This window comes from Oncorhynchus nerka, linkage group LG20 (assembly GCF_034236695.1).
Source record: "Oncorhynchus nerka isolate Pitt River linkage group LG20, Oner_Uvic_2.0, whole genome shotgun sequence".
Lineage (NCBI taxonomy): Eukaryota > Metazoa > Chordata > Actinopteri > Salmoniformes > Salmonidae > Oncorhynchus > Oncorhynchus nerka.
In genome coordinates this window covers 32163608-32451965 of record NC_088415.1, presented here as the reverse complement: position 1 = coordinate 32451965, position 288358 = coordinate 32163608, and the positions used below count along the sequence as shown (strand labels likewise).

The following is a 288358-nucleotide window of genomic DNA, read 5'->3' as shown; positions in this document are numbered from 1 at the left end:
TGCACACAAATAAGAAAGTGAATACAAAGGTGGCAGAAAGCGCTCCATACTTTGACTTTTCTTTTAGTCTGTCGACTCAGGAATGAGGGACATTCTAAAAAATAAAAAAAACATCCAAAGCAAAAGCAATTTTACGGACGTACATCTACAACTATTTCACACAACAACAAAATAACGTTTGAATATTGTATACAAGTCTACTTGTGACAATCCACCAAATGACTGGGGTGTTGAAAGACAGCCGTGAAGTAAGTGTAAACAGAAGCATTGTGGTCCAAAGATGTTTAATCAACAGCAGCTACTGACTACGAGGGGTCTTAAAAGGGACGTATTGTGAGAGACAGACAATGTGTGTTGGTGTTACTTGGGCTGTTGCAATGAACTAGGACGTGATTTGGATTGGGCATTTACACTATAAGACTATACATTAGTATGCAAACAAAAGAAGATAATGTAATATACTTGCCTAGTTAAATAAAGGTTCAATAACAAATATACAATGAAAATATCTCATGTGAATACTCCCATGGGCAAAACCCATGGTGTCTGTTGGATGAATAGTAGGAATCGACAACAGACAGCAAAAACAACCAGGGAAAATCTGGAGTAGAATGGGTAATGCCAACAGTGATTTCCAGCTCAAAGAGGAATTGATATAGAATAATTCAACTATCCTCCAGGTGGCTAGCTGGAGTGAAGAGAATCTCCACTCTCTCTGTGAATTGGTTATTAAGACCAAACAGCATGGAGGCATCAACAGGCTGGACAACACAGAGGAATATTAATGGAACACAAAAGTGGAACATCAAACTTCCAATATCATATCTGACACAGTAGACAGAGCAAATATCCGTTATTCCCCTTCTAAAGCAGAGGAAAACAACTCTTGGTGAGAGAGGACAAACAAAAACATATAAGTCACCAAAGTGAAGTAAATGAATCCAAACAAAGTATATAATTGTTCTAATTTCCATAACCTCTGAAATGAACTTTTTATTCTCTCTTCTTTGTGTATGGCACGTTCATTCTCTCTGCTAGTAACTCCTGGCAGAACATTCAACGTTACATTTCCTCTTCTGGCTGCTATCAGGGCATTCAGCGTGAAATTAAAGGGAATGAATTCTGAGTCCAAAATAAATGTGCTCCTCTGATGAGGTTGGAGTTCGTCCAAGCCACTGAGATAAAATGCTTTTACACTTATTTCCCCATCTCCTGCTTATTATTGTTCAAGATTCATGACTCATTCTCTGTGGAAAGGGAACTCTGTGCCAAAAGGAGTTTACTGGAGGAAATCAGACTCATATTTTATTTCCAGTTTTTACACATTTCCTTTTTTTTTTATAGCAGTATAGCTCAGTCCCTAATTATCCAAGTCATCTTTGTCCATTGAAAATACAGATCTAGAGTAGTAGCACACATCCAGTAATTTGTTTCTTTCGTGATATCCTATGACGTTGTATAATGATAAAGACTATCCATTCCTGCCGTTTCAGTGTAGCTCACCTCAACAGAAGAAATCACATCTGTTTGCTAACTCTGTCATCATCTACAGTAAACTACAACAAATTTGGTGACATGTACAGTATGTTCTGACAATGATATAGATTTCCCTCTAGAAGAGGCAGATAGTCTTGCCAAGGCTCAGTGCAGTCAAAAACGAGATTTTACTGTGTTTTATATATATTTACACACTATGAGGTTGGAATAACACTGTGAAATTGTGAAAATGATCATGCCCTTTTAGTGTAAGAGCTGTTTAAAAAGACCACCTGAAATTCTGGCCTATTTTTGTGCGAGGGAGTTTTGGCCTTCCATGGTGACATCACCATGCGGTAAATTAGATAATAGGCCAATAAGAAAGAAAATTCCAAACTTCTCTGCCAATAACAGCTCAAATTCAGTTTACCCTCCCTACTCAAACCACTCCACAGTCCTAGCAAAATTCTTGCTTGATAAATTGCTCTTTGCTAAGAAGCTATTTAAATTTTTTTTTTTTACCATTTTAATAAAACAATAGCAATTCGATACTAAATTGTTATTCATAATCTATATATATTAAAAGAGCTGGGGAATTAAGTACACCGCATGGCATGCTGCTTCATTTGTACAGGTGCTGCTTATCCTAAAGCTCCCTGATATTCTACTCGTGTAACACGTATTACACTGTACTTATTTCTGTAGGAAACAGTGTGAAGTATTATTAGAATATTAATGAAATGTAGGGAACTTCATATAGAAAGGCTTGATCAATGCTCAATAGCCTACATGACCCAAGATTATCGATGGTCAATTTTCAAGAAATTGATTTCTTACACTGATTTCAACTCCTGAAAAGATCATGCTTGTATTTGAACGGATGATTACATGAACACTTGGCTACCCATATTAGTTTGGATGAAATTGTTCATTTCTGGATGCCCTTATGCCTTGTGTATGTATCCTGTTTTGTCTTCATCATACAAAATGGTCTCAACTTACAGCCCACTTACTGTAATTAATAGGGGTTGATCAATGGTCGGTCGGCCAAGTTCTGTGTTAGCTCTAGTTCTGCCAATCCTGCCATATTCATCATCCCCTGGTCTAATTGACTGATTAAACCCTAACAAGCATGCTGACTCACAAATGGCTAACTTGCGTGACACAGATGGGAAAGATTCAAGCTTTCTATTTCTCCACTCCTCCTTACAGTTATAACAAGGCGGTAGCAGGTATGCTGGCTGCAATATTGGATTGGATCGCGTGACATACTGCATGTCTTCCCACGTGCTGCTATTCTACGGCATGGAGCACGATAGTGTGGAATGACATGACCCTCTAACATGTCCTGCTGTGGCTCTACAGAGAAGTAATAGCTTTAACATGTTGTGATTCAGGGCAGGACTAGGTGGGCTAGACAGAGGTCAATAACAGTTTGTGGCAAGTATTGATTTCGCCGTAAACATGGTGACATTTAATTTCAGGGGTATCATATTTTTCTGATACAGGCACTAAAACTCCAGATGCAATTCATGTCAATGCAGGTGACCATCCCAATCCTTTCCTCTTACAAAGAAACACAGAGACCTGGGAATGAATAGCAAATTCATCAATTAATTGTTCCTTTGGTATTTTCAGGAAACCAGCGAGAACGATTGCATTTGTCGCCTGGCCCTCCATCCTGCCTCTGATGTACAGAATGGTGGTAATAAAATAACAATTTCCACAGAGGTCTCCCCAGACCAGCCACCACAGCTCTTCAGGTGTAGTTAAGGGGGCCACAAAAATCCTGCAGTAGCACTACAATCCAACTTCACCAGATACCAGAGATTCAAGAAGAGAATGTGGTTAGTCAACAACAGTAGCCTTTAAAACAGAAATAGTGTAACCTGCCGCTTAGAGGCGTTGGAGAGTGGAACGACAACTATAGGATAGTTAAGGGCAGACAGAGGTAGCACACAGGAGCTATGTATAACATGTCTTTATTCTCTTGAAGCAACCCCCATCTCCATCAGTTCACATGACAGACAGGAATTTATAGACACAGGTCAGGCATTACTGATGAACATCTGATTGTCATTGTTACAATAGCATACTGAAGAAATACAAAAACAAGGTCCAAGAGAGGTAAGCTAAGAAGTCACTGCAGGAACAATAGCCCACCTCTGCCCAGCAGACTGCACCATGGACACAGTAAACATGCTCAATAAAACAAGGCAAGCACAACAGAACACAGATCTATGCTGGGCCCAGAATACTTCTGCGTCAATCTGCACCTATTAGAACAGCCCCCAGCAAATCCACTCACATTACCTAGCCTGACCAGGAGCCTAAGCGGTTTGTCTAGGGGTAATTGCAATGACTAGAGGCGACCCTCTTTCGGCTTATGAAAGAATGCAGGTTTAGTAGGTATCGGTAGCATTGGAAATATCCTCACTCACCTCACACAGAGATCAGTGGTGTGAGAATAACCAATGCAAAGGCAATGATACAATCGCACAGCTAAATAAATTGATTGTTTCACCAATTGCGTGGCGCCTTTGGCGCCTTTGGCACATTAGGCAATGTTAGTAATGAGCTATTGAAGCTGTGACCTCGGGAGCAAACCCATTAATGGGTGAAGATGGATGGGTCACTAGTAGATTAATTACCAGTCATCAAAATCTGATTACTCCCAGATCTCTTACTCAGGGCTGTTAGAGGACTATTATTACCACACATGCAATAGCTTGAATAATTTCTCCCTGACTTCCCCATTATATGTCCATATTTGCAATAGGTAACACATCATTTGGCAGTGAACCTCTGCAAAGGCTTCAATAAAACTGTTTTTGGAAAGATAAGGCATTCTTCAATCATACACTAGGCTACAGAATAATGAAAAGTGAAGAGATATATCACTCTTTTTTTTATCCCAAACTATGAATCCTAGCACCCTCTCTGCTTGTCCATTGGAGTTGTTGGACTGACATTTGACTTTGCAGCTGCGTCATTGTTCATTTGAATTAAAAAACGATCTATTTGCTCACATTGTTTCCCCCCACTCCTCTGTGAAGTTCAACAACTTTACCTCTAGCCTATACAATACCTCTTAAATCAAATTTGGTGTGACGCTCTTTAAAGCGGCAGAGGGAGGGAGAGAGAAGCCGTTAATAATTTATGATCGCCTCAGCTTTTTAAAGCACTGGAGCGGTCCTGCTCCCCAGACATTTAATTTGTCTGAAAATCAGCAACTGTGCAGTCTGATTATTGCTCGTGTCTGCCAATGTGACTGCATGTAAAAGCCTTCCACGGCACCAAAAGAGAGTTTACAAGGATGTTCCATATATCAGTCAAACAATATGTAGGTAAGTATTGTTTTAATAGTCATCTTCTGATCCACCAGCCCCTTACTCACCATTTGGGTGAGGTTGTATTTAATAAGCTAAATCTCAGGATCTTCATGTGTGATCTAGGTGTTACAGATTGATGTTGACCAAAAAGGTCCAGTAGTGTTTCTTTTTATCAAGACACTCTCAGCACTGGTCAAATGTCAAGAGAAATAACTGAGGCAGATTAAATTCACTTTAGCAAAAAATCATGCTTATTGTGTTCTATGATACAGCAGAACACTTGTCAAAGCAATGGCAGCATTCAAAGAACTACAAACATCATAACTTGTCATATTCACACAGAAGGGATACAAGGCAAACGCATACAGCTACAAGGGGGCAACATGAATTTTGAGGAACTTCAATGCTTCCATCTAGTGATGACTCAAGATCATAACAGGTAGGCCTACTACACAATAGGTGAGATTGGGGTAAGTTGAGCCATTTTTTACATTCAGCATCTCTCTGTACAGGGAAATATATGATTATTTCCAAGATATCTACATATATTTCAGGATGTTGTGTATCCCTGGAAATAATCAGAATTAATCTAAAAATTACAGTTTTGAAAATATTGCTTGTCCAAAGAAAGTGGTATCTTGGCACAATTTACACCTGGTATGGGGTAAGTTGAGCTGCAGGACAGGATAAGTTAAACCACCTACACATTTCTGTACTGAATTAAATATTACCACTACTTTTTAAAACCATGTCTATCTTTCTTTCCCAAACACAATTCAACACCATACGTTTTATATTTTAATCATTTTAAGCATCATTTAACACAGGCTTAACAAACACTTTTACAAAATATATACTCTGGCCAGGCCCTGTTGTTACCTCATATGCCAGCCATAATTATTTGCATTATGCCTGGGAAGAAAACAATTCAATTTGCTCAACTTGCCATTGGCTCCAATTACCACATGGCCATTGAATCAACTTACCCCAAGGCAAACATTTAGACTATATTAGCCCGCACACCTGAAAGGAAGCGCTTTCATGCTAGGTTTAGGACCTCATATTGAAGCTTATTGAGACCACAAATGATGTACAGAACAATCTTAAAACAATCTACTTTGGTTTTAGATTCAAGCATCATGAAACCTCTTAACACAATAAATAATTTCGACTTGGTGAAAAGCAGTTTTTGGACCTAACTTGCCTACCACTTATTCCATGGTTCTTCCTTCATAGACTTCAGGTACTGATGACCTCTTCCTAAATATTTGATCATATTGTTAATTTTGTGTATGGTTTCATAGAAACAAGAGTGGCTCAACTTACCCTTCTCCCCTACACACAACCCAAGTCCTCTATAAGCTGATCTGTATCCCTTGTCCTAATAGGCTTGTTAAAGAGCACTGTCAAAATGTCCAATACACTCACCACCTACAAGAGCAAGCCAGTGAGTTCCTCCTGCTGGAGAGATGAATTTACAGAGCCTTCAAAAAGTATTCACACCCCTTCACCTTTTTCCTCGTTTTGTTGTGTTACAGCCTGAATTTAAAATTGATTAAATTGAGATTGGCCTACACACGATACCCCATAATGTCAAAGTTAAATTATGTTTTTCATTAAAAGTGTCTTGAGTCAATAAGTATTCAACCCCTTTGTTATGGCAAGCCTAAATAAGTTCAGGAGTAAACATTTGCTTAACAAGTCACATAATAAGTTGCATGGACTCACTTTGCGTACAATAATAGTGTCTAACATGATTTTTGAATGACTACCTCATCTCTGTACCCCACACATACAATTATCTGTAAGGTCCCTCAGCTGAGCAATGAATTCAAACACAGATTCAACCACAAAGCAGGGAGGTTTTCCAATACCTCGCGAAGAAGGGCACCTATTGGTAGATGAGTAAAACAAAAAAGCAGACACCCTTTGAGCATGGTGATGTTATTATTTATACTTTGGATGGTGTATCAACACACCCAGACACTACAAAGATACCAGGGTCCTTCCTACCTCAGTTGCAAGAGAGGAAGGAAACCGCTCAGGGATTTCATCATGAAGCCAATAGTGACTTTAAACAGTTACGTAGTTATTAAATGGCCGTGATAGAAAACTGAGGATGAATCAACAACATTGTAGTTACTACACAATACTAACCCAACTGACAGAGGGAAAATAAGAAAGCCTGTGCAGAAAAAAAATATTCCAAAACATGCATCCTGTCTGCAACAAGGCACTAAAGTAATACTGCACAAAATGTGGCAAAGCAATTGACCTTGTCCTGAATACAAAAAGTGTTATGTTTGGGGCAAATCCAATACAACTGTCACACCCTGACCTTAGAGAGCTTTTTATGTCTCTATTTTGGTTTGGTCAGGGTGTGATTTGGGTGGGCATTCTATGTTTTGTATTTCTTTGTTTTGGCCAGGTATGGTTCTCTATCAGGGACAGTTGACTATCGTTGTCTCTGATTGGGAACCATACTTAGGTAGCTTTTCCCCACCTATGCTTTGTGGGTAGTTATTTTCTGTTTAGTGTTTTCTGCCCCTGACAGGACTGTTTCGGTTTCGTTTATTCTCTTTGTTATTTTGTTAGAGTGTTCAGTTTTCAAATAAAAAGTAATGAACACTTACCACGCTGCGCTTTGGTCCAATTCCTCCTCTTCAGATGACAACACCTGTTACAACACATTACTGAGTATCACTCTCCATATTTTCAAGCATAGTGGTTGCTGCCTCATGTTATGGATATGCCTGTAATCGTTAAGGACTGGGGAGTTTTTCAGGATAAAAAAAGAAACGGAATGGAGCTAAGCAGAGGCAAAATTCTAGAGGAAAACCTGGTTCAGTCTACTTTCCACTAGACTCACCTTTCAGCAGGACAATAACCTAAACACGAGGCCAAATATACACTGGAGTTGCTTACCAGGAAGACAGTGAATGTTCCTGAGTGTTTGGGATGCTGGTTTTCTAGGCAGAGTTCCTCTGTCCAGTGTCTGTGTTCTTTTGGCCATCTTAATATTTTTTTTTATTGGCCAGTCTGAGATATGGCTTTTTCTTTGCAACTCTGCCTAGAAGGCCAGCATCCCGGAGTCACTTCTTCACTGTTGACGTTGAGACTGGTGTTTTGCTAGTACTATTTAATGAAGCTGCCAGTTGAGGACTTGTAAGGCGTCTGTTTCTCAAACAAGACACGCCAATGTACTTGTCCTCTTGCTCAGTTGTGCACTGGGGCCTCCCACTCCGCTTTCTATTCTGGTTAGAGCCAGTTTGCATTGTTCTGTGAAGGGAATAGTACACAGCTTTTGTATGAGATCTTCAGTTTCTTGGCAATTTCTCGCATGGAATAGCCTTCATTTCTCAGAACAAGAATAGACTGATGAGTTTCAGAAGAAAGAAAGGCCTGTAATCGAACCCACAAATGCTGACGCTCCAGATACTCAACTAGTCTAAAGGCCAGTTTTATTACTTCTTTAATCAAAACAAGTTTTCAGCTGTGCTAACATAATTGCAAAAGGGTTCTCTAATGATCAATTAGTCTTTTAAAATGTATAAATTTGGATTAGCTAACACAATGTACCATTGGAACACAGGAGTGAGTGATGGTTGCTGATAATGGGCCTCTGTACGCATATGTAGATATTCCATAGAAAACAATCTGTTTCCAGCTACAATAGTAATTTACAACATTAACAATGTCTACACTGTATTTCTGATCAATTTACTGTTATTTAATGGACAAAAAAAAGGTGATTTTCCTTTAAAAACAAGGATATTTCTCAGGGACCCCAAACCTTTGAACGGTGGTGTATACATTGGTCGTGTAAACATTTTTTTGCAGATGTTATAGCATGTGCAGCAAAATGCTCCTGTTTCTAGCTTAAGCTACAACTGTGCAGTAATACCTATCAATACAAAACAAGAAATTAAGAAATAGCATTTTAATATTAATTTACCAAAGGCAGAGAAATACAAAAAAGTGAGCTTTGTGCAAAAACAAAGACTTTGTGGAAGCTTCTGATGGCTGTGGAAGTGTTGTTGTAAGCCAGGCTTGCCTGCACCAGTTTGGTGCCGGTTGTGGTGGAGGTGAAAGAAACCTTTCTCTCAGTGGTCTGTCCTGGCTGCAGGAGGCACACCCTACGAGGAACAAAATAGTATTAGAGAATAAACCAGGATGTCACGATAAGATCTTTGAGCTCCCCTATCCTTCCACTGTTGCTAAGACCCTATAGATGGGTAAACTGACAACTTCACGAAAACGATGTGTCCGCTTCCATATGGCAGAAGTCAGCGTGTTCTAGTTAACCAGTTTTCTAGTAAGAATGACCAGAAACTGCCATGCGGAGAATCAGAAATGGCTCGTTTCCATCTTGTTTTTGATAATATGTCTTGTTTTGAGGTGTTCTGACTGATTTCATGTCAATGCAAATATGGCAAAAAGATTTGCTAGCTTGCTAACCAACAACTGCAACAATGTATTCGAGAGAGAGGTGCCCATTGTGCAAATGTATTTATGTTTTCAATAAACATTGGAGACGAAAAATAGCTTACATGTTCTCAACAATCCACCCCAACCCTGTCTGTTTTTTCTTATAGTTGCGCACACGTCGGTTTTGTTGCCAAACAACCACCCTGTCTATACCAGTACATATCTTTTGCATGTTGTCGTCTTACAGTCTGAGACAGGCATTACAACCTGTGTGACCTTTTCAGTGAGAGGTCAGATCTCATGATGCAACCACTTACATTCCGTTCCATGAAACTGACAATCAAGAAGAGCATACCTGGTGAATATCAAGACCACATTCTTTCCTCAAGCCACAGGAACAACAGGTTTTCCTTTGTCATTCAAACAAAGAAAGTGTTAAATGTGTTCCATATAGCTCAGCCAGAGCTTATTTGGTTTTAATCGGAATAGTTTAGAATATAATCAGTCTTTTGGTTTTCCGGTGGCGATCACTTACTTTGTCTGGTCTTTGCCCTCCAACAAGCCTGAGCCTTTCGCTGTCAGCACAGCACTGCTCAAGGGCATAGCGAAACCATTAGTGAAATAAATCAGGGCACAGTGCTCCTTCTTTTGCTGAATGTTATCCCCTCCAACGACCTGTGGAATAAAAGCACTTCAGGATCTCTGGGAGGTACGTCAGAGCCAGAGTTATCACAATAAAGACTAGATACATTGTTAGAGAGCAACCTGTACCTCTATAGAGATCTGTGGGGTGATGATGTTGAACTCTTCTGATGCTAGGACACGCTCTTTGGTCAGCTCATCCTTTATGACCACCGCCGCATTCAGCAAGCCCTCACCAACAAGCATGTTCTCATACTCAGAGTATGGGATCTGGTGATGAACCGACAGAACTGGAAGCACAGTAACAATGTAAGCAGTGTCGAGCATAGAGGGTGTCTAAATCGAAACAGATTACGAAATATTTATCTGGGAGGAGGGACAAGGGAAATGTTGTGACTCATTACCTGCTCATGGTGCAAAATTAAGCTGCTTATCGGCCTCCCAAAACGTGCCAATCTTCAGGGAAACCTCCAAACTCTGAACTGTTGCTACGGATAGAGAAAAGGCCAGGTGTGATAACAAACATCAACAACAACAAATGTCATGCATAACAAACAAATTAGAAAAAGATGATGGAAAAACTAAAACCAACCTCTTTCACATGTTGCATGAAAAAAAGACAAGTGCTGTCAGACCTTTGCATCTTGACAGCAGAATAATGTTTCTATAGTTGCGTGTGATTTCATGATGTTAGCGCAATCTTACTTTCATTACACTTGTAAGCACAGGTGAGGCTCTGGGGTCCATCAGAGCCCACGTTCTTAGTGAGGATGTGAGATCGGACCCTCGGCGTGTCCACACTCCTCCCCAACACTAGCCCATCCCTCACTATCACAGTGACAACGTCCGCATTGACCGACGCATATATGAATGGAGCGTCATACAAGGCGTCATAACGTCTCTTTCTGATTCCTTTCACTGGACACGGACCACAGCAGAATATTCCCACAGAGTGTTGCAGATGTTATCATTCTATTCACTTAAAGGCATGTCAGAACAATTGGCGGATCTGATCAATAGGCCCTCGGTTGAAAAGGCAAACATTTGACAATCAGATATTTCAGAGTCAAAGGTCAAAATGAAATTAAAACGGCACAGTCTTCAGTAGCTTTTATTTTAATGATCTAACAGAAAGTGATTATTGAAAAGAATGAGGTATTTGACCTCCACTTTTCTCCTGGGGAGTTGGATCCAATACCTGCCACCCATCAAACCCTGGGCCCAGGTCTGGTCGTGACATCCAGCATTCAACCCACACATGGAAGTTCCTGGAAATAGACACAGAAATCTATTTATTTATTTAGGACATAAACAATTGCACAAAATACTATAAATTGTTATGAAACCATCCAGATGACTGAGAGAAAACAAAGTGCTCTTTGTTGCAGATCCAAACATATGACATGTAGAGATATTGAACACCAACCATATGCTGTCCTTGGACATGTTGATTTCCCCCCCAGTGTTGGTGTAATATTCCTCGATGACCAGGCTTCCATTGGTGTCATGGGCGGAGTTAAAGATTGTGACAACTCTTGATGGGATCCCCAAAACTGTCATAACTGAAAAAAAGAAAGAAGCACAGAAAAGACAACTCAAGACAATGATATTTACTGTTGTATATTGCCACTGGAACGACCTCTAATTGTGAATCATTTTAAAATGGATTGTCAAATGTCAGTTACGTGTACACATGACTGAGGCAAAGACCCAGCACTGGCCGTACCGTACAGGGCTGAAATTGGATCGGCCCCAGAGCTTTAAGATGTCTGCGCTGCCCGTCCATTGCACCATATTTAAAGTTTCCTGACCAGTTCCCCTTCAAGACACCTCGATCCTCTTCACAATTGACCTGGTTATAAACAGTTATAAACAGACACTAAACAAAGAAAATAGGAGGGCATCACACAAAGTCATTGTGAGTGTGTGTCATAGACAGAGGGTGGTGTGGTGAGAACACACTCAGGTATTTTGAACATAACTGACTAGTATCTGCGGATATTTGAGGTCTTGTAACTATCAAAGTGCATAACAATTTACACACCACGGCACACACAACTCTGCTGATGTAGACAGGGTCTGTACGGAGGAGGTCATCTCCCTGCTTGTCTTTGCTGTCCTGTGGGCTGACCTGGAGGATGTTAAGGCAAATCTCCAGTATCCCCTGGGTATACTACATACAGGAGGAAGAGGAGATGGTGGGGATCGGGTTACTACTGTAGGTTCCTCAAGGAGACACAATGATTAACAATAAATGAAGGTTGCTTTTCTTTGCAGCTACTTACCTGGCCAAATGATCATGGTCTTGATATGACATTGTGAGGAGTGCCCATGTACAAAAATCCTAAGTCATTTTTAACGTACTCATCTCTCTGGTCTTCAAAAGGAATGTACACTGTATCATCTAAAAAATACAAAATCCCAGTAAATGATGATAACAGTAGTGGTCATCACCATCACATGAACCTACACTGAAGCCAGGGGTTGCACAGCACGACAAAGCTTCCTATGGCGAAGCTGCGTTGCCCATCAAGACACACAATGTGGACTTGGAGATCGTAGAGCCTTAGCAGGGGAACAGACATGGACAGTAACCGACTGAGAATGCCTCTCCCCTGGGTGGATATGGGCACTCCACCGAGAAATAGACTCATCCTTTGACAACATGACAGGGATTTCAACAGACAGCCCACCTATACAGCAGAACATTCAGAAAAGGTGAGAAATAGCCACAGGCAATAACCGGCAGAAAAAATATTTTCATCATATGTCCTGAACAGCTTTTAACAGAGAGGCGATAACAAATAACTGCTAGGAAAAGCGTAAAGAGTTCACATCAAATATTGGCCTGTAGCCTACCCAGCAGGGCAGTAAAGATGAGTGTCTTCATCTGTGGGTTGAACACTCTTCCATGTAACAGCATGGTGACTTTGAAAGGCCTCCCGCGCCGTACCACCAGGTGCCTGGAGCTCAGGCCCAGTGTCTGGTGGGCCGTGTGGTTGTCATAGACTTCCAGATTGACATGCTTCAGCCTCAGATCTGCTCATGGGAATAAACAGTGACACCAAGAAGATGAAGCACACAGACAAACCGTTTCTCTTATCAAACAGCATAGACATGTACACTCTGCATGAAATCACACTGCTGGAGGGCAATGTGAGAGGAGTATGGGACTGTATATTTGCAAGTGAAACAGAGTGTGTCCGTGTTTGTGGGAGAAAGATTATAGGCCACACTACACTGCACTTTTGATAGCTATTCCAAATCAAGACATCTTGTGACAAATGTCACATACTTCTCTGAAAACCTTTAGCTGCCTATAATTATAAAGAGCATTTAATGAATAACCTTCAGGCCTGTCGGAATAGTTTCTGGTGTAGTTAATTTATTAGCATCTCTCAATAAGAAGAGACAGTGATGTTACCTCAAATAACAGCTGATTAATTAAAAAATAAAAAAGTATGTATTTTTTTAAACAGTTGCTCAATCATACTGTTGCTGAATGGCTATGACAACATTGTGTGACAGGAATGCAGTACAGCCCTATTTAACAAGGAATTGTGTGTATCTGTCTGTGCTGTGTGCAATCGGAATCAAAGGACAGTAGTGTTGCTCCTACAATATGCCATTGCCAGCCCAATATCCTTGTAACAATTACATTGAATTGTAATCTCATGGATTTGTTATTTGTATATTGCCAAATGCTAATAGGTGAAATAAAAACAATGGCATAACAATGACATACAGAAAATATGACTAAATATTCAAAAGCATGGTTCCCTCATTGAAAAGAATTGAACAGACTCAAAAGAGAATTAAACACAAAGCATGGATTTATGAGGATACATTTGATAAAGCACAACACTATCAATATATGCATTTATTTATCTACTTTACACTAAAGTTTCTGAACATATGAGAAAGACAAGTAATATAGATGCACAGCAGGAAAATCAAAGGCAGAGTGTATTCAAGGTTTAAAGTAACTGTCCAGTGAAAATCTCACTTTTAAAAGTGAATGGCCTGTTAACTCAAACCTAAATAATGCCGTTGACTCGTCCTATACTCGTATTTGTGGCCAAAGCATAAATGGGAGAAAAAAAACACTTTAAAAAAAAACAACTTCAAACTTGTATCTCGAAGAGAACGTTTCAAAAATACTATGAGCTGGCCGAATCAGCAGCCGACTTGCATTGTTAATGACCGGTATGCATCCACACCATTCTGTTGGGGTACGCCTACACCAATCCAACACAGAAAAGCTGCTTTTTGACACTAATTTAGCATTTCTTGAAAGGAAAACCTTTTCACTTATATTGTAAGTAATAGGTCATATTTCATAGAAATTTGGAAACACTGGACAGTTAGTTTACAAATGCTTCAACATTTTGTAATTTCCACTTAAAAATGTCAGATGTGATTTGCCCTAATGAAAAATGTATCCTCTATAAAAAATGTTGATGAATTATAACCCACATTTCCTGTTGCCGCAGGATTATTTTCCTGTTGTGAGAAACTGATCAAACAGACCTGTTTGCTGCTGGTGTGTGTATCGCATGGTGAGCATGTCTTTAATTCCCCTCGTTGTTTGAAAGTTCCAGGGACAGACTGCTCATCCTAGAGTGAGAACCGGTCTGTGATGAGAGAGAACTATGTGCCAAGACACTGTAGGCAAATGAGACATGACCTGCTACAATCTTGGGAGGGGACAAGGGCAGGGGGCCAACATAGCATAGCAGAACATAAATTAACAGGTACTGCACATCCCCTCATACAGATAAACATCTTTATCAACTCTTAAGAGACATTGTTCCACTAGAAAATTAACAGTCAACCGATGATTGACTCATTGCTCAAGGCCTTGTGTTACTGATGTACATTTATGACAAGCCATATAGGAATGCTTGGAACGTAGTCTCATCAGTACCTCTGCTTTGCCTCACTGAACTTCAGTCATATTTTAGTTGACATACCTATTCTCTGCACAACTTGCATTTAACACATTTTGTAGGGTCAAATCAAAATGTTTTTATTCTTTAAAAAACTAAGTTGAGGCAAAGCACATGTTTGAAACCATTTGTTAGATTGTTACAAGTAATTACTTTTACCACGGAATTTGTGGCAACAATGTTAATCTTGTAACATTGTTATAAAACAAAGCACAGAACATTGTAATTTTGACTGCAGCTCAGTTTCCTTGTGTGTTGTTAGCACAGTGGCTGAATTTTCAAGAACAGTAGCCTGACTGCCCCCCAAAATAGTCATCCACAACATGCGGTTAAGAAATTCAAATCAAACACTCAACTTTACACACAGCATAACACCTGAATTCAATCCATCCACCAGACATCCTGATTGTTTTTTGGATGTTTTTATAAGGCACTACATGAGTCTTGCAGAAAAGAGTTGTGATGAGGTTCATGATAATGACAAAAAAACAAAATACCTCACATTAAAAAATGACTATTAGTTCAGCTGCCATTTCAAGAGAATCAAATTGAAGGCTGAGACAGTTCGACCATTAATGTGTGTGTGCCTTGTAATTAGCTTATGGGAGGGTTTGTAATAGGCACCCACAGGTCAGAGAAATAAATAACACCATGAGGGGAAATAAAACAATCTTGGGAATATAAACAGAGCATACCAAACATTAGGAACACCTTCCTAAATTTGCTTCAACCTGGATTCACCCATGTCACGGAAAGAGCAGGTGCTCTTAACTGTTTTGTGCACTCAGTGTATATCCTCCCATTACCATTTGCCAACATACTGCACGACTTTATAAAATGCATCTGAACTCCAACTCTTACTGTAAAAGTCACTGTTCCTTACACCTGAGACTATGGCTAAAATGTCTACTATAACAAATTCATTATTAGCATTACATGCTAATATTCCAGCTGATAATCACATCCATATCCCACAAATACACCTGCAAACCACTTAAAGAAAAAAAAGAAGCTGTACAAAAACATGATTTGTATATAAATACATTAAATAGCCAACTAAAACTAAATTATTTTGCTAAGCAACTTAAGTGCTAGTACAGTCTGTGCTGTACAATTCTGTATTTTAACCACTTGGGTATGCTTCTTTGTTCTGAGATGGTATGGGGTGTTCCCATAGAAACAGAACCTCATTCTAGTTCTTTGGGTTTTCCTTTCCACCACATTGTCAGAACTCCAGTGGGGTCAGGTCCCCAAAGTCACAGTCAAACAGTTCGCTGATGCCCTCGTGCTCCTCTAGACCAAAGTGGTAGTCTTGGCTCTGTGGAGGTGACAGGTTGATGAAGCCATCCAGTGGGTTCCCAAAGCACTCCCCACCGAGGAAGTCAGAGGACGGCAGGGGTGAAAGGTCAAAGTCCGGCAGCACTCCCAGGTTGGGGAACGGGTCGCCTTCCAGGAATGCTTCTGAAAGACAGAAGTAAAGGGAATGCACTTTTAGTGACCACAGCAAATAGCCATTGGGGAATGTTAATGTATTTCTTGGAGAAATCTCAGACATTCCTGAATCTCAGGGTGACAGTGTGACACTAGTGAGAGCAGCTTACCCGCTTCACGACATAATGGCAGAGGGGAGGAGTTCTGTTGGGACGCAGCTGTTGATGTAATTTCCTGTGTGGTGCTGCACTGTGGTTGTTCTGCATCCGGGGGCATTGTCTGGTCTGTGGCTTTAGTTGGGCTGATGCCTGTCACTGGGCTGCAGACACCAGAACTGTCCTCTGGACACAGGAAGATGTCGATGGGACCCTGAGTGCTCTTCAGGGAGACCTGATAGCCCTGCCAGAAGATGACAAAAGAATAACAGAATACAAATCAACAGTTGTGGTTGAAGTTTAAACCACATTTACTGGAATACAGTATTTGGTCCAGAAAAAGAGTCTTGAGCAAGCGTCCATTGTTATTTTACCCTCCCACATACCTCACTGGGCTCTGAGACTTGCATCTGGGTCTCTGGAGGGGCTCTGATGACCATCACCAGCTGGTCAGGAGAGTCAAAAGACTTCCGCAGATCCTGGCACATCACATAACCCAGCGTGCCATTATGTTAAAGAAAGCGGCCCTATAATGCATATTCAAACACGTAGAGTAAAAAAATCAAATGTAAAAGACAAAAGGATATTTCTTGTTCTGGGTATCCTCAGTGAGGAGTCTCAGCTGAAGGTTACACTTGGTAATGAGCTCGTCCAGTTTCTCCTCCGCCTGTGTGAAGTCAGAGACCTCTTTCTGTAGGTCCTGGTAACGGGAAACAGACGCTTCATCAATACGGTTCCCCCTGTGACCAACAGAATGACCTCATAGTTAGGATAATGGAAAAAAGTGTTTCTAATACAAATATCCTGTGGAATCACTGATGTATGCATAGACTCATATCTGTAGAGGCCAGCACAATAAGGATTGTAAGTGTAATCGATGTGAAATGGCTAGCTAGTTAGCAGTGGTGTGCGCTAATAGCGTTTCAATTGGTGACGTCACTTGCTCTGAGACATTGAAGAAGTTGTTCCCCTTGCTCTGCAAAAGCCGCAGCCAGAAAGACCAGAACACATATTGTCATACTGCATGTACAGTACAGGAGTTCAGACTTACAGCCATTGTATGTTGTTCTTTGATTTCTTGGAGATGAGCTGGATACCCTCCAGGACATTGGTGATGTCATAGATGCGTCTCTTCTGCACTTCCAGGACCTGCGAGGCCCAGTTGAGGTCCACCACCCCGTCAGGAGACTGGGCTAGCAGGTCCAAGAAGCGCTTGGTGGTCAGGTTCAGAGACGTGTCATAGCGAGACTTCTCTGTCGAAGGCTTTGGAACTGAGAGCGAAAGGGAGACAGGTAATAAATACAAGTATTTTCATTCCTTTGGCCAAAATTATAATAGTTATAACTGAACTATCATTAATAGTTATATTTAAGTTGTGAATGTAAAACAGGGTGCCTTGTACCTCTAGGAGGTGCTGGTGTGGATGTTGGTGCTCTCCCAAGAGAAGGGGGGCGAGAGGTGCTCACATATTGGTGATCACTGTCCAAGTCCAGCTTCCTCTTCACCTGAAACACAATTTATAAAAGGGGGGGGGGGGGGGAAATAAGGTCAAACGTTAGTATAGATGCACACAGATAATTATTTCTCACACACACTTTCTGTAGTCAGTGTACAGGGATAACCTTATCCTAGTCACACTCCGGCCAACACCCATATCAAAATGGTCAGTTAACTACCGGTGGTCGTCCCAGAGTTGGCCGTCGCTGGTCCTGGACCACATCTGCAGGGCCTTGGGGGTGGCGAACAGAAGGATCTCTCCAGTGTTGCTGGGGACTGCAGAGTTGAAGCCCACATTGCTGGGAGTGGAGATTATGACTATTTGGTGGTCCTCTGAGAGGCCAATACTCCCAGCATTCAGAAGAGACTCAAAGTCTACCAATAGATCCTCCGACGTCTGACCTGATAGGAGTGTTTCTGACATCGCACACACAACTGGGGTGTTCTAGTCCCCTAGATCGTGTTGGGGCAGAATTCAAGTCCAATGGCTTGGTATGGTAGTATTAGCACCTTTTGACATATGTCATCTCTAATGTATGTGCATAATAGTGTAAATGTATTGAAAGAGTTGGCTTTCAAATACTGAGGTTAAACATGTCTAATATTAATATATGCTGACAATAAAGCTTCAACAAAGCTGACTCATTCGAAAATGCATGGTCAAAGGTCAAATATAGGGCGTGATTCCTACAAATTATGATTCCTACAAATTAGCCAGCTATAAAATAACGTTGAGGTTTCTGACAGCTTCAGTCTAATATACAGTAGTTAGTCTGAAACCATACAATACAGCAACACTTATGGTATATTGATAGTTGGAAAAAGTGTAATAAACCAGCACCAAGGTCAGCTAGCGTGCTAACTTGCTACGAAGTTTTTCTAACTAACGTTAGGTATTTTCATCTTTCCAATGACTGCGGCGAGGCCACATATAGCAACTCCTTCCCTTTGTCCATTGTCGTTAGCTAGTTAGTTATTTACTGTAGCTAACGTTGATTTACATCAACGTTAGTTTGGAGCAAATTGTAAACATAATGATAATCATTTGCTTACTGTGTTGCTAGCGAACAGAGTTAATTGAATAATGTATCCAACGACCTAGAAAAGTTGAGTTAGTTAACTAGCTGGCTTGCTAGTATTGTTAGCCAAGAAATTGGGTTGTGTTCGCTTCAGGGTTAACTTTGAACACAACTCAAGTTTCATACGAAGCTCACAAGCAAAACATCAGCTACAAGTCAATAATCTAAATACTTATTACACTTCCTAACAAAATTGCACTACCCAGAACGTCTAGTTTCCCTTGGAAGAATAAATAACCTGATTTATATAATGCGTTCTTTCAAAATGATAAAATTTGGGCAAGTTAGCATGCTAGCGAGACACAGTACTAGCAAACTCAGTTCTTCACCCACTCGTTTTGGTCAACACACCCAGGAAGCAATACCGCAAAAATGAAATAATGACAAATATTCACCCCAAAAATCTACATATCCGATCAACGAATCATATGGATCATTTCAATGAACACCTTGACTATAATCCGTGCACAAAATGTATCATCTGAGCCCCAAATCAACTATGATATTTTGTGCTATTATCCCAGCTGATCAGAACAAGAGTTGAGGTTTACCCGCCAAATCCTTTAGCCGCGAAACTGGCATGTGCAGGAATATCACGATTTCAATTGGCTGAGTGAATGCGCCCCGCTAAAGTCAGACTTGTCATTGGTTCAATGAAGTGCCACTTTCTGTGATACCACGCGTTTCGTTGTTTTGAATGGGAAAAATATGTTTTTGTCAGATAAAATGTAAGAAAGTGTATATTAGACTATATCCTAACTCATTTGATTCACTTTATTATTTGGTAACTATTTTGTGATGCAAATCAAGAGTGGTGCAGGAGTTACCGCCGAGTTACCATAGCCATTAACATCTGACTTGGGATCAGCCTGTCCTACCCAATCCCAAAGTAAAAAGACAAGACAAATTCTGTTGGAACTGGTCCTGGAACAGCTGTTGGGAATCCGCCCACCTAACTTTGTCGGACACGCAGTCGTATTAATTGAGCGCCTACACACAGAAGAACTACAAGATGGCGCAGGCTATATTTGAAGTCCTGGAAGGTATCAATACATTTGATCAAATTCACACTTTTATTTTAGCAACATGCTAGTGGGTTTTAAGACAACGCTTTCTAGCAACAGTGCGGTTATTTTAAGTTATCTTGGAGGTGAAATTATGTCATTGTGGTATGATAAAGCCATTATAATCGATGCCAGACAGTTAGCAAGCTATTATTTCGTTGAGCGAATTTTTATAATCTTCCATGGATTCTTTAGATTTGCTTGTGGTAATGCATTGCTTTTCCCTTGGTTTGGTAATTCGTTGAGAATAAACAACTGCCACTTGAGATAGCAATCATTTACCACCACCAGAAAATGGCAGGAATCGGCAGTCTTGTAGTCGGAAAGAGCAGTGGCGCACCAGTCCTATCACGCATTTTGATTTGTTCATGTCGTACTGTGGTATATGCACCATGATTTGCACCGTTCTGACCCCCAGTTATATTATTCTGTTCCAGGGATGGACAACCAGACAGTTCTGGCTGTCCAGTCTCTGTTGGATGGCCAGGGAGGTGTGCCTGACCCAAACAGCCAGAACGTCTCCGGCTCATCTGCCATTCAGTCAATGGGTGTGCGCTTCTCTTCACTTCCCCTTTATCCTCTTGATCAGTGCATGACTGCATTGTGTTGGTCATAGAGAGGAACTACTCTAACACACATCAAACATGCATTCTGCATTTATTGCCATTGAAATACTGAAGTGTTGATATATCCCCAATTGTTCTCTACAGACGACGAAGACGTCTTTCTTTGTGGGAAGTGCAAGAAACAGTTCAATTCATTGCATGCCTTCATGACCCACAAGAGAGAGCATTGCCAGTCCAATGCCCCCTCCCTGTCTACAGTATCACTGGCATCTAGTAATGCCTACACCCCTGTGCCCTCCATTAGCTCTGTGCCACAGACCCCCGCCAACAGACAGGTGGGTACTGGCTTCTTTTTTATTGTTAGCTGAGATGTTTGTTATTAATTAGTCTCTTCCCAAAGTGGAGTGCCATGAGTGAGAAACTAGTTTCTCATCTCCTGTATGGGCCAGTGCGTCGTACCATAGCATCCTCTCTAGAACAATAATTAGCTTGCATTGTAAATGCTGGCTAATGCGGTCTTCCTTTTTTCTTTGTTTTGCCATCCACATCAGGTATCCACATACATTACAGTGCCTCCATCTCCTCTTACTCACACACTTGTCCAAGGCAATGTTTTAGTGAGTGATGATGTTCTGATGTCTGCCATCTCCGCCTTCACGTCCATTGACCAACCCATGGCAGCTTTGCAGCCCCCTATTCAGGTAAGTGGTGTTCATTGAATTAAGCTATTCTTCTGGCTGTATTCACTATAAACAGTTGAAGTTGGAAGTTTTACATACACCTTAGCCAAATACATTGAAACTCTGTTTTTCACAATTCCTGACATTTAATCTTAGTAAAAAATCCCTTTCTTAGGTCAGTTAAAATCACCACTTTACTTTAAGAATGTGAAATGTGAGAATAATAGTAGAGTGATTTATTTAAGCTTTTATTTCTTTCATCACATTCCCAGTGGGTCAGAAGTTTACATACGCTCAATTAGTATTTGGTAGCATTGCCTTTAAATTGTTTAACTTGGGTCAAATGTTTTGGGTAACCTTCCACTAGCTTCCCACAATAAGTTGGATGAATTTTGGCCCATTCCTCCTGACAGAGCTGGTGTAACTGAGTCAGGTTTGTAGGCCTCCTTGCACGCACACACTTTTTCAGTTCTGCCCACAAATGTTCTATGGGATTGAGGTCAGGTCTTTGTGATGGCCACTCCAATACCTTGACTTTTTTGTCCTTAAGCCATTTTGTTACAACTTTGGAAGTATGCTGGGGATCATTGTCCATTTGGAAGACCCATTTACAACCAAGCATTAACTTCCTGACCGATGTCTTGAGATGTTGCTTCAATATCCACATACTTTTCCATCCTCATGAAGCCATCTATTTTGTGAAGCACACCAGTCCCTCCTGCAGCAAAGCACCTCCACAACATGATGCCACCCCCGAGCTTCACGGTTGAGATGATGTTCTTCGGCTTGCAAGCCTCCCCCTTTTTCCTCCAAACATAACGATGGTCATTATGGCCAAACAGTTCTATTTTTGTTTCATCAGACCAGAGGACATTTCTCTAAAAAGTATGATCTTTGTCCCCATGTGCAGTTGCAATCCGTAGTCTGTCTTTTTTATGGCGGTTTTGGAGCAGTGGCTTCTTCCTTGCTGAGCGGCCTTTCAGGTTATGTCGATATAGGACTCGTTTTACTGTGGATATATAGATACTTTTGTACCTGTTTCTTCCAGCATCTTCACAAGGTCATTTGCTGTTGTTCTGGGATTGATTTGCACTTTTCACACCAAAGTACGTTCATCTCTAGGAGACAGAACACATCTCCTTCCTGAGCGGTATGACGGCTGCGTGGTCCCTTGGTGTTTATACTTGCGTACTATTGTTTGTACAGATGAACGTGGTACTGTCAGGCATTTGGAAATTGCTCCCAAGGATGAACAAGACTTGTGGAGGTCTTTTAATATTTTTTTCTGAGGTCTTGGATGATTTCTTTTGATTTTCCCATGATGTCAAGCAGAGGCACTGAGTTTGAAGGTAGGCCTTGAAATACATCCACAGGTACACCTCCAATAGGCTAATTGACATCATTTGAGTCAATCAGAAGCTTCTAAAGCCATGACATCCTTTTCTGGAATTTTCCAAGCTGTTTAAAGGCACAGTCAACTTAGTGTATGTAAACTTCTGACCCACTGGAATTGTGATACAGTAAATTATAAGTGAAATAATCTGTCTGTAAACAATTGTTGGAAAAATTGCTTGTGTCATGCACACAGTAGATATCCTAACCGACTTGCCAAAACTATAGTTTGTTAACAAGAAATTTGTGGAGTGGTTGAAAAATGAGTTTTAATGACTCCAACGTATGTAAACTTCCGACTTCAACTGTAAATCTGGTTTACTTTCCCTTCTCAGAGTAACCTGAGTATGCACACAGGTGCATCCTACCTCCAGCACCATCAGCAGTCCTCCCACTCTCTCCCACCTGGACAGTCTCAGCCTATGTCCTCCCAGGTGCTGTCCAGTATCAGCAACTCAGTGGTCCAGGTCTACAGCACTATGCCTCAAATGTCTGTGAGTGGTAGTGCAGAGATTCACACGCTGGGCTTGCAGCCGTTCCAATCTGTACAGGTGAGCTTTTACTAAGGCAATCTGTAATTTGCACAGAATGAGGAGGATGACAGACTTGTTTATTTACATGTCTGTACTCTGCAGTGTTTGGGCAACATCCTAAAGATGTTGGACCATTAGTTCACGTTCATGTGTTATACATGGCCAGGTTGCAGTTGTAAATGTGAACTTGTTCTCAACAGGCCTACCTGGTCAAATTAAGGTGAAATAATAAAAGAAAAGGTATTATTTCTGCCCCACAGGTCCCGAGTCAGTGTGTGGCGAGCCAGTCATTCAACACTCCTCCAGTATACAGTCCTGGGAAGCAAGGCACCAAGACCAAAACCTGCAGCATCAATGCAAACCTAACTGAGCTTGAAGAGTTTGACAAGGTGATCATTCCTAAACAACCAAGAAATGGCAAGAAGGGCCAGGATGGAGCAGCAGGTATGATTTTGAGAAACAAATGTCAATATACATATAGGTCTGTATCCTAAGAAATTCTTATTTATTTTTTATATGACATGTTTCTCATTATTGGCTAAATAGAATAATGTTGTCCGTTCTATGCATCGGCTTTTCAGCTGAACAAATGAAAGGAAAGTCCCAGAAGCTTAAGTGCAATTTCTGTGACAAAGTCTTCTCCAAAAACTTTGATCTCCAGCAGCATATCAGAAGGTGAGTTTCACCAATCAGCCCAAATAAAAAAGCACTATCCATATGCATTGAATCTACCCAGGATAAGAATATCACATGTTTTATATTATAATCTTGGATGTCTCCACAGTCACACAGGGGAGAAGCCTTTCCAGTGCATCGTATGCGGCCGGGCCTTTGCCCAGAAGTCTAATGTGAAGAAGCACATGCAGACACACAAAGTGTGGCCTTCGGGAGTGGCCAATTCAGTGTCCAGGCTGCCCATCACAGTCAAGGTGGTACCACTGTGTGCAGAGGAGGTCATAGAGCAACAGGAAGAACAGGAGGAACAACAACAGGAAGAGGAGGAGCAGCCAGGTAATCACCTCACTGTCTAATCATGATCAGTTCTCTATAGGCCACTAAAGACCTTTTAAGGATGACATAGTGGCAATAAGTAACGATTACCAAGATCCAAAGTCAATGAAATATGTAGTAATGTATAAGGGCTTAAGTATGTATTATGAATGTAGATTGTGTACTGAATGTGTGTCCAGAAGCCCCAGGTGAGCCCGAGGAGAGAGACTGTGACTCCCAGACTGATGTGGACAGCTTGGGAGATGGTGACTGCAAGCAGAAAGGCCAGCAGGCCCAGACCAAGCAGATTATCCTGATCGACAGCTCCTACCAGTGCCAGTTCTGTGCCGGCAAGTTCAGCACCTACTTCCAGCTCAAATCTCACATGACCCAGCACAAGGGGGAGCAGGTGAGTCCACATGGCCAGAGGGAAGGATCTACCTGGAACAATAATGAAGCATTCATGCACAAGCCTTATTATGCACAGGGGCAATCAGTGCTAATATTATTTGGCAAACTTTTTTTGTCCTCCGATGCACAGTTATTTAAATATTAATCTCTCCATATCCCAGTCTACTGTCCCCACTTGCTTCAAGATGTCCACCATTGTTGCTGTACCCAAGAAAGTGAAGGTAACTGAACTAAATGACTATCGCCCCGTAGCACTCACTTCTGTCATCGTGAGGTGCTTTGAGATGCTACCTGAGGACCATATCACCACCTTACCTGACACCCTAGAGCATATCGCCGCAACATATCCACGGACGACATAATCGCCATTGTGCTGCCCTATCCCACCCGGACAAGATAAATACTTATGTAAGAATGCTGTTAATCGACTACAGCTCAACCTTCAACACCATATTGGCCCTTCAAGCTCATCACTAAGCTCAGGTCTCTGGGTCTGAACCACTCCCTGTGCAACTGGATCCTGGAATTCCTGACGGGCTTATCTCAAGTGGTAAAGTTGGGCAACAACTCCTCCGCCACACTGATCCTCAACACGGGAGCCCCACCGGGTGTGCTTAGCCCCTTCTACCCTGTTCACCCATGACTGCGTGGCCACCCACGTCGCCAACTCAATCATCAAGTTTGCTGAGAACACAATAGTGGTAGGCCTGATTCCTAACAACGATGAGACAGCCTACAGGGAGGAGGTGAGAGCCCTGGCGGAGTGGTGCCAGGAAAATAACCTCTCTCTCAATGTCAACAAAATGAAGGAGCTGATCATGGACTACAGGAGACAGCAGAGCGAGCACATACCGATCCACATCCACGGGTCGCAGTGGAGAGGGTCAAAAGCTTCAGGTTCCTTGGCGTGCTGATAACCTGAAATGATCCCTTCACACAGACAGCGTAGAAGAATGTGCAACAATGCCTCTTCAACCTCAGAAGGCTGAAGAAATTTGGGCCCTCACAAACTTCTAGAGATGCGTCTTTGAAGCTATCCTGTCGGGCTGTATCACCGCCTGGTACGGCAATTGCATTGTCCTCAACCGCAGGGCTCTCCAGAGCGTGGTGCGGTTAGCTCAACGCATCACCGAGGGCACACTGCCTGCCCTCTAGGACCTCTACAGCACCGGTGTCACAGGAAGGCCAAGAAGATCATCAAGGACCTCAGCCACCCGAGCCACAGCTTGTTCACCCCACTACCATCTAGAAGGTGGAGACATTACAGGTGCATCAAAGCTGGGCCCAAGAGACTGAGAGAGGTCCTATCTCCAGGCCATTAGACTGCTAAAGAGTCACCACAAGCTGGCCTCCACCCAGTACCCGGTACTCAATGCTGCACCTTAAAAACTACTGACCAATGTACATAGTCATGAACACTGGTCATTTTTTAATAATGTTTACATACTGTATTGTAGTCATGGCTCATCCTATATAACTTATTTTAAAATATTTCTGGATTATGTGTAATTTTTTTATTGCTAGGTATTACTGCACTGTTGGAGCTTGAAATCTGCGATAACATCCGCAAATCTGTATACGCTTACCAGTAAACTTTGATTTGTGTCAGATGTCTTAGAAGGATGAGAACCGAGCTTCTAATGTTCCTTCCTGCTGTGTTTCAGGTATATAAGTGTGTGGTGAAGACCTGTTCCCAGACATTCCAGAAGCTGGATCTGTTCCTGGAGCACATCCGGACGCACCAGGAGCAGCTCACCTACCGCTGCCACCTGTGTGGCAAAGTGTTCCCCTCGCTGTTTGAGCTGGGGGTGCACCAGTACTCCCATTGCTTCTGTCCCCAGCAGAACCCACGCAAGGAGACTACTTTCTATAGGTCAGCTTCACCATCTCCACTCTTTTAATTAGGCCATCCTAATGCTTACAAAGTTCAGTCAGTGGCTTTGGTTAAACATTTTTATTTTCAGTGTGATCACAACTTCTCTCTGTGTTATGACCTTTAGTTTGACCCCAGGGTTAGTGGTTTCACAAGTGTTTCTATCACACTCAGGTGCATGAAATGCCAAAGCCGGTACGCCACACAAGAGGCCTTGGAGCAGCATTTATTAACTGCCTCCCATAACTTCCCCTGCCCACATTGCCAAAAGGTATGGTCTAGAAAAGATGGTTGTCATTCACTGCTAGGTTAGCATCTAATTTCCATGCAGTTACTCTAAAGAATGCATTTTGTCAGGTTTTTCCTTGTGAGAGGTATTTCCGACGACACCTGCCCACACATGGTATCGGAGGGAGGTTCAAATGTCAGATATGTAAAAAGTTCTTCAAAACCGAGCACTACCTCAAACTGCACACTCGTATCCACTCAGGTAAGGCATGCAGACACATTAGCCCATGATGCAAATAACTTTCACTCAATTCTCTTTGCTGTGCTTATGGCAACACTGTCATTTCATTGCAGGAGAAAAGCCATACAAATGTTCTGTTTGTGAGGCCATGTTCAACAGGAAGGACAAGGTGAAGAGGCACATGCTCATTCATGAGCCCTTTAAGAAATACAAATGTCCATTTAGGTAAGTGAGACTTCTGTTCCAACAGGTCATAAGTGAGGCAATTTGGAAAGCTGAGCCACAAAGGATTCCAACAAAAAGCTGGGGATACCTTTGACGTCAATGAAACTAAGCTCTGTTTTATTGGCGTATTCAAAGCATTGTTTTGTTCTTTCAGGACACATGTTGGCTGCACTAAAGAGTTTAACAGACCAGACAAGCTGAAGGCACACATATTGTCTCATTCTGGTGAGTGTTTCCTGTCTGTTGTGAATTATTAATAGTCACAGCTGTAAACATAATAAACCTTGTTGCCATTTTAAAGTTAAGGTTCAAAACAATAGAGCCATACCTTTTTCTGTCATCCCAAGGTATTAAGCCCTATAAATGTGGGTACTGCCAGAAAGCTTTCAGCAGAAGAGCCCACATGCTGGAGCACCAGCGCTCGCACACAGACAACTATCGTTTCCGCTGTGCCACCTGCAACAAGGGCTTCACGCGACAGAAGTACTACAGAGACCACAAGTGCCCCGTGGCGGAGAAGAGAGTGAAGAGGCAGGGACACAGGACAGAGGGGAACCAGGAGGCTGAGCATAGCAGGGAAGAGGTGGAAGAAGAGAGGATTGAGGACCCTCAGGCAGTGGAGTCAAGTGTTCCAGTTGAGGATCAGTCAGAGGGAGGCAGAGCAGGAGGAGCACTTTGGAGACTGCTGAGTGACACTGGCTGTTTACAGCAGAGCACCCATGTTTAGAGACAATGGATTGTGGAGTTACATTCAAGCCAAATCTTGATCTTGTCCTGAGACTACCTCTGCATGTGGAAGGGATTTGAATCTCACTATCTCCAATTAGTGTTTCTATACGTTTTATATTAAAACATTGAAGCTTGGCACTTTTTCCTGTTAGTGATTGTTATTCAGAACAGTGAGATGCCTCATCCGTGACCAGACATGTGATAATGTTTTCATCCTAATGAAAGCACTTTGACTGTACATGTGGCAAAAATACCTTTTTAAACACTCTATTGTGGACATTCCTGACTACCTTAGGCACTAATTATATTTTGTGAAACATTTTATGTAATGTATGAATCTTGAGGCATGCACTTGATGTTTATTGAATAAATTAAGCTGCATCTATTCAAAATGGATAGCCATGACTTTCACTCTACATGATTGGAACATTTATCATTTGAGCAGAAATCAAAACAGCATTTCACCATAAACCCCTTTTTATAAAAGGAAATTCATTTGTTATTAACAATTTACAACATGGTTTCATATACAGGGATAGCAGTTACGATACATCTGGAGACAAAAATAAAAGGGGCTGGCTTTTTATTTGCAATGCAACAAATGATTATTTACACATTTACTTCCATGGGATTTCCATTCATAATCTTCCAGGGAAAAAAAGATGTATTCCCATGCCTTTGCCACAGCCAGAAAAACATCTCCCATTACTATAAAAATCGATAAGTTTGTATGCTAAAAATCTCCCAGACTATTAAAAGCTACATGTATATCTAGTCTCCAATGTGGTTAAATCTCATATCACCGAAGACATCTCAAGGCAATATTCTAGACAAACATTTCAGAATACTTAAAAAAAAATGTTGATCATGTCACAATGCCCTATAAAACTAGGGCCATAGATTCTTGTACCATAAATATAGGGGCCAATATTGTCCCTTGCAATATTTTATTGATTCACAGATAAATGCTAAGGAGCTTTGAACAGAAGGACTTTCTATTTTGAAGCATGTGCAGTGCAACTTCTGGATCTGGCCATTGCCTGATCAGAGGTCTTCATTTTCCTCAAAGTCCGTGTTGGGATTGTCAGAAATAGTGGTGGGTCAATCAAAGGATGATGGGACCGATGCTTCTGATATCCCTGTCCCATATATGTTATTGATGGTAGGTTTCCAGCATTCATGCATGATGTGGGGGACATTCTGAGAGAAGGGAGCAGCTTACTGTTGTGGATCGATACTTTCAAATATTCTTCCAGTATTTTAGAGCAAGTTTTCTCCAACAGCACGCAGTGTTTCCCCTAGGATTTGTTTCAGCAGAGGTGGCAGAGTTTGGAGGGGTGGCGGTGAATGGGGTCTTCTTGGGGCATACATCTATACAGCCACATAAAATTTAAAAATGCAGGAGGTAGCGTTGGTGCGCCACTGCTAAATGCATATAGGGGAAACACTGGCAAGCACACACAAAAACACACTGGTCTTCAAGAGGCTCCCTGACAAACGAAGACCACACTCCTCTGTCTATTGAGCCGTTGCTGGATCACTCCTGCCCAAAGCCCTCAGTCTCTTCAATCGCAAACATCAATTTCTCCTTCAGCTGCTCGTAGCTTTTGTAAGGAGGCAGATCCAATCGATTGAAGCTAGAGAAGGGGAAGATAGAGGCAGGTTAGTTATCTGTCGAGTGAAGCATTTACTCTGTTTTGACTCTTCCATACAGTACTCACCAGGTGTGACTTCTGGGTAGCCAGTTCTCCTTTCCCACCTTCTCGATGCAGAACTTCTGCGGGCCATTGCTCCCTACAAAACCAAATATGTAAGTCACTAACCCATCTACTTAGAGGTAAAAATGGCAAAATGTTATGTTTCATGAACTTTTACCCTTACAGGTTAAATTCCTTACCCAATAGGTCTGCAAAGCCTCCGACAGGAAGCCGGCAGGTGCCTGTAACGAACTGGAGGAGCCTCATCCGCTTCTCATTGTCCATCTCTTTGATGAGCTGGAAGGCAAGTCCAAGAGGGTACAGTATGTTCATAGATGTTCTTTGCTACACGAATGTAATGATACTGAGATGTGGCACCTGACTGTAGCACTGGTGAGGAGAGATGTGTGTAACACTGACCTGCCAGAACCAGAGGACCTGCTTGCTGCTGCGTGCATAGTGTCTGTAGATGGTGTTCCTCTGCCAGTCTGCCAGGTCGATCTCCTGCATCCCACACAGCATGACCTGCAGGAAGTTGACAAGTAACAATTGGCTCACTGGTACATGTGAGTTGGAACAACAGCTGTCATCTTTACCAGAGTGAATATGGTGAATCTGGTGTAAATAAGTGTGCCAAACTAAGACTCGTACCTCAAGTTCTTTGGCATCAAAGTACTGCAGGTACTGTTGTGGGAGGACCTCGTTGAAGCCCTCAAAGAAGGCCTGGGTCTGCTCCTCCACACCTCTGGACAACCTCCACTCTGCTACAAGCCTTGGAGAAACACAGACGATCAAGGCACCACAGACCAAGAGGGGAGGGGAGGGGGTGTATATGTTGAGACAGACCTGATATACTCCTCCTTGTTCTCCTCAGTGACCAGGACCTCTCCTCCGTCCGGCTTGAGCTCATGAGTGGTGATTTCACCCAGAATCTCTTTGTCCACAGAGAAGTACATCTCCAGGCCACACTCCTCAATGTCGTTCTCCCTGAAGTGCACAACAGATGACAAAGACACGTATCAGTGGCGAAAATGGAAAACTCATGTTATCAAGAAAAATGGGGCCATGAAGTTAAGTGTGTTCATCACAGCCACCAAAACATTAAACAATATTTACTACAACCAAAGTTAATTTTAGTACAGCTTCCTCAGAAGACTCACTTAATCCAGATGAGAGAATTGTAGAATTCTGGGTCAATGGACTCTAGATCTTTCAGTGCCCATGGCTTGTTCAGCATGCGCTTGTAGAACGGTAGCGAAAAGCCTGTGTCAATGAACTTCCCGTGGAAAAGAGCCTGCGAAAAGAGATCAGGAGGTTAACATTTAAAAATGCAGAACTGCATCAGCAGATCTTTACACTCGCAAATGTCACACTGCAGTTGAAAAACATAGTGACTAAAAATAATCACCATGGCGATGAAGCGTCCGATGAATTTGAAGTACTTAAGGTGATCAGGGTTGATGTAGGAGGCAGGGTTGATCTGTAGGCAGTAGTTGTCCTTCCCAGCATACTCAAACAGGCAATACATGGGATTCAGCACCTCGTGAGACAGCAGGAAGAACCACTCCCTACAAAGAGAGAAATATATAATAGTTCATAACACTCATCACAATACAAAACCTCTCTGCAAGGATCCAGTTAACACCACAATTCAAAACTGGCTCAAATATCAACATGTAGACAAACACTTATCTAGGATGTTTTAAAAGGTAGTTAAAGTAGCTGAACCTTAGACCAGGGGGCACAGAAGGTTCCGTCACCACTACAATAACTTCGGTGGCGGCTCCTCTGAGGAGGACCATTTCATTAAAAAAGTGAAACAAAGATGCACTATGCAGAAATCGCTCCTCCATTTTCTGGTTGCTAAAATTCTTAAAAAGTTGACTTAGTCTCAGTTTGTGTGACAAAACAAGTATAGTGTAGAGCTTTCAAACTCAACTCTCATTGTTCCCCTCTAATCAGGGACTGATTTAGACCTGGGATACCAGGTGTGTGCAATTAATGATCACGTAGAACAGAAATCCAGCACCTCTGGACCTCGTAGGGTAAGAGTTGAGTACCCCTGGTGTAGAGAATAATTAAACAGCTGTGAAATATCTTTTCCATAACCAAAAATGTTGTATTGTCAGCTGTTTGAAGCTGGTGTACAAAACCAAAAGATGCAAAAACAAAGCTTCAAAACGGGAAGCATAGAAATAGCACACAGAACAGATCTACAGCTTCTTAGACATGTTTTCAATGAGAATTATAGATCTATAACTAACACGTATGTGAAGTTTGTCAGGTTGCCCAACAAGTTACATATTGCAGCTTTAAGTTATTTTCTAGACAAAAACTATAATAAATATATTCACGTCACCACATAACTGATTAAAACACAGTTTTGCAATGGTCTACAGTAGCCTCAACAGCAGTAGGGTAGCACCATGGTTTAGCCGGTGCTACCCCTGGCTACATTGATTTCAATACAAAACCTAAGAGGCTCATGGTTCTCACCCCCGTCCTATAGACTTACACAGTAACTATGATGACTTCCAGAGGACATCCCCCAACCTATCAGAACTCTTGCAGCATGAACTGACATGTCCATCTAATCAAAGGATCAGAGAATGAATCTACTACTGAAAGCATAAGCTACAGCTAGCTAGCACTGAAGCACATAACATGTGGACAAAAAAAGAATAGTGGAGCAGTTTTGAACAAATTAATTTCTTAAAAAGTTGAGGAGATATTTTGTAATATGTTATTTTAGTTGCACTTTCACTTACGCTAACTAATGCAGCTAATTTTGCCTACTCAACAACCTAACTCAAACAGAAAGGAATGGTATTCATGTTAGCTAGCTGGCTAAGGCTATCCAACACTTCAATTCAAGGTAAGCTTTCAGTTTTATACTGTAAATGTATTGCCACTGGAGCCCGCCGGTGTAACTGCAAAACTGCTTGCTGTATGTACACTACTGCGCGATAGTAAACCCGATCCATGTGTACAAACACATTAACTACTATAACTATATTGACAGCAAATATGGTGACGTCGATGTAGGTTGTGTGTAACGGTTATTGTATGAAGGTTTGGCTTGGAGTTTTTTTTTTTGTTGCATGGTGACAGACAGCTAGTGTTGTGCACTGAAGTCCACAAGTGAAGGGAAAATGTTTTAATGGCTGCTATGAAAGGGAACTGTGGGTGCTGGTGATTGGGTGTATTCATTCCGCCAATTCTGTTTCAAAACATTTCTTAAAAGAAGCAAACGGAACAAAAAGTGGATGGACTAGGGCTGTTACGGTGACCATATTACCGCCACACCAGCGGTCACGAGTCATGACAGCAGTCATATTCCACGTGACTTTTTAGTCACGTTAATTAGGCTTCTCCAAGCTCTGATGGTCATTAGTAGCCTACCAAACTTGCTAACTGCCTGGTACTCAGCACTCTATTGTCTCTCTAATCAATCTCACATCAATGAAAATGTTTCAGAAATGTAATCAAACACTTCATGAGAGCCTATGAGCTCATGTTGCACAACATTTCTATAGGCTATGCATTTGCGTGAGAATTGTGATGGCCTCTATTAAAAAGAGGAAGATCCCATCAGCTCTCTATAGGCTAGGCCTACTATATTTATTTCTCAACCGTCCTAATATTAAGCACATTGCTTCTCTTTACAACAGGATTATAGCCCACCTGCCAGGCATGAAAATGAACCCTGCCTGTTTCTAGACAGGTGCATGATAATGATCCATTCTAAATTAAAACAAATTTCACACATATACTAAATAATATATGTAAAGACAAGACTAAACAAGAATAGTCTGATGGGTGACAATATTAGCCAATCACTTGTGAATTATATTATCACTTGTGAATGATGCCCAGCTTGTGTGCAGTAAGGAAAGAAACAGCGCAAACCTTTTCAAATCATAGTTGCACACCTCTTGTAGCCTAGCCCATAGCTTATATGTTTTGATATGGTTTGCATCACAACTAAAGTGGCCAAATAACTTCATAAAATGAAGCACATTAATCCGCTTTACAATGGGTGTAGAGCCTAACTGGCATACACACGCAGTTTGTGAGTTTCAAGTTTGGAGAAGATAATTTCCCCCATAAAAATGCACTTTTATAATAATAATAACTGCATAATTGCATCTGCAGTCACTTTTGAGAATGGTGTTTTCCCACTAACTGATTGTATTTTGGAACATTGACACCTATAGCCTACTGCCATGTGCGCATTGCTGTGCTTATAATGTGAAGAAATAAACTAATAGTTTATCGACAAGTTAAACATTCTGATCGATTCTGTCTGCCTCATTGCTTGAAAAAGTTTTTGGGATGCTAGTGGTTGTATTAATTTCGGAACTATGTTTGGAATATTTATGTCTCGCACAGAATAGGTCATCTTCCGTGCGATAGGGGACAGTAGACTGATATAGGCTAGTGCTTCTGCTGTTCGTTAGGCCTACTCATCTTGTTGAACAGTGTGGACAGTTCTTCCAATATCTTCAATATGCGCCTCGGAATTGGATAAGGACGTACGCAGTTGCGTCCCCGATGTGTCCATCTTCACTTGTAGCCTGTGAGAAAGACCCAACCACATGACGGCATTGGCTAATAACAATTGAGCGACAGTATCTGAGAGAGCCATACGAGTGAGAGATGCTTCGGCACACGCAGCCGGGAGAAAGGAATTATAATATTCAGCCCAAGGGCACAACAGCCACACAAAGCGGATGCCGCCGGGAAATTCAAGGCATTATTAAGTAACTCTAAATGAAGCATATAGGAGGACCTGTTTCTTTGTTAACCGGTCAACACAGAATAGCCGTGCGCACTCCCTCAAATCATTTCGCAAAAATATTATTTATATTTTATTCCTCTTTGTTCAATTGTATTCTTCATACTATAAAATAATGCCAACGAATTCTAAGAAAATCTTGCCTGCCAAATGAAGTAGTGAAACCCACAGCCATATGGCATAGCCAGATCAGGGCCTAACATAAGGACAACTCAAGAGTATGCCATTCTGTTCCTCTGAAATAGACTACATTTTCTTCATATCATGTTTCTATAGACCCTTCCAAAATAAATAATGGATTTATTGTAATTGTGTAGTAGGCTATATATCATGGATTCATTTGACTTTTATAATGTAGAATGCACCTAATATCTGCATCAGTGGCTTGTAGGCTGTGTGTGGAAGCCAGGAGATGCTAAATGTGTTTATGTTAAGTAACGGTCAATTACCATGAGACTATCAGTTATTTGCTTGGCAATCACCGTCACCATGATTACTCCAGTTTGTCTCTCTACCGGTGCACCTACGTTGTAAACTTGAATTCGTAGGCTAGGTTATAGCAACCTCATGATGGGTATAGGGAAAATTCTAGTATCATGTAGTAGCCTAAACCTATCACTGTTACTTTGAACTGGGTGAATGGAAAATGAATGAGGCAGTCATCCAATATGCTGTAATAGAAATAAGGTCATGCTCATAAAAAAATAAAAAACAATGTCCTGACCTAATCTTAAACGACACAGAATGACTTATTATTTATTGGGGTGCAATAACTGCATGGGAGCACTTGAAAAGAGTACATTATAACTTTACCTTGCCACCCCTCCATAATCAAGACCTTCTTCCCCAGGGAATATGATCCATAGTCTCCTGCGGAGGTCCTGTGCATTGAAGCTCATTATCTACAATGGAGAGTCAAATTAATATGGACAACATAGGTCAGTGTCAACATGCTCATTTGGGAGGATGTTTACTCACTTGTTGGAACGAGTCCTCAAACAGGGTTTTGCGGGTGACAGTGATCTTGATGTGCTGAGGCATTGACAATTGCTGGACAAGAAGAGGAAATCATGTGATTTTGAAGCATGTGACCCCCCCACACACGTGCCAACAAAAATAGCAGGTCATTGTTCATTTAATTATGTCACTGTGCATTGGAATTCATGTTGTTCTGTTGACCATAAAAACAATGTCACTGTTTAACCACTCAAACTCAGAAGGCATGAGACCTACCTGGCACCAGAATCTGAAGTACTGGACTTTGGCTTTAAAGTCTCGAACATAAGTTATCTGGGGCCCATTTTCACTGTTGGAGAGAGAGAGAGGGAAGGAAAAGGCACATTCAGTCACGCATCATGGACCAAATACTGAACTTTGTCAGATTATCTGGCTTTTACTATAGTGTATTAGAACTACACAATAATGTCAAACCATAGACCCCAGACAGTCAGAAAATGTTATGTTTTCACTACTCTGCACAGACTAAACTGATAATGATAAATGTTTAAGCCAAAGCAGGTTACAGGTGAGACGACTGAAACAGCATTCCTGTGAAAGGCACCACAGGTTATTCCTGTTAGTTGGGGAATAGAGCACAGCCAGAGCATAGTCACTGTTAAACAGAGAGCAGTCATGTTGACAGTACACCAATATCATCACTCAGGTGTGGCTCATTAGAATACTGAAAGATACAGACAGTACATTATCTGTTCAGCCCATATTAGTCATCCTAATTTGACGGTTTGGGTACAGAAAGAAAGCGTTATTATTAGCAACAGTTCCATTACTGGAGTCAAACTAGTGCCTAGGAAACAGACCCGTGTTTGCTACATAGTCTAATTTTAGTCTAACATGATGCTTACATTTACATTTACATTTAAGTCATTTAGCAGACGCTCTTATCCAGAGCGACTTACAAATTGGTGCGTTTAGTCAGAGAGGTAGTCCAATGCTTTGATAAGTGACTGTAAAGTTGGTACGTACAGTGAAGATTTTCCAGTACGAGGGTCGATGTACGTAGTGGCTCTCCTGTTGTGGTCCACAAAGTATGGGATGCCGTCGACTGTAAACCTCATCTCCCAGCCCTCTGGAAGAGGCTTCTCATTCAGCAGCCTGAGGGAGAGAGAGTGTCAACATAAAACAGGGACATACAGTAGGATATAGATTTGCACAATGTCTGAATTTACACAATTCCAGTGTATGGGCATGTGTAGAGTACTAGATCCAGGGGCCGCGCTAATCTTACACGGTTCTAGGTGTTACAGGCTAGCACCCACTGACGTTAAAAGTAGCTGTTAGGATACATTGTACTAAGAGTAGTACAGATGAACTTCTCACCCCTGAGTGCGAGGGTCCTCCCACTGTGTAGTCCGTGTGGTGTGTTGAACAAAGTACACTCTCCCGTTGCTGTCAGTTCTTTTCTCTGAGAATGTCAATGGGATGAAACAGAACAGTTTAAGTACAATCCTCAATTCATTCAAAAGTCTAGAAAACAGATTCATCTGTGACCTTTTCATGTGAGATGTGAGGTAGTGAGATCTTACCCCATCCATGTGGCAGCGGGCCCAGGGGATCAAACTGCTTATTCTCAGTGGCTGGAACCTGATCCTGGAGCTTCAGTGCACAAGAGAAGAAAGATAATAATTACCAAACAAAGTTAAATCAACTGATAAAGAGTGGTTAAATATCCCCAACTGAAAAAGGATAAACTGTTTACAGTCCAATATGTAAAACAGAGTTAAGAGAAGCAAAATGTTTTAATAAAGCTGATTATATTGTCAAACTCTCTAACTGCTAGGTTAACTGCATGGACCATCTTAGAGAGAAGCTGATAAGGCTGACACCCAAATACTATAAAATATGGTGTGGGCACTACACTAAGGCCCAATGAATTACATTTAAGAGTTATAATATAATTTTCCGACAACAGCCCTGTATGGCTTGCCAGCTAGCTAAATGAAGCGAGGGGTGAGGTAAAGTGTCCCTCTAGTTCCTTTGTTCCAAATAGACTTCCTGTAATTACCCAATCCATTTGATGGCATTATCATTTCACACAGTGCAAAGGGCAGCTGACTGAGGTAGTTAGCACAATGACTGGAAGTCTATGGATACCCATAGACTTCATCATTGCACTAATGCTAGTTAGCATTGGCTTGCGAAACTCTCTCTTACTTCCTTCATACTGGACATAAAAATTGTATCCACGAGTTCATCTGACTCTGGGGAATTAAAGGGCCTCATTGCCAAAATCTCAAAGTATCCCATTAAACTCATCACCTGTTGAGTGTTTCACATCGGTTCAGTACTGTTATTGTAAGAGCTGAGCACTTGGCTTGACCAGTCAGAGTTCCCACTTACCCCATTCACTCCAAATATGAAGCGCTGGTTGAACTGCTGCATGGCACCCTGTAGCTGGTTGCGTTGGTGCTGCCACTGTTCATAGTTCCGCACCGTCTCCATAGTGGGCCGTTGCCATGTGGTAGTTCTGGTGATGTGGTCTACAAAGTAGACCCTGCCCATGGGGTCCACTCGCCGCTCCCACCTACATACAGGGCAAAGACGAACAGGGGAGACTATATAAAGAGCTTTGGCATTTAGTATCCTCTAGTAACAGACACACTATTCTCTGCTCGTCTTGTGAACTGGTGTAAATACGTGGATTGGAAAAAGACGCAGGATATGTAAAGGGGGAGTTACCCAGAAGGTAGAGGCTCAGGACGCTCCCACGCCGTCCTCTTTTCCACATGATCTACGAAATACAGCCTTCCGTTCTGATCCACCCTCTGCTCCCATCTTCACAGGAACATGTGATTCAAAGAAAATTAAAATATTTACAACATCAGTCAGCCAACTACAAAATTAAAAAATTCAAGTCACAGCAGGTAGGGTAGAGTTTAATTATAAAAGTGATGAGACTACGTAACCCAGGAGCAATAACAACAGGTCATTGCAGTCATGACAACAGCCAAAGCCACATTCTAATCTCTTAAGTTTAACAAAGCATAACAGGAAGATGATCCTGAGGGTGGAGTTGTATTGACACCACGAACCGATTAACAGTGTGTTTCTGCCTGCCAAATCACCATGGACGGTTTGACCCTTACCCAGGAGGCAATGGGCCTGCGGCGACAGCGGGGGCTCTGGGGGGGCCTGGGGTTACACTGTCTGCTTGGCTGGCTGCTATTGCTTGGCTCTGGTCATGTGTAGGGGGTGGGGCGTTGGGGTCTGGTACTGCAGGTGCACTGACTGGGGTATCTGAGCTGGGGCCATCGCTTTCTTCAGTTGGAATGGATCCATTAGAGGATGCTGCAGTGAACCAGTGAATGAGAAAAGAAAATGGAGTAAGTTTGAGAAAACAAAACCACCTAGTGTAATTTTCTGCCATTATCTGACAAACGCTTTAATAGTAGACATATAAAGCTAAATATTATACCAATAAATCCCCAGGAGCATTGCTGTTGGTCTGAAGATGGGTTATGAGTTTGACCGCCTCACCTGGAGAGGAGGTTGGTCTGCGCGGGGTGGGTGGAGGGGGTCGGGAGGGCCTGGGGGGGCGTAGAGGATTACCCCTGGAGCCCCCTGCTGACAGAGCGGGAGACCCTTTGCAAGACCCTGTGCCATTCACTGCGACCGCACAACCATTTGGGGAAGCTCTGTGCTCCAAACCATCCACAGAAGGAGAGCTGTCTCTATTCCGCCTGCCACAATATCAACTATTAACTTTGGAGCACTGACAAGACAGTGTCGATATACAAATATAAGCAAGAGTATCATTACCACAGTAACCATGAATAAATAATATGCTTACTTCACATCCCCGTTTTGTTGCGATTCCCCATTCGATGTACCTGAGATCCAGAAACACAGAGTTGGGAACTGGATGTACTGAGGGGAAGGTGGAGCTTATTTTCTGGGCAGGATGGGAAAACCCTAACTCTCCCTACAAATCAATACAGATAACACTGTGGATAACATCGCACAGAGCAGACTCACTTTGGGTGTTAGCCTCAGCAGCAGACGCAAACATCTCTGGGTCCACTTGCATGCCATCCAGACAGACAGACAGGTCCCCCACGACATCGGTCTGGTCTCTGTCTGCACTCAGCTGCAGCGTCTGCACCACCTCAGAGACTGGGGGGGAAAAAACATGGAACAAAAGCATTGGTTATGTAACAAAAGCCCTCCTTCCACTCAGCTCTTCGCCTGTCAAAAGCCGTTATCAGCCCTTTGAATCATCCTTATCTGCCACTTTACACCAGGACTCGAACGAGTTTGGGACATGAGGGACAGTACTGCATGGATAGTACACCACAAAGACTATGACCAATGTTTCTCTCTGTTATCACCTTATCAAATATACCTTCAACAAACTAGTGGATGGAAAAAGCGCGAAGAAGGACTTGATTACCAACAACGACGAGACAGCCTTCAGGGAAAATAACCTCACACTCAACGTCAACAAAACAAAGGAGATGATTGTGGACTTCAGGAAACAGCAGAGGGAGCACCCCCCTATCCACATCGAAGGGATAGCATTGGAGAAGGTGGAAAGTTAAGTTCCTCGGCGTACACATCAAAGACAAACTGAAATGGTCCACCCATATCCAGAAGGCCAAGTCAGTACAGGTGCATCAAAGCTGGGACCAAGAGACTGAAAAACAGCTCTATCTCAAGACCATCAGACCGCTAAACAGCAATCACTAACTCAGAGACTGCTGCCTACATTGAGACCCAATCAATGGCCACTTTAATAAATGGATCACTAATCACTTTAAACAATGCCACTTTAAATAATTGCACTTAATAATGTTTACTAATCTTACATTTACTCATATCACATGTACAGTGGGGAGAACAAGAATTTGATAACCTGCAAAATCGGCAGTGTTTCCTACTTACAAAGCATGTGGTGGTCTGTAATTTTTATCATAGGTACACTTCAACTATAACAAAAATCTAGAAAATCACATTGTATGATTTTTAAGTAATTCATTTGTATTTTATTGCATGACATAAGTATTTGATCACCTACCAACCAGTAAGAATTCTGGCTCTCACAGACCTGTTAGTTTTTCTTTAAGAAACCCTCCTGTTCTCCACTCATTAACTGTATTAACTGCACCTGTTTGAACTCGTTACCTGTATAAAAGACAACTGTCCACACACTCAATCAAACAGACTCCAACCTCTCCACAATGGTCAAGACCAGAGAGCTCTGTAAGGACATCAGGGATAAAATTGTAGACCTGCACAAGGCAGGGATGGGCTACAGGACAATAGGCAAGCAGCTTGATGAGAAGGCAACAACTGTTGGCACAATTATTCGAAAATGGAAGAAGTTCAAGATGAAGGTCAATCACCCTTGGATTTGTTGTAGATTCTGTCTTTCACAGTTGAAGTGTACCTATGATAAAAAAAATTTACCTCTACATGCTTTGTAAGTAGGAAAACCTGCGAAATCGGCAGTGTACCAAATACTTGTTCTCCCCACTGTATATACTGTATTTTATACCATCTATTGCACCTTGCCTATGTCGCTCGGCCATCGCTCATCCATATACAGTGGGGCAAAAAAGTATTGTCAGCCACCAATTGTGCAAGTTCTCCCACTTAAAAAGATAAGCCTGTAATTTTCATCATAGGTAGTACACTTACACTATGACAGACAAAATGAGAAGAAAAAAAAAATCCAGAAAATCACATTGTAGGATTTTTTTATGAATTTATTTGCATATTATGGTGGAAAATAAGTATTTGGTCACCTACAAACAAGCAAGATTTCTGGCTCTCACAGACCTGTAACTTCTTCTTTAAGAGGCTCCTCTGTCCTCCACTCGTTACCTGTATTAATGGCACTTGTTTGAACTTGTTATCAGTATAAAGACACCTGTTCTCAAACAGTCACACTCCAAACTCCACTATGGCCAAGACCATGGAGCTGTCAAAGGACACCAGAAACAAAATTGAAGACCTGCACCAGGCTGGGAAGACTGAATCTGCAATAGGTAAGCAGCTTGGTTTGAAGTAATCAACTGTGGGAGCAATTATTAGGAAATGGAAGACATACAAGACCACTGATAATCTCCCTAGATCTGGGGCTCCACGCAAGATCTCACCCCGTGGGGTCAAAATGATCATAAGAACAGTGAGCAAAAATCCCAGAACCACACGGGGGGGACCTAGTGAATGACCTGCAGAGAGCTGGGACCAAAGTAACAAAGCTTACCATCAGTAACACACTACGCCGCCAGGGGCTCAAATCCTGCAGTGCCAGACGTGTCCCCCTGCTTAAGCCAGTACATGTCCAGGCCCATCTGAAGTTTGCTAGAGAGCATTTGGATATTCCAGAAGAAGATTGGGAGAATGTCATATGGTCAGATGAAACCAAAATAGAACTTTTTGGTAAAAACTCAACTCGTCGTGTTTGGAGGACAAAGAATGCTGAGTTGCATCCAAAGAACACCATACCTACTGTGAAGCATGGGGGTGGAAACATCATGCTTTGGGGCTGTTTTTCTGCAAAGGGACCAGGATGACTGATCCGTGTAAAGGAAAGAATGAATGGGGCCATGTATCGTGAGATTTTAAGTGAAAACCTCCTTCCATCAGCAAGGGCATTGAAGATGAAACGTGCCTGGGTCTTTCAGCATGACAATGATCCCAAACACACCGCCCGGGCAACGAAGGAGTGGCTTCGTAAGAAGCGTTTCAAGGTCCTGGAGTGGCCTAGCCAGTCTCCAGATCTCAACCCCATAGAAAATCTTTGGAGGGAGTTGAAAGTCCATGTTGCCCAGCAACAGCCCCAAAACATCACTGCTCTAGAGGAGATCTGCATGGAGGAATGGGCCAAAATACCAGCAATAGTGTGTGAAAACCTTGTGAAGACTTACAGAAAACATTTGAGCTCTGTCATTGCCAACAAAGGGTATATTACAAAGTATTGAGATAAACTTTTGTTATTGACCAAATACTTATTTTCCACCATAATTTGCAAATAAATTCATTAAAAATCCTACAATGTGATTTTCTGGATTTTTTTTTCTTCTAATTTATTCTCTCATAGTGTAAGTGTACTACCTATGATGAAAATTACAGGCCTCATCTTTTTAAGTGGGAGAACATGCACAATTGGTGGCTGACTAAATACTTTTTTGCCCCCTTGTAGCTATATGTACATATTCTCATTCACCACTTTAGATTTGTGTGTATTACGTAGTTGTTGGGGGAATTGTTAGATTACTTGTTAAATATTACTGAACTGTCGGAACTAGAAGCACAAGCATTTTGCTACACTCGCAATACCATCTGCTAACCATGTGTATGTGACCAATAACCTTTGATTTGAAAATTGGCAGTGGACTGAACTCACTCTTTATGAGGGGAAAGTGGTGCCTGTGCCGTGTGTGTGAGAGATAACTAGCACACAGACACAGTACAGGCCTTCATCACATAGCCAAGCAAGGTATGCATAACATGATACAAGGAAGGCACTCACTTTTCATGTCGTTGGCTTTGAGTGTTTCGCTGACCTCGAGAGCTGCCATGCCTAACAATATGTCCGACTTCAAGGTCTGGTGACTCCATACTCGGAAGATTAGCTTGCTAAAAGGAGTGACAATTCTATTGACAAGATGAAAGACAGACAATGAATGACAGTTAAATCACTAAATATAGCAGATATTGTAGGTGAGAGGCAATATATGAAAGCGTCTAAGATGATTGTCTATGTTATTTTTCTACATTTCTTGTATTTTTTGTTGCCTTAAAGCACTTTGAGATTCTTTATGTAATGAATAGCGCTATAAAGGCTGAATATATTACTATTATGATTATTATTCCATTTTAAGAAATGTTTCAACAGTGTTAGCGGGGAGACTAGAAGCAAGTGTCCATGCCTACTCTAACAGCTGCTAGTTAGATCCTGAATGCTTGCAGGAAAACACAGTTGTGGAAGCCCATCAGCTTACTACACCATAGTATGACTGCTCTGAATACACCACACCAAGACATACTGAAACAGAAGAGTGGCCTACTCTAAATTAAGAAGGGCCAGTAGAGTAAGAGTCCAGAACTATATAATGAAGGGATTGATTTTGTGGATGTGTTGGCACTTGCAACTACTACAGGTAACTGCCAAAATAATGTAAACACTTGCGTAAATGAGGAACACAAAGTATATTGAAAGCAGGTGCTTCCTGCTTCCTGAGTTAATTAAGCAATGAACGTCCCATCATGCTTAGGGTCATGTATGAAAATGCTGGACAGGCCATTATTTTGGCAACCATTGGTACGTCCCCAGGAGGTGACATCCACAGGGCACGAGTGGTCACTGAATGGTTTGATGAGAATGAAAATGATGCAAACCATATGCCAGTCACCAGATCTCAACCCAATTGAACACTTACGGGAGATTCTGGATCGGTGCCCAGGACACCGTTTTCCACCACCATCAACAAAACACCAAATGATGGAATTTCTCGTGGAAGAATGGTGTGGCATTCCTCCAATAGAGTTCCAGACACTTGTAGAATTTATGTCGAGGTGCATTGTGGTGCCAAACATCCTATTAAGACACTGTTGGTGTTTCCTTTATATTGGCAGTTACCTGTATATCATGAGTGGATCCTCAGTAAACCCTGTACACTTGCCACTTGTGTAAAGAATTTGTACTCAAATTAAGAAGTTGTTCTCAACACTGACTGTCATCAAAAACACAACGGCAACTTACACTGTGAGCGGCTGCTTCCATTTGGGACTGTGGGTGTTGTTGCATTTCTCTGTCTTTTTGGACTGTCCATCAACGGCCACTTCAACATATGGACTGGGGCCAAACCAATTCTTCCTGTTTTCTTTCAGTTTTGCTGACAGCACTGAGGAGATGTAAAAAAAAAAAAAGTGTCAATTAGGGCAGAGCTAGAAGTTAAGACGGTCTGGTAGGAGTTAGTTTGATAGTACTTCGGGTCTATTATGTTTTTATAGAGTGTAGACAAAATAAACAGTCCACACCCTGAAAAACTTTTTTACTAAGGACTAAAACCTTATACTACAATACAAAACATGGCTATGCAACAGACTTCAAAACCAAAATAAAAAAGGGAAATATAAAATCAGACACTATACGTGCATCCTAATTCTCCAAATGTCACCTTTTAATTTCCATTCTGAAGAAATCCAAAATATGACACGACATAGACTACGTATTTTGAAAATTACAGAGATCATGAACAAACCCATAATTTGCAGTTGTGCCTTCATGGGGTAGCCATTCCCAGGGCCTGGTTTAGCAACGCTGGAGGCCATGACATAGGGCTGGCTACCTGCAACAAACAAACACACATTCAGTAAACCATTCATTCAAAGGTTCAAAGCACATTCCATACAATGCAAGTCATAGCTTTTCCATCCTTACTTCTAGAAATTATATTTTTGTTCAATGCATTGTGACAAATGCTTTACAATGTTATAGACATTGGGCTATCTAATCTTTACAGGCGTAATGGAACAAGAACATAAAATATCATGGTCAGCATTACATTAGATAACCACCCAGCGACTAAAACACATTGACCTCTTTTGAATGGTAATAACATGATATTGCTATAAAGCATAAAAGATTATGCTTGTACCAGGCATTAGCCAACTAGTCCTCGCTACAAGGTCAGAGTCTGGGTGTCCAACTTATCCAGCTGAGTTAAGAAAAAAGAACGAATAAATAATGAATATACAAAACAGTACCTAGATGTGTGATCGATACTATGATTCCTAACAACAAATAACTCTGCAGTCTGGGTTTACTTACACCTATTGACATCTACAGTGCATTCGAAAAGTATTCAGACCACATCCCCCTTTCCACATTTTGTTAAGTTACAGCCTTATTCTAAAATGACCCCCCCCCCCCCCCAATCTACACACAATACCCTATAATAAAAAGTGATTGTTTTTATGTTCGCAAACGTATTAAAATAACAAAAACACCTTATTTACATAAGTATTCACACCCTTTGCTATGAGACTAGAAATTGAGCTCAGGTGCATCCCTCTTCCACTGATCATCTTTGAGATGTTTCTACAACTTGATTAGAGAACACCTGTGGTAAATTCAAGTGATTTGACATGATTTGGAAAGGCACACATCTGTTTATATAAAAAGGTCCAACAGTTGACAGTGCATGACAGAGCAAAAACCAAGCCATGAGGTTGAAGGAATTGTTGGTAGAGCTCCGAGAGAGGATTGTCAAGGCACAGACCTGGGGAAGGTACCAAAAAATGTTTGCAGCATTTAAGGTCCCCAAGAACATGTTCTCCATCAATTTTAAAAGGAAGTTTTTAACCACCATGACTTCTCCGAGAGCTGGCCCCACAGCAAAACTGAGCAATCGGGGGAGAAGAGCCTTGGTCAGGGAGGTGACCAAGAACCCGATGGTCACTGACAGATCTCCAGAATTCCTCTGTGAAAATCTTCCAGAAGGACAACCATCTCTGCAGCACATCAACAAATCAGGCCAGAGGGATGCCACTCAGTAAAAGGTACATGACAGCCCGCTTGGAGTTGGCAAACGTCACCTAAAGGACTGTCAGACCATGAGAAACAAGATTCTCTGGTCTGATGAAACCAAGATTGAACCCGGACCTGAATGCCAAGCATCACGTCTGGAGAATACTTGGTACCATCCCTACGGTGAAGCATGGTTGTAGCAGCATCATGTTGTGGTGATGTTTTTCAGCGCCAGGGACTGGGAGACTAGACAGAATCGAGGGAAAGATGAACAGAACAAAGTACAGAGAGATCCTTGATGAAAACCTGCTCCAGAGCACTCAGGACCTCAGACTGGGGCGAAGGTTCACCTTCCAACAGGACAACGACCCTAAGCACACAGCCAAGACAACGCAGGAGTGGCTTCAGGACAAGTCTCTGAATGTTCTTGAGTGGCCCAGCCAGAGCCCGGACTTGAAACCGATCGAACATCTCTGGAAAGACCTGAAAACAGTTGTACAACAATACTCCCCCCATCCAACCTGACAGAGCTTGAGGGGATCTGCAGAGAAGAATGGGAGAAACTCCCCAAATACTGATGTGTCAAGCTTGTAGCGTCATACCCAAATAGACTCAAGGCTGTAATCGCTGCCAAAGGTGCTTCAACAAAGTACTGAGCACAAAATTCTCAAATGTCTAAAAACCTGTTTTTGCTTGGTCATTATAGGGTATTGTGTGTGTATATGTATTAGAGGTTGACCGATTATGATTTTTCAACGCCGATACAGATTATTGGAGTACCCCCCCCGGTACCGATTAATATATATATATATATATATATATTTGTAATAATGACAATTACAACAATACTGAATGAACACTTATTTTGACTTAATATAATACATCAATACAATTAATTTAGTCTCAAATAAATAATGAAACATGTTCAATTTGGTTTAAATAATGCAAAAACAAAGTGTTGGAGAAGAAAGTAAAAGTGCAATATGTGCCATGTAAAAAAGCTCATGTTTAAGTTCCTTGCTCAGAACAGATCAAAGCTGGGGGTTCCTTTTAACATGAGTCTTCAATATTCCCAGGTAAGAAGTTTTAAGTTGTAGTTATTATAGGACTATTTCTCTCTATACCATTTGTATTTCATATACCTTTGACTATTGGATGTTCTATTAGGTAATTTAGTTGTGCCAGGCTAATCTCATGAGTTGATAGGCTTGAAGTCATAAACAGCGCAATGCTTGAAACACAGCAAAGAGCTGCTGGCAAACGCAGGAAAGTGCTGTTTAAATGAATGCTTATGAGCCTGCTGCTGCCAACCACCGCTCAGTCAGACTGCTCTATCAAATCATAGACTTAATTATAATATCACACAGAAATACGAGCCTTAGGTCATTAATATGGTCAAATCCGGAAACTATAATTTCGAAAACATTACATTTATTCTTTCAGTGAAATACGGAACCGTTCTGTATTTTATCTAACGGGTGGCATCCCTAAGTCTAAATATTGCTGTTACATTGCACAACCTTCAATGTTATGTCATAATTATGTACAATTCTGGCAAATTAATTACAGTCTTAGTTAGGAAGAAATGGTCTTCACACAGTTCGCAACGAGCCAGGCAGCCCAAACTGCTGCATATACCCTGACTCTACTTGCACAGAACGCAAGAGAAGTAACACAATTTCCCTAGTTAAAAGAAATTCATGTTAGCAGGCAATACTAAATAAATATGCAGGTTTAAAAATATATATACTTGTGTATTGATTTTAAGAAAGGCATTCGTGTTTATGGTTAGGTACACATTGGTGCAATGACACAAATTCACGAATGGGCTTGTTAAATCACCCGTTTGGCGAAGTAGGCTGTGATTAAATGATAAATTAACAGGCACCGCATCAATTATACGCAACGCAGGACAAGCTAGATAAACTAGTAATATCATCAATCATGTGTAGTTAACTAGTGATTATGTTAAAATTTCTTGTGACTCCCCATTCCGGGTCCGGGAGCGTAATCATCGCCTGACACTAATTAGCATAACGCAATGGACATAAATCTTCCTAGAAAATCTTCCTATTCATGAAAATCACAAGTGAAATTACATTGGAACACAGCTTAGCCTTTTGTTAATCACCCTGTCTTCTCAGATTTTCAAAATATGCTTTACAGCCAAAGCTAGACAAGCATTTGTGTAAGTTTATCGATAGACTAGCATAGCATTATGCCTTGCTAGCAGCAGGCAACCTTGTCACAAAAATCAGAAAAGCAATCAAATTAAATCGTTTACCTTTGATGAACTTCGGATGTTTTCACTCATAAATATTCTAAATTAGCTCCATAATGTCAACAGAAATATGCCAAACGTTGTTTATAATCGATCCTCAAGGTGTTTTTCAAATATCTATTCGATAATATATCCGTCGGGAGAATTCGTTTTTCAGTAGGACCGATTGGAGTAATGGCTACCTCTGTATTTTACGCGAGAGTCACCCTGGGAGCCATCAGGTGACCACTTACGCAATGTAGCCGCCTACGGCTATTCTCCAACATAAATGCGTAAAACTACGTCACAATGCTGTAGACACCTTGGGGAATACGTAGAAAGCGTAAGCTGGTTGATAGCACATTCACAGCTCAATAGGGACTCATTGGAACGCAGCGCTTTCAAAATATGGGGCACTTCCGGATTGGATTTTTCTCAGGCTTTTGCCTGCAACATCAGTTCTGTTATACTCACAGACAATATCTTTACAGTTTTGGAAACGTTAGTGTTTTCTATCCAAAGCTGTCAATTATATGCATATTCTAGCATCTTGTCCTGACAAAATATCCCGTTTAAAATGGGAACGTTTTTTTCCCCAAAAATGAAAATACTGCCCCTAGAATCGCAACAGGATTTGTTAAGATTGATCGTTTTTTTTACAAGAGACGTTTAATGCTAGCTAGCACCTTACCTGGGCTCCTTGCTGCATTCGTATAACAGGTAGTCAGCCTGCCACACAGTCTCCTCGTGGAGTGCAATGTAATCGGCCATAATCAGTGTCCAAAAATGCAGATTGTTATGAAAACTTGAAAATCGGCCCTAATTAATTGACCGATTAATCGGTCGACCTCTAATATTCATGAGGGAAAAAATGATTGAATCCATTTAAGAATAAGGCTGCAACATAACCAAATATAAAAAAAGTCAAGGGGTCTGAATACTTTCTGAATGCACTGTATAATCATGCTTGCTCTCTGGAAAATGCCACAAGAGAACATTAAACGGGTGGAAATAGCACCAGGAAGCATAGCCTAGTCTTCTTTCCTACTTTGTGGTAACTTCACTGTGCTTCTGCATAATGTATGTTCCCCCGCCTACCTCCCCTGTGCAAATGAGAGAAAGAGCTCTGGATAAACTTTCACATTGACTGTACCCAGAGTTAATAATTTATCAGTACTGATTCTGTGGCCCACAGAGAAAGGATCTGTGTGTTACTCACAGTGATGGACTGCTTTGCAAGCCAGCTAAATGACTCACAACAAGTCAGGAGCTCATCAGATGAGACAAGGAAGAAAGATTCACCATCAGCCAATGACTGTGTTTCTGTGAAAGTGTCAGATATTCCATAAACTAATCAAACAGTGAATAAAATATGCTATTATTACACTTACCACAGAACTGACAAAAATCTACTGATATACACACAGGCATGTTTAACTGTTGTTTAAAAACATGGAATGGTTACAGAGCAACATTACAAAAGGAAGAGCTCTGAATCTTGAAGAAATTAACTTATAAATACTTTATTAACTTAATACTACTGTCTTACCCATCATAACACACAGTGCATTTGTGAGAGGTTAACTACATTTACCCAGCCCCACCCCTCAGCTCACAAAACAAAGTGGAAAGGTAAGGCTGGTGAAATGACAAGAGTATGCCGTTATTTACACAAATGTGACCAGATGACAGCAAGAGATCTCACGTCACCCCGCTCCTCCGCTCTCTCCACTGGCTTCCAGTTGAAGCTCGCATCCGCTACAAGACCATGGTGCTTGCCTACGGAGCTGTGAGGGGAACGGCACCTCAGTACCTCCAGGCTCTGATCAGGACCTACACCCAAACAAGGGCACTGCGTTCATCCACCTCTGGCCTGCTCGCCTCCCTACCACTGAGGAAGTACAGTTCCCGCGCAGCCCAGTCAAAACTGTTCGCTGCTCTGGCCCCCCAATGGTGGAACAAACTCCCTCACGACGCCAGGACAGCGGAGTCAATCACCACCTTCCGGAGACACCTGAAACCCCACCTCTTTCAGGAATACCTAGGATAGGATAAAGTAATCCTTCTCACCCCCCCTTAAAAGATTTAGATGCACTATTGTAAAGTGGCTGTTCCACTGGATGTCTTAAGGTGAACGCACCAATTTGTAAGTCGCTCTGGATAAGAGCGTCTGCTAAATGACTTAAATGTAAATGTAAATGTAAGAGATACCCAACTGCATCTTACTCAATAACAATATTAGGGCTGGATAGTATAAACACAGATAATAATGGCTGCATTTAGTTTGCCATCGTTAGGATGACGTTATCGGCAGGCGCATGACATTGTCAAAAGGCTTAGTGACGACCTGTTTGATTGACAAGGAAGGAGGCTAACGTTAGCTTAGCTAGCTGAGTAGCTAGCTCGGTCTCAAAATGAGTGAAATGACAACCTTGAAACTCCAAAATCTGATTGCCAACTAAATGTTATTTACATATGCGGCATTCAACTCCGGAATGCAGAGTTTGTATTCAATATCTTTGAAACGGTGTTGTTGTTTACGTGTTAAATGTCATCTGGCAACTGATCGCAAAAAAAGCTAGCTAGCTCGTGTCATGGCTGGCTAGCCCAGTGGAAGAGTGAGTTTGCAAAATATTGTGGTTGAGGACTTTCCACCTCGGTCCTTTCGCTTACCCGAATCCAAGGGCAGAAGAAGTTCAAGACGTGACGTTACAGGCAACTTTCCGCAATATCCCTGTCTGTTTTGGGTTCTTTTGCGGCTTCACTTCAAGAAAGAAACTTCCACCATCTTCGTAATCGTCTCACGTGACCAAAACCATCTCTATTCGAGGAGGACATAAAAACCAGCGAGAAATGATTAGAAACGTACAACGCGCCACCCGGAAAGACTGTCGACCAATCGCGTTCACGGTGTCATGCAGCGTCACGCGGTTGCTACGATAATCGTCAGGCAATCCCTTCTGAAAGTCAAGGTATGAGTCGAAAAACCTGTCTATTTTCCTGGACACTACGTAATGTCACGACTTCAAAGCTATACGATATTACAGAGAACACGTTCATTATCTCACATTTGGGAAAACATTTGTAATGTTGTACATGTTGTTCACGCTATTCATGCTGATGTTGGGTTTTTCAACTAGCGCCCAATTGACTCCCATTCTCTTCTTGAAGAACTGATCTCCTTGTCCGATAATCAACCAAAATGCACCTCGCGTCCCAATGACAACGCATGGGTAACACAATGGGAGTTATGTCGCATTCATGTGTCAGTCGGAACTAGAATATGTGGAAATGTCCGACTTCCTAACTGCTTGTAATTAGTTATCCACGTGCCGCGTTAAACACATCAGAAAGTCTGAAATGTTCGAGGACCAACTAGTATAGTATATAGAACGTGGCATTTATGCGATTCCAATGGAGTTCCCATCTAAAAAAATATATATATATATATATTTTTTTTTAAATTAACAACAAATCAATTCAGAAAGTACATGGGGGAACAGAAGTATATAAACATGATATACAAAGGGCAATTGGGCTAGGGGGTACAATTTCACAGTACACAAGGACCTCAAGGGACATACATACACTTATCATTCTAACAGCTGTTTTGTTAGTAAGAGTATTTGATTAAAATATAGTTACATTTCTTTTTGTAAGAAAATGTGGTGTTTTGTTTGTAAATTTACATTTGTGAATATTAAATTTGGCCAAAAGTTGAATGAAATTAATTACATAGAAATACGTATTATCAATAAATCCATTCCAATAAGGCATGACATAAGGTTTAGATACAACATCCTATTGAAACAAGGTTTGTATCGCTCTGTTGTTGAATGGACCAAAAGAGAAAAATCAGTCAATAGGGTTAATGGAAGGTAGGTTCGGAGGGTCAGGTCTTGACATGCTCCTGAATAATAAAGCAACAACTGGGGGAATGGCATCTAAAACAATTGCAAAATCTTTAAGTGTGATCTTGTAAAGTGATAAGAATTCCTTATAACTAAGTTTTTAAAAACACTGCATTTACAAGTTGGCTCATCAATAGGATATTATTTCGGAACCCATATTCTAAAAACAAAGAAGTATTTTTATACAACATATCCCGATTATTCCATATATAATATCTGTGTGGAGAAAAAGTATGCTTATAAGACAAGAAAACCAGCCCGAGTTTCACTGGAACTTTATCAATATTATAATATTATAAGAAGACAAAAACACACGTACCACCCTCGTCACACCCTGACTTAACCAAAATAATAAAGAAAACAAAGATTACTAAGGTCAGTACCCCCACCCCCCCCAAAGGTGCGGACACCCGGCCGCAAACCTAAACCTATATGGGAGGGTCTGGGTGGGCATCTAACCTCGGTGGCGGCTCTGGTTCTGGACGTCGCCCCCCTTCCCCACACTGAGTCCGCTCCTGTAACACAGACCCATCGTCGGAGGCTCTGGACTGCGGATCCTCGCCGATGGGCCCCGGGCTGGGGACCCTCGCTGCGTGGATCATCGCCGGATGTTCTGGACTGGGCACCGTTGCTGGAGAACCCGGACTGGGGACCGTTGCTGGAGACCCTGGGCTGGGGACCGTCGCTGGAGACCCCGGGCTGTGGCCCGTCGGAGGTGGTACCGGACTGTGGCCCGTCGGAGGTGGTTCCGGTCTGTGAACTGTCGCCGGACGCTCTGGACTGGGTACTGTAGCCGGGCGCTCTGGACTGGGTAATGTCGCCGGACGCTCTGGACTGGGTACTGTCGCCGGACGCTCTGGACTGGGTACTGTCGCCGGACGCTCTGGACTGGGTAATGTCGCCGGACGCCCTGGACTGGGTACTGTAGCCGGACGCTCTGGACTGGGTACTGTCGCCGGACGCTCTGGACTGCCGAGGCGCACTGTAGGCCTGGTGCGTGGTGCCGGCACTGATGGTACAGGGCTGGGGACACGCACCTCAGGGCGAGTGCGAGGAGCAGGAACAGGGCGTACTGGACCCTGGAGGCGCACTGGAGGCCTGGTGCGTGGTGCCAGAACTGGTGGTACCAGGTTGGGGACACGCACCTCAGGGCGAGTGCGGGGAGGAGGAACAGGATACACTGGACCGTGAAGACACATTGGAGATCCAGAACATAGAGCTGGCTCAATACATCCTGGCTGGATGCCCATTCTAGCCCGGCAAATGCGAGGAGCTGGAATAGAGCGCACCGGGCTAGAATAGCGCACTGGTGCCTGACCAGTTACACGCTCCCCATGGTAAGCACGAGGAGTTGGCTCAGTTCTCCTACCTGACTCAGCCAATCTCCTCGTGTCCCCCCCCATTTTTTTTTTATTGGGGCTGCCTCACGGGCTTCCGTGCTAGCCGTGTACCCTCATATCGTCGCTGTTCCTCTATTCTCCGGTTTTGATCCTCGTTGTTTCGCCGTTCCGCTTTCGCTGCCTCTAACTCCTCCTTAGGACGGCAATACTCCCCCGGCTGCGTCCAGGGTCCTGCTCCATCTAATATCTCCTCCCAGGTCCATCTCCCCATTAAGCGCTGTTCCTCCTTTTCACGCTGCTTGGTCCTGGTTTGGTGGGTTATTCTGTCACGTTCGTCGTAACGAGGAGACCAAGGCACAGAGGGATATGAATACATTCTTCTTTATTAAAACGAACACTAAACAAACTAACAAATAACAAAACGAACGTGAAGCTATATAACACAAGTGCTAACAGGCAACAACACATAGACAATAACCCACAAAACCAAAAATGGAAATGGCAACCTAAATAGGATCCCCAATCAGAGACAACAATAAATAGCTGCCTCTGATTGGGAACCAATTCAGGCCACCATAGACCTACATTTACCTAGACAAACCAAAACCCCATAGATATACAAAAAACACTAGACAAGACAAAACACACATACCACCCTCGTCACACCTTGACCTAACCAAAATAATAAAGAAAACAAAGATAACTAAGGTCAGGGCGTGACAATAAGTCAACAGCTTTTATTGACAATTACATGAAGTTGATGCAAAGAGTCAATATTTGCAGAGTTGACCCTTCTTTTTCAAGACCTCTGCAATCCACCCTGGCATGCTGTCAATTAACTTCTGAGCCACATCCTGACTGATGGCAGCCATTCTTGCATAATCAATGCTTGGAGTTTGTCAGAATTTGTGGGTTTTTGTTTGTCCACCCGCCTCTTGAGGATTGACCACAAGTTCTCAATGGGATTAAGGTCTGGGGACTTTCCTGGCCATGGACCCAAAATATCAATGTTTTGTTCCCCGAGCCACTAAGTTATCACTTTTGCCTTTTGGCTAGGTGCTCCATCCTGCTGGAAAATACATTGTTCATCACCAAACTGTTCCTGGATGGTTGGGAGAAGTTGCTCTCGGGAATGTGTTGGTATCATTCTTTATTCATGGCTGTGTTCTTAGGCAAAATTGTGAGTGAGCCCACTCCCTTGGCTGAGAAGCAACCTCACACATGAATAGTCTCAGGATGCTTTACTGTTGGCATGACACAGGACTGATGGTAGCGCTCACCTTGTCTTCTTCGGAAAAGCTTTTTTCCGGATGCCCCAAACAATAGGAGAGGGGATTCATCAGAGAAAATGACTTTACCCCAGTCCTCAGCAGTCCAGTCCCTGTGCCTTTTGCAGAATATTAGTCTGTCCCTGATGTTTTTCCTGGAGAGAAGTGACTTCTTTGCTGCCCTTCTTGACACCAGGGCATCCTCCAAAAGTCTTCGCCTCACTGTGAGGCAGTGAGGCTATTATTTGTGTCATTCTCACTATTTGTGTCATTCTCAACTTTTGGCCACGATTGTATATCATTTTCCTCCCTCATGATGCCATCTATTTTGTGAAGTGCACCAGTCCCTCCTGCAGCAAAGCAAAGCACCCCACAACATGATGTTGCCACCTCCATGCTTCATGGTTGGGATGGTGTTCTTCGGATTGCAAGCCTCCCCCTTTTCCTCCAAACATAACAATGGTCATTATGGCAAAACAGTTATATTTTTGTTTCATCTCTCCAAAAAGTACCATCATTGTCCCCATGTGCTGTTGCAAACCGTAGTCAGTTTTTTTTATGGCGGTTTTGGATCAGTGGCTTCTTCCTTGCTGAGCTGCCTTTCAGGTTATATCGATATAGGACTTGGTTTACTGTGGATATAGATACTTTTGTACCTGTTTCCTCCAGCATCTTCACAAGGTCCTTTGCTGTTGTTCTGGGATTGATTTGCACTTTTTGCACCAAAGTGCGTTCATCTCTAGGAGACAGAACGGGTCTCCTTCCTGAGAGGTGTGACGGCTGCGTGGTCACATGGTGTTTATACTTGCATACTATTGTTTGTACAGATGAACGTGGTACATTCAGGCTTTTGGAAATTGCTCCCAATGATGATCCAGACTTGTGGAGGTCTACAATTTTCTTTCTGAGGTCTTGGCTGATTTCTTTTGATTGTCCCATGGTGTCATGCTAAGAGGCACTGAGTTTGAAGGTAGGCTTTGAAATACATCCACAGGTACACCTCCAATTGACTCAAATGATATCAATTAGCATATCAGAAGCTTCTAAAGCCATTACATAATTTTCTGGAATTTTCCAAGCTGTTTAAAGGCACAGTCAACTTAGTGTATGTAAACTTCTGACCCACTGGAATTGTGATACAGTGAATTATATGTGAAATAATCTGTCTGTAAACAATTGTTGGAAAAATGACTTGTGTCATGCAAAGTAGATGTCCTAACCGACTTGCCAAAACTATAGTTTGTTAACAAGAAATGTGTGGTTTTAGGTTGGAGTTCTAATGACTCCAACCTAAGTGTGTGTACACTTCCGACTTCAACTGTACATATATTGTGGCAGACCAGGGGGTTTGGTCAAGACGTTTACATAGATCAGACACGGACAGAGTATGATTAGCTCGGTTTCAAGGGTGTTTATTAAATAATAAATCAAAAAGAAAAGAACAGGTCTCCCCCATGAGACCCTCTCCTGGGCGCCAGGTCTTCCTGTATGGTACACAAACTCAACTCCCTCGTCTTTGCTCGGGTAACCGTATCCAACCACCTGGAAGTCACCTCACTTCCCCTAGTCCTCCTTGTGTGCTGCCCTTCTGGCACCTTTATGGGCCTCGCACAGCTGGTGAGCAATCCGCCCCAATTAGTCCTGTCCAGAGAGCCTGTCAAGACCTGGCACGTCCAGCAGATGGAGCCACCGCCTCGTGATGTATACTCCATCTGTTAAATATATATATATAAATATAAAATCCAGTTTATTTAATCTATATATAATCGAGTTTATTTAATCTATATATAATCAAGTTTATTTAAACTAAATATGTTATCCAGTTTATTTTGTAACTCAATCAGTTCCATCTTCTCCTCGCCCGACAGGCCGGCTGGGGACCTCTGAGAAAGGGAGGTTATCTTAATGATCACATTTTCCTCCTCAGCTCTTCTGGTCTTAACAAGATTACTACCATATTTTCTAAGATATTTGGACACCTAAAATTTAAATAGCTACCAGTTCTTGCAAAAATATTTTTCTTCACAAGGCCTTTCCCAAAAGTGTGAGAGCAAATATTTAACCTCAAACTTAACTATATCATTATTTAATAACGAGCTATTTAGCTTCCAGTAGGATGCCCTACCAAGGTTAATATCAGGGGTAAATATTTTCATATCAATGTAAATGGCCCTATGGTCTGTGAGGGGAGTAGTATAAATATTTGTAGTAACACACTCACTATCAATACATTTGGATATAAGCCAAAAATCTATTCTGGATTGTCTGGAACCTGTTTTGTTACTCCAAGTGAATGATCTGTCGGCCGGAAACCTCTCTCTCCATATATCAGTAAGATCAAACTGTTCCATAAAAAGTATTAACCCGAACTCTGACTGGTTTGCCTACCTGGGGGCCATCTATCAGTTGAATTATCTATATTCATGTTAAAGTCCCCTTCTATCAATAATAACAAATTGGGAAATTTACATAACCAATTAAGCATGCGTTTCTCTACAGATTCAATCAACTCATCCTTCTCATGTTTGGTGTTGTACCCGTAGAAGTTTACAGTAAGGAGCTTAATGTCATTGTAACTGATCACAAGACGAATAAAGTGACTAAAGGGGTCACATTCCAAGTGTAGAGTATTACCACCAAAGGTATTTTTCATTGTAGTGACACCAGCGGAGCGTTCAGATCCATGGAAAAGCCAAATATCGTTGCCTCACTGTGACCTCCAGAAGTTGGCATAAGCAGAAATTGAGTGAGACTCTTGAAAACTGGAAAAATCGTTTCTAAATTGTTTCGCGCTTCACATTGTTTTGTAACCCCCTAGCATTAAGATAAACTATGGACAAAGACAAAACAACTAAGATAATATAAAAGTATAAGCTGTAGGATGAGACAAAAACGTAGGAACAGTGAATGTAAGTGATAAGGAACCGAGATCTGCACCATTTCTGTCAACTTAAAGTGAAAATAGCTTATACCATAAACTCTGAGCTAGTTGTTATCTGGCTTTCAAAATTCAACTCAACAGAAAATGTTGTTCAAGACCAAACCAAGGGTTCTCTGTAGGAAGAGAGACTAAAAACCCTCTTTAGTGTAATCAGGAACTATTCTGGGAAATAAACATGAAATACAAAATAAGTGCAAATGAAAACTGATCATAAAAAAAGAGTAAAACATGTTTTACATATTCACATTCCTAAGACCTTTTTCACTTGGAAATAATTATTAATAACTAAATAGAACAATAATATGTAAAGTCAGAGCAGACCTGTAATGCCACTTTAAATAAGGTGGGGCGCACGTCATAGGATAATCCTTTGGGGTTTCTCGCTGGGATGAAAGTCCATCCTCATAATTCAATTTCAATTTAAGGGGATTTTTTGGCATGGGAAACATATGTTTACATTGCCAAAGCAAGTGAAATAGATAATAAACAAAAATGAAATAAACAAGAAATGTACAGTAAACATTACACTCACAAAAGTTCCAAAATAATAGATATTTCAAATGTCACATTATGTCTATATACACTGTTGTAATAATGTGCAAATAGTTAGAGTACAAAAGGGAAAATGAATCAAAATAATTATAGGTTGTATTTACAATGGTGTTTGTTATTCACTGGTTGCCCTTTTATTGCGGCAAAAGGTCACAAATGTTGCTGCTGTGATTGCACACTGTGGTATTTCACCCAATAGATATGGGAGTTTATCAAAACCCTCTCTCCTCCGTGACCCAGAAACCGATAAGTGGCAGAGGAGTGTACCTCGGGACCACTTCCATTAGACCAGTAAGAATAAGCAAGACCTAGGCTTCCGGTCCAAACACTTAAAAGACACACCCTATCCCCTCAGTCCTTTTTAAAAATGGTTTATTAACAACAAATCAATACAGAATGTATTGATGTATTGGCTGAAAACACAATCATCGCGAGATGAATGACGAATTTCCGTGCAAGGGCGGTCCATTTAAAAATAATTCCTTTTTTATTAACAACAATTCAATACAGGAAGTACATGAGGGAACACAAGTATATATATGGATGATATTCAATGGACAATTGAGCTAGGGGGTACAATATCACATTACACAAGGACCTTAAGGGACATACAGTGGGGCCAAAAAGTATTTAGTCAGCCACCAATTGTGCAAGTTCTCCCACTTAAAAATATGAGAGAGGCCTGTAATTTTCATCATAGGTACACTTCAACTATGACAGACAAAATGATATATATATTTTTTTTAACTACTATTAATGTTACTTTGAAAGACTGATATTATGTTTTATTTTGATCCAAATTATATGGGCCCTGATTTAACTTTCATTGTTGATTTGTTTATTTTTCATGGAAGATTCTTTATCCATAAAATGAAGGGGGCGGTGAACAAACCCCTGATCACATTGTTTAAAATAGAATTGAAATATTATTATTATTACTATTATTATTATTATTTAGAAATTATCAGTAAGTGTAAAAACAAAAAAGCAATACAACTTTTTGACTAATTGAAAATGTATCTTGATTTGTAATACCACCGTCTGTTAGGTTTCTGTTTCTGATTTTTGTTTTATTGTTCATAATCATAATTAATAAATAAACTAATTAAATAACAAAATAAAATATATTTCTCTACACAGGCTAAGGCTACATGTGCGCCACCAAGTCAAAAACAGTAGGTAAAGTTCTGAGGCGGAAAGGGACCACATTATTAGGATGAGACACACAGGCTACTAACAGCTACACAACATACACTTAGTATTACTTTCTTAGCTACAGTATACATATCTCCCTGGCATATTACATAATTTCTGCAGCAGCATACTATATATTTTTGGACTCACCTTGTTGTGCTCAGGAAGGTGGCGCAGCGGTTCTTCTTGTGGGCATATTTTGTCATCAAAGTCTGGCATTCTCTGGATTTATGGTGTTTTCAAGACAACATCAAATCATGACGTCAGTGGCCTCCCGGGTGGTGCAGTGGTCTAAGGCACTGCATTGCAGTGTGTGCCATCAGAGACTCTGTGTTCAAGCCCAGGCTAGTCTAGTGACTTCTGTGGTGGGCCGGGCGCAGTGCATGCTAACCAGGTTGCCAGGTGCACGGTGTTTCCTCTGACACATTGGTGCGGCTGGCTTCCGGGTTGTATGCGCGCTGTGTTAAGAAGCAGTGCGGCTTGGTTGGGTTGTGTTTCGGAGGATGCATGGCTTTTGACCTCCGTCTCTCCCGAGCCCGTACAGGAGTTGTAGCGATGAGACAAGATAGTAACTACTAACAATTAGATACCATGAAATTGGGGAGAATTTTTCAGTGATCAGTGATCTTCAGGTCGGAGCTCTAGCTAGAGGCCCGAGTTGACCCTTCTTGGATGGGAACTTCTAATGTAAATGTAAATCTATGGCTTGAATTTTCTAGCTCTCCCCGTCGATTTTGCAGTGACGTAGTGTCCCCATGACTGACTGATGCAACTCACTGATGCAACTAGAACATTACCAACCTGCGCCACCCGGGAGGCTACGCTCCGTATTATCCGCTGGCTGCCCCACCACCACAGAAAGCATGTGACTTTATTAACAAAAATATTTTTATTGTACATTGTTTGCAAACTGATATGTGACACGTGTTAATGCCAAAATAACATGCTAAACAAGTGGGGCTCAAAACAGGTGGGGCTCTGAATGGTGGGTCACCACCGTGTCCGGCTAAGAAAGAATGGTTAAAGCACAACCCTGAGCATGTTTGTAGTTGTAGAGGATCTGAATGGGAGCAAAATCTACATAAGACTTATTCTCCTTCAGGGTCACGACTCCCACCGAAGGTGGCCCCCCTGCCTGTTCGGGCGAAGCTCGGCGGCCTACTAGCCGCCACCCTTTTTCCTTTTCGTTTCATTTTGTCTTATTGGTTGCACCTGTTTCGTTTCTTGATTTATGTCTATTTAAGCCTGTTAGGTCCACCTAGGTTTGTGCGGGATTGTTACTCTGTTGGTTGTGTTTGCGTGTTTGTTTTCTCCGGACTGTTTTGTCCTGTGTTTGGGCTGGTCTGTTTTATGCGCCCTGTATTTTGGCATGACCGTTTTGTGCTGGAGAATAAATATTACGATTTACCGAACCCTCTGCTCTCTGCGCCTGCATTCAACCCACCACTCCTAGTAAACTCTGACATTGTTTGTCCATGAGGCCCCTCAAGACAAATTTCATACAAATAAAATCACTCCATCTGTGTTTTCATTATTCTTGGGCATTTAAAAAAAAAATATGCAGGTCATCTGCCTTCAATTCAAAATCATCAAAAATCAACTGTGTGACCAGTAGTGCCCCTTTTTTGCGGTTTTGCCTGAGTGGCATATACCTGATCTCCATCTGTATGCCTGCCTGTTGTTGCCAACTGGAATGTCAATACTACGAATTTGGGATATCAGATCTCGCCTAACTGATTTACCATCTGAGGTAAGACAGTTCACTTGAAGGATAAGAATATCTGGATTGGCAGCCCACCCTGTTTGTCTGCCTAGCACTAAATAACATTTTCTACATGTACTCGATGCATCCCCCTTGTGAATAAATGCTGGAAAATGTCAGCAAAGGATTCTGTTGATAGACTAACTTTATAAACAGAAGCTGGAATGCCATTCTGCAAAAAACAGGTTTTTACATTTCTCACAGTTATCTATGTATTTGACATTGACAACAGTTTAAGGCCCAAATCATGGAGTCACGACATTAACTTATCAGTCAAATCTCGCAGATCATTACATCAATCTATTAACAAAGATGAAACAGTTGTATTGATCTCAGTCAAAACATTTCTCATCTCACCATGTTGGACGGTGTGGCCAGGAGTCTGACTTGTAGACTGAAGTAAAAGAGCAAAGTTATCTTTTATCTGAGTTTTACTGGTAATGATCTGGATGTCAATTTCTTTAAAGTTTTATTCACTGCCTGGAGATGGAAAAAAGGACTGTAAAGATGAGTATAGCCTACAGTTTAAGCTTGTTTGGTGGGATTTACGTATGTCTCATATAACCACACTCACTGAATCCTGGGGTGATCCTAGATCATTTTGTACAGTAGGTTCATTCCTGTTCTATGCTTCTGGATGTGTTTTGTGTAAACTCTGTGGATTTGGAAACTAGAAGTGCTCCTGAGTAGAATGGATGCCCCTTTTACTGGGACACAACATACAGATAACTTTGTATGGTGCAATATGTATGTCCTATATGAAACAACTATTGGATCTAAGTTGATGGGTCACTCTTTTGCAAAATGAGCAGTGAAGCTTCTCTGGGTGTAAGCTCCATGGATTTGGTAACTAGAAGTGGTCTTTTTACTGCAATACAATGTACAGGAAATTGTGTACTACAGTGCAGCATGTCCAATGTGAAAAACGCACCGAACATCATGCAATATGAATGGGCTAATTAACAATGGGATTTAATAGTGTTTTCTAAAGTTGATTAGGCTATTATAATGATAATATTATTATTATTGTTATTACTATTATTATTAATAGTATCATTATAAATAATATTTTGTCTCAGGTCGCCCTCGGCCTGTGCCGAGAGGGCAGAGTTCATTTGAGTGAGTGGTGAATGTGCTGCTAAAAAGGCAAATCCAGGAGGTAAATCCGGAGGACGCAGGCAAACATAACGAATCAAATCAAATCCAATTTGATGTCACATGCTTCATAGACCACATGTGTAGACTTAAAGCCAATTTATGCTTGATCTGCAATGTGGTCGGATGTTTAGAATGGAGAGTGTGTGACGCAAAGGCAGAGCCTCTGGAGACACGCAGAGACCAAATCGAAGGTTACGTATGTAACCACGGTCATGTGAGCTATTGGATCACTCCTATATGGTATCCTTCCACGCGGCAGGATACATTCCAAGTAAGAATTTCTGATAAGTCCTGTGTAGTGCTTGTGGCTGACCCCCATAAATAGCTGCCGAGGCGCAAATGTCATTGAGGGGAACTCCTCTGAGCAGTGCCCACGATGTAGCTACGCCTCTAGTAGAATGCGTCACTACATCAGACGGCAGAGGCCGGCTGGCCAGCCGATATGCTGTAGTAGTAGTGTCCACAATCCAGTGTGAGAGTCTGTATCGATAGGCTTTGGCCCAGAACTCTCTCACCATAACAAACAAATAGCCAATCAGACTGTCGTATTGCCTGTGTCTGTGTAATATAAGTGTCCAAGGCCCTGACCCTGGGCAGAGCACACTTGGGGAAAATAACACCCAATTCACCCACAGCCGTGGGGAGGAGCACATGCGGGCAAATGTAAGGGCTGGTTCACATGTCAAACAGGGCCTTCGGCAAGAGTGAGGAGTTAAGACGAAGGGTGACACTCCTCTTGTCTGGACCCATTCAGAAAAACATTCAGTGCTCACTAAAAGTGCATGAAGTTCACTCACCCTCTTAGTGGAGGTAATAGCCAACAGGAATGCTACATTCATAGATAGGTGCTTCAAAGTCATCGACTCTAGGGGTTCGAGAGCGGCTTAGCAAACGCTGACAGCACCACGTCAATGTTCCAGTTTGGTAACGAGCAAGCCATTGTTGGACACAGATGTCAAACTCCCTTCATAAATTTGGAGAGCAATGGGTAGCCAGCCATGGGTCCCTCTTGGCCATAGTCATGGAATGCCGAGATAGCAGCTAAATACACTCTCAATGTGGATGCCACTCGGCCCGTATTAAGCAGTGACTATGAAAACCGTAACTATGAAAACCATAAAACAGGTACAGAATATGCCGCACCACATTTGATATGACGCATTGGTGGAAGAAACCATGGCACTCCGCAACGTGTTCACCACGTTGTCCTGAAGTCCTAGACTGGTCCACTAACACCTCTCAGAGGCCAAGCCCGAAGATGGCAGTGTGAGTCCAAATGCCACAGTGTCCCCCCAGCCTGAAGAGAAGGTTGGACCTCAGTGGCAGCTGCCACGGGGTCCCCGAGAAGAAAGACGACAGGAGGCTAAACCCTGGTGATCTTGGCCAGCATGGAGCTATCAAGATGGCCCTGTCTAGCGTAGCTGTGATCAGGAGAAATGTTGGGAAAGCTTAAAGTGGTGTTGCCGGCCAATCGCGAGCGAAGGCGTCCAGACATATAGGATCCGACATTGAGAACCAGCTGGGGCAATGAGTGTTCTCCTGAAATGCAAACAGGTGTGCTCTCCCGAACCTGTCCCAAAGATGTAGCACCACCTGAGGGTGTAGACTCTAGTCCCCCCTGAGATAGATCACCTTCCTTGAGGAGGTCAGGTGACTCTTCTCCTCATTTAGGGTGAGGCCCACTCAAATGTGGTTCAACAGGGTCCTTGTGTCTGTTGTGGCCTGTTCCCTGGATGGTTCAAACTATTCAATCATCCAGGTAAGGCATTTACTCCTCCAGTTGAATATGCCACCACAGCAACAGACAAAGGACAAACGCCTGCGGGCCAGCTGAAATGCTGCAGTAACAGTGTCCACCATGCAATGTGAGAGTCTGGTCGGATAGGCCCTGGTCAAAAACTCCCTCACCATAGTTAACGAAAACTGATAAAGCTTTCATATTGCCTGCATCTGTGAAAATGGTCAATTGCCGTAGCCTGGCACAAGACACTGGGAGAAGCCCCTAGTTCACCCTCAACAGCGAGAGGGGCGTGTGTGAACAACTGTAATGGCCGGTTAACGTGTCTGTCAGACAGAACCTTTGGCCAGAATGAGGGGTTTGGATGTAGGTTGACACTCCTTCATCTGATCTCATTCGGAAACATTCAGTCAACCAGGGCGTCAACAATAGAAGACCCTGCAACATTTGATGAGCCAGAACTATAGCATTAACCAGCATCGGAGTTGGAGTTCATAGCCTTCCATCACTGTATTCAGTGCCTGTGGGGACTCAACTTGCCTCATAGTTTGGCCTTTGGGCGAAGGCCAGAAACGATCAATGCCAGCAGCAAGCACCTCAGGATGACTGCACAGTGCCATCCTTCTTAGATGCAGTCCGCTGCCTGTTGGCAGGGACACCCCACATTTATCAAAGCAAAAAGCTATATTGGAAATGATTGTTTCTCTTTGTGGGAAGAAGAGATGGGTAGTATACCCTGCAGTATAACAAAATAATATGTTATAATATGTAAATAATATGAGTTCCGCTAGCGACCCACCTCGACAACATTGGGTGAAATTGCAGAGCCGCCAAATTCAAACTACAGAAATATAAATATATAACATTCATATAAATAACAGTGTAATAATCAAAATAAAGCTTAACTTCTTGTTAATCCAGCCGCTGTGTCAGATTTCAAAAAGGCTTTACGGCGAAAGCACACTATGCGATTATCTGAGGACAGCGCCCCGCATACAAAAACATGAAAACCATTTTTCAACCAGGCAGGTGCAACACAAAAGTCAGAAATAGCTTACCTTTGAAGATCTTCATCTTTTTCCAATCCCAAATGTCTCAGTGACACAATGAATGGTCGTTTTGTTCGATAAATTCCTTCTTTATATCCCCAAAATGTCCATTTATTTGGCACATTTGATTCCGAAATACACCGGTTCCAACTCGCCCAACATGACTACAAAGTATCTAATTAGTTACCTGTAAACTTGGTCCAAACATTTCAAACATCACAGCACCTCCACGAAATGGCACGGGAGCTCTTGCTGTGTGCTCAGACCCGCTTAACATCACTGCGGGCAGAGCACATTCCCAGGGTCTTGAACCGGGCAGCAGAGAGGAGTCTGCATCCTGAGGTTGTGTTACAGCTGTGGGAAAGGTTTGGGAGAGCGCAGGTGGACCTGTTTGCATCTGTACAGATCAAATTAAATCAAGCATTATTCATACAGCACATTTCAGACATGGAATGCAACACAATGTGTTTCACAGAAAACAAAATAAAAAAACATTGAAAATAACTGAAATATTTAACACACAACAAACAGTAGGATTAAAAAAAGCATAACAGCAAAAACGGAATGACTAAAACGCACCCCAAGGAAAAGCAAAGCTAAAAAGATGTGTTTTAAGATCTCTGTTAAATATGTCCACTGTTTCAGCCCTCCTCAGGTTCTCTGGCAGGTTATTCCAGAGGCCCTGAGGGACCTACTGGGTACATAACGTAAAAGCATATCTGACATGTATTGGAGTGCACAGTTGTGGATGGATTTAAAAACCAAATGAATAATCTTAAAATGAATTCTAAAACTCACAGGCAGCCAGTGCAGAGACCTTAAAACCAATGTAACGGGTGTTCTTCGTCTGGTCTTGGTCAGTACCCGTGCTGCAGCATTCTGTATGTTTTGCAGTTGACCAATGGCTTTCCTGAGTAGACCAGACAGGAGAGCATTACAGTAGTCTTTCTGTATCAGCCTGAGAGAGAAACGGCTGCACCGTGGCAATGTTCCTCAGGTGGTAAAAAGCTAATTTGGTCACAATCCTAGTGTACGATTCGAAATTGAGTTCAGAATCTCAAAAAATACCTTGTTTTTTTTACCTGGTTTTTTATCTTTATTGCCCGTGATCTCAGCTTAGAGAGGAGAAGCCTCGTGAGGTGTTGGTCGGTCACATACTATGAAACAGTATTGATCGGTCACATGAATAAAACAACACGGTTATGAATGCATTAATTGTGCAAAATCATGGAAATATAACTTGTCTGTGTATAGCCATATATAAGACAACTGCTGGGTCTGCCCAGGGCGAGCTCCTGATTGACATGGTACATTGAGTTGGTTGGAACCTCTTCAGCACACTGACAATAAACAATGAGTCATTTAAGATTGACTTCAAGTGTCCCTGTGTAAGAATTTTTCCACAACAGCACATTTCATAAAACTTCTCAACAGGTCTTACTTGACTGACCTCCCACCCTCACTTACCATCAACCAATCATGTCAATGCAAAGGTATACGGAGCCCTCCACATTGCTGGAATATTTGAGACGTGCACAGTGGTACAGAGCACAATTTGGCCTCTGCGTGCCTCTGGAGGCTCCTTATTTGCGTCACACCAGCCAGCATAAACTGTCTCTTACTGACAATGAGGGAGAGGTTGTTGTTCTGACATCACACTGCCAGGTCTCTGACCGCACCATCTGTGGATCTGTTGGGGCAGTATACAAATTGGAGTGGATCCAAGGTGTCTGGCATGGCTACAGATGTGAGTGCTACGGGGCGATAGTCATTTAGACAGGTTACCTGTGACTATGGTGGTCTGCTTGAAACACAGAATGGGTGAGGGAGAGGTTGACCATTTTTGTGAAACAGTTGCCAGCTGTCAGGTAGCTCGTCTGGTAGACTCGTGTTACTGGGCAGCTCGTGGCTGGGTTTCCCTTTATAATCTTTGATAGCGTGCAAGCCCTGCTACATCCGACGAGCATCAGAGCCGGTGTAGTAGGATTCGATCTTGGTCCAGTATTGACTCTTTGCCTGTTTGATGGTTTGTCCGAGAGTGTAGCAGGATAAGCGTCCGGGTTAGTGTCTCGCTCCTTGAAAGCGGCAGCTCAAGCCTTTAGCTTAGTGCAGATGTTGCCTGTAATCCATGGCTTCTGATTGGGCTATGTACGTATGGTCACTGTTGCGACGACGTTGTCGATGCACTTATTAATGAAGCCGGTGACTGATGTGTTCAACTTCTCAATGCCATCAGATGAATCCCTGGAACATATTCCAGTCCAGAAGAGGTAGCGAGAGGTGTAATTCAGTCGAAAAATCGGACCCCCTCCAGCAGGTGCCATTTTCAGTATTTCACCCACCAAGCAAGGAGTTTTTGTAAGGAGGTCAATAAGAGAGTGTTGAATTTGGCAAAAAAATGAATGGCTTATTTGCTACATGAGGTTTATTTGATCGAATATACGTTTTGTAATGCATTGAGTTGGTTGTTACGAGTTTAATGATATAAGAAGGACACGTGACATCCTGTCACGCCCTGACCTGAGTATTCTTTGTTTTCTTTATTGTTTTGGTTAGGTCAGGGTGGGACATGGGTGATGTATGTGTTTTTGTACTGTCTAGGGGTTTTGTAGGTTTTTGGGGTTGGTTACTATCTAGGTGTTTATATATGTCTATGGTTGCCTAGATTGGTTCTCAATTAGAGGCAGGTGTGTATCGTTGTCTCTGTTTGGGAACCATATTTAGGCAGCCATCTTCTTTGGGTATTTTGTGGGTTATTGTCTATGTCTAGTTGCCTGTGTCTGCACTAGTATTATTATAGCTTCACGTTTGGTTTGTTGTTTAATATAGTTTGTTAAGTGGTCTTCGTCTTCATTAAAAGTATGTATTCATCTTACGCTGCGCCTTGGTCACCTCCGTACAACGAACGTGACACATCCCAGCAACTGAGAAAAAACACTTTATATCAGCGTTGTCTCGAGATGGCTATGCATATTCATGGCATGAGGCTAGTAGAATAGCATCTCTCTCCATTGAATACAAGCAGAAGACGTCAACAACCCTCATTGAATATTAAAAAAGGATTACAATAATGAGATGTATCCACTAATCCAAAGAAAGGATGGGTGGGAGCTAGCGAGCCCACTGTGCTGCTATGTAGACAACGACTCCCATTGTTAGGGCGGAGAGACGTATCTTGTCAGTATCCATAATCTTTCGTAAAACGGATTGCAATTTTACTGAATTAAAATCATCGGCAACTAGGAGCGCTGCAGCTTGCTATTTATAATTCCACTCGTTTGCAGAGGCAGGCGAGATTAGAACTCAGTCAGATCAAGAATATAAGCGTTCTGAGCTTTGATCAACGCTGGGAGCAATATTTAGATGTTGACCCAGAATTGATTTTCTTTATTATGTACAATATATGTATGGTTTTCTTTATTGTGTACATTGTAAATATTCTTGATCTGACTGAATTATATATACAGTACTAGTCAAATGTTTGGACATTGTAGAAAAATAATGAAGACATCAAAACTATGAATAACACATATAGAATCATGTAGTAACCAAAAAAAAGTCATATTTGAAATTCTTCAAAGTAGCCACCCTTTGCATTGATGACAGTCACGCCTTGACCTTAGTTCCATTTTTATGTCTCTATTTTGGTTTGGTCGGGGCGTGAGTTGGGGTGGGCATTCTATGTTGTTTTTCTATGTTTTCTTTTCTATGTGTTTGGCCTGGTATGGTTCCCAATCAGAGGCAGCTGTCTATCGTTGTCTCTGATTGAGAACCATACTTTTCCCACCTGGTGTTTGTGGGTAGTTGTTTCCTGTTTTGTGTTTTCACCTTTCAGGACTGTTTCGATTTTCATTTCTTACGTTCACTTTGTTATTTGGTATTTTCGTGTTCTGTTACAATAAATAATCATGGACACTTACCATGCTGCGTTTTGGTCCGATCCTTCCTACTCCTCATCTGATGAAGATGAAGATCGTTAAAGAACTACCCACCACCAACGGACCACGCAGCGTGGTAAGGAGGAGCAGAGGGTTTGGGACTCCTGGACTTGGGAGGAGATATTAGACGGTAAGGGACCCTGGAGTCAGGCTGGGGAATATCGGCGCCTGAAAGTTGAGGCGGCGAAAGCGGAGAGGCGGCGATATGAGGTAAGGCAGCGCAGCAGGCACGAGAGGCAGCCCCCAACTTTTTTGGGGGCACACGGGGAGATTGGCGGAGTCAGGTGATAGACCTGAGCCAACTCCCCGTGCTTACCGGAAGCAGCGTAGTAATTGGTCAGGCACCGTGTTATGCGGTGAAGCGCACAGTGTCGCCAGTGCGCGCTCATAGCCCCAAGCACTATAGGCCAGCCCCCCGCAAGTGCCATGCGAGAGTAGGCATCCAGCCAGGGCGGATTGTGCCAGCCCAGCGTGTTTGGTCTCCGGTGCACCGTTTCGGCACAGGGTATCCTTTGAGCCTAATGGAGAGGTGCGAGTGGTAAGCACCAGATCTCCTGTGCTTCCCCACACCCCGGTTCGACCTGTGCCTGCACTCTGGATGGGCCGGGCTAAAGTGGGAATTCAGCCTGGAGGAGTGGTGCCAAGGCTGCACACCAGAGCTCCAGTGCTCCCTCACAGCCTGGTTTATCCGGTGCCTCCTCTACGCACCAGGCCTCCGGTAGGTCTCCCCAGCCTGGTGGGTCCTGTGGCAGCCCCACGCACCAGGCTGTCTCTGCGTCTTCTCCTTCCAGAGTCTCCCTCCAGTCCGGACCCTCCAGAGTCTCCCTCCTGTCCGGAGCCGCCAGAGCCGCCCGTCAGTCCGGAGCCGCCAGAGCCGCCCGTCAGTCCGGAGCCGCAAGAGTCTCCCGCCTGTCCGGCGCCGCCAGAGTCGCCCTCCTATTCGGGGCCCGCTGCAAGGGTCCTCAGTCCGGGGTCGGCGGCAAGGGTCGCCGCTCCAGAGGCGCCACCTAATGGGGCCAGGACTAAGGTGGAGTGGGGTCCATGTCCCGCGACAGAGCCGCCACCGCAGATAGATGCCCACCCAGACGCTCCCCTATGGGTTTAGGTTTTGTGGCCGGAGTCCGCACCTTTGGGGGGGAGGGGGTACTGTCACGCCCTGACCTTAGTTCCATTTTTATGTCTCTATTTTGGTTTGGTCGGGGCGTGAGTTGGGGTGGGCATTCAATGTTGTTTTTCTGTTTTCTTTTCTATGTGTTTGGCATGGTATGGTTCCCAATCAGAGGCAGCTGTCTATCGTTGTCTCTGATTGAGAACCACACTTAGGTAGCCTTTTCCCACCTGGTGTTTGTGGGTAGTTGTTTCCTGTTTTGTGTTTTCACCTTTCAGGACTGTTTCGATTTTCATTTCTTACGTTCACTTTGTTATTTGGTATTTTCGTGTTCTGTTATAATAAATAATCATGGACACTTACCACACTGCGTTTTGGTGCGATCATTCCTACTCCTCATCCGATGAAGACGAAGATCATTACAGATGACAGCTTTGCACACTATTGGCATTCTCTCAACCAGCTTCACCTGGAATGCTTTTCCAGCTGTCTTGAAGTAGTTTCCACATACAGTATGCTGAGCACTTGTTGGCTGCTTTTCCTTCACTCTGCGGTACAACTCATCCCAAACCATCTCAATTGGTTTGTGGTCAGGTGATTATGGAGGCCAGGTCATCTGATGCAGCACTTCATCACTCTCCTTCTTTGTAAAATAGTCCTTACAAGCCTGGAGGTGTGTTGGGTCATTGTCCTGTTGAAATACAAATGATAGTCCCACTAAGCGCAAACCAGATGGGATGGCGTATGGCTGCAGAATGCCGTGGTAGTCATGCTGGTTAAGTGTGCCTTGAATTCTAAATAAATCACAGACAATGTCACCAGCAAAACATCGACACACCATCAAAACTCCTCCTCCATGCTTCATCCTGGACAACACCCTGTCGTTCTCAACTAACATCAAGGCGGTGGCCCGTTCCTGTAGGTTCATGCTCTACAACATCCGCAGAGTACGACCCTGCCTCACACAGGAAGCGGCGCAGGTCCTAATCCAGGCACTTGTCATCTCCCGTCTGGATTACTGCAACTCGCTGTTGGCTGGGCTCCCTGCCTGTGCCATTAAACCCCTACAACTCATCCAGAACGCCGCAGCCCGTCTGGTGTTCAACCTTCCCAAGTTCTCTCACGTCACCCCGCTCCTCCGCTCCCTCCACTGGCTTCCAGTTGAAGCTCGCATCCGCTACAAGACCATGGTGCTTGCCTACGGAGCTGTGAGGGGAACGGCACCTCAGTACCTCCAGGCTCTGATCAGGCCCTACACCCAAACAAGGGCACTGCGTTCATCCACCTCTGGCCTGCTCGCCTCCCTACCACTGAGGAAGTACAGTTCCCGCTCAGCCCAGTCAAAACTGTTCGCTGCTCTGGCCCCCCAATGGTGGAACAAACTCCCTCACGACGCCAGGACAGCGGAGTCAATCACCACCTTCCGGAGACACCTGAAACCCCACCTCTTTAAGGAATACCTAGGATAGGATAAAGTAATCCCTCTCACCCCCCCCCCCTGAAAAGATTTAGATGCACTACTGTTCCACTGGAGGTCATAAGGTGAATGCACCAATTTGTAAGTCGCTCTGGATAAGAGCGTCTGCTAAATGACTTAAATGTAAATGTAATGTAATGTTCATGGTGGGAACTACACATGTATAAATAATATACTCTGCATCTCACAAAGACACGGCAGTTGGAACCAAAAATATAATATTTGGACTCATAGACCAAAGTACAAATTTCCATCGGTCTAATGTCCATTGCTCGTGTTGCTTGGCCCAAGCAAGTCTCTTTTTCTTACTGGTGTCCTTTAGTAATGGTTTCTTTGCAGCAGTTCGACCATGAAGGCCTGATTCACACAGTCTCCTCTGAACAGTTGATATTGAGATGTGTCTGTCACTTGAACTCTGTGGAGCATTTATTTGTGCTGCAATTTCTGAGGCTGGTAACTCTAATGAACTTATCCTCTGCAGCAGAGGTAACGCTGGATCTTCCTTTCCTGTGGTGGTCCTCATGTTAGCCAGTTTCATCATAGTGCTTCATGTTTTTTTGTGACTGCACTTGAAAAAACTTTCAGTTCTTGAAGTTCTTGAAATGTTCCGTATTGACTGATCATCATGTCTTAATAAAGTAATGATGGACTGTTGTTTCACTTTGCTTATTTCAGCTGTTCTTGCCATAATATGGACTTGGTCTATGGCCAAATAGGGCTATCTTCTGTATACCACCCCTACCTTGTCAGAACACTACTGATTGGCTGAAACGCATTATGAAGGAAAGAAATTCCACAAATTAACTTTTAACAAGGAACACCTGTTAATTGAAATGCATTCCAGGTGACTACCTCATGAAGCTTGTTGAGAGAATGCCAAGAGTGTCCTTAAATGCACCACGGTGTCCTTAAATGTAGTTACGGCCATGGGTTTTAGACAGACTAGTCTAGAATATTAATTAATGTTGGATAGTTATTAGTAGCCAATCACTAGTTACCACAGACACAAAGTCTTAATTATGGCTAAACCCCGCCTATTTCTACAATGTATCTTCTTAAAATCTGATTTTAAACGTAACCCTAACCACTCTGTTAATCGTATGCTTAACCATAACCTTAAATTAACACCAAAAAGGCCTAGACAATTTGTACTCAGTGGCAGTGGTAACTAGTGACAACCAAGGCCTATGTTTATGTCATTGGGAACGCATGAAATTGTTACAAAAAATCACACCCTCCTCAGCAATGAATCATGCGTTTTATATTTAATTTGAATGAAGCAGCAGCTTGCTAGTCTAAAAGACTCATAACAGTCAGTTGCAGACGAACTCATTTACAGTGGTAGTACCAGTGTAAGCATTGCTTCAAAAAATTGAAACACTGATTCAATCATGGAAATAACCAATTAGGCTCTGAAATCCAAATTTCATTTTGATTATTAAAAAAAAACTAAAACCCCGCCCTCAACAATCGCCGCTATCAATTCAATGCTTTGGTGCGGACTGGACACAGTGCCTGAGACGTTTACACTGGCACATGTGAAGGTGGGAAAATTTTGGAAAGTAGAGAGCATCCAACAAATTCTGAAGGTATGTGTATTTTTGACATATTTTCCAAGAGGATGTCCATTATAGCTGCAAATGTTTTTGCTTTACACACTATAAGAGCTTTTTTTTGTTTTTGTTTTGTTGCAAGCTATGATATCTATGTTACTGTCATAGACGCGATTGCCTGTCATTAGCCTATGCATGCCCAGCGAAATAGAATTCCGTGTCATTTTAAGAAAATAAAAATGAATAGCCTATCAACTAAACAATATCAATTAGACAAATAAAATGCATTTGGTCATATGGGCACATTTTGGGCACTAATGCACGCGCAGTCTCCAAGTAACCCCGCCCCAAACAGGTTGCATGACAAACACGCCCTGGCCAGTTGGTTGCCTTGTTTGGAGAATTTGGAGGGTATAAATTTAAGTTTAAAAAAATCTAAATTGTGTGTACGCTCGTATGTGCCTGCGATCGTGGTTATTGCAACAAGTTGGCTTTCTAAGAACAAAGGATGGAAGTGAAGTTAAATTACGAATATCCTTGACTGTTGTGCCTTCACAATTACATACTGCACGTGACTGTTTTGTATCTCACTCAAATGTAACATTAAAGGCTTCACATCAAAGGCTATCAGTAAGTAAGCAACTTGAGGTGTTTCCAGGTCTGTTCTATTTGTGCATATTGTGTTGCTGGTTTTAATGGTTCTGTTCAGGAGTCCCAGCCCTCCAACATATCTTTGCCCTAGAACACACTGCCCCTGCCAGGCAGCTGTTGAGTGGTATGTGTTGTGCCTGCTACTTTAGTCCAAAACCCTTTTGCAATCATGCCAAGACCCTGTGCTGAACTAACTGCTTTTTCTGGGTAGTGGAAGTTAAGGGGACCAGGGGTTAATGTTATCTATGGATTATTTTGAGTAGCAGGATGGTATATAAACTGCTGGGGGGGAGGGCATGCATAAACCCTTTCAGTAATATAACCACAGGAGGTCTGAAACATGTCATACCTGCTCTGTCAGTGTTATGGATATCAGTACAGTGGGGGGATGGTGGCAAAATCTGGATCATAAAATAGGGATCATATTTTTGTATGTGTTGGAGTGGGTGCAGTATGTCCACCCAGTCCTACTGGCACCATGGCCGGTGGGAGAGTGTTTGTTTGGGGTATCACAGTGATGGGACAGTCTGTTGGGGAACTGTTGTGGACGGTCTGATCTCTCTCTGTCTCTGTCTCCCTCTCTGGCAAAACAGTATGGCATGGCTCCAAGCTTGGAAAACTATTTCTGGATCAGCTATGGGAAAAGTCCATAATCACTCACCAATAGACAGCTTTATGAAAAATCCTGGAAAACAGAAGTTGACTCTGAGATTTATGGAATCAGAGTAAAAGTAAAGAATACTCTACCTTCCGTATGTCATAGTAGACTTTTCACTGTGGTCCATACATTAGTTGAAGTTGGCCTACACACAGTATGTTGTTGACTTGTATAACATAACTGTTCTAGTTTTATCAAAGTCACGTTTCCTGGCAGTTATATGTTTAAAAAGAGTTAAATGATATTACTGACACCTAATGATGGAAGTTCAAAGTTGACTTCCCTCTAAAACCCTAGGCCTTTGTGTAGGTGTAGGCTAACAACAGCTTATTTTTAACCTGTGGTTGTTGGGCGAGGGGGGTGGAAGTGCCAGGACAACAGAGGAAGAGAGGCCTCCTCATACTTCATCCTTCCTGGGATTCTGAGAGGCTCTCCGCAGCCCTTTTGTAATACAAATAAACAGGCTTCTCCTCAGTGAGTTAGTCAGTGAGCTATGACAGCCTGACCTACAGTAAGCAAAAGAGGGGGGGAAATTAAGTGTAGAGGTTGTCCCTAAACTCAACTACCACCATTCTGTGGCAAGAAACAACAAATTGGCATCAGAGAGCCACCTTCAAATAATGTGCCTCTAAAGCAGGGTTTCGCTAACTCGGGTGCATGATTTGTTTTTTGCCCAAGCAGTACACAACTGATTCAAATAATCAAAGCTTGATGATAAGTTGGTTATTTGAATCCACTATGTAGTTCTAGGACAAAAACCAAAATGTGCAACCAGGGAGGGGGGTTGGGAAACCCTGCCCTAAAGGACAGAAAGATGCATTGCTCTCGGCGGTCATGGGGTCGTCAAAGGAGCTGGGAAATCCAAATAATTTTCATGAAATACGGAATGCATGATTAGCATCTCTTCAAGTCAAATGGTTAAAGATGCTTCTAACGTGTGGGTGGAGATTCAGTACCCAAGTAGTCATCAAGGTCTGTCTCAGAGGAATTAATACATCTGAATGAAAGTTAGAAAGAACAAAACTGGGAAAGGAAATGGCAAACTGCTCAGGGAAATGTTGGTGACTGTAGTAGTTAAGGTGAAGACTAACAGTGAAATGCTTACTTACGGGTCCTTAAAGATCAAATAGAAATAGTGACACAGAGAATAAATACACAGTGAATAACAATAATGAGTAAAAATAACATGGCTATGTACAGGGAGTACCAATACCGAGTCGATGTACAAGGTCATTGAGGTAGCTATTCACATATACTGTAGATAGGGGTAAATTGACTAGGCAAAAGGAAAGGTAATAGAGGAAGAGGCTCTAGGGTCTCTGGCATGATGGTGTTGATGTGAGACATGACTACATTTACATTTACATTTAGTCATTTAGCAGACGCTCTTATCCAGAGCGACTTACAAATTGGTGCGTTCACCTTAAGACATCCAGTGGAACAGCCACTTTACAATAGTGCATCTAAATCTTTTAAGGGGGTGAGAAGGATTACTTTATCCTATCCTAGGTATTCCTGAAAGAGGTGGGGTTTCAGGTGTCTCCGGAAGGTGGTGATTGACTCCGCTGTCCTGGCGTCGTGAGGGAGTTTGTTCCACCATTGGGGGGCCAGAGCAGCGAACAGTTTTGACTGGGCTGCGCGGGAACTGTACTTCCTCAGTGGTAGGGAGGCGAGCAGGCCAGAGGTGGATGAACGCAGTGCCCTTGTTTGGGTGTAGGGCCTGATCAGAGCCTGGAGGTACTGAGGTGCCGTTCCCCTCACAGCTCCGTAGGCAAGCACCATGGTCTTGTAGCGGATGCGAGCTTCAACTGGAAGCCAGTGGAGAGAGCGGAGGAGCGGGGTGATGTGAGAGAACTTGGGAAGGTTGAACACCAGACGGGCTGCGGCGTTCTGGATGAGTTATCATCTTAAATAAATAAATCATCTTGAAAGTCTATGGAAAGAATTGAAAATTGCTTTCTGGCAATGATCAACAACCAACTTGACAGAACAGGAAGGATTTTAAAAAGAATAATGAATATTCACATGAAGATCAGTCGCCTATTGGATGACATCACGACTTCCCATCAAGCCAACTCCTTGAAGGCCTTACAATGACATCACTCACTCCTTCAAGTTTACAGTTGTCTAAAAAAAAACTACTTTGCTCAAATCATTTATTTGTTTCCCTTTAGTGTGTTTATACTTTACTGTATTTATATATCACTTTACAACAAGAAAAGTTTTTTTAAGCACTGGAGGACGTCATGGACAATTCGGACAGTACAAAAACATAATCAAGTGTAGAATGCCCTTTTAAAACTCACACATTAGTTCAACAACTGCAGAGTTGTGCCCCTGTTTTATAAGATAGTACTCACTGTATTTACTGGTGTTAATCAGATCAATGTCCCTGTTTTATTAGATAGTACTCACTGTATTTACTGGTGATAATCAGATCAATGTCCCTGTTTTATAGATAGTACTCACTGTATTTACTGGTGATAATCAGATCAATGTCCCTGTTTTATTAGATAGTACTCACTGTATTTACTGGTGATAATCAGATCAATGTCCCTGTTTTATAAGATAGTACTCAGATCAATGTCTGTTTTATTTACTGGTGATAATCAGATCAATGTCCCTGTTTTATTAGATAGTACTCACTGTATTTACTGGTGATAATCAGATCAATGTCCCTGTTTTATTAGATAGTACTCACTGTATTTACTGGTGATAATCAGATCAATGTCCCTGTTTTATTAGATAATCAGATCAATGTCCCTGTTTTATTAGATAGTACTCACTGTATTTACTGGTGATAATCAGATCAATGTCCCTGTTTTATTAGATAGTACTCACTGTATTTACTGGTGATAATCAGATCAATGTCCCTGTTTTATTAGATAGGTACTGGTCTTAATCAGATCAATGTCCCTGTATTTACTGGTGATAATCAGATCAATGTCCCTGTTTTATTAGATAGTACTCACTGTATTTACTGGTGATAATCAGATCTCCAGACTTCTCTTCTTCGTCGTCCTCTAATGTGACAGTAATCTCCCCCTCTTCATCCTTCATTCCAAAAACGTCTTCATCTTCTAGCCTATCAAAGCACTCCATGGCTATAGATGTAAGTACTATGGGACGATAGTCATTTAGGCAGGTTACCTTGATGTTCTTGGGCACGGGGACTATGGTGGTCTGCTTGAAACAAGTTGGTATTATTCTAGATGTTCAATATGGTTCAAGACACACTCTAGTCACATCTGTACTTTTCCAGTGGCAGGCCTCTTTGGTAGAGAATGATGTAAGGAAGGGTGAACTTGAAAATATCCATACACTGAAATGGTACATTGATAAAGAGGTTAGCAAAGCGCTTCAGTGTTACATGTAACACAAGGATATTTAAAACAAGTTAAAGTACTTTGATTTGATGGTCCTATATCAAAGCTTAGAATAACTCTGAGTCCGCCTTAAAGAAGACTTGGACTGGAATGACAACTTCATGAATTTCCTTGAGTGGTTATGAAGAGCCTCCTGAGTGGTTATGAAGGGACAGTTTCTAGCAGTAATTACATTTTTATATAGTCATATCTTGAAACTGTTTGTCCTGGTCTGCAAATCAGTGAATAAATACATCTAAATAGTGTAGAGCATTCATTTTTGCTTAACTACAGGTATTATACGTACCAATTATATCTTGAATTCAGTGAACTACCTGGGATGCTGGTAGACCAATTATATTAATTCCTTAAAGCTAGAATCCTTAATTGAAACAATAAGAAAGCTGTCACCTCAAATTCATAGACACAGCTAAAGATGCAAGGAATGACCAATGATCGTAACCATAGCCATGTTGAGGCTATACAGTGTTTGTTCCCATTCACATTGTTTACAAACATTGGAGTAAAACAAGCTCATGTTTTAGGTTCTGATGGGGTATGACAGTTGAACTAAGCTGAGGCATTTAATTAAGTTTAGATTTTTTAAGAATCAATGGGCATACATATAATTTAAAAAAATGGATGCAGCAACCAAAGGATTCTATCTTTAGTACTGTCTTTTGTTTTGAGTTGACATTCTGCTTAAACTAGATTAGGGCTCAGGTTAAGGGGCCAATAGCCTCGCAAGGCGCCTGAGAGGTATACTGCTAAAGCTAGCCAGCTTCACTTAGCTTTCCATTCCAGCTCAGACTTTATCTATACTACAGTACGACGGTGGATATTGCTCGTTCACCTGCCGCTAACTCTAAGCAGGCTTGTAAACTGTGTGTAACTGTGTGTATGTCGCACATGGCTCGTCGAACGCCAAACTCTTCATTGAAACAATGCTGAAACATCAATCCGTGGACAAGTCAGTGCGACATTTTAATTTATGCCGAAATCAAAATGAAAAGTTCTTGCAAATTCAGAAGGCTATCGTGTGAAATATTGTTTTTGAAGTGCTGTCTTTATTTTATTCGTTTGGTGTGCTCTGCTGTTGTTGTCAATGGACAGGCACCTTTCCCCCCAACTATTTTATTAAGTCATACAAAAGTTTTACCGTGCGTGAAGTTTCAAATGTATTTGTCATTACTGAAGGTCTCTCGCTCTCATGAAAAATATCAAACTACTATTACTACAAACAAAAATTACGCTTCAACCACTTTTATTTACACTAATACCACAACTATCCCTATTACCACTACTAGCTATCATTTCTAGCTACTAACACTATTACTACTATTATCATCGTCCCTATATTTGTGATACAACTACCATCATTACCATTTGGGATAATAATCATGGAAATAATAATAGCGAGTGTTACTGCTTAATTAGGGAGGAGATTGTGGATCTGTCTCAGTCTGTACTTTCGTCACACGCGATACCTCAGACAGCACTGCTCCGATTTTGACTCAATTTGGATGAATTATGCGTCTTGCATAATAGATCCGGCATTTACAAAATGACACTGATTGGCCCAAGGGCGAGAGCTATAGTAATTAACTGAAATGTGTTAGTCACGCGCAATATCGCAATTGGCCCAGTGTCAGGCAATGAGTGGCAAATACATATCTGGCTGCAAGAGGAGCCAACACTCCTTCGTCAATGAGTATTTAACATTTTTCCTCTGGGTTTAATATATATATATTTTAAATAAATTGAGTATTTTCTTCAAAGAATGACTCTTTCTGAATAATATTTTTTTTAATGGCGGAGGAAGTCCCCTGTCGTGTATTGACTACATACACACACTCCTCTTTGGGTAGCCAAGTCTTTTTGTGTCTCTTTTTTCTATAGCCAATAAAGCCCCACAGTGTAAGTGTCATAAAACCTAGCGGTCAAACAGGGACATTTTTCTAATTTTTTTCCACCAGTAATTTTTCCCATAGGGAATTTTATAAGCACTTACAATTAGGTCTGTCTATGTGTAGGTTTACCCTGGCGTGACGTTTTGATAACCATGTAAATCTCTCTCGGACAAGGAGTCTTATCGATATATTCAGCTCTATTTACTCTCAGATTTGAAAATGCTAATTAGATTAAAAGTAGACATCATGCAAGACTACAAATCCCTGCAAGCTCCTGCATGTCATCTCTAGCTGACACCTTTGCTAACAGGTATTGTCAATTTAAAACTTGGACAAGACAGACATTAGAATCCAGAAATTCTTACATTTTCCTCGATTTGGCAGTCTCATCCAGATCATCATGTTCTTTGTGATAGTCACATTAGCAGCTAATTAGCTTTTAATTTTGAGGGGATAAATACAGACATGTATTGATCAAAGTCACCTTGTCCTAGAGATTTACAACGTTATCAGAACATCACACCAGGGTAAGCCTACACGAAAAAGCCCTTATTTGAAGTGTTTCTAAAATCTCCTATAGGAAAAATGAATGGTGGAAAAACAATTGGAATCATTTCCTTGTTTGACCCCTAGGTTTTATGGGTATTAGTACTCATTCTGTGGTACTGTATTTTTGGTCACTGAGTTTGTATCTGGTCATGTTGTTTCTGTTTTGTATTTCTGACAGGGTAGAGCGATTCTGCTCATTTATAATCTCTTTTTAGGGCCAAATAGCAATGTGGTATATCATTTGTTTTTGTTTCATTTTCCCAATATGTCTAATAGGAGGTTTTAATTTCTGTAACAATCTGATTGATTTCCCTGTGTGCGTCTCTCTCTCTCTCTCGTGTCATGTGACACTTGACATTTTTTATATAGTGAAACAAGTCTGATTAATTGATATCATCAGGATGTAATATCCTGCTCATTACTACTCAGTTCATGATAACAACCAGACTGTAATTACAGTTCTCATTTCAGTTTGTTTTCCTTGGCATAGGAGGCAAATAGCAGTTTTACAGACTGAAAGGGAATGGGAAGGTGCTTGATTGTGAAAGGGTGTTGTATAGCGTTGAATGAGAACACTACTGAGCACTTCTGACACCAGTGTCCATCCTGGGACTTTGGTCAGGTGACAAGCCATTGAAGAGATATAGAACCCTCTATATAGACTACACCAGCACACTGCCTGATGGAGAATGATGATGTAGTATATACAGCCTTATCCATAGATTTGGTTTTACCTTCAAACATAAATGGATGTCAAATTGATACATTTGTGAAGTGAAAACATCAGTTTTGTGCAGTTTGATTAAGTGATAGTTAGTTGTATTGTTAGCAAATGACAAAATCATATTACTACTACAAATTATTTAATTTAAAAAAATGTTTTTACTCAGTGTGTTTGTTTTCCTTGTATAGGAGGAAAATAGTAGTTTTACAGACAAAGGAAATGGGAACGTTGCTTGATTGTGAAAGGGTGTTGTATGAGAACACTATTGAACAAGTGTGACACCCGTGTCCCTCCTGGGACTTTGATCAGGTGACAAGCCATTGAAGAGAGTGGACCCTATATATAGACTACACCAGTGTATTGAGTTTCTGGGCCAACCGTGCGCCTCTGTGAATTGTCCTGCCATAGGGGTCAGCCATTGGGCTTGTGTTCTGCCTCTGTACCAGGTCTTACCCCCTCTCCCTCTCCCTCTCTCTCTTTCTGTATTCCTCTCTCTTTATCCCACACCCATGGTCACAGATAAAAGGTCAAAGACAATTTACAAGAGATCTAGAGCAGAGCTGCAGTAAGATGCTGTGGCTCCCTTCTTAGATTATGATCCACACCCATCTCTGTGTGACCATTGACAGTTATGACATTTCCAAAGAACCCGGGGTAAGGAGCGAGAGAGCTGGAAGTGTGTGACATCCTCCCTTACTAACAGTCTTCCCCCACAGCTCCAAAGCATTCCACATTCTATCCTCTCTTTTCCTCTGGTCTTTCTCTCCCTTTGCTCATGTTTTACACTCATAATTTTTTAATAACTCACAAAAAATATGTTTTCATATGTCTCTTAGTACTCAAAGATCAATACTTCTATGTTCCCGTTCCAGCTGGAATTTGACTGTGCTTTATAATTCAAAAGGTTTCTTTTTGCTGGGTTAGTGAATTAACATTTTGTAAGAAGAGTGTGGATTTCACGAGGGACAAGCTTTGTATACTTTTACATCAGATTTCAGCGATCTTCAAATAAACATCCTCGTCTTTCTTGGTATTATAAATATGCACGTTCCCTGAACATGAGCGGAACGGCTGTGACCTGTTTTGAGTGGACATCCTGTTCTGAGACCCTGCAATGTGTGTTCCGTCAGCACACACACATAAACAAACATGTATTTATGTTGTCTCATATAGTATGGCCAATTACTGTTGAGTGGTCCATTCAAAGGGAGCTATTGCTGCAAATAATTTCTACCATGAACCAGACCATAGAAGTATATCAGTTAGAAATGCAGCCGCTCCCCTCTACTATTTCCATGCTTGTGATTCCTCTCGTCATACAGTGCCTTGCAAAAGTATTCATCCCCCTTGGCGTTTTTCCTATTTTGTTGCATACAACCTGTAATTAGTTTCTTTAATTTGCATTTCATATAATGGACATACACAAAATAGTCCAAATTGGTGTGATGGAAAAAAGAACACGTATTCAAAAGAAATCAAAACGGAAGTGGTGCGTGCATTTCACCCCCTTTGCTATGAAGCCCCTAAATAAGATCTGGTGCAACCAATTACCTTCAGAAGTCACATAATTAGTTAGTTTGCACACAGGTGGACTTTATTTAAGTGTCACGTATGTATGCATGTATGCATGCAAAAAATCTGTTCTGAAAGGCCCCAGAGTCTGCAACACCACCAAGCAAGGGGCACCACCAAGCAAGTGGCACCATGGTAACCAAGGAGCTCGCCAAACAGGTTGGGGACATGGCTTATAATTTTTTTTCACACTTTGAACATCCCACAGAGCACCATTAAATCCATTATTAAAAAATTGAAAGAATATGGCACCACAACAAACCTGCCAAGAGAAGGCTGCCCACCAAATCTCACAGACCAGGCAATGGGGGCATTAATCAGAGAGGCAACAAAGAGACCAAAGATAACCCTGAAGGAGCTGCAAAAATCCACAGTGGAGATTGGAGTATCTGTCCATAGGACCACTTTTAGCTGTACACTCCACAGAGCTGGGCTTTACGGAAGAGTGGCCAGAAAAAAAGACATTGCTTAAAGAAAAAAATAAGCAAACACATTTGGTGTTCGCCATTTGGGAGACTCCCCAAACATTTGGAAGAAGGTACTCTGGTCAGATGAGACTAAAATGTAGTTTTTTGGCCATCAAGGAAAACGCTATGTCTGGCACAAACCCAACACCTCTCATCACTCTGAGGACAACATCCTCAAGGTGAACCGTGCTGGTAGCATTATGCTGTGGGGATGTTCTTCATCGGCAGGGACTGGGAAACTGGTAAGAATGGAAGGAATGATGGATGGTGTTAAATAAAGGGAAATCCTTGAGGGAAACCTGTTTCTTCAGTCTTCCAGAGATTTGAGACTGGGACAGAGGTTCACCTTCCAGCAGGACAATAACCCTAAGCTTACTTCTAAAGCAACACTCGAGTGGTTTAAGGGGAACATTTAAATGTCCTAGTCAAAGCCCAGACCTCAATCCAATTGAGAATCTGTGGTATTACTTAAAGATTGCTGTACACAAGCTGAACCCATCCAACTTCATGGAGCTGGAGCAGTTTTGCCTTGTAGAATGGGCAAAAATCCCAGTGGCTAGATAGGCCAAGCTTATAGGGACATACCCCAAGAGACTTGCAGCTGTAATTGCTGCAAAAGGTGGCTCTACAAAGTATTGACTTTGGGGCATGAATAGTTATGCACGCTCAAGTTTTCAGTTTTTTTGTTGTTGTCTTGTTTCACAAAGATTTTGCATCTTCAAAGTGGTAGGCACGTTGTGTAAATCAAATGATACAAACCCCACAAAAATCTATTTTAATTCCAGGTTGTAAGGCAACAAAATAGGACAAATTCCAAAGGGGGTGACTACTTTCACAAGCCACTGTAGTTCACCTATACCACTCTTTGTCCCATATAGAAAAATGTGGAGGATCCCAGCGCTATGGCTTCCGGTGCTTCTACTGGCCGTTGAGGTGAGAGACTCCTGAATATGTGTGTTTTTTTCTGATTAGAATCTATATAAAAGGGACTGTTAAACATCCAATAGGTATGCCACTGTGAAGATGTGGGGACCATGCTGGCATCTGAGGAGGTGCCCAACATCCCTTTGTCGACCACCGTGACCCGCAGCCAGATCCTCTCAGCTCAGTTTGAGTGCTACCTGAAGATCATCTATGACCCACCACGCAATGAAGCTGGTGAGGCACTACACACGTGCACACACTTACAATATAGCGGCGTGGTGCAGGTCAGGGGGGAAGGGAAGTGACTACCCTCAGGTCTGAAAGGAGGGGAAGTGGTCTTTGTGTCCAAGCTGCCCCTGTATCTCGACCTCACTAAATAAAGGCTTTTGAAATGTTGTTTTGCACTCTATTTCTGTACATACAACCTGGACACAGACTTCATTGTATTGTTCACTAGGACTGTTTTTTTTTAAATGACTTTTTTTTTGCACATGTAGCTGTTTCTCTATTTTAAATGCATTTATACTATTTTAAATGTAGTAAATCATTCATTTTGAAGAGACATTTTAAACATTTTAACAGGTCTCTGCTTTTTTTTAATCTGTTTTTCATTACTCTGCTTTCGCATGACATTCACAGGGAATAAGAGACCGTTTTCACTTTGTCGTAAATGCCTCAACACTGTATTTTATGGTGACAGATTTAGCCCTAGGTTTTTTAGACGTTTTAGAAGTTCTAATATCACTAACAATGTCAACTCTCTTTATATTATGTCCATGATATAATAAAATAGTTCAGAGATAACAAAGGCAATGAACCTAAACATTTGAAACATGAAACAGTTGCATTACTATAATATACTGTACACAGCTACTCTTCTGTTGTCGCCCCTTGCAGGCACATTCTGTAACCGCACGTGGGACGGCTGGCTGTGTTGGGATGACTCTGCACCTGGCACGGCCATGCAGCTCTGCCCTGTGTACTTCCAGGACTTTGACCCCTCGGGTAAACAGCCCAGCCACACATCTAACAATCACAATTAAACTGACTTGATATTTAATAATGATGCCTTGCCTGAAGTGTTTTTTGACACCCATCCTCTCCCTGTGTCCATTCAAACAGAGAAAGCGACCAAAGTGTGCAATTCGGACGGACAGTGGTTTCGTCACCCTGAGAGCAACCGTATTTGGTCCAATTACACCCAGTGTCAGATGTACACCAAGGATAAACTGACGGTATACTTCTAAGCCAACTTGTTTAGTAATTTTGACAGTGGCTTTGACAATTTTGTTAGTCAATTTAGTGATTGTTTTTAAGTTCATCTCTCTCTATTGTGTTCATTTAGTTAATACCTGTTAAACTCTGAGGGTTGTTTTGGGCCCACGGAGCTTAACTGCTACCCACTCTGTCAATTTCAGTCAGAAAATAGAAAGTGGCATATCTTTCGAAAGCTACAGCACTTGTATTTTTGGAAATCTAGCTCAAATCTTTACTGCTGGCGATATCATAAGAATCCTCCCATAGGCCATAAATCATGTGCTATGCTATGGTCATAGTAATAGAGTATGTAATTTAGGTCAAGTCACCAAAAGTGTAAAAACGTTGTATGAATGGAAAGAGTACACCCTGGTGGTCAGCATAAAGCAATACATTTCTTTTCCAGCCACATTTAATGTCATGACCTTGAATGCATCCTCCATATTCGCTGTTGATCTCTTGTTTCCAATGGGGAAAATGAATCGTAAAATAACTTTGAATTTCCTTCGCATGTCTGTTACATTTTTTTTTTAATGATAACTTTTGGGTCATTTTAAAATGTCAGGCTTGAAAATCCGTTCAGCCATTTTTGGACTGAGGTACTACCCAAACCAGATGCCTCTAGTTTCAAGTGGTCATGTCATGTGATCTTCTAGTGGACTAACTGGGAATCTGACATGAGTTGATTACATCAGTGAAAATGTTATGACTTCCGCTTTCTCCTTATACATTTCCTTCAGCCTGAATTAAAAATGGATGAAATTGTTTTCTCACACATTCAACACACAATACGCCATAATAACAATATGAAAACATGTCTTTAGAAATGTTTGCAAATTTGATTTCAAATGAAATACTGAAATATCTCAATAACATAAGTATTCACACCCCTGAGTCAATACATGTTAGAATCACCTTTGGCAGTGATAACAGCTGAGCCTTTCTGGGTAAGTCGAAGAGCTTTGCACACCTGGATTGCACAATATTTGCACATTATTATTTTTTAAATTCTTCAAGCTCTGTCAAGTTGGTTGTTGATCATTGCTAGACAGCCATTTTCAAGACTTGCCATAGATTTTCAAGACGATTTTAGTCAATTGTAACTAGGCCACAGCAACATTCAATATCCTCTTGGTGTATATTTGGCCTTGTGATTTAGGTGATTGTCTTGCTGAAAGGTACATTTGCCTACCAGTGTCTGTTTTAATGCAGACAACCAGGTTTTCCTCTAGGATTTTTCCTGTGCTTAGCACTCTTTATTTTATTTTCATCTTACAAAATACCCCAGCCCTTGCCTATGACAAGCATACCCATAACATGATGCTGCCATCACCATGCTTGAAAATATGAAGTGTTAGTGATTTGTTGTATTTGCCCCAAACATCACGCTTTGTATTCTGGGAATAAAGTGAATTTCTTATCCACATTTTTTTCAGTTTTACTTGAGTGCTATATTTCAAACAGGATGCATGTTTTGGCTTCCTCCTTTTCATTATTTTCATTAAGTTTAGTATTATGTAGTAACTACAATGTTGATACATCAGTTTTCTCTTATCACAGCCATTAAACTTTAAAAAAATATTTTTTAACTGTTTTAAATTGGCCTCACTATTGACCTCATGGTGAAATCCCTGAGTGGTTTCCGTCCTCTCCGGCAACTGAGTTAGGAAGGACGCCTGTATCTTTGTAGTGACTGGGTGTATTGATACATCATACAAAGTGTAACTAATAACTTCACCACTCTCAAAGATTCAATGCCTGCTTTTTAAATGTTTTACCCATCTAGCAATGGGTGCCCTTCTTTACAAGGCATTTAAAAACCTCCCAGGTCTTTGTGGTTGACTAAGTTTTAAATTCACTGCTCAACTGAGGGACCTATCTGTATTTGTGGGGTACAGCGATGAGGTAGTCATTCAAGTGTCCATGCAACTTATTATGTGAATTGTTAAGCACATTTTTACTCCTGAACTTATTTAGGCTTGCCATAACAAAGGGGTTGAATACTTATTGATTCAAGACATTTCCGCACTTGATTTTTCATTAATTTGTAAACATCATTCATGAATTTCTAAACAACAAAATTCTCCTTTGACATTATAGGGTTATGCCGTGTAGGCCAGTGACACAATCTCAATTTAATACATTTTATGTGGAAAAAGTCAAGGGGAGTGAATAACTTCTGAAGGCACTGTATGCATAGCATTCCTGTAAGAAGGCATGGCACGTTGCATCGGGCCTGCACTTTTAAAATGGCTGTCTTACTATAGGATTTTGCACATGTTTTGAGTGCCAGGAAAAATATATGACAAAAAATGTATCCTTTTGGAATGGTAATTGTGACATATTTTATTTCAAACCTAGACTTTCAAATCTCTTATTCCCTAACATGGGGACAATTATGGGAACGTTGTTGCTGTACACTTGTATCAGAATCCCACGGTTCTTACCATTTCTAACAATACTAGGCATGCGTTTCTTGGACTTCTTGAAGTCTAGATGAATGTAATGAAGGGATTTTACATGTTATGTGTCGTTTAGAAAATACCACCAGATGGTGTCTGAGTTTACCAGGTTAAAGAAGGGAATTAATGCTTCCCCTTCTTGCCCAGTTTGCGTTTAGCTTGTACTACTTGGCCATTGTGGGACATGGATTGTCTGTGGTATCTCTCATCATCTCACTCTGCATCTTCTCCTACTTCAAGTGAGTCATGCATTGTTTCATCTATGGACCCACCAGATAGACTGTGCTCTGAATGTCACTTTAGTGTACCTTTTCACTGTACACCCTCTAATCAAAGTGATTTTGTTTGTATTGCTCTTCCTACACCAGAGCCCTCTATTCTAAACATAGGTCTTTGGTTGTTCCCTACATTGCAAACATTAATTCACTTAGTCAAATGAAAGACTGAGCTTTCCTATGACCCTATACGAGCCAGTGTAGATACATTTACACACTTGTTTGTTTCCTAAGTGTGCCTCTCTCTGTTCTAATCCTCCCATTAGGAGTCTGAGCTGCCAGAGGATCTCCCTCCATAAGAACATGTTTCTGTCCTTTATCTTCAACTCCATCTGCACCGTCATCTGGCTCTCTGCTGTAGCCAACAACCAGCAGCTAGGGGCCAGCAACCCTGTAAGTACTGTGCACCTCTGCCATCAGGGTGAAGAGCTACTAGTTGAACTCTGTTGGTGAACATTTTGAGGTGCTACACTCCACAATGTGTGGAAATGAGTGCCAATGACCGCTTAAAGTTTAGCATTTTATAAAAACAACCTCTGTCCTGAGGCTTCTCCCTGTGTTGTTCTCTCTCAGATTGGATGCAAGATCCTGACAGTCCTGAACCAGTATACGTTTGGATCCAACTACTTCTGGATGCTGTGTGAGGGGATCTACCTGCACACTCTCATTATTGTGGCTGTGTTTGTGGGAGAGCAGAAGCTGGGCTGGTACTATGTCCTGGGTTGGGGTGAGTGACTACATCTTTATTTTTCACTTTTCAAATTGCTGTCCTGCTCTGCTGTCTGATATTCATTGTTGTTTGACCATCCTGATCCCCTAGCACATAATTTACTTACATTGACATTTTGATAATTTATCAGATGCCCGGGGTGCCGTGAGTTATGTAAGATAGTACATAGTCGAGGTAGGGTTTCAGAAGTTTTCGCAAGATAGGCAGGGACTCCTCTGTCCTGACTTAAGGGGGAAGCTGTTTCCACCATTGGGCTGCCAGGACAGAGAATAGCTTTGGCTGGGCTGAGCGGGAGCCACCCTCCCGTAGGGGTGGGAGGGCTAAGAGACCGGAGGTGGTGGAACGGTTGGGATGTAGTGTTTTGGCATAGCCTGAAGGTAAGGAGGTGCAGTTCCCCTTACATAATGTGCAATGAGTCTTCTATGCTTTCATATCTCTATCACATTGAGTGAATGATTGGTATCTAACACATGGAAACTGCGTGTTTGATTGACCATTTATTCAGTTCCAGCCATTACCATGAGTCCGTCCTCCCCAAATAAGGTGCCACCAGCCGCCTGTGCTTTATCAGTTCTTGAACCTCTCCTCCGGGATGCCCATTCGATCTATACCAGAGCTAGCACACCTGATTCAACTTGTCAACTAATCAAGCCCTTGAATAGGTAAATCAGGTGAGCTAGTTCAGAGCTACAACAAAATTGTGAAATGTCTGGGGGTCCCTGAGGAGAGCTCCATTTGTTATGTCATATCTATGAAGGCCTTATGGAAGCTCGACAGTCATGAAATCCTCCGTCTCTCTCCCAGGCTTCCCCATCATTCCTGCCATCACACATGCTGTGGCACGTGGGCTCTTCTATGATGACCGGTAATGTGTCACAACTCCCTCTGAATATAGTGCATATTAGTGGCATAGATTGACATTCTGCGCTTTATACTGCATTAGAACATTGTCAGTTACTGAAATCTCAGTTAAACTCAGAATCAGATGTTTCTGTCTCAGTTGAGCTCAGGTTTGTCTCTGTCTCCCAGATGCTGGATCAGTTCCGACACACACCTGCTCTACATCATCCATGGGCCTGTCCATGCTGCCCTGCTGGTGATTCTGCACTACCAAAACAAACATTTAGCAGAAATAGAAACCAAAGTGTTCTCAAACAGAATTATTATTTTTTTAATCTAGTATTGGGTTTGAATTGCAAGTACCCAATTGCTCATGGAAAACAATCGATTACTGAATGCAATCACTCAATTCACTCACTCTATTCCTCTTCCTCTTCTACGCTCTCTCTCCAGGTGAACCTGTTCTTCCTGCTCAATATAGTGCGTGTGTTGATCACCAAGCTGCAGGTGACCCACAGTGCAGAGTCTAATGCCTATATGAAGGTGGTGAGAGCCACTCTCATCCTGATCCCTCTGCTGGGAGCCCAGTTCATCCTGGTTCCCTGGAGGCCAGAGGGACGTAAGGCCAGGGCCATCTACGAGTTCATCATGAACATTTTTGCACATTTCCAGGTATAGATTGGATGGTGCTGCTCACAGTTCCATTCTATACAAACCTAAATCGATGTTTGGTAGCATAGACAGTGCCTTACAAAATGAATATATCTAGCCTATATACAGTATGTATGATGTGTTCAAAACATTGGTATAACCTTTCCACACTCAATATTCACTGAATTACTTTTATTTTATATAGGGACTCCTGGTCGCAATTATATTCTGCTTTTACAATGCAGAGGTAAGTGCCAGCATCTTAAATATGATTATTAAGCTCAGTATACCTATTACAATTTACATTTCTATTTAATAATATAATCATGATCATTCAGAAATTCTTATGTATTTACTGAAAATGTTCAAGCTAGCATTTATGTTGCTCTTAAACCACTCAGTGTCTGGTTCCATAGGTGCAGGCATGTCTTAGGAGGAAATGGGCACAGACCAAGCTGGTGTGGAAATGGACAGATTCCTACTCCCACTACAACACCAACTCCTCTGGGACCGAGATGAGTCGCGCTACAGTCAGCCTGGAGCTCACCGCCCCTGAGGAGGACACCATCATTAAACCAGGTGGCAGTGTGCACTACCGAGCCAATGGACAGAGCAACGGCAAGCGCTGCACCAACGGGGAGATGGACACGCCCAGGATCCTGGAGACCACGGACATCTGATAGCACTGCACTGTCACTTCCCATAGGCACCATCACCTGATGCTGTGACAAACAGGCTCGCGAAACTCACAGATTGGCCACAGACAATTGATCAATGCAGAAAATGGGGGCCATGACCTTTTGTGTCATTGTAAATTTTGGATCACACACGTGGTAAGAATACACACACAAATGTGTACAAGATACACATGCAAACACACAGACAAAAACCCATATACAGACATCTGATAATGGATGAGCAGCTTACAGGGTCCAGTTGAAACCACAGACAATTATTTGCCACCAGATGTATATACATTTCACTGTAGCTTTTCATTGTTGATGATTTTGGTCTTAGGCACAAGATATTATGGAACAATCCCAGTGATAAAATGACCCAATGGCAATTTTTGATATTGGCCTTCAGTGCCGATCAGTGTCTGCTGTAATCAATTCCTGTGGGCATATTGGACAGTATATACACTGGCAAGAAAGTATGTGAACCCTTTGAAAATACCTGGATTTCTGCATAAATTGGTCATAAAATTATCTGATCTTCATCTAGGTCACAGACAAAAGAGTCTGCTTAAACGAATAAAACAAACAATTATAGGTTTGTCTTTATTGAACACACCGTGTAAACATTCACAGTGCAGGGTGGGAAAAGTATGTGAACCCTTGGATTTAATAACTGGTTTACCCTCCTTTTGCAGCAATAACCTCAACCAAATGTTTTCTGTAGTTGCGGCTCAGATCTGCACAACAGTCAGGAGGACCATTCTTTACAAAACTGTTTCAGTTCAGCAATATTCTTGATGTCTGGTGTGAACTGCTCGAGGTCATGCCACAGCATCTCAATCGTGTTGAGGTCAGGACTTCTGTTGAAACCATTCTATTGTTGATTTACTTCTGTTTTGGGTCAATGTCCTGTTTCATCACCCAACTTCTTCTGTTGAGCTTCAATTGGGAGACAGCCTTACATTCTCTGGCAAAATGTCTTGATAAACTTGGGAATAAATTTTTCTGTCGACTATAGCAAGCTGTCCAGGCCCTGAGGCAGCAAAGCAGCCCAAAGCATAATGCTCCCTCCACCATACTTTACAGTTGGGATGAGGTTGATGTGCTGTGCCTTTTTTTCTCCACACAGTGTTGTGTGTTCCTTCCAAACAACTCAACTGTAGTTTCATCTGTCCACGGAATATTCTGTCAGTAGCGCTGTGGAACATCCAGGTGCACTTTCGCAAACTTCAGACTTGTAGCAATGGTTTTTTTGGACAGCAGTGGCTTCTTCCGTGGTGTCCTCCCATGAACACCATCCTTGTTTAGTGTTTTACGTATCGTAGACTCGTCAGAGATGTTAGCGTGTTCCAGAGATTTCTGTAAATCTTTAGCTGACACTCTAGGATTCTTCTTAACCTCATTGAGCATTCTGTGCTGTGCTCTTGCAGTCATCTTTGCAGGATGGCCACTCCTAGGGAGAGTAGCAACAGTTCTGAAATGTGTCTTACTGATGAACATCAAGGCTTTTAGAGATACTTTTGTAACCCTTTCCAGCTTTATGCAAGTCAACAATTCTTAATCTTAGGTCTTCTGAGATCTCTTTTGTTCGAGGCATGGTTCACATCAGGCAATGCTTCTTGTGAATAGCAAACTCAAATGTGGAGGTTTTTTATAGGGCAAGGCAGCTCTAACCAACATCTCCAATCTCGTCTCATTAATTGAACCCCAGGTTAGCTGACTCCAATTAGCTTTTGGAGAAGTCATTAGCCTAGGGGTTCACATACTTAATCCAACCTGAATGTTTAAATTATGTATTCAATATAGACAAGGACAAATACAATTTGTGTGTTATTAGACACTATGTATGTCTATTGTTAGGGTCACATACTTTCTCTTGGCACTGTAAGTGTTGGTATATTAGGAATTTCTGGTGTCGTTTAATAATTTTTTATTACTGACACTGCTAAGGCTATATTGTAAATGTTTGGATCAGTATTTTGTCACTTTAATGAAGTTGAACTTATTATTTAAATGTGTTACATAAGCTTGCCTTTTTTAGAAACATGAAATGACTGCTTAACTTGGCATAGTTCTGACTGCTGAATGTTAAGTTCTCTGAGGCAAGGAAGATGACTGTGTATAAGGAATACAACACAACGAGGAAAAGTGTGTGCTTTGAATCTCTAATAGTAGAACCTGTGATGAGGGAATGCCCTATGTCTGACACAACACTTTTTATCCAGTGTTACTTCCTTATGCTTTAGCGAATCTTGTATATTGAGTTGCTATACACAATCTTTGAAAAATCAAAGAGGATACATGTATTATACCGCTGAGCTGCAGTTGAACTTTGCATACTCTGTATGTGTGTAGTGGGGAGAATTTACTATGCAGTGTACATTCCACTTTAACTTCCAAATAAATTGTGTTCTAAGTGTAAAAAAATAATTTAATAAACATTTATCATTTTGGTTTGTGCTAGAGTTTTCTTGTCCATTGAATAATGGTTTTGGGGGTAGTTTTTTTACAATGTAGGTCTGATTCGCTCAATGTATTAAAATAAATAAGGAATGAAAAGCTTTTGTTAAAAACGGACACTCAATGACTTTAGTTAAACTTGCAAGTCGAAAGGGGATATTTCTTGCAAACCGTAAAGATTGCTATTAAAAATGGGCTGGTGTTTTTCCCAGACTCCTTTAATTTTAGGTGGATAAGGGCCTGTGTCAATCCTGTCTTGCTAGAAATTAAAGTTACTTTTTAGGGGCTGGTGTTACTTCTCTTTGTCTTAGGTTAGGTAGCTTTTTTTTAATGTGGAGAGAAGCCTAAAGTACATACTTGATCACATGAACCTTACAAATAATGCTGGCCTAAATTGGATGTAATGGCAATTCCTTATGATACACTATTGGTACAGGTTGAGAGCAGTTCATGAGGCGTCCACATAATGTAGGTAATTGACGTTCCAGACGTAGGTCTTTAGTTGGGTGATGTTCCCATTTATTGCAGATATTGAAGATGATGAACATAAGGCCTAAGGTGCAACGTGAAGAGTTGCACTCCATAATTGTTTGTGGGAATATTGTCACATCCTCTTCTGATCCTCTCCTCCGGCATACGACATCGCCAGAATACTAACGACCGGTCCTTAGATTCATCATTACACACACCTGGCACTCATCATTATGTACAGCTGTTCATGATTCACACCTGGACTTCATTACCGTCATCATTTCCTCCCCTTTATATGTCACTCCCTTATGTTTTCTCACCAGTTATTGTTCTTGTTTATCGGCATGTAGCCGATACATGGAATTGGAATTGTCTCGTTACTGGTTTCGCTGTTTTATAAAACGTTTCAGCTGCTTCCTGACTCACAGCTCCGTTATTACAAATATTCTCTGAAAGTCGATTTAAAAAAAAACAGCCTCTATTTAAATAAATTATCATCTGACTGATTGGTTTTGGTGTACAGTAGATTCTACCCATATATACAGTTGAAGTCGGAAGTTTACTTACACTTAGAATAACACTCGTTTTTCAACCACTCCACAAATTTCTTGTTAACAAACTATAGTTTTGGCAAGTCGGTTAGGACATCTACTTTGTGAATGGCACAAGCAATTTTCCAACAATTGTTTACAGACAGATTATTTCACTTATATTTCACTGTATCACAATTCCAGTGGGTCAGAAGTTTACATACACTAAGTTGACTGTGCCTTTAAACAGCTTGGAAAACTCCAGAAATTGATGTCATGGCTTTAGAAGCTTCTGATAGGCGAATTGACATCAATTGGAGGTGTACTAGTGGATGTATTTCAAGGCCTACCTTCAAACGCACTGCCTCTTTGCTTGACATCATGGGAAAATCAAAAGAAATCAGCCAAGACCTCAGAAAAAAAATTGTAGACCTCCACAAGTCTGGTTCATCCTTGGGAGCAATTTCCAAACGCCTGAAGGTACCACGCTCATCTGTACAAACAATAGTACGCAAGTATAAACACAATGGGACCACGCAGCCGTCCTACCGCTCAGGAAGAGATGAACGTACTTTGGTGAGAAAATTGCAAATCAATCCCAGAACAACAGCAAATGACCTTGTGAAGATGCTGGAGGAAACAGGTTCAAAAGTATCTATATCCACAGTAAAACAAGTCCTAATTCGACATAACATGAAAGTCTGCTCAGCAAGGAAAAAGCCACTGCTCCAAAACAGCCATAAAAAAAGCCAGACTACGGTTTGCAACTGCACATGGGGACAAAGATCGTACTTTGGAGAAATGTCCTCTGGTCTGATGAAATAAAAATATAGCTGTTTGGCTGTAATGAATATCGTTATGTTTGGAGGAAAAAGGGGGAAGCTTGCAAGCCGAAGAACACCATCCTAACCATGAAGCACGGGGGTGGCAACATCATGTTGTGGGGATGCTTTGCTGCAGGAGGGACTGGAGCACTTCACAAAATAGATGGCATCATGAGGAGTAAAATTATGTGGATATATTGAAGCAACATCTCAAGACATCAGTCAGGAAGTTAAAGCTTGGTCGAAAATGGGTCTTCCAAATGGACAATGACCCCAAGCATACTTCCAAAGTTGTGGCAAAATGGCTTAAGGACAACAAATTCAAGGTATTGGAGTGGCCATCACAAAGCCCTGACCTCAATCCTATAGAAAATTTGTGGGAGGAACTCAAAAAGCGTGTGCGAGCAAGAAGTCCTAAAAACCTGACTCCGTTACACCAGCTCTGTCAGGGGGAATGGGCCAATATTCACCCAACTTTTAGTGTGGGAAGCTTGTGGAAGGCTCCCCAAAACGTTTGACCAAAGTTAAACAATTTAAAGGCAATGCTACTAAATACTAATTGAGTGTATGTAAACTTCTGACCCACTGGGAATGTGATGAAAGAAATAAAAGCTGAAATAAATCACTCTCTCTACTATTATTCTGAAATTTCACATTCTTAAAATAAAGTGGTGATCCTAACTGACCTAAAACAGGGAATTTTTACTAGGATTAAATGTCAGAAATTGTGAAAACTGAGTTTAAATGTACTGTATGTAAACTTCCGACTTCAACTGCCTATATATATATGAATTACAAAGCTGTAAAACATTATCCTAAATATAACACTTCAACTTAGCAAATACCATTGGTTTAATAAAAGGATTTCAGCATGAAAACTCCTTTATATTTATATGCACTTTTATTTATTTTACTATGTCAATGTCTATTGTAAATGTGTTGGCACAAAACTGGTGGCAGTGTTGAAAAAAAGTAAATAGTTGGTTGAGTTGCAGAGTTAATTGTTCAGATGCTTTTTGAATTAGTTTGGCTATTTTCTCCTGATCCATATGGTCTAGAAACTCATGGATATTATGGACACAGACACAGTATATAAAAAAGTAAAACATTGTTTTTGTAATTACCAAAGTTACCATTTACTGACTGAATTCCTCTAACTTTGAAATACTGACTTCTTCTACATTGTGGCTAGATGGATAATTAAAAGATAGACTCAGCTCTGTGACAAATATATTTATAACTAAACCGAGAATTGATCTGTTTTCTATGGGAGCAAATGAAACATAATGGGCGTAACAAGCAAGGAGGTGGGCAGAGCTCAGCACAAGCTAGTGAGAGCCTATTGGCGTTATGGAACGCCTTCTCTGTAAAGTGTTTGTGAGCAATCACTCAAAATTCTCCCTTGCACTCATTTGCAAACGACACCACTGTTTTGAAACTGGCAAATGGTCAAGTCTACAAAACTTTGTGCACTCTGTTCATAAAATATTATAGTTTTGGGAACCGAAAACTGTATTGAGAATGGGCTTTTCTTCTACCAGAAAATCAGCAGAATGCCTGCCTGGCTCCATCTCGCTCCCTACTATCACACGGCCAGCCACTGGGCTTCATATCCTTGCCATATTTGGTGGGGAGAGGAAATTCCAACCGGATGCTTCAGATTTATACATCCGGTGACACATCAGGCTACTTGTTCCATCTGTGACGTAGGTGAGAAGTAAACAGCATAGTGGGTCAATTACAACAACTAAGAGCTGTGAAGCACAAGCCTAAACTTCACTGTTTTGGTCCTGTACCTACCACAGTGGGAGCGAAGACTTGCATCTTGCTCCTCGCAATGGGCTTGTTCAACATTGCCTCCGACAGTGCAGGTCGACTGCCGACTGACTGATCTACAAATCACCTTGTATCATAAATAACAAATTATTATTATTTGTAGTTCAGTCAGTCAGCCACAATATACCCATGATACATCACGGTTTTGATGCTCTCGAATATGGCTATCATCTGTGGTACTGCTATTATCTGTGGTGCTGCTCGCAGCAACGTAATTTAGCTGAGTCTACCTTTAATGTAGCAGCCGGTTAGGAGAATGATCCTTGCTATCCGGTATACTTGGGACTTCCCAACTCAGACACTACCCCATTGAAGTTGAAATGTAAAATGGTTCAAGTAAGGGTTAGGTTTAGGTTAACGGTAGGGGTTAAGGTTAGGGTTTAGGGTAGTGGCATCCCAAGGATCATGGATAGCACTAACCTTAGGATAATTAAAGTAGCAGGTTAGGATAATTAGGAAAAGGTTTAAGCTTAGCTGAAATGCTGTACTCCATCTAGCCACAACAGTAGAAGCCATCAGTGCAGAGAAACCATCAGTATCGCCACACCAGTAGTTTTGCAAACCTATGCAGGAATGAATCAATGCCGTTTGATCCACAGTCACACAGTGTTAGCTTTTAGAATTTTTGCACAGTGATATCAGCACTCTGTGTGTCTCAAAAGGACAAGGTCCTACTGAGATTTGAACTCAGATTGCTGGATCATTTCACCATAGGACGCTAATCATTTCACCATAGGACGGGATGAAAACAGTTAAATAGGATTTTGCTTAGTGTAAAGGATGATCGCAGGAATATGCTATTTTCTGAATTAAGTAAACTACTGAACTGCTTGACATTTTAATTCACCAGAAAAGTATTACCTCTCAAAGTACAAAGCAACGATGTACAGTAGCTCAATAGCTATGGTAAGCTATAGAATAGAATAGAATAGAATAGAATAGAATAAAACTTTATTGTCCATCCAGGATGGACATTTTTCTTTGGCATCACCTTCATTAAAAGAATCACATTACACAGACACATACATTCTCACATCATACATATTTAAACCAGTCATTCCATCATGTTGCATACACTAACAACATAGAGGACATTAATACATTCACTCACATCCGATCACTGTCTCAACTGCACTAGATAGATAAGTATATATACCGCTACAATTTACTTTGCATTTAGTAGTCCAACAGCACAAGGAACAAATTAATGTTTTAACACGTTCTTCTTGTCCGTGGGCATTCTGAAGCTCCGGCCAGAGGGAAGCCTCTCGAACTGAGGGTGTAGAGGGTGGGAGGGGTCACCAATGACAGCCAGTGCCTTCTTTATGGTTGACTTGTGGAACAGAATGCTCAAATGTGCCTGTGGTCGACCAATTACTTTGCTGGCTGTGTTTACCTCACGCTCAGATTACCGTACTGTCAGACTGTCATATTGAACGTGAGGATGCTCTCCACCAAACTGCTGTACACCCAGCTGTATGTGTATTTGCATTGTATTGAAAGCTGAACTAAAATCAATCAATAAAATGTGTGGATATGATTTTGCATGTTAAAGGTGACTAACCACCATGTTCACCAAAGTCAGGATAGCATCCTCAGTCCCTCTCTGTGCCTCATAGGCAAACTGTAATGGGTCCAGTTGATCTGCTATGGAAAGGGCAAAGTGCTTACTAACAACCCTTTCCATGCATTTGGCCACAGGTCGAAGGTCATTTGGGGATTTCTTAGGCACCGGTACAATGGCCAACACCTTCCAGGATTTTGGCACTGTACAGGTGCTCAGCAGGAGTTGAGACAGTCGTGTGAGAACTCCCTTGAGCTGGTCGGCACAAACCTTCAGTACTTTGCCTCGTAGTCTGGGCCCGGTGCTTTGTGTGGCTTAATATTTGACAAGCATGAGTCCACCTCGTTCTCTGTTATCTGGACAGGAGAGAATTTGGGGATACTCTCACATACTGGTTTACATTCGTCTTTAAATCAACAGTATCAAATCTTCCATAAAACAGTTTAGGTCGTTTACAAAGGATGAACAGTCTGCCATATTATTGTTCTCTCTTTCTCTTCCCATCATTACATTAAGCCCTTCCCATGTTTGTCTTGGATTTTCTGTACAGAACCTCTGCTCCACTTTATCCTTGAAGTCCTTTTTTGAATTCCATATTTTTGACCTGAATTCATTTTCATTCTCCTTTACAGCATCAGTATCAGGAACGCAAACTTCCTTTCATTGAGGCATATTTTCAAGTCTTGAGACACCCAGGGCTTGTTGTTGGGAAATACTCGGACAGTTTTTGTATTAATGACAGTATCCTCAAAGAACTGGATGTATGATGCAATGCTGTCTGTCAACTCGTGGGGATCTCTGCATGAGTCAAAGAACACCTCGCAGTCTGTGACATCAAAGCAATCCTTGAGCTCCTCCCTCCTCCCTACTGTCCAAACCCGAATGGATTTCTCTACAGGTTTTTTCACGTTTCACCTGGTGCCTGTATCTCCGGAGGAGATGGATAACGTTATGGTCTGATTTCCCCATGGGTGCTCTGCACTGCCTTATATGTGTCCTCTACGTTCACATAACACTGATCCAGGATGCGAGTTGGACAGGTGACGTACTGTTGCAGAGTTGGGAGGTGTGCGGAGAGGGAGAGAGTATTAAAATCCCCAAGCACAAATGCTGGCTGGTCAGTTGATCATGAAAGCGCAGCATTGAAACACACAAACTTAATCTCCACACAGACCATCCCCTGGCATGGCGCAGTGCTATATTATTAACACACTACCCCTCTGTTAAGAGGGGGGTGTTAGCGATGGGTGGAAACTCAGTATATTATTAGACAACGAGGACTCTGACAAAGCCCATGTCAACTTGTACAAGTCTGGAACAGTAATGGTACAGGGCAACCCCAAACAGTTTCAGCTGGACTTTCACATAATCAAAGAGAGAGCTCAGCAGGATAAGCTCTCATTTGAAAAATATACTCCCACCCCGAGCGTGTCAGACCAGACCTCTTCAATATCCAACGCCACAGACGAGCAACCCCACGCAGAAAGTCAACCTCCCAGCACAGAGTACTACTCCCTCCTTGAAATGAAGGATAAATTAACCCAGCTGGAGGTACGGCAGGTGGAGCTGGATCAGCATGTGAACACACTCCAGTCAGAACAAAAGAATAGTCCAGCTCAACAACACCCCCTCAACCAGCCCTGGAGAGCTGGAGGTGGAGAGAGACATATCTTCACTCTGGACTGTGGTGAGACAACATCAACTGGAGAAAGAGCAGGAGCAGTAGACGAACAGAGCACTAGAGGAGAAGGTGAAAGTGCTCAAGTAGAAGGTGAGAATGATGACGTGTGACAGAGAACAACCAATTAGAGAGCTGGCCACGCTCGCAGAGAAGCGTGAACAGCTCACCTCAGACCCTGACCAACGTCTCGACACCACAGCAGAACAGTCCACCCCAGACACTGACCATAGCCTTGACATGACAGCAGGACAGACAAATGAAGAACCTCAAGCCTTGGGGATCCAACCCCCTCTGAGCAGCCCCCCTGTCAGCCACCCTGATAGCGTGCCTGATAACCCCCCCCCCCCCCCCCACACCCACTGAGGACATACACAAGCCACAGATTGTAATACTTATGGACTCAAATGGGAAATATATACAAGAAAATACACTTTTTCCCAAACACACAGTGTCTAAACTCTGGTGTCCAAAAACCCAGCGCACCTTAGACCTCCTGTCTCAGGACAGAAGGTCGAGGGTCACCCAGAATCAACTAGGGTCACCCAGCCACATAATAATACACACAGCTACAAACGACCCGAGAACACAGGAAAGGCTGGCCACAGCACTCAAGGGAGTGATTGCAAAAGCTTATTTTACTTTCCCCAATGCACAAGTGGTTATCTCAAAATCACAGTCTACTTGAAAAGAGCAATACTCAATCATGACGCATCAAAGCCAAAGGAACTAAATAATAATAAGAAATGCTAGGGATGGAAGGAAAGTAGTTTGGAAACCTACAAAAAAACAATTAGGCAACAACAAATTGAATCCCTGGACAAAACGTTGCACTGTAATAGTGAAGGTGTAAACTTAGCGGTAGAAAACCTAAACAGTATTTTTGACCTCTCAGCTTCCCTATCAAATCAAAAAAATTCAAAATGAACACCAATGACAAATGGTTTGATGAAGAATGCAAAAACCTAAGAAAGAAATTGAGAAACCTAACCAACCAACAACAAAGGGACCCAGAAAATCAGAGCCTATGCCTTCACTATTATTATTTGACCCTGCTGGTCATCTATGAACATTTGAACATCTTGGCCATGTTCTGTTATAATCTCCACCCGGCACAGCCAGAAGAGGACTGGCCACCACTCATAGCTTGGTTCCTCTCTAGGTTTCTTCCTAGGTTCTGGCCTTTCTAGGGAGTTTTTCCTAGCCACCGTGCTTCTACACTTGCATTGCTTGCTGTTTTGGGTTTTCGGCTGGGTTTCTGTACAGCACTTTGTGACATCAGGTGATGTAAGAAGGGCTTTATAAATACATTTGATTGATTGATTGACTATGGTGAATCACTAAAAGAATACAGAAATACACTACGGAAAAAGAAGGAACAGCACATCAGAAATCAGCTCAATGTAATTGAAGAATTCATAGACTCTAATGACTTCTGGGAAAATTGGAAAACACCAAACAAACAACAATACAAAGAGTTATCAATCCAAAATGGAGATGTATGGGTAAACCACTTATGCAATCTTTTTGGCCCTATAACAAAGAACAAACAGCAAAGACATATACATGATCAAATACAAATCTTAGAATAAACTATTAAAGACTACCAGAACCCACTGGATTCTACAATGACATTGAATGAACTACAGGACAAAATACAAACCCTCCAACCCAAAAAGGCCTGTGGTGTTGATAGTATCGTCAATGAAATTATCAAATATACAGACCACAATTTCCAATTGGCTATACTTACACTCTTTAACATCATCCTTAGCTCTGGCATCTTCCCCAATATTTGGAACCAAGGACTGATCACCCCAATCTACATAAGTGGAGACAAATTTGATCCAAATAACTACTGTGGGATATGAGTCAACATCAACCTTGGGAAAATTCTCTGCATTAGCATTAACAGCAGACTCATACATTTCCTCAGTGAAAACAATGTACTGAGCAAATGTCAAATTGGCTTTTTACCAAATTACCGTACGACAGACCACATATTCACCCTGCACACCCTAATTGACAAACAAACCAAAACAAAGGCAACGTCTTCTCAAACAAAGGCAAAGTCTTCTTAATGATTTCAAAAAAGCTTTTGACTCAATTTGCCATAAGGGTCTGCTATACAAATGGATGGAAAATGGTGTATGGGGAAAAACATACAACATTATTAAACAACTTCTTCAGGATCGGTGTCCCTTCCACGGGATGGTTAAGCTAACGTAGGCTAATGCGATTAGCATAAGGTTGTAAGTAACAAGAACATTTCCCAGGACATAGACATATCTGATATTGGCAGAAAGCTTCAATTCTTGTTAATCTAACTGCACTGACCAATTTAAAGTAGCTATTACAGTGAAATAATACCATGCAATTGTTTGAGGAGAGTGCTCAATTTTGAACATGAAAAGTTATAAAATTAATTAGTCACATTTGGGCAGTCTTGATACAACGTTTTGAACTGAAATGCAATGGTTCATTGGATCAGTCTAAAACGTTGCACATACACTGATGCCATTTAGTGGCCAAAATCTAAATTGCAACTGGGCTGGAATAACACATTATGGCCTTTCTCTTGCATTTCAAAGATTATGGTACAAAAAAAACACCATAGAATGGTGTTTTTTTCTTTGTATGATCTTTTACCAGATCTATTGTGTTATATTCTACTACATTCCTTCCACATTTCCATAAACGTCCAAGTGTTTCCTTTCAAATGGTACCAATAATATATCCTTGCTTCAGGGCCTGAGCTACAAGCAGTTCGATTAGGGTATGTCATTTTAGGCAAAAATTGAAAGAAAGGGGGTAATCCTTATTAAGCCCCACCATATTCAACATATATATCAATGAATTGGTGAGGGCACTAGAACCGTCAGCAGCATATGGCCTCACACTACCTGAATCTTAAGTCAAATGTCTACTGTTTGCTGATGATCTGCTGCTTCTGTCTCCAACTGAGGAGGGCCTACAACAGCACCTAGACGTTCTGCACAGATTCTGCCAGACCTGGGCCCTGACAGTAAATCTCCTTATGACAAAAATTATGAAAAAGGTCCAGTTGCCAGGACTACAAATACAAATTTCACGTTGCCAAGAAGGGCCTTCTGTGCCATTAAAAGGAACATGAAATTCGACATACCAATTAGGATCTGGCAAAAAATACTTGAATCAGTTATAGAACCCATTGCCCTTTATGGTTGTAAGGTCTGGGGTCCACTCACCAGCCAAGAATTCACAAAATGGGTCAAACACCAAATTGAGACTCTGCATGCAGAATTCTGCAAAATATCCACGTGTACAACCTAAAACACCAAATAATGCACGCAGAGCAGAATTAGGCTGATACCCACAAATGATCAAAATCCAGAAAAGAGTTGTTAAATTCTACAACCACCTAAAAGGAAGTGGTTCCCAAACCTTCCATAACAAAGCCATCACCTACAGAGAGATGAAGCTGGAGAAGAGTCCCCGAAGCAAGTTGGTTCTGGTGCTATGTTCACAAACACAAACAGACCTCCAGGACAGAGCAAACTAGGATGCTATTTGGCCCTAAACAGAGAGTACACAGTGGCAGAATATCTGATCACTGTGACTGACCCAAACTTAAGGAAAGCTTTGACTATCAACAGACTCTATTGAGAAAGGCCGCCGTAGGCAGACCTGGCTCTCATGAGGTGAAAACTGAGCTGCACTTACTAACCTCATGCCAAATGTATGACCATATTAGGGACACATATTTCCCTCAGATGACACAGATCCACAAAGAATTTGAAAAACAAACCCAATTTTGATAAACTCCCATATCTATTGGGTGAAATGCCACAGTGTGCCATCACAGTAGCAATATTTGTGACCTGTTGCCACAAGAAAAGGGCAACCAGTGAAGCACAAACACCATTGTAAATACAACCCATACTTAGGTTTATTTATTTTCCTTTTTGTACTATTTGCACATGGTATGACATTTGAAATGTCTTTATTCTTTTGGAACTTTTGTTGAGTGCAATGTTTACTGTTCATTTGTATAGTTTATTTAATTTTTGTTAATTATCTACTTCACTTGCTTTGGCAATGTTAACATATGTTTCTCATGCCCTCATAAGCCCTTAAATTGAATTGAAATTGATATTAGAGGAGGAGATAAGAATCCCAGTGGGAACTGAATAATCACAGTCGATATAGACCCCTTTCTCTGTTTACAAACATTGCCGCACGAGGGTGATGAGCGCAAGATGGTGGTAGAACAAAGGGGGGTTCTTATAGAACGCCAGCAAAAAAAAAGCCTCTATTGTACAACTGAATGCCTTCAACTGAAATGTGTCTTCTGCATTGAACCCTCTGAATCAGAGAGGTGTGGGGGGCTGGCTTAATCGACATCCACGTCTTCGGCACCCAGTGAACAGTGGGTTAACTGGCTTGCTCAGGGGCAGAAAGACAGATTTTTACCTTGTCAGCTCGGGGATTCAATCCAGCAACCTTTCGGTTACAGGCCCAACGCTCTAACCACTATTACATGTTGCTTATGAGTGCATTTCACACTACTTTTGAATTATAAATGGATTTTAAGGCTCGTATGAATGGCCTGCTTGTCCTGCTTAATACAATGTTTGTGTCATCATCACAAATAAACTGTTTTATACTTAAAAAACACTTCAACTGCAAACAGTTAAACGTCTCTTTGGCAAGATTTTGCTACAGCCTATATCAATGAGTGTTAGCATTCTAGCTAACAACTGCTGCATTCAAAATAGTTCATTTGCAAAGATCACAACCAAATGTAATCTTAGAGTCTGATCAAGCAAGAATAAAAACATCATTGTAAGTGTATGACAACCCAAAAAAGTTATTTTGTTTTGAAGTAATACAAAATTCAAAAGGCACTCGCACATCTGCGTAGACACTGGTCCTGGACAAAACAGATGTTTTTATTTTGGTTTTATTTCCTGCAGTGTCTATTAATTATCCAAACACCGTTTTCCCACTCTACAGTATATTGCTATAGAATTTTCCCAAATACCTTTGTATACATCATTCTATGAATTTATGAAAACGTGAAAATGACCACATTAAATGCAAGATCCATGAACAACAAAGGCTTACTTCTGAATGACATCATCAGTGATACATGTCGAGACTTTCTCTGCCTCACTGAGTCTTGGCATCAGCCCAATGAATACATATCAAATCAAATGTTATTGGTCACGTACACATATTTTGCTAATTTTATCGTGGGTAAGTCGAAATACTTATGTACCTAGCTCCAACAGTGCAGTAATATCTAACAAAACAACACACACAAATACAAAAATAAATATAGAAGTATTAAAACAAGTAATGTCAGTCTGGAATTTACATTTATATGTATATGATGGTGTGTATGGAAATGATTGACAGTATATGAGTAGAAAAGATGTGTACAGCAGTAATTATATAGGATGAGCATTGAATAGAATACAGTTTTTATATTTGAAGTTGGTAAAACAGTATGTAAACATTGACCAATGTTCAATGAGTATGTACAATACCGTCTTGACAGAGATGGCCAGTTTACAGAGGAGTATAGAGTGCAGTGATGTGTCCTATAAGGAGCATTGGTGTCCAATCTGATGGCTGAATGGTAAGGAACATTTAGCCACCCGAGAGCACCCTTACCTGCCAATCTATAAATTACATGTCCGTAATCTAGCATTGGTAGGATGGTCATCTGAATCAAGGTTAATTTGGCATCTGGGGTGAGAGAGGAATGATTACAATAGAGGAAATCAAGTCTCTGGGGAGGGGCCAGCTGAGTATAAGACTATCATCCACATATAAATGGATGAGAGAGCTTCCTACTGCCTGAGCTATGTTGTTGACATAAATTGAGAAGAACGTAGGACCTAGGATCGATCCTTACAGTACTCCCTTGGTGACAGGCATTGGCTTTACAAAGTGGTCTCTTTGAGAGAGGTAGTCAGCAAACCAGGCCAAAGACCCCTCAGAGACACCAATGCTCCTTAGCCGACCCACAAGAATAGAATGGTCTACCCTGTCAAAAGCCTTGGCCAAGTCAATAGAAATAGAAGCACAACATTGCTTAGAATCAAGATCAGTGGTGACATCATTTAGAACCTTTAAGGTTGTAGTGACACATCCATAACCTGAGCGGAAACCAGATTGCATACCAAAGAGAATACTATAGACATCAAGAAATCCCGTCAGTTGATTATTGACAAGATTTTCCAACACTTTTAATAAACAGGGCAAGATAGAAATTGGCCTGTAACAGTTAGGATTAGCTTGATCTCCCCCTTTAAATCAAATATGCACTGTGGCTGCCTTCCAAGCACTGGGAACCTTCCCAGAGAGGAAAGACAGGCTCGGCGATGATAGGTGCTGGGAAGGATCTAAACCATCTGACCCAGATGTTGTTTTGGGGTCAAGTTAAAGGAGCTCTTTTAGCACCACAGATTCAGTGACTGCCTGCAGGGAGAAGCTGTGTACTGGGGCAGGGGAAAAAGAGGCAGGAGCATCAGGGCTAGTCGCATTAGAAGGGCTGGGATAGAGGAAGTATTGGACAGGCAAGGAGGCATGGCTGAGTAAAATAGGAATTCTGACTTTAGTGAAGTGGTGACTAAAACTTGTTGGGGATAGGGGGCAGTATTTTCTCTTTGGATGAACTGCGTACCCATAGTGAACTGCATCCTACTCTGTCCTAGATTGCTAATATATGCATATTATTATTACTATTGGATAGAAAACACTATGAAGTTTCTAAAACTGTTTGAATTATGTCTGTGAGTATAACAGAACTCATAGGGCAGGCAATCTTCCAAACAAGAAGTGAAATTCTGAATGTGGGTCAAATTTGACGTCATCGCTCCTTCCCTTCCAAATAAGATATGGATATGTTAGCACTTCCTACGCCTTCCACTAAATGTCCTCATTCAGTAGAACGTGGAATGGAGCCTCTGGTGTGAACTTTGACCGAATGGGAGGGGAAATAGTCACTGTTTTAGCAGAATGCAATTTCCCTGTGGCGCATTTGTCTGTTGATGTCACCGTTGTTCCATTTGGCTGCAGATGAAAATGTATGATCAGGTTGGAACGTTATTGGATATATATAAAAAATAACATCCTGAAGATTGATTCTCTACTTAGTTTGACCAGTTTATTCGACCTGGAATATATCTTTTTGAAATTTTCGTCCGAGTTCTCCTGGACCAGCGTCAGCTTTTGGGCACGTGAGCTGAAAGTGCTAGCAAATGCAGCTAATTGGACACTAGTATTGGACATTATGGAACAAAGCAACGATATATTGTGGAACTAGGACTCCTTGCACTGCATTCTGATGAAAGATCATCAAAGGTAAGGGAATATTTATGATGTAATTTTGTATTTCTGTTGACTCCAACATGGCGGAGAAATATATTTACGTCTGAGCGCTGTCTCAGATTATTGCATGGTAGGCTTGTTTCGTAACGTTTAAAAAAAATCTGACACAGCGGTTGCATTAAGAACCAGTGTATCTTTAATTATATGTAGAACATGTATCTTTAGTCAAAGTTTATGATGAGTATTTCTGTTATCTGGCGTAGCTTTCTATAATTCCTCCGGATATTTTGGAGGCATTTCTGAACATGGCGTCAATGTAAATCGTGATTTGTGGATATAAATATGCATATTATCGAACAAAACATAAATGTATTGTGTAACATGTCATATGAGTGTCATCTGATGAAGATTTTCAAAAGGTTAGTGATTCATTTTATCTCTAATCCTGCTTTTGTGAATCTATCTTTGGCTGGAAAAAATGGCTGTGTTTTCTTTTTTGATTTGGTGGTGGTCATAAATATATGTTGTGTTTTCGCTGTAAAACATTTTAAAACACTTTCATTTGCTGTATTGGACTTGTTAATGTGTGAAAGTTAAATATTTCTAAAGAATATTTTTGAATTTCCTGCGCCACCTTTTCAGCTGAATGGGGGGGGGGGAGTTCCCCTAGGAGATTGCCTTGCCATAACAGGTTTTAAAGAGCTCAGCTATACACTCCTTGTCAGTAACAACCACATCATAAACATTAAGGGACATGGGTAGCTGTGAGGAGGATTGTTTATTCTCCAGGTCGTTCACTGTTTTCCAGAATTTCTTGGGGTTAGACCCAAAGAGAGAGAACTGCTCCTTAAAGTAAAACACATTGGCCTTCCGTAGAGCCTGAGTGTGCTTATTTCTAATTTAGTCAGCCTGAGTATTTATGTGCCAAGCCTTTCGGAAAAACAAAGTAATATATGTGCCAAGCCTTTCGGAAAAACAAAGTAATATACACAAATGAAATATTTTATTATTTCATAGTAATTTCCTATTCTTCTATTGAGGTGGACCTGACAGAGACAATGGAATGTTTTGGCATGTTCACTTTCTATGTTTTTCTCTGTTCACTATTTTTGGCTTTGGAATTCCCATTAAAAAGCTCTAAAATCATTGTAACACCATTATTTCATAATACATTTGATGTTTTTTTTTAAAAGTAATCGAAACCGAAATCCGTGATTCTTTTTTAATAATCGAACAAAAACCATTTCCTACCTCAAAAAACACTAATCACTCAGCACTACCATACACTGGACATTGTCTGTACCACAAATGTGGATCTCTTCAAATTGAAAAGAAATGTGTCAGGGCTGTCCGACCATAAACTCATCACCCTTACCTACCCACACAGCCCAAGAAACGCTCCATTCAATTTAGGGGTCTGAAAACAATAAAACACTGCCCAGCTTACTGAATACATCTCCTACCTTAAAGCAACTGGGTGTCGTCTAGAACGACATTATAAGGAAACTGGGCTAACTGTACATGCACAGATGTATGAGCAACGTCAGCAAAAATACAAACAGGCCATAAAACCAGCTCGTACATCCTACTACTCCCAACTGATCAGCAACGGCAGTGGTAACTACCTGTGAGCAAGCTCCTCCAACCTGTGAACAATTCTGCTATCTCAGCCTCACCAGAACGGTTCAAACCCGGTGGTTGAGCTACCCAGTCCTACGCTCCCTGAGTCAAGGTTCTCCACCTTCACCACAGTCACTGCAGCTGAAGTAACCAAGCTGGTTAGGACAATGAGCCCCACGACTTGCTCACTTGACCCCATCCCCAACTCCCTTGTCAAGACTTGCTTACCTGCTCTGGAGCCTTTCTTCACAGAAATGATCAAGAAGTCCCTCATCACTGGATCTGTCTCTTCTCAGCTCAAACTGTCTGCAGTCACACCAATACTTACAAAACCGGGATCTGAATCTGACAACCACCAGAACTATAGGCCTATCTCCAACCTGCTCTTCCTGAGTAAGCTCCTCGTACGTGCTGTTTCTAGCCAACACCTAAACCATCTGGCCACGCAACCTACTTGAGCCTTTCCAGTCGGGTTTCAGAGCTAGACACAGCACTGAGACTGCCCTGGTGAGGGTCACCAATGACCTCCACATAAATGCTGACTCTGGGGCTGCCAGCATTCTCATACTGCTGGACCTCAGTGCAGCATTCGACACGGTCAGCCATGCCATACTGAAATTTGGGTCACGCGCAGCAACACTGCTTCTCCACTAGAAATCCCTGATCAAACTGCTGTGAAGAACTAGGATACCTCCTGCACTCGACTTGTTGTTTCGGCCTGTTGTTTCCAAAGTTGTATTTTGTTTTATTTTTATTTTGTTCATAAATGTTTGTGTCAACACCTTCTACCAACTAGCCAGCCAGCTAGCTAGCTAGGTTGCAATGGAGCCCGCTTAGCCTGGAATAGCTAATGACATTTTCCAGCTGTAGAAGCTGTGTTTATTACGCTCTTGTCCGGGTCAATATTGACAATCCGGAGTTCCAATGGGGCAATTGTTTGCTTGTGGAGGATTACAGGAATGTGCGAATTTATGGGGAAAACGCTTTCTCAACTCCTGTACCTGGACTTCGCTCGTGCCTGATAGATGTATCCCCGCCTTGTCATTTGTCCTTATCCGAATGCCCTGTGCTACCTGGAACTTGCATGCCAAAGAAGTCATCTCTATCTGCTTCTCCTCCTCCATCTTGTAGTGGATTAGACTGAGAACAGCAAGAGGATTGTTCCAATCAGCACTGGTCCCATGTCACAAGTCGTGGAAACCAAAGGCAGCAGCTTGCTGCAAAGCAGACTGGAGTGTCTTTGAGAGGTTTGGAGCAGATTGACACTAAGGAATAGCTTTGTTGCACTGGTACCTGATCTACCTGCGCCTTCATCGCTGGGACTGCTTTTGTCTGCGAAGGTTATGCTGACTCCAACTACACTGCCTCCAGCAGCGGCTTTGTCATTGAGTTCGACTCCTTTCTGTCTGGATCTGAGGGGGCATATCGCGGGGAGCAGAGGGTGTATGCTATCCTGCTTCTCATAAGCCGTTGTATTTGGCAGTTCAATGGTGAGTCTCTAGAAAAAAAACGTTGTGCTATCCAGGAGCATGAGTACAGGACATCAACAAGCTGCTCCCAACCATTATAAACCTGCATCAGGACATCAACAAGCTGCTCCCAAACATTATAAACCTGCATCAGGACATCAATAAGCTGCTCCCAAACATTATAAACCTGCATCAGGACATCAATAAGCTGCTCCCAAACATTATAAACCTGCATCAGGACATCAATAAGCTGCTCCCAAACATTATAAACCTGCATCAGGACATCAATAAGCTGCTCCCAAACATTATAAACCTGCATCAGGACATCAATAAGCTGCTCCCAAACATTATAAACCTGCATCAGGACATCAACAAGCTGCTCCCAACCATTATAAACCTGCATCAGGACATCAACAAGCTGCTCCCAAACATTATAAACCTGCATCAGGACATCAATAAGCTGCTCCCAAACATTATAAACCTGCATCAGGACATCAATAAGCTGCTCCCAAACATTATAAACCTGCATCAGGACATCAACAAGCTGTTCCCAAACATTATAAACCTGAATCAGGACATCAATAAGCTGCTCCCAAACATTATAAACCTGAATCAGGACATCAACAAGCTGTTCCCAAACATTATAAACCTGAATCAGGACATCAATAAGCTGCTCCCAAACATTATAAACCTGCATCAGGACATCAATAAGCTGCTCCCAAACATTATAAACCTGCATCAGGACATCAATAAGCTGCTCCCAAACATTATAAACCTGCATCAGGACATCAACAAGCTGCTCCCAAACATTATAAACCAGCATCAGGAAATTGAGTCTATCATAGTTCATGTGGGCTTCAATGATATTATGAAAGGCAGCTCAGAACAGCTGAAGATTGATTTTAAAGAACTGATTGGGTCATTGCTTGACACCAACAAACACCCCATAATCTCTGGCCCCCTACCCTCCCTAAATTGTGGCATTGAACGTTTCAGCACTTTTAGCCCTTCATAACTGGCTAGGAGACTATTACAGCTCTGTGGGTGTAACGTTTATTGACAATTTTGATACCTTCTGGAAACAAAGCTTGTTTTATAAGGAGGATGGGATCCACCCAAATAATTTGGGTTCCGAAATCCTTTCACAGCAGTATAAGGCTGCGTTGGGACAATGACTTATCAACGACCCAAGCACAGCTCAGTTAATCCCTACCATTGTGTCGCTGAGTTGTCATAATGCTTCAGCAAATGTATATTTTCCCAGGGACGTTGGAAGACACAATGTAAGTAACCTAATGTATGTCCCTATAACTGCCCTGCATGCCTGCTGATCTCACAGCTAATTGTATGTACTAATCATGTGCCATTGTGCAAACCATGGGCCTTAGCACTCAGGTGGTGTGCCCTAGTAGGAAGTCCAGTGTGTGCAGCTCACCCTGCACTAACATAAATAACATGAGCATGTCTACTTCTGCTAAGCTTCCCAGTAAAGCAATGAAAGCAATCAAGCATCCCAGAAAAATTCTAAAAAATAGCCCACGTTAACACCTTAAGAAACAAGGTTCATGAAATCAATCATTTCCTAGTAACACATGAGATTCATATTCTGACAATCTCTGAAACTCACTTAGATAATACATTTGATGATACAGTGGTAGAAATACATGGTTATAACATGTACTGTAGAGACAGAAATGTCAAAGGTGGAGGTGTTGCTGTTTATATTCAGAACCACATTCCTGTAAAGTTTAGAGATGATCTAATGATCTAATGTTAAAAACTGTTGAAGTAATATGGCAACAGGCTCATCTGCCTCACCAAAAGCCCATGCTGGTGGGAAACTGCTATAGACCACCAACTGCTAACAGTCCATATCTGGAGATGGTGTGAAATGCTTGACAATGTATGTGATCAACAGAGATATATTTTCTGGGTGATTTAAATATTGACTGGCTTTCATCAAGAAAAAGCTTCAAACTGTAACTAGTGCCTGCAACCTGGTTCCGGTTATCAGTCAACCTACCTGGGTAGTTACAAACAGCACAGGAATTAAATCATCAACATGTATTGATGGTGAGGGTGGTGAGGGTAGGCAACAACATCTTCACCCCGCTGATCCTCAACACTTGGGCCCCACAAGGGTGCGTTCTGAGCCCTCTCCTGTACTCCCTGTTCACCCACGACTGCGTGGCCACGCACACCTCCAACTCAATCATCAAGTTTGCGGACGACACAACAGTGGTAGGCTTGATTACCAACAACGATGAGACGGCCTACAGGGAGGAGGTGAGGGCCCTCGGAGTGTGGTGTCAGGAAAATAACCTCACACTCAACGTCAACAAAACTAAGGAGATGATTGTGGACTTCAGGAAACAGCAGAGGGAACACCCCCCTATCCACATCAATGGAACAGTAGTGGAGAGGGTAGTAATTTTTAAGTTCCTCGGCGTACACATCACAGATAAACTGAATTGGTCCACCCACACAGACAGCATCGTGAAGAAGGCGCAGCAGCGCCTCTTCAACCTCAGGAGGCTGAAGAAATTCGGCTTATCATCAAAAGCACTCACAAACTTCTACAGATGCACAATCGAGAGCATTCTGTCGGGCTGTATCACCGCCTGGTATGTCAACTGCTCCGCCCACAACCGTAAGGCTCTCCAGAGGGTAGTGAGGTCTGCACAACGCATCACCGGGGGCAAACTACCTGCCCTTCAGGACACCTACACCACCCGATGTCACAGGAAGGCCATAAAGATCATCAAGGACAGCAACCACCCGAGCCACTGCCTGTTCACCCCGCTATCATCCAGACGGCGAGGTCAGTACAGGTGCATCAAAGCTGGGACCGAGAGACTGAAAAACAGCTTCTATCTCAAGGCCGTCAGACTGTTAAACAGCCACCACTAACATTGAGTGGCTGCTGCCAACACACTGACTCAACTCCAGCCACTTTAATAATGGGAATTGATGGGAAAGGATGTAAAATATATCACTAGCCACTTTAAACAATGCTACCTAATATAATGTTCCCTACATTATTCATCTCATATGTATACGTATATACTGTACTCTATATCATCTACTGCATCCTTATGTAATACATGTATCACTAGCCACTTTAACTATGCCACTTTGTTTACATACTCATCTCATATGTATATACTGCACTCAATACCATCTACTGTATCTTGCCTATGCCGCTCTGTACCATCACTCATTCATATATCTTTATGTACATATTCTTTATCCCCTTACACTTGTGTCTATAAGGTAGTAGTTTTGGAATTGTTAGCTAGATTACTTGTTGGTTATTACTGCATTGTCGGAACTAGAAGCACAAGCATTTCGCTACACTCGCACTAACATCTGCTAACCATGTGTATGTGACAAATAAAATTTGATTTGATCACATCTTTACTAATTCTGCAGATATTTGATTTAAAGCAGTATCCAAATCCATAGGATGTAGTGATCACAATATAGTAGCCATATCTAGGAAAACCAAAGTTCCAAAGGCTGGGCCTAATATAGTGTATACATTTTGTAGTGATTCCTATGTTGTAAAGAGTATTTGTCTGTGGTGTGTAATGAGGCGCAACCAGACGCTGTACTTGACACATTTACTGAAATTGCTTATTCCAGTTACTAATAAGCATGCACCCATTAGGAAATGACCGTAAAAACTTACATCCCTGTGGATTTATGAGGAATTGAACAATTGTATGGTTGAAATGGATGAGGCAAAAGTAATGGTAAATAAGTCTGGCTGCACAACTGATTGGCAAACGTACTGAAAATTGAGAAATCATGTGACTAAATTTAATAAAAAGAAGAACAAACTATACTCTGAAACAAAGATATATGAGAATGAAAGAGTCTTTGGAGCTCCTTAAATGAAATTTGTCATTCATTGAATTCATTACAAAACCCATGGATATTGCCAATTACTTGAATGATTTTTTTCATTGGTAAGATTAGCTAATTTAAGCATGACATGCCAGCAACAAACTCTGACACAACACATTCAAGTATAACTGATCAAATTCTGAAAGACAAGCATTGTAATTTTGAATTCCGTAAAGTGAGTGCGGAAGAAGTGAAAATATTATTGTTGTCTATCAACAAAGACAGGCCACCAGGGTCTGACATCTTGGATGGAAAATTACTGAGGATAATAGTGGACGATATAATGCTATTTTACTGTAAACAAATCGACAGACTTTCAGCAGGCTTACAGGGAAGGACAGTCAACAAGCTCAGCACTTACAGAAATGACTGATGATTGGCTGAGAGAAAATGATGATAAAAAGATTGTGGGGGCTGTCTTGTTAGACTTCAGTGCAGCTTTTGACATTATCGATCATAGTCTGCTGCTGGAAAAACATATGTATAATGGCTTTACACCCCCTGCTTTATTGGGGATAAAAAGTTAGCTGTCAAACAGAACACAGAGGGTGTTCTTTAATGGAAGCCTCTCCAATATAATCCAGTTAGAATCAGGAATTCCCCAGGCAGCTGTCTAGGCCCCTTACTTTTTTCTATTTTTACTAATGACATGCCACTTGCCTTGAGTAAAGTCAGTGTGTCTATGTATGCGGATGACTCAACACTATACACGTCATCACTACAGCGAGTGAAATCACTGCAACACTCAACAAAGAGCTGGAGTTAGTTTCAGAATGGGTGACAAGGAATAAGTTAGTCGTAAATATTTCTAAAACTAAAAGCATTGAATTTAAGACAAATCATTGTCTAAACTCTAAACCTCAACTAAATCTTGTAATAAATAATGTAGAAATTGAGGAAGTTGAGATGACTAAACTGTTTGGAGTGACCCTGGATTGTAAAACCTTGTGTTCAAAACATGTTGATACAACAGTAGCTAAGATAGGGAGAAGTCTGTCTATAACAAAGTGTTGCTCTAGTACTACATAGAGCCATGACTACATAGAACTCTATTCCACATCAGGTAACTGATGCAAGCAGTAGAATCAGATTTAAAAAACAGATCAAAATACACCTTATGGAACAGTGGGGTCTGTGAAGAGACACACTCAGGTACAGACACAAATACACATGATAAGACACGCACTCTATACACACGTGCACATGGATGTTGTATTGTTAATATGTGATAGTGGAGTCCTGGCCTGTGAGGGAACACACTAAATGTATTGGATAAAGTTTTATGAAATGTAATGTCATGTAATATTTTAAATTGTGTATAACTGCCTTAATGTTGCTGGACCCCAGGAAGATTAGCTGCTGCCTTGGGGATCCTTAATCAATACAAATTCTGCTGCCTTGGGGATCCTTAATCAATCCAAATCCTGCTGCCTTGGGGATCCTCAATCAATCCAAATCCTGCTGCCTTGGGGATCCTTAATCAATACAAATCCTGCTGCCTTGGGGATCCTTAATCAATACAAATCCTGCTGCCTTGTGGATCCTTAATCAATACAAATCCTGCTGCCTTGGGGATCCTTAATCAATACAAATACAAATCCTGCTGCATCGCATGGAGAAGCTCCTGGGCCTGACAGACTCTATCCAGGACAGTTTCAGGTCCTATTTCACTGATCGCTACTAGTTTGTAGCCATCGGTCCTAGTAGGTCAGACACACTTGTGGACCAACAAGCGATCACTTGAAGCTCGGTCCTGGGGCCACTACTGTTTTGTATCTACATGCTGCCACTGGGTAACATCTTGAGGAAATACAGACTGGGCTTTCACTTTGATGCTGATGACACCCAGGTGTATGTCTCCACAAACACTGACACTGCCAATGTCACTGCACTCCTGGTCACCTGCCTGCAGGACATCAAAGCGTGGATGCAGTTGTGTTTCCTGCAGTTAGACTGCAAAAAGACACAAGTCGTCCTGATTGGCACTCGCACCATCATAAACAACGTCAGCAGCTACAACCTCAATATTAATGGTGTCAAGGTCCTCTCCTCCAGTGAGGTTCGCAACCTGGGTGTGATATTTGACAGCTCTCATTTGATGTCCACGTCAAGAGTGTGACCAAAGTCATGTTTTCTACGGAATATTGTGAGGTTGCTACCTATGCTATCACAACCTGCAGCTGTCCGACTGATCCACACCTTTATTTCATCCCGTCCAGACTATTCTAACTCCCTTTATGTTGGCGCATCTGCCAAGGGGCTAAACAGGCTACAATATGTCCGTAACTTTGCTGCATGTGTTCTCATCCAGACCTCCCCCAGCGACCACATGACTCCAGTGCTGTTCAACCTCCACTAGCTCCCCATATGCTCACGCATCGACTACAACTCTGGACCAAACAAAAAGGCAGAAACTGCTCATTTGGTCGAAAATGAGTTTACAAGTATCCTGCCTCTATTGTATTGTGTTTTGGAGAAAATGTGGGGTCATGTTAGCAGTAACTGCATAAAGGTACTGTGAAACCAAGGTAAATAAAATCATTTTTTCTCAGTTTCACGCTATGAGCAGTTACTGCCTTTTTGCTTGGTAGGGCAGTGAACCTGTCTGACCTCTGTCTACCCCCCTGCCCCACACGCACCCTTTGCTCCTCTAGGTCTGTCTCCCTTCAGCAGCCCCGCAGCAGACTAAAAACTATGGGTGACAGGGCTTTCAGTTGCGCTGCTTCGCGGCTGTGGAACACACTTCTAGACACAATTAGGGCTGCAGAATCTCTGTCCTCGTTGAAGGCACAGCTCAAGACTGTGCTATTCAGAAAAGCTTTCAAGGACCTGTGCCAATTCTGTTCTCCTGTCCTGGCGATTCCTGTATATAGCTTTAATTGTTATCTGTGTTCTATGTTCTGTGTTTTGGATTGTTTTTATTATTTTATATATTTTTGGGGCACCTTGGGTGTGAGAAAAGCTCTTTATAAATGAAATGAATGATTATTTATTAAAATAGGCCTACTGTTCACCTGTTTCTGTAATAAATCAAAAATAATACTACCACGAGCAGTGCAATGGATGCATGCCATTCATCATGGATAATTAACATTGGTTTCTGCAGGCGTATTTAACCAGTACAATGGCATAAATACTGTAAACCCAAAGCTTCATGTTTGAAGTGAGGTGTGAAAGTGATTGAATCCATTATTCATCATCCCTATTCCCTCTCAAGGAAATGTGTGCACACATAAGTGCCATTGCTCCTTTATTTGGCAAGCATTGCTGTAGACAATGTAAATATTATATCAGCTTTGAAGCAAACGTTAGCAATGGGAGAGAACAGAACTCAAACAGAAAACATCTAGTGTTTCCCTTATGGATTTATCTTAATAAATCATTTCCCCTTACATAAGGGAATTGTTTAAGGGTGTTGCATAGAGCCCCACAAATGTTTTAAGTAAGGGTATACTTAAGGGGTTTTATGGTAGTTTGAAGGCATGTATGCCTTGACTGAACAGCTCATTCACTGACTGAACAGCTCATCAAAGAGATTGCATTTATTTTGGGAGATTGCAAAATATTTATTCTACATTCAAGACAGGAGAAACAAATTGATTCAGAAGATAATGAAACACTTTTATTTTAGTTACTTGTTTTTTATTATAGCATGTCAAGCTAACTTACAGAGAAGCTAGCTAGCTAGCTTTGTAGCCATGTATTGTGCACAATTATGTATATATTGATTGTGCACCTTCTATTGTTTAGCTGAAGTAACAGAGCTAGCTGGTTGATGTTTTCCTTCTGCAAAACGGACAGAGGAAAGCAACATTCATCTCCACAAATGCTGTTTACATTGATATCCATACTGAATGAAGCACACAAGGGACCTCATGGACACCCTTATCTTTCTCACTTCATTTAAGTGGGAAATTCACCTTAAAATATTTAGTGTAACTGACTTTAAGTTAAGGAAACTTGAAGGAAAACGATAAGGGGAAAATGTACTTAAGTTGTTTTATGGAACCAGGCCCTGGGCATTATGAATGTATGTATACTTCTCTCCATAATGAGGCTGGCGTTATATGTAGTAAGTTAAGGTGACCACATTTCTGAAATTAAAACCAGTTCGGCAGTCAATATATTATTAAAATATCCAATGTTATTATCTATGAAATAAAAAAAGGGTGACAATTCCAGTTTCATGTATTTAGTCTAACTGGCACACTGAGAGAAAACAACTATACTACAGAAACACTACAGACAAGACAGAACTGTCCGATCTGAACAGCCATTCAGTGGTCCTGGTAGTCTGGGTAGACTTAAGAGCAGAAGAGAACATGAGCAAAACTGAAAAAACAGACAATAGTATATGTGAAATACTTAACAACATAATAAAGAAATAAGACGATGATGTGATTGGGAACTACATAATATACTTATACCAATCTAATCTGTATATTTCTCAGAAGAATGTATCTTCTTCAGGATTGCTCTGTCTTTGGCCAGCTTCTCCATGAACTCCTGGCAGGGGAGGTTAAAGTTTATCTTCACAATAAGCATGGCCTTGATGGTAGGAACAGTGAACTAATTTCTTGCTGCTGTCCATATATTTCATTTGGGAACACTCTCTCGACTGGTGCATTACTTCCAGGTAAGCACATGACAACAGACGCTAATCTAGCCAGGTTAGTGTGTGGGATGTCGTTCTGTTTGAAGTGGGTAACCACCGTGCTCCATCTCTGACTAAGCGGTGTCTCAGATGTTTTCCATTCTTCAAGCGATCCCCCCTTTAGGAACTCTTGCAGGCCAGTAACCTCGTCAAACAATGCATCCTCATTGATGGTCACATTGGGGCATTTTTCCTGCAGTGTGCCTGCTGCCTTCTGGATCTTGCCTTTTTAAAAGGAGACTATGTAAATATTTGAGATTATCTGTGTGCTTTCCCCAATGCTTGCAAGTAGTTCGCAGCCGTAGTGAAGAATGATTGGGATGTTTTGAGAAAGCTCTCTTTAGACATTGCTCCATTTTCCTCTAGCTCTCTCAGAAGTTCTCTGACCAAAACTGGAATGAAGTTGTCATCACATTTTGCAGTCAATTTTGCCTCAATGTTTCTCAGAATTGCAGCGGACTAGACAGCAGAGCGGTCCTGGCATTCAAGCATCTTGATCATGTCACTGAATATGGTCAAGTTTCCATGGACAAAGGCCAGCCAAAGCTCAGTCAGTGGATCTTCGAACATTGCTCACAGGACAACAGGGCATTTGTCTTCCGAAAGAAAAAAGGATTTCAATGGCACATACCCTTTCAGCACTCTTTCTAGAGCAGGGAGCATGGACAGCCAGTGAACATTGCTGTGTCCTAAAATGTTATGGTACTCCTGGCCAACAAACTCACAAAAGCTCTTCAGTCTTTCTACTCTGACGGTGAAAATATCCAAATATCTTTGTGAGCAGGTACTCAACATCAAGGGGAATCATATCCAAAGCTGTTCTGACCGTGTTATGAATGATGTGGGCAGGACAACCTAAGCCAATCACCCCCCGCTGCACAGCATTTTTAACTTTGGTATGGACATTGACCCTCCTCAGCCTATTCAGTCCTCAAAAGTTGGTATTTGTGTTGTTGGCAGAGAATGCCACGACTTGGTTTTGCAGGTTATACATGTATTTTTGGATGACCACCAGGACCTCAGCTGCAATCTCCTCTGCTGTTTCTGCTTTCAATTCAACAAAATCATGCAGTTTTGTTTCCACAGATGTGTTGCCACCATATATCTTACAATATCTGACTACTACTGGCAGCAGCTTTACATGTCCATGATTGGACTCATCAATGGACAGGGACACAAATTCAACCTGGTCTAGGTCCTGTGTTACCAAAGTAGTTGTCCATGGTGCTAACACATTACTCACTATGGCTTCACATTTTGTCCTAGCACATGTAAACTTCGGCTCATAAAGCTTTCGTGTCAGTTGTGCTGTGCAGTCCATAGATCAGTAACTATGATTGTGTTGCATAGTGTGGTATGCAAAGACACCCCCCTGCACAGCTAAATCATATTGTTCTTGGGAAGGCTCTACCTTCTTGAAGAATGTGGTGACAGAGGGCATACCAACACGGCCAATCAGAGATGCTTTATGCTTTTTTGTCTGTTGATGTTCTACAACTGCCGTTCTTCCCCGGCTGCCAATTGAAAAAGAGGAATTACAAAGGGTGCAGTTAACCATTCTATCGTCTTGACCTGAGCGTATAAATGGAAATTTTCTCATCATGTTGTCATTACAGTTTTTTCCAACTGCTTACACACAAAATATTTTCATGTCACACGATTTTTGAAACCTCTCACTCAAAGTGCAAAACTACACACCAAATATCCAAAACCATAAGCTATTTCTCAGCCTTTGACTCAGTTGTCAATTGCATAAAACACTTTTTTCAAAACACTACACACAATGCTCTACCTAAAACACAAACATCTAACAGGAAGTGACTTGCTTTCCTTTTCCAAACACAACCAATCAAAATGCTACACGTATTCACCAGGTCACACACACACTCCTCACATGTGCAAACACTAATAGCTTAACTGATCACTAACCAATCACTGCTTTACTGTAGTATAGGCCTATAAATAGGTCAAAGGTCAGATTACCGGTTTTGAACAATGGATACCAACAATGGACAGAGAGCAAGAGGAGTAGGAGGGAGAGGAAGAAGAGGACAAGGGCAAAGAAGAGAAGGAAGGAGAGCCATCTCTGATGAGATTAGGGCACAACTTGTTGATCATTCGATCAACCACGGTATGACCATGAGAGAGGCTGGACTGAGAGTCGTGAGAGACCATGAGAGAGGCGTCCATAATTCGAACCTTCAGAAATGAGAACAGGTATGCAACTATATAATGACTATTTTAGCATTACAGTAATGTACTGTAAAATACATATGACTGCATAGTATTGCATAAACATTTGTAACTCGAAGCCATCCATTTATTGCACTGTATTGAATGAATGAGGTTGGTTATTTGGTTGTACATTGTTTAGTTCCTATGCTGAATACATACTGTATTTGCATTCTGTACAGAGTGGAAAGGCAAAGACATCATGGAGGACGAGGACGCTTGTTTACAGATGTACAAGAGACTGCAATTATAAATATGGTTTTGGCCAACAAAGCAATTAGGATTCGAGAGATAAGAGAGCATATCTTGAATAATGACACCATATTTAACAACATCAATGCTGTAAGCCTGTCGACCATACAACGCATCCTCCAACGGCACCGAGTGACGAAACAACTTTACAAGGTGCCATTTGAGAGAAACTCTGACAGAGTCAAGAATATGCGACATGACTTTGTAGAGTTATGTATGCAACACTACTTCCAGTACTTCAGACATACCATATTTACTCATCTGTATATCCTTTTGTCTGTTACAGAGTATTGGAGCTGGATGCCCATGTAATTCGCCATGAATTTATTTATGTGGATGAGATTGGCTTCAACCTCACCAAAACCAGGCGCCGCGGAAGAAATGTAATAGGACAGAGGGCAATTACCAATGTCCCTGGACAGCGTGGGGGTAATATAACTGTGTGCTGCCATCACTCAAAACGGGGTCCTCCATCACAATGCCACACTGGGTCCGTACAACACTGGCCATATGCTCACTTTTCTGGATGCAATTTACACAATGCTTGTCTCTGATCCAGATCAGGAGCATGCTAGATTTGTGGTTTTATGGGACAATGTTAGTTTTCACCGGGCTGTTCTGGTCCAAAACTGGTTTGCCACCCATCCACAATTTGTAGTTTTGTACCTACCCCCATATTCACATTTTTCTAAATCCCATAGAGGAATTCTTCTCAGCCTGGCGCTGGAAAGTGTATGATCGCCAACCCTATGCCCGCAATGGAGGACGCATGTGGAGACATAGAGGTTGCCTCTATCCAAGGTTGGATACGCCATGCTAGGAGATACTTCCCTCAATGTTTGGCAAGAGAAAACGTATCTTGTGATGTGGACGAAGTATTGTGGCCAGACCCAGACCGGAGAAGAGACGAAGCGTAGCTGGTGACTGCCCAACAGTAATGTTTGGCCTAATACATATTTTCTGTTTCTACATTGCATTGGTGTTTAGTGTACTTGTTACCCCTCTCAGCAGATTACTTTCACTGTAGAACATTGTATTGAAATGTAGATATAAGCCTATGAAAGACCAAAGAGCTTTAGATTTAGAACAACATTGTTTACATGGTATATCCAATAATGTACTACTATGAAAGCAGTGTTTGCCATTTGATGCAAATGCTTCATTCTGACATGTGTTTATGGCATTTTGAATGCAGTGTTACATTTTGAAGGAGATGTGAGGCATTTTGCATTTTGTGTGTGCAGTTTTGGGAATTGTGTGTAGAGTTTTGAAGAAAAGGAGACAGTTTTGAAAACGTGTGTAAGCAGTTGGAAAAAACTGTAAAATGGCATTTACGTTTCTTGGAAAGAGATAATTCAAATATACTTTGGTTAACAGATTCCCATTGCTTGACTCATTTTTGTATTTAAAAAAAATGGTTTGCAACAATAAATTGGCAGGCTCTGAAATCATACTTTTCCTCCTCTATCCAGTCTTCTTCCTCTCCACTCTAACAGAAAACATTATGCTAATGTTATCCATGCAAATTTCGAAATATATTTTCACACTACTTATAATGCCAAATCATTAACATTGTAATCTACAAATAAATAATCTCAAATTGTGCATTAATTTAATATAATCATATTTTCAAATAGCCCGTCCACTGCATGTTTACATGTGAACGTTTTTTAACCTAGCTACCATGACAGTAGCTGGCTAACCTAGCAAGATAACTTAGTCAACAGGTTATGCTAGCTAACATTTGCTATTTTAAACATTTGCTATTTTAAATAATCTATCTATATAATAAATTGTGACATTACATCATTAGCTAGTATCTCAAACGAGTGTAACTTTGTTTGTTTGTGGGGATGTTGTGGATTCACTTGACACTTGCTAGCTTCTGGCCGAGTTTTCCACAGCAGTTTTCTCTAAAACTAACGCGAACAAGTAGTTCGAAGAAGAAGAGTGAGTGAAGCTGCTACATCGAGCATCCCCCTCTGCTGGACGAAACAAGCACAACGCGATTGAGACGTCAACCGGTAGGCTCTGCTGCCCGGTCTTGCCACGTATAATATTATTTCACTTGCAGTCTGTTTATAACGCACAGTTAAAAACGGGGACATTTCCGGGGACAGCTCCAGCCGGGGACAGGCCACCAAAAACGGATACGTCTGGTCACCCTATAAGTAGCTTGTTTGAAAATAATATCTAGCAGTTTTCATGTTTTGCTTTACTCAATCGTACGTCCTAAACTGTAGAGCAGTTACTGCCACCAGAGAGTGCTAGAGCGTTACAGATCTCAGCTTCCATACATAGCATGCTCTTGTCATCATGACAGGAATGATTGTCCACCTCCCCATACAGTACTACTTTGGGGCTTCTGCTGTCATGTGTATGAAGATGTACCAGCTGATGTGTGATCGTAGAAACCAGACTGTTTTGTCCATTTAGAGGGTTATAATAGCATCATTTTGTCCCTATATCCACATAAATTAGAAGATGAACATGTTTTTCTAAAATTGTGACGCAGACTGCCGGATGAGCACGGCTCTAAAGTGGACTAAGGATACAAATGACCTTGATGGATAAGGGCTTACCACCAGAGCCTTACTAGGTATCCCGTCATGAAAATCCTCTTATAGGAACAGCACCCGATGGTATGCGACTGCGCGTGTCCATACCACCCAAACACATATGACATCTTCCATCATCCAGGTCAACCACATGGAAGTAGCAACATGTGACCGGAAATCAATTACTACAATTACTACAGTCTTCATAACTTATTGGTCTTCACTATCTCCTGTGCATCAGGAATATAACTTTTTAGATGGAACATATTAACATGTAATATGCATCAAAACCTGGGACAATCCTTAATCCAGACTATCCCGTTTCAACTAAAACACTTATGTGTTAATCTCTTATTTTTCTAAATATTTTTTGGTAGGGGTGTGGGGGCACCTACAACAAGACCCTTTGCTAGTCTAGATTTCCAACCACAGTCACCAGGATGCTCGACATGAAGTGTGTATTGGTACTGTCCCCTCTCATCCATTTGATTAACCGGAACAGAGCTGTCCTGATCTGCCCCCACAGCCGACCCTTCGGGCTGTCCCTTACAAATCCCTCAGCCTCACAATAAGACAATCATACAAGGGCAAACTAATTCCACAATGGACCATAAGCAGACGACATAGAAAGACAGTTTTAGCAGGTGCAGGATGAATGGCTTTCTGTCAGAAAACTTCAGGTCTAAGGTATACATTTATTTGTAGTGAAGACTTGTATATCTATTGAACGTATTTAGACAAACACTTACTGTACATTAATCACATCAGTAAACTTCCAGTGATTAACAATATTCTTAGACATGGCAATGAGGCCTCACGAGTGGCACAGTGGTATAAGGCACTGCATCGCAGTGCTAGCTGTGCCACTAGAGATTCTGAGTTCGAGTCCAGGCTCTGTCGCAGCCGGCTGTGACCGGGAGACCCATGGGGCAGTGCACAATTGGCCCAGATGTCCTTGTCCCATCGCGCACTAGCGACTCCTGTGGCAGGCTGAGCACAGTGCACGCTCACACAGTTGCCAGGTGTACGGCGTTTCCTCCGAAACATTCGTGCGGTTGACTTCCTGGTTAAGTGGGCATTGTGTCAAGAAGCAGTGTGGCTTGGTTGGGTTGTGTTTCGGAGGACGCACGGCTCTCGACCTACGCCTCTCCCGAACAAGAAAGAAAGAACCATTTCACACGCAAGTAAAATAAAAAAAAATAAAAAAGGTTGTATGTACAGGAAACACATGGTATACACAGTCCAAATAAATGCTTACTTGCAGGTTTCTCCTCAACAATGCAACAACAATACAAAATAATATAAGATATGGCTCAGCAGAAAATATTAAACATTTTAGCATAAGTATAATACAGGAAGGTACAATTTATTATACAATATTTACACATGTATCAGGGAAGGGGGAATTGGGGGACAAGTACTTAAATTGTTCAGTATTTGCAATAGTAAATAAGAGTGTGGTAGCAGCAGTTGTGATGTGTGTGTGTGTGTGTGTAGCATGAATGCATGGGTGTTAGTGTGCGTGTGTGCGTGCGTGCGTGCAGGGAGGTTGTCAGAAGATGAGAAAGAGAGAGACACGGAGGAAGAAAAGCCAATGGCCATCTGGGGGAGGAAGGGGAGGGTAAAGGGAAAGCTAATCTGCAGGGTCTGTTACATAAGACCTACTGTAGTACTTGGGCACTGTAAATTATGGCAGAACTCTGGTAGATAGCAGTCATAAGGCAGCCACATCCAAAGGTCCCCCTGTGACACAACTAGCAATGGGCGACACACAATTAGTCAAACATCTACTCATCTCGGGCAAGAAGATAATAGCGTTGCCTGGAGAGTTTCACACAATGATTTATATTTACACACTAGATGACAGCACGTGGCTGTTGAAGCCACCGTGCCTCCATCTTAGCGCTCCCCACCATTGTACATTTTTGGGGGAAGCTATAGAAATGCATTTCTTAATGTCTATATTCATTTTTCCCACATTTTATTCTATTAGACACTTTATTGCATACTTTTAAATTATAGTATGTGAGCCAAACATGAAAATAAATAAATATCTAAAAACATTTTCCTTGAAGTTGTCACGTTCTGACCTTAGTTATTTTGTTATGTCTTTGTTTTAGTATGGTTGGGTGGGTTGTCTATGTTAGTTTTTCTATCATTTGCTATTTCTGTGTTTGGCCTGGTATGGTTCTCAATCAGAGGCAGCTGTCAATCGTTGTCCCTGATTGAGGACCATATTTAAGGAGCCTGTTTTCTATTGTGTTTTGTGGGTGATTGTTTTCTGTTGTGTGTCTGCACAAGCCAGAACTGTTTGCGGTCGTTTCTCTTTGGCATTTTTGTTATTACCGTGTTCATTTTAAATAAATATGGACACATACCACGCTGCACCTTGGTCCTCACCTTCTCCAGTGCCAATATGGCCGACTGGCAGCTTCAAAGCCTCTCAATGGCCAAAGCATAGCATAACCATCCCATATATGGTTATATACATCATTGGTTTCACAAGGCCTGTTTGCTCATTTTACAAACCACAATTTAAAGATTGAATGAGCCGACATTGCATCACCCTGGCTAAGGTGGTAGATGGTAGCAGGGTGACATGCTGTGGTGCCTCATCATTAGTCAACCCTGAGGAGAACATGGCTCACTGTATCATATAATCTCATGTGCATAAATCCGGCAGTTCAAAGAGCCAGCCATCTACAATAACAAACATAATGTCCTGCATCTAACTATGATACCATCTATGTGTTATTTCACCTGAAGCCTGGCTAACTACTGTTTAAACAAATGTTCTGTTCAACTGAGCCATATCAAACCATCCATTCAGGACATATTCAGATGTTCCATGATCACAGTTATGAGAGGCTATGGTGCCATGGTAACCAGAAACCATTTTTCTCAGTAGTTGGAGTGTTTCTGAAAGTGCAGCTGACAGGGTGAGGATATCCCACTCTTTTCCTGTTTCACAAATCTCACACTTTATTAACAAGGGATAAAGTTAGATTTACTAAACATTTGAACATGTACAGAGTTTGCACCTGTTGTTTTGAGAAGGATATAAAATTAATAAATACGGATTGAGTTACTGGGGTTCCGGGCGGGCAGGGCAATCCCATAACAAAATCAGGACACCCCTATGAGATATGCCCATTTCTTTCCACATGCCCATTACTCTCGGTGGCATAGGCCAAACCAAATACTGGCAGCTTCATTAACTAGTACTCACAAAACACCAGTCTCAACATCAACACTGAAGAGGCGACTCCGCGATGCTGACCTTCTTGGCAGAGGTCCTCTGTCCAGAGTCTGTGTTTTTTGCCCATCTAAATATTTTATTTTTATTGGCCAGTCTGAGATATGGCTTTTTCTTCGCAACTCTGCCTGGAAGGCCAATATCGCCTCTTCACTGTTGACGTTGAGACTGGTGTTTTGTGGGTACTATTTAATGAAGCTGCCAGTTGAGGACTTAATGAAGCTGCCAGTTGAGTTTCTTAAACTAGACACTCTAATGTACTTGTCCTCTTGCTCAGTTGTGCACCGGGGCCTCCCACTCCTCTTTCTATTCTGGTTAGAGACAGTTTGCTCTGTTCTGGGAAGAGAGTAGTACACAGCTTTGTTCGAGATCTTCAGTTTCTTGGTAATTTCTCACATGGAGTAGCCTTCATTTCTCAGAACAAGAACAGACTGACGAGTTTCAGAAGAAAGGCCTTTGTTTCTAGCCATTTTGAGCCTGTAATCGAACCCACAAATGCTGATGCTCCAGATACTCAACTAGTTTAAAGAAGGCCAGTTTAATTAATTATTTACCCAGGACAATAGTTTCCAGCTGTGTTAACATAATTGCAAAATGATCAGTTAGCATTTTAAATAATAAACTTGGATTAGCTAACACAACGTGCCATTGGAACACAGGAGTGATGGTTGCTGATAATGGGCCTCTGTACACCTATGTAGATATTCCTTAAACAATCTACTGTTTCCAGTTACAATAGTCATTAACAACATTAACACTGTATTTCTGATCAATTTGATGTTATGTTAATGGACAAAAAATGTGCTTTTCTTTAAAAAACAAGGACATTTTGAAGTGACCCCAAACTTTTGAATGATAGTGTATGTTGACATTCAATGTGCTGTTGACATTCAATGGTAGTGCAAAATGACATTCAATGTGCTGTCAATGTAAGAACATATGCAAACATACAGTAAATCAATATTTTCAAACATATATCAACATAAACATGTGCAAACATACAGTACATCAATCTCTATACCCAAGTGACAAGTAATCATGACGATCACATAAAGTCAAGTTTTTCATCAATTCAAAACAGCAGAGTATATTGTAAACAGTAGAGTCCAGTGGTGTAAAGTACTCAAGTAGTACTTTAAAGTAGTTTTACTTAAGTCGTTTTTTGGGGTATCTGTACTTTACCATTGATATTTTTGACAACTTTTACTCCACTTCATTCCTATAGAAAATAATGTACTTTTTACTGCATACACTTGCCCTGACAAGAAGATACTCTACAGGAATGACGGAGTCCATCCAAAGCATCTTGGCTCCTGGATTGAAAATGATCCAAGACCAGCTCAGTTAATCCCTGCCATTGTGACATTGAGTCGTCATAATGCTGCATCAAATGTACACGATCTTAGGGGAATTGGCAAACACAATGTAAGTAATTTAATTTATCTACCCCTAATTGCACCGAATACATATGTTAATCCTCCAGCTATTGTAAGGAGTAATCATGAGCCTATAAACCAGAGTTGCACTGTTAGCACTGAGGCGGTGTGAAATTGTAGGAAGACCACTTTATGCAGCTCACCCTCATCAGATCCAATGTAAATAACATGAGTAAGTCTACCTCTAATAAGCTTCCCAGTAAAACATTAAAAACAATCAAGCAACCCAGAAAAGTGCTAAAAACAGCCCGCATTAATATATGTTGCCTAAGAAACAAGGTTCATTAAGTCAATAACTTGCTTGTAACAGATGACATTCATATTCTGACTATCTCTGAAACTCACTTAGATAATACCTTTGATGATACAGTGGTAGCAATACATGGTTATAACATGTACCGAAAAGACAGAAATGCCAACGGAGACGGTCTTATATATATGTTGCGGTCTATATTCAGAACCACATTCCTGTAAAGCTTAGAGATGATCTAATGTTAAATACTGTTGAAGTAATATGGCTACAGGTTCATCTGCCTCACCTAAAGCCCATTCTTGTGGGAAGCTGCTACAGACTACCAAGTGCTAACAGTCAGTATCTGGATAGCATGTGTGAAATGCTTGATAATGTATGTGATATCAACAGAAAAGTATATTTTCTGGGTGATTTAAATATTGACTGGCTATCATCAAGCTGCCCACTCAGGAAAAAACTTCAAACTGTAAACAATGCCTGCAACCTGGGTCAGGTTGTCAGTCAACATACAAGATAGTTACAAACAGCACAGGAATTAAATCATTAACATGTATTGATCACATCTTTACTAATGATGCAGATATTTGATTTATATCAGTTTCCAAATCCATAGGATGTAGTGATCACAATATAATAGCCATATCTAGGAAAACCAAAGTTCCAAAGGCTGGGCCAAATATAGTGTATAAGAGGTAATACAATACGTTTTGTAGTGATTCATATGTTGATGATGTAAAGAATATTTGCTGGTGTGTGTTTTGTAATGAGGAGCAACCAGACGCTGCACTTGACGCATTTATGAAACTACTTATTCCAGTTACTAATAAGCATGCACCTGTTAAGACAATTACTGTAAAAACTGCGAAATCCCCTTGGATTGGTGAGGAATTGAAAAATTGTATGGTTGAGAGGGATGAGGCAAAAGGTATGGCAATTAAGTCTGGCAGCCCAACTGATTAGCAAACGTACTGCAAATTTAGAAATCATGTGACTAAACTAAATAAAAATAAACTACACAATGAAACAAAGATACATTATATAAAGAATGATAGTAAAAAGCTTTGGGGCACCTACAATGCTATTTCACAGTAAACAAATTGACAACAGAATTTCAGCACGCTTATAGGGAAGGACACTCAACAAGCACAGCACTTACACAAATGACTGATGATTGGCTGAGAGAAATTGATGATAAAATGATTGTAGGGGCTGTCTTGTTAAACTTCAGTGCAGATTTAGAAATTATCGATCATAGTCTGCTGCTGGAAAAACGTATGTTTTATTGTCACGACTTCCGCCGAAGTTGATGCCTCTCCTTGTTCGGGCGGCGTTCGGCGGTTGATGTCACCGGCTTTCTAGCCTCCACAGGTCTACATTTCTTTTTCCATTTGTTTTGTCTGTATTGTACACACTTGGTTCCCATTACGTTTGAATTATTTCCCTATTTAACCCTCTGGAGCCATCATGGTTTTGTGCGTGTTTATTGTTGTCAGTTGTCTCGTTTATGTGATTCTGGATTTTCGTTCTCCTTGTTGGAAGATTATATTTGAGTACTATTACTATTATTACTCATCTCTGTGTCTTGCGCCTGACTCCGCCTTACCCACATCACCTAGACTCTGACAGTTATGGCTTTACACACCCTGTTATAATGCGGATAAAGAGTTACTTGTCAAACAGAATACAGAGGGTGTTCTTCAATGGAATCCTCTCAAATATAATCCAGTTAGAATCAGGAATTCCCCGGGGTAGCTGTTTAAGCCCTTGCATTTTTCAATTTTTACTAATGACATGCCACTGACTTTGAGTAAAGCCAGAGTTTCTATGTATGCGGATTACTCAACGCTATACATGTCAGCTACTACAGCGACTGAAATGACTGCAATACTCAACAAAGATCTGCCGTTAGTTTCAGAGTGGGTGGCAAGGAATAAGTTAGCCCTTAATATTTCTAAAACTAAAAGTATTGTATTTGGAACAAAACACTCATTAAATCTTAAACCAAACTAAATTTTCTGATAAATTATGTAGAAATTGAGGAAGTTGAGATGACTAAACTGCTTGGAGTAACCCTAGATTGTAAACTGCCATGGTCAAAACATATTGATGCAGTAGTAGCTAAGATGGGGAGAAATCTGTCTATAATAAAGCAATGTTCTGCCTTAACAACACTATCAACAAGGCAGGTCCTACAGGCCCTAGTTTTGTCGCAGCTTGACTAGTGTTCAGTCGTGTGGTCAGGTGCCACAAATAAAGATCAGGGCAGCACGGCTAGCCGTTGGATGTATACAGAGAGCTAATATTAATAATATGCATGTCAATCTCTCCTGGCTGAAAGTGGAGGAGACATTGACCTCATCCCAACTTTTATTTATGAGAGATATTGACATGTTGAATGCACCAAGCTGTCTGTCTAAACTAATGGCACACAGCTTGGACACCCTTGCATACCCCACAAGACATGCCACAAGAGGTCTTTTCACAGTCTCCAAGTCCACTACAGACTATGGGAGGCACACAGTACTACATAGAGCCATGACTACATGGAACTCTATTCCACATCAAGTAACTGATGCAAGCAGTAAAATTAGATTTAAAAAACTGATAAAAAAACACCTTATGGAACATTCGGGGACTGTGAAGCAACACAAACGTTGGCACAGCCACACGCATACACACACACACACACACACACACACACACACACACACACACACACACACACACACACACACACACACACACACACACACACACACACACACACACACACGCACACACACACACACACACGATAACATACGCACACACACGATAACATACGCACTATACATACACATGGATTTAGTACTGTAGATATGTGGTAGTGGTGGAGTAAGGGCCTGAGGGCACACAGTGTGTTGTGAAATCTGTCAATATATTGTAATGTTTCTAAATGTCACGTTCTGACCTTTATTTCCTTTGTTTTGTCATTATTTAGTATGGTCAGGGCGTGAGTTGGGGTGGGCAGTCTATGTTTGTTTTTATATGATTTGGGGATTTCTATGTTTCGGCCTACTATGGTTCTCAATCAGAGGCAGGTGTCATTAGTTGTCTCTGATTGAGAACGATACTTAGGTAGCCTGGGTTTCACTGTTTGTTTGTGGGTGTTTGTTTCCGTGTATGTGTTTTTCACCACACGGTACTGTTTTGGTTTTCGTTAGTTTCACGTTTATTGTTTTTGTATCAGTTGTGTTCATGTTGAGGATTTCTTATTAAAGGAACCATGGACACTTACCATGTCGCATATTGGTCCTCCGATCCTTCTCACCTCTCCTCTTCAGACGAAGAGGAGGAAAACCTTTACAATAAAATTGTATAAAATGCCTTAATTTTGCTGGACCACAGGAAGAATAGCTGCTGCTTTGGCAAGAACTAATGGGGATCCATAATAAATACAAATACAAAAGTATAAACCCTTTTCCAATCCGCGACACACTGACGTCACGCACGGATGCAAGCAACTCTTGGTGGCAGTAAGAAAGCCATCGCCATCTGTGCCCATTCAACATAGCCTAGATTTACGTTATTACTTCGACACTAAATTACTTTTTGGGATTCTCACATACTTACAATGATGTTTTGATTCTTACCTGAACAGTTGCTGATATTATATTTGGCTGTGATCTTTGCAAATAACTATTTTGGATGCAGCAGTTGTAACGTTCATTGATTGGCTAGCTTTTGCTACAGCCTAAGAGCCACTTACTGGTTGAAGTTGAAGTGTTTAAGTAGAAGGCAGTTGATTTGCAATGATGAAACAAACATTATATTAAATCTGGGCCTTAACATCCATTTATAATCCAAAAGTAGTATGAAATGCACTCATAAGCAACATGTAAATCGAGGCATTTTTAAGGCATCTCCCCCTTGTCCTGCCACCAACTTGCACACAACACCCTTGCAAAGCAATGTGTGCAAACACAGAAAGGGGTCTATTGGATTCTTCACACACCACAGTAAGACATCCTGTTACACTAATTTGTCATGCTTTTCTTTATCCAATGAAAGAAAGCTTTGCTTTTACACTTACAAGACCATCACGCTTGATTAAGCTGTTTTGTATTTTAGTAATGTGTTGCATGCCTGTATTTCCTTAAACCTTTATTTTAGCAATACGTCATAAAATAATAATAATAACATTTTTGTCAGTAGGTACCCAACATAACAACAGGTGGTGGTTTGTTGGACACAGTAGCTCAGATAGAGCCTGTATGCAACTGTTAATTTACCTGTTTAATGTTTTCAAACATGGTCCTGTTTTATCATTTGCTGTGCTGATCAACGGACAGTTCATTAACTCTGTCAAAATAATGTGTAGCTTAGCCTCCCGAGTGGCGCAGCAGTCTAAGACACTGCATCGCAGTGCTAGAGGTGTCACTACAGATCCGGGTTCGATCCCAGGCTGTTTTGCAGCCGGCTGCGAACGGGTGACCCGTGAGGTAGCACACAATTGGCCCAGCGTCGTCCCGGACAGGGGAGGGTTTGGCTGGCTGGGATGTCCTTGTCCCATTGTGCGCTAATAACTCCTTGTGGCAGCCGGGCGCCTCAATGCTGACTTCGGTCGCCAGCTGTACAGTGAGTCCGTACGGGAGTTGAAGTGATGAGACAAGACTAACTAACAATTGGATATCACAAAAATCAGAAGTTTGGGGTCACTTAGAAATGTCCTTGTTTTTGAAAGAAAAGCACGTTTTTTTGTCGATTAAGACAACATCAAATTGATCAGAAGTACATTGTCGACATTGTTAATGTTGTTAATGACTATTGTAGCTGGAAATGGCAGATTGTTTATGGAATATCTACATACAGTAGGCGTACAGAGGCCCATTATCAGCAACCATCAATCATGTATTCCAATGGCACGTTGTGTTAGCCAATCCAAGTTTATAATTTTAAAATGCTAATTGATCATTAGAAAACCCTTTAGCAGGCCTCCCGGGTGGCACAGTGCTGGGTTCGTGCCCAGGCTCTGTCGTAACCGGCCGTGACCGGGAGGTCCGTGGGACGACGCACATTTGGCCTAGCGTCGTCCGGGTTAGGGAGGGCTTAGCCGGTAGGGATATCCTTGTCTCATCACGCACCAGCGACTCCTGTGGCGGGCCGGGCGCAGTGCACGCAAGGTTGCCAGGTGCACGGTGTTTCCTCCGACACATTGGTGCGGCTGGCTTCCGGGTTGGATGCGCGCTGTGTTAAGAAGCAGTGCGGCTTGGTTGGGTTGTTTATCGGAGGACGCATGATTTTCAACCTTCGTCTCTCCCGAGCCCGTACGGGAGTTGTAGCAATGAGACAAGATAGTAGCTACTAATCAATTGGATACCACGAAATTGGGGGGTAAAAAAACCAACCAAATTATGTTAGCACAGCTGAAAACTGTTGTTCTGATTAAAGAAGCAATAAAACTGTCCTTCTTTAAACTAGTTGAGTATCTGGAGCATCAGCATTTGTGGGTTCGATTACAGACTCAAAATAGCCAGAAACAAACAACTTTCTTCTGAAACTCATCAGTCTATTCTTGTTCTGAGAAATTAAGGCTCTTCCATGCGAGAAATTGCCAAGAAACTCAAGATCTCAAACAATGCTGTGTACTACTCTCTTCACAGAACAGCGCAAATTGGCTCAAACCAGAATAGAAAGAGGAGTGGGAGGCCCCGGTGCACAACTGACATAAGAGGACAAGTACATTAGAGTGTCTAGTTTGAGAAACAGACGCCTCACAAGTCCTCAACTGGCAGCTTCATTAAATAGTACCTGCAAAACACCAGTCTCAACGTCAACAGTGAAGAGGCGACTCCGGGATGCTGGCCTTCTTGGCAGAGTTGCAAAGAAAAAGCCATATCTCAGACTGGCCAATGAAAAGAAAAGATTAAGATGGGCAAAAGAACACAGACACTGGACAGAGGAACTCTGCCTAGAAGGCCAGCATCCCAGAGTCGCCTCTTCACTGTTGATGTTGAGACTGGTTGAGACTATTTTCCCTCATCAATATGCACACAATACCAATACCTGATAATGACAAAGAGAAAACTTTTCTTTTTTTTAATGTTTGAAAATGTATATATAAAAAAACTACCACATTTGCATAAGTATTCAGATCCTTTACTCAGTACTTTGTTGAAGCATCTTTGGCAGTGATTACAGCCTTGAGTCTATGACGCTACAAGCTTGGCACACCTGTATTTGGGGAGTTTCCCCCGTTCTTCTCTACAGAACCTCTCAAGCTCTGTCAGGTTGGATGGGGAGCGTCACTGCTCAACTACAGTGGGGCAAAAAAAGTATTTAGTCAACCACCAATTGTGCAAGTTCTCCCACTTAAAAAGATGAGAGAGACCTGTAATTTTCATCATAGGTAGTACACTTCAACTATGTCAGACAAAAAAAAAATTAAATCCAGAAAATCACATTGTAGGATTTTTAATTAATTTATTTGCAAATTATGGCGGAAAATAAGTATTTGGTCAATAACAAAAGTTTCTCAATACTTTGTTATATACCCTTTGTTGGCAATGACAGAGGTCAAACGTTTTCTGTAAGTTTTCTCAAGGTTTTCACACACTGTTGCTGGTATTTTGGCCCATTCCTCCATGCAGATCTCCTCTAGAGCAGTGATGTTTTGGGGCTGTTGCTGGGCAACACGGACTTTCAACTCCCTCCAAAGATTTTCTATGGGGTTGAGATCTGGAGACTGGCTAGGCCACTCCAGGACCTTGAAATGCTTCTTACGAAGCCACTCCTTCGTTGCCCGGGCGGTGTGTTTGGGATCATTGTCATGCTGAAAGACCTAGCCACGTTTCATCTTCAATGCCCTTGCTGATGGTAGGCTTTGTTACTTTGGTCCCAGCTCTCTGCAGGTCATTCACTAGGTCCCCCCGTGTGGTTCTGGGATTTTTGCTCACCATTCTTGTGATCATTTTGACCCCACGGGGTGAGATCTTGCGTGGAGCCCCAGATCGAGGGAGATTATCAGTGGTCTTGTATGTCTTCCATTTCCTAATAATTGCTCCCACAGTTGATTTCTTCAAACCAAGCTGCTTACCTATTGCAGATTCAGTCTTCCCAGCCCGGTGCAGGTCTACAATTGATGTGGATTTAAAAATTTTTTTATCCATTATAGAAGAAGGCTATAACAACAAAATGTGTAAAAAGTCCAGAGGTCTGAACACTTGCCGAATGCACTGTACAAAATGTCAATAGCAGTGCACTGTAAAGTCCACTATCCCTGTGAAGAGTATGGATTTAGGCTGCTTGAGTAGTTTTGAATCCTAAGCCACATGCCTACACAGTTAGTAGTACAATACCAACATAGCTACTGTAGTTGGTCAAAGCTGTGTGCTGGAAAACCTTGGTAGAGCATGGGTGGAATAGGCATTGTGGTGCTCATGTGAACTTCCTTTCTTTTTCACCTTCAGACCAATGCCTATTCTCTTTTTTGTTTTAAATGTCCGTGATTTTTACTCCAGAAGGTGATAATGCAACATCATTATACAATAATATAATACACCATAACACAGCAATAAAAGTTCAAAGTAAACAATAATGACAAACGGCAAAAGAGATAATGTAGTTGTTAGTATTTATTTAATATTAACAGCTTTTCCAGAGGAAAGTGGGGGGAAAAAACAACAGAAACCCATTTAAGCCAATATTGAGTAATCTGGCGATATTTTTCCTGATCTCTCAAGACAATCAATCAAGCTCCTGGAAAATATACAAATAATTAACATGTACCCATTAACAATTTAAGTGAAAATGTACCTGACAGTAGTTTACTGAAGAAAGGCCTAGTACTACATTACCTGTAAGCAAAAGTGAGTTATCACTAAATATACAATTTACAACCAAATGTACATTCAGATCTAGTCAACTTTGTAAATGCAGTTCACGGATGGTCACAATTGCTCTTGATAAGCTACAGGTTTATGTAGGCTTTTTTGTTCAAGCCCAGTTCACCAACACCTGATTCTACTATTCATGGTCTCGATGAATGAACAGAAAATAATGCCTAACACTGTGGATCATCAATGGCAATTCTGGTAACTGCAAAAAAGGACAAACTGTCGAGAAACAGCTGTAATATAGTCATGAGACAAGTACAGAACTTTTTTACACATCTGAAATTGGATAGGTGCTCTAAATCCTTCAATATTAAACTTCAGCTACAAATGTCCTAAGTAATGGTGTACACAGCTGTCCTACTCCAGTAACAGAGCACAAGTCCTCATTTATAAATACCAGTATAAATATGAAAACAGATGGGAGTACTCAGATTTGGAACAGAACATACATTTTAAGTATTGATAGTGTGCAAAGTACCATGTGTACTGCGTGCATTTGAATTGGTGTAAGCTGTTTGTCAGTTCCACATGGGCCAGCTTGCATTTCTCATTGACATGTGCATGCCCACGATCTGCCACTCTGCCGTAAAGCACTGTGTCCCTGGGCAGTACTGTTCGGATGGCGTGCATCTCACTGATGAGGGCAATGACCTCTTTCTTCCTTGAGAGTCTGAGAGCTGGTCTCTCCTCTGTTCTAGCAAGACTCAAGCAGTTGTACACACCACCATTGTCACTTGCCTGCCATTCCACAAACCCAAAGGCTATTTTAAGAGCCACCTAAGCAATGCAAATAAGCACTGTGTGTCAAAACTATACACTAAAGTGAGTGGTCAAAATGTATCCTCAGACAGGCAAACCCAGGACCTTCAGTTCCAAAGGCAGTGACACTAACTGTTACACTACAAACCTTGTTATAAACACAGCAACTTCACAGTATTTTAATGGGCAGTATGGGGATGACAGGAAGCTTTAATTGCAAAATTATTTTGTTCATTCACTCAATAGTGACTATACATTTGATCTTGTTATCTTAAAAAAATGTCTAAAACAGTTCATTTGTTGAAAACAGACTAATTTCATTACTTTTTCATTTAATTTTTTCTTTTGACTGCATGCTGCTGCAACCTGATCTCATAGCATTTCGTATCGTTTGGTATGTAATTTGAAGACACCCTGTTAGTATAATATGTTAGATTTCGTATGGTATGTATTCATTTGTGGATGCCCAGCATCCATTTCACATAATATGTTGCAAATTTCAATTCGTAAAATATGTTATGAATTGTCATTACGTATGATATCTTATGAATTCCAATTCGTTGTGGCTAATGCTAACGCTAGCTAGTTGGCTACGGTTAGTTGGTCTAGGCCCGGGGTTAGTAATTGACCATGATGAGATCGGAACACTCAACCTTTGGGTTGCTAGACATTCACATTATACACCCATCCTTCCACCCTGACCAAGCACCCTTGTTTTTGTCTTAAGTAACCTTCTGTCTTATGTAACCTTACCAAACGTACATACTGTATCATACTAATTTCAGTCTCCTGGATTTACATTTACTATGTCACATCTAGTGTATGAGACCAGGCTGTAACATGTGATCATCCTCGGAAAAAAATCTAAGGGAAGAGAACAAAAGAGAGCAAGGAAAGTAAAGAGATGATACAAATGAAAACATTTCAATCAAAGACAGTGGTGGAAAAAGTACCTAATTGTCAAACTTGACTAAAAGTAAAGATACCTTAATGGAAAATGAGTCAAATAAAAGTGAGTCACCCAGTAAAATACTACCTGATTAAAAGTCTAAAATAATTTGTTTTAAAATATACTTAAGTATCAAATTAAATGTATAAGCAAACAAGACGGCACGATTTTCTTGTTTTTATTATATTTGTGGCTAGCCAGGGGCACACTCAGACATAATTTACAAACAAAGCATTTGTGTTTAATGAGTCTGCCAGATCAGAGGTAGTAGGGATGACCAGGGATGTTCTCTTGATAAGTGTGTGAATTGGAACATTTGCCTGTCGTGCTAAGAATTGAAAATGTACTTTTGTATTTGTATTTATTATGGCTCCCCATTAGCTGCTACCAAAGCAGCAGCTACTCTTCCTGGGGTCCAGCAAAATTAAGGCAGTTTATACCATTTTAAAAACATTACAATACATTCACAGATTTCACAGCACACTGTGTGCCCTCAGGCCCCTACTCCACCACCAACACATACCTACAGTACTAAATCCGTGTGTGTGTGTGTGTGTGTGTGTGTGTGCCAATGGTTGTGTTGCTTCACAGTCCCCGAATGTTCCAAGGTGTTTTTTTATCTGTTTTTTAAATCTAATTTTACTGCTTCCGTCAGTTACTTGATGGAGAATAGAGTTCCATGTAGTCATGGCTCTATGTAGTACTAGACTTTCTGGACTTGGGGACTGTGAAGAGACCTCTTGACTGTGAAGAGATGTCTTGTAGGGTATGCATGGGTGTTTCCGAGCTATGTGCCAGTAGTTTAGACAGACAGCTTGGTGCATTCAACATGTCAATATCTCTCATAAATAAAAGTTGGGATGAAGTCAATCTCTCCTCCACTTTAAGCCAGGAGAGATTGACATGCATATTATTAATATTAGCTCTCTGTTTACATCCAAGGGCCATCCGTGCTGCCCTGTTCTGAGACAATTGCAATTTTCCAAAGTCCTTTTTTTGTGGCACCTTACCACACTACTGAACAGTAGTTAACCTGCGACAAAACCAGGGCCTGTAGGACTTGCCTTGTTGATAGTGTTGTTAAGAAGAAAGAGCATCACTTTATTATTGACAGACTTCTCCCCATCTTAGCTACTACTGCATCAATATGTTTTGACCATGACAGTTTACAATCCAGGGTTACTCCAAGCAGTTTAGTCATCTCAACTTCCTCAATTTCCTCATTATTTATCACAAAATGTAGTTGCGGTTTAGGGTTTGATGAGTGTTTTGTTCCAAATACAATGCTTTTAGTTTTAGAAATATTAAGGGTTAACTTATTCCTTGCCACCCACTCTGAAACTAACTGCAGATCTTTGTTGAGTATTGCAGTCATTTCAGTCGCTGTAGTAGCTGACGTGTATAGCGTTGAGTCATCCGCATACATAGAAACTCTGGCTTTATCATCAATTTCTCTCAGCCATTCATCAGTCATTTGTGTAAGTGCTGTGCTTGTTGAGTGTCCTTCCCTGTAAGCATGCTGAAATTCTGTTGTGAATTTGTTTACTGTGAAATAGCATTGTATCTGGTCAAACACATTTTTTTCCAGAAGTTTACTACGGGTTGGTAACAGGCTGATTGGTCGGCTATTTGAGCCAGTAAAGGGGGCTTTACTGTTCTTGGGTAGCGGAATGACTTTAGCTTCCCTCCAGGCCTGAGGGCACACGTTCTCTAGTAGGCTTAAATTAAAGATGTGGCAAATAGGAGTGGCAATATTGTCTGCTATTCTCCTCAGTAATTTTCCATTGTCAGACCCCAGTGGCTTGTCATTGTTGATAGACAACAATAAACAGCTGCCTCTGATTGGGAACCATACTAGGACAACAAAGAAATGGAAACATCGATTTGCCCACCCAAATCACACCCTAACCTAACCAAATTGAGTATTAAAAAATGCTCTCTAAGGTCAGGGCAAACTGTCTGCTAAATCTTTCACACCCGCGGCCCAACGATGGTACTGGACCTGAAATTATTGGCCGTTTTTTGGATTCTTTTAACGCTAAAATCAGTTCTTTAAAATCAAATTTCAAATGTTCCAAGCTTGCCTTCCTGATGTCGTTTGACCCCACATGGTCTACGACAGTGTGAGCTATACTTTACTTTGTATGCGATACAAATCACATTATTTTGGAAGCACCTTCTTTGAGTATGATTTAGGCTGTTTGAGAAGTTTGAAATCATAAGCAACCTGCCTACACATACTTTGAAGTACAATACCAACATAGCTAATGTAGTAGGTCCAAGCTGTGTGCTGGAAAACCTTGGTAGAGCATAGGTGGAATAGGCACTGTTGTGCTCATGTGAATTTCCTTTCTTTTTCACCTTCAGACCAATGCCTATTCTCTCTTAAAATGTATGCAGTGGCTGGCTGGATATATAGCCTTAAAAGTCAACTATGTCCGACTCCCAACCTATGTATTTACATTGCTGTGAATGTGTTTATTACCAGGATGATTTGGGTTGTATTATTTTTCTGTATACTTAATCTCAAAGGAAGTGTCTTATGTAGGTGTGCATCCTTTTCAGACAAAGCTGCTGCTTGTTAATGTTTCCTCAGGAGCTCAAGTAAGTGGAAATTGTCCATCAAACATTTCCCTTGTATTATGTCGGCTGGGAACCCTCCCAACTCGCCTACGGGCCTGTATAAAGTTGATTCAGATGTTGGAAATAAGGCGTAATGCAGCAAGAGGTTAGAATAAGTGTTGTGATTTATGAATAGGTCATTTATAGTGAGTATACAAAACCATGCTCTTTCCATGACATAGATTGACCAGGGGAATCCAGGTGAAAGCTATGATCCCTTAAAGATCTCACTTGTTAAATCCACTTCAAATCAGTGTAGATGAAGGGGAGGAAACAGATTGAAGAAGGATTTTTAATCCTTGAAACATGGATTGTGTATGTGTGCCATTCGGAGGGTGAAGAGGCAAGACAAAATATTTAAGTGCCTTTGAATGAAGTATGGTAACGCTGCTGGGGTTTTCGCGCTAAACAGTTTCACGTGTGTATTAAGAATAGTCCACCACCCAAAGACCATCCAGCCAACTTGACATAACAGTGGGAAGCATTGGAGTCAACATGGGCCATCATCCCTGTGGAATGCTTTTGACACCTTGTATAGTCCATGCCCCAATAAATTGAGGATGTTCTGAGAGCAAAGAGGGGTGCAATTCAATATTAAGAAGGTGTTCCTAATGTTTGGTATACTCAGTGTAATTGATGATGATTGTGGTAAATTATCACTTCTATAACGAATAGAGCCTCGATTCCACTTAATTTAAAGCTTACTACATTCACTCAAGACCAAGACTGCATTCACAAGCCTGGTCAGTGGCCTTTTATTTGCTTTTCCAGCTAGACTCACAGTGGCTTTGGGGCTTTTTAAGTAGGACAGTCTGGGATATGTGCCCCTGTGGTGATCACAGTAAAAGTAGAACAGTAATCATGGTGGACTGAAAATGGCAAAATTCCATTGTGCATCATCCTTTAAAGCTTTAATATGTCACTTTTTGGGCGACCTGACCAAATTCACATAGAAATGTGAGTTATAGATCTGTCATTCTCATTGAAAGCAAGTCTCAGTAGCGGTACATCTGTCCTACTGTATGTGTGCTATTTCTATGCTTCCCGTTGTTAAGGTTCGTCTTTGCATCTTTTACTTTCAGTTTTGTACACCATCTTCCAACATCTGAAAAAACAATATTTTGGGTTATCGAAAATATATTTCACAGCGGTTTAGATGGTACAATGACTTGCAACACTGTTTGTTTTGTCACAAACTGAAATTAGACAAACTATTAGAATTTTAGCAACCAGGAAATGGGGGAGCAATTTATGCATATTGCACCTCTAATACAAATTTCACTTGCCATCATGAGCACTGGGCAAATGGGAATTTCCACTGATGACTCCAGTGGAGTCCAGTGGGAGAGAGGGATGCCTTGTGTATGGAGGGGGTGTGAGCATGAGGTGTCTCCTGTTCCTCAGTTGCACTGGGATTACACAGCGGACACACCCCTGACCCAGGCACCAAGGCACACTCCCACATACATTGATACACCCATGAAACACAAACCCACAGTGATGGCCTAGATTCAGGCCTGTGCATGAGCATGCACATAAAGGCACAGGGAAAATATAACACATGCCACATATCCAGACAGATGTTCACATAGACATTCACACATAGCAAAATGGCGTTCATGCCAGATTCTCACACACACACACACACGTCATCTGCAAAAGTGCTTTGTGAGAATGAGAGTTCTGGTAGGTTATTTGAGAGACACCCAGGTCACAGAAAACTGCCCGAGTAGGGCCCATGTGGCCATACAACAACACTCCTTTCCAATGAGTGAGCTACTGTTCACAATATGACTTTGAGGAAACACTTGGTTCCTTTCTGACAAAAATAAATAATAGGTCTACCACTGGTCAAAAATGTGGGTCAGGTTTCAAGGTCTGACATGTCCCAGCTCAGCTCACAGCCCCACACATGATCACTGACAGACAAAGACGCCAGACTGTCCAGACTGTCTCCCAAGTTAAGCTCTAACTGGGCTGCGTACAGAATCAGTTCCCCTATAACCTGAGAGAGAGACAGAGAGATGCTTTGATTATATATCATTCATAACTTAGACACATTTTTGTATCCCAATTGTGAATGTCTCAATAGAATCATAGCTCGCTGTAGAAATTCAACAACATTCTCTACGTCCCTTTTCAGTCATCATAGACACATAATTCCAAAACTTCACAAATGCTGAATTGTTTACCTCGTCTTAGCTGGTTGACTCTGATGTCAGGACACACCCCCATGGTGCAGAGGCAGTTTTAACATGTGAATCTTGGTGGGGCAAACTTAACCTTTTTGCTTTTTTAGATGCATGCCAGTAAAGCCACTACACAACATTTAACAACACATTAGTTGCACTATAACGGTGACAAACGGTTCCCACAAACTGTTAGGGCCTACCTAAAGATGGCCCAACAGAAGAGCTTTCTTTTCAGCACCATAGAGTGAATCCTTACCACTGCTAAACCTGGTTATCAGCAGAGCCTTGTCTGGCAGTGAAACAATTCATTCAGCCTCATTTACTGCCTTTTTAAAAACTATAGCTGATATGACTGACTTGCTTAAACAAATGTGGTTACTACTGACTCCTTGTGGATTTGTTTAAGTCGATAAGAACCGCATTCTCCTTCAATAATAACGTATGCCAAAATTAGTTTTGAACCTTACACAATCAGTAAATTCATAATGTTTATTCTTATATCATTAACACTTAGCTGTAAGTATAAGCAAGTGCAAGCAAACAAGCTGCGACGAGGTAGGCCTTTTTGTTCAGCACTTTCAAAATGGACACCCACAGAAATTCAGATAGGTGTTAGTTCAGATAAATTTAGCAAGATGTTGAAGCCTTAACTTTGCTCTTCTTGAAGTCACCACACAGAGAGAGATGGAGGGAGGGAGAGGGAGAGGGAGAGGGAGAGACTGTTAGCCTACCATTTGAATAATTTTATTAGGCCTGTTTGGTCTAAAAAAGAAGGAAAATACAAACATTGGGATCCACTTTTATATACAATATACGCAAACAAATCAACCCTCGCAATATCAACTAGAAATGCATGGATCTATTACTGAACTTTGAGACTGTCACTGGCAAACATGGTTACAGACAGAACAACATCATATAGAATCTCCTCCTCATCAAGAAAGACACATGAGCTAATTATAAAACACAAAGTAAGCAAAACAATGAAATCATTCCAACATTGCCTTAAATGATTAATAAGATATTAATGAGATAGACCTCTATAAGCAATAGTACCTCTCAATTGTTAGAGGCCTATCTGTTGCATAAGGGAATGATGAGCAGATAACAGGCAATCCGTGACTTTGATTAAGACATTAATGAACGAGCTATAAGATGGATGTAATCAATATAACTATTTGTTCAGTACTTTTGAAATGTACAGCGACAGAATTCAGAACATGGGTCGTTCTTAAAGTATTCTCCCTGTATACCAAGTCAGAACTGTAGGATCAATAAAGGGGGAATATAAGCAAACAAAGAAAGCTCTTACAATATTAGATTATTACATTTATCTAAAACAGGCTATACTCTACATGTGCGCCACCAAGTCAGAACAGTAGGTTAAGTTATGAGGGGGAAAGTACAGATTTCCGATTGTTATGAAAACTTGAAATCGGCCCTAATTAATCGACCATTCCGATTAATCAGGTCGACCTCTACTCGACATCCATCACATGTGCAGTGCACTCTTCCATCACATATACAGCTGATTCTCAAAATTTTGCACACAAATGAGATGCTATTGAGCCCACACTACTACACTGTCTGAGCCAAGGACTACATGCTTTCTGGTAAGTTGTTTTATGACATACATGATTTTTTGTTAACTAGTAAATAGTAGTCTACAGCAAAGTGTGTTTAAATCATTTATAACTTGTTAACAATTTATGCTACTTAGTTTTAGCTACCATGTGGATTTTAGCTTGCTTGAGCCTGCTAACTGAGGAGTGTTAATTCACCTGTTTCCATACATGTTTAATTTTAAAACATTTATTTGACTAAGGAGTTGTTTTCTAATCTTTACAGGAGAACGCCACAGGCATTATCTGATGTGTGGAGACATGTCACTGCAGCTAACGTGGAAGGAAAAGCTGTGTACATTTGCAAATACTGTGCAAAATCTATTGTGAAGAATGCAACAAAGATGCAGATTCATCTGGCCACGTGCAAAAGTTCCCTCAGCGCTCACAAGAAGCAATCTGACAAAAATCCCTCTACTTCTATTCGAGGTGAAAATGATGAATCAGACACCTTATTGATAGCAACAGCTCATGGTCCTCCTGGAATCAGAAGTGTTTTGGACTCAATGGAGGAACATAGTCAGAGAAATGCTGATGAATGTCTTCCTCGAGCTGTGTATGCAACTGGTTCACCTCCGATGTTCACAGGCATTTGCAGAGATTTCTGAATGTTCTTTGCCCAGCATACACCCCTCCAACCAGACATGCTTTATCTACTAATTTGCTGGGTGTAGAGTTCAACAGAGTTCAAGTGAAGGTCAAGCAAATCATAGAGAAAGCAGACTGTATTGCACTCATCTCAGATGGGTGGTTGAAGGTTCGTAGGCAAGGAATAATTAACTACATCATCTCCACCCCTCAACCAGTATTCTACAAGAACACAGACACAAGGGACAGACACACTGGTCTCTACATTGCAGATGAGCTGAAGGCAGTCATCAATGACCTTGGTGCTTGCACTGGTGACAGACAATGCTGCAAACATGAAGGCTGCTTGGTCTAAAGTGGAGGAGTCCTACCCTCACATCACACCCATTAGCTGTGCAGCTCATGCATTGAAACTGCTCCTCAAGAACATCATGGCACTGAAAACAATGGATACACTCTACAAGAGAGCCAAGGAAATGGTTAGGTATTTGAAGAGTCATCAAGTTATAGCAGCAATCTACCTCACCAAGCAAAGTGAGAAGAATAAGAGCACCACATTGAAGCTGCCCAGCAACACCCGTTGGGGTGGTGTTGTCATCCTGTTTGACAGTCTCCTCGAGGGGAAGGAGTCTCTCCAAGAAATGGCCATATCACTGTCTATCGATATGGACAGCCCCATCAAGAGGATCCTCCTGGATTATGTATTTTGGAAGAGAGTGGTAAGCAGCCTGAAACCTATAGCAGTAGCCATTGCACGGATTGAGTGAGACAATGCCTGTGAAGACTTCTGCCTGAAGCCCATACACACCCTAGCATACATGTTGGACCCCAAGTATGCTGGCAAGAGCATCCTGTCTGGTGCAGAGATCAACAGGGCCTATGGTGTCATCACTACTGTGTCTCGCCTCCTTGGCCTGGATGAGGGCAAGGTTCTTGGCAGTCTGGCAAAGTACACTTCCAAGCAAGGGCTTTGGGATGGAGATGCAATATGACAGTCGTGCCAACATACTGTATCTCATCAGCCACCTGGTGGAAGGGACTTTGTGGATCTGATGCTCTTTCCCCTGTTGCCTCCATTATCCTCCAAATCCCACCAACATCAGCTGTCTCAGAGCTCACCTGGTCTTTGTTTGGGAACACACACATACCAAAGCACGCAACAGGCTGACCAATACAAGAGTTGAAAGAATTGGTGGCCATTCGGGCAAATTTGAGGCTTTTTGAGCCTGACAACGAGCCATCCTCAACCAGGTTGGAAAGTGACAGTGAAGATGTGCCCTCAGTGTCTGATGTTCAAGAGGTGGATAGGGAGAAGACATGGAAGCCTGAGAGGAAGACAACCAAAGCTTTAGTTTCTAGACATTCATTTTACAGATGTATGTTGAAAACGTTTTTGGGAGATGCGATGGATCATTGGGGATCATTCAATATTCCCTTTCTTTTGTTGTTCAGTGAAATTATCCCATGTGAAGAGTCAACTCATCTAATTAAAATTAAATTCTTAACAATTTTTATTTATTTATTGAAAGGATTTAATAATTTGCAATTATGTCTACTTATGATAAGGTAAAAGGGTTGTTTCTGTCTCCATATGAGATGTTAAATATATCCAATGCAAAAAACACCTACATTTACATGGATGTTTAATATTCATATTCATATTTTCCCGTTAATTCCTATATATTATTAATTAATTGCCACAGAAAGTTTCCACCTCTGAATTTTCCCCAAAATGTGCAACCCTACTTGTAACTCTAATGAACTTATCCTCTGCAGCAGAGGTAACTCTGTATCTTCCTTTCCTGTGGTGGTCCTCATGAGAGCCAGTTTCATCATAGCGTTTGAAAGTTCTTGAAATGTTCCATATTGACTGGCCTTCATGTCTTAAAGTAATGATGGAATGTCGTCTCTCTTTGCTTATTTGAGCTCTTCGTTGCCATAATATGGACTTGGTCTATTACCAAATATGCCTATGTTCTGTATACCACCCCTACCTTGTCACAATAGAACTGATTGTCTCAAATACATTAAGAAGAAAATAAATTACACAAATGAACTTTTAACAAGGGACACCTGTTAATTGAAATGCATTCCAGGTAACTACCTCATGAAGCTGGTTGAGAGAAAGCCAAGAGTGTGCAAAGCTGTCATCAAGGCAAAGGGTGGCTACTTTGAAGAATCTCAAATATAAAATACATTTAGATTTGTTTAACACTTTTTTGGTTACTACATGATTCCATGTGTTATTTAATAGTTTTGATGTCTTCGCTATTATTCTACAATGTAGAAAATAGTCAAAATAAAGATAATCCCTTGAATGAGTAGGTGTTCTAAAACTTTTGACCAGTAGTGTATAACGTGATTTGTCGTCATTTTACCTGTGGCCAATGACCTTAAGCCTTCTTGGATGGGCACTTCTAATGTAAATCTATGGCAGCACCCAAGGGGGCTTGAACTGCCTAGCTCTCCCTGTAGATTCTGCAGCGACGTAGTGTCCCCATGATTGACAGAACACTGAGCCAATCGCAGCGCAACTAGTGAAGATTACCAATGCCTATGCTCTGTATTCTCCGCTGGCTGCCCCTCCACCACAGAAAGCACTGAGCTAGGCTGAAACACCTGCATGTTGAAGCTACCTTACTCGAGGAAAAAAGAAAGAGACCATGTTGGTATGCGACTTTATTCCCTCAATAAATTAGTTGAATTGATATGTGACACAAATTAATGCCAAAATAACATGCAAAATAGGCCCCACCTGCCCTGAATGACGACTCACCACTGCTATGGCGTCATCTTCAATGAATTCAAATGAGTTCTATCAGAGATACTTTTGAGGAGAAACTCCATTGGAATAGTATTAATGCTCATTGTGTACGTTGCCCACAGTGCTGAGTGATTAGTGCTTTTGATGTCGTTTCGGATTCAGTTCGATTATGAAAAAATGATCACTTTTTATGATTTATTATTTTTAGAACATTAAATACATTATGAAATATAGCATTTTAATGGAAATACCAATAGCCAAAAATAGTGAGTGTCCACTTGCCAAAACATTGAAAATATTCCATTGTCTCTGTCAGGTCCACATTAGGTAGACATCAATACAAAAATAAGAAATTACTATGAAATAATCAAATATTTCAGTTGTGTATATTACTTCGTTTTTATTTAATGACTATACTGATTTTCATTCTTTAAAGTCACCTCATCTCTGTTCAGGCAGTGGCAGTCTGCCAGACAAACCTAACGCAAACTGGCCCTCACCAGACAAGGAAAGAGGGATGCTGGCCTTGTAGGCAGAGTTCCTCTGTCCAGTGTCTGTGTTCTTTTGCCCATCTTAATCTTTTCTTTTTTTGGCCAGTGTGAGATATGGCTTTTTCTTTGCAACTCTGCCAAGAAGGCCAGCTTCCCGGAGTCGCCTCTTCACTGTTGACATTGAGACGAGTTTTACGAGTACTATTTAATGAAGCTGCCAGTTGAGGACTTGTGAGGCGTCTGTTTCTCAAACTAGACACTCTAATGTACTTGTCCTCTTGCTCAGCTGTGCACAAGGGCCTCCCACTCCTCTTTCTATTCTGGTTAGAGACAGTTTGCTCTGTTCTGTGAAGGGAGTAGTACACAGCGTTGTACGAGATCTTCAGTTTCTTGGCTATTCCTCACATGGAATCGTCTTCATTTCTCAGAACAAGAATAGACTGACAAGTTTCAGAAGAAAGTTCTTTGTTTCTGGACATTTTGAACCTGTACTCGAACCCACAAATGCTGATACTCAACTAGTCTAAAGAAGGCCAGTTTTATTGCTTCTTTAATCAGAACAACAGTTTCCAGCTGTGCTAACATAATTGCAAAAGGGTTTTCTAATGATCAATTAGCCTTTTAAAATGATAAACTTGGAGTAGCTAACACAACGTGCCATTGGAACACAGGAGTGATGGTTGCTGATAATGGACCTCTGTACTCCTATGTAGATATTCCATTAAAAAAATCTGCCGTTTCTAGCTACAATAGTGATTTACAACATTAACAATGTCTACACTGCATTTCTGATCAATCTTATGTTATTTTACTGGACATTTTTTTGTGCTTTTCTTTCAAAAACAAGGACATTTCTAACTGACCCCAAACTTTTGAATGGTAGTGTATGTCTCAAGTTTTGAAGGAACGTGCAATTGGCATGCTGACTACAGAAATGTCCACCTGAACTGTTGCCAGAGAATTTAATGTTAATTTCTCTACCATAAGCCGCCTCCAACTTTGTTTTAGAGAGTTTGGCAGTACGTCCAACCGGCCTCACAACCACAGACCACGTGTAATCATGCCAGCCCAGGGGCTCAACATCCGGCTTCTTTACCTGTGGGATCATCTGAGACCAGCCACCTGGATAGCTGATGAAACTGATAAGTATTTCTGTCTGTAATAAAGCCCTTTTGTGGGGAACAAATGTATCTGATTGGCTTGGCCTGGCTCCCCAGTAGGTGGGCCTATGCCCTCCCATGGCTGCTCCCCTGCCCAGTCACGTGAAATCCATAGATTAGGGCCTAATGAATCTATTTAAATTGATTTCTTTCCTTATATGAACTGTAACTCAGAAAAATCTTTGACATTTTTGGATGATGGGTTTATATTTTTGTTCAGTATAGGTTTCATAATTGCTTAATGAAAATTGAACAGACTTCGGTCAATCAGTTGTCCATGCGCTGTCAACAGGTTTGCCAGGTATAGCTCAAATTTGGAGCTCAATTACCCGTGAAAACCCACCCACAAGGTTTGAAAACTAGAGAGGAGTTGCCACATCTATCAATTAAACCCTTTTTCCATAAGTTATTGAGTGAATTGAATCTGGCAGACATATCAGTGTGGATGACGGATCACCACCTCAAGCTGAACCTCGGCAAGACGGAGCTGCTCTTCCTCCCGGGGAAGGACTGCCCGTTCCATGATCTCGCCATCACGGTTGACAACTCCATTGTGTCCTCCTCCCAGAGCGCTAAGAACCTTGGCGTGATCCTGGACAACACCCTGTCGTTCTCAACTAACATCAAGGCGGTGGCCCGTTCTTGTAGGTTCATGCTCTACAACATCCGCAGAGTACGACCCTGCCTCACACAGGAAGCAGCGCAGGTCCTAATCCAGGCACTTGTCATCTCCCGTCTGGATTACTGCAACTCGCTGTTGGCTGGGCTCCCTGCCTGTGCCATTAAACCCCTACAACTCATCCAGAACGCCGCAGCCCGTCTGGTGTTCAACCTTCCCAAGTTCTCTCACGTCACCCCGCTCCTCCGCTCTCTCCACTGGCTTCCAGTTGAAGCTCGCATCCGCTACAAGACCATGGTGCTTGCCTACGGAGCTGTGAGGGGAACGGCACCTCAGTACCTCCAGGCTCTGATCAGGCCCTACACCCAAACAAGGGCACTGCGTTCATCCACCTCTGGCCTGCTCGCCTCCCTACCACTGAGGAAGTACAGTTCCCGCGCAGCCCAGTCAAAACTGTTCGCTGCTCTGGCCCCCCAATGGTGGAACAAACTCCCTCACGACGCCAGGACAGCGGAGTCAATCACCACCTTCCGGAGACACCTGAAACCCCACCTCTTTCAGGAATACCTAGGATAGGATAAAGTAATCCTTCTCACCCCCCCCCTTAAAATATTTAGATGCACTATTGTAAAGTGGCTGTTCCACTGGATGTCTTAAGGTGAACGCACCAATTTGTAAGTCGCTCTGGATAAGAGCGTCTGCTAAATGACTTAAATGTAAATGTAAATGAATTAAGAGGAACATCCACATAATTTATAGCATAGGCAAAGAAGCAAAATTCAGGTTTCCATCAAAATAACAATTATTGCAAGTTTAAGAATATGGTGCAAGAGAAAAGATACATCACCATTATTTTCCATTAATGTATGTCTATTTAACTTGTTTTGACTCTTATGATTAAGCAATTTTGCCTGGGAGGTGAGCTATATGGCCAATATATCAGGGCTAAGGGCTGTTCTTAGGACATAGCCCTTAGCTGTGGCTAATAACAGCCCTAAGCCGCGGAATATTGGCCATATACAGTTGAAGTCGGAAGTTTACATACACCTTAGCCAAATACATTTAAACTCAGTTTTTCACTATTCCTGACATTTAATCCTAGTAAAAATGCCCTGTCTTAGGTCAGTTAGGATCACCACTTTATTTTAAGAATATGAAATGTCAGAATAATAGTAGAGAATTATTTCTTTCAGCTTTTATTTCTTTCATCGCATTCCCAGTGGGTCAGAAGTTTATATACACTAAATTCTTAGTTGGTAGCATTGCCTTTAAATTGGTTAACTTGGGTCAAATGTTTTGGGTAGCCTTCCACAAGCTTCCCACAATAAGTTGGGTGAATTTTGGCCCATTCCTCCTGACAGAGCTGGTGTAACTGAATCAGGTTTGTAGGCCTGCTTGATCGCACACGCTTTCTCAGTTCTGCCCACAAATGTTCTATAAGATTGAGGTCATGGCTTTGTGATGGCCACTCCAATTTACATTTACATTTAAGTCATTTAGCAGACGCTCTTATCCAATACCTTGACTTTGTTGTCCATAAGCCATTTTGCCACAACTTTGGAAGTAAGCTTGGTATGCTTGATTGTCCATTTGGAAGACCCATTTGCGACCAAGCTTTAACTTCCTGACTGATGTCTTGAGATGTAGCTTCAATATATCCACATAATTTTTCATCCTCATGATGCCATCTATTTTGTGAAGTGGACCAGTCCCTCCTGCAGCAAAGCACCCCCACAACATGATGCTGCCACCCCCATGCTTCACGGTTGGGATGGTGTTCTTCGGATTGCAAGCATCCCCCTTTTTCCTCCAAACATAACGATGGTCATTATGGCCAAACAGTTCTATTTTTGCTTCATCAGACCAGAGGACATTTCTCTAAAAAGTATGATCTTTGCCCCTATGTGCAGTTGCAATCCGTAGTCTGGCGTTTTTATGGCGGTTTTGGAGCAGTGGCTTCTTCCTTGCTGAGCAGCCTTTCAGGTTATGTTGATATAGGCCTCATTTTACTGTGGATATAGATACTTTTTAGATACCTGTTTCCTCCAGAATCTTCACAAGGTCCTTTGCTATTGTTCTGGGATTGATTTGCACTTTTACATCAAATTCCGTTAATCTCTAGGAGACAGAACGTATCACCTTCCTGAGCGGTATGACGGCTGCATGGTCCCATGGTGTTTATACTTGGTACTATTGTTTGTACAGATGAACGTGGTACCTTCAGGCATTTGGAAATTGCTCCCAAGGATGAACCAGACTTGTGGAGGTCTACAATTTTCTTTCTGAGGTCTTGGCTGATTTCTTTAGATTTTCCCATGATGTCAAGCAAAGAGGCACCGAGATTGAAGGTAGGTCTTGAAATACATCCACAGGTACACCTCCAATTGACTCAAATGATGTCCTAACTGACTTGCCAAAACTATAGTTTGTTAACCAGAAATATGTGGAGTGGTTGAAAATCAAGTTTTAATGACTCCAACCTAAGTGTATGTAAACTTCTGACTTCAACTGTACCACAAACTCCTGAGATGCCTTACTGCTAATATAAACTGGTTACCAACTTAATTAGAATAGTAAAAAGTAATTTGTCATTCCCGTGGTACACAGTCTGATATACCATGGCTTTCAACCAAATTAGGGCACAAACAACACAGTTTATAATGGTAAATAAATCCTGTTTGCGCATGTGCACAACTATATTTAAATCTGACAGCAGAGTTTGAGTGATGAAAGTTGGACAGAGGATCTCAATCTCTGTGCAAGAAACACTTGAATGAACTTCAAAAACTGAATGTTAGTATATTTCTGGCAATGTACCAGATGTTAAGACTACGAACAGTTATAATGGACAATTTGCAAGATTTACTTGTTATTTGAATAGGCATATGCTACAGACTAAAATCTGGGTTTATAATTGCAATTTAACTTTGCCATGGTTTTCTGGGCTAGATGCAGAGAGCCTATAACCCCTGATAGGCCAACATCTAATTTCAGGTTAAAGTCCACAATGAAATTGACATTAAATGTGGAGAATGATATATTTGCGATAGAGCTGTAACCATGGTCACAATTGATTACTTTCAATTTAATTAACTAAACATGGCCATTAATAATTGCATAATTACACAAGGCTACAACAACAAACGGAGTTATATGCTGTTTATTAAATCGTTTGCCAGCTCCGGGTAGGCAACACAAGTGGCACAAATTGATTTGCAATGAATCTTCATTTCAACATATTTATTGCATCAAATGGTAGGCTACAGTAGCCTACAATAGCATAGAAATTAATAACCTACTTGATGGCCAACTGATGCAAATGTAGCCTATCATTTTCCACATTTAATGCAATTTCAATTGTGAACTTCTTCCCATAACAGAAGCACGCGAGGGTGTTCCATAACTTCCATTCCAAATTCTACATGCGCATCGCTCCAGACACTAGAACTGACCATGAGTAAAACACTAAGCTTGATACAATTATCCATTATTATTTATTTTATTTTTATTTCACCTTATTTAACCAGGTAGGCTAGTTGGTTAAGATAAAGCAAAGCAGCTCAACACATACAACATCAAAGAGTTACACATGGAATAAACAAACATACAATCAATAATACAGTAGAAAAATGTATATACAGCATGTGCAAATGAGGTAGGATAAGAGAGGTAAGGCAATAAATAGGCCATGGTGGCAAAGTAATTACAATATAGCAATTAAACGCTAGAATGGTAGGATGTGCAGAAGATGAATGTGCTAAGTAGAGATACTGGGGTGCCAAGGAGCAAGATAAATAAATGAATAAATACAGTATGGGGATGAGGTAGATTGGATGGGCTATTTAAAGATGAGCTATGTACAGGTGCAGTGATCTGTGAGCTGCTCTGACAGCTGTTGCTTAAAGATAGTGAGGGAGGTAAGAGTCTCCAGCTTCAGAGATGTTTGCAGTTCGTTCCAGTCATTGGCAGCAGAGAACTGGAAGGAGGGGCGGCCAAAGGAAGAAATGGCTTTGGGGGTGACCAATGAGATATACCTGCTGGAGCGCGTGCTACGGGTGGGTGCTGCTATGGTGACCAGTGAGCTGAGATAAGGCGGGGCTTTACCTAGCAGAGACTTGTAGATGAGTTGGAGCCAGTGGGTTTGGCGACAAGTATGAAGCGAGGGCCAGCCAACGAGATCATTCAGGTCGCAGTGGTGGGTAGTATATTGGGCTTTGGTGACAAAACGGATGGCACTGTGATAGACTGCATCCAATTTGTTGAGTAGAGTGTTGGAGGCTATTTTGTAAATGACATCGCCAAAGTCGAAGATCGGTAGGATGGTCAGTTTTACGAGGGTATGTTTGGCAGCATGAGTGAAGGATGCTTTGTTGCGAAATAGGAAGCTGATTATAGATTTAACTTTGGATTGCAGATTTTTGATGTAAGTCTGGAAGGATAGTTTACAGTCTAACCAGACACCTAGGTATTTGTAGTTGTCAGAACTACAAACCGTCCAGAGTAGTGATGCTGGATGGGCAGGCAGGTGCGGGCAGCGATCGGTTGAAGAGCATGCATTTAATTTTACTTGCATTTAAGAGCAGTTGGAGGCCACGGAAGGAGAGTTGTATGGCATTGAAGCTCATCTGGAGGTTAGTTAACACAGTCTCCAACGAAGGGCCAGATGTTTACAGAATGGTGTCGTCTGCATAGAGCTGGATCAAAAAATCACCAGCAGCGAGAGCGACATCATTGATGTATACAGAGAAGAGAGTCGGCTAGAGAATTGAACCCTGTGGCACCCCCATAGAGACTGCCAGAGGTCCGGACAACAGGCCCTCCGATTTGACATACTGAACTCTATCGGAGAAGTAGTTGGTGAACCAAGCGAGGCAATCATTTGAGAAACCAAGGCTGTTGAGTCTGCCAATAAGAATGTTGTGATTGACAGTCGAAAGCCTAGGCAGGTCAATGAATACGGCTGCACAGTAATGTCTCTTATCGATGATGGTTATGATATCGTTTAGGACCTTGAGCATGGCTGAGGTGCACCCATGACCAGCTCTGAAACCAGATTGCATAGCGGAGAAGGTACGGTGGGATTCGAAATGGTCCGTAATCTGTTTGTTAACTTGGCTTTCAAAGACCTTAGAAAGGCAGGGTAGAATAAATATAGGTCTGTATCAGTTTGGGTCTAGAGTGTCTCCCCCTTTGAAGAGGGGGATGACCGCGGCAGCTTTCCAATCTATGGGAATCTCAGACAATACGAAAGAGAGGTTGAACAGGCTAGTAATAGGGGTTGCAATAATTTCGGCAGATAATTTTTTTGAAAGAAAGGGTCCAGATTGTCTAGCCCGGCTGATTTGTAGGGGTCCAGATTTTGCCGCTCTTTCAGAACATCAGCTATCTGGATTTGGGTGAAGGAGAAGTGGGAGAGGTTTGGGCGAGTTGCTGTGGGGAGCACAGGGCTGTTGAGCGGGGTAGGGGTAACCAGGTGGAAAGCATGGCCAGCCGTAGAAAAGTGCTTATTGAAATTCTCAATTATTGTGGATTTATCGGTGGTGACAGTGTTTCCTAGCCTTAGTGGGCAGCTGGGAGGAGGTGCTCTTATTCTCCATGGACTTTACCGTGTCCCAGAACTGTTTTGAGTTTGTACTACAGGATGCAAATTTCTGTTTGAAAAAGCTAGCCTTCGCTTTCCTAACTGCTTGTGTATATTGGTTCCTAACTTCCCTAAAAAGTTGCATATCACGGGGGCTATTCGATGCTAATGCAGAACGCCACAGGATGTTTTTGTGCTGGTCAAGGGCAGACAGGTCTGGAGTGAACCAAAGGCTATATCTATTCCTAGTTCTAAATGTTTTGAATGGAGCATGCTTATTTAAGATGGTGAGGAAGGCACTTTTAAAGAATAACCAGGCATCCTCTACTGACAGGATGAGGTCAATGTCATTCCAGGATACCCGGCCAGGTCAATTGGAAAGGCCTGTTCACAGAAGTGTTTTAGGGAGCATTTGACAGTGATGAGGGGTGGTAATTTGACCGCAGACCCATTACGGATGCAGGCAGTGATCGATGCGATCTTGGTTGAAAACAGCAGAGGTGTATTTGGAGGGTGAGTTAGTTAGGATGATATCTATGAGGGTGCCCGTGTTTACAGATTTGGGCTTGTTCCTGGTAGGTTCATTGATAATTTGTGTGAGATTGAGGGCATCAAGCTTAGATTGTAGGAAGGCCGGGGTGTTAAGCATGTCCCAGTTTAGGTCATCTTGCAGCACGAGCTCAGAAGATAAATGGGGGGCAATCAATTCACATATGGTGTCCAGGGCACAGCTGGGGGCAGAGGGTGGTCTATAGCAAGCGGCAACGGTGAGAGACTTGTTTCTGGAAAGGTGCATTTTTAGAAGTAGAAGCTTGATTTGTTTTGGTACAGACCTGGATAGTAAGATAGAACTCTGCAGGCTAACACCGCCCCCTTTGGCAGTTCTATCTTTGCAAAAAATGGTATAGTTAGGGATGGAAATTTCAGGGTTTTTGGTGGTTTTCCTAAGCCAGGATTCAGACACGGCTAAGACATCCGGCTTGGCAGAATGTGCTAAAGCAGTGAATAAAGCAAACTTAGGGAGTAGGCTTCTAATGTTAACATGCATGAAACCAAGGCTTTTACGGTTACAGAAGTCAACAAATGAAAGCACCTGGGGATTAGTAGTGGAGCTAGGTACTGCAGGTCCTGGATTAACCTCTACATCACCAGAGGAACAGAGGAGAAGTAGGATAAGGGTACGTCTAAAGGCTATAAGAACTGGCCGTCTAGCACGTTCGGAACAGAGGGTAAAGGGAGCAGGTTTCTGGGCACGATAGCATAGATTCAAGGCATAATGTACAGACAAAGGTATGATAGGAAGAGAGTACATTGGAGGTTAACCTAGGCATTGAGTGATGAAGAGAGAGCTATAGTCTCTCGAGATGTTTAAACCAGGTGATGTCATTGCATATGTGGGAGGTGAAACAACATGGTTGGTTAAGGCATATTGAGCAGGGCTATAGGCTCTACAGTGAAATAAGACAGTAATCACTAACCAGGACAGTAATGGACAATGCATATTGATATTAGGGAGAGGCATGCGTAGCCAAGTGATCGTATGGGTCCAGTGAGTGGTTGGGCTGGCTGGGGACACGGCGATTCAGACAGTTAGCAGGCCGGTGCTAGCAAGCTAGCATAAGAGCCCTAGAGGCGATGGGGAAAAGTCTGTTTTTGCCTCCTCGTGCGGTGACGTCGATAGACCAGTCGTGGAATTAGTAGGGTTTCAAGTAGCAGAGGGGTCTAAGTCCAATTGGCAAAATGGGTATTGGTCCAAGAAACTGGCCGGTGGATCAGCTAACAGTTCAATATGCTATAGATAACTAGCAGGCAGCGGTTAGCAGAAGTCGACATTAGAATGCAGTTTACTTTAAACCACCTCTGAGCGAATTTACCTAAACCGCTCTAGTGCACCTAAAGTCCTTTTCCAATGCTTTGCCGACTTAATATAAGTTCTAGCACTTTAATATATATTTTATGGAAAATGGGTGTCTCCTTAACGATCAACCTAAATAGCCTACCTACAAATGGTAAAAGGTTGTCACTAACACATTTATTTATAAAGCCCTTTTTACATTAGTAGGTCACAACGTGCTATACTGAAAACCAGCCTAAAATCCCAAACAGCAAAGCAATGTACGGCTTGTGCTGCTCTGTCTCAGTAACTCAGCTGCCTCTCAATCAGTGCTCTCAACGTGCACACACACCCCTCCCTCTCCCTCCCCAGCATTCAGTCACCTACTCACTGCCTGATAGTCAGCATCAGCAGGTCACAGAGAATATTTTTTATTTATTTATTTTTAAAGAGAAAAGTCAAATTTAGAAGTAGCCCAAAAACCCGCTACGAAAACACTTTCACCAGCGACACCGTTTTCAAAGTACCTCAAGTCATAAAACCGCCAACATGGCAACCCTGGTCGTCAATGGGACGCGCGGTGCATTCTGGACAACATTAGCATGAATTTCGTGAACAAGAAGTACAACATCACACATATTTTCACTGTAATATCCTATCGTGACATTACGTACTTAAGAGGAAAATAGGCAGATGTATCGACTCATAACTCGTGCAGATGGTAGTCGAAACAAATGAGCAAGTCGGAAATTTCCGAGTTTCTTTGGTCCGCCTAGCACGTTAACGCAGCATCATACACTGCCTTTGGGAAGGTGTTGCGTGACGATAATTTAGCAACCTTGTGACGCACCATGACAACCGGAACGCGATTGGTCGACAGTCTGCAGGGTGGATCGTTATACGCATTGAATTACGAAGGAATTAGAATACTAGAATAAGTTATACGTTCCTCCATTCATTGCCCAATGGGATTTCCTTCTCCTTTCTCTAATATCGCGGGTTCTATTCGACCAGAAAAGTGAGCCTGTAATGCTCCTGTCCAATTAAAATAAGATACTATTCTTACGTTAGTTATGATTGGTTGCTGGCGGTGATATATGTATAGATGTGCATTTTCTGCTGAACTATGGGGCGGGACGAAGCAGAATGGTGTTTATTCAGGAATAGACTAAAGACGTGCCTCTTCGTACTGATTGATTACCGTGAGTTGTTTTACGAATGAGTTTACCATTTGGCCTTCATAACATGCACGTTTCAAATACATTTGATAACGAGGCGCTGGCTGAGCAATGTGTTTTTGTTGCGTTTGAGACTGAAATTATTGGGTCGCGTAACGCTGTACGCTTGAACAGCGCTCTTGCTAATGTTGACAGAACAATGTAGCTGTCATTTTAGTGCGATCAATTTGGTTATGTTAAATGGTGTATTCTAGCATTGTAATATAACTACTTAGCAAATATGGTTATTGATGGAATATCAGAGTAACGTTAGGTAACTTCTGTTATTATACATAAATGTTGCTTTGATTTATCGTATCCTACTCCTAGATAGCCGATTGACGTTAGCTTTGTGTAACGCATTGCCATTTCTTTCACAGTTAAACACCAGAAAAGTTTCCATTAAACGAAGATTACGTTCACCAGATAACGTTACCAAACCTTTAGAGAATTCTTGAACTGGCTTCAAGTTTCAGTCCCGATAACCAGCAAAGTAAAGAAGGGCGATATGCCACATCAGGTAAGAACATTGCTTTCAAGTTAGCTCGCCAGCTTGCATAAGGATAGCTAACGTTAGTTACTCAACTCGATTAATTCCCAGCAGAGACTGCAAGCCAGCCACAGCTAGCTTTGAAGCTAGGACCCTTGGTAGCGCATGAAAACCCTTCTGTATGTAGGGTTCTCAGTTGTTAGCTTCGCCCACCGTTGGCTGCGTGTGAACAACTTCTTCGTGTGGCTTTCTGGCAGACTAGACGCTAATTCTTCTTCTGTGGGTTTTTTGGCAGATTACAACCCCCAAAAGTGTATTACCTCCACCAACTGGACGGGGTTAACAAACCAAGGTAAAAAGAAAACCCATATGTGATAAGGAACCTAATTTAATCCACCCAAAATAAAGCAATTTTAAAAAAAGTCCCTTCAAATCTCTCACTTCTCAGGCTCTATGACTTACTTGAGGGTGGTACTGCTTGTGACAATACTGCATGCAACTCCTCGGCCGAGAAGTCTTTCAGTCCCAGGAACCGTTCCACTGCATCCACAATTTATATATATTTCCTGGACTTTCTCCACACCTTGGCAGTGCCATTAATCACCATAGCTTTAAAGGCCACAAAGTCCACCTTCTTAACCTTGAACATATCTGGAACCTGCTGTTGGAAGGGCAAACAGTGAAGGTTTGTCTTTGGACTCTTCAGGCGCACCATTCTAAACCTCAACCATTTTAACAGCCGCTGCATATGAAATGCTCTGGACAGCCCTGACTTTGGCCACCTCTTCTCTTTTACCCTTGTTGGGCATTCCAAAGCCATGGCTTCATGGTTCCCACCAGAATTGCAACATGTCACATTCATCATTTTTAAAATGCATGATATGATCTTTTCCACAACTTGGACATCTCTGCTTCTCCCTTCTGCAAAAACTTGAAACATGTCCAAAAGCGTTATAATGATCACACTACGTTGGTATTGGAACAAGTGCTCCGACTCTCCAGTAAATATTATTATAGTATTTTTTTTAACCTTTTATTTAACTAGGCAAGTCAGTTAAGAACAAATTCTTATTTTGAATGGCGGCCTAGGAACAGTGGGTTAACTACCTTGTCAGCACGGGGGTTCCGGTTACTAGTCCAACGCTCTAACCACTAGGCTACTCTGCCGCCCCATATAACCCAACTGCACTTGAGTAGGGAGAGACTCCATATTAAAAAAACAGAACAGATACTCTTAACTTTTTCTAGATTCATCTGACAAACATGAATAACTCCAGGAATATTTTCATGTCTGCAACATCAAACTCCCACGAAACGCCAGATATTACCCCCCTGAGGGGTGCCCTGTTCTGAAGAGACACACCGAACACATCAAACTTCTCAAATCGGGTGAGACGCAACACACTTCTGATACTCAGATTATTCATACCCCTTTACTTAGTCCACATTTTGTTATAGCCTGACTTCAACATGGTTAAAATATTTCTCCCCTATCTTCATGTAATGACAAAGTGAAAACATTATTTTTAAAAAACATTTTTGCACAATTATTGAAAATTAAATACAGAAATGTCTCATTTACATACTGTAAGTATTCACACCCTGAGTAAATGCATGGTAGAATGTCCTTTGGCAGAGATTACATCTGTGTCTTCTGGGTAAGTCTAAGAGCTTTGCAGACCTGGATTGTACAATATTTGCCCATTTATTAGTTTCAAAACTCTGTCACTCCGGAATGTTCATTGTCTTCTTGATAAGCAACTCCAGTGTAGATTTGGCCTGGTGTTTTTAGGTTCTTGTCCTGCTGAAAGGTGAAATCATCTCTGTGTCTGGTGGAACACAGACTAAACTGGGTTTTCCTCTAGGATTTAGCCTGTGATAAGCTCCATTCTGTTAATTGTATGGCCTGTAAAACGCAGCAGTCCTTAACTATTACAAGCATACCCATAGCAGGACAACTCAGGACAACAAGTGAATTACTTTGCCATATTTCTTGCAGTATTTAGTGCCTTGTTGCAAACATGATGCATGTTTGAAATGTTTTATTCTGTACAGGCTTGCTTTTTTTCACTCCGTCTATTACATTAGTATTGTGGAGTAACTACAATGTTTTCTCCTATCACAGCTATTAAACTCTTAACTGTTTTAAAGTCACCGTTGGCCTCATAGTGAAATCCTTAACTGTTTTCTTTCCTCTCCGGTAACTGAGTTAGGAAGGATGCCTGTATCTTTGTAGTGATGGGGCATATTGATACACCATCCAAACTGTAATTAATAACTTCACCACGCTCAAAGGGATATTCAATCTTTTTTATTGATTTTTTACCCATCTACCAATAGGTGCCCTTCTTTACAAGGCATTGAAAAACATCCCTGGGCTTTGTGGTTGAATCTGTCTGAAATTCACTGTTCGACTGAGGAACCTTACACATAATTGCATGTGTAGGGTACAGAGATGAGGCAGTCATTAAAAACAATCATGTTAAATACTTATTGCAAACAGTGAGTCCATGCAACTTTCTACTCCTGAACTTATTTAGGCTTGCCATAACAAAGGGTTTGAATACTTATTGACTCAACACATTTCAGCTTTACATCTTTATTTAATTTGTCAATTTCAAAAAACATAATTTCACTTTGACATTATGGGGTATTGTGTGATTATCCTTGATGTTTCTACAACTTGATTGTAGTCCACCTGTGGTAAATTCAATTGATTGGACATGATTTGGAAAGACACACCTGTCGAAATAAGGTTCCACAGTTGACAGTCCATGTCAGAGCAAAAACCGAGCAATGAGGTTGAAGGAATTGTCCGTAGAACTCCGAGACAGGATTGTGTCGAGGCACAGATCTGGGGAAGGGTACCATAACATTTTTGCAGCATTGAAGGTCCCGAAGAACACAGTGGCCTCCATCATTCTTAAATTGAATAAGTTTGGAACCTCCAAGACTCTTCCTAGAGCTGAGCCAAACTGAGTAATCAGGGAGAAGGGCCTTGGTTAGGGAGGTGACCAAGAACACAATGTTCACTCTGACCGAGCTCTAGAGTTCCACTGTGGCGATGAAGAATCTTTTTCAGAACGACAACCATCACTACAGCACACCACCAATCAGGCCTTTATGGTAGAGTGGCAAGATGGAAGCCACTCCTCAGGAAAATGCACATAACAGCCCACTTGGAGTTTGCTAAAAGGCACCTAAAGGACTCGCAGACCAGGAGAAACAAGATTCTCTGGTCTGATGAAACCAACATTTAACTCCTTGGCCTGAATGCAAAGCGTCACGTCTGGAAGAAACCAGGCACTGTCCCTACGGTGAAGCATGGTGGTGGCAGCATCATGCTGTGGGGGTGTTTTTTCAGGAGCAGGGTTTGGGAAACTAGTACGGATCGAGGAACAGATGAATGGAGCAAAGTACAGAGGTCCTTGATGAAAACCTGCTCAGGACCTCAGACAGGTGAAGGTTCACCTTCCAACAGAACAACGACCCTAAGCACACAGCCAAGAAAACTCATGAGTGGATTTGGCACAAGTCAAAATGTCCTTGAGTGGCCCAGCCAGAGCCTGGACTTGAACCTGAATGAAGATCTCTGGAGAGACCTGAAAAAAACGGAGAAACTCTCCAAATACAGGTGTGCAAAGCTTGTAGCGTCATACTGAAGGCTGTGATCGCTACCAAAGGCGCTTCAACAAAGTACTGAGTAAAGGTTCTGAATACCTATGTAATATTTGTTATTTTTTTTGTGCAAAAATATCTAAACTGGTTTTTGCTTGGTCATTAAGGGGTGTTGTGTATGTTGCTGAGGAATTTGTTTTAATTAATACATTTTAGGATAAGGCCTGTAATGTAACAAAATGTGGAAAAAGTCAAGGGGTCTGAATACTTTCTGAATGTACTGTACCTCTGCCAGCTAAGCCTTTGTAGTTAACATTTAATTGAGAAAACGAGTCATAAAGTATTTCCAGAAGCCCACGAAGCTTATCAAATCAACTGGCCACTAGTAATGGGCATTCTGTTTCTTTCTGTGAGATGCAATACATTTTTACCTTACCACATTATTAGATGGCATGCAAAAGAAAAAATGAAGACAATGAGTCTCTTCTCACTATATTGTTCCTGCGCTGAGGAATTACTATCTTGAGACAAATTATAAAAACAATCTGCAGATAATCAATGTCTGGAGCTCAAACCGCAGTAGTAAAAGTATGCATATCAGGGTGCTAAATGAAGGGGTCTTTTTACTATGTGATTTGGTTCCCGTCTTTCACCAAAAAGTTGTTAGTTCGAACGACCAATCACTACTGGCTACACACAGTCAGACAAACGTCTGCAACACACAGACCAAAAGGGGCAATATTGCTAGAAATGATTATCCAGATATTGTGTGAGGTTTGGCTTTTTAAGGCAATAGTGGCTAACCAGGGGTGGGACAAGGTACATTTTTGCATTGGTTAGATGGGAGATTACGGTGTCTGATCCTTAAGAGATTTGTTTATGACTCGTTTTGTTGGAACACATGAAAATTGCATGTACTTTCAGAATAGTTTGGTGGGCTACTCTTAGGTGGTCTGTGAGCTACTGGTAGCTCGTGATCAACCTGTTTGAGAGACCCCTGTTCTAGTGTGTTGGGGGTCAAAATGAAACTGGTTCTGGTGTTATATTTTGTATTCCATGTTTTCTAGAGAAGCTTCTCAGGAACACAGAACACTATTTCATGAGGATGGGACTTTATTTTGTGGGGTAAAATGACTACGGTACCTGTAGTTTAAATAATTATGCACATTCCTAATTCAAGTCCTGGACAGCCAGTCAGTTGATTAGTGACTCAATTTTCTGGACAGAAACTGATAAATGTAACTAAGGCTGGGAATGTCAATACAATCAAACTTAGCAAGGGCAATGATCACAAGGCAGTCATAACGTAGCTAATAGGCTAGCATATCTATGTAGCAAGCTGAGATCAGACCCTAACGTTAGCTAGCAAGGTGTAAGGAGGATGTCATGCCATTGGAGGAGTGGGTGAGTGACTGACTTTTTCCACTCATTGTTTTTTTGGTGGCTACAGCTAGAGATGCCCGTTTCATTTGGTTAGCAAGAACTTGAATGACTGTTACAGTTAGCATGTCTTTTGCGTTAGCAAATTCACTCTGGCTATGTACTCCGATTTCAGAGAACTCTGGTCTGAATGTGCCAAACCACAGAACTGATGCATTTAACGACCTGCTGTGTCAGTAAACCTAGGTTTAAAAAAAGTAATAGTTAAGAACGCTCTAGAAGCTTTGCTTCAGCAAGTAAAATGGCCAGAGTAAGGTGTTCTCTCATTTGTGACTGGAAGTAGCTTGCTAGCTAGCCAGTTTGTCTGGCTGCTTGGTTGGGACAAGCATGCAGAAGGACGAGGAGGCTACAATTCCCCATCGTTTATTGGTGCAATCTTGACGGCAAATTAGGTGAAAAAGTTTGGTTTGTCAAATGTTCCTCTTTTCTCCCCAATTTCGTGGTATTCAATTGTTAGTAGTTACTGTCTTGTCTAATCGCTGCAACTCCCATACGGACTTGGGAGAGGCGAAGGTCGAGAGCCATGCGTCCTCTGAAACACAACCCATCCAAGCCGCACTGCTTTTTCACACAGCGCGCATCCAACCCGTAAGCCAGCTGCACCAATGTGTCGGAGGAAACACCGTACACCTGGTCAGCGTGCACTGCGTCCGACCCGCCACCGGAGTCGCTAGTGTGCGATGAGACAAGGATTTCCCTGCCGGCCAAACCCTAGGCCAATTGTGCGCCGCCCCATGGGCCTCCCAGTCGCGGCCGGCTGCGACAGAGCCTGGGCTCTAACCCAGAATCTCTGGTGGCACAGCTAGCACTGCGATGCAATGCCTTAGACCACTGTGCCACCCGGGAGGCCTTGTCTAATGTTCCTTAATGAGAATTTAGCTCATCTTGCTCTAACATTAGTTAATCTTGTTGATATGCATAAACGTGGGAGAGAGAGCCTACCTTTTTCATGGTTGTTTTATTAATAGGACTGCAAAGTTCTCAAATATAAGAGGACTCCTGTGGTGACATATTTGCAGACATCCATTCAAGTGTATTTTGTGGCTTTTGGCGAATGCGTTCTAATGATCTAAAGTCGCACTAATGATCTAAAGTCGCACTGTTACAACTGCCTGTAAACACAGTCCAGTTCAAAGTGATCGAAAGTTATTCTTGAAAAGGTAGAAGTTAACAAATTAGCAACCGCATTCTCTTAGATAATACCTGCTGCAGCCGCTGCAAACTAGCCGACAACAAACGCTAGCTAGCAAGACCGCGGGAAAACAACTGCTCGCTATTGCGCAATCACCTGTTGGCCTTCAAGAAGGCAGACGTTTCATTTACATTTACATTTAAGTCATTTAGCAGACGCTCTTATCCAGAGCGACTTACAAATTGGTGCATTCACCTTATGACATCCAGTGGAACAGCCACTTTACAATAGTGCATCTAAATCTTTTAAGGGGGGGTGAGAAGGATTACTTTATCCTATCCTAGGTTTCCATACGTTTTTGTAAAAACGGTCCTATTCATTAAGTCAACATGATTGGTTGATTCCACTGTCACTCCAAAATGTTGCCCTAATAAAGTTGAATGGCAGATGCCTTTTTATCTAGCTTCTGATGTTCTAGCCAATGGCTGACTTAGCTAGCTAGATTGTATCTCCCCAGAGACGGCAAAGAAAAATCCTGACTGAAGAGAAAAAAAGATCCAATCTTCAGTTTTTGTTGGAAAGTAAAGGATTAAGTCAGAACATCGTTAAAGATAATATATATATTTTTTAAATGTATAAATCCTTAGCCCTTCTCTGAAGACATTGAAGGCCTGTTGTTCCCCACTGTTAGGGTTAGAGTGGCTCTTTTTTTCCACTAGTCTGAATGTCTAAAGAATCAATATGTTCTGAATTATGAACACAGAAATACTGGACATTTTGAAATGATTATTAATGCATACTGGTGTTGACTCCAATCAGAATCTCCAGTTAGAATCAGTGCAGGCTAAGTCTTCCCATAGACAGATGTGTGCATTCATTAGTTATGTAGTCGAGATGTTGTCAATATTCCTACAACGTTAACTACTGCAATAACAGCAATGATTTGTAATAGTATATCCAAAAGTCAACTTATGACACTAGAACCAAATTCTGCTCATCAGTTAAGCTTATTTATTTAATGCTAATTTGTTAAATTGGGTAAATAAAAAGGGCGAAGATTCAATATGACCTTCCACACCACTGTTTCCTCTGGAAAAATGTGAGTGGGGGGGGGGTCAGGAGGAGGTTGAAGGGGGGGGGGTCTCCTATAATTTAATTTTTGTGTAGAAGGACTGAGAAGCTCGGCTCTAGTGACTTTTTAAAAGGACATTCTACTCCAAAATAAAAGTATGGTGACAATGACACAAGTATGAAGTATGAGCCCAATAACACATTAGAAAAATTATTTGTTGAAATAATGGGGTTCCCTATCTGCATTTACCTCATAGGGCTAATCATTAGCCAGATTCCAAATGTGATCTTTTAACTAGTTATTATGCTATTGATTATTTTAGTCCCAATAAACACAGTGAATATAATGTAGGCCTAAGACGCCACTTGCTTCCCCCCCCCCAAAAAACACTTTCCCTGGTTGCCATTACTCTTTCTCAACTAAAAATGTTTCGTCACTCCAAAACAAATGTTTTTGAGGTAGATGGCGTTTTGACCGGTGTTACATTTAGCCCCACTCTCCCTTATGCACTCATTGTTGGAGCGGTGATGTGCTTAACCATGCAGATGCTAAGACAATGGTATTATTTTTTTTTTAAATGGTGCAGCATATTTAGGCGCATTTAGCACTCAAAAATGAGTGCAGCAGAAACCGTTTGCTCCACACACAATATAGGTAAATGCATTATTCAATACTGTGTATGTTACCTTGGCTAAGAGCCACGGCTCATGACAACTTAGTTGGCTAGTTTAGCGATCTATCAAGACGTGGGCGGATTGTAATCCTACTGCTATGACTGGATAGAGCGAGGTGAACCGCTCACTTTCACATATCTCCTGGCATGTTTTGGTCAGATCACTTTCTGCTGCTACTACAGTGTTTCTGAACATACTAGCTAGATATATACAATATTTGGCTACTATTCACTTGGATTTGTTTTGGAGAGGGACAATATATTGTGTAAATATCGGCTCGTCCGATTTATCGGTCGTTCTGTCCGGTGGCAGCCAACTTGTCGGGGGAGAAATGACAGCTTATAACACTGATATGGAGATTGTAACAACAACGATGTGTTCTATAGGCTTATTTGTAAAAAGTTAAGGACGGGGGGACATGACTGAAAATGGTGGCGTAGGTTCATAAAAATGTTCATATGACACTTCTATAATTTAATCCACAGATAACAAGGATTCCCCTTTTAAATCATAGATAATCTTTCCTCATTCATCTTTCAAGTACCCACTTTGGTTTGTATGCTCTTGAAAAACGATGAGTTGATGGGAGAGGCAGGACTTGGAGCACATCTCAAATTGAACCAAGTGGGATGTTTTTTCTCTTGAGTTGATGGTCGTGGGGCCGGAACATAATTGTAAATCATTTGTAGACTGCAAAATTGTCCGCAAGAAGCCCAAACAGATATAATATTTGACTAAAACTTAATAATTTCAAACCTTGCTTACATTTTGTATACAATCAGTCTCTTATGCGTGGGAACAGATTTCCATAACTCAAATCACGTGGAACTGATTTCCTGGTGTTTAGTCTTATGCCCAAAACTTGGGGACAAATAAATCCACCCACCGGTCAAATTCAGTTGTACGCTGTTGTGTGGCTTATGATTTGATTAGTGTTCCCCTTTGAGTGGCCATAATAGAACCCCATTCAGTCAAGTGTTCCTAGCTCATCGGAGTTATTTCCTAGGAGCTATAAAAAAAACATAGTAAGCTTAAGTTCAAAGTGTAGTACAAACTGTCAAGCAAAAATGTTTCAAACACTGTAAACATCTCCATGTTCAGCTATCTTGGCTATAGCTGAGCTACAGCAGTTCCCTGGTTCGTGTTGTACAGATTAGCTTTCTCTTGACCGCTCCTAGATGGTCAAGGCTTGAGAAATATTCCCATGTACATGCTTTGAAAACAGAACTGAAGGTGTATCATTCGTTGTGTTCCCTCTACCACACATTGGGGAAACAAATGGCATGCTGTACTGGCGTGTCCCTGACTCGCAGCGAGTGACACGGGAGATAATTTGACAAGATGAAAAACGTTTTTAAAAAAACGATGAGTAGAGACCCATGCCATTATTAGTTCTACATTATTACCCTTTGCCTCACTATCTTTTGCTATTTTTCTTGAAGATGGAGTTTAGGTATAAGTATTTCACTGTTGTTCAATCACTACACCCCAGTAGCCTTGCAGCCTTAGTGGTACCATTTCTTTAAAGATGCTAATGGTTTCCACAAGAGTGTAATTGCAATGGAACAACATAAGTGTAGGTATAATTCAGGCATTTAAGAAAAAGCGTGGAAGTTATAGCTTTGTGATTTAGGCCTAAGGGGCTTTGTAAGGAGTTGCCGTGTTTGTAACAGGCAGGCCACGTGGCTTGCTGTGGTGGATCTGGACACCTTGACACTGTCTGTCTCCAAGCACATTGACAGAAGCCACATGGCTGGTTAATCATGTGCTAGCATTCAATGCTGACAAAAAAAGTTTAAGTACTCCACAGAACAATTGAGCCTTCACTTTGTCCAGCTTGGCTTAGTGATAGTTGACTTGACATCTTGGATCTTTTTCTTCTTCTCTCACTATATACCTAAACTCAGCAAAGGAATGTCCTCTCACTGTCAACTGCATTTATTTTCAGCAAACTTAACGTGTAAATATTTGTATGAACATAAGATTCAACAACTGAAACATCCTAAACTGAACGAGTTCCACAGACATGGGACTAACAGAAATTGAATGTGTCCCTGAACAAAGGGGGGGCTCAAAAGTAACTGTCAGTATCTGGTGTGGCCGCCAGCTGCATTAAGTACTGCAGTGCATCTCCTCCTCATGGACTGCACCAGATTTGCCAGTTCTTGCTGTAAGATGTTACCCCACTCTTCCACCAAGGCACCTGCAAGTTCCCGGACATTTCTGGGGGGAATGGCCCTAGCCCTCACCTTCCGATCCAACAGGTCCCAGACATGCTCAATGGGTTTGAGATCCAAGCTCTAAACTGGCCAAACACCGACATTCCTGTCTTGCAGGAAATCACGCACAGAACGAGTAGTATGGCTGGTGGCATTGTCATGCTGGAGGGTCATGTCAGGATGAGCTTGCAGGAAGGGTATCACATGAGGGAGGATGATGTCTTCCCTGTAACGCACAGCGTTGAGATTGCCTGCAATGACAACAAGCTCAGTCCAGTGATGCTGTGACATACCGCCCCAGACCATGACGGACCCTCCACCTCCAAATCGATCCCGCTCCAGAGTACAGGCCTCGGTGTAACACGCATTCCTTCCATCACCCCTGGTGAGACAAAACCACGACTCGTCAGTGAAGAGCACTTTTTGCCAGTCCTGTCTGGCCCAGCGACGGTGGGTTTGTGCCCATAGGTGACGTTGTTGCCTGTGAGGACCTGCCTACAAGCCCTCAGTCCAGCCTCTCTCAGCCTATTGTGGACAGTCTGAGCACTGATGGAGGGATTATGTGTTCCTGGTGTAACTCGGGCAGTTGTTGCCATCCTGTACCTATCCCGCAGGTGTGATGTTCGGATATACCAATCCTGTGCAGGTGTTACACGTGGTCTGCCACTGTGAGGACGATCAGCTGTCCGTCCTGTCTCCCTGTAGCGCTGTCTTAAGCGTCTCACAGTACGGACTTTGCAATTTATTTCCCTAGCCACATCTGCAGTCCTCATGCCTCCATGCAGCATGTCTAAGGCATGTTCACGCAGATGACCAGGGACCCTGGGCATCTTTCTTTTCGTGTTTTTCCAGAGTCAGTAGAAAGGCCTCTTGGTGTCCTAAGTTTTCATAACTGTGGCCTTAATTGCCTACCGTCTGTAAGCTGTTAGTGTCTTAACGACGGTTCCACAGGTGCATGTTCATTAATTATTTATGGTTCATTGAGCAAGCATGGGAAAGTGTTTAAACCCTTTACAATGAAGATCTGTGATGTTAATTCGGAAAAATCCAAATATCTTTGAAAGACGAGGTCCTGGAAAGGTCTGACAAGGTCTTTTTTTGCTGAGTTTATTCGATTTCACTCACTCGCCCTCGGCCCGGTAACGCTCCTTCCTTCCCCTCATTTTTGTAGATAACTCAGCCTGCTCTCTTTTACCATCAGATGTGCCCCAGCCTTCAATCTGTAAGTCTTTGCTTTTGATCTGCAGTTATGTTGTTGGTTGACCAGGCTAAAAGCTAGTTTGCTCAATAGCTAACGTTAGCTGCCTAGCTCGCTGGCTTGGTAAGATCACTGCATATAGCGAACATTCTTTGGTAACTGGTTAGATGGCGTTACGTATTTCCAAAACATTGGTTTACTTTAATGCAGCTCTAGCTAGGTATTGATTGCAACTGGCTGACTCCTGCAGTGCTAACGTAATGTTAGCAGGCTGGTAGTGCTAACGTTAGAAGGGTAGATGGCCACCTTGCATGTTGATTTGTTATAATACATTTGAAGTATTTGCTTGTAAGTTGGAAATGGGAGGGATTTGGTTTAATTTGAAGGTATACATTTGAAGTTATTTCAGTTTATAATATAGGGAATAGGCTGGCTTGTCGGGCCCTCCATGTTACATCGCACCCGTAAAAAACACATTTTCTAACGTGACTTAGGCTTTCTTTTGAATTCTGAGGTTTTATGTAGTGGCTCGAATATTTGGTGTAACTTTGCAAGGGGGACTTTTGATGTGTGTAGTAATGGATGAGGTTACATTTATGCTACCTACCCTTTTTAATATTTTTACTGCAACAACAACAATTTCTGGTAGTGCTACTACTGCTCATTAAGCCGTAATGGGCAGTGCTGATGTGTAAAGTGTGTCTTTGTGGTCTGCAATGCAGGTGTTTCCCCTGCGCAGTGCTTTTGAAAAGGCCTCTTGGTTTAGCTTACTCTGACCGGTTGTCATCTCTCTGAGGCCCAGTGCTTGGGGGCTATCCACTGCCCCTCCCTCCGCTTCCTCTCTCTCCCTTCTCTCTCCTCAGCTACTGCTGCAGCTCGTGGATCAGGGAGGGACTGGGTGTAAACCGAGCCCAATGGATGGGATTGGTTGAGAGACCACAAGCCCCCCATTGTAGCCCCCTCCCCTTCCTGTTTGTGTCCTATTCATCTGCTGTCATGCGCACCCTAGCCCCCTCCCCACTGCCACTGCTGCACAGAAGAGCTGCAGACTCCTTTGGAGCCTACAGAACACAGGGGTAAGCCAATGGGACAGGACCGAGCACGTTTGGTGTTTCCTTCCTCTCCGGTCTCCTCTCCTCCCTCCTTTTTTGAATGGTTCTGTTTTTCATTTTGTCGTTTGTCTCAAATGGAGGTGTGCAATATGAGGTAGCTTGTGAAAACATTCTCACTCTTATTTATATTTGTATTTATTTATTTATTGCAAGTTCATTACTTACATTGTCAAAGTATATATACTAAATAAATGGTGGGACCAACAGCAATAATAGTAGTAGGATTACCATTAACCGCAACTACAACAACTATATTGATGAGAATAACAATGCATCAAAGCAAGTAGTAGACCAGTCTCAACATGACTGAGAAGATGCATGACATGGTATGAACATGTTCAATTTGGTTTAAATAATGCAAAAACAAAGTGTTGGAGAAGAAAGTAAAAGTGCAATATGTGCCATGTTAGAAAGCTAACGTTTAAGTTCCTTGCTCAGAACATGAGAACATATGAAAGCTGGTGGTTCCTTTTAACATGTGTCTTCAATATTCCCAGGTAAGAAGTTTTAGGTTGTAGTTATTATAGGACTATTTCTCTATACCATTTGTATTTCATTAACCTTTGCCTATTGGGTGTTCTAATAAGTACTTTAGTATTGCCAGCCAAATCTCGGGAGTTGATAGGCTTGAAGTCATAAACAGCACAATGCTTGAAACACAGCAAAGAGCTGCTGGCAAACGCAATAAAGTGCTGTTTGACTGGATGCTTATGAGCCTGCTGCTGCCTACCACCACTCAGTCAGACTGCTCTATCAAATCAGACTTAATTATAACATAATAACACACACAAATACGAGCCATATGTCATTAATATGGTCAATTCCGGAAACTATCATCTTGAAAACAAGACGTTTATTCTTTCAGTGAAATACAGAACCGTTCCGTATTTTATCTAACGGGTGACATCCATAAGACTAAATATTGCTGTTACATTGCACAACCTTCAATGTCATGTCATAATTATGTTAAACTCTGGTATGTTAGTTCGCAACGAGGTTGGCAGCCCAAACTGTTGCATATACCCTGACTCTGCGTGCAATGGACGCAAGAGAAGTGACACACTTTCCCTAGTTTAATATTGCCTGCGAACATGAATTTCTTAACTAAATATGCGGGTCTAAAAAAATCTACTTCTGTGTATTGATTTTAAGAAAGGCATTGATGTTTATGGTTAGGTTTTTCGCAAATGCGCTTTTGTTTAATCATCCCCCGTTTGTTGAAGTTGGCTGTCTTGTTAGGAAGAAATGGTCTTCACACAGTTCGCAACGAGCCAGGCGGCCCAAACTGCTGCATATACCCCGACTCTGTTGCACAGAATGCAAGAGAAGTGACACAATTTCCCTAGTTAAAAGAAAGGAATGTTAGCAGGCAATATTAACTAAATATGCAGGTTTAAAAAAATATATACTTGTGTATTGATTTTAACTTCTTGCGTCGAGCAATCCCGTATCCGGGAGCGTAATCATAGCCTCAAGCTCATTACCATAACGCAACTTTAACTATTCATGAAAATCCCAAATGAAATGAAATAAATATATTGGCTCACAAGCTTATTAGCCTTTTGTTAACAACACTTTAATCTCAGATTTTCAAAATATGCTTTTCAACCATAGCTACACAAGCATTTGTGTAAGAGTATTGATAGCTAGCATAGCATTAAGCCTAGCATTCAGCAGGCAACATTTTCACAAAAACAAGAAAAGCATTTAAATAAAATCATTTACCTTTTGAAGAACTTCGGATGTTTTCAAGACTCTCAGTTAGATAGCAAATGTTCAGTTTTTCCAAAAAGATTATTTGTGTAGGAGAAATCGCTCCGTTTTGTTCATCACGTTTGGCTAAGAAAACCCCCCCCGAAAATTCAGTCATTACAACGCCGAACCTTTTTCCAAATTAACTCCATAATATCGACAGAAACATGGCAAACGTTGTTTAGAATCAATCCTCAAGGTGTTTTTCACATATCTATTCGATGATAAGTCATTCGTGGCAGTTGGGTTTCTTCTCGGAAGCAAATGGAAAAATACACGCAGCTGGAGATTACGCAATAATTGCAACGGAGGACACCAAGCGAGCACCTGGTAAATGTAGTCTCTTATGGTCAATCTTCCAATGATATGCCTACAAATATGTCACAATGCTGCAGACACCTTGGGGAAACGACAGAAAGTGTAGGCTCATTCCTTGCGCTTTCACAGCCATATAAGGAGACATTGGAACACAGCGCCTTCAAAATCTGGGGCATTTCCTGTTTGAAATTTCATCTTGGTTTCGCCTGTAGCATCAGTTCTGTGGCACTCACAGATATCTTTGCCGTTTTGGAGAAGTCAGTGTTTTCTTTCCAAAGCTGTCAATTCTATGCATAGTCGAGCATCTTTTCGTGACAAAATATCTTGTTTAAAACGGGAACGTTTTTTTATCCAAAAATTAAGAGTGCCCCCTATATCGAAGAAGTTAAGAGAGGCTTTGATGTTTATGGTTGGGTACAAATTGGTGTAACGACAGTGCTTTTTTTTCGAATGCGTTTGTTAAATCACCTGTTTGGCGTAGTAGGCTGTGATTCAATGATAATTGAACAGGTACCGCATTGATTATATGCAACGCAGGATAAGCTAGATAAACTAGTAATATCATCAACCATGTGTAGTTAACTAGTGATTATGTTAAGATTGATAGTTTTTTCTAAGAGATGTTTAATGCTAGCTAGCACCTTACCTTGGCTCCTTGCTGCACTCGCATAACATGTAGTCGGCCTGCGTCGCAGTCTCCTCGTGGAGTGCAATGTAATTGGCCGTGATCGGTGTCAAAAAATGCTGATTACTGATTGTTATGAAAACTTGAAATCGGCCCTAATTAATCGGCCATTCCGATTAAGCGGTTGACCTCTAATTTAGTCCTAGAAACGTTTAGTTTTTGGTGTGTTCTATTAGAATTTATATTTGTCATCCTGATTTCCTGACCTTTTTTGGATTATAATTTATTTATTTTTAGATTAACGGTCAGAACCCAGGTCTGACGGAACCTCTGCAGATGATCTAGGTGCTGCTGCAACTCCTCCTTAGTGGGAGACGGTAGCACCAGGTCATCTGAATACAGCAGACACTTGATTTCAGTGTTGAGTAGGGTGAGACCAGGTGCTGAAGATTCTTCTGATGTTTTTGCCAATTCATTAATGTAGTTATTAAATAGTGTTGGACTTATTGGGCAGCCATGTTTCACCCCACGTCCTTGAGAGAAGTCTGTTTGCTTGTTGCCAATTTTAACCGCACATTTGTTTTTAGTGTACAAGGATTTAATAACATGTTTTCCCTCCAATACCACTTTCTATTAGTTTATTAAAAAAATACCTTTCTGCCAAATTGAATCAAATGCTTTCTTGAAATCTACAAAACACAAGTAGATTTTGACTTTGTTTTGGTTTACTTGTTTGTCAATTAGTGTGGACGGTGTAAAAGTGGTCTGTTGTACGATAATGTTTTGAATTCCAATCTGGCTTCTGCTCAGGATGTTGTTCGTTAAGGAAATGATGTAGTCTGCTATTTATAATACTGCAGAGAATTTTCCCCAAGTTGCTGTTAATGCAAATTCCTCTAATTATTTGGGTCAAATTTCTCTCCATTTCTATAGATTGGTGTGATTGATCCTTGGTTCCAAATATCGGAAAATACCTGCAGTGAGGATAATGTTGAAGAGTTTGAGTATATCCAATTTTAATTTGTGGTCTGTATATTTCATATTTTAATTTGAAATACCATCAGCACCACAGGCCTTTTTGGGTTGAGTGTGCATTGTCTTTCCAATAATTATTTTGTAATTGGGGTATCCACAGGATCTTGATAGTCTTTGACTGCTGATTCAGGGATTTGTAATTTTTCTTGAAATCTTTTTGTTCTGGGCTCTTTGTTATATTGCTGTAGAGGTTTGCAAAGTGATTTCTCCACATATCCCCGTTTTAGATTCCTCCTGATGAGGTTTGTTTAACCAGTTGGATTTAGGGGGCGCAATTTGAATTTTTGGATGAAAAACTTTCCCGTTTTAAACAAGATATTTTGTCACGAAAAGATGCTTGACTATGCATATAATTGACAGCTTTGGAAAGAAGACACTCTGACGTTTCCAAAACTGCAAAGATATTGTCTGTGAGTGCCGCAGAATTGATGTTACAGGCGAAACCCAGAAAAAAATCCAACCAGGAGGTGCCGCATTTTTTGACACCACCTCATGCCAATGACTCCTTATATGGCTGTGAATGAGCTACGAATGAGCTTACGTTTTCATATATGGCATGTGGTCACATGGTGTCTCCCGCAGAAAACCTTGCGTTCACAAAAATACTTCAGCGAGCAGTCCTTTCTAATCGACCTGGCTCTTTAAAAGTGCTTTCCTCCCCATCTTAAATAAGCATGCCCCATTCAAAAAAATGTAGAACTAAGAACAGATTCAACCCCTGTTTCACTCCTGACTTGACTGCCCTTGACCAGCACAAAAACATCCTGTGGCGTACTGCATTAGCATCGACTAGCCCCCGCCATATGCAACTTTTCAGGGAAGTCAGGAACCAGTATACACAGTCAGGAAAGCAAAGGCTAGCTTTATCAAACAAATGTGCATCATGTAGCACAAATTCAAGTAAGTCCATTGAGTATTAGATCACCTCCTCCCAGCTGCCCACTGCACTGAGGCTAGGAAACACTGTCACCACCGATTTTAAAACTACGATAATTAAGAATTTCAAAAGCACTTTTCTACAGCCTGCCATGCTCTCCTCCTGGCTACCCCTACCCCGGCCAACAGCTCTGCAGCCCCCGCAGCAACCTGCCCAAGCCCCCCCCGCTTCTCCTTCACCCAAATCCAGATAGCTGATGGTCTGAAAGAGCTGCAAAATATGGACCCTCTCTTTAGAAAATTATCCGCTGCAATTGTTGCAACCCCTATTACTAGCCTGTTCAACCTCTTTCGTATAGTCTGAGATCCATAAAGACTGGAAAGCTGTTGCGGTCATCCCCTTCTTCAAAGGGGGTGACACTCTAGACCCAAACTGTTACAGACCTATATCCATCCTGTCCTGCCTTTCTAAAGTCTTCGAAAGCCAAGTTAACAAACAGATCACTGACCATTTTGAATCCCACCGTACCTTCTCCATTACGCAATCTGGTTTCCGATCTGTACATGGGTGCACCTCAGCTACGCTCAAGGTCCTAAACGATATCATAACTGCCATCGATAAAAGACAGTACTGTGCAGCTGTCTTCATCGACCTGGCCAAGGCTTTCGACTTTGTCAAACATCGCATTCTTATTGGCAGACTTGACAGCCTTTGTTTCTCAAATGACTGCCTCGCCTGGTTCACCAACTACTTCTCAGAGTTCAGTGTGTCAAATCGTAGTGCCTGTTGTCCAGACCTCTGGCAGTCTCTATGGGGGTGCCACAGGGTTCAATTCTCGTGCCGACTCGCTTCTCTGTATATATTAATGATGTCGCTCTTGACTTTAAGGGCACAATTGTCTATAGGAAGTATCTGATTTTCCAAGACTTAAATACATAGTTTGCATAGCGATTCCTGCCTTAGCATTTACTGGTAGATATCATAAATTAGTACTTCTCCTCCTACCCCTTCTGCTGTCGGTTTTCGCTCCACGCAAGAACCAGCTGCTTGAAAGCTGAGCATGCTCTCTTCCTGACAGATTATTTATAGGTTAAATGTGTGCAGCGCACGTGTGATAAATAATTAACATAACGAATAACTTCAGTAATCCATTTTAAAAAAAAAAACATTATTACAAACGGGCCATTGGTGGGGATGAGGCCTGACAGACACCGACCGGGCATTCCCATGCCGTTGTTGCCTATTCAGAAAGTTGGTTGATTTTTGGTCAGTTGCTGTTTTGAATAAATCATGATAAAATAATGGAAACCAATTGCGACCAATTACAAATGTGTGCCGCACTGCCAAGTCAAGCGGTTGCAAATGCGACTTTTTGTTGCAGTATCAAACCCTGTGTGCTGCTTTTGCGTTAACAGACCATCAGTCAGACGCTTTGTTTCTGAGGGTGTCCTTTTACTGAAGGAGGGAGCAACACTAGGCCAATACCAAATAAAAGTGAGGTAATGATTTTCGGAACTGCCCCTCTCGTTCTTTTCCCCATATGGACTTGGTTGTTGTATTTCCTCCCTCAGTCGGTAACATGTGGGAGAGACTTCCTGGCTGAGGAATACAGAGTGAGAAACCTCCAGCTCCACCCTGGACTGGAGGGACAATGTAGCTGTGTGTGCCTTGTCAATTATCTCCATAAGGCCTTGTTTACACTTCCGTTCAATAGAGGTGGTGTACCAGATTTTGAGATTCGATAATTCAGCTTGACTGTTGAAATATATTTTGTACTGTGACATGTTGGATATGGATAAATCTGATTTAATGCTTCTGTTATAATTCTCAGTGATGGAGAACTTTGGCTCAGTGGCAGGCAGCAGTGTTAGCCCCCAGGCCCTGTGGTCAGATCTACCTGTGTGTGTAGTTTGGGGCCTGGATTTGTAGAGCAGATGGCAGCTTTCCCTGCAGGTACCACCCACACTGTACACTACTGCTGGCTCTGGCTGTGTGGGAGGTATTTATCTGCTATACTAATCAAGTGTGGTAAGTGCAGTGAGTGGGTCTTGAATTAGTGGCGTTAATGTGCTCCCCCCCACTTTTCCTCTTCCCAGTTCTCCTATAAATCTGCATGTGAGCTGGCATGTTGGCGTCTCGACTTGCTCGCACTTGCTGTTAGTTCCTAGAACAGGCTGTAGATTTGTGGCTTTTTTATTTAACAGATGTAAGGAGCGATGGATGAGTAATTTCCTCCGTTACACGTGAGCCTGTTTTCTACGTTACACGTGAGCCTGTTTTCTACTTCTTTTTTGTCATTGATTGACACCATGGTTGATCAATGAGGGCACCATTCAATGTACTATGCATACAGCAAATAATTCTATTTAGAAGAGAGAAGATTCGTATTTATCTTTTTTTTAGTTTATTGAATCGTTTAGCTAAGCTGTGTGATAACAAAAGATCCTCTAGACTACCACTCCTTCAGTAAACCAGGCAGAGAGAACCGGTTTTTCTGGTTGATCGTCACCGCTGCTGGGGGTTCCTGCTCAGCCCAAGCCGTGTTACAGCTACATACTTATCTGTCTAGATGGAGGGTGTCATCATAGTGCTCCCACAATCATTACAGTGGTGATACTTAAGGTGATGTTGGGACGGCAGGTACCCTAGTGATTAGAGCGTTGGGCCAGTAACTGAAAGGTTGCTAGATCGATTCCCTGAGCTGTCAAGGTAAAAATCTGTCGTTCTTACCCTGACTAAGGCACTTAACCCACTGTTCCTAACCAGTCATTGTAAATAAGAATGTGTTCTTAGCTGACTTGCCTAGTAAAATAAAGGTTAAACATGTTTTGCCATCATTACTCTCATCTCAGCAACAGCATTGGCAGCAATTGATGGGATTAATTATCCCGGCCTTCACACGGTGTCTGAGTCAGGTGAAAGAATCAGGAGGCAGGAATCTGCTGTGTGTGGTGTGTACCCATCGTCCATGTTTGCGCCGTACTTATGTTTGTTGTATTTGGGTACCCAAATATGGCTGTGCCTGAAGCTGCTCTTCTGTCCTCAATGACCTTCCCAGTGTCTGTTTATTCAGATATATGGAGGAAAAACCTAAACCTTCTGACTGTTCCTTGGTGTTGCATAGCTACCCGTTGGACTGACAGTGGCACTAAAAAGTATGTGAACCCTTTAGAATTACCTGAATTTCTGCATAAATTGGTCATAAAATTTGATCTGATCTTAATCTAAGCCACAACAATAGACAGTCTGCTTAAACTAATAAAACAAACAATTCAACGTTTTCATGTCTTTATTGAACGCACCATGTAAACGTTCAGTGTAGGGTGGAAAAAGTATGTGACTTGCATTTAATAACTGGTTGACCCTCCTTTTGGCACCATTGAACTCAACCCAATGTTTTCTGTAGTTGCGGATCAGACCTGCACAACGGTCAGGAGGAATTTTGGACCATTCGTCTTTACAAAACTGTTTCAGTTCAGCAATATTCTTAGGATGTCTGGTGTGAACCGCTAAATCGGGTTGAGGTCAGGACTCTGACTGGGCCACTCCAGAATGCTTATTTTCTTCTGCTGAAGCCATTCTGTTGTTGATTTTACTGCTGTGTTTTGGGTTGTCCTGTTGCATCACCCATCTTCTGTTGAGCTTCAATTGGCAGACAAATAGCCTTACATTCTCCTGCAAAATGAATTTTAAAAAGCCCCAAAAATGATGCTCCCTCCACCATACTTTACAGTTGGGACAAGGTTTTGATGTTTGTGTGCTGTGCATTTATTTTTCTCCACACATGGTGTTGTGTATTCCTTCCAAACAACTCAACCGTAGTTTCATCTGTCCACAGAATATTTTGCCAGAAGCGCTGTGTAACATCCTGGTGCTCTTTTGTGAACTTCAGACTTGCAGCAATGTTTGTTTTTTTTGGACAGCAGTGCCTTCTTCCGTTGTGTCCTCCCATGAACACCATTCTTGTTTAGTGTTTAATGTAACATAGACTCGTCAGCAGTGATGTTAGGATGTTCCAGATATTTCTGTGTCTTTACCTGACACTCTAGGATTCTTCTTAACCTCATTGAGAGTTCTGTGCTGTCCTCTTGCAGTCATCATTGCAGGACGGCCACTCCTAGGGAGAGTAGCAACAGTGCTGAACTTTCTCCATTTATAGACAATTTGTCTTTCCGTGGACTGATGAACATCACGGCTTTTATAGATCCTTTTGTAACCCTTTCCAGCATTATGCAAGTCAACAATTCTTAATCTTAGGTCTTCTGCGATCTCTTTTGTTCAAGGCATGGTTCACATCAGGCAATGCTTTTTGTGAATAGCAAACTCCAATTTAAAAAAAAAAAAAAAAAAAAGATATAGGGCAAAGCAGTTTGAACCAACATCTCCAATCATGTCTCATTGATTGGACTCCAGGTTAGCTGACTCGACATCAATTTAGCTTTTGGAAAAGTCATTAGCTTAGGGGTTCACATACGTTTTCCAACCACAATGTTTAAATGATGTATTCAATATAAATATGGCAGTCAAGATAAATACAATTTGTTATTAGTTTAGGCACACTGTGTTGGTCTATTGTTATGACTAAAATGCTTCCCCTCCACACAAGATGACCAACTCACCATAGCTCACCTGAGGTTATCTAAGTAGGTCATGTTTTCCCCAATACACAGTAGTCTGAAGTGGACTGATATATGGGTCTTGTTAACCAGGGTTATGTGTTTTTCACGGAGAAAGGGAAAGGTGAAATCTTGCTGCGTCTTATACAGTTGAAGTCGGAAGTTTACGTACACCGTAACCAAATACATTTAAACTCAGTATAAATGTATGTCCTAGGTCAGTTAGGATCACCACTTTTTTTATTTTAAGAATGTGAAATGTCAGAATAATAGATTTATTTCAGCTTGCATTTCTTTCATCACAATCCCAGTGGGTCAGAAGTTTTCATACACTCAATTAGTATTTGGCAGCATTGCCTTTTAAATCGTTGAACTTGGGTCAAATGTTTTTTGGTAGCCTTCCACAAGCTTCCCACAATAAGTTGGGTGAATTTTGGCCCATTCCTCCTGACAGAGCTGGTGTAACTGAGTCAGGTTTGTAGGCCTCCTTGCTCGCACACGTTTTTTTTCAGTTCTGCCCACACATTTTCGATAGGATTGAGGTCAGGGCTTTGTGATGGCCACTCCAATACCTTGACTTTGTTGTCCTTAAGCCAATTTGCCACAACTTTGGAAGTATGCTTGGGGTCGTTGTACATTTGGAAGACCCATTTGCGACCAAGCTTTAACACATGCCACCCCCGTGCTCACGGTTGGGATGGTGTTCTTCAGCTTGCCTCCTCCTTTTTCCTCCAAACATAACGATGGTCATTATGGCCAAACGGTTCTATTTTTGTTTCATCAGACCAGAGGACATTTCTCCAAAAAGTATGATCTTTGTCCCCATGTGCAGTTGCAAACCGTAGTCTGGCTTTTTTATGCCGGTTTTGGAGCAGTGGCTTTTTCCTTGCTGAGCAGCCTTTCAGGCTATGTCGATATAGGACTCGTTTTACTGTGGATATAGATCAGTGGTTCTTAACCTGGGTTCGATCGAACCCCAGGGTTTCGGTGAGTCAGTCTCAGGGGTTCGGCGGAGGTCAAGACAAACATCCGATTCATATGATTCGTGATGACACGCTCCGCTTGGCCATCATTGGCTGCAGGTGAACACGCTACATCGCTTGGCCTATCTGTGCTGCAGGGAATTTGGCGCGCTCAGTTTGTGACTATGGTGATGGTACGTCTTGTGATTTCTTTCTTAATATTTTAATTCCTTCATACTTACTATGTCGAGCAAATAAAGAAAGTGGTCGGACGAATATGTACAATATGGATTTACATGTATAACCGAACGTGATGGGAGTCAGTGTCCTAACTGCATGATTTGCAATGCCAAGTTGAGCAATTCTAGTCTAGCACCGGCAAAACTAAGAGAACACTTCCTTAAGCTGCATGGAGATGGAAAATACAAGAACACAACGTTCGCTGAATTCAAGGTGAAGAGAGCCAGATTCGATGAAAAGGCTACTCTGCCTGTTCTCGGCTTTGTACCCATCAACAAACCGATCCTCACAGCATCGTACGAAGTTGCTTACCTGATCGCAAAGCAGGGCAAACCACACACCATTGGTGAAACACTCATAAAACCAGCTGTGTTGAAGATGGCGAATATCATGCTGGGAAAAGAGGCCGAAGTTAAGTTATCCCAAATTCCTCTTTCAAATGACACCATCAGCGACAGAATAGAGGACATGAGCAAAGACATCTTGGCTCAAGTAGTTGCAGATCTGATTTCAAGCCCGGCAAAATTCAGCCTTCAACTCGACGAGACCACAGACGTTTCCAATCTAAGCCAGCTTGCTGTATTCGTGCGCTATGTGAAAGACGACGTGATAAAGGAAGAATTTTTATTTTGTAAGCCTCTTACAACAACAACTAAGGCAGCCGATGTGAAGAAACTTGTGGATGACTTCTTCAAAGACAACAATCTTTCGTGGGATATGGTTTCTGCAGTTTGTTCGGACGGAGCTCCAGTCATGCTGGGAAGAAAGTCTGGTTTTGGTGCGCTAGTGAAAGCCGATGCACCACACATCATTGTTACGCATTGTATTCTGCACAGGCATGCGTTGGCAACAAAAACCTTGCCTCCAAAACTGGCAGAAGTATTAAAAATTGTAGTGGAATGCGTGAACTATGTGCGAACTAGTGCTCTGCGGCATCGCATCTTCAGTGAGCTGTGTAAAGAAATGGGCTCTGAATTCGAGGTACTTCTGTACCATTCTAACGTTAGGTGGTTATCCCGGGGACAGGTGTTGAATCGTGTTTTTGCCGTGCGTGTGGAATTAGCCCTGTTTTTGCAAGAGCACCAACATTGTCATGCAGATTGCTTCAAAAATTCTGAGTTCATTCTCATTTTAGCGTACATGGCCGATATCTTCGCAGCTCTCAATCATCTCAATCAAAAGATGCAGGGCGGTGGAGTCAACATCATCGAAGCGGAGGAAAACCTGAAGGCTTTTCAAAAAAAGCTACCGTTATGGAAACGACGAACAGAGAACAATAACCCGCAAACTTTCCCTTCTGGACGACTGTGTAAGTAAGATCGAAGATGTATCTGGAATCGGAGACATTTCTGTACCTGCTGAACTGAAGCAAGCAATTGCCACGCACTTAGATGAGCTTGCAAAGTCTCTCGACGGATACTTCCCTACAAGAGAGTCATATCCAGCATGGGTGAGACAGCCGTTCACGTTTAGTGTTGAGACAACAGATGTCAATGATGAATACCTCGATGAAATCATTGAAATTCAGCAGAGCCAGGTTCAACAGCAACTCTTCAGAACAACAACGCTTTCAACGTTTTGGTGTCAACAAATGGTAACGTACCCTGTTATTGCTAAGAAAGCTCTGGAGATTTTCATACCGTTTGTTACAACATATCTTTGCGAGCAATCCTTTTCGAGGATGCTGGACATAAAAACGAAGAAAAGGAACAGACTTTGTTGCGAAAATGACATGAGAGTGGCACTTGCCAAGGTGAAGCCGCACATTTCTGAACTGGTCTCTGAAAGGCAACAGCAGAAGTCACACTGATTTGCAGTAAATATTCATTATTATGTTTTTGTTTTTGTGTGAAAATGATAATCTGTGTGAAAATGTTTTGATGATTTTGTTCTTTGAACACAGTGATGTTGATGCACGGTTCATTTTGTGCACCAGTCAAATATAGACCTATGTTTTGAATTGGATTTTTTTTTCAATTAAGAAGGGTTCGGTGAATGCGCATATGAAACTGTTGGGGTTCAGTACCTCCAACAAGGTTAAGAACCACTGATATAGATACTTCTGTACCTGTTTCCTCCAGCATCTTCACAAGTTCCTTTGCTGCTGTTCTGGGATTGATTTGCACTTTTCTCATCAAAGTACGTTCATCTCCAGGAGACAGAACGCGTCTCCTTCCTGAGCGGTTTGACGGCTGCGTGGTCCCATAGTGTTTACTTGCGTACTATTGTTTGTACAGATGAACATGGTACCTTTAGGCATTTGGAAATTGCTCCCAAGGATGAACCAGACTTGTGGAGGTCTACAACACACAGGTACACCTCCCTATTGACTCAAATGATGTCAATTAGCCTGTCAGAAGCTTCAAAGGCCATGACATTTTCTGGAATTTTCCAAGCTGTTTGAAAGGCACAGTCAACTTAGTGTATGTAAACATCTGACCCACTGGAATTGCGATACAGTGAAATAATCTGTCTGTAAACAATTGTTGGAAAAATTACTTGTCATTCACAAAGTAAATGACCTAACCAACTTGCCAAAACTATAGTTTGTTAACAAGAAATGTGTGGAGTGGTTGAAAAATGTGTTTTAATGACTCCAACCTAAGTGTATGTAAACTTCCGACTTCAACTCTGTAATGTCAGAAATTAGCACTGAATGCTGCTGATTCCTTCCTGTCTCTTCTCTTTCAGGAAGCTTTTTAGAAGTGAAGTGATGCAAAGAACTTACATTCCATCTTTAGTCTGTCTCTCCATTGATAGAAGCTCTGCAGATGTATTATTTTCAGTTACATTTTAAGCTTTTCATTCCATAAAGCAAGCTTTTCCTCTCCCTTTGCACAGTTTCACTGCATTTGTGAGATTCATCTATTTTTATTCAGTTTATCAATACATAATCAAATCTCTGCACCTCTGCATGCATTCCTCCCCATCTGAAATGGGCTCCGCAGCAATACTCCTGGAAAGAGTAACCTTGTGTCAGTGTCACCCCACCACTCCAGCTCAAAACCGCTAGTCGAGAAAATATGATTGATAGAAAAATGATTTATGACGAAGCCAAAGTGTCAAATGCCAAGGTCTCCAGAAGACTACTGTGGACATGTAGGACCGCTCAGTTCTCTGGGTCCTCATGCTAACCCAAATGCAGCCTACAGGATACAATGTAAATCTTCTATCAATGAAATAACTGCACATGACCTTTTAAAAAAAATTATACACTATTTTCATTTGAGTAAGACCTACAGTGCCTTAAGTATTCACACCTCTTGACTTTGTTCGTTTTACAGCCTGAATTTAAAATGGATTCATGTGTTTGTCATTGGCCTACACACAATACCCCATAATGTAAAAGTGGAATTATGAATTATTTTTTACAAATTAGTTAAAAATGAAAGGCTGGAATATCTGAAGTCAATAAGCATTCAACCCCTTTGTTATGGCCAGCCTAAATAAGTTCAGGAGTAAGAATGTGCTTTGTTATGGCCAGCCTAAATAAGTTCAGGAGTAAGAATGTGCTTTGTTATGGCAAGTAGGTCACAAGATGCATGGATTTACTGTGTGCAGCAGTGTTTAACATGATTTTTGTATGATGACCTCATCTCTGTACACCACACAGTTATTTGTAAGGTTCTTCAGTCGAGCAGTGCATTTCAAACACCGATTCAACCACAAACGGAGGTTTTCCAAGGCCTCGCAAAGAAGGGTCCCTATTGGTAGATGGGTAGAAAGAAAAGCTGACATTGAATATCTCTTTGAGCATGGTGAAGTTATTACTTACACTTTGGATGGTGTGTCAATACAAAGATATTTAGGCATCCTTTATAACCAATTTGCCAGTAAGGGATTTCACTGAGACTAATGTTGACTTTAAAACAATTTGAGTTTAATGGCAGTGATGGGAAAACTGAGGATGGATCAACAACATTGTAGTTACTCCACAATACTAACCTAACTGACGGAGTGAAAAGAAGGAATCATGTACAGCAGGTATTCCCAAACTGGGGTAGGGGTACGTGCGCATTCTTGGCATTTCTTTTCTTCACATTTTCAAACTGTACATTTTATTTTTTACAACAGGGCTATACATTTGGGTGAGGTTTTTTCTCTCTTGCCGGAGTAGCCTCTTTTCCCTGCCAAAAATAAAATGAAACCAAAAGCAACAGATACCATTAATAAGAAGGGGCTCGAAGAGTCTTACTGTATATGGTGAGTTACCGAGTGGCTAGGACAGGCAAGCTCCATACTATTGTGGAGGGCTTAATTCTTCCTGCTGCTGCAGATATGGATGGGACAATGCTGGGGAAAGGCCAAAATAAACTACACAGACAATTCCTTCGTCAAACAACACTGTTTCAGGATGCGTCAGTGACATGGCAGGAGATGTTTTGAAACAATTACTGCTTTGCATATAAGCCAGTGAATTATGTGTTATAGCTGGATGAGTCAACAGACATGATGGGCCTGGCACAGCTCCTGGTATATGTTTGTTACGTTTATTGGGGGGTCAATTAAGGAAGACCTCCTCTTCTGGAAACCAGGACAACATGAGAGGATATTTTTCACGTACTGGACAGCTTTGACATCAAATGGACTTTGGTGGTCAAGATGTGTTGGTATCTGTACTGATGGCGCAAAAGCTATGACAGGGAGACACAGTGGAGTGGTAGTGTGCATTCACACTGCAGCATCCAGTGTACCCAAGACACTACAGTGAAAATGAAACTTTGTTAAAGCAAGGCCCCTGAACTCGTGTATTTTCTGTATTATGCAATGATATGGGCAGCGACCATGTAACGCTTTTACAACATACAGAAGTGCGCTGGTTATCACGGCGCAAAGTATTGACACGTTGTTTTGAATTGAGAGACGAGCTTAAAGTTTTCTTTACTGACCATAATTTTCACTTGTCAGACCGCTTGCATGATGACGTTTTTCTCACACGACTGGCCTATCTGGGTGATGTTTTTTCTCAACTGAATGATCTAAATCTAGGATTAGTGACTAACTATATTTAAATATTGTACAATCCAGGTGTACAAAGCTCTTGGAGACTTACCCAGAAATACTCACAGCTGTAATCGCTGTCAGAAGTGATTCTAACATGTATTGACTCCGAGGTGTAAATACTTATGGAAATTAGATTTCTGTATTTAATTTTCAATTCATTTGCAAAAGATTCTCAAATGTTTGCACTTTGTCATTATGGGGAAAAATAAAATGTTGAATTCAGGCTATATCACAACAAAATGTGCAAAATGTCAAGGGGTATGAAAACTCTCTGAAGGCACTGTAACTAGGCCCCTACATGCAATGTACAGCAGATGGTGCATATCATGCCCTACAACAGTTCAAGACTCAAATTGGGTACATTTTGTTATGCTTAATGAAACTCAACCAATTTAGTAATTGTTCAATTATCTACAAAAATGCAATGAAGGGAAACTTCTTGAAGGGTAGGTAGCATAAACGTAACATGGATTGCATTAGAATATGCATCAAAGTCCCAATGCAAAGTTGCACCTCATTTTCTATTTTTCGAGTTCTTACATAAAAAGATCTGTATTCCAAAGAAGTCCTATCGGAAAAGTTTTTTCCAGGTGCGATATAATATGGAGGACCCGGCAAGCCAGCCTATTCCATTCCCTATAATGCAGGGATCATCAACTAGATTCAGCCACGGGCTGATGTTTTTGTTATTCTTGAGCGTGGTGGTCAGGGGGTCGGAACATAATTACAAATATTTTATAGACTGCAAGAATCCCAAACAGATGTAATATTTGACTAAAACATAATAATTTCAAACCTTGCTTACATTTAGTCTTTTTATTATGAAGCTGACGTTGCTTCCAGAGGCGAGTTTGGAACTCGGTAGTGAGTGTTGCAACTGAGGACAGACAGGCTTCAGCAACAACGCTTCAGCACTCAGCATTTCAATTCTGTGAGCTTGTGTGGCCTACCACTTTGCGGCTAAACCGTTGTTGCTCCTAGACATTTCTACTTTACAATAACGGCACTTACAGTGAAATCGGGGAAGCCCTAGCAGGGCAGAAATCTTACCCCATTGAAGTTCACTTTTTTAAATGGGTAGGGTTTAAGTGTAGGGACGTCCCAAGGTTCCCAGATAGCACTAACCCTCGGTAAACAGTGTCAAGCACTCGTCATGGAAATGGCGGTGGTGAAACGTGAATTTGGACCAGTCCCTGACAAGTGACAATCCATACACCAAAATGTTGCTTCAAAGTGCTATTTTGTAACCTGCTATGTTTTTTTTTTTCTGAAAATATTTAAATGACAGAGCTTGAGGAATACCCTACGCAAAGATCAAATTTAACGCACCATATTTTGCGGCCTTCAATAAAGGGCTGTAGTCAACGTTACCACGGAGATGAACGTTTCGCACGGCACTTACTTTTACATTTGGGCATAGCATCCATGGTTTGCTACGACACCCCACACCCTACCATGACACTTCACGTAACTGTATATAGCCAGTGGACATTTTTGGCACTGTTGAGCTGTCAAACTTTTATCTACTCGGCACTCACCGTAGAAGCACCATCAGTGCGTTTGCAGTAGTTCACTCCTCTTCGACTGTGGTGATGTGCATTAAGCAAACAATTCATTATTTTTGAATGACTCTCTTTACTGACTCGAGAATCCTAATTCGTTTTTTTCTGAGTGACTTGTTCATTTTAGTCGTTTGTCTGACCTGCTGGCGAGCAATGCATTCTGCCAAAAGTCGTTCACAATCCAGTCCAGTTGCGGCCACTACTAGACCCAGTAATCAACAAATGTACATTGTTTTTAAATTACACTTTTGCAAGTCTCAGTCACATGACGGCTCCAATAAGCCCTTTATGGCAGAGATATGTATATAATGATGAGATGGTCATGTCTCCACCCTAACAATGGGAGTCGTTGGCGGGAAGGCAGGTGACAAGTTTATGTCCAAAATATTTTGGGCAGATTTTGGCGAGAATGAAAGCACTAGCTTCGCCTATTCCTCTCTGCTTATGGTGAACGAGAGGCTTGTAGAATCATGACTCTTTCGAGTATTCAGTTCATTGTTCGCCGGTAAGGGGTCCTCCATGCTATGTGCATTACTTTCTCAAATTAGCGAGATTAGTCGAAAGAGATGTTATTTTGACTGAAGGAGTCTCAGATCAGTCAGTAAAAAGAGCCAAACTTCCCATAACTATCTGACTGGTGTAGTTGTGTTCGATGGTAGTGTCAGTCTTACTGTAGCGTGCCAAGATGATGTGTTTATAGCCATTTAAAGAGCGCGCTCTTCAGGAAAAATGTAATGTAATTTCTTTTAAATTCTTTTAAAGACAGCGTTTTCTACATCTTTATGTAGGTTATTTTTTGGTGGATTAAACGCAGACAAATGCATCCATAAAAGGCTAATATCAGCATATTTTGTGTTTTATTATGTTGGTCTACTGATAAATCGGTCAGGCTAGTTGAGATGAGCAAGATGCAAGTCTACACTCACACAGTATCTGCAACATGGGTTTGCTTCACGCTCTTCAGTGTGGTAGCCACAGGACCAAAACAGTGGAAGTTGAGCCTCACTCTTCAACGCTCTCAGTTGCGGAAATTGACCCACTATGCTGTTTACTTTCTGCATTTACATCCTATCACGTAGTCTACCTTTTTGAGTGGCTGAAGTGAAGATGAATGTGTTCTTAATCATACATCTCATCAAGTTGTCTATAGGGCTATTACTGCCATATTAAGCACATTTTATTTCAGCAAGCTAATATGTTTGTTTGACTTGGTGCCTTTTTTGGCTTAACGTGAAGTTTTGGGAGAGTGCAAAGCTCAGATCTAAATCTGTTCCCCTTTTTAAACCAAGTAAACCTCAATGTTCTTGTTGGGTCCACCCCATTAGACAAAGTTGAGGTCTTTGTGCTGTCCAGAGAATGTGACATTGTAGTTTTCCAAGTATGTTTATAAGAGACTCATCACCTGATTGTATCTTTTGAAGTGCTCATCCTCTGCCCTGTCTGTCTTGAGATGGTGTGCACTCCACTACACTTTCCATAATCTGTTTTTGTTTTTCTACTATTGTGCTGTAATAAAATATAAACCTTCCTTTTTAGTTAAGTCAAGTACCTACTCTTGATTTAAAGATTGTCGCTTAACTGTTGCAATTTCACTACCTAGCCTTCCTTTGCCAATGGCCATTTATTTAGATGAATGGAATTACATGGCAGTTTTATGAGCATACATTTGTACGGTCTTCCTATGTTATTAGCACATTTGTCGTCCTAGTCTCCTATGTTGGGGTAAAAGTGGGCCGCTCTCTTTTCTCCATGCCAGTTCTGGAGTTTGCCCTGCTGACCACATGAGTATGTTAAACATTAGCTATCACCACTCACCCCTCTGGCTTCACTATTGAACAGGTATAGACTGAGACATTACTGCAGCTGAGGGTAAAGAAGGAGAGCGAGTGAGGGTGAATAAGAAAGCCACTAAGACGAGAAGACAGGGATTTTCTCTCTGACCTTGGGGTATTGACTGGAGCCTGTCTGTATTTTCTAATTGAGGAAATGGATCCACAGACTCCTCTCTGAGTTGCTCAGGTCAGTGCTGCTTTATCTTACCCGTTTGACGAAGTCTGACTGGCTTATCAAGACTATCTTTATAGTATACGGAACAGAAATATAAACATGCAACAATTTCAAAGATTTTACTGAGTTAAGAGTTCATATCAATTCAAATGAATTCATTAGGCCCTAATCTAAATAATTTAATTTGACTGGGAATACACATGCATCAGTTTGTCACAGATACCTTTACAAAAATAAGGTAGGACCATGGATCAGATAACCAGTTAATATCTGGTGTGACCACCATTGCCTCATGTAGTGCGACACATCTCCTTCGCATAGAGTTGATCAGGCTGTTGATTGTGGCCTGTGGAATGTTGTTCTACTCTTCATTGACTGTGCGAAGTTGCTGGATATTGGCGGGAACTGGAACACCCTGTTGTACACGTCAATCCAGAGCATCCCAAACATCCTCAGTGGGTGACATGTCTGAGTATGCAGGCCATGGAAGAACAGGGACATTTTCAGCTTCCAGTAATTATGTACAGATCCTTGCGACATGTGGCCGTGCATTATCATGCTGATACATGAGGTGATGGCGGCAGATGAATAGCACGACAATGGGCCTCAGGATCTCGTCATGGTATTTCTGTGCATTCAAATTGCCATCGCAAAATGCAATGAGGTTTGTTGTCCATTGCTTATGCCTGCCCATACCATAACCCCACCTCCACAATGGGGCACTCTGTTCACAACGTTAACTTAAGCAAACCGCTCGCCCACACGACGCCATACGCATGATCTGCGGTTGTGAGGCCGGTTGGACGTACTGCCAAATTTAAAAAAAAAAAAATCTATGTGGCTTATGGTAGAGAAATGAATATTAAATTCTCTGGCAACAGCTCTGGTGGACATTCCTGCAGTCAGCATGCCAATTGCACTCTACTCTAACTTGAGACATCTTGGGCATTGTGTTGTGTGACACAACTGCACATTTTAGTGTGCTTTTATTGCTCCCAGCACAAGGGGCACCTGTGTAATGACACTTCTTAATATGCCACATCTGTTGGATGGATTATCTTGGCAAATGAGAAATGCTCACTGATGAGGATGTACGCACATTTGGGCGCAGAATTTGAGAGAAATAAGCTGTTTGTATGTATAGATAGTCTCGGATCTTTTTCTTTCAGCTCATGAAACATGGGACCAACACTTTACATGTTGTGTTTATATTTTTGTTCAGTATAGTTTTAGGTTGTCTTGTGGTTTCTGCCTAACGGCCTATGTGAGGTGCTCTACCTTTTTATTTCAGCAGATTTATTTTTACGCTTGGTCTCTTCAGCAGTTTCTTTGGGAGCTTATCTTGTTTGTGCATTGGGCTATTAAACAAGCCTGTTTTAGATTCCCAGCCAATGATTGTGTGAGCACAAGCTGTCGCCCAACAAAGACCACCCGGTGAGCTATGAGCGGTGAGTGCTATGAGCGGTGAGTGCTATGAGCGGTGAGTGCTATGAGCGGTGAGTGCTATGAGCGGTGAGCGTGGTGAGTGCTCATTGACAGCTCCACTCGCTGAATGCTTAGTGAGCCCTTCTAGTGCTGGAATGTAAGTGCCTAGCTTCTTGGGTTTTAATGGGCATGTTAAATGTGACTCTTCAAGGAAAAGTGATGGTGGCCAAAATAAAATCTTAGCTTATTTTTATCATTGCTGGACTTTGCTGCTCAACATTTGCTTTAGGCCAGTTTATTTGTTCATGGACTGTGGTTGCCTGCTGGGTGTTTCATTGATGTTTTGGTTCTATACTGCAATTCCATAATTTACAGAATTCTATGGATATTTGCTGGATCTCCACTCAGCAGATGAGTTCTCACTTGGGTTGAAGTCTGACATGAAGAGACCCCACATGACTTTCCAGTTTAGGTGGCATTGTTGTTCCCCACAGGAGGATCACTTTACTACGACATGGGCCTACTTTTTTGTATTTTGGCAAATCCCTGTCAGGTGTTTTGTTTAACATACAGTGCCTAGTGAAAGTCTACACACTCCTTGCACAGTCTTCACATTTTGCAGTTTTAAATTAGGATTAATTGGGATTTTGTGGTTGTTCATTTGGATTTTTCCCTACAGTTCTACACAACCTACTCCACATTTAAAAAATAAAAATAATAGAAAAAAGACCCCCAGCAATAAATGATTGTGTATAGTACCAGTCAAAAGTCTGGACACCTACTCACTCAAGTTTTTCCTTTTATTTTGACTATTTACTACATTGTAGAATACTAGTGAAGATATCAACACAATGAAATAACACATATGGAATCCTGTAGTAACCAAAAAAGTGTTCAACAAATCAAAATATATTTGAGTTTTTTCAATGTAGGCACGCTTTTCCTTGACAGCTTTGCACCCTCTTGGCATTCTCTCAACCAGCTTCATAAGGTAATCACCTGGAATGCATTTCAAATGTAAAAGTACATTTGTTGAATTGCTTTCCTTAATGCGTTTGAGCCAATCACCTGTGTTGTGACAAGGTAGGGGTGGTATACAGAAGATTACCCCATTGGTAAAAGACCAAGTCCATATTATGGCAAGAACAGCTCAAATAAGCAAAGAGAAACGACAGTCCGTCATTACTGTAAGACATGGTCAGTCAATACAGAAAGTTTCAAGAACTTTGAAAGTTTCTTCAAGTGCAGTCGCAGAAACCGTCAAGCACTATGATGAAACTGGCTCTCATGAGGACCGCCACAGGGAAGGAAGACCCAGAGTTACCTCTGATGCAGATACAGACCAAATACATGCTTCAGAGTTCAAGTAACTGACACATCTCAACATCAACTGTTCAGAGGAGATTGCGTGAATCGGACTTCAGGGTTGAATTGCTGCAAAGAAACCACTACTAAAGGACACCATAAGACGAAGAGACTTGCTTGGGCCAAGAAACACAAGCAATGGACATTATACCAGTGGGAATCTGTCCTTTGGTCTGATGAGTCCAAATATGAGATTTTTGGTTCCAACTGCCGTGTCTTTGTGATACGCAGAGTAGGTGAACAGATCTCCGCATGTGTGGTTCCCACCGTGAAGCAGGGAGGAGAATGTGTGAGGGTGCTTTGCTGGTGACACTGTCTGTGATTTATTTAGAATTCAAGCCATTCTTAACCAGCATGGCAACCACAGCATTCTGCAGTGATACACCATCCTGCCTGTCCTTCAACCCAAATATATCTCCAAGCCTTATGAGCTCTTTTCTATGCTATATAAACAAATTTGTGTTGAAGGACAGGTGGAAACACATGAGGTTTGCCAGACTTTTACAGGACTGCACGGGGGTTATAACAGCAAAAACAAGTTAAAAATTTTAAAAAACAAAGTTGTGGTCTAGGATGATGGTCTAGGATGTTAAGATTGGTGTACATTATTAGTCCGTATCTTGTTATACTATAGCTACCCTCCTGGCAGATGTGAATCGGAACAAATAGAATTTAAATCAATGATATGAACACATTTAGTATGGGGCTATGCGAAGATAAAGGATTTCTACAGTAGAAATGGTTAAAAAGTTGTCCTAGGTTCCACACTACAGTATACGTTCCTATTTAAAATTCTCAGCCTTTTTTGGGGGTACTAAGCTAACATACAGTGTGGAATTGTTTTAAGATCGTCATATTATGGATTATTTAGGAATTTGATTTTGAATTTTAGGACTCCTTTATGTATCATTTCTTTTGTATTTATTTTATAAAACATTTAATTTGACCTTTAGTACTATGGCCCATAGATACGCATTGAATTACATGTTCATAAATGGCTAAAAAGACAGTCAAAAAAATAAATAACAAGGAAAATGTTTTTGAAGTGTCTGTCCTATATCTAGGAGATATAAGAAAGCTCAGGATTTGTTATTTTTTGTTGACACATTTAACCCCTTTTTTTGCGGTGACACAACCCTAACTCAATGGGTTACCTTGAGATGACTCCCGTGACACTTGTGGGGGTCGTAGAGCACAACGGAGAACACTGTTCGAGTCTTCCCTTTCCATGGTGAGGTCCTATTAGTTGGTAGCTCAAATGGTTCAGACGCTACAGACCGAAGTTGGCACAGCATTACCAACTTCAGACGAGTCCTGTGACACTTGTGGGGATCGTGTGGTCATATTAGTTTGTAGACCAAACTGTTCAGACGCTACAGAAGTTTTCGTGAGAAGACCTATGTCTCATGGTCTGACAAACACTGCTGCAGCTCGGCGACGTTCCACTGCAGATGCTGATGGCAGACCTAGGCGGATGCAGTGGATTGAGATGGGGCCCGTGCAAAGAACCTGATATCTGTAGTATAAACTGACAGATTTGTATTATACTATTTAGATTGACTCATGGGTGTGTCAATGGATGTTAAAGGATTAAAATTGCTGTCACTATTTTAACTTTATAAATGTAGTTTAGGAATGTAAAGGATTTCACATTGTTCCAGACACGCTCGCTGCTGATAAATATACACTGGGTTAAACTAATGGTAGACAAAATATATCAGTAGAGCCAATATAATAACTGGCTTATGAAAACGCTTCTCTTAGGATGCAATGTTTAAAAAAATATTTTGATCTTAGAGATCTATGCTCCCCCAATCTTTCTACCCCAGGTCCTCATTTAAAAAACAGCCCGAGTTATAGGTTGGCGACACGGGTGATTTTTAAAAGGAATGTCCTAGAAAAATAATTGAATTTGGTAAATTTGCAGTTGGCCTGAATGTGGTTATATGTGCATGCATATTCACTGAAGTGTACAAAACATTAGGAGCACCTGCTCTTTCCATGATAGACTGACCAGGTGAATCCCGGGGAATGCGATTATCCCTTATTGATGCCATCTGTTAAATCCACTTCAATCAGTATAGATGAGCCCTGCGATGTGGACTGTGTGCCATTCAGAGGGCGAATGGGCAAGACAACAAATCAAATCAAATGTATTTACATAGCCCTTCGTACATCAGCTGATATCTCAAAGTGCTGTACAGAAACACAGCCTAAAACCCCAAACAGCAAGCAATGCAGGTGTAGAAGCACGGTGGTTAGGAAAAACTCCCTAGAAAGCCCAAAACCTAGCCTGGTTCCTCTCTAGGTTTCTTCCTATGTGGGGTGGCCAGTCCTCTTCTGGCTGTGCCGGGTGGAGATTATAACAGAACATGGCCAAGATGTTCATAAATGACCAGCATGGTCGAATAATAATAAGGCAGAACAACTGGAGCAGGAGCACGGCCAGGTGGACTGGGGACAGCAAGGAGTCATCATGTCAGGTAGTCCTTGGGCATGGACACAAACTACTGCAGCATAAATACCGGAGGCTGAGACAGGAGGGGTCAGGAGACACTGTGGCCCCATCCGAGGACACCCCCGGACAGGGCCAAACAGGAAGGATATAACCCCACCCACTTTGCCAAAGCACAGCCCCCACACCACTAGAGGGATCAGATTTTAGTGCCTTGAAAGGACTGGACTGATATGTCAACCCTTAGGGGTGATTATCAGAATGGGACTAAGTGAACCACAAATGTTGTCAGTCAAACCTGTCTAAGATGGCTGACGTATCAATCTTACTAGGAGTAACAAAATGGCTTGCTGCTCTAAAGGGGAGTTCATCTCCCTCCAATTTATCACACGCTATGATAGTCTGTCAGCCCAATGGGCTATACCGTTGGACATGTCTCACGCTAGTTTTAATCCTAAAGGTTAGGTGCCAGTCTGTTTTTGTTAACTGTGTTCTGTGCTTCTCTGGGATATCAGAGTTCAGTCAATAATTTCCACAGAGAGAGACTCTGTCTTTTACTGTGTGCTAATCTGATTTGCATGTCTGTGTCGATCCTCTGACCCCTGTTCTCCTCTGATGAACTTTGAACTATGAGGGATGGCAAATAGAGGATGGGCTGAATGCACATTTTTGAAAGCTCATTTTGGAGGTGGGACAGGAGGGGGGATTAGATTTTGTGGTCCCAACTGTCATCTAGTTAGTGGTAACAGATGATGCACATTGACCCCGGTCTGAACAGAGCTACCATACTTCATCCTGTCTAGTTTTGGAGACCATGAAGACTACAGTTCTGTTTTTAGTTTGCTCTTAAATGTATGTTATCTGCTAATGTAATGGAATGTCATAAAAGCTTGATCAAAGGGAGAGATCCTAATATATGGATGTACATACAGTGGGGCAAAAAAGTATTTAGTCAGCCACCAATTGTGCAAGTTCTCCCTCCCCTATCCCAGAGATGAGAGGCCTGTAATTTTCATCATAGGTACACTTCAACTATGATAGACAAAATGAGAAAAAAAATTCCTGAAAATCACATTGTAGGATTTTTTATGAATTTATTTGCAAATTATGGTGGAAAATAAGTATTTGGTCACCTACAAACAAGCAAGATTTCTGACCTGTAACTTCTTTAACCTCTTGGTGTTAGGGGGCAGTATTTTGTTATCTTGTTATTTCTCAGAACAAGAATAGACTTGAGTTTCAGAAAGTTATTTTGTTTTTAGCCATTTTGAGCCTAATCGAACCCACAAATGCTGATGCTCCAGTTACTCAAATCTAGTCTCACTTTTGTCAGCCTGCCAAAAACACAAACGTCTTAGTAATTTCCAGCCAATGGCGAAAACAAGGTCTAAAGTTCAGTGGCTCCAGTAGTTTGGATCTGGGGCAAGGGCTTTTTTCCCCCAGGGATAATGCAGACTTACATTTTTTTTTAAATAAAATGTATGAGCAAGATGATAATACAAATTATCCAGTTTCAGATGCCCATATCCAGGGCTGCTTAGGGAAGCCTGGTGATTTCATTAGTATATCTGTTTGTACAGCTGGGCATGTGTTGAACCCTGCCCACTGTGCCCATGGCTAAACAACCATGTCTCTGTTCCAGAAGTGCCCAGGATTGATGACATGGCCTGTATGCTAGGTTCTGCACAATGAATCTATTTCAGATCGAAATTGCACTATTGGCATGTGCAATATCCATATCACAAGGCTGTGATTTTATTTGACAATCCGTTAAAGCTGCAGTATGTAACTTTTTGGGCAACCTGAACAAATTTACATAGAAATATGTGTTATAGATATGTCACTCATTGAAAGCAAGTATATGAAGCGTATAAGAATCTGTTCTTAGTGCGTTATTTCTATGCTTTCCGTTCTTTAGTTTTTGCATTTTATACTTTGGGTTTTGTACACCATCTTCAATCAGTGGAAACTACAATATTTTGGGTTATGGGCTCGGTATTTCACAGCGGTTTAGATGGTACAGTGATTCTATACACTATACCTGCTTGTTTTGTCTCACAAACTAAAATTAAGCTAACTATTGCAATTTTAGCAACCAGGAAATGGCAGAGCAATTTCGGCGTAGTCTTTTAATACATCAAAAACTATACTATGGTAACTCCTCCAATGAGATGCGCTACTAGACTCTGTTCATTCACTCTCTACATGCACAGAGGATGCTGGCCAATCACAAGTGTCCCCGCATGCTGGTGAGAGAGAAAGGGCATTGGTCGTGTTGGAAACATGAGTGCTGCTAGTGCTAACGAGAAGTCGATTTGGTGCCAATGAAGGGCGCATCTTCATTGGAAATAGCAGTATTTCGGCTACAGGCCGATGTCAACCAAATGCAAGTGTTGTGCTTGATTGATTGCCGATACATTTTCAGGTTAAGTAAAATATTTTGCCTGCGCTACAGACTGATATACCGGTCCGCTAATATAGGACTAGTAACGGCCCAGTGCACGACTTTAGTGAAGAAACAATTCAGGGGGTGCTGCAACACCCACAGCAACCCTACTTCCTGCTGCCTTGCAAGTCTCCATCCCAACGCTGTGAAACAAAATTAAGGGAGAAGTTGAAACATGCTACTTTGAAGGAATGGACCAGACTACAATGTTTTGGACACAGGCTGCATCTTGCAATCAGTAGGCTACATATGACATGTTTTTCAGGTACTTTGATTTATTTCAATTATCATAATGATTGAGCCTACAATCATAATCTTCCTATTCCATCTACAGCCTATGCCTGCCTGAATAAATAATTAACTTAGGTTATTTAGAAACTCATGTGCTGCGCTAATAGCACACTATATTTTGATTATGTTTGTGGGCCTCCCGAGTGGCGCAGTGGTCTAAGGCACTGCATCCCAGTGCTAGCTATGCCACTAGAGATTCTGGTTAGAGTCCAAACTCTGTTGCAGCCGGTCGCTACCGGGAGACCCATTTTGCCCAGCGTCGTCGGGATTAGGGGAGGGTTTAGCCGGCAGGGATTGTCTTGTCCCATCGCACACCAACGACTATGGCGGGCCGGGCGTAATGCACTCTGACACGGTCGCCAGGTGTATGGTGTTCCCTCCAACACATTGGTGCGGCTGGCTTCCATGTTAAGTGGGCATTGTGTCAAGAAGCAGTGCGGCTTGGCTGGGTTGTGTTTTAACCGTGTCTGATGGTATTACTAAGTGTTTGAAAATCGACCTTTGCCTCTCCCGAGTCCGTATGGGAGTTGCAGTGATGGGACAAGACTAAGTTGGATACCATGAAATTGGGGCAAAAGTGTTTGCTAATATGTAGGTGTAGTAATAATATACAGCCGATAACGATGTTAGAAAAGATTTGTTTCATTTGGTTCTGTGTTCAGTTAGCACAGTATGTATTAATTTGTTGATCTCATTTTAGAAGTGATGTTCTCTACCCTGACACTTGTTTTAACCATGTCTGATGGAATTACTAAGTGTTTGAAACTTGCAAATTCACTATCTGGCCCCCCCCAAAAAATCACAATGAGATATTTAGTGTAAATCATGCAGCCCTACCGTATGCCACCATGTGTTTTTTTACCTGACCTCTCACCCTGTCTTACCCTCGCCTGCTCTTACCTCAGTGAGAATAGGATGATGCCCACCTGCTTTTTGTTGTTGTTGGGGCCCTTCAGCTCACTTTCGCCCCTATGATTGTTGCTTTGATAACATGCAAAACAAGGAGGCACAACATGGTGCATTGACCTGATGTTTTTTGGAGAGTGTAACTAGTGTGCTGTCTCCCAGACCAATCAGAGCAATGCACCCACGGGGTGCGCGTTAGCTGCATTCGCTAAATAAGTGGAATTTATTTGACAGTGCAGGTGATGAAGACTGGCTCCAGAGTTGTGTTTTTACACATTTAGAGATGTAAAAAATAGTTGACAAAAATATTTAGCTCAGAAAAACAAACTTACTTGGCCTACAGCAAGATGACCTTGACACAGGCAAAACGTCTCAATGGCAGAGCTATAGTAGTAACAGCCTGTTACCTGAATGGGGAGACCGAGGATCCTGTAAGGACTTGCCCCATCCTGGCAGAAACCATGCACATTCTCATTGCGTTAAAGGTGCAGTCAATCTACACAGGACCTTCTAATAAGCCTGTTTGCATGGGCAGGAGTTTCGGCTTGGCTGGGGACATCACCAGGTGGTAAATTGGTTTTTAGACTAATAACAGACATCCAAACCTCTCTGCCAATAACAGCTAGTTTTCAGTTTCCCCCTCTCCACTCAGACCACTCCCAGACAGTCATAGCAAAATTAATCAGTCATAGCTAAAAATCTATTTTTGTCCATTTTAATGGACAGCTATTATGGTAAGATAATCGTTACCAATTAATTATTTGATATTGATATAAAAGTGGCTGCATTGGCCATTTAATGCAAACAAAGACATCATTAGCATAAACATTAGCCTAACGTCCCTTAACTGGGATAAACCAATTACATAAAGGGGTGTAACCTGTTTAAATCTGTGGAATTTTTCGATCTCATACAGGGTGGCACAGCGTTGGGCCAGTAATCAAAAGGTTGCTGGTTTGGATCTCCGAACTGACTAGATGATAAAAAAAATGTATGTACCCTTGAGCAAGGAACTTAGCTCTACTTGCTCCAGTAAGTTAAATACGAAGCCTAAACATTTTTTAAATAAATTATTACCAGACTCTGGCGTTTGTTCTTTACATGATACAAAGCATAATATTAGAAGGGGTTTTGTACATTTGTACCAAACAATCAGTCCTTTTTGTGTGGAAACAAATGGAGGGAAATGTTCCGACTTAGCGATGGCTCACAGGCACATCGTCAGTGACTTAACGCGGCTCACATGGCCCCCTCTCCTACGGCTCCCCCATCTTTAATGGTTTCTGGGTCGTTTGCTCTGTGTGAGTGCCCGGTTAGATAACGTCAACACTTTCTTCCCTTTCATTTGATGTTCTGTAGCTGTGCTCTTCTGTGGAGGCTACTGGTGGTTGGTTGATGTTTCTCAGGTCTGGAGGGACAGACGATGGGAACAATCTGCACTTTCAGTGTCGTGACTGGTGGCAAAATGAATCATTCTGATTATTAGTTGTGCCGGAGGCACTGAGGAGCAAGGTCTATTGCACAGCAACGTGACATGCAACCAGCCTTTTCATTCTCTGAGTGAGGCTCCAGGCAGGCAGTCTTTTACTGTCATATGTCTATGTTGGAACATCAGATTTGTAATGGCAAGAACTCACAAAGACAAGAAGGTCACAGCACTTTAGTGTAGGGGGTGTGTCTGACCAGACGAGGACATGGATGCAGTCGAAGCAAGGGTGGCGGATCCTTGACCTGGGTAGATCACATGAAACTTCTGTAGCTTAATAGTCTAGCTTAATAGTGTACTTGTTCCATTGTTTTACATGTGCTTCGATCCAGTGGAACTTGCAGAGCATGCATTGTTGCTTCACGTGTTGATACAGCTGTCTATTTACTGGGTCTTGTTAGCATCTGCTCAATTCCTAAATGGTATTGACCGGACTGAGATTTGTGTTCAATGCACAGCATTGTTGGTGGGTGGATCATGTTTAGAAAGAAAGCGATTATCCCCATGTTGTGTAGAGTTCAAAGAGATAATTGTTTTATGGGACAACTGGTTCTATCCTTGTCAAAATTACAATTAGACCAAGCTACAAGGCAAACCAAAATACAACAGATGTTGAAAGTGCACGCTCACTACTACACAATTAGGAATGTTAGTCCTAGTTTCCATTTAGGTCTCTGTGTTTGGGGTGTGATGGTGATCAGGAGCCCATGTTTCAGTGATTGGCACAAAAACGTGAGACTGGCAATGTGCGACTTGTCTAGCGTTGGGGCAGCCTGGCCTTTTTATTAGGCATTGATCTTTATGCAACTCTTAGCCAGTCAAGCAACAACCTGATGTTTCCTTCCAGAAATGGAGGCTCCCTTGTCTGTATACATTGTTTTCAGCTTCTTGCTAAGTGTGCAATCATCACTATTTAATGGAAAAACAACTTGTTTTTCTGCTCTTGCCCTGTCGTGAACCATGGACAAACACACTAGATGCTCCAACCAACCAGTGCCTTTGTCAGCAGAAATGGATAACAGCTGTTAAATTATTCAAATCTTGGCTAACCCTTGTTGGTTTCTCTAGTACAATGATGAATAATGTTATGGCCTGTGGTAGTTCTGATTTTGATTTAGCTATGTCTATCAATCAACACCCCCACATTGGCATTATTGAACCCCCAAAAAAAAAAAAAAAATATATATATTAATTAAGAAGGAAAGAAATTCCACAAATTAACTTTTAACAAGGCACACCTGTTAATTGAAATGCATTCCAGGTGACTACCCCATGAACCTGGTTGAGAAATCGGGAGTGGCTTCGGGACAAGTCTCAATGTCCTCGAGTGGCTCAGCCAGACCCCGATCAAACATCTCTGGAGAGTCCTGAAAATAGCTGTGCAGCAATACTCCCCATCTGATCTGACAGAGCTTGAGAGGATCTGCAGAAAAATGGGAGAAACTCTCCAAATACAGGTGTGCCAAGTCATACCCAAAAAGCCTCGAGGCTGTAATCGCTTCCAAAGGTGCTTAAACAAACTACTGAATGTTAAGGGTCTGAATACTTATGTAAATGTAATATTTCTGTTTTTTTTGTAATATATATGTTTGCAAAATGTTTTTTTAAATCTGTTTTTGCTTTGTCATTATGGGGTATTGTGTGCAGATTGGTGAAGGGGGGAAAAACGATTGAATCCAATTTAGAATAAGGCTGTAACATAACAAAATGTGTGGAAAGTCTAGGTGTCTGAATACTTTCTGAATGGACTGTACATGTAGGTGAAAGGCACTAAATAGAACATTTTCGGGCAAGTGATCATAATCATTGGGCAACCCAAAAATACTCCTGACTTGTCCGACAGGAGAACTGCCCTTCAGTACTTAATTTCAATCGCTGCAACTAAGATATAATTTATTCTGCTCTGGTCTGTCCAGACGATGCCAGAGGGTCTTTAGCTGTCAAAGGAAATGAGGCAGAGTGAGATTGAAAAGGCTTCAGGCGTGTTACCTCTGGTGTGCATTACTTCACTGTTGTTTTTTTCATTGACAGGGCCAAATGGTGTGTTTGTATTGACTCACTACATAGCCAATAACGGGCAGAATCATGGGGGTGTTCTTTTTGTCTTATGCTAATTTCTCCAACACCTGTCCCTATAAAATTAGATGCAACAAATGCAACCTGTCTGATACACGTGGGAAGGACAAAGACCTGTGCCAGACCACTGATCACCAACTACTCTCTCTCCTCTCTCGTTGCAGTGATGGAGCCCATGGCTGTGAGCATCTCAGTGGTCGGGCCGGATGAGTTCAACCGCAACATGCCGCGCATCTGTGGCGTCTGCGGCGACAAGGCCACCGGCTTCCACTTCAACGCCATGACCTGCGAGGGCTGCAAGGGCTTCTTCAGGTGGGTACTGACCAGGACAGGGCATACTAGGAATGGTGGAGCAGGAAGGGTGGTCCAGGGTTGTGTTCATTAGGCACCAAACAGATGAACACTGGGAAGGACTACCTGGACTTGTCTAATAAGAAACGCAAATTGTCCATTGTTTTGGCCTAATGAACATGATGTAGTGAAGAAGCTCCAGGGCTTATACAGTTTGAACAATTCACACTGTTTGGACAATTATCTGAGGGATGTGGCTGGAGATATGTAACCACTCAAATTTCCATAGACCGAGCTATCGATGCAAGTTCTGACCTTTCATGAAATCAACATTATAGTTTTAACCATGTTTTGAGGCCGCACAGTGTTTGTTTACAATTGCATCGTTTACAAACAAAAACCCCCAAAATAGCTATACTTTGGGTTGTCATTGTGTGCAGAATTTGAATCAAGCTCATGAGGCATTTATAAGTTGTTTGTCAAGAATCAGTGGGTAGGGGGGAGCTAGAGAGCGTGCTTTGCTAGAGCTCTGCTCTATTTTGAAACAAATTAGTATTCATCTTAACCTCTCACGACCTAACGAATATGACAAAGGGAAAAGTCACCAAAAAAGGGGGCGCTAAAACAAGATCATTTGAATGAGATGGACAACGAACCAATTTTAACGTCGCCGACCCACGAGGAGTTAGCAGAAGAGCCTAGCTTCCAAGAGTTCCCCACAGAGCCTACTCAGTGACATACTGGCTGCCATAAACTCACTAAGCAAGAAGGTGGACACAAGGTTGGCTGATATCTCAGAGTATTGGGACTTTGGCTGAAACTGTGAAAGAAACTAAAGGAATGGTGCATGAGGTTGAGCGGACGACAGTCGATCACGAGGCCAGGCTATAGGACATAGAGAAACAGTGCGCAATGTTCAAAAATGACAACAAAACCCTGAAAGCGCGACTGGAAATGCTCGGGTCGCATTCAAGACGCCAGAACATCCGAATATGTGGGATCCACGAGGACACTGAGAAAGGGAAACCCACTGAATTTGTCTCGGAGCTGATACAGGCATTGCTGGTGAGTGAACACTTCAAAACGGCCATCCTGATCAACCGCGCACACAGATCTCAGGCAACGAAGCCGGCCAAGGGCGGGCCACCAAGGCCATTAATTGTACGGCTGCACTATCCCCAGACCAGGGATATCATCCTCAAGCTGGCTAGTCAAAAGTTCCCCCTTAACTACAATGGAGCCAGGGTGTCTTTCTACCCAGATCTTACCTTGGAGGTGAGGGACCAACGGAAAGAGTATGATGAGGTACGCAACAAATGCAGGGCGGCCAACATCTGATATGGATTCCTCTTCCCAGCCCGTTTTAAGGTGACAGTCAAAGGATCAACACGTACGTTTGACAACCCAAAAGAGGCCGATCTGTTCTTGACAAGCAAGCTCCCTGGCTGAGGATACAGAACGGCTGTGTCAGCCGGCTAAATGACCAAATACAGGCCAGGAATGTGTTTGAATTTCCGGCCTATGTCTTTTTGATTGGAAGATCAGAAATTGGGACTTACAGTGGGGCAAAAAAGTATTTAGTCAGTCACCAATTGTGCAAGTTCTCCCACTTAAAGAGATGAGAGGCCTGTAATTTTCATCATAGGTACACTTCAACTATGACAGACAAAATTAGAAAAAAAATCCAGAAAATCACATCGTAGGATTTTTAATGAATTTATTTGCAAATTATGGTGGAAAATAAGTATTTGGTCAATAACAGAAGTTCATCTCAATACTTTGTTTATATACCCTTTGTTGGCAATGACAAACGTTTTCTGTAAGTCTTCACAAGGTTTTCACACACTGTTGCTGCTATTTTGGCCCATTCCTCCATGCAGATCTCCTCTAGAGCAGTGATGTTTTGGGGCTGTTGCTGGGCAACACTGACTTTCAACTCCCTCCAAAGATTTTCTATGGGGTTGAGACCTGGAGACTGGCTAGGCCACTACAGGACCTTGAAATGCTTCTTACGAAGCCACTCCTTCGTTGCCCGGGCGGTGTGTTTGGGATCATTGTCATGCTGAAAGACCCAGCCATGTTTCATCTTCAATGCCCTTGCTGATGGAAGGAGGTTTTCACCCAATCTCACGATACATGGCCCCATTCATTCTTTCCTTTACACGGATCAGTCGTCCTGGTCCCTTTGCATAAAAACAGCCCCAAAGCATGATGTTTCCACCCCCATGCTTCACAGTCGGTATGGTGTTCTTTGGATGCAACTCAGCATTCTTTGTCCTCCAAACACGACGAGTTGAGTTTTTACCAAAAAGTTATATTTTTGTTTCATTCTCCCAATCTTCTTCTGGATCATCCAAATGCTCTCTAGCAAACTTCAGACGGGCCTGGACATGAACTGGCTTAAAAGCAGGGGGACACGTCTGGCACTGCAGGATTTGAGTCCCTTGCGGCGTAGTGTGTTTCTGATGGTAGGCTTTGTTACTTTGGTCCCAGCTCTTTGCAGGTCATTCACTAGGTCCCCCCGTGTGGTTCTCGGATTTTTGCTCACCGTTCTTGTGATCATTTTGACCCAATGGGATGAGATCTTGCGTGGAGCCTCAGATCGAGGGAGATTATCTGTGGTCCTGTATGTCTTCCATTTCCTAATAATTGCTCCCACAGTTGATTTCTTCAAACCAAGCTGCTTACCTATTGCAGATTCAGTCTTCCCAGCCTGGTGCAGGTCTACAATTTTGTTTCTGGTGTCCTTTGACAGCTCTTTGGTCTTGGCCATAGTGGAGATTAGAGTGTGACCTGTTTGAGGTTGTGGCCAGGTGTCTTTTATAACTGATAACAAGTTCAAACAGGTGCCATTAATACAGGTAACGAGTGGAGGACAGATGAGCCTCTTAAAGAAGATGTTACAGGTCTGTGAGAGCCAGAAATCTTGCTTGTTTGTAGGTGACCAAATACTTATTTTCCACCATAATTTGCAAATAAATTCATAAAAAATCCTACCATGTGATTTTCTGGATTTCCCCCCCCCCCTCATTTTGTCTGTCATAGGTGAAGTGTACCTAAAATGAAAATTACAGGCCTCATCTTTTTAAGTGGGAGAACTTGCACAATTCGTGCCTGACTAAATACTTTTTTGCCCCGCTGTATATACTACAATTTGAGATGCCTTTTCAATGTAATGTATCCTGATCATAAGGTTGAGGCAGTGGTAATAGCTCTTGATGCAGAGAAGGGGTTTGATCGGATTGAGTGGAAGTATATGATGTCAGTTCTGGAGCACTTCAGGTTTGGAAAGGAATTTATTAATTGGATAAGAATTATTTATGCACACCCAATGGCATCCGTGGTAACCAATCAAGAAATGTCGCAGTCATTCCGCTTGTTCAAGGGGTGCCGACAGGGGTGCCTTATTTCACCTGCTCTCTTCGCTATAGCCATGGAACCCCTTGCTACTCGCATTCGGGCATGTGCCGATATAGCTACTGTTAAAATAAAGGACACGCAGCACAATATTTCCCTATATGCAGACAATGTTCTTTTGTTTTTGTCCAAGCCTAAAACTTCTATTCCACCCTTACTTATCTTGATAAACACATTTGGCTCCTTCTCTAGCTACAAGATAAACTGGCAAAAAAAGTGAGTTGATGCCAGTATCACGGCCTGTGGATATGCAATTTCTGTAATCTACCCCGTTTAGAACAGTGATGGACAAGTTCAGAAGCCTTGGTATTGTAGTAACGAGACCTTGATCAGCTATTGAAAACGAATTGGGACATGAAAATACATCAGCTTAAACAAAATATAGATTTTTGGAAAACTCTGCCTATCTCCTTGGTTGGTCGAATAAACGCTATAAAAATGGTTGTCCTACCCAGGTTTCTTTACCTCTTCCAATGTCTACCCAATTTCATACCACAAAGCTATTTTAAGAAACTGAATTCAATAGTAACTCAATTTTTATGGGATAACAAGGCAGCCAGAATTTCAAAGAAGCATTTATGCAAGTACAAGATAGAGGGGGGCTTTGGCCTTCCTCACTTTAAACTGTATTATTGGGCTGCTAATCTGAACATAGTGTCTTTCTGGAGGGAAAGTTTACCTGCGATGAGACAGAAGGATATGCCTTCATGGCTTTTGATTGAGCAGGCCTCCTGTCAACGTTCCTCACTCCCTGCACTTGTTAATAGCTCATCATATGTGAAAAAATCCACTTATGACTCTAACCCAGTCATTTGTCACATGCTTAGGATCTGGAAACAGATTAGATATTTTCTTAACATACCCACTGTATACATTGTCAGCACGATTTGCCTGAATCATGCTTTCTACCCTGCATTGGATGATGTGGTGTTTTCACAGTGGAGGGAGAAGGGGCTCACAACAATTGGTAATCTATACATAGATGGTCAGTTAACTTCATTTCAACAATTACAGGGAAAGTTCAACATGCCAACAACACATTTTTTCAGATACCTCCAAATCAGGAATTTTGTAAGGATACATATCCCACAGAATGGCATGAAGCCAAATAGTCCTACATTAGATAGCTTGATCCTTGTCAAACCCCATTCAAAAGGGTCGGTCTCTAGACTGTATGATGTGCTACAGGCCCACATAGAGGTATCCACAGACACCATTAAAAGGGCTTGGGAACAAGAACTTGGTTCAGAAATCTCAGATGAGGACTGGGTAGAAGGTCTCAGGAATATAAACCACAGTTCAGTGAATGCCAGACACAACCTTGTACAGTTTAAGGTGATACACAGGTTACATTACTCAAAAGTAAAACTGCATAAAATATTCCCGGACATCTCACCACTGTGAGAGGTGCAAGCAGGACGAGGGGACGTTGACCCACTTATTCTGGACATGTCCTAAGTTACATGTTTACTGGGCTCTCATTTTTGATTACTTATCTAGAGCCTTTGATAGAGTTCTACCCCCAGACCCATTAATCGTTCTGTTTGGTACAGCTGATGGGAATAACCAGGAAGGGAAACCTGTCTCTCTTTGTACTCTATTAGCCAAAAGGCTCATATTGCAATTTTGGAAATTGGAGACTGTACCTACCTTTTGAAATGTGGTTACGGGATTTATGGAATGTAATACATATGGAAAAGATTTGATACAATACTTCCAATAGAAGTCCAATGTTCTACAAAATATGGCAGCCGATACTGGATAAATGGTCTAGTCCCGCTTCATAACTGGGTTGACGATCTGCTGCTCCTCTGTGCTGTACTCCACTCAATATCTATTTTTGGCTTAACTACACTGCTTGTAATGACTATATGCTGTCTTCTAATACATGTACCACCTAATAGGATTTTATTATGTGTGAGTTAAGTTTTGTTTTGTCCTCTAAATTGGCCATCCCATTCAACAGTACAATGAATGTCATTGTTAGTATTGCTGTCTTTTTTTATTAGATTTTTTTTATTGGAAAATAATAAACCTATTATATGAAGAAAAAAAAAAAGGATGATCAATGGAAACAGGATGTACCTGAGCTCAGCTTCATAGCAAACGGTCTGAATACATTTGTAAATAAGATATTTGTAAAAACCTGCAAACATAAAAATAAATAAATAAACGTTTTCGCTTTGTCATTATGGGGTATTGTGTGTAGATTGAGGGGGGAAAATGTGTATTTAATACATTTTAGAATAAAGCTGTAACAAAATGTGGGGGGTAAAAGTGGGTGTATGTTAGAGGTCGACCGATTTAATCGGAATGGCCGATTTTCAAGTTTTCATAACAATCGGAAATCGGTATTTTTGGGCGTCGATTTTTATTTTATTATTATTTTTATACCTTTTATTTAACTAGGCAAGTCAGTTAAGAACACATTCTTATTTACAATGACAGCCTAGGAACGGTGGGTTAACTGCCTCGTTCAGGGGCAGAATGACAGATTTTCACCTTGTCAGCTCGGGGGATTCAATCAATCATAATCACTAGTTATAACTACACATGGTTGATGATATTACTAGTTTATCTAGCGTGTCCTGCGTTCCATATAATCAATGCAATGCTGGGGGATGATTTAACAAAAGCGCAATTGCGAAAAAAGCACAATCGTTGGACGACTGTACCTAACCATAAACACCAATGCCTTTCTTAAAATCAATACACAGAAGTATATATATTTTTAAACCTGAATATTTAGCTAAAAGAAATCCAGGTTAGCAGGCAATATTAACCAGGTGAAATTGTGTCATTTCTCTTGCGTTCATTGCACGCAGAGTCAGGGTACATGCAACAGTTTGGGCAGCCTGGCTCATTGCGAACTAATTTGCCAGAATTTTACGTTATTATGAGAACATTGAAGGTTGTGCAATGTAACAAGAATATTTAGACTTTAGATGCCACCCATTTAGATTAAAATACCCAACGGTTCCGTATTTAACTGAAATAATAAACGCTTTGTTTTCGAAATTATAGTTTCTGGATTCGACAATATTAATGACCAAAGGCTCGTATTTCTGTGTGTTATGTTATAATTAAGTCTGACTGAGCGATGGTAGGCAGCAGCAGGCTCGTAAGCATTCATTCAAACAGCAATTTCATGCGTTTTGCCAGCAGCTCTTCGCAAGCACAGCGCTGTTTATGACTTCAAGCCTATCAGCCTAATGGCTGGTGTAACTGATGTGAAATGGCTAGCTAGTTAGCTGGGTGTGCTCTAATAGCGTTTCAAACGTCACTCGCTCTGAGACTTGGAGTGGTTATTCTCCTTGCTCTGCAAGGGCAGCGGCTTTTGTGGAGCGATGGGTAACGTTGCTTTGAGTGTGGCTGTTGTCGATGTGTTCCTGGTTTGAGCCCAGGTAGGAGCGAGGAGAGGGAAGGAAGCTATACTGTTACACTGGCAATACTATAGTGCCTATAAGAACATCCAATAGTCAAAGGTATATGAAATACAAATGGTATAGCGAGAAATAGTCCTATAAATACTATATTAACTACAACCTAAAACCTCTTACCTTGGAATATTGAAGTCTCATGTTAAAAGGAACCACCAGCTTTCATATGTTCTGAGCAAGGAACTTTTTTACATGGCACATATTTTGCTTTTACATTCTTCTCCAACACTTTGTTTTTGCATTATTTAAACCAAATTGAACATCTTTCATTATTTATTTGAGGCTAAATAGGTTTTTATTGATGTATTATATTAAGTTAAAATAAGTGTTCATTCAGTATTGTTGTGATTGTCATTATTACAAATAAATAAAAATCGGCCGATTTAATCGCTATCGGCTTTTATTGGTCCTCCAATAGGTATCTGCGTTAAAATCATAATCGGTCGACCTCGTATGTCAATCTATGATTGCTACATTCACTTTAGGCCTTTAAATGAATCAATCATGCCCTGTACTTCCCACACATAGGAAGACAGACCACATTATCCAGGAATTAAAAAGGTAGCCTATTAGCCAGTTTTGAAACGCACAAAAATAATTGACAAGTGATTGATACTCTGAGAGCCAAGCCAAAACAACTCCACTAATGCTGCTTGTCCACATGAACGCTTATTATCTGAAATCCTTTATCTTTTTAAAGATTGTGTAAACTGGTGTTTTTTTTGTTTGACACTAGAACCGCTAAAGCAGTCATTTTCACTGCTCATGATTTTGAAGAAATGTCTGCCATTTTTAAAGTCATGCCCCCCTCCATCCTTGACTTTTCCTGAATACGTTTATGTAACACTGTCGGTGTTAGAATCTTAATATCACAAGCAGAACTGGAGTTAGAACCAGTTTTAGGTGGGCATATAACAGACTAAAGTATCAAATCATTAATTGTGAATGAAGAACCGGAATGACCATGGCTACTGAGTGACGCAGTGGTCTAAGGCATTGTAAATAATTATTTGTTCTTAACTGACTTGCCTAGTTAAAGCTTAAATATATATTTTTTTATGATACTGTATTCATCCATTCTAATTGTAATCTTAAAATGGTATGTACCCTAAATCAGTTCATCAAAGCAGTTTTATCGATCTACTCTGGCCTACTTGGAGTAGGATACAGGTAACATTTATTTGTCACATGCGCCAAATATAACCTAACCGTGAAATGCTTGCTTAACCAACAATGCAGTTTAAAAAAGTAAGAACAATGTGCTAAATAAACTAAAGGGTAAATGGTCATACAATAACAAGGCTATATACAAGTACATAGTCTAAGTGCAAGGGTACGGGTTAGTCGAGGTAATTGAGGCAATATGTAGGGGTAAAGTGACTATATGCAGAGATGATTAACAAACTGCTTGTGTGGGGGAGTGTATCATGTGTGAGTGTGTGGTTAGAGTCCAGTGAGTGTACATCGAGCCTGTGCAAGAGAGTCGGTGCAAAAACATAATAAAAGGGGTCAATGCAAATATTCTGAGCAGCCATTTGATTAACTGTTCAGCAGCCTTATGACTTTAATTAAGGAGCCTTTTGGTCCTAGACTATGTGCTCCGGTACTGCTTGCAGAGAGAACAATCTATAGCTTGGGTGGCTGGAGTCATTTGACAATTTGTAGGGCCTTCCCTGACACCGCCTGGTAGGGCATTATTTTACCAAAGACCAGTATTGATGCACGGACGGGTTTTACTTTACATTTAGAACTGTATTTTAATGTTTGGTTTGTTAAATGTGATACACCGTCCATTTTCATAGTCTACTTCGCTACTTCCTCTCTCTGCCTCTTTCTCTCGGTCTCTCGCTGTGGGTCTCTGCCGCTTTTCACACAGACCCCGCCCCCTGTCACTCAAGGAGCACAATTGTTGCCAATGCAGCACATGCAACAATGTTGACAACAATGCTGTTTTCACTTTTCTTCTTAATATAAATCCACTAGTGTTCTATAATTACACTGTTTGTGTTTCTTAAATCTGCAAACTGCTGGTTTATACTGTATTTTCTAAGCAAGTTGGGCCTAAATCTTGTCAGCCGCTAATAGCTAGCTAATAAATGTATTGATTCAGCGCAAACATAATTAGCTATACAGCCAGATAATACCAGTGATGTAGACCTAAATCAGCATGTTTGTGTAACAGTATCTTCTAAATCAAAGAGGGAATACTCAAAGCAAGAAAATGTTAACAACTTTTAAGTAGCTACTAGAAAACATTCAATGTAAGATTATAGGGTCCCCCTGCAAACACTTATCAACACTTTGGTTCCTACCCTGCCACAATTTCCCCTGGAAATTTAATTCATTGTCATGTCAAACAACACTATTCAAAGTGCCCACTTATTTACTAGCTATAGAATTAAAGTAATCTTTCTATTTCCATGATTTCAACAGTTCACCCAGGTGTTTTGCTCTAAATCACAATTTGGTTAAAAATAAGGTCTAGATTGTTTGCACATATCGTGCAGCCCTACGTGGCAGTGTGGAAATTATATCTAATGAGTGCAGGAAATGCAGAAATGGATGAAATATTTTTTAACTGAGCAGTATAAAACAATCAGAATGGAGAAAGCACCTTTTAAAGCCACTTAGAATTCATGTGTTGCCGTCCTAGGGTCATTCACTACTCATAAAGCATATTTAGAACTTTTATTATTCAAAAACATAAAATAGTCACACCGCTCAATTTTTATTTATAAAAAAAAAATACCCTGATATATTTTGGCCATGTTGCCCAGCCCTACCGCCTGGTATATAGGTCCTGGATGGTAGGGCTGTACGCACTACCCTCTGTAGTGCCTTGTGGTTGGATGCCGAGCAGTTGTCATACCAAGCAGTGATGCAACCAATCAGGATGCTCTCGATGGTGTAGAACTTTTTGAGGATCTGAGTGCCCATACCAAATCTTTTCAGCTTCCTGAGGGGGAAGAGGCAATGTTGTGCCCTCTTTACAACTGTTGGTGTTTTTGGACCAGGATATGTCCTTGGTGATGTGGACACCAAGGAAATTGAAGCTCTCGACCCTGTCCATTACAGCCCCGTCGACGTGAGTGGGGTGCATTCTCAGCCCTCCTTTTCCTGTAGTCCACAATCAGTTCCTTAGTCTTGCTCACATTGAGGGAGAGGTTGTTGTTGTCCTGGCACCACACTGCCAGGTCTCTGACCTACTTCCTGTAGGCTGTCTCATTGTCGTCGGTGATCTGGCCTACCAGCGTCGCGCCATTTGCAAACTTAATGATGGTCTTGGAGTCGTGAGCGGCCACGAAGTTGTGGGTGAACAGGAATACAAGAGGGGACTGAGCACGCACCCTTGAAGGGGCCCCAGTGTTGAGGGTCAGCGTGACAGATATATTGTTGCTGACCCTCACCATCTGGGGGGTGTCCTTCAGGAAGTCCAGGATATGGTTGCAGAGGGAAGTGTTAAGTTCCAGGGTCCTTAGCCTAGTGATGAGCTTTGTGTATACTATGGTGTTGAACGCTGTGCTGTTGTCACTGTGGAGTGGGCAGTGTGGAGTACAATAGAGATTGTGTGATCTGTGCGGTATGCAAATTGAAGTGGGTCCAATATTTCTGGGATGATGGTGTTGTAAGCCATCACCAGCCTTTCAAAGCATTTCTTGGCTACAAACGTGAATGCTACGGGGCAGTAGTCATTTCTTGACGACACAGACTATGGTAATCTGCCTGAAACATGTAGTTATTACAGACTGAGTAAGGGAGAGGTTGAAAATGTCAGTGTAGAACTTTGCTACTACGCGTCCTGGTAATCCATCTGCCCTTGTGAATGTTAATCTGTTTTAAAGGTCTTACATTGGCTACGGAGAGTGTGATCACACAGTCGTCCGGAATAGCTGGTGCTCTCATGAATGGTTCAGTGTTGCTTGCTACAAAGTCAGTATAGTAGGCATTTAGCTCGTCTGGTAGGGTCGCTTCACTGAGCAGCTCACGGCTGGGTTTCCCTTTATAATCCGGGATAGTTTGCAAGCCCTGCCTCATCCAACGAGCGTCAGAGCTGATGTAGTTGGATTCAATCTTAATCCTGTATTGACACTTAGCCAGTTTGATGGTTTGTCTCTGAGTGGGTAGAAGGATTTCTTATAAGCGTCTGGATTAGTGTCTCGCTCCTTGAAAGCAGTAGCTCTAGCCTTTAGCTCAGTGCTGCCTGTACTCCATGGCTTCTGGTTGGGATATGTACATGCAGTCACTGTGAAGCCTGTGACTGATGAGGTAAACTCCTCAATGCCATCAGCTGAATCCCGGAACATATTCCAATCACATATTTCCCTGAGAAAGCGTGCGTAATTGTACATGCTGAACACCTTTTAAAATCTGGGAAAATATCCACCATGGGCAGCAGGTGAGTGAGTGTCGGAGAATGTGGTGATGAGGCTTGTGGAACTTTACGTTGGCAAGGGGAGAAGGGTCACCATGGACGATAGAGAACCTGAGACTATTATGCTGTACTGACAAAGGTATGTCAGTGTTTCAAGCAAGTGAAAATTAAAAAAAAAAAATCAACTGTTAGGACAAGGAATAACCGCTAAATGAAATCCAACCGATTCCATTGCATGAAGATGCACACAAGCACGACCTGACGATTGACTATTTTTGACTGCTGTCATATCGACACTTACAGTGCATTCGAAAAGTATTCATATCCTCTTCACTTTTTCCACATTTTGTTACGTTTCAGCCTCATTCTGAAATAGATTTTTAAAATAAGGCTATAACAGAAAAAAATGTGAAGGGTTCTGAATACTTTCCAAATAGACTGTGCTTCCAACACCTGTATATCTTACAAGTAAAGGGACAATTGTCTGCCATAGACAAGCTATTCCCGCTGAATTTAAAGCTGAGCTGTTCCCCTTTGATTCTTTTCGTTCCCATTTGTTTTTAAACATGAAGAAAATGTCTTAACATCTAAAAACCTATAGGGGTTGTACCTACAGAGTTCATAGTGATGGAAGCAGAAAGCACCCCAAATAGTTTCATCATAATACCGTCAAGACTACTTGACGCAGCTTGGGAAAATATAACTGATGTATGTGGATTACAGAAAGTGCCGACAGGAAAGGAGAAAATGCCAGGCTGTGTCTTTCTCAGACATCATGTTCTTATTAAACAAAACTCTTAGTCAGTGGTCCTCTCATGTCTGCCATGCTTAATTTGTTAACTATTTGGGAGAAAGGGCATCAGACACCCTTTGAAAACCCTGTGTGTGTTTGGGGGGGAACAAGAGGGACTCTAGTGCTCTACTGATCTGTCTGTTTTATCTATCATGTTTGTGTGTTAGTTTAGAAATAGTTTGTGCCTCAGGTGCTTGCTGTATGTCAAGGCTGTTTTTCTGTTCGAATGGAACACTATGTGACTGCTCATGAAATGTTTGTTTTTACTGTGAGGGGGGGGTAGTGTAACCCAGTTGCGTAATAATCCCGCCTGCCTTCCATTTCCTGTAAAATAGCAATATTAGCAGCACGGTTTTAATGCATCTTCCTCTTTTAATGTGCTAGTGAGCCAGCTTTGTCTCTATCTGCCCCCACCAGACGCAGCATGAAGCGGAAGGCCAGTTTCACCTGCCCCTTCAACGGCAGCTGCTCCATCACCAAGGACAACCGGCGCCACTGCCAGGCCTGCCGGCTCAAATGCTGCGTGGACATGGGTATGATGAAGGAGTGTGAGTACTCAGAGACACCTGATTTCTAACTGGTCATAAATACAGTAACTACAGTAACTTCAGCCCTTTAAGTGCTTGGCTCATTCTGGCTGAAGACTGTTTACATCATGTGAAAGAGCAATACAGACGTACAGTACACTCTCTACTGTACAGTATGTTACTACTGTCTGTTTTACATAATCATCTTTGCCTGGACATGTTATTTTTTAATGTCTGTATTTGTGTTGCTTTCAGCCAGAAAAATAGACCAGGGTTGTACTGTATTTTACGTTCTGTACCGACTAAGAAAATATGGTTGTTTCAAAAATATTCCCCAAAATTAGCTGGCTAAGGTCATAGAATCCTTCTTTATAAAATGCCCTCCAGTTTACCATGCTTCAACACCAACAAGTCAGCAGGGTTATGAAAATAAACAAGCTGTGCATTTTGAGGTAAGAGGGGCAAAGGAGGGGAGAGCGAAATAAAGACCAGTCCAACAATGCTCCGGCTGCTTCTGTGGAGCCTAGCCCGCAAACAGTCACAAGCCTAAACGAGGCCCCTGGAAAAGGATCCAGACAGCTAAAATGGCCTCTTTGTCTACACCAGCGCTAAAGCTCCAGGCCACAGTGCTGCCTGGCACAGCATGCCCCAGTCATGTGGGTACTCACTCATGTGAAAACAATAACATGTGGCATGCCCTGAAATATTTCAGATGGGTGTGGCATGGAGTGAGACTTGCAATTGGATGAGAGCGGCGACTCGGCAACCAATCGAGCTAGGATCAGCTTGATGTGGACACAAATGCAGGCGATTATGTAAAGTAGAATGTTGATGTTAAATGCTCTTTGATGTTTGCCTGTTTGTCCTCTTTTTTTGGGGGTGGGGGAGTGATAGTTACCGTATGTGGCTGATATAGTACTATGTTCACATGTATAAATCATGTTGAATGCTACACAGAGGTGTTTTGCACAGCTGTGTGTGTTAATGACGGTAATGAGAGTTGAAGGTCATAACCAGTGGGTGTTGTAACGCTTTAATTGGTCAATCCAAGGCCTCGCCCCTAGTTTGTTGCTTTTTCAAAGCATCGCTGCCCTGCTGAGGATCCAGCCACATTGTCCGCAGTTGATAGTGTGTGCCAAGACAACAGAGCAGTCCTGCCCACCCTGCCGCCTGCCAAATCAGTGAAGAGTACACAATTATCCACACTCCCTTATGCTACAGGGTTAACAGGAGGGCAGCCAGAAATAGCCCCTCTGTGCTCATTCTGCAAAGAGGTGAAATTAAATTACTACTATTGAAATTAAATTACTACAAGACAAAACTGCTCAGTCAATCAAGCCTGATGGTCCTGAAAGTTTAAAATCAAAGTTTGCTTTCATATAATTGAAAAGAAAGCTTGAAAAGGTAGTGAAATGGGATAATGTCTTAGTGTGGGTAGTGCCTAAAGAATCCAATACTTTATCTTGTATGCAGTACAAATCACATTGTGGGAGCACCTTTGAGTATTAATTAGGCTGTTTTGAGAAGGTTTGAATCCTAAGCAACCTGCCTACACATTGTTTGATATACAATAGACTGACATAACTACTGTGGTAGGTCAAAGCTGGGGAAGGTTATTGTGATATTGATGATATTCTGACCCAGAGTATTACGATACCAAACAACTACATTCAGTAGTGACAGTCAAGGCAAATCAAGTGGCCCTTAATTATGATTCTTATAAAATATTTTCTATGGACTTAATCTTTTATGATTAATCTTTGAATTCCCATCGAGGCTCGCTCTCCCTGCATCTCAGTCCTCCACCATGGCGATCCAGGTACTAGACTAATTACTAAATGTGGACACATTCTGTGGTAAACAGCTCGATTTTTCTGTCCTCAGCCAGCTGTCTGTCACCTCAGTGCTGTGCCAGCAATACAGAAGGCACTGTGAAATACTATCTAGACAGCGCAGCAGACAATAGCTGGCAAATTCTGGGAAATCACCATTGTTGGCTAGCTTGGGTGCTTCGGCAGTCCTTTTGACTATGCCATGCTAGATGGGCTACGGAGTGTCCCATTCTGGCTTGATGTCAACCAGCCAGTAACAGTAAGACAGTCTATGATGGAGTAAGGGTGATCCACCTCTAGTTCTGAACATGTCTCCATTGTGGATAATCCTTAAATATGGCAATAGATTCAATCAAATGTTGGCGACAGCAGCATGGTTAAATAGGTAGCTACTAGCTAGCATACAATGCATTCGGAAAGTGTTCAGACCCCTTCACTTATTCTACATTTTCTTACATTACAGCCTTATTCCAAAATTGGTTAAATAAAAGGTTTTCCTCATCAATCTACACACAATACCCTATGGTAACAAAGCAAAAACAGGTTTTTAGACATTTTTACTAAGTAATATATACAAATAAAAAAGTATTAAGACCCTTTGCCATGAGACTAGAAATTGAGCCCAGGTGCATCGTGTTTCCAATGATCATCCTTGAGATGTTTCTACAAGTTGATTGGAGTTAGAGTTCCTCTGTGGAGATGGGAGAACCTTCCATAAGGACCCCCATCTCTGAAGCGATCTACCAATCAGGCCTTTTTGGTGGAGTGGCCAGACAGAAGCCACTCCTCAGTAAAATACACATGACAGCCTGCTTGGAGTTTGCCAAAGGGCACCTAATGGACTCTTAGACCATAAGAAACAAGATTCTCTGGTCTGATGAAACCAAGACTGAACTCTTTGGCCTGAATGCCAAGTGTCACATATGGAGGAAACCAGGCACCGCTCATCACCTATAGCATCCCTACGGTGAAGCATGGTGGTGGCAGAATCATGCTGTGGGTATGTTCTGTGGCAAGGCCTGGGCGACTAGTCAGGATTAAGGGAAAGATGAACAGAGCAAAGTACAGAGATCTTTGATGAAGCCCTGCTCCAGAACACTCAGGACCTCCAGACTATTTTATTGTTTATTTTTGATAAATTTGCAAAATATTGTTTTATTGCTTTGTCATTATTGGGTATTGTGTGTAGATTGGTAAGGGGAATTTGTTTTTAATACATTTTGAGGCTGTAACGTAATAAAATGTGGAAAAAGTGAAGGGGTCTGAATACTTTCTGAATGCACTGCATAACACGAGCCAGCTGCCTGGTTGTGGTTACGGTCAGCTCCCAAAAACTGTTTTAGGAACTTCTTTTCGTTCAATTTGCTGTTCACAGTGGGAAGACTATTGGCAAATAATAGACAAAAACATCAAATGCATTCTACCACAGGCACAGCTGCTGTTAACTTGATCTGTCAGCATGTGAGCATGAAACAGCCAACATTTGTTTTACAGTTGCGTAATACCTTTTCTGACAAGGGTATTTGCATGAATAACGCAAATGCCATTTTGTGCAAATGAAGTGAGCAGAAGTTTCTAGAAAGCATCAGTCAAGACAGGAATGTCCTGCCGTGAAGCTGATTCACATGTGACTCACTTAGAAAAGGCATTTAGTTTCTGTGTATCTACAAGGCTAACGTGTAGCAGTTACATGACTATACCTACCACGTGCATATTGATTTTGTTCATCCACTTCATCCACTACACTGAACAAAAATAGAAACTCAACATGCAACCATTTCAAAGATTTAACCGAGTTTCTATAAGGAAATCAGTCAATTTAAATGAAGCCCTTATCTATGGATTTCACATGACTGGGAATACAGATATGCATCTGTTAGTCACAGATACCTTGAAAAAAAGGTAAGGGTGTGGATCAGAAAACCAGTCAGTATCAGGTGTGACCAACGTTTGCCTCATGCAGCGCGACATATCTCCTTCACATATAGTTGATCAGGCTGTTTGTGCTCTGTGGAATGTTGGCCCACTCCTATTCAATGGCTGAGCGAAGTTGCTTGATATTGTCGGGAACTAGAACACGCTGTCGTACACATCGATCCAGAGAATCCCAAACAGGCTTAATGTAGGCCACTAAAACATTGGTGGTGGCATGTGGTAGAGAAATTATCTTCCAACTGCGTGCTCCCTCAACTTGAGACATCTGTGGTGTTGTGTGACAACATTTTAGTGGCCTTTTATTGTCCCCAGCCAGCACCTGTGTAATGATCATGCTGTTTTAATCAGCTTCTTGATAAGCCACACCTGATTATTTTGGCAAAGGAGAAATGCTCACTTACAGGGATGTAAACAAATTTGAACACAATTTGAGAGAAAAGCTTTTTGTGGTTTTGGAATATTTCTGGGTTCTTTCATTTTAGCTTATGAAACATGGGACCAGCAGTTTACATGCTGCTTTATATTGCTGTTCAGTATAGTTTTAAGATTTCTTGTGGTTTCTTCCTAATTGTTCCTATGTGGGGTGCTCTACCTTTTAGATGTTTCTTTGGGAGAATATCGTGTTTGTGCATTGGGCTATTAAACAAGCCTGTTTTAGATTCCCAGCCAATGATTGTGTGAACACAAGCTGTTGCCCAACAAAGACCACCCGGTGAGTGCTATGAGCGGTGAGTGCTATGAGCGGTGAGTGCTGTGAGCGTGGTGAGTGCTCATTGACAGCTCCACTCGCTGAATGCTTAGTGAGCCCTTATAGTGCTGGAATGTAAGTGCCTAGCTTCTTGGGTTTTAATGGGCATGTTAAATGTGACTCTTCAAGGAAAAGTGATGGTGGCCAAAATAAAATCTTAGCTTATTTTTATCATTGCCGGACTTTTGCTGTAGTTCAGTTTATTTGTTCATGGACTGTGGCTGCCTGCTGGGTGTTTCATTGATGTTTTTTTCTATACTGCAAAATGAAAGTGAAATGCAACTTTTCAGGGAAGTTAGAAACCAATATACACAGGCAGTTAGAAAAGCCAAGGCTAGCTTTTTCAAACAGAAATTTGCTTCCTGCAACACAAACTCAAAGTTCTGGGACATTGAAGTCCATGGAGAATAAGAGCACCTCCTCCCAGCTGCCCACTGCACTGAGGATAGGAAACTGTCACCACCGATAAATCCACTTTAATTGAGAATTTCAATAAGCATTTTTCTACGGCTGGCCATGCTTTCCACCTGGCTACCCCTACCCCGGTCAACAGCACTGCACCCCCCACAGTAAGTCGCCCAAGCCTTCGCCATTTCTCCTACCAAATCCAGTCAGCTGATGTTCTGAAAGCGCTACAAAATCTGGACCCCCACAAATCAGCCGGGCTAGACAATCTGGACCCTTTCTTTCTAAAATGATCTGCCAAAATTGTTGCAACCCCTATTACTAGCCTGTTCAACCGCTCTTTCGTGTCTTCTGAGATTCCCAAAGATTGGAAAGCAGCTGCGGTCATCCCCCTCTTCAAAGGGGGGGACACTCTTGACCCAAACTGCTATAGACCGATATCTATCCTACCCTGCCTTTCTAAGGTCTTCGATAGGCTAAGTTAACAAACAGATCACCGACCATTTCGAATCCCACCGTACCTTCTCCACTATGCAATCTGGTTTCAGAGCTGGTCATGGGTGCACCTCAGCCACGCTCAAGGTCTTAAACGATATCTTAACCGCCATCGTTAAGAAACAATACTGTGCAGCCGTATTCATTGACTTGTCCAAGGCTATTGACTCTGTCAATCACCACATCCTTATCGGCAGACTCAACAACCTTGGTTTCTCAAATGATTGCCTCGCCAGGTTCACCAACTACTTCTCCGATAGAGTTCAGTATGTCAAATCTGAGGGCCTGTTATCCGGGTCTCTGGCAGTCTGTATGGGGGTGCCACAGGGATCAATTCTTGGGCTGACTCTCTTCTCTGTATACATCAATGATGTCACTCTTGCTGCTGGTGAGTCTCTGATCCACCTCTACGCAGACGACACCATTCTGTATACTTCTGGCCCTTCTTTGGACACTGTTAATAACCCTCCAGACGAGCTTCAATGCCATAAAACTCTCCTTCCGTGGCCTCCAACTGCTCTTAAATGCTAGTAAAACTAAATGCATGCTCTTCAACCGATCACTGCCTGCACCTGCCCGCCCGTCCAGCATCACTACTCTGGACGGTTCTGACTTAGAATATGTGGACAACTACAAATACCTAGGTGTCTCGTTAGACTGTAAACTCTCCTTCCAGACACACATTAAGCATCTCTAATCCAAAATTAAATCTAGAATTGGCTTCCTATTTCGTAAACAAGGCATCCTTCACTCATGCTGCCAAACATACCCTCGTAAAACTGACCATCTTACCGATCCTAGACTTCGGTGATGTCATTTACAAAATAGCCTCAACACCCTACTCAACAAATTGGATGCAGTCTATCACAGTGCCATCCATTTTGTCACCAAAGCCCCATATACTACCCACCACTGCAACCTGTACACTCTTGTTGGCTGGCCCTCGCTTCTTAATCGTTGCCAAACCCACTGGCTCCAGGTCATCGACAAGACCCTGCTAGGTAAAGCCCCGCCTTATCTAAGCTCACTGGTCACCATAGCAGCACCCACCCGTAGCACGCGTTCCAGCAGGTATATCTCACTTGTCACCCCGAAAGCCAATTTCTCCTTTGGCCGCATCTCTTCCAGTTCTCTGCAGCCATTGACTGGAATGAAATATAAAAATCACTGAAACTGGAAACACTTATCTCCCTCACAAGCTGTAAGCACCAGCTGTCAGAGCAGCTCACAGATCACTGCACCTGTACATAGCCCATCTATAAATAGCCCAAACAACAACCTCTTCCCCTACTGTATGTATTTATTTTTGCTCCTTTGCACCCCAGTATTTTTACTTTGCACACTCATCTGTCAAATCTACCATTCCGGTGTTTTAATTGCTATATTGTATTTACTTCGCCACCATGGTCTATTTATTGCCTTAACTCCCTCATTTGCTCACATTGTGTATATATATACTTATTTTTCTGCTGTTATGTTGACTGTATGTTTGTTTTACTCCATGTGTACCTCTGTTATATGTGTCGAACTGCTTTGCTTTGTCTTGGCCAGGTAGCAGTTGTAAATGAGAATTTGCCTACCTGGTGAAATAAATGTTAATGTTTTACCTACAACACAGGCCAATTTCTTTTATTTTGGGAGATCCTTTACATGTTGCGTTATATTTTTGTTCAAAATATATTAATTTGGGGGCATGTTAAACACATGAAACATTCATGGACATTTAGCTAGCTTACTATTGCTAGCTAGTTTGTCCTGGTAGATGAACATTGGGTTGTTATTTTAACTGAAATGGATTATGGTCCTTTCTTGTTGCTGGATCCTTGTAGAATTTTGACCCATGTCTGGGCATCGAAAATCAAGCTGCGCATCTAGCCATCCTATTTTGAGTTAATTTATTCCAACGGTCTAATGTTTTTATATATGCTATTGCAAAAAAATATAATTTGACAATTTTAGGTAGGCACTCCATTATAAAATCCCCCCAAAATATCATTAGTTTGTTACTGTAGGCTATATGTAAAAATGAAAAACCCCTACACCTCAAGTCACCATCACAAAGAAATGCATTCATATTTTTTAAGGCATGTCTTTAGAATCATATATATATATATATATAGGCAGGTCTTTAGAATCATATATATATATATATATATATATATATATATATATATATATATATATATATATATATATATATATATATATAGGTCTTTAGAATCATATATATATATATATATATATATATATATATATATATCTTTAGAATATTATATATATATATATATATATATATATATATATATATATATTATATATATATATATATATATATATATATATATATATTATAGGTCTTTAGAATCATATATATATATATATATTTATATATTATATATCTTTATAATCATATATATATATATATATATATATATAGGCATATCTTTAGAATCATATATATGTATATATATATATATTATATATTCTAAAGATATATTATATATTTATATATATATATATATATATATATATATATATATATATATATATATATATAATATATATATATATATATATATATATATATAGTTCTTTTGAAATTGAATATATATTGAATTTCAAAAGAACAGAGTATCATATTTCAAGTTTTTATATTTGACTAATCTGTGCTTAATAGCCTATGGCTATACTTCAGGGTCTATACTTCCGCAAGTGCTCACATGTAGAACATTTTGAATAGCGGTTGTAATGCTTTACAAAAAATATATATTTAGAAAAATGGTGCCCATGCCGTAATTAGATATTTTTTGCAAATGTATGTTTTAGAAATCGTAGAGCCTGTTATTTCCAATATGTTATGAAATCAAAACGTCTTGCCTTCCTGAAGGATGATTTGGAAAAAGTAGCTTTTTTTGGTGAGCTCCGTTCCCTTTGTCATTTACCTGCACTGCAGTCTCTTCACAAGGCAATTAATAATATTATCACCCATCAGACTATAGTCAATTTCATCTGGTATTTTAGGCTACATCTATTATAGGGCTATGTGTGAAATGAGTTTTGATATAGTTTAGGTGTAGACAACTTGTGAAGGAAAAACTAACAACAGTGTGTTGAATAGGCTTATTTAGGAAAACGCAAGGACTGGTGTTTAAAATGTTAAATTCAGGACCTCAATGATGCTCTCTGACTTTAGTTACTGTAGTTATCTATCATTAATGTCTCTTCGTTCATCTTTCAAATACCCATGTGAGGTCGTATGCTCCTGAAAACCAATGAGTAGATGGGAGAAGCGGGACTTGCAGCGCGTTTTGTGTCTCACCTAGATCCAAGTTCTGTTTTCGTGCTTGGCTACGCAGATGCTCGGTCACACGCGTGACTGGTGTGGGTGAAATGATTGGATAACATGCGTATGTACATTTTTATTTTGTAATGCTCGCAAATGCAATGTGTCTGGTGAGGTTTGCATGTTAAGCCTCTGTCTGGTACATTTGATATGATTATTTGTTTCATCCGTTGAGACTAAAATTAACTTCTAGTTTAGTTTCCATGTATTTACTTATGTGTAGTTGATAGCCTCTGTCTGGTACATTTCTACATTTCTACATTGCTTTGTGTATCATCTTGTAGTGGGTTACCACAGTATGGAAAATTGGCGTTGTTTGTTTGAGAAACAGAACAGCTCAAATGACACTTGTTGGTGCTAATGGTGGTTCTCCTTGGAAGAACATGAGCCTATACGTTTTCTACGGAGTCTTGTTTCAACCCTCTCATAGCTTTCTTCACACAAACAGCAGCTATCAGCTAGTGATAGAAGCTCACTTAATCGACCACGGTTGTCAGGGGATCTGAGAGAGGCTCCTGTGAAAGGTAATCAGGCTAGCTGTGTTACCGGTTTCCCACCACTCTTCTCACCTGTCTCCCCTTCGCCTCCCTCTCCCCCAGTCATCCTGACAGATGAGGAGGTGCAGAGGAAGAAGGATCTGATCCAGAAGAGGAAGGAGGAGGAGGCGGCGCGGGAGGCCCTGAGACCAAGGCTGAATGACGAGCAGAGCCAGGTCATCGCATCATTGGTGGAGGCACACCACAAGACCTACGATAACTCCTACTCCGACTTCACACGCTTCAGGGTCTGTACTGATCTAAATATGCTTAGCCACTCACGTTTTAACTTTTTTTCGCTATATATATTTTATTGCGATATGAAATCACAGCTATTGCATGACATGCATTTTAATGTTTTAACATTTTCACTTCAAGTGATTCTGCGTCTGTTGTTTTGTCAATCACTCCCATGTGCACTTTACAAGATAAAACAAGAATATTTTTTGTCTATGTTAAATGTGTGTGTTTGCAGCCCCCGGTGCGAGACGGGCCAGTAACACGCAGTGCCAGTCGTGCAGCCTCCCTTCACTCGCTGTCAGATGCCTCCTCAGACTCCTTCAACCACTCACCAGGTGAGGGACACATGCTCACGCGAAGGCACACAGTATACATGCACCACAATCACATGTTCCATTAACATGATGAGGAGGACTACCCTTGTCGTCATTGACAAGTCTCTCCAAATGTCCTGAGTCAATAATTATTCAACCCCTTTGTTGAGACGAGCCTAAATAAGTTCAGGAGTAAAAATGTGCTTAACAAGTCCCATAATAAGTTCCATGGACTCTGTGTGCAATAATAGTGTTTTAAAACGACCTATTCTCTGTACCCCACACATACAATTATTTGTAAGGTCCCTCAGTCGAGAAATGAATGTCAAACCCAGATTCAACCACTGCCCGAGAGGGTAACTAAGTACCCCATAAAACATCTCCAGAGCGGGGCTCTCCTGTTGTAACTCTCTCCTCCAACAGCCACTGAATCCTCCTCCTCTCCCCTCCATTCCTCCCTTCATTTTTTTGTACACTGCTCAAAAAAATAAAGGGAACCCTTCAACAACACAATGTAACTCCAAGTCAATCACACTTCTGTGAAATCAAACTGTCCACTTAGGAAGCAACACTGACAATAAATTCCACATGCTGTTGTGCAAATGGAATAGACAACAGGTGGAAATTGTAGGCAATTAGCAAGACACCCCCAATAAAGGAGTGGTTCTGAGCGGTGGTGACCACAGACCACTTCTCAGTTCCTATGCTTCCTGGCTGATGTTTTGGTCACTTTTGAATGCTGGCGGTGCTTTCACTCTTGTAGTAGCATGAGACGAAGTCTTACAACCCACACAAGTGGCTCAGGTAGTGCAGCTCATCCAGGATGGGACATCAATGCGAGCTGTGGCAAGAAGGTTTGCTGTGTGTGTCAGCGTAGTGTCCAGAGCATGGAGGCGCTACCAGGAGACAGGCCAGTACATCAGGAGACGTGGAGGAGGCCGTAGGAGGGCAACAACCCAGCAGCAGGACCACTACCTCTGCCTTTGTGCAAGGAGGAGCAGGAGGAGCACTGCCAGAGCCCTGCAAAATGACCTCCAGCAGGCCACAAATGTGCATGTGTCTGCTTAAACGGTCAGAAACAGACTCCATGAGGGTGGTATGAGGGCCCGACGTCCACAGGTGGGGGTTGTGCTTACAGCCCAACACCGTGCAAGACGTTTGGCATTTGCCAGAGAACACCAAGATTGGCAAATTTGCCACTGGCGCCCTGTGCTCTTCACAGATGAAAGCAGGTTCACACTGAGCACGTAACAGACGTGACAGAGTCTGGAGACGCAGTGGAGAACGTTCTGCTGCCTACAACATCCTCCAGCATGACCGGTTTGGCGGTGGGTCAGTCATGGTGTGGGGTGGCATTTCTTTGGGGGGCCGCACAGCCCTCCATGTGCTCGCCAGAGGTAGCCTGACTGCCATTAGGTACCGAGATGAGATCCTCAGACCCCTTGTGAGACCATATGCTGGTGCGATTTGGCCCTGGGTTCCTTCTAATGCAAGACAACGCTAGACCTCACGTGGCTGGAGTGTGTCAGCAGTTCCTGCAAGAGGAAGGCATTGATGCTATGGACTGGCCCGCCCGTTCCCCAGACCTGAATCCAATTGAGCACATCTGGGTGGCTCATCAGGAGCATGCCCAGGCGTTGTAGGGAGGTCATATAGGCACGTGGAGGCCACACACACTACTGAGCCTCATTTAGACTTGTTTTAAGGACATTACATCAAAGTTGGATCAGCCTGTAGTGTGGTTTTCCACTTTAATTTTGAGTGTGACTCCAAATCCAGACCTCCGTGGGTTGATAAATTTGATTTTCATTGATACTTTTTGTGATTTTGTTGTCAGCACATTCAACTATGTAAAGAAAAAAGTATTTAACAAGAATATTTCATTCATTCAGATCTAGGGTGTTATTTTAGTGTTCCCTTTATTTTTTTGAGCAGTCTACTTTTCATAACATTTGGTCAAATTTATATAAAAAAAAAAAAATCCAGCTGTAACACGACAGAATTGGTGTCAGTCTAGGGGTATGATTACTGTTACTGCAGGCCTATTTCAATCATATTGAAATACATTTAATGTTCAATAAATGGAGTTCTGTTTTGCTACTGTCTGAATACATTTCATAATGTGCGGTAAGCATTAGAATTTTATTGGATAAGCATTAGAATTTTATTGGATAAGCATTAGAGTAAGCTACCTCAATATTTGCAGCCGTAGGTGGTAATATCTCTCTGGGAGCTGATCTATTGTAGTTAATGTGAATAATACAAATGTTAGTTTCCTAGGAACGCGAAGCTATGTCGCGTTGCTATGTCCTTCCCAACGATAAAAACATTCCCAAACCAGAAACCGTGGATTGATGGCAGCATTCGCGTGAAACTGAAAGCGCGAACCACTGCTTTTAATCAGGGCAAGGTGTCTGGTAATATGTCCGAATATAAACAATGCAGCTATTCCCTCCGCAAGGCTATTAAACAAGCTAAGCGTCAGTACAGAGACAAAGTGGAATCTCAATTCAATGGCTCAGACACAAGAGGCATGTGGCAGGGTCTACAGTCAATCACGGACTACAAGAAGAAACCCAGCCCAGTCACGGACCAGGATGTCTTGCTCCCAGGCAGACTAAATCACTTTTTTGCCCGCTTTGAGGACAATACAGTGCCACTGACACGGCCTGCAACGAAAACATGCGGTCTCTCCTTCACTGCAGCCGAGGTGAGTAAGACATTTAAACGTGTTAACCCTCGCAAGGCTGCAGGCCCAGACGGCATCCCCAGCCGCGCCCTCAGAGCATGCGCAGACCAGCTGGCCGGTGTGTTTACGGACATATTCAATCAATCCCTATACCAGTCTGCTGTTCCCACATGCTTCAAGAGGGCCACCATTGTTCCTGTTCCCAAGAAAGCTAAGGTAACTGAGCTAAACGACTACCGCCCGTAGCACTCACTTCCGTCATCATGAAGTGCTTTGAGAGACTAGTCAAGGACCATATCACCTCCACCCTACCTGACACCCTAGACCCACTCCAATTTGCTTACCGCCCAAATAGGTCCACAGACGATGCAATCTCAACCACACTGCACACTGCCCTAACCCACCTGGACAAGAGGAATACCTATGTGAGAATGCTGTTCATCGACTACAGCTCGGCATTCAATACCATAGTACCCTCCAAGCTCGTCATCAAGCTCGAGACCCTGGGTCTCGACCCCCCTGTGCAACTGGGTACTGGACTTCCTGACGGGCCGCCCACAGGTGGTGAGGGTAGGCAACAACATCTCCTCCCCGCTGATCCTCAACACGGGGGCCCCACAAGGGTGCGTTCTGAGCCCTCTCCTGTACTCCCTGTTCACCCACGACTGCGTGGCCATGCACGCCTCCAACTCAATCATCAAGTTTGCGGACGACACAACAGTGGTAGACTTGATTGCCAACAACGACGAGACGGCCTACAGGGAGGAGGTGAGGGCCCTCGGAGTGTGGTGTCAGGAAAATAACCTCACACTCAACGTCAACAAAACTAAGGAGATGATTGTGGACTTCAGGAAACAGCAGAGGGAACACCCCCCTATCCACATCGATGGATCAGTAGTGGAGAGGGTAGCAAGTTTTAAGTTCCTCGGCATACACATCACAGACAAACTGAATTGGTCCACTCACACTGACAGCGTCGTGAAGAAGGCGCAGCAGCGCCTCTTCAACCTCAGGAGGCTGAAGAAATTCGGCTTGTCACCAAAAGCACTCACAAACTTCTACAGATGCACAATCGAGAGCATCCTGGCGGGCTGTATCACCGCCTGGTACGGCAACTGCTCCGCCCTCAACCGTAAGGCTCTCCAGAGGGTAGTGAGGTCTGCACAACGCATCACCGGGGGCAAACTACCTGCCCTCCAGGACACCTACACCACCCGATGTTACAGGAAGGCCATAAAGATCATCAAGGACATCAACCACCCGAACCACTGCCTGTTCACCCCGCTATCATCCAGAAGGCGAGGTCAGTACAGGTGCATCAAAGCTGGGACCGAGAGACTGAAAAACAGCTTCTATCTCAAGGCCATCAGACTGTTAAACAGCCACCACTAACATTGAGTGGCTGCTGCCAACACACTGTCATTGACACTGACCCAACTCCAGCCACTTTAATAATGGGAATTGATGGGAAATGATGTAAATATATCACTAGCCACTTTAAACAATGCTACCTTATATAATGTTACTTACCCTACATTATTCATCTCATATGCATATGTATATACTGTACTCTAGATCATCGACTGCATTCTTATGTCACTAGCCACTTTAACTATGCCACTTTGTTTACTTTGTCTACATACTCATCTCATATGTATATACTGTACTCGATACCATCTACTGTATGCTGCTCTGTACCATCACTCATTCATATATCCTTATGTACATATTCCTTATCCCCTTACACTGTGTATAAGACAGTAGTTTTGGAATTGTTAGTTAGATTACTTGTTGGTTATCACTGCATTGTCGGAACTAGAAGCACAAGCATTTCACTACACTCGCATTAACATCTGCTAACCATGTGTATGTGACAAATAAAATTTGATTTGATTTACAAATGTTAAGATGAGATTTGAATTGAGAAAGATGATTTGAGAGAAGCACTGCCTTTCTTTCGATCCAATCAGTATCGACACATGCTCCAATAACGCACTTTTAGTGTCCTCTTTGTGTGGTGTTTTGGAAAATGCATGTTATATCTTCGGCTGTTGTAGGAAAGCTGCGTCGTTAAAGCACTCATAAGCCTAAGTTACATCACTTTCGGGAAACTGGGCCCTGGAAGAGTTGAATGGCCTTTTGTACCATTTCATTGTCACCCTTTTGCTTCCTTTAGCAACCGTTAATTGCCATTGACATCTCCCTCGTTCACATTCCCCATGAACTCTAACATTTACCCTTTCTCTTTATTATTGAACACCTCTCTTTCTACCATCTCCATTAAACACCTTTATTCTCTCTCCCTGTGTAGAGTCGGTGGACACCAAGCTGATGAAATTCAGCAGTCTGTTGATGATGTACCAGGAAAGTGCAGGCAGCCCGGACTCCAGTGAGGACGATGGCTCCAAGCTCTCCATGTTACCCCACCTGGCTGACCTGGTCAGTTACAGCATCCAGAAGGTCATTGGCTTCGCTAAGATGATCCCTGGCTTCAGGTGGGTGACTTTGCATATCATGTGCCTTCTGGTCTGGGGTCAGTTTTACATTTTGCCCACTAATGGTTAAAGTTATGATTGTACGTAGTAGAAAATTCACCCCGGAGCCCTACAATAGTACATTAAAGGGATTGTGTAGGTCCTACACAAATGGTTGCTCCACCATCTTCTGTATCTTTAATTAGGCAATTACACAACAACATGTTGATCTTTTAGGCTCCTTCTGTCCATTAAGCCTTTAGTAGTTATTTCTGTGGGTGGACGACTTCATTAATTGCATAGCTACAAGCTTTGGTACAGTGTGTTATTGTGTGTGTGTGTGTGTGTGTGGCATTTTATAAACACTTAGGTCCTCCGGCGAGTACTGCTCAGTGCTCTTCCTGGAATACGCTGGAACAGAGTGATTGCATCACATGACGTGTTCAAATAAGGCTCCTGATCCATCCCCAGATGTATGCAGTCAGTGAACATGTTGTACAGAACATGCTGTGAATACATATTCACAACAAGTTGTTTCATGTATAACATGTGGTTCTGACAAAGCCGTACTGATGTCCTCGGCATGGGGAAGGGTGTGCCAGACAAATTTAACATTCATAGACTCACTAGAGAGTTGATTTAGTGCGGGTATGAGTTCTCAAAATGATTAAATGCGGAAAGGCCAAAGTCAAATATGCATAGGGAAATGGTAAACTCTCATACTGTGGAAAATTGTACATTTTACTGACCTGCGTTTAAGTCATTCCTGCACCCTCTCCCCAATAGTTGATCTCCATGAACTATCAAAGCCTATGCGCTGTGCTTACAGTACTTATTTGAACTTCGGTCTCAGAAAGCATTCAGGCAAATGGCTGAAACCTGTATTTGTGAGGAAGGGTTAGCTCACAGGTGTAAACGGATCTCTCTCACCAGCCATATCAGTCGGTGTTGCATGTATTCAGGATTCCCATTCAGTTACAGGATCTGTTTAGAATGACCTGGCTGTCTGTGTTCGCCTGGCATCCTGTGTTAGTGTGGCTCATGACGTCAGTCGTTGGCAGGGAGACTGCCTGTTCCCCAGCAGTCAGAGGTGCTGTACGGGCACAGCGGATCAAGATTCCCTGTAATTAGGTGTGCGTGCTGAAAGCAAAACAACTTAATGAATCAAACATACTTTATCTTATTATTTACCTTCCGCTGGCACCTGTAGCACCAAAACAACTGTAAAAGCTACCCGTCTTCAGTTTACTAGGGGAAAGTTTTGTTACTACTTATACTTTTCGCACAACAACATTTGCATATATCCCAATGCAAATGTTGTGGCTATAGGTTTGAATGGGAAAAACTCTGCTCGCTTCTAGTGACTAGTCTTCAATCATTTAAGCTAGACACGCCATTCAAACGTTCAAATGTGTGAAACGTTCTGGAATAATGTGCTTGTATACAGATTTTTGTAACCATTTGTTTGACATATACAGACTGACTCAATTTAGTTTGTGAAAAGATTGACACTTTTTAAAAAACTATAACCATTTAAAATTTGCATACGCCCCATATACTTTAAAGGCAAAATGTGGATTTGGCTCTGATCTCGGTCCTCTTTAAAGTGAACTCTGGGAGAGGAGGGGGGGGGGGGGGGGTGGAGAAAAAAAAACCTCACTACTTTGCATTCACATTGCTGTGTTTAGAAAGGGACCAATGTCTTTAAAAAATTCTGTCAATGCACTGGGTCTTTACAAAGTACAGGACAAGCTATTCCATCAGAACATGTTATCGGACAGATACATATACCTACTTGCATTTTGGAAGCTAATAGATTGCATTATTTCAAAAGTTAAGACATAATAGTTGTAATTGGAAGATATTATTATAATGTAAATATTATTCTTAACAGAATACATAGCAGAAGAATAACTGCAGATTAAATAATGCTGTAATTGAAAAATGTCAACTCAATGTAGTCTACTACCACTAAGTGCTAGAATAGATTTTGTAAAAACAAACATGGTTTATGATGCTAGTAGTATTCACTCAAGCTTACTAAAATAGCCCGCTATAATATCTCCACATCTATAAACCACCCCAAAATAGCTCACTATAACCAGAGAAGAGGAGGCAAAGTGACAATCTGTCTATGTGAAAATACAAGGTTAACCAGTGGAACTGAGGATTTCTTTTGTATGGAGGTTAATGGGCAACATAAAATTGAATTGCTAATTTGCTACGCAAGGTTTATTTGATTGAATAGAATTTTAGGTTTTTGTGACTGTGCGCACGTAGCATTACGGCAACTTTGAGACAAACTACTTTATATCGGAGTTGTGCATGTTGTTCACGCATGTATCTGCCCTCTCATTGGCTAGAATGTTCCCGACTAATCCTACCATCTCCCACCTGCCTTCCGCCTTTGCAGACGTATTCCCATAGTTAGAGCAGTCAGTCCAGTATCCTGTTAGTATTGGCAAAGATTATCTATATACTAACCAGTTGGCCTATGCAAACCATAGTACTGCTGCAGTCACAACCACTTTAGTGTGACCATTTTAGGTGAATATGTGCCTAAATATTTTGGTGTTCGACCTGATATTTAAATTTTGGAGCACCAGTGTACCGAGAAAAAGGAAGGATTCTAGCTTTATTACCTCAAATATTTTCATTGTGCGCCTAAATTTCTTGGTGTGTGCCTCCATTTTGTCAATTCCACTATTCTTTCACAACCATATACTTCAAGACTAGCAAGTACACACATTTACCTCAGGTAATGTCATTTTCTAGTTTGGTGTTAACCTTGGTACGGGTGTGTGAATATGGATGGGGAGAGATGTGGGTGGAGGGGAAGAACAGCATGCCCCTGTGTGCTCATGCTCAAAAGAAAACAGTGGAATGCCGTCGTCCTGGTAACCATATAATCCATTGTACATCTTGTCCTTCCTGTTTCTCTCCTCCCCTAGAACATTCTAGAGAACAGTGCTGATTCACTCATCCTGTCAGAAGACATGTCTGTGGGTACAAAAAATGAGTATGAGATGGAAATAGTTTTTTTTGTTTTCAGACAATCCTGCAATTCCAGTTTCAAGGATAAGAACTACTTTGTTTTGTTAGGAAGTAAAATACAGGCATTATCCAATGGGCTCCAAGATTCCAGCCTGGGTATGGTGTTATGCTGATTCCCCCATCTTTTGCTACCAATGGAACCCAATCTTTAAATCTGGACTGAATCGCACAATGGGAGAAACGGGTTCCTATTGCCTCATTCTTCAGCTGGTATAATAGAATCCGACAAGAGGCCCTATGTGTGATGTGGTGATGGGTAAGGGCACCCTGTCACAATGCATGTTTGGCTCAGTACATGTTATTGTGTTTCCAGAGGGCTGATTGCTGAGGACCAGATCGCCCTGCTCAAGTCAAGTGCCATCGAGATCATTATGCTACGCTCCAACCAGTCTTTCGACATGGAGGATATGTCCTGGAGCTGTGGTGGTAGCCCTGACTTCAAGTACTGCATCACCGACGTCACCAAGGGTGAGACAGAGGCACACACACATATGTATATGTAGAGTGCTGTGAAAAAGTATTTGTCCCCTTCCTGATTTCTTATTTTTTTGCACATTTGTCACACTTAAATGTTTCAGATCAAACACATTTTAATATTACACAAAGATAACCCAAGTAAACACAAAATGCAGTTTTAAGTGATGATTTTATTTATTAATGGAAAAAAGCTATCCGAACCTTCATGGCCCTATGTGAAAAAGTAATTGCGCCCTAAACCTAATAACTGGTTGTGCCACCCTCAGCAACAACAACTGCAGCAACATCAAGCGTTTGCGATAACTGCTAATTAGTCTTTCACATCGCTGTGGAGGAATTTTGTCCCATTCTTCTTTGCAGAATTGTTTTAATTCTGCCACATCGGAGGGTTTTCGAGCATGGACCACATTTTTAAGGTCACGCCACAGCATCTCAATCGATTTCAAGTCCGGACTTTGACCTGGCCACTCCAAAACCCTCATTTAATTATTTTTTTTTAAGCCATTGTGGTGGACTTGCTGGTGTGTTTTGGCTCATTGTCCTGCTGCAGAACCCAAGTGCGCTTCAGCTTGAGGTCATGAACGGATGGCCGGACATTCTCCTTCAAGATTTTTTGGTAGAGAGCAGAATTCATGGTTCCATCAATCACAGCAAGTCGTCCAGGTCCTGAAGCAGCAAAGCAGCCCCAGACCATCACACTACCACCACCATGCTGACCCCAGACCATCATACTACCATCACCATATTTGACTGTTGGTATGATGTTCTTTTTCTGAAATGCTGTTACTTTTACAGCAGATGTAACGGGACGCACACCTTCCAAAAAGTTCAACTTTTGTCTCGTGAGTCCACAGAATATTTTCCAAAAGTCTTGGGGCTCATCAAGATGTTTTTTTGCCAAAAGTGAGACAAGCCTTTATGTTATTTTTGGTCAGTAGTGGTTTTCGCCTTGGAACTCTGCCATGGATGCCATTTTTGCCCAGTCTCTTTCTTATAGTTGAGTCATGAACACTGACCTTAACTGAGGCCTGCAGTTCTTTAGATGTTGTTGTGGGTTCTTTTGTGACCTCTTGGATGAGTCGTCGCTGCGCTCTTTGGGGTAAGTTTGGTAGGCCGGCCACTCCTGGGAAGGTTCACCACTGTTCTAAATGTTCTCCGTTTGTGGATAATGTCTCTCACCGTGGTTCGCTGGAGTCCCAAAGCTTTAGAAATTACTTTTTAACCCTTTCCAGACTGATAGATGTCAATTACTTTGTTTCTTTCTGTTCCTGAATTTCTTTGGATCGCGGCATGATGTCTTGCTTTTTGATGTCTTGCTTTTTGAGATCTTTTGGCCTACTTCACTTTGTCACACAGGTTCTATTTAAGTGATTGATTCAACATGTCTGACAGTAATCAGGCCTGGGTGTGGCTAGTGAAATGTGATTAACCACAGTAAATTCATGATTTAATAAGGGGGGACTGTGATTTTCTGGATTTTTTTCTCATTTTGTCTGTCATAGTTGAAGAGTACCTATGATGAAAATTACAGGCCTCATATTTTTAAGTGGGAGAATTTGCACAATTGGTGGCTGACTAAATACTGTATGTGTGTGTACACTCTTCACACTACATAAAGTGCATTCAGAAAGTATTCATAATCCTTATTCCACTTTTTGTTAGTCAGAATTCAAATTTGATTAAACAGATGTTGTTTCTCACACATCTACACACAATGCCCAATAATGACAAAGTGAAAACATGTTTTTAGACATTTGCACATTTATTTGAAATAAAATACAGATATCTCTTTTTTAAAAGTATCCTTTATTTAACTAGGCAAGTCCGTTAAGAACAAATTCTTATTTACAATGATGGCCTACCAAAAGGCCTCCTGTGGGGACGGGGGCTGGGATTATAAAATAAATACAATATTAATATAGGACAAGACACGCATCACAACAAGCGAGACAACACAACACTACATAAAGAGAGCCCTAAGACAACAACACAGCATGGTAGCAACATAACAACAACATGGTAGAAACAGAAAATGGTAGCAACATAAAACATGGTACAAAGATTATTGGGCACAGACAACAGCACAAAGGGCAAGAAGGTAGAGACAACAATACATCACACAGTACCAGTCAAGTTTGGACACCTACTTATTCAAGGGTTTTTCATTATTGTAGAAAACAAATCAAAATATATTTGAGATTCTTCAAAGTAGCCACACTTTGCCTTGATGACAGCTCTGCACACGCATACAGCCAAAACAGCTCTGGAATGGCTTCAAAACAGGAATATGAAAGTCCTTGAGTGGCCCAGCCAAAGCCCAGACTTGAATCCCATTTGAAAATCTATGGAATGACTTGGAGATGGCTGTTCACCGCCGCTCCCCATTTAACTTACCGGAGCTTGAGAAAATCTGCAAGGAAGAATAGGAAAAAAATCCCAAAGCTGATGAATACATACCCAAGGCGACTCAAAGCGGTAATAGCTGCCCAAGATGCTCTTACAAATTATTGACACACGGTATGAGTAGGTCTACTTATCTAAATTTGATTCCTGCGTTCATTTTTCTGAAAACACGTTTTCACTTTGTCATTGTGGTTTTGTGTGTAGATGGTTGAAAAAATGAATATGTTTAATTGTTTTTGAATTCAGGCTGTAACACAACAAAATGTGGAATAAGTCAAGAGGTATGAATAGTTTCTGAAGGCACTGTAGTTCAATCACTATGTCAAACCACATCAACACACACTCACCCCCTGTCTGCCGCTCCCTGTAGCGGGTCACACTCTGGACCTGTTGGAGCCGCTAGTGAAGTTCCAGGTGGGCCTGAAGAAACTCCAGCTCCATGAGGAGGAACACGTGCTGCTCATGGCCATCTGCCTGCTGTCTCCAGGTATCTACCTGACTGCTGCCATCTGTGCTTGTTTGTGCTTGGTTATACTGAGTGTACAAAACATTAGTTTTCACCTGGTCAGCAGGTGTTCCTAGGATCCCTTATTGATGTCACTTGTTAAAGCCACTTCAGTCAGTGTAGACGAAGAGGAGGAGACGGGTTAAAGAAGGATTTTTGAGACATGATTGTGTATGTGTGGCTTTGAAAGGGGTATTTTTTATTTATTTTTATTTAACCTTTATGTAACTAGGCAAGAACTAATGATTATTTACAATGACGACCTACTCCGGGCAAACCCAGACGATGCTGGGCCAATTGTGCGCCACCCTATGGGACTTCCAATAACGGCTGGTTGTGACACTGCCTGGAATCGAACCAGGGTCTGTGGTGATGCCACTAGCACTGAGATGCAGTGCCTTAAACCACCGTGGCACTCGGGAGCCCCAATGGTAGTAGGTGTCAGGTGCACCGGTTTGAGTGTGTCAAGAACTGCAATGCTGCTGGGTTTTTCACATTCCACAGTGTCTCGTGTGTATCAAGAATAGTCCACCACCCAAAGGACATCCAGCCAACTTGACACAACTGTTGGAAGCATTGCAGTCATCCAACATGGGCCAGCATCCCTGTGGAACGCTTTCGTCACCTTGTAGAGTCCATGGCCCGATAAATTGAGGCTGTCCTGAGTGCAAAAGGGTGTGCAACTCAATTTTAGGAAGGTGTTCCTAATGTTTTGTACACTGTATGTTTGTATGGTGTGTTTGTGTGCATTCCCATCTCTTCTTAACTCCTTTTGACAGCCTCTCCCTCCTCCCCTCAATGTAGATCGTCCAGGGGTGCAGGACCACGCTAAGATAGAGGATATCCAAGACAGTCTGTCGGAGGTGCTCCAGGCTTACATCAGGGTGAACCACCCGGGAGGACGGCTGCTCTACGCCAGAATGATCCAGAAGCTGGCCGACCTGCGCAGCCTCAACGAGGAGCACTCCAAACAGTACCGCTCGCTGTCCTTCCAGCCCGAGCACAGCATGCAGCTCACCCCGCTGGTGCTGGAGGTATTTGGGAGAGAGGTGTCCTAGCAGCCACGCCGACCCCCACCACATCTCTGGTTGGAAGATATGGACAGACGATCCCTCCCGTGAGGACCCCCGGGAGTTAATTTGTTGAGTTTCTGGATAGAGGGCTCAGCGATGGGGGTGATGAAAAGGTCTCTGAGGGGGAATAGCGGAATGGACCGGAAAGTCACACTGTCACAGAAAAGGTTTTGGGGGGTTAATCAGGGTATTATGGGTAAATAGAGGAGGAAGGGGCTTCGATAAGGTTGTAATTTCCCGTTCATAAGAAAAAGGGAATTTCAAACAGAATGTATTTATAACTAAACTATAAATATACAGTACCAGTCAAAAGTTTGGATACACCTATTCATTCAAGGGTTTTTCTTTATTTTTACTATTTTCTACATTGTAAAACAATAGTGAATACATCAAAACCATGAAATAACACATATGGAATCATGTGCTAACCAAAATAATGTTAAATAAATAAAACATCTATTTTATTCTTTAGATTCTTCCAAGTATTCGGGTGACCCTTTGCCTTGATGACAGCTTTGCACACTCTTGGCATTCTCTCAACCAGCGTCACCTGGAATGCTTTTCCAGCAGTCTTGAAAGAGTTCCCACATATGCTGAGCTGGGCTGCTTTTCCTTCACTCTGCGGTTCAACTCATCCCTAACCATCTCAATTGGTTTGAGGTCGGGTGATTGGGGAGGCCAGGTCATCTGATCCAGCATTCATTATTCTCCTTGGTCAAATAGTCCTTACACAGCCTGGAGGTGTTGGGTCATTGTCCTGTTGAAAAACAAATGATAGTGCTATTAAGTGCAAACCAGATGGGATGGCGTATCGCTGCAGAATGCTGTGGTAGCCATGCTGGTTAAGTGTGTCTTGAATTCTAAATAAATTATGACAGTGTCACCAGCAAAAGACCCCCACTCTATCACACCTCCTCCTCCATGCTTCATGGTGGGAACTACACATGCAGAGATCATCCGTTCACCTACTCTGCATCTCACAAAGACACGGTGGGTTGGAACCAAACATCTCAAATGTGGACTCATCAGATCAAAGGACAGATTTCCGTTGTTGTCCATTGCTCATGTTTCTTGGCCCAAGCAAATCTCTTCTTCTTTTAGGTGTCCTTTAGTAGTGGTTTCTTTGCAGCAATTCGACCATGAAGGCCTGATTCACACAGTCTCCTCTGAACAGTTGATGTTGAGATGTGTCTTACTTGAACTCTGTGAAGCATTTATTTGGGATGCAAATTTAAGGTACAGTTAACTCTTATGAACTTATCCTCTGCAGCAGAAGGAAACTCTGTCTTCCTTTCTTGTGGCGGTTCTCATGAGAGACAGTTTCATCATAGCGCTTGATGGTTTTTGCGACTGCGCTTGAAGAAACTTTAAAAGTTTTTAATGTTTTGGATTGACTGACCTTCATGTCTTAAAGTAATGATGGACTATTGTTTCTCTTTGTTATTTGAGCTTTTCTTGCCATAATATGGACTTAGCCCTATTTGGTAAAAGACCATCTTCTATACCACCCCTACCTTGTCACAACACAGCTGATTGGCTCAAACGCATTAAGGAAGGAAGGAAAGGAAGGAAAGGAATTTCACAAATGTACTTTTAACAAGGCACACCTGTTAATTGAAATGCATTTCAGGTGACTACCTCATGAAACTGGTTGAGAGAGAGAATGGCCACTTTGAAGAATCTCAAATACAATTGTTTTATTTTTTTGATACACTTTTTTGGTTACTACATGATTCCATATGTGTTATTTCATGGTTTTGATGCCTTCACTATTATTCAACAATGTAGAAAATAGTAAAACAAAAACATTTGAATGAGTAGGTGTGTTCAAACCTTTGACTGGTACTGCGTATACATACATGCTAATATCTATATTTAAGGTTGTTTCTACTAAAACAAATGGATGAGTAGTCCTCTGTATATATGTAGGCCCCAATTTGTGTGCATATGAATGTGTGTATGTATTGACGTAGGGTGTTTCAATTGCACGCACACACAAATACACCCCGAGTAGAGTGCAAGGGGCCTATTTTATCTTTGTTTCTGTATGAGAATAGTGAATGACCACAAAAGGGTGTTGAGTACTGGCTTTGACGAAGTGTTTAGTAGTGGGACTGACATCTGTTTAAGGCTCCATTAATGTATTGTGGAAAGTGTCGGCCACACACAGGATATATGTGGATCATTTGGTAACAATTTGGTTCTGTTGCCCCCTTTCAAACTTCAAAATATACACATTTAGCATTTAAAAGCTCTTTCCTTCATAAGAGTAAAGAGAAACATGTTTTATTATTATTGGTTAACTAGCTAAACTAACCTGGTAAGGTGACAAACTGCCCTGCCTCAGGGAGAAGTTAGCCTGATATTGTTAATTGTACAATATACATTTTGAGTAGTACGTACGCAAGCTTACAATCAAGAGGGGGAGTCATCGCTGGTCAAACCTGTTTGTAATGATGTAATAACTACTAAAACCTTTTAATCAAATCTGCAGATGCTCTTCATGCCTGATCAAATTCTATTCATGGTACAATACAATTACAATGTCACCCCCACCAGTTTCTGTTTGAGAGGCATGTTATGGCCTTAGTGGGTTGAAGGTTAAGCACATCACGAGTGCGTTTCCGCTCACGCCGTCTGCAGGTCTTGGTCCCCCTCTTGTGGTCATTGTCTGTAAATACCACTTGTTATTTCTGTACATAATAATGAAAGAAATAGGCAAATACTAAGATAATTCAATTGTTGGGAAGAATGCTCTGGTGATATATGCAAATATGAGATGTGCTATTTTTTTATGTTCCTCTATTGAGGTCTTGATGAGCTTTGACAGCTATATATATATATATATATATATATATATATACTTTTTTGGGGGTGTGCAAACTCATTGGTTTTATTCGATTTGAGATTGTGTTTCCTGACATCAGCGTTCATGCCGCTGCACCAAAATCTTTTCACATACTGAAGAGACATTCTGACTCAACCTGCTGCTCTGTAAAGCTGCTCTGTAAAGCTACCATACCGTTAGAACCAGGAAAAAGACAACACAATCTTGTTCATGCTCTTTACTACTAACACTGCCTCAAATCAAACAGACAAGGATAAAGGCCAATCAGTCACCGTCGTGGCGGACATGTCTCTCTCTCCAACACCCCCGGCCAGCCTGGCAGAACTCTTCATAGCTTTAATGCGACGGCATCCTTTCAAGACCAACTCAACAGCTGTAGTGCATCGAGCTGATGGGACTGAGTTTGTGAGTAGCGGCTTTGGATATGTCACACCGATGGAAGGTGTGACGTCTCTTACCTGGGAAGTGATTAACACTGAACTGATCCAGTGGTGAGAGTTTGGGGAGGTGGGCTCAGGTGTGAATAAAGGAGTGAATGTATAGAAGTGTATAGAAAGTAAGAATCACGGAAGTGCAGTGTACAGAGCTCCTGAGCCAAAGTCTGATATTTTCTCCCATTGCAGCAGATGTCCAGACCCCACTGTGTGTAGACCAGGTGTTGTGGAGAAAGCATACTCTTTTGTTGTTGCATTCTATCACATATACATGAATCCATTTAAAGGAATGCAGGAAAGATCGGGTCAGGGGTTCTGATGGGAGGAACTCCTCCAAGAGCTCTCTGCCTGCTGCCAAGCTGGCTCCGAAAGACTGGCCCAAAAACTGCACCCCTCTCCCAATGCAGGTCAGCAACTCCACCTCAGTAGCCTTACAAAACCCTGTTAAACATTTAACAGATACCTCAATGAAACTGAACACTTTCATAATAGAATAGAAGGGAACCAAACATGTGACACACACACCATGATGTTTCTTCAGCAACTTCTGCAGTGTTCTGTTTTTTATCAATCATAAAGTTGCCAGGTTCTTTTGAAGAAAAACTGCCTGGAGGGCTGTGTTGCAGGCCATGTATAGGGATCCATTGTCTGTTTTTCAATCGCAGCTCGATAATCATGTGTAAAAGAGGCAGGCGATATAATCAACGGTCCACAATGTAAACAAAGAGTCAGTGAATCCCCATGGTTCCCACTGCCACTGTCAAAAGTCCAGTCCTAATCAATATTTTTTTATTTTTTAGGAAAAAGCGAGGCCGAGGAATGACTCCGTAATGATATGTATGTCATGTAGTCACCATGGCTGAGTTCAGGCAGGGCTTCTGTGATCAGTACCTTTTTTAGGTTTACTATGATGTCACCTGGATTGGTTAAAATAATACATGAAGGTAATACATTTTCTTCTTTCAATGTATTGTTAAGATCAGTCGATTATTGCAGACAGGGTCCTGATGAGGCACTGATCACAGCGGCCCTGCCTATATTTTGGCCTGTATGGTTGCTGCTGCTGTTGGTGGCTTTGTTGTATTGCTCTGGTGATGTGGGAAGCAAGCTGAATCCTGAATCCTTGTTAGTTCATTGTATAGAGCCCTGTTTTAACCAAAACAAACTACCTCTCCCATTGCACATGTATTTTTGGCATGATTGTGTTTCATCTTTTCTTATTTTAATACTAATTCATTGTATTTATTCATTTTACTTCTCAAATGCTGGATGATTTATCTCAACACACCTCAAAATAAGCCTACAGATCAAGAGGAAACGGTTGTTACTCCACGTCTGTCTGTCTGTTGGGTTGGGGTTGGGGGGGGCTGAAACGGCTCATCTTTGTATTCAGTGTTCAACCCATTTATGCTAACTGGGATTGAACAGCTTGTGAACCGGGATATTTTGACATCACTTCCACGCTAGAGGCCTCGGTGTCAGTTAGCGATCTGCATAGTGTGTGTATGATGTTGTAGTGTCAAGATTGATGGATTTTATTATGAACTGCTTATCATGTTTATATCCTGTCTTGCTCAGTCACCGGCTCGGTCTGCCCTCAGCTCTGTGTTCTACTGCCCCTTTTAGCTCATGGTTCTGCAATCCAGGGATTTTTTGTATCACGTGGATGTAAAGGACACAGCCCCGTGGTAGCACAGTGCTTTACCAACTAAGCATACTGTTTTAAATGGGTTTCTGTAAAGGATTCAATGAAAACGTGTGTGTGTCAGTTTTTTTGTGGTGATGGTTGATGAGGCTGGGCAGTTATCTACCTACGTTCTTGAGAAGCGTGGAAGTTTTTCTTTATGATCGAGAGAGATGAGGAAAGATTGAGTAATCGCATGAATGTTGCGCACTGTTTTGGAATCGTTTTTCTTTTTGCTCTGATTGTCCTCTGCTACCTCTTTTTAATATGCGCTTGCTCACATGCACACGCACGCATACAGTACTACAAACGCATACAGTACTACAGTATGTGCACAGACTCAATATGCACTTCTATTTCACCAGCAGTTTTTGCCAACGATGCACTTGTTTGTCTCCTCTGCTCTGGCTTTTGTCTGAAATCTATTACTGATGATCACTATAGCAAATCACCAGTCGTTTAACATTGAATGCACATTATAGCTCAGTTACCTTGGTGTGCCTAGAAACCAGAGCCTTATTTTGGGACAATAAATATCAGGGGTTTATTAACGAAACACATTTTAAAAATTCTAATTTAAGACCATGTTCAAATGGCTTTTCACAACTCCGTTTGATTTGATTATCAATCTTTATGGGTTAGGAGAACATGCCATCAGCTCACCCCTACCGGGAAGCACATTTTAAATGCGGATCCACCGGACGCAAATATGCTTCACATCTTTAAAGCTGAGGTGACGCTTTAGTTTCAGGGGTGGGGATGTACAGAAGGCCAACATAACACGTCTATATACACTGTCTCACCTGACAGGTTTTAGTCCATTCATGTCGACTGCATTGCTCTGTGGAGAGGATTTGGTTGAGTATATTTGTGTGAAATATAACAGATGGACATTTTTTACTCTTATTATATTCAGTGCCGTGCTATGCTAATGTAGTTATTAGGTTAGTTGTTATATTCAGTGCCGTGCTATGCTAATGTAGTTGTTATTAGGTTATTATATTCAGGGCCGAGCTATGCTAATGTAGTTGTTATTAGGTTAGTTATTATATCCAGGGCCGAGCTATGCTAATGTAGTTATTAGGTTCATTATTATATTCAGTGCCGTGCTATGCTAATGTAGTTATTAGGTTAGTTATTATATTCAGTGCCGTGCTATGCTAATGTAGTTATTAGGTTAGTTATTATATCCAGGGCCGAGCTATGCTAATGTAGTTGTTATTAGGTTAGTTATTATATTCAGGGACGAGCTATGCTAATGTAGTTGTTATTAGGTTAGTTATTATATTCAGTACCGTGCTATGCTAATGTAGTTGTTATTAGGTTAGTTATTATATTAAGTGCCGTGCTATGCTAATGTAGTTATTAGGTTAGTTAATATATTCAGTGCCGTGCTATGCTAATATGTTGGTATTTAATCCCCACTGCTCTCCTTGATACATTTTCTTAGGTCAATATTATTGTATTTAGTTGATGATGAAGCATCAGTTGATCTTGTGACTGGTCCAAAAACACAACATACACTGGTGTACTTTGTTGGACATTTTTGTTGACGGACTTCTGGTAGCCAGACCATTTCTCATTTAGTAATCAATCATTGTAATTAAACTCAAAGTCCCAAGATAAGTAATTTTTTATACATGCACACCATGTCATTCTCATGACTCAATGCTTCACACGGTCTTTCAACGATCTTGGTGTTTGTTAATGATATCAATGCTCTAGTTGATAGTAAAACCATTGTCTGTTCAATCGCCGGCTGCTTTTCTGTTTCTCTTATTCTTCTGAAGTTGATCCATTGTACATTGATTTATGTGCATTGTATGTAGTGTATATAATGTTTTGAAAAATCACAAATAAACCTCTGTACATATTGATGCAAAAAATCCATGTCTTCATATATTCTCAAAAGGAAACCATACTAGATTTGCTACCCTCAAGATGGGCCTGTAAAAGTCATGAACATGGAAATGATTTGTATACATGCAAACAGCTCTTGCTCTTAGTTTATAATTTGTGTACCGTCCCAACAGATCCACAGATGACACAATTTCTCTCACTCCACACTGCCCTTTCCCACTTGGACAAAAGGAACACCTATGTGAAAATGCTGTAAATTGATGACAGCTCAGCGTTCAACACCATGGTACCCTTGAAGCTCATCACTAAACTACTGACCCTGTGACTGAACACCTCCCTCTGCAACTGGATCCTGGACTTCCTGACGGGCCGCTCCAAGGTGGTGAGGGTAGACAACACTATTTTTATTTTTTTATTTTTTTTATTTCACCTTTATTTAACCAGGTAGGCAAGTTGAGAACAACAACTACAGAGGGTAGTGCGTACAGCCCCGTACATCACTGGGGCTGAGCTCCCTGTCATCCAGGACCTCTATAACAAGCGATGTCAGAGGAAGGCCCTAAAAAATGTCAGACTCCAGCCATTCAAGTCATAGACTCATACGCTGCTGCTGCTACGGTCTTATCTATCCTGTTAGTGGCTTGCCTTGTCACTTTACCCCTACCTATATGTACATTACATGGCTACCTCATACCCATGCGCATTGACTCGGTACTGGTACTCCCTTATATATATGCCATGGTTTTTTACTGTACATTTAGTCCTTGTGTCACTATTTTTTCAATTTCATCTTATGTTTAACTTTGCGTTGTTGGAAAAGGACCCGTAAGTAAACATTTCACATTTCGTCAAATACCTGCTATCTACGAAGCATGTGACCAATACAATTTGATTTATGCCTTCGTCACATAAATAATTGCTGCAGTAGAGGGAGCTAGTCCCCTGCTCAGTCAACTTCCCTTTATTAAACTGTCCTGCTAGTCCCCTGCTCAGTCAACTTCCCTTTATTAAACTGTCCTGCTAGTCCAACTTCCCTTTATTAAACTGCTCAGTCCCCTGCTCAACTTCCCTTTATTAAACTGTCCTGCTAGTCCCTGCTCAGTCCCCTGCTCAGTCAACTTCCCTTTATTAAACTGTCCTGCTAGTCCCCTGCTCAGTCAACTTCCCTTTATTAAACTGTCCTGTCCCCTGCTCAGTCAACCCCTTTATTAAACTGTCCTGCTAGTCCCCTGCTCAGTCAACTTCCCTTTATTAAACTGTCCTGCTAGTCCCCTGCTCAGTCAACTTCCCTTTATTAAACTGTCCTGCTAGTCCCCTGCTCAGTCAACTTCCCTTTATTAAACTGTCCCGCTAGTCCCCTGCTCAGTCAACTTCCCTTTATTAAACTGTCCCGCTAGTCCCCTGCTCAGTCAACTTCCCTTTATTAAACTGTCCTGCCTCCACAGTCATGGGACTAATGTGAATCGTCCATATATGAATTGGTTATAGTGATCAGCAAGAGACTGAGTGGGGTAAATTAATTAGGATTTTGTTAGCTAGTTCAAGCGTAGTTTGGTGGTGGTTATCATATGACTTGGCTTGTGAATGTTTAACGTGTGAGACTGTTTTCTGTAAGTGCAATTAAGTCTGTTTTCTTATTCTCTTCATACTTTACACTTAAATTGGGACCCATTTATAGCTGAGCAGATGCTCTGACGGAGGAGGAGAGCGGCTGTGTGGTAAATCTCTGAAGTCATCCAAACATCACGAGGCCAAGCTCCTCTCTCTGGCATGTGACCCACTAGAATGCATTCCATGTACTTGTACTGGAGTCTGCACATTCTGGAAGAGACGGACATGCAGTTGGAAAGGAGATAAACCCCCAGAACGGTCTCTTCTTCTGAGGTATGACAGAATCGTTTCTAGCCCTCGACTTGGGTTCCCTGAAAGTGTCGGATTTAAGTTGAAGTTGTAGATGCAGTGAGTTTTAGTGTTGTGTTGATTGCTAATTATCTCGGTGTGCCTCAATATTTTTTTAAGCAACGTGCAGGAATGTGATTTAGCAAAAGTCTCCTAGTCAAGTTAATGATTCAGCCCCCTTCTGAGATTATTAGTCATATTAGTCATGTTCCTTCCTGGAATAACGCTAAGTATAACAGCATAAATATGTCCAGCATACCTTCGCTGGGCAAGGCTACAATGTGAAAGTAATTTTGCAGTGACAGCCAAAATACACTATATATACAATGGTATGTGGACACCCCTTCAAATTAGTGGATTCGGCCATTTGAGCCACACTCGTTGCTGACCGGTGGATAAAATTGAGCACACCGCCATGCAATCTCCGTAGACAAACATTGAAAGTAGAATAGCCCATACTGAAAAGCTCCGTGACTTTCAACTTGGCACCGTCATAGGATGCCACCTTTCCAACAAGTCTGTTAGTCATATTTCTGACCTGCTAGAGCTTACCCCAGTCAACTGTAAGTGCTATTATTGTGAAGTGGGAGCGTCTAGGAGCAACAACTGCTCAGCCGCGAAGTGGTAGGCCACACAAACTCACAGAACGGAACCGCCGAGTGCTGAAGATGCAGCGCGTACAAATCGTTTGTCCTCAGTTGCAACACTACCGAGTTCCAAACTGGCTCTGGCTTCACCATCTGGCAGTCCGACGGATGAATCTGGGTTTGGCGGAAGCCAGGAGAACGCTACCTGCCCCGATGCATAGTGCCAACTGTAATGTTTGGTGAAGGTGGAATAATAGTCTGGGGCTGTTTTTCATGGATTGGGCTAGGTCCCTTTAGTTCCAGTGAAGGGAGATCTTAACTCTACAGCGTAGAATGACATTCTCTTGACGATTCTGTGCTTCCAAATTTGGCAACAGTTTCAGCATGACAATGCCCCCGTGCACAAAGCGAAGTCCATACAGAAATGGTTTGTCGATCGGTGTGGAAGAACTTGACTGGCCTGCCCAGAGCCTTGACCTCAAACTCATCGAACGCTTTTGGGATGAATTAGAGCGCCGACTGCGAGCCAGGCCTATTCGCCCAACATCAGTGCCCGACCTCACTAATGTAGCTCTTGTGGCTGAATGGAAGCAAGTCCCCGCAGTAATGTTGCAACAACTAGTGGAAAGCCTTCCCAGAAGAGTGGAGGCTGTTGTAGCAGTAAAGGGGGGACCAACTCCATATTAATGCCCATGATTTTGGAATGACATGTTCGATGAGCACATGTCCACATACTTTTGGTCATGTAGTGTGCTTCTGAGGAGAATGGGGCCTAAAGGGGTTAAAGGCTGTGGCTCCCCCTCCTGATCTCTCCTCTTGGTGTGGCCCAGATGGGCTAGTTTGAGTTTTTCAGATAACTTGGCAGGTCTGAGCAGAGATGAGGAAGGAGGGAAGTTCTCCTTGGCCCTGAGCTGTGGAGAGGCTGTGGAGAGGGGGGTGCTGGGGGGTTTGGTTCAGCTGAGAGGGGAGGCCGTGACAGTTTGGGCTAGACTGTTATGAGAGAATGAGGAGGTTAACAGAGAAAAAGGCCTGTGGTAACAGTGCTGACGCACGAGGGAAACATTAAGGGAGGGCAAATGGAATCCCTTGCAGGAGTCTCTAATCCCAGTGTTGACGGGGTCATGGAGCCGCTGGCGACAGCATGAATGTACTTTGCAACCCGCTGAAGGGGGAGAGAAACTAGCACTCTGATTGACGTAGTTAAGTAATTCATAGGTAACTGATAGTTATCAGCTAAGTGCCGGCCTCTACCCAAACAAAGTGTTCCATGGACCAGGGAAAGGGATAGAATCTAGCTCTTTTTAAAGGTCTGATAACTATCAATGTCTTATGAATGATTTACCTCTCCATATGTGCTAGTGACCCTCGACCCAGAAGAGCGTTCCATGGAGGGTTTATTAAGCTGCCGCTCCAGGAAGTATGATAGGTGGCCAAGCAGCAGGAGCTAAAGAGACAAGACTCAGCAGTGGAAAGCAATGGAACTTTGATTTCCTACCCCACAGCACAGCAGCCCCCCGTCTGCCTTTCCCCTCCGTAGCTTGGGATGGCAGGACGCTGCTTGGTGGAAGAGTCTCAGAGAAATCGTTCCTTTAGAGGGAAATGCTATCAGTCACACTATCGACTGTGCTCAACACTTCCTTGCTTTACTATTGTGTGTGTGGGATCCATCACATATGTGTAGATCAATTTAAATTCAATCACTTTTTGACAGCATCCCTTTTGACACGAATGAATCCTTCTTCAATACTACTTTGGCCATTGTAAAAGTGATCAGAAAGTGATTTTTTGGACCTGAAGGCCAAAACAAACAATACCAGTTAAGTTTGGACACACCTACTCATTCAAGGGATTTTCTTTATTTTTACTATTTTCTACATTGTAGAATAATAGTGAACTCAACAAATCTATGAAATGGCACATATGGAATCATATGTAGCAACCAAAAAAGTGTTAAACAAAATCAAAGAATATTTTCGATTTCTGATTCTTCAAAGTAGGCACCCTTTGCCTTGATGACAGCTTTGCACACTCTTGGCATTCTCTCAATCAGCTTCACCTAGAATGCTTTTCCAACAGTCTTGATGGAGTTCCCACATATGCTGAGCACTTGTTGGCTGCTTTTCCTTCACTCTGCGGTTCAACTCATCCCAAACCATCTCAATTGGATTGAGGTCAGGTGATAGTGGAGGCCAGGTCATCTGATGCAGCACTCATCACTCCTTCTTGGTCAAATAGCCCTTACACAGCCTGGAGGTGTGTTTTGGGTCATTGTCCTGTTGAAAACAAATGATAGTCCCACTAAGCGCAAACCAGATGGGATGGTGTATTGCTGCAGAATGCTGTGGTGGCCATGCTGGTTAAGTGTGCCTTGAATTCTAAATAAATCAGACGGTGTCACCAGCAAAGCACCCCCAGGCCATCACACCACCTCCATGCTTCACGGTGGGAACCACACATGCAGAGATCATCTACTATGTGTCTCACAAAGACACAGCGTTTGAAATCAAAAATATTTAATTTGGACTCATCAGACCAAAGGACAGATTTCCACCGGTCTAATGTTGATTGCTTGTGTTTCTTGGCCCAAATCTCTTTAGTTTTTCTGTCCTTTTAGTAGTGGTTTCATTGCAGCAATTCGACCATGAAGGCTTGATTTCATGCAGTCTCCCCTGAACAGTTTGATGTTGAGATGTGTTTGTTACTTTAACTCTGAAGCATTTATTTGGGCTGCAATTTCTGAGGCTGGTAACTCTAATGAACTTATCCTCTGCAGCAGAGGTAACTCTGGATCTTCCTTTCCTGTGGCGGTCCTCATGAGAGACAGTTTCATCATAACACTTGTTTTTTGCGACTGCACTTGAAGAAACGTTCAAAGTTCTTGAAATGTTCCGGATTGACTGACCTTAATGTCTTAATAAAGTAATAATGGAGTGTTGTTTCTCTTTGCTTATTTGAGCTGTTCTTGCCATAATCTGAACTTGGTCTTTTACCAAATAGGGCTATATTATGTATACCACCCCTACCTTGTCACAACACAACTGATTGGCTCAAATGCATTAAGAAGGAAAGAAGGCACACCTGTTAATTGAAATGCATTCCAGGTGACTACCTGATGAAGCTGGTTGAGAGAGTGTGCAAAGCTGTCATCAAGGCAAAGGGTGGCTACTTTGAAGAATCTAAAATTATTTGTTTAAGACTTTGGTTACTTCATGATTCAATATGTGTTATTACAGAGATCTGTCCTTTGGTCTGATGAGTCCAATTTTGAGATTTTTGGTTCCAACCGATGTGTCTTTGTGAGACGCAGAGTAGGTGAACAGATCATCTCATGTGTGGTTCCCACCGTGAAGCATGGAGGAGGTGGTGTGATGGTGTCGGGGTGCTTTGCAGGTGACACTGTCAGTGATTTATTTAGAATTCAAGGCACACTTAACCAGCATGGCTACCACAGCATTCTGCAGCGATACACCTTCCCATCTGGTGTGCACATAATTTGTTTTTCAGCAGGACAATGACCCAACCACCTCCAGGCTGTGTAAGGGCTATTTGACCAAGAAGGAGAGTTATGGAGTGCTGCATCAGATGATCACCTGACCTCAACCCAATTGAGATGTTTTGGGATGAGTTGGACCACAGAGCGAAGGAAAAGCAGCCAACAAGTGCTCAGCATATGTGGGAACTCCAAGACTGTTGGAAAAGCATTCTAGGTGAAGCTGGTTGAGAGAATGCAAAAAGTGTGCAAAGCTGTCATCATGCAAAGGGGTGGCTACTTTGAAGAATCTCACATTTCAAATATATTCTGATTTGTTTAACACTATTTTGGTTACTACATGATTCCATGTGTTATTTCATAGTTTTGATGTCTTCACTATTATTCTACAATGTAGATAATAGTAAAAAATAAAGAAAAACCCTTGAATGAGTAGGTGTGTCCAAACATTTGATTGGTACTGTACAAAATAAAGGTGTTCAAAGTTGAGCCATTTTGCATACCCCACCATACCATGAGACATCCATGTCTTCCTCACTGGAAAAGACAAACAGTTGAGATTGATAGCATTTAAAAGCTTACAAACAGGGTTGTCAAAGTATTTTATAATTTCTTGTGTGTGTATGTATATGTGTGTGTGTGTATATATATATATATATATTTGAAGTGTATATATATATATATATACACACAAAACAAATAGTTTTTAACCTTTTAAAGTCACATCAATGTTTTACTTATTCACATACTGTATGTTGTATTTTAGACATCATCTAAGGTGTTTGTGCTCTGCCCACCATCGGTTGAGACACAACATGCTCTTGAATACAGGGTGGGTGTCATGTTTTGGCGGATAAATGTACTAAAGTGGGAATAACATTTGAAATGGTTCCACGAAGGTGGTTGGGGGTCCACACATCCGAGAATGTTGACTTGAATAGGAATATCAGTTTTAATTGACACTATCAATCCTCCCTAGTAAACCTATTGAAATCATAGAAATATAGATAATAGAACATACATGACCATTGAAGTTGACATTCAACGATGTGTGGACTGGTGGTCATCTTTGTGGTAGTAATTAGAAGTAAAAATGTCAATCCAATGTAATTTTCAATGTGGTACGAGCTAAATTGCAGTGGTCTCAAGAAATCGGTCCGTTCTATGAATTATATTTCTATGGTTGAAATGACACACCCTGTATTCAAAAGCATGTTGTGCCTCGACCAATGAGGGGGACAACACAAAACCTCAGATGTGAAATTGGGTTTAAGCTACAACATATGCGTATGTGAAAAAAATCTGAGTTTACTTGTTTTTAGATAAACACCCCCCCCCCCCCCCCCCCCCAAAAAAAAACACTGAGCTTTTAAATGATCTCGAAATTAACCGTTTTATCTTTTCCAAATGATAAAGACACGGATGTCTTATGGTGGAGTACGCAAAATGAGTCAACTTCATCACCTGAATGTTTTGGCATTTAGATCCAAATAGTCCCTTTCGGACCACTTCGTCCATGGACAAACATGGGATGTTTTGTGCTGTCAAAGAGTGATTCAATTCAAATAGATTTCCCCATATCTTATTGTTTTATGTTGTGCTCATGTTTTTTTTGCTTGCTCTTTACAGCATTTGTGTTTGTATTGTGGAACTGATCCGTCTGTATATAGTGTTTAAGTGTGCTGGTTTATGTTGTATGTTTGTGACTGTCTGCCAATATGTTGGTGCGCGTACGTGCCCACTCTGGATTGGGTCCAGTGGCTGGTATTTATAACCCTGCTGTCAGGGCCTGGCTACAGTCAGACCGTGGGAATGTGGTAAAGGATTTCTGTGGTATTTTTAATGTTTGTTATTAAATATCCCCACACGGGACCATGACCAAACTCTCTGCCCCCTTCTATCTCTCCTCCTTTGCCGCCTCCTCCCCTACACATTTTTGCGTCCCGGAGAGAAAAAGCACCCTGGATCCGATAACAGCATGGCTCACATTACCGTGGAGATCCGGGAAGAGCAGCAGACAACTGTTGCTTCAGCTGGAGAAGCGAAGCGGCCATTGTTACTGCCAAGAGGCAGACTGACTGTACTGTATACCGACCCCACCCTAAACACAAGCTACAAAATAGCTGCTATATCACTGGCTTGCAGTGGGGCGGAAATATTTCTGAAAATGAACGCCCAAAAGACACCCTCTGTCTGTGTTTGTGATACCATAGTTTGTTATTTCAGAGATGTTTCCCAGATTACCTAGTGGCATTCTCAGTTAGATATGGAGCGACAGGTGATACTCTGTCCGTTAGCCAAAGCTGAGAAAACATCATTTAACACACATCAGCAGATTAGCAAGTGAGAGAAAACCCTCCTCTAACTCTTTCTGATGGTCACAGCCAGCATATAGATTTGGTCTTTTTTAAATGTATTTTTAGGGCTGTCACATGATAAAAAAGGTGTTAATTGCAGGATTTGCTGTGATTTAATCACAAATTCTGAATTTGCTCAAATTAAACTGCATTTTAAGATTTTTTTCCGTACATTAAACGTTACAAGAATATTGATGTAAGTTTGTCTGAAGTAATGGTTAGCACAATTTGGTGAATTGAGAAAGCACACGAACTTCAATGTCAACTTGGTTTACATAGTTGTTTTTGGCTGTATAGATGATGTATTTGAATGCCTTCAGACAATGCGATTAATCACGACACAAAAGGTGTGCACTACAATTCCAATACGTTGACTCTAGTTATTTAAGTCTGACTGCCCTATCTTTCTGGCATGTGTATATTAGTATGACTTCTCTTTCTATCATTTGCATCACACTTTTTATGATTTATGATCTTCATATGGTGGAACTTGTTACTTGGCTTTTGCGTTTTTGATTTCATTATATTATAGATTTCGTTCTGGGTGATCGATGCTTTTGCAGTATTCATCCCTCCTCGCATGTTTACAAACTAAATTACAACCATCTCATCCTTTTCTCTGCTGACACTCAATTCCAGGAAGTAATTTACTTCATCATCCACTAACTTTAAGAAAATGTTCTTTCCATCGTTTCCCGTGACTGCCCCTCAACTACCAATTTGTTTAGGAAGCACAATCACAGAGACAGAAGAAAAGCTTTTCCACACAAGCTGCCAAATGTATCCTTGTGGTTTTCTGTGTGTTTATGTTCATTTCTAGAGGGACAACATATCTGTGGAAAACCAAAAGCTCAGGGCTGGTGCTTTCCCTCTAGGGAGTGTAATGGTGGTAAAAATAGGAAATCTGTTTTTGGGACTGGAATTGCGATTGAAGTGTGTATCCCAGGGGTTTATTCATATTGCATGATGGGGAATCAATCATTCTCCTCTCACTCCACATAAGAAAAGCACACAACAATTTCCCCCTCTCTTAAGAAAATAGGACCTGACACATTGTAATTGCCCATTTGATATACCGTGTAACTGTCACATACTGTATATAACTTCAATATGGAAGTTGTGGCTCTTTTTCTCCGTTCCACACTTGCACTGCTCTCCATACCTCCAGCTGAACACATGTTGATGGTTGTAACTGTAGGAAGTGTGTGTGGGTGGAGGAGAATTCTGGCATTGGAAAATCCTCCTCTGCACTGACTTTTGGTTTGAACTATGTTAAACACAATCTGCTACATAGATCCACATGTTACTACTGCATGAAAATGATTCATTTTAGCTCCTACTGCCTCTCATAAAATAAATCCTCTACCACCGTACTGCCGGGAGTCGTCTTTTCATTCATTCACTTCATTCATTCAGTCTTCCATGGCCAATGCAACTAGGGACACAGCGGCACAACAAATACCAATTTACCCTGGCCTGGATAACTGGAAGTCTGGGACTGGCCTACTGTACCACGTGAACCTGAGTTAACAAAGGTGAATTCTATAGGAATCAGAGGCCCATTCTACTACAAGGTATTCCTAATTACAATGTCTGTAGTCAGTCTCTCGGTCACCCTGTCCACTCTCTGTTGAGGTCCAGATTGCAGACATGGCCCAGCCTCCACAGCCCATCATCATTTCACTGCAGCAGCCTGAGGGAGTGGAGAGAGATGGCTGTCACCGCTGGACCGGTGACTGGATGTTCTGTTGAAGTCGCTCTGCTGCTCCTGGATGGGAGGAAGACCTGGCTGTGGATGAAAGGTTTGTATTGGCTCAGTGTAACATGTAAAGGCTTGTCTCCGTTAGTGACAGTAGTTCCCTCTGACTTTTCATCTTCCTCAAAGATAGTTTTCGGCAGCAGTCCGTTGTCCGTCAGGGTGTGGTCGGTCGGTCGGTCCTCTGCAGGGGCCAGATAGTGTAACTGTGACTAATAGAAAACAGGGAATCATCCAGCGTGCACAAACAGAGATGTGCCTGTATGTCGCCAGCGCTGGGAATGGCCCAGATGATTAGCTACAGGAAGAAATAATTGCCAAATTTGCCACTCCATTTCATATAGAAAGGGCTTGTATGTGTGTGTTTTTGTTCTGCATGTCCTTATTTTCTCCAGTTGTAGTCCTATACTGCCTATGCTGCCCTAGCAAAAAGGCAGTAACTGCTCATTTGTTTGAAAATGAGTTAGTCATTTTTGCTACATAAAATACATGTTTAATCATGTGGGCAAGTATCCTGCCTCTATTGTGTTTTGGAGAAAATGGGGGGTCATGTTAGCAGTAACTGCATAAAGTTAAATAAAAGCAATTTTTCTCAGTTCCACGCTATGAGCAGTTACTGCCTTTTTGCTTGGTAGGGCAGTACATCTCTTTCCATTAGGTCAATTGGAGAACATTAAAAGGAAGGGGGAGGGGGGGTGCTACAGTATGGAGTCCTGCAGTCATGACTGCAACCAGGCAGCAGGCTGCCACAGAGTCAGGGCTGTGCTGTGTGTCTTAGAAGAAATGACTTCACGAGGCACTGGGGCCTCCACACTGCCCCAGGGTTGGTCTCCTCGGGCGCCGGCCACCTCCCTCAGCCAGCCTAAGTGTGTTGTTTATTTTAGTTTGCCTGTGAGAGTTAAAAATGGAATGTTTCAGCAACATAAAACGTTTCCTGTTTTGACGACTCCCCCTCGGAAAGCATTCCCTCTGCAGAAAGTTTCCTCAAAAGGGAGCGGTGATAGTTTGCGAGAAACCGAATGCACGAGTACTGTGTATTTTTGTTCTTAAAATGCCCATATCTTTGCGTGTTACAGGGTAGATTAGATTGCTTCATCAGCAGTGTCTCTATGCAGTTGCAGAATTCTTCCGACTCCAGAGAACCCACTATAATTCATTTTCTCAGAATGTGAGAGTGAAAGAGGTGTGAGAGAAGGAAGAAATACAGAATGCTAGAGAGGCACAGATCGAGAAGATAGTGGGAGTGAAGAGATGAGCGTTACAGCATGCATTAGAGTGACGAGAAGAGGATGGGGGTCTATGTTGACAATGTGTTGGCTTCCGGCTGTGTGCAGGTGCATTCTACCAGAACTCTAAGCCCCACCACCCCCTGCCGTCCGCCTCCGCTCACCTGACCACACACCACAAAGATCCTTAGATATGCATCCACCGCTCAATCTGAAGGGTGTTACGTTATGATGCTCCTACCCTCTGTTTCTTTGTAATAGAGTTGTCATAATGCTGCACACATGCAACTGCTCTTTGAAATGGTGTTCATGCAGGTGGGGGTGGTGGGAAGAGAAAGGTATTAGGGTAAATGAGACCGAGGGAAGATATCAATTGCATACTACTCACATCCTCTCTCCTCATCTCCCTCTCAAAACCCATTGGATGAGAAAACCAGAGTTCCCGCTCCTCTGAACTTCTCCTCCAATGGGTTTTGAGAAGGAGATGATGCGAGAGCACTCAAGGAGTATGCAATTGAGATCTTCCCAGTGTGTAAGGCCTCATTCTACAGGCGTAATGTGCTACCTTTGTCACTCAAGGGACAGAAGCACAATATTGTCAGTGATGACTCTTGGATGCAACCCCCCCCCCCCCCACTCCAAGTTTCCCCCAGTGCAACACTGTAACTCACCTCTCCAACACCATCACCTCTACCACCACTCATTCCTCAGCTCTGACCCCTCCACACCCTTTTTGTTGTTCCTCACCCCACTCAGCATATCTGTCTGCCAAATCTCTTAAATATCCATGTTTGCTTGATGTTTTGATCATTATTTTGAAAAATCAATGTTTACTTAGCTGAGGCCCTGAAATGGCTGTGTCTCTGACAGACAGGTCACAGCTGACTGGAACAGCAAATCTCCCATCAACCCCCAAACACACGTACACTCACAAATGTCTTACTGTGTCTAAAGCACATTTGTCTCCAAACCAAAGCATTCTGATGCCTTCCTAAAACCCTTCCTTTTTCCTCCTCTATATTTAGTCATGGCTCGACCAGACGATGAGGAGAACACTTCCCAATCAGCCACCACATTCCCTGAGACAACTGGCCTTACTGGCCCCTGTAAAACCCATCCTCTGGTTCCTGGCTGCCATGTTCCTTCCTCTATGATCCCCCGTTTATCCCACATTCCCTCTCTCCATGGGAATTTCAGTCACAGGGAAAAGGGAATTTCTCCCTGACCAGAAGTAGCCTACAGCAATGTCTACTGGGATAAAATAATGAAAGCTAATGTGCACAGACCTGAGCAGGTGATCACAATCAAGGTGAATTAATAGCGTGTTGATACATCAACGTTATTAGGAGGACAGTAGGACCAGAGAAGAGAATGGTGTGTTTCTGCTCCCCAGAGTGTGGTGCCCCCCACCCCAACACATCCCCGGGGGCACACTGCCTGCCCTCCAGTACCCCTACAGCACCCGATATCACAGAAAGGCCAAAAATATCATTGACATCAACCACCATAGCCACGGCCTATTCACCCCGCTATCATCCAGAAGGAGAGGTCAGGTGCATCAAAGCTGTGACCGAGAGACTGAAAAACAGCTGCTATCTCAAGGCCATCAGACTGCTAAATAGCCATCACTAGCCAGCCTCCACCCAGTACCCTGCCCTGAACTTAGTCCCTATCACTAGCCGGCAACCACCCGGTTACTCAACCCTGCACCTTAGAGAATGCTGCCCTATGTACATAGACATTGAACACCGGTCACTTTAATAATGTTTACATACTGTTTTACTCATTTCATATGTATATACTGTATTCTATATCATATTCAACTATTGCTGTATGTATATATACTTTTCTATCCTATGTATTCTAGATATACTACATATTCTATCCCCATACTGTACATAATGTCTATACTTCCCATCACACATACTGTATATGCTCCAGACTCTGACATTTTGCTCGTCCTAATATTTATACGTTTCTTAATTCTTTTACTTTCAGGTTTGTGTGTATTGTTGTGAATTGCTAGATATTACTGCACGGTTGGATCTAGGAACACAAGCAATTCACTACACCCAGCAATATCTGCTTAATGTGTATGTGTCCAATAAAATGTGATTTGTACTGTGTGTGTGTGCTAGAGAGAGTATATGTGTAGACAACCATACGCTCTAGTTGAGCTCGACCCTGTAGGGGAGAGAAAAACATGACCTTTGTGGCGCACTACTCCCTGAGAGGCCAGAGTCAGTACTTAACCCTTGGGACCGACCAGTCAACATGGAGTCATTCATCACATAACGCCAGACCAAAAACACTCCTCCTCCAGGTCTGTCTGAGAGCTCACTTCCCCCACAGCCCCTAGTCCCAACCCCTTCACATTATGTGCGCCAATCAAATATATTCATAGCTTCTTACATAATAATTTTGACCTTCATCAAGTGGTTATTCTAGTCTGCTCGTCCACAATTGCTCTCTTATTTATTACTGGAAACCAAGGTAACCTCGCTCATAAGACAACCAATCCGTCATTGATACAGTGACGAATGTTGAGAAACCAGAGAATTGCGCACATTCACAATCTAAAAGTAGGTCAAGACAAAGTGTTTCTTAAGTCTTTTCCATAAACCTGCTGATGTAATGGTGACCTACAAAAGCAGATGGGGTTTGGGGCCCTCTGCGGTGGCCTGGCTACTCCAGCCCAAGCGCCTGGTGGCTCTACAGGAGGAAAGGAGCACCGGCCCTTTAAGATCGCCTTCTCAACACAGCTTTATGTTTTATTAACGTTTTTCTTCTGCTTGAGTTCCAGTTCCTCCTGCTTCGTGAAACAAAGCCATAATAGAATAAAATGTGTATCCAATTGTTATTTTTTCCAACAGTAGGCAGATGTGTTCCATTTGATGTAACAGAGTAGCTCTCCTCTGAGTGAGCAGCAGCATTGTTACATTACTAAGTTCAGAGGATAATGTTTGCTCTTACATCACGACCAGAACTATCCGGCGTTGTCCACCATGACCTCTCAACTTGACTTTCTAAACTCTCAGGACCAGACCAGGTCGATCAGACCTGTGGTCAACCATGGTTTGACCATGTGATCCAGTTTGACATCAGAGGGGACATTATATACCAGATTTTAACCCAAGAATCAGTCCTGTGGAGATGTTAGACATCCTCTTGTGTGGCTCATCTATTATGGCCTCTCATACAAGGTGCAGAACCATCCAAGCATGCTGTTAAACCCACCACTATGTCCTTGAGCTAAGAGCTCTGTCTGCTACAATCATTGGATATGGCCTCAAAGAGAGAGATTTGAACCCAGGCCCAGGCAAGCATCTGCAGCCTGGGCAAAAGGCAGGGGTGGATGGAGAGAGGGAGGTGAATTGGACATGGAGGAGAGCTTGCATTCTTGCTCTGTTCTGGTTGCATGTGAAGCTGAAAGCTACATAGCATTACTGTGGGTCTGCGTGCTGTGGTGAGTTAGGCCTGTTTCCCAACAGCACCACATACAAAGCCGGACCAGACCAGACCACACAGATACCAGGACCCAGCTGGGGCTCTCAGCCCTCCTCTCACAGAACTTCACTCTCACTCCACTGCTCTATCCCTGACTCGCTTTCTCCCCCCTCTCTCTTCTCCCTTACATACCGGGCTCTGTGTCTCTCCCTCTCTCTTCTGCTCTATCCCTGCCCCCTCTCTCTTGCTCTCTCTCTCCTCTGTCTCCATGTACTTATATGCTTCCTCTCTCTCTCTCTCTCTCTCTCTCTCTGTCTCCATGTACTTATCTGCCTCCAATCTCTCTCTCTCTCTGTGTCCATGTACTTATCTGCTTCCTCTCTCTCTCTCTCTCTCTCTCCTCTGTCTCCATGTACTTATCTGCCTCCTCTCTCTCTCTCCTCTGTCTCCATGTACTTATCTGCCTGCTCTCTCTCTCTCTCTCTCTCGCTCTCCTCTGTCTCCATGTACTTATCTGACTCCTCTCTCTCTCGCTCTCCTGTCTCCATGTACTTATCTGCTTCCTCTCTCTCTCCTCTGTCTACATGTACTTATCTGCCTCCTCTCTCTCTCTCCTCTGTCTCCATGTACTTATCTGCCTGCTCTCTCTCTCTCTCTCTCTCTCGCTCTCCTCTGTCTCCATGTACTTATCTGACTCCTCTCGCTCTCTCTCTCTCCTCTGTCTCCATGTACTTATCTGACTCCTCTCGCTCTCCTGTCTCCATGTACTTATCTGCCTCCTCTCTCTCTCTCTCTGTCTCCATGTACTTATCTGCTCCCTCTCTCTCTCTCCTCTGTCTCCATGTACTTATCTGACTCCTCTCCTGTCTCCATCTCTTATCTCCTCTGTCTCCATGTACTTATCTGACTCCTCTCTGTCTCGCTCTCCTGTCTCCATGTACTTATCTGACTCCTCTGTCTCCATGTACTTCTCTGCCTCCTCTCTGTCTCAGTGTACTTCTCTGCCTCCTCTCTCTCGCCTCTCTGTCTCCATGTACTTCTCTGCCTCCTCTCTCTCGCTCTCTCTGTCTCCATGTACTTCTCTGCCTCCTCTCTCTCGCCTCTCTGTCTCCATGTTCTTCTCTGCTTCCTCTCTGTCTCCGTGTACTTCTCTTCCTCCTCTCGCTCTCCTCTGTCTCCATGTACTTCTCTGCCTCCTCTCTCTCGCCTCTCTGTCTCCATGTACTTCTCTGCCTCCTCTCTCTCGCCTCTCTGTCTCTGTGTACTTCTCTTCCTCCTCTCTCTCTCCTCTCTCTGTCTCCGTGTACTTCTCTGCCTCCTCTCTCTCGCCTCTCTGTCTCTGTGTACTTCTCTTCCTCCTATCTCTCTCCTCTCTGTCTCCATGTACTTATCTGCCTCCTCTCTCTCTCCTCTGGCTCCATGTACTTCTCTGCCTTCTCTGTCTCCATGTACGTATATCTCTCTCTCGCTCTCCTCTGTCTCCATGTACTTATCTGCCTCCTCTGTCTCCATGTACGTATCTCTCTCTCTCTTGCTCTCCTCTGTCTCCATGTACTTATCTCTCTCTCTCTCGCTCTCCTCTGTCTCCATGTACTTCTCTGCCTCCTCTCGGTCTCCATGTACTTCTCTGCATCCTCTCTCTCTCCTCTCTGTCTCCGTGTACTTATCTGCTTCCTCTCTCTCTCTTCTCTGTCTCCATGTACTTATCTGCCTCCTCTCTCTCTCTCCATGTACTTATCTGCCTCCTCTCTCTCTCTCTCTCTCTCTCTCTCTCTCTGTCTCCATGTACTTATCTGCCTCCTCTCTCTCTCCTCTGGCTCCATGTACTTCTCTGCCTTCTCTGTCTCCATGTACTTATCTGCCTCCTCTCTCTCTCTCTCTCTCTCTCTCTCTCTCTCTCTCTCTCTCTCTCTCTCTCTCTGTCTCCATGTACTTATCTGCCTCCTCTGTCTCCATGTACTTATCTCTCTCTCGCTCTCCTCTGTCTCCGTGTACTTCTCTGCATCCTCTCTCTCGCCTCTCTGTCTCCGTGTACTTCTCTGCCTCCTCTCCCTCTCCTCTCTGTCTCCGTGTACTTATCTGCCCCCTCTCTCTCTCCTCTCTGTCTCCGTGTACTTATCTGCCTCCTCTCTCTCTTCTCTCTGTCTCCATGTACTCATCTGCTGCACCTCTCTCTCTCCTCTGTCTCCATGTACTTATCTGCCTCCTCTCTCTCTCCTCTGTCTCTCTCTCTCTCCTCTGTCTCCATGTACTTATCTGCCTCCTCTCTCTCCTCTGTCTCTCTCTCTCCTCTGTCTCCATGTACTTATCTGCCTCCTCTCTCTCTCTCCTCTCTGTCTCCATGTACTTCTCTGCCTCCTCTCTCTCTCTCTCTCTGTCTCTCTCTCTTGCTCTCCTCTGTCTCCATGTACTTATCTGCCTCCTCTCTGTCTCTCTTCTCTGTCTCTCTCTCTCTCTCTGTGTCTCTCCTCTGCTCTCTGTCTCCATGTACTTCTCTGCCTCCTCTCTCTCTCCGTGTACTGCCTCCTCTCTCTCTCTCTCTCTCCTCTCTGTCTCCATGTACTTATCTGCCTCCTCTCTCTCGCCTCTGTCTCCGTGTACTTATCTGCCTCCTCTCTCTCTCCTCTGTCTCCATGTACTTATCTGCTTCCTCTCTCTCTCTCTCTGTCTCCATGTACTGTATCTGCTCTCTCTCTTCTCTGTCTCCATGTACTTATCTGCCTCTCTCTCTCTCTCTCTCTCCTCCTCTGTCTCTCTCTCTCTCTCTCTCTCTCTCTGTCTCCATGTACTTATCTGCCTCTCTCTCTGTCTCCATGTACTTATCTGCCTCCTCTCTCTCTCTCTCTCCATGTACTTATCTGCCTCCTCTCTCTCTCTCTCTCTCTCTCTCTCTCCATGTACTTATCTGCCTCCTCTCTCTCTCTCTCTCCATGTACTTATCTGCCTCCTCTCTCTCTCTCTCTCCATGTACTTATCTGCCTCCTCTCTCTCTCTCCTCTGGCTCCATGTACTTATCTCTCTCTCTCCTCTCTCTCTCCTCTGTCTCCATGTACTTATCTGCCTCCTCTCTCTCTCTCTGTCTCCGTGTACTTATCTCTCTCTCTCTCTCTCTCTCCATGTACTTATCTGCCTCCTCTCTCTCTCTCTCCATGTACTTATCTGCCTCCTCTCTCTCTCTCTCCATGTACTTATCTGCCTCCTCTCTCTCTCTCTCCATGTACTTATCTGCCTCCTCTCTCTCTCTCTCTCCATGTACTTATCTGCCTCCTCTCTTATCTCTCTCTCTCTCTCTCTCTCCATGTACTTATCTGCCTCTCTCTCTCTCTGTCTCCATGTACTTATCTGCCTCCTCTCTCTCTCTCTCTGTCTCCATGTACTTATCTCTCCTCTCTCTCTCTCCTCTGTCTCCATGTACTTATCTGCCTCCTCTCTCTCTCTCTCCATGTACTTATCTGCCTCCTCTCTCTCTCTCTGTCTCCATGTACTTATCTGCCTCCTCTCTCTCTCTCTCTCATGTACTTATCTGCCTCCTCTCTCTCTCTCTGTCTCCATGTACTTATCTGCCTCCTCTCTCTCTCTCTCTCCATGTACTTATCTGCCTCTCTCTCTCTCTCTCCTCTGGCTCCATGTACTTATCTGCTCTCCTCTGTCTCTCTCTCTCTCTGTCTCCATGTACTTATCTGCCTCCTCTCTCTCTCTCTCCATCTGTCTCTCTCTGCTCTCCTCTCTCTCTCTCTCTCCATGTACTTATCTGCTCCTCTCTCTCTCTCCATGTACTTATCTGCCTCCTCCCCTGTACTCTGCCTCCTCTCTCTCTCTCTCTCTGTCTCCATGTACTTATCTGCCTCCTCTGTCTCCATGTACTTATCTGCCTCTGTCTCCATCTCTGCTCTCTCTGTCTCCATGTACTTATCTGCTCTCTCTCTCTCTCTCTCTGTCTCCATGTACTTCTCTGCCTCCTCTCTCTCTCCTCTCTGTCTCCATGTACTTATCTGCTCCTCTCTCTGTCTCCATGTACTTATCTGCCTCCTCTCTCTCTCTCTCTCTGTCTCCGTGTACTTATCTGCCTCTCTCTCTCTCTCTCTTCTCCATGTACTTATCTCTCTCTCTCTCCTCTGTCTCCATGTACTTATCTGCCTCCTCTCTCTCTCTCCATGTACTCTCTCTGCTCTCTCTCTGTCGTGTACTTATCTGCCTCCTCTCTCTCTCTCTGTCTCTCTGTCTCCATGTACTTATCTGCCTCCTCTCTCTCTCTCTCTCCTCCTCTGTCTCCATGTACTTATCTGCCTCCTCTGTCTCCATGTACTTATCTCCTCTCTCTCTCTCTCTCTGTCTCTGTCTCCATGTACTTATCTGCCTCCTCTCTCTCTCCTCTGTCTCCATGTACTTATCTACCTCTCTCTCCTCCTCTCTGTCTCCATGTACTTCTCTGCCTCCTCTCTCTCTCTCTCTGTCTCTCTGTCTCCATGTACTTATCTGCCTCTCTCTCTCTCTCTCTCTCTCTCTGTCTCCATGTACTTCTCTTCCTCTCTCCTCCTCTGTCTCCATGTACTTATCTGCTCCTCTCTCTCTCTCTCTCTGTCTCCATGTACTTATCTGCTCTCTCTCTCTCTTCTCTGTCTCCATGTACTTATCTGCCTCCTCCGTCTCTGTCTCTCTCTGTCTCCATGTACTTATCTGCCTCTCTCTCTCTCTCTCTCTCTGTCTCATGTACTTATCTGCCTCCTCTCTCTCTCTCTGTCTCCATGTACTTATCTGCCTCCTCTCTCTCTCTCTGTCTCCATGTACTTATCTGCCTCCTCTGTCTCCATGTACTTATCTGCTCTCTCTCTCTCCTCTGTCTCCATGTACTTATCTGCTCTCTCTCTCTGTCTCTCATGTACTTCTGCTTCCTCTCTCTCTCCTCTCTGTCTCCGTGTACTTCTCTGCTCCTCTCCTCTCTCCTCTGTCTCCATGTACTTATCTGCCTCCTCTCTCTCTCCTTGTCTCCATGTACTCTGCCTCCTCTCCATCTCCTCTCTCTTCTCTCTCTGTCTCCATGTACTTCTCTGCCTCCTCTCTCTCTCTCTCTGTCTCCATGTACTTATCTGCTCCTCTCTCTCTTCTCTCTGTCTCCATGTACTTATCTGCCTCCTCTCTCTCTCCTCTGTCTCCATGTACTTATCTGCCTCTCTCTCTCTCTGTCTCCATGTACTTATCTGCCTCCTCTCTCTCTCTCTGTCTCCATGTACTTATCTGCTTCTCTCTGTCTCCTTGTACTCTGCCTCCTACTCTCTCTGCTCTCTGTCTCCATGTACTTATCTGCTCTCTCTCTCTCTCTCTCTCCTCTGTCTCCATGTACTTATCTGCCTCCTCTCTCTCTCTGTCTCTCTGTCTCCTCTCTCTCTCCTCTCTGTCTCCATGTACTTATCTGCCTCTCTCTCTCTCTCTCTCTGTCTCTCATGTACTTATCTGCCTCCTCTCTCTCTCCTCTCTGTCTCCATGTACTTATCTGCTCCTCTCTCTCTCTCTCTCTGTCTCCATGTACTTATCTGCCTCCTCTCTCTCTCTCGCTCCTCTGTCTCCATGTACTTATCTGCCTCCTCTCTCTCTCCTCTGGTCTCCATGTACTTCTCTGCCTCTCTCTGTCTCCATGTACTTATCTCCTCCTCTCTCTCTCTCCTCTGTCTCCATGTACTTCTCTCCATGTCCTCTCCTCTCTCTCTCTGTCTCCATGTACTTCTCTGCCTCCTCTCTCTCTGTCTCCATGTACTTCTCTGCCTCCTCTCTCTCTCTCTCTCTGTCTCCATGTACTTATCTGCCTCCTCTCTCTCTCCTCTCTGTCTCCATGTACTTATCTGCCTCCTCTCTCTCTCTCCTCTGGCTCCATGTACTTATCTCTCTCTCTCTCGCTCTCCTCTGTCTCCATGTACTTATCTCTCTCTCTCCTCTCTCGCTCCTCTGTCTCCATGTACTTATCTGCCTCCTCTCTCTCGCCTCTGTCTCCATGTTCTCTCTGTCTCTCTCTGTCTCCATGTACTTCTCTGCTCCTCTCTCTCTCTCTCTGTCTCCATGTACTTATCTGCCTCCTCTCTCTCTCTCTCTCTCTCTCTGTCTCCTCTGTCTCCATCCTCTCTCTCTCCTCTGTCTCCATGTACTTATCTGCCTCCTCTCTCTCTCCCTCCATGTACTGCCTCTCTCTCTCTCTCTCTCTCCTCTGTCTCCATGTACTTATCTCTCCTCTCTCTCTCTCTGTCTCCATGTACTTCTCTGCCTCCTCTCTCTCTCTCTCTCTGTCTCCATGTACTTCTGTCTGCCTCCTCTCTCTCTCCATGTACTTCTCTGCCTCCTCTCTCTCTCTGTCTCTCATGTACTTATCTGCTCTCCTCTCTCTCTCTCTCCTCCTCTGTCTCCATGTACTTATCTGCCTCCTCTGTCTCCATGTACTTATCTGCCATCTGTCTCCTCTGTCTGCCTCTGCTATCTCTCTCTCTCTCTCTCTCTGTCTCCGTGTACTTATCTGCCTCCTCTCTCTCTCTCTCTCTCTGTCTCCATGTACTTATCTGCCTCCTCTCTCTCTCTCTCTGTCTCCATGTACTTATCTGCCTCTCTCTCTCTCTCTCTTCTCTCCTCTGTCTCCATGTACTTATCTGCCTCCTCTCTCTGTCTCCATGTACTTATCTGCCTCCTCTCTCTCTCTCTCTGTCTCCATGTACTTATCTGCCTCTCTCTGTCTCCTCTGTGTACTTATCTGCCTCCTCTCTCCATGTACTCTGCCTCTCTCTCTCTCTCTCTCTCCATGTCTCTGCCTCCTCTCTCTCTCTCTCTCTGTCTCCATGTACTTATCTGCCCCTCTCTCTCTCTCCTCTCTGTCTCCATGTACTTATCTGCCTCCTCTCTCTCTCCTCTCTGTCTCCATGTACTTATCTGCCTCCTCTCTCTCTCTCCATCTCTCTGTCTCCATGTACTCTATCTGCTTCCTCTCTCTCTCTCTCTCTGTCTCCATGTACTTATCTGCTTCCTCTCTCTCTCTGTCTCTCTGTCTCCATGTCTTCTCTGCCTCCTCTCTCTCTCTCTTCTCTCTCTCGTCTCCATGTACTTATCTGCCTCCTCCTCTCTCTCTCTCTCTCTCTGTCTCCATGTACTTATCTGCTCCTCTCTCTCTCTCTCTGTCTCCATGTACTTATCTGCCTCCTCTCTCTCTCTCTCTCTCTCTCTCCATGTACTTCTCTCTCTCCTCTCTCTCTCCATGTACTCTCTCCCTCTGTCTCCATGTACTTATCTCTCTCTCTCTCTCCTCTGTCTCCATGTACTTCTCTCTCTCTCTGTCTCCATGTACTTATCTGCTCTCTCTCTAAACTCTCTCTCTCTCTGTCTCCATGTCTTCTCTGCCTCCTCTCTCTCTCTCTCTGTCTCCATGTACTTCTCTGCTCCTCCTCTCTCTCCTCTCTCTCCTCTCTCTCTGCTTATCTTCCTCTCTCTCTCCTCTGTCTCCATGTACTTATCTGCCTCCTCTCTCTCTCTCTCTGTCTCCATGTACTTCTCTGCCTCCTCTGTCTCCATGTACTTCTCTGCCTCTCTCTCTCTCCTCTGTCTCCATGTACTTATCTGCCTCCTCTCTCCATGTACTCTGCTCTCCTCTCTCTCTCTCTCTCCTCTGTCTCCATGTACTTATCTGCCTCCTCTCTCTCCATCTGTCTCCATGTACTTATCTGCTCCTCTCTCTCTGTCTCCATGTACTCTCTCTCTCTCTCTCTCTCTGTCTCCTCTGTCTCCATGTACTTATCTGCCTCCTCTCTCTCTCTCTCTCTCTGTCTCCATGTACTTATCTGCTCTCTCTCTCTCTCTCCTCTGTCTCCATGTACTTATCTGCCTCCTCTCTCTCTCCTCTGTCTCCATCCTCCTCTGTCTCCATGTACTTATCTGCCTCCTCTCTCTCTCTCTCCTCTGTCTCCATGTACTTATCTGCCTCCTCTCTGTCTCCATGTACTCTCTCTCTCTCTCTCTCTCTCCTCTGTCATGTACTTATCTGCCTCCTCTCTCTGTCTCCATGTACTTATCTCTCTCTCTCTCTGTCTCCATGTACTTATCTGCCTCCTCTCTCTCTCTCTCTGTCTCCATGTACTTCTCTGCCTCCTCTCTCTCTCTCTCTGTCTCCATGTACTTATCTGCCTCCTCTCTCTCTCTCTGTCTCCATGTACTTATCTCTCCTCTCTCTCCATGTACTTATCTGCCTCCTCTCTCTCTCTCTGTCTCCATGTACTTATCTGCCTCTCTCTCTCTCTCTGTCTCCATGTACTTATCTGCCTCTCTCTCTCTCTCTCTCTCTCTCTCCATGTACTCCTGCTTCCTCTCTCTCTCTCTCTGTCTCCATGTACTTATCTGCCTCCTCTCTCTCTCTCTCTCTTCTCCATGTCTTATCCTCTCTCTCTCTCTCTCTCTCTGTACTTCTCTGTCTCCTGTACTTATCTCCTCCTGTCCTCTCTCTCTCCTCTCTCTCTCTCTCTGTCTCCATGTACTTCTCTGCCTCCTCTCTCTCTCCTCTGTCTCCCATGTACTTATCTGCCTCCTCTCTCTCTCTCTGTCTCCATGTACTTATCTGCTCCTCTCTCTCTCTCTCTCCATCTCTCTGTCTCTGTGTACTTATCTGCCTCCTCTCTCTCTCTCTCTGTCTCCATGTACTTATCTGCCTCCTCTCTCTCTCTCTCTCTCTCTGTCTCCATGTACTTATCTGCCTCCTCTCTCCATCTCTCTCTGTCTCTGTATCTCTCTCTCTCTCTCTCTGTCTCCGTGTACTTATCTGCCTCTCTCTCTCTCCTCTCTGTCTCCGTGTACTTATCTGCCTCCTCTCTCTCTCTCTCTGTCTCCATGTACTTATCTGCCTCCTCTCTCTCTCTCTCTCTCTCTCTCTCTCTCTCTCTGTCTCCATGTACTTATCTGCCTCCTCTCTCTCTCTCCTCTCTGTCTCCATGTACTTATCTGCCTCCTCTCTCTCTCCTCCTCTGTCTCCATGTACTTATCTGCCTCCTCTCTCTCCATCTCTGCTCTCTCTCTCTCTCTCTCTCTCCTCTGTCTCCGTGTACTTCTCTGCCTCCTCTCTGTCTCTGTACTTATCTGCTCCTCTCTCTCTCTCTCTCTCTCTCCATGTACTTATCTGCCTCCTCTCTCTCTCTCCTCTGTCTCCATGTACTTATCTCTCTCTCCTCTCTCGCTCTCCTCTGTCTCCATGTACTTATCTTCCTCTCTCTCTCTCTCCTCTCGGTCTCCATGTACTTATCTGCCTCCTCTCTCTCTCTCTCTGTCTCATGTACTTATCTGCCTCCTCTCTCTCCTCTCTCTGTCTCCATGTACTTATCTCTCTCTCTCTCTCTCCTCTCTGTCTCCATGTACTTATCTGCTCTCTCTCTCTCTCTCTCTCTGTCTCCTCCATGTACTCTTCCTCTGCTCCATCTCTCTGTCTCCATGTACTTATCTGCCTCCTCTCTCTCTCTCTCTCTCTCTCTGTCTCCATGTTCTCTCTCTCTCTCTCTCTCTCTGTCTCCATGTACTTCTCTGCCTCCTCTCTCTCTCTCCTCTCTGTCTCCATGTACTTATCTCTCTCTCTCCTCTCTCTCTCCTCTGTCTCCATGTACTTATCTGCCTCCTCTCTCTCTCCTCTGGCTCCATGTACTTCTCTGCCTTCTCTGTCTCCATGTACTTATCTCTCTCTCTCTCTCTCTCCTCTGTCTCCATGTACTTATCTGCCTCCTCTGTCTCCATGTACTTATCTCTCCTCTCTCTCTCTCCTCTGTCTCCATGTACTTATCTGACTCCTCTCTCTCTCTCTCTCTGTCTCCATGTTATCTGACTCTCTCTCTCCTCCTGTCTCCATCTCTGCTCTCTCTCTCTCTCTCTGTCTCCATGTACTTATCTGCCTCCTCTCTCTCTCCTCCTCTGTCTCCATGTACTTCTCTGCCTCCTCTCTCTCTCCTCTGTCTCCATGTACTTATCTGCCTCCTCTGTCTCCATCTCTCTCTCTCTCTCTCTCTGTCTCTCTGTCTCCATGTACTTCTCTCTCTCCTCCCTCTCTCTCTCCTCTGTCTCCATGTACTTCTCTGCCTCCTCTCTGTCTCCATGTACATGTCCTCTCTGTCTCTCTGTACTTCTCTCTCTCTCTCTCTCTCCCTCCTCTGTCTCCATGTACTTATCTCTCTCTCTCTCTCCTCTGTCTCCATGTACTTCTCTGCTCTCCTCTCTCTCCTGTCTCCATGTACTTATCTCCTCTCTCTCTCTCTCTCTCTCTGTCTCCATGTACTTATCTGCCTCCTCTCTCTCTCCTCTCTGTCTCCATGTACTTCTCTGCCTCCTCTCTCTCTCCTCTCTGTCTCCATGTACTTATCTGCCTCCTCTCTCTCCTCTCTGTCTCCATGTACTTATCTGCTTCCTCTCTCTCTCTCTCTGTCTCCATGTACTTATCTGCCTCCTCTCTCTGTCTCCATGTACTTATCTGCCTCCTCTGTCTCCATGTACTTATCTGCCTCTCTCTCTCTCCTCTGTCTCCATGTACTTATCTGCCTCCTCTCTCTCTCTCTCTCTGTCTCCATGTACTTCTCTGCTCCTCTCTCTCTCCTCTGTCTCCATGTACTTCTCTGCCTCCTCTCTCTCTCCTCTCTGTCTCCATGTACTTCTCTGCTCTCTCTCTCGCCTCTCTGTCTCCATGTACTTCTCTGCCTCTCTCTCTGTCTCCATGTACCTCTCTCTCTCTCTCTCCTCTGTCTCCATGTACTTATCTGCCTCCTCTCTCTCTCCTCTCTCTCTCTCTTCTCTGCCTCCTCTCTGTCTCCATGTACTTATCTGCCTCTCTCTCTCCTCTCTGTCTCTCTTCTCTGCTCTGTCTCTGTCATGTACTTATCTGCCTCCTCTCTCTCTCTCTCTCTCTCTCTCTCTCTCTCTCTCCTCTTATCTGTCTCCATGTCTCCGTACTTATCTGCTCTCTCTCTGTATCTCCTCTGTCTCCATGTCTTATCTGCCTCTCTCTCTCTCTCTGTCTCCATCTTCTCTCTCTCTTCTCTCTGTCTCTCTCTCTCTCTCTGTCTCCATGTACTTATCTGCCTCCTCTCTCTCTCTCTCTGTCTCCATGTACTTATCTGCCTCTCTCTCTCTCTCTGTCTCCATGTACTTCTCTGCCTCTCTCTCTCTCTGTCTCCATGTACTTATCTGCTCTCTCTCCTCTCCTCTGTCTCCATGTACTTATCTGCCTCCTCTCCATCTCTCTCTCTCTGTCTCCATGTCTCCATTATGCCTCTCTCTCTCTCTCCTCTCTGTCTCCATGTACTTATCTGCCTCCTCTCTCTCTCTCTCTCTCTCTCTCTCTCGCTCTCTGTCTCCGTGTAATTATCTGCTCTCTCTCTCTCCTCTGTCTCCATGTACTTATCTGCTCTCTCTCTCTCTCTGTCTCCATGTACTTATCTGCCTCCTCTCTCTCTCTCTCCATGTACTTATCTGCCTCCTCTGTCTCTCTCTCTGCTCTCCTCTCTCTCTTCTCTCCTCTGTCTCCATGTACTTATCTGCCTCTCTGTCTCCTCTTATCTGCTCTCTCTCTCTCTGTCTCCATGTACTTATCTGACTCCTCTCTCTCTCTCTCTGTCTCCATGTACTTATCTGCTCTCTCTCTCTCTCTCTCCTCCATGTACTTATCTGCCTCCTCTCTCTCTCTCTCTGTCTCCATGTACTTATCTGCCTCCTCTCTCTCTCTCCTGTCTCCATCTCTCTGCCTCTCTCTCTCTCCTGTCTCCATCTCTCTCTCTCTCTCTCTCTCTCTCTGTCTCCATGTACTTATCTGCCTCCTCTCTCTCTCTCTCCTCTCTCTGTCTCTCCTGCCTCCTCTCTCCATGTACTTATCTGCTCTCCTCTCTGTCTCCATGTACTTATCTGCCTCTCCTCTGTCTCCATGTACTTCTCTCTCTCTCTCCTCTGTCTCCATGTATCTACCTCCTCTCTCTCTCTCTCCTCTGTCTCCATGTACTTATCTCTCTCTCCTCTGTACTTATCTGCCTCCTCTCTCTCTCTCCTCTCTCTGTCTCTCTCTCTCTCTCTCTCTGTCTCCATGTACTTCTCTGCTGCTCTCTCCTCTCTGTCTCCATGTACTTATCTGCCTCCTCTCTCTCCTCTGTCTCCATGTACTTATCTGCCTCCTCTCTGTCTCTCTGTACTCTCTCTCTCTCTCTCTCTGTCTCCATGTACTCTGCTCTGTCTCTCTCTGTCTCCATGTACTTCTCTGCCTCTCTCTCTCTCTCTCTCTGTCTCCATGTACTTCTCTGCCTCCTCTCTCTCTCCTCTCTGTCTCCATGTACTTATCTGCCTCCTCTGTCTCTCTCTCTGCCTCCTCTCTCTCTCCTCTCTGTCTCCATGTACTTATCTGCCTCCTCTCTCTCTCTCTGTCTCCATGTACTTATCTGCCTCCTCTCTCTCTCTCTCCTCTGTCTCCATGTACTTATCTGCTCTCTCTCTCTCTCTCCTCTGTCTCCATGTACTCCCTCTCTCCTCTCTCTCTCTCTGCTCTCTCTCTCTCTCTCTGTACTCTCTCTCTCTCTCTCTCTGTCTCCATGTACTTATCTGCCTCCTCTCCTCTCCTCTGTCTCCATGTACTTATCTGATCTGCCTCCTCTGTCTCCATGTACTCTCTCTCTCTCTGTCTCCATGTACTTATCTGCCTCCTCTCTCTCTCTCTCTCTCTCTCTCTCTGCTCTCTCTCTCCTCTCTGTCTCCATGTACTTATCTGCCTCCTCTCTCTCTCTCTGTCTCCTCCATGTACTTATCTGCCTCCTCTCTCTCTCTCTCTGTCTCCATGTACTTCTCTGCCTCTCTCTCTCTCCTCTGTCTCCATGTACTTATCTGCTCTCTCTCTCTCTCCTCTGTCTCCATGTACTTATCTGCCTCCTCTCTCTCTCTCTCTGTCTCCATGTACTTATCTGCCTCCTCTCTCTCCTCTGTCTCCATGTACTTATCTGCCTCCTCTCTCTCTCTCTCTCTCCTCTGTCTCCATGTACTTATCTGCTCTCCTCTCTCTCTCTCTCTCTCTCTCTCTCTCTCTCTCTCTCTCTCTCTCTGTCTCCATGTACTTATCTGCCTCCTCTCTCTCTCTCTCTGTCTCCATGTACTTATCTGCCTCCTCTCTCTCTCTGTCTCCATGTACTTATCTGCCTCCTCTCTCTCTCTCTCCATGTACTTATCTGCTTCCTCTCTCTCCTCTCTGTCTCCATGTACTTATCTGCTGTCTCCATGTACTTCTCTCTCCTCTCTGTCTCCATGTACTTATCTGCTCTCCTCTCTCTCTCTCTCTCTGTCTCCATGTACTTATCTCTCTCTCTCTCTCTCTCTCTGTCTCTGTCTCCATGTACTCTGTCTCCATGTACTTATCTGCCTCCTCTCTCTCTCTCTCTGTCTCCATGTACTTCTCTCTCTCTCTCTCTCTGTCTCCATGTACTTCTCTCCTCTGTCTCCATGTACTACTCTGCTCCTCTCTCTCTCTCTCTCTGTCTCCATGTACTTCTCTCTCTCTCCTCTGTCTCCATGTACTTATCTGCCTCTCCTGTCTCTCTCTCTCTGTCTCCATGTACTTATCTGCTCTCTCTCTCTGTCTCCATGTACTTATCTTCCTCTCTCTCTCTCTCCTCTGTCTCCATGTACTTATCTGCCTCTCTCTCTGTCTCCATGTACTTCTCTCTTCTCTCTCTCTGTCTCCATGTACTTATCTGACCTCTCTCTCCATGTACTCTCTCTCTCTGTCTCCATGTACTTATCTGCCTCCTCTCTCCATGTACTTATCTGCCTCTCTCTCTGTCTCCATGTACTCTCTCTCTCTCTCTGTCTCCATGTACTTATCTCTTCCTCCTCTCTCTCTCTCTCTCTGTCTCCATGTACTTATCTGCCTCCTCTCTGTCTCCTCTGTCTCCATGTACTTCTCTGCCTCCTCTCTCTCTCTCTCCTCTGTCTCCATGTACTGCCTATCTGCTCCATCCTCTCTCTCTCTCTCTCTCTGTCTCCATGTACTTCTCTGCCTCCTCTCTCTCTCTCTCTGTCTCCATGTACTTATCTGCTTCCTCTCTCTCTCTCTCTCTCTCTGTCTCCATGTACTTATCTGCCTCCTCTCTCTCTCCATCTCCTCTGTCTCATGTACTTATCTGCTCCTCTCTCTCTCTCTCTCTGTCTCCATGTACTTATCTGCCTCCTCTGTCTCCATGTACTCTCTCTCTCTGTCTCCTCCATGTACTTATCTGCCCTCCTCTCTCTCCATGTACTTATCTCTCCTCTCTCTGTCTCCATGTACTTCTCTGCCTCCTCTCTCTCTCTCTCTGTCTCCATGTACTTATCTGCCTCCTCTCTCTCTGTCTCCATGTACTCTCTCTCTCCTCTGTCTCCATGTACTTCTCTGCCTCCTCTCTCTCTCCTCTGTCTCCATGTACTTATCTCTCTCCTCTCTCTGTCTCCATGTACTCTCCTCCTCTGTCTCCATGTACTTCTCTCTCTCTCTCTGTCTCCATGTACTTATCTGCCTCCTCTGTCTCCATGTACTTATCTGCTCTCCTCTCTCTCTCTCTCCCTCTCCTCTGTCTCCATGTACTTCTCTGCTCTCTCTCTCTCTCTGTCTCCATGTACTTATCTGCCTCTCTCTCTCTCTCTGTCTCCATGTACTTCTCTCCTCTCTCTCTCTCTCTCTCTCTCTGTCTCCATGTACTTATCTGCCTCCTCTGTCTCCATGTACTTCTCTGCTTCCTCTCTCTCTCTCTCTGTCTCCATGTACTTATCTGCCTCCTCTCTCTCTCCTCTGTCTCCATGTACTTATCTGCCTCCTCTGTCTCCATCTCTGCTCTCTGTCTCCATGTACTTCTCTGCTCTCCTCTCTCTCTCTCTCTCTCTGTCTCCATGTACTTATCTGCCTCTCTCTCTCTCTCTCTCTCTCTGTCTCCATGTACTTATCTGCCTCTCTCTCTCTCTCTCTCTCTGTCTCCATGTACTTCTCTGCTCTCTCTCTCTGTCTCCATGTACTTCTCTGCCTCCTCTGTCTCCATGTACTTATCTGCTCTCCTCTGTCTCCATGTACTTATCTGCCTCTCTCTCTCCTCTGTCTCCATGTACTTATCTGACTCCTCTCTCTCTCTCTCTCTGTCTCCATGTACTTCTCTCCTCCTCTCTCTCCTCTCTGTCTCCATGTACTTCTCTGCCTCCTCTCTCTCTCTGTCTCCATGTACTTCTCTGCTCTCTCTGTCTCCATGTACTTATCTGCCTCCTCCTCTCTCTCTCTCTCTCTGTCTCCATGTACTTATCTCTCTCTCTCCCTCTCTGTCTCCATGTACTTATCTGCCTCCTCTCTCTCTCTCTGTCTCCATGTACTTATCTGCCTCCTCTCTCTCTCTCTCTCTGTCTCCATGTACTTATCTGCCTCCTCTCTCTCTCCTCTGTCTCCATGTACTTATCTGCTCTCTCTCTGTCTCCATGTACTTCTCTGCCTCTCTCTCTCTCTCTCTCTCTCTCTCTCTCCTCTCTGTCTCCATGTACTTATCTGCCTCCTCTCTCTCTCTCTCTCTCTCTGTCTCCATGTACTTATCTGCCTCTCTCTCTCTCTCTGTCTCTCTGTCTTCTCTCTCTCTGTCTCTGTCTCCATGTACTTATCTGCCTCCTCTCTCTCTCCTCTCTGTCTCCATGTACTTATCTGCTTCCTCTCTCTCTCCTCTCTGTCTCCATGTACTTATCTGCCTCCTCTCGCTCTCCTCTGTCTCCATGTACTTATCTGCCTCCACTCTCCTCTGTCTCCATGTACTTATCTGCTCCTCTCTCTCTCCTCTGTCTCCATGTACTTATCTGCCTCCTCTCTCTCTCTCCTCTCTGTCTCTGTGTACTTACCTCCCTCTCTCTCTCTCTCTCTCTCCATGTACTTATCTGCTGCCTCTCTCTCTCCCTCTCTGTCTCCGTGTACTTATCTGCCCTCTCTCTCTCCTCTCTCTCCTCTCATGTACTTATCTGCCCTCTCTCTCTCCTCTCTGTCTCCATGTACTTATCTGCTTCCTCTCTCTCTCTCTGTCTCCAAGTACTTATCTGCCTCCTCTCTCTCTCTCTCTCTCTCTCTTGCTCTCTCCCATGTACTTATCTGCCTCCTCTGTCTCTGTACTCTCTCTCTCTCTCCTCTGTCTCCATGTACTTATCTGCCTCCTCTCTCTCTCCTCTGTCTCCATGTACTTATCTGCCTCTCTCTCTCCATCTCTCTTCTCTCTGTCTCCATGTACTTATCTGCCTCCTCTCTCTCTCTCTCTGTCTCCATGTACTTATCTGCCTCCTCTGTCTCCATGTACTTCTCTCTCTCTCTCTCTCCTCTCTCGCTCTCTCTCTCTCTGTCTCCTCTCTCCTCCTCTGTCTCCATGTACTTCTCTGCCTCCTCTCTCTCTCTCTCTCTCTCTCCTCTGTCTCCATGTACTTATCTGCCTCCTCTGTCTCCATGTACTTATCTCTCTCTCTCTCTCGCTCTCCTCTGTCTCCATGTACTTTTCTGCCTCCTCTGTCTCCATGTACTTTCTCTCTCTCTCTGTCTCCATGTACTTATCTCTCTCTGCGCTCTCCTCTGTCTCCATGTACTTATCTCTCTCTCTCTCTCTCTCTCTGTCTCCATGTACTTATCTGCCTTCTCTCCTCTGTCTCCATGTACTTATCTCTCCTCTCTCTCTCTCTCCTCTGTCTCCATGTACTTATCTGACTCCTCTCTCTCTCTCTCTCTCTCTCTCTCTCTCTGTCTCCATGTACTTATCTGCCTTCTCTGTCTCCATGTACTTATCTCTCTCTCTCTCTCTCTGCTCTCCTCTGTCCTCATCTCTGCCTCTCTCTCTGTCTCCATGTACTTATCTGCCTTCTCTCTCTCTCTCCTCTGTCTCCATGTACTTATCTGACTCCTCTCTCTCTCTCTCCTCTGTCTCCATGTACTTATCTGACTCCTCTCTCTCTCTCTCTCTCTGTCTCCATGTACTTATCTGCTCTCTCTCTCTCTCTCTGTCTCCATGTACTTATCTCTTCCTCTCTCTCTCTCTCCTCTCTGTCTCCATGTACTTCTCTGCCTTCCTCTCTCTCCTCTCTGTCTCCATGTACTTCTCTGCTCCTCTGTGTACTTATCTGCCTCCTCTCTCTCTCCTCTCTGTCTCCATGTACTTATCTGCCTCCTCTCTCTCTCCTCTGTCTCCATGTACTTATCTGCCTCTCTCTCTCTCTCTGTCTCCATGTACTTATCTGCTTCCTCCTCTCTCTCTCCTCTGTCTCTCCTCTGTCTCCATGTACTTATCTGCTTCCCTCTCTCTCTCTCTCTCTCTCTCTCATTCTCCTCTGTCTCCATGTACTTATCTGCCTCCTCTCTCTCTCTCTCTCTCTGTCTCCATGTACTTATCTGCCTTCTCTCTCTCTCTCTCTCTCTCTCTCTCTCCTCTCTCTCTGTCTCTGTCTCCATGTACTTATCTGCCTCCTCTCTCTCTCCTCTCTGTCTCCATGTACTTATCTGCCTCCTCTCTCTCTCCTCTCTGTCTCCATGTACTTATCTGCCTCCTCTCGCTCTCCTCTGTCTCCATGTACTTCTCTGCCTCCTCTCTCTCTCCTCTGTCTCCATGTACTTATCTGCCTCCTCTCTCTCTCTCTCTCTGTCTCCGTGTACTTATCTCCTCTCTCTCTCCTCTCTGTCTCCATGTACTTCTCTGCCTCCTCTCTCTCTCTCTCTGTCTCCGTGTACTTATCTGCTTCCTCTGTCTCCATGTACTTATCTGCCTCTCTCTCTCTCTCTCTGTCTCCATGTACTTATCTGCTCTCTCGCTCTCTCTGTCTCCAAGTGTACTTATCTGCCTCCTCTCTCTCTCTCTCTCTCTCTGTCTCCATGTACTTATCTGCTCTCTCTCTCTCTCTCTCTGTCTCCATCTTGCTTCTCCTCTCTCTCCATGTACTCTCCTCTCTGTCTCCATGTACTTATCTCTCTCTCTCTCCTCTCTCTCCATGTACTCTCTGTCTCCTCTCTCTCTTGCTCCATGTACTTATCTGCCTCTCTCTCTCCATGTACTTATCTGCTTCCTCTCTCTCTCTCTCTGTCTCCATGTACTTATCTGCCTCCTCTCTCTCTCTCTGTCTCCATGTACTTATCTGCCTCCTCTGTCTCCATGTACTTATCTCTCTCTCTCTCTCTCTCTCTCTCTTGCTCTCCTCTGTCTCCATGTACTTCTCTGCCTCCTCTCTCTCTCTCTCTCTCTCTCCTCTGTCTCCATGTACTCTGCCTCTCTGTCTCCATGTACTTATCTGCTCTCTCTCTCTCTCTCTCTGTCTCCATGTACTTATCTGCCTCCTCTGTCTCCATGTACTTATCTCTCTCTCTCTCTCTGTCTCCATGTACTTATCTCTCTCTCTCTCGCTCTCCTCTCTGTCTCCATGTACTTATCTCTCTCTCTCTCTCTCCTGTCTCCTGTACTTATCTCCTCTCTCTCTCTCTCTCTGTCTCCATGTACTTATCTGACTCCTCTCGCTCTCTCTCGCCTCTGTCTACATGTACTTATCTGACTCCTCTCTCTCTCTCTCTCTCTCTCTCCTCTGTCTCCATGTACTTATCTGCCTCTCTGTATCCATGTACTCTCTCTCTCTCTCTCTGTCTCTCTGTCCTCATGTACTTATCCTCTGTCTCCATGTACTCTCTCTCTCTCTCCTCTGTCTCCATGTACTTATCTCTCTCTCTCTCTCTCTCCTCTGTCTCCATGTACTTATCTCTCTCTCTCTCTCTCCTCTGTCTCCATGTACTTATCTGCCTCCTCTCTCTCCTCTGTCTCCATGTACTTATCTGCCTCCTCTCTCTCCTCTGTCTCCATGTACTTATCTGCTCCTCTCGCTCTCTCTCCTCTGTCTCATGTACTTATCTGACTCCTCTCTCTCTCCTCTCCTCTGTCTCCATGTACTTATCTGCTCTCTCTCTCCTCTGTCTCCATGTACTTCTCTGCCTCCTCCTCTGTCTCCATGTACTTCTCTGCCTCTCTCTCTCTCTCCTCTCTGTCTCCATGTACTTCTCTGCCTCTCTGTCTCCATGTACTTCTCTACTCTCTCTCTGTCTCCATGTACTTATCTGCCTCCTCTCTCTCTCTCTCTGTCTCCATGTACTTCTCTGCCTCCTCTCTCTCTCTCTGTCTCCATGTACTTATCTGCCTCCTCTCTCTCTCCTCTGTCTCTATGTACTTATCTGCTTCCTCTCTCTCTCCTCTCTCTCTCTCTCCTCTGTCTCCATGTACTTATCTGCCTCCTCTCTCTCTCTCTCTCTCTCTCTCTCTCTCTCTCTCTCTGTCTCCTGTCTCCATGTACTTCTCCTCTCTCTCTCTCTCTCTCTCTCTCTCTGTCTCCATGTCTCCATGTACTTCTCTCTCTCTCTCTCTCTGTCTCCATGTACTTATCTGCTCCTCTCTCTCTCTCTCTCCTGTCTCCATGTACTTATCTGCCTCCTCTCTCTCTCTCTCTCCTCTGTCTCCATGTACTTATCTGCCTCCTCTGTCTCCATGTACTTATCTGACTCTCCTCTCTCTCTCTCTCTCTGTCTCCATGTACTTATCTCTCCTCTCTCTCTCTCCATGTACTTCTCTCCTCCTCTCTGTCTCCATGTACTTATCTGCTTCCTCCTGTCTCTCTCTCTCCTCTGTCTCCATGTCTCCATTATCTCTCTCTCCTCTCTCTGTCTCCATGTACTCTCCTCTCTCTCCATGTCTCCATGTACTTCTCTGCTCTCCTCTCTCTCTCCTCTGTCTCCATGTACTTATCTGCCTCCTCTGCTCTCCTCTGTCTCCATGTACTTCTCTGCCTCCTCTCTCTCGCCTCTCTGTCTCCATGTACTTCTCTGCTTCCTCTCTGTCTCCATGTACTTCTGCCCTCCTCTCTCTCTCTCTCTGTCTCTACTTCTCTCTCTCTCTCTCTGTCTCCATGTACTTATCTGCCTCCTCTCTCGTCTCTCTCTCTCTGTCTCCATGTACTTATCTGCTCTCTCTCTCTCTCTCCATGTACTTATCTGTCCTCTCATGTCTCCATGTACTTATCTGCTCTCCTCTCTCTCTCTCTCTCTCTCTGTCTCCATGTACTTATCTGCTCCTCTGTCTCCATGTACTTATCTGCTTCTCCTCTCTCTCCTCTCTGTCTCCATGTACTTATCTGCCTCCTCTCTCTCTCTCTGTCTCCATGTACTTATCTGCCTCCTCTGTCTCTGTCCTCTCTCTCTGTCTCTGTGTACTTCTCTCGCTCTCTCTCTCTCTCTCTCTGTCTCCTCTGTCTCCATGTACTTATCTGCCTCTCTCTCTCTCTCTCCATGTACTCTGTCTCCATGTACTTATCTGCCCTCTCTCTCTCTCTCTCTCTGTCTCTGTACTTATCTCCTCCTCTCTCTCTCTCTCTGTCTCCATGTACTTATCTGCCTCCTCTCTCTCTCCTCTCTGTCTCCATGTACTTCTCTGCCTCCTCTCTCTCTCCTCTGTCTCCATGTACTTATCTGCCTCTCTCTCTCTCCATGTACTCTCTCCATGTACTTATCTGCCTCCTCTCTCTCTCTCTCTCTCTGTCTCCATGTACTTATCTGCTCCTCTGTCTCCATGTCTCTCTCTGCTCTCTCTCTCTCTCTCTCTTGCTCTCCTCTGTCTCCATGTATCTTCTCTGCTCTCTCTCTCTCTCTCTCTCTGTCTCCATGTACTTATCTGCCTCCTCTCTATCTCCTCCTCTCTCTCTCCTCTGTCTCCATGTACTTCTCTGCCTCCTCCTCTCTCTCTCCTCTGTCTCCATGTACTTATCTGCTCCTCTCTCTCTCTCCTCTCTCTGCTCTGTACTGCTCCTCTGTCTCCTCTGTCTCCATGCCTCCTCTCTCTCTCTGTCTCCTCTGTCTCCATTATCTCTCCTCTCTCTCTCTCTCTGTCTCCATGTACTTATCTGCCTCCTCTCTCTCTCCTCTGTCTCCATGTACTTATCTGCTCCTCTCTCTCTCCTCTGTCTCCATCTTCTCTGCTCCTCTCTCTGTCTCCATCTCCGTGTACTTATCTGCTCCTCTCTCTCTCCTCTGTCTCCATGTACTTATCTGCTCTCTCTCTCTCTCTCTCTCTCTGTCATGTACTTATCTGCCTCCTCTCGCTCTCCTCTGTCTCCATGTACTTATCTGCCTCCTCTCTCTCTCCTCTCTCTCTCTCTCTCTTGCTCTGTCTGTCTCCATGTACTTATCTGCCTCCTCTCTCTCTCTCTCTCTCTCTCCTCTGTCTCCATGTACTTATCTGCCTCCTCTCTCTCCTCTGTCTCCATGTACTTATCTGCCTCCTCTCTCTCTCTCTCTCTGTCTCCGTGTACTTCTCTTCCTCCTCTCTCTCTCCTCTCTGTCTCCATGTACTTCTCTGCCTCCTCTGTCTCCATGTACTTATCTGCCTCCTCTCTCTCTCCTCTCTGTCTCCATGTACTTATCTGCCTCCTCTCTCTCTCCTCTCTCTCCATGTACTTATCTGCATCCTCTCTCTCTCCTCTGTCTCCATGTACTTATCTGCCTCCTCTCTCTCTCCTCTGTCTCCATGTACTTATCTCTCTCTCCCTCTCTCTCTCTCGCTCTCTCTCTCTCTTGCTCTCCTCTGTCTCCATGTACTTATCTGCCTCCTCTGTCTCCATGTACTTATCTCTCTCTCTCTCTCTCTCTCTTGCTCTCCTCTGTCTCCATGTACTTCTCTGCCTCTCTCTCTCTCTCTCTCTCTCTCTCCTCTGTCTCCATGTACTTATCTGCCTCCTCTGTCTCCATGTACTTATCTCTCTCTCTCTCTCGCTCTCCTCTGTCTCCATGTACTTATCTGCCTCCTCTGTCTCCATGTACTTATCTCTCTCTCTCTCTCCTGTCTCCATGTACTTATCTCTCTCTCTCTCGCTCTCCTCTGTCTCCATGTACTTCTCTCTCTCTCTCTCTCTCCTCCTCTGTCTCCATGTACTTATCTGCCTTCTCTCTCTCCTCTCTGTCTCCATGTACTTATCTGCTCCTCTCTCTCTCTCTCTCTCTGTCTCCATGTACTTATCTGACTCCTCTCTCTCTCTCTCTCTCTCTCCTCTGTCTCCATGTACTTATCTGCCTTCTCTCTCTGTATCCATGTACTTATCTGCTCTCCTCTCTCTCTCCTCTGTCCTCATGTACTTATCTGCTCTCCTCTGTCTCCATGTCTCTCTCTCTCTCCTCTGTCTCCATGTACTTATCTCTCTCTCTCTCGCTCTCCTCTGTCTCCATGTACTTATCTCTCTCTCTCTCTCTCCTCTCTCTCCATGTACTTATCTGCCTTCTCTCGCTCTCTGTCTCCATGTACTTATCTGCCTTCTCTCGCTCTCCTCTGTCTCCATGTACTTATCTGACTCCTCTCGCTCTCTCTCTCCTCTGTCTACATGTACTTATCTAACTCCTCTCTCGCTCTCCTCTGTCTCCATGTACTTATCTGACTCCTCTCTCGCTCTCCTCTGTCTCCATGTACTTCTCTGCCTCCTCTGTCTCTCCTCTCTGTCTCCATGTACTTCTCTGCCTTCTCTCTCTCGCCTCTGTCTCCATGTACTTCTCTGCTTCCTCTCTGTCTCCGTGTACTTATCTTCCTCCTCTCTCTCTCCTCTGTCTCCATGTACTTCTCTGCCTTCTCTCTCTCGCCTCATCTGTCTCCATGTACTTCTCTACCTCCTCTCTGTCTCCATGTACTTATCTGCCTCCTCTCTGTCTCCATGTACTTCTCTGCCTCCTCTCTCTCTCCTCTGTCTCCATGTACTTATCTGCCTCCTCTCTCTCTCCTCTGTCTCCATGTACTTATCTGCCTCCTCTCTCTCTCCTCTGTCTCCATGTACTTATCTGCTTCCTCTCTCTCTCTCTCTCTCTCTCTCTCTCTCTCTCATTCTCCTCTGTCTCCATGTACTTATCTGCCTCCTCTCTCTCTCTCTCTCCTCTGTCTCCATGTACTTATCTGCCTTCTCTCTCTCTCTCTCTCTCTCTCTCTCTCTCTGTCTCTGTCTCCATGTACTTATCTGCCTCCTCTCTCTCTCCTCTCTGTCTCCATGTACTTATCTGCCTCCTCTCTCTCTCTCTCTGTCTCCATGTACTTATCTGCCTCCTCTCTCTCTCCTCTGTCTCCATGTACTTATCTGTCTCCATGTACTTATCTGCCTCCTCTCTCTCTCTCTCTCTGTCTCTGTGTACTTATCTCCCTCCTCTCTCTCTCCTCTCTGTCTCCGTGTACTTCTCTGCCTCCTCTCTCTCTCCTCTCTGTCTCCGTGTACTTATCTGCTTCCTCTCTCTCTCCTCTCTCTCTCTGTCTTATCTGCATCCTCTCGTCTCCTCTGTCTCCATGTACTTATCTGCCTCCTCTCTCTCTCTCTCTCCTCTGTCTCCATGTACTTATCTCTCTCTCCTCTCTCTCTCTCTCTCTCTGTCTCCTTGCTCTCCTCTGTCTCCATGTACTTATCTGCCTCCTCTGTCTCCATGTACTTATCTCTCTCTCTCTCTCTCTGTCTCCATGTACTTATCTGCCTCTCTCTCTCTCCATGTACTTATCTGCTTCTCTCTCTCTCCTCTGTCTCCATGTACTTATCTGCCTCCTCTCTCTCTCTCTGTCTCATGTACTTATCTGCCTCCTCTGTCTCCATGTACTTATCTCTCTCTCTCTCTCTCTCTCTCTCTCTCTGTCTCCATGTACTTCTCTGCCTCCTCTCTCTCTCTCTCTCTCTCCTCTGTCTCCATGTCTTATCTGCCTTCTCTGTATCCATGTACTTATCTCTCTCTCTCTCTCTCTCTCCTCTGTCCTCATGTACTTATCTGCCTCCTCTGTCTCCATGTACTTATCTCTCTCTCTCTCTCTGTCTCCATGTACTCTCTCTCTCGCTCTCCTCTGTCTCCATGTACTTATCTCTCTCTCTCTCTCTCCTCTCTCTCCATGTACTTATCTGCCTTCTCTCGCTCTCCTCTGTCTCCATGTACTTATCTGACTCCTCTCTCTCTCTCTCCTCTGTCTCCATGTACTTATCTGACTCCTCTCTCTCTCTCTCTCTCTCTCCTCTGTCTCCATGTACTTATCTGCCTCCTCTCTGTATCCATGTACTTATCTCTCTCTCTCTCTCTCTCTCTCTCTCCTCATGTACTTATCTGCCTCCTCTGTCTCCATGTACTTATCTCTCTCTCTCCTCTGTCTCCATGTACTTATCTCTCTCTCTCTCGCTCTCCTCTGTCTCCATGTACTTATCTCTCTCTCTCTCTCTCTCTCTCTCCATGTACTTATCTGCCTTCTCTCGCTCTCTGTCTCCATGTACTTATCTGCCTTCTCTCGCTCTCCTCTGTCTCCATGTACTTATCTGCCTCCTCTCTCTCTCCTCTGTCTCATGTACTTATCTGCCTCCTCTGTCTCCATGTACTTATCTCTCTCTCTCTCTCTCTCTCTTGCTCTCCTCTGTCTCCATGTACTTCTCTGCCTCCCCTCTCTCTCTCTCTCTCTCTCTCTCTCTCTCTGTCTCCATGTACTTATCTGCCTTCTCTGTATCCATGTACTTATCTCTCGCTCTCCTCTGTCCTCATGTACTTATCTGCCTCCTCTGTCTCCATGTACTTATCTCTCTCTCTCTCCTCTGTCTCCATGTACTTATCTCTCTCTCTCTCGCTCTCCTCTGTCTCCATGTACTTATCTGCTCTCTCTCTCTCTCTCTTCTCTCTCCATGTACTTATCTGCTCCTCTCTCTCTCTCTGTCTCCATGTACTTATCTGACTCCTCTCTCTGTCTCCATGTACTTATCTCCTCTCTCTCTCTCTCTCTCTCTGTCTCCATGTACTTATCTGCCTTCTCTGTATCCATGTATTATCTCTCTCTCTCTCTCTCTCTCTCTCCATGTACTTATCTGCCTTCTCTCGCTCTCTGTCTCCATGTACTTATCTGCCTTCTCTCGCTCTCTCTGTCTCCATGTACTTATCTGACTCCTCTCGCTCTCTCTCTCCTCTGTCTCCATGTACTTATCTGACTCCTCTCTCGCTCTCCTCTGTCTCCATGTACTTCTCTGCCTCCTCTGTCTCTCCTCTCTGTCTCCATGTACTTCTCTGCCTTCTCTCTCTCGCCTCTCTGTCTCCATGTACTTCTCTGCTTCCTCTCTGTCTCCATGTACTTATCTTCCTCCTCTCTCTCTCCTCTCTGTCTCCATGTACTTCTCTGCCTTCTCTCTCTCTCCTCATCTGTCTCCATGTACTTCTCTACCTCCTCTCTGTCTCCATGTACTTATCTGCCTCCTCTCTCTCTCCTCTCTGTCTCCATGTACTTCTCTGCCTCCTCTCTCTCTCCTCTGTCTCCATGTACTTATCTGCCTCCTCTCTCTCTCCTCTGTCTCTATGTACTTATCTGCTTCCTCTCTCTCCTCTCATTCTCCTCTGTCTCCATGTACTTATCTGCCTCCTCTCTCTCTCTCTCTCCTCTGTCTCCATGTACTTATCTGCCTTCTCTCTCTCTCTCTCTCTCTCTCTCTCTCTCTCCCTCTCTGTCTCTGTCTCTGTCTCTCTACTCTGCCTCTCTCTCTCTCCTCTCTCTGTCTCCATGTACTTATCTGCTTCCTCTCTCTCTCTCTCTGTCTCCATGTACTTATCTGCCTCCTCTCGCTCTCCTCTGTCTCCATGTACTTATCTGCCTCCTCTCTCTCTCCTCTGTCTCCATGTACTTATCTGCCTCCTCTCTCTCTCCTCTGTCTCCATGTACTTATCTGCCTCCTCTCTCTCTCTCTCTCTGTCTCTGTGTACTTATCTCCCTCCTCTCTCTCTCCTCTCTGTCTCCGTGTACTTATCTGCCTCCTCTCTCTCCTCTCTGTCTCCATGTACTTATCTGCTTCCTCTCTCTCTCTCTCTCTCTGTACTTATCTGCATCTCTCTCTCTCTCTCTCTGTCTCTGCATCTCTCGCTCTCCTCTGTCTCCATGTACTTATCTGCCTCCTCTCTCTCTCTCTCTGCTCTCTCTCTCTCTTGCTCTCCTCTGTCTCCATGTACTTATCTGCCTCCTCTGTCTCCATCTGCTCTCTCTCTCTGTCTCCATGTACTTATCTCCTCCTCTCTCTCTCCTCTTGTCTCCATGTACTTATCTGCCTCTCTCTCCATGTACTTATCTGCTTCTCTCTCTCTCTGTCTCCATGTACTTATCTCCTCTCTCTCTCTCTCCTCTGTCTCCATGTACTTATCTGCCTCCTCTGTCTCCATGTACTTATCTGTCTCCATCTCTCTCTCTCTCTCTCTCTCTCTCTCTCGCTCTCTCTCTCTCTCTCTCTCTTGCTCTGTCTCCATGTACTTCTCTGCCCTCCTCTCTCTCTCTCTCTCTCTCTCCTCTGTCTCCATGTACTTATCTGCCTTCTCTGTCTCCATGTACTTATCTCTCTCTCTCTCTCTGCTCTCCTCTCTGTCCTCATGTACTTATCTGCCTCCTCTGTCTCCATGTACTTATCTCTCTCTCTCTCTCTGTCTCCATGTACTTCTCTCTCTCTCTCTCTCCTCTGTCTCCATGTACTTATCTCTCTCTCTCTCTCTCCTCTCTCTCCATGTACTTATCTGCTTCTCTCTCTCTCCTCTGTCTCCATGTACTTATCTGCCTCCTCTCTCTCTCTCTCTCTCTCTGTCTCCATGTACTTATCTGACTCCTCTCTCTCTCTCTCTCTCTCCTCTCTGTCTCCATGTACTTATCTGCCTTCTCTGTATCCATGTACTTATCTCTCTCTCTCTCTCGCTCTCCTCTCTCTCCATGTACTTATCTGCCTGCTCTCCTCTGTCTCCATGTACTTATCTGCCTTCTCTCGCTCTCCTCTGTCTCCATGTACTTATCTGCTCTCTCTCTCTCTCTCCTCTGTCTCCATGTACTTATCTGACTCTCTCTCTCTCTCTCCTCTGTCTCCATGTACTTATCTCTCTCGCTCTCCTCTGTCTCCATGTACTTCTGCTCCTCTGTCTCTCCTCTCTGTCTCCATGTACTTCTCTGCCTTCTCTCTCTCTCTCTGTCTCCATGTAATTCTCTGCTTCCTCTCTGTCTCCATGTACTTATTTGCCTCCTCTCTCTCTCTCTCTCTGTCTCCATGTACTTTTCTGCCTCCTCTCTGTCTCCATGTACTTATCTGCCTCCTCTCTCTCTCCTCTGTCTCTATGTACTTATCTGCTCTCTCTCTCTCTCTCTCTCTCTCTCCTCTGTCTCCATGTACTTATCTGCCTTCTCTCTCTCTCTCTCTCTCTCTCTCATTCTCCTCTGTCTCCATGTACTTATCTGCCTCCTCTCTCTCTCCTCTGTCTCCATGTACTTATCTGACTTCCTCTCTCTCTCCTCTGTCTCCATGTACTTATCTGACTCCTCTCGCTCTCCTCTGTCTCCATGTACTTATCTGCTCCTCCTCTCTCTCTCTCTCTGTCTCCATGTACTTATCTGCCTCTCTCTCTCTCTCTCTGTCTCTGTGTCTCCATGTACTCCCTCCTCTCTCTCTCTCTCTGTCTCCATGTACTTCTCTGCCTCCTCTCTCTCTCTGTCTCCATGTACTTATCTGCTTCCTCTCTCTCTCCA

At 42.5% G+C, this 288358-nt stretch overlaps 5 protein-coding genes, 1 long non-coding RNA gene and 1 pseudogene across 11 annotated transcripts; 4 read left to right on the top strand and 3 right to left on the bottom strand.

The window, feature by feature from the left end:
- Positions 1–8408: 8408 nt before the first annotated feature.
- LOC115101891 (protein-glutamine gamma-glutamyltransferase 2-like) lies at positions 8409–14436 on the bottom strand (annotated as a pseudogene).
- LOC115102291 (transcription factor E2F1-like) lies at positions 13689–19544 on the bottom strand. The gene is given in 8 exon segments (XM_029622090.2): positions 13689–16288; positions 16429–16657; positions 16800–16914; positions 17001–17153; positions 17465–17684; positions 17816–17918; positions 18090–18130; positions 18133–19544. Coding segments are annotated over 8 exon segments (1299 nt in total). The 5' UTR covers positions 18335–19544; the 3' UTR covers positions 13689–16052.
- Positions 19545–19947: 403 nt separating this feature from the next.
- Positions 19948–28566, top strand: LOC115102289 (zinc finger protein 341-like). The gene is given in 16 exon segments (XM_029622085.2): positions 19948–20032; positions 20491–20601; positions 20764–20954; positions 21171–21320; positions 23027–23242; positions 23485–23668; positions 23806–23899; positions 24009–24235; positions 24415–24623; positions 26290–26498; positions 26673–26769; positions 26856–26988; positions 27081–27192; positions 27347–27417; positions 27540–27843; positions 27845–28566. Coding segments are annotated over 16 exon segments (2376 nt in total). The 5' UTR covers positions 19948–20001; the 3' UTR covers positions 27882–28566.
- On the bottom strand, positions 28261–50975 carry LOC115102288 (E3 ubiquitin-protein ligase Itchy-like). 2 transcript variants are annotated; one of them, XM_029622081.2, is made up of 24 exons: positions 50847–50975; positions 44646–44732; positions 44144–44285; positions 42911–43035; positions 39409–39546; positions 39224–39263; positions 38911–39113; positions 38520–38721; positions 38113–38208; positions 37774–37957; positions 36960–37029; positions 36754–36838; positions 36400–36528; positions 35650–35722; positions 35395–35466; positions 35230–35318; positions 31027–31186; positions 30779–30912; positions 30465–30605; positions 30270–30390; positions 30039–30143; positions 29819–29915; positions 29643–29715; positions 28261–29558 (listed from the first exon to the last, which is right to left on the bottom strand). In XM_029622081.2, the coding sequence occupies exons 2-24, from the start codon at positions 44713–44715 to the stop codon at positions 29459–29461; spliced, it is 2649 nt and encodes an 882-aa protein (XP_029477941.1). In that variant the 5' UTR covers positions 44716–44732; positions 50847–50975; the 3' UTR covers positions 28261–29458. The 2 variants fall into 2 exon arrangements, with proteins under 2 accessions (XP_029477941.1, XP_029477944.1); XM_029622084.2 differs by having other exon boundaries at positions 42911–43017.
- A 78-nt stretch (positions 50976–51053) lies between these two features.
- LOC115102290 (calcitonin gene-related peptide type 1 receptor-like) lies at positions 51054–93334 on the top strand. Of its 2 annotated transcripts, none has more exons than XM_029622089.2 (13): positions 51054–51145; positions 83937–83991; positions 84066–84216; positions 84880–84987; positions 85105–85217; positions 87849–87940; positions 88243–88369; positions 88550–88703; positions 89511–89571; positions 89736–89802; positions 90000–90218; positions 90403–90444; positions 90614–93334. In XM_029622089.2, exons 2-13 carry the CDS (start codon positions 83941–83943, stop codon positions 90875–90877), a joined length of 1449 nt encoding a protein of 482 aa, XP_029477949.1. In that variant the 5' UTR covers positions 51054–51145; positions 83937–83940; the 3' UTR covers positions 90878–93334. The 2 variants fall into 2 exon arrangements, with proteins under 2 accessions (XP_029477949.1, XP_029477947.1); XM_029622087.2 differs by lacking the exon at positions 51054–51145 and adding an exon at positions 73098–73198.
- A 65942-nt stretch (positions 93335–159276) lies between these two features.
- On the top strand, positions 159277–246086 carry LOC115102287 (vitamin D3 receptor A-like). 3 transcript variants are annotated; one of them, XM_029622079.2, is made up of 11 exons: positions 159277–159453; positions 159849–159988; positions 160254–160310; positions 204036–204183; positions 216602–216732; positions 226069–226253; positions 226481–226580; positions 231560–231743; positions 235090–235244; positions 238027–238143; positions 238966–246086. In XM_029622079.2, exons 4-11 carry the CDS (start codon positions 204038–204040, stop codon positions 239217–239219), a joined length of 1272 nt encoding a protein of 423 aa, XP_029477939.1. In that variant the 5' UTR covers positions 159277–159453; positions 159849–159988; positions 160254–160310; positions 204036–204037; the 3' UTR covers positions 239220–246086. The 3 variants fall into 3 exon arrangements, with proteins under 3 accessions (XP_029477939.1, XP_029477937.1, XP_029477940.1); XM_029622077.2 differs by lacking the exon at positions 160254–160310; XM_029622080.2 differs by lacking the exons at positions 159277–159453; positions 159849–159988; positions 160254–160310 and adding an exon at positions 191261–191433.
- A 1552-nt stretch (positions 246087–247638) lies between these two features.
- LOC135562923 (uncharacterized) lies at positions 247639–259501 on the top strand. Of its 2 annotated transcripts, XR_010460161.1 has the most exons (3): positions 247668–247944; positions 249906–256195; positions 258401–259501. It is a non-coding gene; the product is annotated as an uncharacterized LOC135562923 (long non-coding RNA). The 2 variants fall into 2 exon arrangements; XR_010460160.1 differs by having other exon boundaries at positions 247639–256195.
- Positions 259502–288358: the final 28857 nt, after the last annotated feature.

Coding starts and splice junctions, on each gene's coding strand:
- LOC115102290 (XM_029622089.2), top strand. CDS start 83,941: ATGTGGAGGATCCCAGCGCTATGGCTTCCGGTGCTTCTACTGGCCGTT. Junction 84,217..84,879: donor CCCACCACGCAATGAAGCTG/GTGAGGCACTAC, acceptor CGCCCCTTGCAG/GCACATTCTGTAACCGCACG. Junction 87,941..88,242: donor TGCATCTTCTCCTACTTCAA/GTGAGTCATGCA, acceptor TCCTCCCATTAG/GAGTCTGAGCTGCCAGAGGA.
- LOC115102287 (XM_029622077.2), top strand. CDS start 204,038: ATGGAGCCCATGGCTGTGAGCATCTCAGTGGTCGGGCCGGATGAGTTC. Junction 226,581..231,559: donor CTCCTTCAACCACTCACCAG/GTGAGGGACACA, acceptor CTCCCTGTGTAG/AGTCGGTGGACACCAAGCTG. Junction 238,144..238,965: donor CATCTGCCTGCTGTCTCCAG/GTATCTACCTGA, acceptor CCCTCAATGTAG/ATCGTCCAGGGGTGCAGGAC.
- LOC115102288 (XM_029622081.2), bottom strand. CDS start 44,715: ATGGCCTCCAGCGTTGCTAAACCAGGCCCTGGGAATGGCTACCCCATG. Junction 43,036..44,143: donor TGGAAGCAGCCGCTCACAGT/GTAAGTTGCCGT, acceptor TCTTGTCAATAG/AATTGTCACTCCTTTTAGCA. Junction 39,264..39,408: donor TGCTGAGGCTAACACCCAAA/GTGAGTCTGCTC, acceptor TCTGGATCTCAG/GTACATCGAATGGGGAATCG.